Raw genomic sequence first — 288,358 nt, 5'->3', positions numbered from 1 at the left:
ATAATTAGACACGCTCTATGATTTAGATTTTTAGAAATACCTTACTTAATCTTGTGAGATGAACAACGAGAAGATCCGGGTCATTGTTAAAAGTCAATAATTTAAAAAAATTTAAAATCATAAGACGAGTGTGTACTATCTCATATATGCTCGTAAACGCATGAACATAGTTAATGTTCACCTTCAATAAAATCTTCTTAAAACTTCAGAAGGGGACAACACTTTGTAGCAATGGTTTCAAAGGTACTAAGCAATTATCTTTTAGGGCATTGGCAGTAGTTGGACTTTAAAAGCAATAATTCTCAGTACTCAGAAGTATATAATACTCAAAAAGTACTTTATACTGAAAAAGTACTCCGCACTTAAAAAGTACTCAGTGCACAGATAGGAAGCGGAACGAAAAGTTACACGCTTACATTTATTTACAATAGATACTCAGTACTAGTTAGTGAATAAATACCTACTCAGAGGAATGGGATTCGAAATCGAATCCAAAAGAAAACCTCACTTCGACTTTAACACAAACAAGCAAGGATTTATACCTTTCATGAATGGGGCTGAACAATAATCTTATCCCATTCGTAATAGCAAAATAATTAGCTATATAAGATATGAAATATATAGTGAACAGATCTACATACCTAAGCGATTTTTAATATAAATATTAAAAAAAAATTGGTAGGCGCTTTTCGTGAGGATCACGTTTTTTGTAGTCTGCATGAAATAGCTATGACCATGAATCACTTATGTGACCCGGCCTATGAAAAGGTGGCTTATGACTCAAAAAAATAAATTGCGAGAAACAGCTGTTAAAGATAAACAATGCATTTCTTCAGTTTCTTAGTAGTTTGTTTTTTTTTTTTTTTTTTGAGTCATAAGCCACATTTTCATAGGCAGTAAGTATTTGATGAACTTTGAAGTTTGTAGCCATTAAAAAGGGGGCAGAAATGACAGTTTGCATGAGGTATATAATATATATACCACCGATCTCTTCCAATTTTTCATACAACAATATTTGCGGTATATGAAAGCATATAGTGAAATTTAAAGGTTATAGCTGTTAAAATGGGGCAGAAATTACGTAAAGTATCTTCACCCCTATTCTGCATTTCGATTACGTTCCCGTTCTACGCTCCGCTTCAATCGAAGTTTGGTATTCTGCATTACGACGGAATCGTAAAGAGAAGAGGAAGATCAAATGATTTTTCGAAATCAGCTGTTGGTACGGAATGTGTGAACATTGGAACAAAATAAATTAAAGAAAATTTGTAAAAAAAACACTGAAAAACGTTTATATTTTATTATCCACGACATTTTGTACAAAAAAAGCAATAGAATATATTGCCGCAGTGTTATATTTTTTTGAGTGAAGTGCTTTCATAATTGTAAGTGTGCTTTTGTCGTTCTTTTGGCCAATTCCCTGCCGTGGCCACCAAGTTTTGTTAAAACGGATTCCTGCACGAATATAGTTCACATTTTCTGAATTTTAAGGAGGGTAATTTCATTGCACTGGCCTAAAATACTTTATAAAGGTTTATTTATTCTTTCCGCAAGGATTGTTTACGTTTTCGCTTTACCTTCCTCTATGCCGGCAGATTGCTTTGGCATATAACTGGACCCAACGAACAGACACAAATTATAGCTGTCTATTATAATGGAATCAATAGCCGCGGCATTATTTATGGAGTTGGAAAGCAACGCATACGGAAATTCCCAGGCGACAATGGAAAGGCAAATATTGCGAGATTTGTGTAATCCATTTGAGATGAGTGACGAATTGTAAGAAATTGAACTTAAAAGTGGTAAATTTTAATGACTTATTTTCTTATTTAGGTTCAAAAAGAATTTTCGACTTAACAAGGATGCTTTCAAGTATATGTTAGATACTTTTGCGGGGCAAATACGTCCAAGGGCTTCGACATCGACATGTTGTTTTTGACCTGAAAACATATAAAAAACAATCATCATCAAGCCTTCTACGTTTCTTAACAAGTTTTACTTACATTTTTGTTAAAATTCTGTTATAAATAAATAAAAAAATAAAAAGAAAATATTTTTCCGTCAACTAATTTGCAACTTAGAAAAACGGAACTACGATCGAAATGCAGAATACAAAAAATCGAACGATTCGAAGTTGGATCGAAAGAGATTGGAACACAGAATACCAAAATTGCCAAATCGAAAAAATTCCAATCCAAGTCGAAATGCAGAATGCTTATCTGAGGAATCGGTTGTATGGGATATATGCTATATATACGACCGATATCATCATTACAAACAGACAGATGGACAGACAGACATGGCTAAATCAACTCAGCTCGTCATCCTGATCATTTCGGTATACTTATTGGTGGGCTCAACTACGTATTGTTATTATTATAAGGCATGAAAGCACTGCGACCTTTGTGCAGATCTATTGTGCATGACACACATAGTGATTTAGAGTCACACCACCTAAATGGGAGAGTATCTGCCTTGCTAAAGCGACGCATTCGCAGAGAATGTGAACCGCCGTTTCATCCTCCAGCTCACAGAAACGACAAATTAGGTGATATCGTAGACCTCAGTGTCCCGTATAGTACCCAGTGAGAGTTATTAGGTCCACCCGGCTTAGATTAATGAGTTCTGTTTCCCAGTTACTTACGGTTTCACTGGTGTATGCTCTTGTGAGTCCATAAAAGGGCTCTGGACCATAGAATGCTGGCATAGCATTCTGCTTTACTAGGTAATCTACATATTCATTACCCTCATGTCCCTGATGTCAGGGAACCCATCCTAACAAAACCTTGTTTTTGGCTCCGAGGTCATTAAGGATTTCAGTGCAATCATCTACTAGCTTAGATGTAACTGTGTAGGATTGCAAGGCACGCAGGGCCGCCTGGCTGTCCTACATATTGAAGATGCTCTTCGAGGATGAGCCTCTCCGCAGACATTCTCTACCGCAGACTTCTATTGCGTGGATTTCTGCCTGAAATATGGTGGGGTAGCATCCCATTTGTATCGATTTCTTGAAGTTCGGCCCTTAAATGCCAGCTCCCGTTCTTCTGTCATAGAATTTCGATCCATCCGTGAACCAGACCTCTGAGTCGGGGTCATTATAGGGATTCTCTGTTTCCCATTGGATCTGTCCACTATGGACACTACGTCACGACTTCGTTTCGTAAGTTCGTTTAGTTCGGTAAAGTTTAAGTTACAATTATTGAGATACTCTGTTCCTCAATGCATACCGTACTAAGCCCATTATGATCAAAAAAAGTCACGAAAGCTGCACCTCATACTGGATTGATAAAATCATTGAAGCTCATTTATACTTCGTTGATCAGGAAGTTTGAGAAGCTGCCAGAGTTCATGCATATTTATGGCGATTCAAACGGGTTTTGAAACGCTTTACTCATCATAGCTTAACCTTCTTTCTGCTCATTACTTACTTATTTATTTGGCGCTTAACCGTTTCAACGGTTATGGCCGTCAAAAAGACGCGTCAGTCGCTTCTTCTCCCTGCCAACCGGCGCCAATTGGTCACAACAAGCGAGTTTAAATCGTTTTCCACCTGGTCCTTCCAGCGGAGTGGTGGGCCACCCTCTACCTCTGCTTCCATGGGCGTGTTCCGATAGAAACACTTTCTTGGCCGGAGCGTCATCTTTCATTCGCATAACATGGCCTAGCTAACGCAGCCGCTGCGTTTTAATTCGCTGGACTATGTTAATGTCTGCGTAGAGCTCAGTAAATTTAATATTTCGAAATCGATTACTATAACCGACTACTAGGTGAACATCATTCTTCGCACACAACTCAAAACGCTTTTCATGGTAGAAATGCTCGAGTGATTTCAAAAACTTATGAATTGAAATGCAGTCGGCGTAACAGTTTTTGTGCGCATGACCATTGAAGTAGAATCGAACAGCTTGACTGCTCTCATGGAACAAATGTTTTGTTGCTTTATGTGGTTAGTTTTTACATTAAAATTTAAGTGATTTTTTTTTTAATGTACTGACGTACATATGTTAACGTTTATTAACTGATTTTTGCTAAGTAATAAATACATATTGTAACGAATTTAATGCAATTCCCTTTTTGCAACCTTCTAGTAACGTTCGAATCACTAAACTGTTGAATAAATAACTCCACTATTCAATAATGCAAAATGGCCTTTATTAAAGTTCTTTACAATAACACTACTAGTCCTCGCCAGATAGCGTCTTAAATCAAACTGATTGTCGCGCCTCTACTGCGCGGCCTTTTATACTCTGTGATTTCTCGTTTGCATGCTTCTAGGCTCTTCCAGAATTTACTTAGTTACTGCTATATAATTATAACTAAAGATGCACGTGTATAATAGCTTCTCATATGCGCGTGTATTTGTGAGCGACACTTCCACAATTTATAATTGCATATTTTTGGGAGCATCTCAGATAAGATATATGCATGTGATTGTGCGTCTCTTCTCCGCTGCTTGTACGTACACATGTGTAGACATAATGATTGATCTATTGATGTGCATACAAGTCACTGCTTAGCATCGGCTTAGAGATAATGTTGCTAATATTCGTCACAATATGTATAAAAAAAAACAAGTAAGGAAGGTTAAGTTCGGGTGTAACCGAACATTACATACTCAGTTGAGAGCTATGGGGACAACATAAGGGAAAATAACCATGTAGGAAAATGAACCGAGGGTAACCCTGGAATGTGTTTGTGTGACATGTGTATCAAATGAAAGGTATTAAAGAGTATTTTATGAGGGAGTGGGCCATAGTTCCATAGGTGGACGCCGTTTCGGGATATCGTCATAAAGGTGGACCAGGGGTGACCCAAGAATTTGTTTGTACGGTATGGGTATCGAACGAAAGGGGTTAATGAGCATTTTAAAAGGGAGTGGGGTTTAGTTCTATAGGTGGACGCCTTTTTGAGATATCGCCATATAGGTGGGCCATGGGTGACTCTAGAATGCGTTTGTACAATATGGGTATCAAACGAAAGGTGTTAATGAGTATTTTAAAAGGGCGTGGGCCTTAGTTCTATAGGTGGACGCCTTTTCGAGATATCGCCATAAAGGTAGTGGTGACTCTAGAATGTGTTTGTACGATATGGGTATCAAATTAAAGGTATTAATGAGGGTTTTAAAAGGGAGTGGTTGTAGTTGTATAGGTGGTCGCCATTTTGAAATATCGGCATAAAGGTGGACCAAGGGTAACTCTAGAATGCGTTTGTACAATATGGGTATCAAACGAAAGGTGTTAATGAGTATTTTAAAAAGGAGTGGGCCTTAGTTCTATAGTTGGACGCCTTTTCGACATATCGCCATAAAGGTGCACCAGGGGTGACTCTAGACTTTGTTTGTACGAAAAGGGTATCAAATGAAAGGTGTTAATGAGTCTTTTTAAAAGGAAGTGGGCCTTACTTCTATAGGTGGCCGCCTTTTCGTGATATCACCATAAAGGTGGAGCAGGGGTGACTCTAGAATACGTTTGTACGATATGGGTATCAAATAAAAGGTGTTAATGAGTATTTTAAAATGGCATGGGGCTTAGTTCTATAGGTGGACGCCTTTTCGAGATATCACCATAAAGGTGGACCAGAGGTGGCTCTAGAATATGTTTGTACGATATGGGTATCAAATGAAAGGTGTTAATGAGTATTTTGAAAGGCAATGGGCCTTAGTTCTATAGGTGGACGCCTTTTCGAGATACCTCCATAAAGGTGACTCTAGAATGTGTGTGTACGATATGGGTATCAAATGAAAGGTGTTAATGAGTATTTTACAAATGGCGTGGGGCTTAGTTCTATAGGTGGACGCCTTTTCGAGATATCGCCATAAAGGTGGACCAGGGGTGACTCTAGAATGTGTTTGTACGATACGGGTACCAAATTAAAGGTATTAAAAGGGAGTGGTGGTAGTTGTATATGTGAAGGCGTTTTCCAGATATCGACCAAAATGTGGACCAGGGTGACCCAGAACATCATCTGTTGGATACGGCTAATTTATTTATATATATAATACCAAGAACAGTATTCTTGCCAAGATTTCAAGGGTTTTTTATTTCGCCCTGCAGAACTTTTTCATTTTATTCTACTTAATATGGTAGGGGTCACACCCATTTTACAAAGTTTTTTTCTGAAGTTATATTTCGCGTCAATAGACCAATCCAATTACCATGTTTCATCCCTTTTTTTCATTTTTCGTAATTTTCGATATCGAAAAAGTGGGCGTGGTCATAGTCGGATTTCGGCCATTTTTTACACCAATATAAAGTGAGTTCAGATAAGTACGTGAACTAACTTCAGTAAAGATATATCGATTTTTGCTCAAGTAATCGTGTTAACGGCCGAGCGGAAGTACAGACGGTCGACCGTGTATAAAAACTGGGCGTGGCTTCTACCGATTTCGCCCTTTTCACAGAAAACAGTTATCGTCCTAGAATCTAAGCCTCTACCAAATTTCACAAGGATTGGTAATGTTTTGTTCGACATATGGCATTAGAAGTATCCTAGACAAATTAAATGAAAAAGGTCGGAGCCACGCCCATTTTGAAAATTTCTTTTATTTTTGTATTTTGTTGCACCATACTGGAGTTGAATGTTGACATAATTTACTCATATACTGTAAAGATATTAAATTTTCTTTTAAAATTTGACTTTAAAAAAAATTTTTTTTTAAGTGGGCGTGGTCGTTCTCTGATTTTGTTAATTTTTATTAGGCATACATATAGTAATAAGAGTAATGTTCCTGCCAAATTTCATCATGATATCTTCAACGATTGCCAAATTACAGCTTGCAAAACTTCTAAATTACCTTCTTTTAAAAGTGGGCGGTGCCACGCCCATTGTCCAAAATTTTACTAGTTTTCAATTCTACGTCATAATCTCAACTCACCTACCAAGTTTCATCGCTTTATTCCGTATTTGGTAATGAATTATCGCACTTTTTCGATTTTTCGAAATTTTCGATATCGAAAAAGTGGGCGTGGTTATAGTCCGATATCGTTCATTTTAAATAGCGATCTGACATCAGTGCCCAGGAACCTACATACTAAATTTCATCAAGATACCTCAAAATTTATCCAAGTTATCGTGTTAACGGGCAGACGGACGGACGGACGGACGGACATGGCTCAATCGAATCTTTTTTCGATACTGATGATTTTGATATATGGAAGTCTATATCTATCTCGATTCCTTTATACCTTTACAACCAACCGTTATCCAATCAAAGTTAATATACTCTGTGAGCTCTGCTCAACTGAGTATAATAAAGAAATTGAATTAAAATGTACTAATTTTGGTACACTGTGTGTGAAAATGTCATAGGAGGTGCACTTCATTTTCGGTTGTTATATGCATTTAGTTTCAAAAATCTCCCGCAATAATATTTGCATGTAACCACAGCGTGAAGAAGAAAAATTTTTCTAAGCGGGGTCGCCCCTCGGCAGTGTTTGGCAAGCGCTCCGGGTGTATTTCTACCATGAAAAGCTCTCAGTGAAAACCCATCTGCCTTGCAGATGCCGTTCGGAGTCGGCTTAAAACATGTAGGTCTCGTCCGGCCAATTTGTAGGGAAAATCAAGAGGAGCACGACGCAAATTGGAAGAGAAGCTCGGCCTTAGATCTCTTCGGAGGTTATCGGGCCTTACATTTATTTATTTTTTTTAACCACAGCGTGGGAAGCTGTATACCTCAAGCGGCCAAAGTTTATGAAGACGCATTTTTCCGTGAGCTGCTGCAACAAAAGCTGTGCACCTAATAGTCCGACACGCTGTGATTCCGCTTTAGGTTATGAGTTAGCTGTAAGAGGAAAGAAAATACAGGGCCCGTATGTTGTTGTTGTTGTTGTAGCGATAAGGTTGCTCCCCGAAGGCTTTGGGGAGTGTTATCGATGTGATGATCCTTTGCCGGATACAAATCCGGTCCGCTCCGGTACCACCGCACCATTAAGGTGCTAGCCCGACCATCTCGGGAACGATTAATGTGGCCACATTAAATCTTCAGGCCATCCCCTCCCTCCCCACCTCCAAGTTCCATGAGGAGCTTGGGGTGGCCAGGGCCTCGTCTGTTAGTGAAATAGGATTTTCCGCGGATAGGTGGGGTTGATAATTGGGTTAGGAGAAGCTATATATTGCGCTGGCAACCTGAAGGGTTGCGCTACGCAGCCCCTTGAATCTGCTAGTTTAGTCGCCTCTTACGACAGGAATACCTACCGCTGGTATATTCTGACCCCCTAACCCGCTGGGGGTTTCACTCAAACATTAAATCAAAATAGCTCGTAACTATGTGCTCGATCATCATCGAAATAATTAAACTCATTTTTATTAGAAACCTAAAACAAAAGAACCTCTAAATGCAAATGATGACCTTCTCTTGGAGATTAGTCCGTCCAATTTTATTAAAAGTAGCTACAAATAGCAACTTCTGTTTGACTATTCCGCTTTCATTGTATTTGATTTTGTTGAAGGTTCTTCCCTTAGTGTTAAAAAGGGTCCGAATTATTATGATGAAGAGAGTCTCTGAAGGGTTTTTTTCTATTCAAACCCTTTTTTCTGAATTTTTGAGGTCTGTAAGAAAAGTTTTAAAGCGTCTCATACTTTGTGTTTTTCTGTTTTATTCCATTCGCATTTGTTTTCGCTATTTTTATGCTCAGGTAGTTTGCGCCTGACCCCTGTATACATGTATGTATCAGGGAATGTGACCAACGCACCAGACGAACAGAAACCCAAAAGCTAGCATGCGACCGAGCTTACATTCGAATTTGAGTGCAGTCGGCGAAACAGTTTTTTCCATTTCCGTGCTCACTGAGTTAAATTCGAAGGCTTGACAGCTCTCATGGAACACCGAGTATCACTTGTTGAGCACATTTTGTTTGTTGTTATTAGTTTCCCTTTCTTTTGCCATATTCCTTCATTCGTTGGTCCTTTTACTATTTATTAACCCTTGTTACGAAACCTATTTTGCAATAATACTAAAAATTAGTGTAAAGTTCATATACGATTCTAACTAATGCTGTGGAGAAGCTAATTACAGGTCATAATACTGTTGGATGTCCGTTGACCTAAATAGGTGGACACATCGCAGGGCCGCCTAAAATTTCCATTTGACGAGCTTTGCCAGGTCGTCACGATAAGATACATAAGGAAACGGAGACACAACACCACTTTCAATCTAGTGCTATATGAGTTCAGATATCCCTGAACTGACGCATCCCATACTAAAAAGTTAAATTGTGAAAAAAGCGTCGGTAGCCTGATTTACAAAAAAAAAAAAAAAAATGACACATAGCAGCATGAACCGAGCTCTTATTAAGAACCGGGTATTTTTTCGGATCCGTATCCTTTTTAAGAACTGGGCAGTTTTTCTGAACCGTTTACTTTTCGGATCTGGATACATTTGAAGAACCCAGTACTTTTTAGAACCGGACTACTTGGAAATGACTTTGAAGGAACACTTTCATAATAAAAGAACACATATTTGTGTTTGATTTATGTTGTTTTTCTTTTAACTATGTAGCGGTTAGGTAAGAAGGAGTACAAAAAGAAATATCTAACCTAAGCAGGTATCTAAATAAGCCGCCGAACACCCTTTGACCCCTTGACAGTATTAAAACATATATCTGAAAAAACTGGTCCCAAGATACTAACGAGATCACTCTATAAACGATGCAATTTCTATGCTCAGGTAGTTTGTGCCTGACCTGCAAAATAATGTATTGTTGAACATGTGAGTGTGTATATCGCACATCAATCGGATTTTTCGAATTTCGAACCGATTTTTGAAAATTCGAACCGATAGCATAATTTCTAAGTATACAATTTTCCTCTTCCTTATTAAACAAACATCAAGATGACTTGACTAACTACCACTCATTTATTGACGTTGCGAAAATATACTTATAGTCGAATATGAAGAGTAAGAAGAGCAAAAGTGTTTCACAGGGATGAACGCAGTCTTCCGTGAACGCGGTCAAGCCATTCGCTTCTATTTCAGTGAGCACAACAAGTGCGAAACAGTTACGCCGACTGCACTTCAACTCGTGCATATTTGAATTCACTCGAGCGTCCTTTGCTAGCTTTTACAGCTGTGTGTGGAAGAAGCTGCTCGCCTGATTCTTTGGTCACATTCGCTGAGTTTATAGGAAGTTTTTTTTGTTCTTTTGCAGTGTCGTGTTCTTTCGGTGCCACTGAAATTGTATAGAAAAAAGTTTAATTGGTAAAATTGAAAATCACAAAGCTTGAAGCGTTATTAGGCAAACAGCAGTCTCAGCAGGAATATTTATAAAGGGCTTCTTCTTTAAGGGACAATCACCTTTGATCATCGTTGCAATAGAAAAGTGGATTTTTATTTCTTATGTATGGCAAGCTTGTTTAGTTTGGTCAAATGGAATTCATACTTCAAAGCTCAGAAATCATGGGAAGTTTTCGTAGTTAATGTTGACGTTGCGACATAAGAATGTATATGATAGCCCTAGATGTTGGTGCTGAAACTGGTTATACATATATATCTGCTCCCCTAATTTTGTCGATTTCAGCCATTACTTTTTAATTTGTTGCTTTACGTATATATGTATGTGTATTTGGTATTCATATATTTACCTTTGGGTTAAATGCCTGTGAATATGCAATATTTTATTTTTTTATTTCTTCTTCTACTTCTACTACTTTCTTTATATACATAGATCGACCAGAAGAAACGAACCATTTATTTTTAAGCAGATAGGCGGAAAGTTATAACCAAATAAAATAAATTTAAAATTTAGTTGTAATTTTTTTGACAGATAGCTAATAGAAAATTATGTCAAAAAGCTGTCACAAAATTGGGCGGATAGGTTAACGGATGGACCTATGAATGAATGGGCAATGGTAACTTTCGGTTGACTTAAATCGGCTATTGATTATATTGGCTATCGAAAAAATTGGCGGGCGCTAGCTATTTTTTGTCATATCGGTCCTCTCCAAAATGGCTTTCTGAATCCGCCCCTGAAACCCGGAAATATATTGAAGACAATTATAATGAAATTGTCGTTTGAAAAACAATAGCAAAATATTTTGCCAAACAAGCGCTAATTAAATTTCGCTGGAATATACATAATTATCTTGAATTTTTTATTTTGGTAGAACAGTAGCTGTTTGTTCAGCAGGCAATTTTACTAGAAATTTCCTCAAGCTATAATGAGTATCTAACATACATACATATAACATTTTTGTGACAGAGTTTGTGGTTGAACTGTTTCGAAACAGCTCGACCGATTCTCATGAAATTTTGTGAGCATATTGATTAGGTCTGGGAATCAGATCTTATCTATTTTTCAAAATAGTAGGGAAGTTCCACCCCTATTTTTTTTTAGACAATATTTTTGGTTTTTAGTTTTTTATGAAACAGCTTTCAGAAATAAATACAACCCTCTGGGACTTAGAAAGATATAGAGCTGGACAAAGATAGAGAGATATGGATAGGTGGAGCAAGGGAGGGACAGGGAGCTAGAGAGAAAAGAAGAGATGAAAAAGACGGAGAGGGAGAAAGAGACACATAGAGAGGAGTGAATAAAGTGATAAGAAAAATGAGAAGAGAGTATGAGGGAGAGGTATGTAGATACTTCTTAAAAATTATGCAGCTATTGCAAAATCAAAATATGTGAGGATGACCTATAGAGGGGATAGGCTGACGGATGGACATATGAATGGGCAATGATAACTTTAGGTTGACAAACATAAAATGGCTTTTGAAAAAAAAAAACATGGCAAGGCGCTAACACCGATCAAGTCGGTAGTGGCTACCGAAAAAATTGGCAGACGCTAGCTATTTTTTGTCATATCGGTCCTCTCTAAAATGGCTTTCTGAATCCGCCCCTGAAACCCGCAAATATATTGAAGACAATTATAATGAAATTGTCGTTTGAAAAACAATTTTGCCAAACAAGCGCTAATTAAATTTCAATGTACATCTTTATTTTGAATTTTTTATTTTGGTAGAACAATAACTGTTTTCAACAGGCAATTTTACCTGAAATTTCCTCAAGCTATAATAATTATCTAACTGAACTAAGTTGAACTGTTTCGAAACAGCTCGACCGATTCCCATGCAATTTTGTGAGCATATTGATTGGATCTGGGAATCGGATCTTATCTATTTTTCAAAATGGTAAGGAAGTTCCACCCCTATTTTTGGTTTTTAGTTTTTTATGAAACAGAAATAAATACAACCCTCTGAGACTTAGAAAGAGAGCTGGAGAAAGATAGAGAGATAAGAATAGATAGAGCAAGGGAGGGAGAAAGAGAGGGCGCCAGAGAGAAAAGAAGAGATGAAAAAGACAGAGAGAGAGAGGGAGACACATAGAGAGGAGTGAATAAAATGATAAAATATTATTAAATTAAATTGGAAAACACTAAAATTTTCGAAAATAGATGTGGCACCGCCCCTTTTGTGACTACGAAATTTTCTATGTTTCGGGAGCCGTATCTCGAAGAAAAATTAACATATCGTAAGGAAATTGTGCACACGTATTTTCCTTATAGCAGAAAATATTTCTAGTGAAAATGGACGGGATCAATAAAAGACCACGGCAAGATAGATATAAAACAAGTTTAAAAGGGTCGTAGACTAGAATAATAAGCTTTAACTTAGCAAAAAATAGTTTTGAATCAATGATATTTCACTTATCATATTTTACTGTAAGGGGAAATGGGGAGACATTTTTCTTTTAAACGGGCTGTGCCACGTGTTATGTAGAAAAGTAATTCATCTGAAATGAAATATACAATTGAATCTTACGGCTTACGGTGAGCATATAATGTTCGGTTAAACCCGAACTTAGACACCTATACTTGTTTATTTATTTCTTTTTCTACTTACAGATGGCACATGTGTTTTTGAACACCCAGTCTACTTGCTGACCAGTTTACGTGCTTCTAGATGATTGAAAAATTATTAAATAAAAAGCTCTATTGACTTACATTAAACTTGGTGGACGGTGTGTGAAAAATGCATGGGAGTTGCACATCATTTTTGGTTGTTAGATGCAGTCAAGCAATCAGTTTCTTCACACCTTCTTGTTTAGAAATCAAAACTCTGCGTCAACAGTCGCTCCAAAGTGTCACAGCGTGGGAAACTGTATATCTGAGCTGGCGAATGTTTATGAAGGCTTATCCAAATGCTATCAGATGCTGCTACTAAGGCTGTGGACCTAATAATTCGTTAGTATTAAGAAGAAAGAAAATACAGTTTCTAATAAAGCGATCGACCTTTGCCTAAATAATTCAATTTATTTGCATGAGGAACTCAAAACGATAGTATTAAATTAAAGTCATTGCCCTTGGATGCTTTGTCTACGCGCACGAACATTAAGTTGTTTCAAAAGCAGATACAAGTGGGAGCTTCTTCCTGGTTGCGTCTTCCGCCTCAAGCTACATGATTTTTTGTAAGGTCGTCTGAATAGTGTAAAAATTATCTGCATTATTGTGATCAAGAGACAAGATTTTTTTCTGTTTCTAAGGTGATGATCGCTGTCTAAAAAGTTGTTACCAGTAGCACATGGCGCTAACTACTGCTTACTAAGCTGCTTGCGTAAAAATTGAAACAACATTAAATAAAGTAAATTTTATTTATTTAAACTAAATTTGGTACACTGTGTGTGAAAATGTCATGGGTGGTGCGCTTCGGTTTTTGGTTGTTAGTTGCATTGAGGAGGCTGGTTTTGTCATACATTGTCAAAACTCTTTGTGGGCAACAATGTTTCCAAGTAACCACAGCGTGGGAAGCTGTAGACCTTAAGCGGCCAAAATTTATGAAGACTCATCTCTTGGATACCATACGAATTTTTCCGTCAGCTGCTGCAACAAAATCTGTGCACCTAATAGCTCGACACGCTCCGTGATTTCGCTTTAGGCTGTAAGAAGTAAGAAAAAGAGTTTTTAGTTATGCCCTTGTGTAAACGATTATTTTTTTGTTTCTTTAGAAACTCTCATAATGCAAATAATGACTTTCTCTCAAAGGACCAACAAATTATTTTAAACCAGCTGATGTTGACAAATTTTGTTTGCCTATTCTGCCTTCATGCTCATGATTTTGTGTAAGGTTTATCATATCCAAGGGACTCCATAAAAATTTTTTTTTTTTTGATTAAAGCTTTTTCTTGAGTTTTTTAGGGGAAAATCGCTGTCTAAAAAAGCTGATTGCCTACTAGCGCTTCATGCTTGGTAATTTCAGTTTTTAACTTTCGCTCAGGTAGGTTTTGCGACACGTGAATATTTCGCACACATTCACATGTTTCCAAATGAATCTAATGCACCAGGCGAACAAGCTTTTTGCACATACAAACCCAAAAGCTAACATGCGAGCGAGCTTACATTCGAATTTGAGTCAGAGTGCAGTCGGCGTGACAGTTTTTTCCATTTTCGTGGTCACTGAATTTGATTGGAAGGCTTGACTGCTCTCACGGAACACTGAGTAATACTATTTGAGCATATTTTAGTATTTATAAATCTTTATAACGGAACTTTACTTTGTAATATGAATGTAATATGAATGAAAGCATACTCCGACGCAAGTGTGAAGAGGATATTCGATTCTAAATAATGCTATGAAAATGCCAAATACGCTGCCTTTAAGTCCCTTAATCCATAAGGGACTAGTTGGAAGGCCCATATAGCCCATTGTACAAGAGGGATTTTCTCAGGCGTAGCACTAGTTACCAATGAGGAGTTATCTGAATATAGGTGTCTTATACCTCCTAATAAATAGAAAACTAGCTCAACTTTATTGCTGTTTACAGCTACTCCGCAGATCGAGCGGGGTGTCCGAAAATTTGGCCTTAACGAGGTTTTCCAGGTTATCACCATAGGCCGCAGAGAAGAGCGGTGACAGAACACCTCCTGCGACTTAACTTTTCTCACCCTTGCTGAGTAAACTAGTCGATGTTTATGATTTACAATAATTCACTATATTATATTTATTCTTTCCTGAAAGTATTTGCCTGAAAAAATGATCCAAGCCTTAAAATTATCTACATTTTAATCAAAAAACCATAAACCTGGCACGTAATGCAAGCAATTGGCGGCGTTGGCTATGAAACAAATAAGATCATACCGCATTTAGTACAATCCAAAATTATTTATAAAAGGTATCGAAGGTATTAATCCTCGATACTTAAAAGTAGTCGAAGCCTTCAAACAACACTAGTAAACCCTTGAAAATAAAATACAATTTTCTTTAAAAGATACCCGCACAAAAATCTAAAGAAAGACCTACTCTATACGGTGAGTGGATATCAACCACACGCAACTCGAAAAGCAAATTTTATTTCTAATTTAACAAAACTTACAGCGATGCTCCGCTGACTTCGAATGTTATTGAATTAGAGTACAGTCGGCGTAATGGTATGTGCCATTTTTTGTGCTCAGTCCATGATATTCGAACAGCTTGGCTACTCTCGTGCCATAATTCAAGATCCCTTGCAGTGAATGTGATTTAACCCTTAGTAATATAGTGCGACAAAGTTGTTCAAAGGAAAATATACAAGAACTAGAAATGTGTGAAGAGTGATAATTGTTCTAAAATTTCTGCCAATAATAACAGTACGTACGGGGATTTTATTAAAACTAACTTATTCTGATATCTGAACTACTCTAATAACTCTACTAACTTTTGTGTGCCAAAAAACTCTAATAAATATGAGATTTTCCTCTTTGTAGTTGCACTTTATATATCGACACTAAAACAATAAATTCAAAATAATAATATATTTTGCTAGCCGTCTTCTGGGTGTTTTGTTTGGTTGTTTTTAGTTGTAAGAAACACTTATTGAGGCCAGAAGTTTTGTCCATATTCTAAATTTACATAATTTTTTCAAACGATTTTCTCTTGTGATTCAGCTCGAAGAAAAAGGTATGTAGTTGAAATTTATATATTTTTTACCGCTTACACGTAAATTTACAATACGAGCTATCCTGTGGAAAATGAGATTGCACAATTTTGAAAACAAACACAAAAATGTTAAATAAAAGTGTAGATAAGCTGCTTGGCTTATTACCTATGAATTCAGAAATTGTTATGCCAGTTGCACTCTTATTGATAAAAATTCGAACCCACCGAAACATATAAAAGTTGTTTTAAAACCAGATACAAGTGGGAAATTCTGGTTGCCTCTTCCGCCTCCATGCTACATGATTTTGTGTAAGGTCGTCTGCTGAGTGTTAAAATGAATATTCATTATCATGATCAAGAGAATCTTTAAAAGATTTTTCTTTTTCTATTCAAACCATTTGTTTTTTAATTTTTAAGGTCACGATCGCTGTCTAAAAAAGCTGTTTGCCTTATAGCATGTCACGCTTTGTGGTTTTCAGCTTTATCCCATTCGCATTTTTATACTAAGCTGAGCAGAGCTCACAGAGTATATTAACTTTGTTCGTATAACGGTAATCCGTAACGGCATAAACTAATCGAGATAGATATAGACTTCTATATATCAAAATGATCTGGGCGAACAAATAAATTCATTTAGCCATGTCCGTCCGTCCGTAAACACGATAACTTGAGTAAATTTTGAGGTATCTTGATTAAATTTGGTATGTAGGTTCCTGGGCGCCCATCTCAGGTCGCTATTTAAAATTAACGAAATCGCACCATAACCACGCCCACTTTTAAAATTTCGAAAAACCGAAAAAGTGCGACAATTCATTACCAAAGACGGCTAAAGCGATGAAACTTGGTAGGTGGGTTGACCTTATGACACAGAATAGAAAATTTGTAAAATTTTGGACAAGAGGCGTGGCACCGCACACTTTTAAAAGAAGGTAATTTCAAAGTTTTGCAAGCTGTAATTTGGCAGTCGTTGAAGATATCAAGATGAAATTTGGCAGAAACGTTACTCATATTACTATTTGTTTGCTAAATAAAAATTAACAAAATCGGAAGGCGAACACGCCCACTTAAAAAAAAAATTTTTTTTTTAAAGTCAAATTTTAACAAAAAATTGAATATCTTTACAGTATATAAGTAAATTATGCCAACATTTCAAAATGGGCGTGGCTCCGCCCTTTTTCATTCAATTCGTCTAGAATAGTTTTAATGCCATAAATCGAACAAAAATTTACCAATCCTTATGAAATTTGGTAGGGTCATAGATTCTATGACGATAACTGTTTTATGTGAAAATGGGCGAAATCGGTTGAAGCCACGCCCAGTTTTATACACAGTCGACCGCCTGTCCTTCCGCTTGGCCGTTAACATAATAACTTGAGCAAAAATCGATATATCTTTACTAAACTTAGTTCACGTACTTATCTGAACTCACTTTATCTTGGTATAAAAAATGGCCGAAATCGGACTATAACCACGCCCACTTTTTCGATATCGAAAATTACGAAAAATTAAAAAAAAGTGCCATAATTCTTTATCAAATATGAAAAAAGGGATGAAACATGGTAATTGGATTGGTCTATTGACGTAGAATATAAATTTAGAAAAAATTTTGTAAAATGGGTGTGACACCTACCATATTAAGTAGAAGATAATGAAAAAGTTATGCAGGGCGAAATCAAAAGCCCTTGGAATCTTGGCAGGAATACTCTTCGTGGTATTACATATATAAATAAATTAGCGGTACCCGACAGATGATGTTCTGGGTCACCCTGGTCCACATTTTGGTCGATATCTCGAAAACGCCTTCACATATACAACTAAGGGCCACTCCCCTTTAGAACCCTCATTAAAACCTTTAGTTTGATACCCATAACGTACAAACACTTCTAGAGTCACCCTTTATGGTGATATAGGCCTTCACCTATAGAACTAAGGCCCACTACGTTTTAAATAATCATTAACACCTTTCATTTGATACCCATATCTTACAAACGCATTCTAGTCACCCCTGGTCCACCTTTATGGCGATATCTCGAAAAGGCGTTCACCTATAAAACTTAAGGCCCACTCCCTTTTAAAATACTCATTAACATATTTCATTTGATACCCACATCGTACAAACACATTCTAGAGTCACCCCTGGCCCACCTTTATGGCGATATCTCGAAAAGGCGGCCACCTATAGAACTAAGGCCCATTCCCTTTCAAAATACTCATTAACATATTTCATTGGATACCCACATCGTACAAACACATTCTAGAGTCACCCCTGGCCCACCTTTATGGCGATATCTCGAAAAGGCGGCCACCTATAGAACTAAGGCCCATTCCCTTTCAAAATACTCATTAACACCTTTCATTTGATACCCATATCGTACAAACACATTCTAGAGCCACCTCTGGTCCACCTTTATGACGATATCTCGAAAAGGCGTCCACCTATAGAACTAAGGACCACTCCCTTTTAAAATACTCATTAACACCTTTCATTTGATACCCATATCGTACAAAGAGATTCTAGAGTCACCCCTGGTCCACCTTTATGGCGATATCTTTAAAAGGCGTCCACCTATAGAACTAAAGACCACTCCTTTTTAAAATACTTATTACCACCTTTCATTTGTTACCCATATGGTACAAACAAATTCTAGAGTCACCCTTGGTTCGCCTTTATGGCGATATCCCGAAATGGCTTCCACCTATAGAACTATGGCCCGCTCCCTTTTAAAATGCTCTGTAATACCTTCCATTTGATACCCATGTCATACAAATACATTCCAGGGTTACCCTAGGTTCATTTTCCTAAAGGATTATTTTCCCTTATTTTGTCTCCAAAGTTCTCAGCTGAGTATGTAATGTTCGGTTACGCCCGAACTTAGCCTTCCTTACTTGTTTGAAATAAAGAAGTACAAGCGATTAAATAGAGCACTACCTCAAACTTGTAGATGAAAAAAGGACACATTCTTCTATAAATCTTTACTGCCATAGTTGTACAGGCCAAAACCGCAACCGAGCTTTGCTTGCTACGATATTATATTTTCTTGAAAACGCAAATTTTTTAAATAACTAGCGGCCCGGTACGTTCTTTGCAACGCATAAAGTGAAATATTAAATCAAGCTATTTTAAAACTTAATCCAAAACATTTGGATAAACAATAATTTTTGTTTTTCCATTTTGAGCATGAATAAACAAACGGCTGTGGGTACCGACTATGGAACAGGCAACATAAAGTTGGCCATGTGAAAAGCATGATTCCCTCCAAATTCACACCGCAAACGTTAAGTGTTTGCCCTTGGGCTATGTTGATCGACATCGCAAATGATAAACGCACAGGATATTGTAATCGTTTGAATTCAAATGGCATATCAGTTGGAATCATAGGGATACGCGGTAATAAAAAAACTTCTCCTTTTGATTTACCAGTTAAGATCGTAGCTTCAATCAAATTTGGCAATAAATTTTTCACTGCCAATCTGGTGCCTTTACACAGTTTTGGTGGATTAATATTTCGCAATAATATAATCAAAGAATCCACTTTCAGATTCAAACAATGCGGTGACATACCAGCCGGTTCTAATGAATTTAAAAATTCAATTGAATAATTCATTGCCTCATCTTGATTCATAGCACTGTCAATTGATTTATAAGTCGTGACTACACTTGGAAATTTTGCTTGAATTTGAAAATTAATTGCATTGATATGAATGTTCTTCGGTGCTAAAATGGCGCGTTCTCTCAACCAATCATGATTTCTGTAATTCTGAAGAATATTTGGAAAAACACATTAAATCAATTCATCTATCGATCTCGTAATTGTACAAAAATTTTTCGGTACAGTGATCAATCCGTTGGTTCTGTCGATTTGTATTTTGCCATCACCAATTTCTAAAAATTGTTTTGAAAACTCATGGGCATTTTGTAGGTGAAACCGCATATTAATGTTCAGTGTCAATTTTTGTACATATCTCCAAAGAACTGATGACTTCAAAAAGGCATTTATTTCATCAGCAGGAGTTGATCGAGGAATGACAGGCAATGTTTGTCGAAAATCCCCTGACAGTAATATCAAAGCACCACCAAAAAGCTGTTGATTACCACTTAAATCTAGCATTGTTCGATTAAATGCTTCTAGTAATTTTTTATTCACCATTGTACACTCATCCCATAAAACAATTGACGTTAATCGCAGAACTTTTGCCACTTTTTGGTTATATTCGATTGTACAAATTAACGCATATCATTAGAATTGAATTCCTCCTCACGTTGCAATTCACGATCAAACAGATCATGCATCTCACGATTTGGTGCGATCATACCCAATTGTACTAATGTTTTATTTGCAATCGTTAGACACATATCTTCAATTATTACCAAAGCTTCGTTGTACATTTCCAAAGTTATCAACAATTCAGGATTTCTTGCATGATGACGCATACGAATTAAAATATCTTCTGCAATATAATGATTATATTTGTTCCATAATTCAAGTGTATTTGATGGCATACATGTTGATAATATAATGGCAAATATCATTCGTATTTGTTGAGGATGAGCCGAAATAGATGCATCATGAAGCGTTGAATCCCAATGTGCATCATCTTCCAACAAATGCAAAAGTTGGCATGCTTCATGGTATGTTTGACACAAATGACCGTTGACTGTTCTCAATCCTTGAAATGATTTTGGGCCATTCACGTTAACTAATAACAATCTCAAATAAAAACACTCAACATTGTTTGGATGTACTGTATATATTCTCCCAATTGCATCTGTTTGGAAAATGCCAGAATGCCCATGAACTGCTGTTCCTTGTTTACGTCTTTGAAATTTTTTTTTTCCATGTGTAATACTGAGGCACTTCAGAATATAACAAAGTTATCGCAAATGTATCAGTTTCACATAATTTGAAAAAAGCTGTTAACGTAGTTGCTGGTGGTTGTGCTGCTCTTTCCAATACATTTGCTACATTAAAATAAACACGTTGGCCATTCTCAAGATGTACAGCCAAGTGAACAACCGCAGGATGTCTTTCGTGCATTGGAAACGACATAATCCTCCAGACTGCTTCATTGCTACTATTATAGCGTCCCATTTGATACTGAGTAATTTCATCATTTGTATTATCACCAGTAACACCGAAAATTGCCATATCTCTCCCTTTATTTACATACTTGCAAATATAATGAATGGATTTAACAGAATTACAATATTCCACATTTATATGAGCATTGAATATTTTCGATAATAATGGACAATACGGAACCACCCAAAGATTATCAACTTCAACTTCCTGGTTATGCATTCTAATGGTTGCCGTTTTGCCATTATCGTTAGGTGATCTACGTCGATACAACGGATATCCGTCATTGCCCGTTATTGTGTCTGAAGTAAATTGCCTTGGGTATCATTTCGAACACTTTTCATCAATCATACATGGAGTATTCACATTTAGTTCACCGCACGGTCCATGTATCATGTTTTTAACGACAACTTGAAATAACTCAGGATCAGCAGTGTGATCAGCAATTTCAGCTGATATAAGGTTATCAATTTGATCCGGAGTTATTTTATGTACCAGCCAAATTAGTATATGTGCGTGCGGCAATCCCCTTTTCTGCCATTCGATGGAGTACATATGGCAACGCACCTCCCCAAATACATATAATTTCACAATTAAATCCATAAGTGCTTTACATTTTTGCCGAAAAACACTCGCAGTTATGTCATGACGATCGGTTGTCGACTGCCCTGCAAATAAATTGTTTTTGATGTCATCCCACTGCGGATTAAATGTAAATGTAATGAACAGATCCGGTCAACCGTATTTTCGTACATAACACATTGCGTCTTGTGCATATTCGCTCATATTCCGGTGGGCTATCAATATACGAAGATGGCAATATAGTTAAACGTCCTATGTCATTAATATTAGCATCATTCGCTATCGCATCTTGCAAATGAATATATTGTTCAGATCTTAATTTTGCTTGGTTGAAACGAATAAAATTAAGACGTTCTGTTTCTATTTTGGCATACATATCAACGATGTACTGATAATATAGTTTACCACATCTCAAGATATAATTTTGTTCTTATGGACGAACCATCAATCGATAAGAATAAAAATTCATGGCACTAACTTTTTTCTGTACATGTAGACATGACAACAAGTGCAAAATGTGACTTAAGAAATTTATACAAATGATGAAATGTCAACACTGAAAATATTAATATATTATATATGCAAAAAAAATGCACCGTAAAATTGTTCGATGTCTTTTCAAAGCCTACTTTGTTTGTCGATCTGCCTGCTACATACATATATGTTGATATAAATATAATGCAAGTAAGTTCGTAGGTGGGAATAATAAGTAAGCTAGTTAAGACGAAAGTACATCAGTTTTGAGAGCGAAAGAGCGTAGCTAAGTAAGTAACAAATGGTGTAGTAAATGATTAAACTATTATTGATGTATGTATGTTAATATGAAAACGTATAATCCGCTGGCTAAGTGGGATGAACCTGACCAAACAAATGGGTTTTTGGTGTGTTTTTCAAAATAATTTCACCCTACATTGAGCACTCTTCAGCGCCTTCAGGTAAAAAGATTATATTGTTATGTGATTGAATATACTATTTTAACTGGTTGTAGAACATAAGAATGCAATCTCTTAACCTGAAGGCGAGTTCAAAATTGGTTTATATCACGAGTCCTTAGTTACCCAGCGAAAAGAAAAGTCCTCTTTTCATTAGAATTTATCAACAACTTACTATGGATACTCATGTGGTTCAAACACATCCTAGGGTTATCCGGGTCCACGTTTTGGTCTATATCTCGAGACCCTAGTCACGGAGGGGCATGAGAAATAATCCATACTATAGCAATCATCAACAGCTCCCATTTGCTACCCATATTGTACAAACACATTCTAAAGTAATCCGAGTCCACGTTTTGGTCTATATATCGAGACCTCAGTAACGGAGGGGCATGAAAAATACTCTATACTATAGCATTCATCAACAGCTGCCATTTGATACCCATATTGTACAAACACATCCTAGGGTTACCCGGGTCCACGTTTGGCCTATACCTCGAGACCCTGGTATCCGATTCTTAAAATTTCAAAACACAAACCATCTACTGAATAGTCAGAACAAAGCCTAAAAATATGGTTTGGATAGGTGAGCCCGTTCTTGAGTTATAAAATCACAACGAAAAATGGCAATCATTTTTATATATATAGATACCACGAACAGTATTCCTGCCATGATTCCAAAAGGGGTTTTGATTTCGCCCTGCAGAACTTTTTCATTTTCTTCTACTTAATATGGTAGGTGTCACACCCATTTTACAAAGTTTTTTCTAAACTTATATTTTGCATCAAAAAACCAATCCAATTACCATGTTTCATCCCTTTCTTCATATTTCGTATAGAATTAAGACTTGTTTTTTCATTTATCGAAATTTCGATATCGAAAATGTGGGCGCGGTCATAGTCGGATTTCGCTCATTTTTAATACCAAGATAAAGAGAGTTCAGATAAGTACTTGAACTAGGTTTAGTAAAGATATATCGATTTTTGCTCAAGTTTTCATGTTAACGGCCGAGCGGAAGGACAGACGGTCGGCTGTGTATAAAAACTGGGGGTGGCTGTAACCGAGTTATCGTTATAGAAGCTATGCCCTTACCAAATTTCACAAGGATTGGTAGATGTTTGTTCGACTTATGGCATTAAAAGTATTCTAGACAAATTAAATTAAAAAGGGCGGAGCCAGGCCCACTTTGAAATTTTCTTTTATTTTTGTATTTTGTTGCACCATATCATTACTGGAGTTGAATGTTGACATAATTTACTTGTATGTGACCTGGAATCATGAAACGACCCTATTGTGCGAAAACAAGTTTTCGAGAAAAACGCGTTTACAATTTTTGTTTAGCTTGACTCTGTCTAGCGGCTGGCCGTTGTGAACGAATTTTGTAATTAAAATTTAATTAATTTCCCGATAAGCTACCAGCCTGAAACTTGAAATATAGTTCAGAGCCCGATGACAATGCAATAATAAGAAAAAAACTCCGACAGGTGGCGCATGGGTCGAAATATTTCAAATAATCGTATTTTTGTTCCGATTTGGCTTTAAATGCGAGTTTTAAAAAAAACTTGTCCCATTGGAAATAGCGTTAAATTTCCTATAAAAATCACTCAAAAAGAGAAGAACTGTATTTTCGCACAATAGATTCGTTTTCTGATTCCAGGTCACATATACTGTAGAGATATTAAATTTTTTGTTAAAATTTGACTTTTAAAAGTGGGCGTGTTCGTCATTCGATTTGGCTAATTTATATTTAGAACACATAGAGTAATAGGAGTAAAGTCCGTGCCAAATTTCATCATAATATCTTAAACGACTGCCAAATTACAGCTTGAAAAACTTTTAAATTACCTTATTTTAAAAGTGGGCGATGCCACGCCCATTGTCCAAAATTTTACTTATTTTCTATTCTTAGTAATAGGATCAACCCACCTACAAAGTTTCATCGCTTTAACAATTTTATATAACAACAATACATATTAATTAAAGTTAAAGCTATACAATAAAAAATCTTGTTTGTTTTCATTCGGTTCATTATAAATAAAATAAATAAATGCAATGCGCGGTAACCTCCGAAGAGATTTTAAGGCGAGCTTAACTCCCAATTTGCGTCATGCTTTTTTTAATATTTTCTTGTTTTTAATTAGTTAAACAAACGGATTTGCTCTACTAATTAAACAAATTCAAGTTTTTTACGCATATTTCAGCGAATTAAAGAGAACGCGGCTTTAACCAAATATTTTGTTATACTTTTTCAAAAGAAAATTTCCTTGTACTTTTTTCTTTATATAAGTATGTGTTTGCACAGCTGAATTGTGTTATCAAATTGATATGTGTGCGATAACCGTATTTTTAATGAATAAATACAGAAAAGTACAAGGGGTAGACTTAATTTTATTTGCTATGCTAATACATATGATCTATTTTATACTACCAGAAAACCATAGTTGCGAGCAGTGCTCTAATTTCTGAGCAACAACACTGCTCGAACTTACGTGGCCCAATAAATCGAAACAGAAGGAAAGATTTACTGGTTTTCTTAAAAAAGTAGATTCCAATTCAGAAAGGTGTTGTGGGAAAAAATACTACAGATCCAAATCCCAGATTCGCAGCTGTTTGGGGGTGTTTTTTCGAGCGCTGTTGTACTGTTCCCCTCCCTTATCATTTCCTTAAGATACGCATAAAGTGCGTGCACACTAAGCGACGCGACACGTAGCGACACGTTCCACAAAATATTCGCGGCATTTTTGCCTAATTGGTCAACTTGGTCGTGTCGTGGCGTCCGACTGTCACTATGTGTGCATGGTTCCATAAGAATACATGCAAAGAATATTTTGTCGCTACCCAGCGGACAAAGTTTGATTAATTTGCGAGACTTTCGCAAAATGCTCAGAAGTGAGCTCATATGTGAACAAAAGAAGATATCAACTTTATTTTTATCGCAAGCAACCTGTAAACAAGCTCCTGCGCGAACAAACAGCGATAGAAAATTTATATACCGCATATCAATCGCTTAATATTTGCAGGAATTCTCGCAAGTGAGCAAAGAACGATGCCCATTTTTGTGGCGCCAAATACTTTCTTATGAGCTTTGCAACATGTGTTTTGTGACAAAAACCAAAATGCAGACAAAATAACGGTTCATAATTTCGTATATAACGTTATTTCTTCTATCGATGCGCAGCGCAAATAAGAAATAAAACAATTTTTTAGTTCTATGATAACCGTAAAAGTGAATACTTGAGTGCTGTGTTTGAAAAATTATTTAATATTTATTATACGCAAATAAATACTGTGCAAAGTAAGTACGCGTATAAACGCCTCAAGTGCGCTTCAATGTATTTAACAACTACCGAAACAACTGAAAAATTCGCTCATCTTATATCTTGTGATCATTTTGCAATATCCTTTTTGATACTTATATAATATTGTTTCCAACTCGGGAAAAACATTTTTTTTCAGTATCTAATTTGAGTCGAAAATGTATCAAATGAAATATTTTATCCGACTACGCAGAAGTATCAAAAAAAAGCCTATAAAAATATTTATCAATATTCGCTAGCTTCATTTGTTGCGACTATCGTAAACAATACTTTCACTGTCACAAACTGAACGACATGTGAATCATATTGCTATCGTTTTCAGATACATTTGCTAGAGTTTTATCCGTTTAAGTATCGTAAATCGCTCATATGGGGTATCATTTGAGGGCATTTAGTCCGCTGGGTACGTGTCGCGTAGCTTAGTGTGCACGCACTTTCACACGGTCACCGATAAACCCAAAAATAGCAATCGACCGATGAAAATGGCCGGGCTGGTGCTAAAATTGCAATCGATTATCGGCAGGCAACTTTTTTTTTATGACATTTTACTTTTCGTAAAAATACCACTCCTTTTATGTGCTTGTCCCATAAAGGGCGCCTGTCATGCACACAACTAAATAGTTTTCCAGTCCATTACTTACTTAATTGGCGCTTAACCGTTTAAACGGTCGCTTCTTCTCTCTGCCAACTGGCGCAAATTGGTCACACCAAGGTAGTTTGAATCGTTTTCCACCTGGTCCTTCCAGCGGAGTGGAAGCCGCTCCCCTCCCTTAGGCAGGTTCCAATAGAAACGCTTTCTTAGCCGGAGCGTCATCCTTCATTCGCATAACATGGCCTAGCCAGCGCATCTGCTGCTTTTCAATTCGCTGGACTAAGTTGATGTCTGCGTAAATCTCGTACAGCTCATCGTTAGGTCTTTTTCGGTACTCGCCATCGCCAACGCGTAGAGGTCCATATATCTTTCGAAGAACTTTTCTCTCGAACACTCCAGAGGACTTCAACAATTCGGTGATCGGTTGATATATACACACGCTCATCAGAATAAATGTGTTTATTTTTATCGGACGATTACGACCGGCATGGGGCGATCAAAATCGGTGGCTGTGTAAGCGTACCCTTAGTCTATGTCGCGACAGACTTGAATTCAGAGATTTTCTAGTGTAAAGAGGTGTTCGAGGAAGCACGAGACCTTGGGCTCGCCCGACGAGATAAATAAAAATCGATAATATGGTATTACGTTATAATATTTATTAAAAATTATTAGTATGTGTATATATATTTGTACGAGTATACGAAATAAAGAAAGTTATATACGTGTATTCAAAATTTCAGTTGCACTTATCTAATATATAACATTCTTCTGTCACGGTTTTATAGGCTTAACTCCTCCGAAACGGTTGAACCGATTCTCATGAAATTTTGTGAGCATATTGCGTAGGTCTGAGAATCGGCCAACGTCTCCCTTTTTTCGCTACGTGCCTAGGGTCTTGAGATCAAAACGTGGACCCGGGTACCCCTAGAATGTGTTTATACAATATGGATATCAAATGAAAGCTGTTAATGAGTATTTTAAAAGGGAGTTGGCCTTGAATATATAAGTGGACGCCTTTTCGAGATATCGACATAAACGTGGATCAGGGGTGACTCTAGAATGCGTTTGTGTAATATGGATATCAAATGAAAGGTGTTGATGAGTATTTTAAAACGGAGTGGGCCTTAGTTCTATGGGACGCCTTTTCGAGATATCGAAATATATAGAATTTGTTTGTACGATATGGGTATCATACCCTGTCGGGTACCGCTAATTTATTTATATATGTAATACCACGAACAGTTATCCTTCGAAGATTCCAAGGGCTTTTGATTTCGCCCTGCAAAACTTTTTCATTTCCTTCTACTTAATATGGCAGGTGTCACACCCATTTTACAAAGTTTTGTCTAAAGTTATATTTTGCGTCAATAGGCCAATCCATTTACCATGTTTCATCGTTTTTTTCGTATTTGGTATATTATTATGGCAATTTTTCCATTTTTAGTAATTTTCGATATCGAAAAAGTGGGCGTGGTCATAGTCAGATTTCGGCAATTTTTTACACCAATATAAAGTGAGTTCAGATAAGTACGTGAACTGAGTTTAGTAAAGATATATCGATTTTTGCTCAAGTTCTCGTGTTAACGGCCGAGCGGAAGGACAGACGGTCGACTGTGTATAAAAACTGTGCGTGGCTTCAACCGATTTCGTCCTTTTTCACAGAAAACAGTTACCGTCCTAGAATCTAAGCCTCTACCAAATTTCACAAGGATTGGTAATGTTTTGTTCGACATATGGCATTAAAGTTATCCTAGACAAATTAAATGAAAAAGGGCGGAGCCACGCCCATTTTGAAAATTTCTTTTATTTTTGTATTTTGTTGCTCTATATCATTTCTGGAGTTGAATGTTGACATAATTTACTTAAATACTGTAAAGATATTAACTTTTCTTTTAAAATTTGACAGTAAACAAATTTATTTTTTTTTAAAGTGGGCGTGGTCGTTCTCCAATTTTGCTAATTTTTATTAAGCGTACATATAGTAATAAGAGTAACGTTCCTGCCAAATTTCATCATGATATTTTCAACGACTTCCAAATTACAGCTTACAAAACTTCTAAATTACCTTCTTTTAAAAGTGGACGGTGCCACGCCCATTGTCCAAAATTTTACTAGTTTTCTATTCTGCGTCACAAGTTCAACTCACCTACCGAGTTTCATCGCTTTTTCCGTCTTTGGTAATGAATTATCGCACTTTTTCGATTTTTCGAAATTTTCGATATCGAAAAAGTGGGCGTGGTTATGGTCCGATATCGTTCATTTAAAATAGCGATCTGAGATGAGTGCTTAGGAACCTACGTACCAAATTTCATCAAGATATGTACCTCAAAATTTACTCAAGTTATCGTGTTAACGGACGGACGGACATGGCTCAATCGAATTTTTTTTCGATACTGATGATTTTGATATATGGAAGTCTATATCTATCTCGATTCCTTTATACCTGTACAACCAATCGTTATCCAATCAAAGTTAATATACTCTGTGAGCTCTGCTCAACTGAGTATAAAAAAAGTATAGCAAAATTCTTAAGAAATAAATATACGTAAATTAAGATAATAGGTAGATAATATTTATAACAAAGCAAATGCTTTATCACGAACTCGAAAAAATATTAGCGCGTGTGCTCTTGTTATTGTTGCGGCAGTACATTTCCATAAGAAGTAGTCCAACTTCCTTTTTCTGACTTCCCAGTGTTACTGGGTGCTCAAGCAGAAAAATCACCTCTCAACGACTTAACTCAATCAAATATCACCTCAGTTATTTCAGCCAATTAGGGCGTGTTACGAGGGTGGGAATTTATTTCCGAATCATTGGCGTATTTTTTTTCGACAACTTAAGAAAAAATTTGCATAAATTTTGTAACTGAGCCTATTATTTTCAAAAACATTTTCGAAAATTCGATGAAATTTTGACCAAAATTGCAAACAAACATTTACATCAGAGTTTTCTGAATCTTTTGTGAGCTTGCACTTTTGTAGCTCAATTAATTTTAGTATAACAAATTACGAGTTATAGGTAGCCCCCTCCATGCAGGTTAGGGAGCTTAGAATATACCCGCGCCAGATATGCCTGTCGTAAAAGGGGACTAAAACACCAAATTGATTCAAGGGGTTGTGTAACGCAACCCTTCCAAGGGTTGCCAGCTCAATTGTCAACCTCTTCTACCCGTGGCGGATTCTGTTTCTTTAACAGCCGAGGCTCTGGCGACCCCAAGTTTCTGATGGATCTAGGGAGTGGGAGGGTGGGGATGTTGGCGGAGTTATCTTAAATGGAAGGCTAGCTGGTGATGTGCCTGGTGAATTTACGTTTTGCAGTGTTGTTGGTAGTTTTTTTAGATTACGCCATTTGCTCTTTCGATCTTCTCTCGGCATTTAAAAATTTTTAAGTGGATAAAAAAGAATTTGCAGATCATATGCCGCTTTTGCAATCACTTCGAGGTTTCCGTAAGCTTATGTCCTGCGAAGATACCGTGAGAGCAGATGCATGCGCAAAGGTATCCCAGTCTTATGTGAGGGATTTTTACAACTATTTTAAGATTCTGTTGTCGGATAAAAGTGAAGTTCCTTGCATGCACTGGGCTTTGCATCGGTGATTAACCCTTTTCTCGATGCTCCTTTTGAGCCCCATGAACTGCAGCTGGTTCTCAAACGTTTAAAAGACAACAAGGCTCCCGGTCAAGATCGTTTCTGTTATGAGTTTTGCAAGTAAGCACCAGATTGTCTCTTAACCGAGCTTCCTGTTTTGTTCAACATAATATTTTTAAAGAAGCAAATTCCTCAATCGTTTCGTAACTCTATCATAGTTGCTCTTTTCAAAAAGGGTGATCCCGATATTCCATCCAATTGCAGGGGGCTATCACTGCTAGATTCAATATACAAAATTTTCGCTGATTTGCTTCTGAGCCGCATCAATGCTTGGATTGATTGTAGCAATATAATTTATGAATTCCAGGCGGGTTTCCGTAAATTTTATTCTTCAATGGACAATTTGTTTAATTTAACTAGTATAGTTCAGTTAAACTTTGGTGCGAAGTAGAAAACTTTCGCCTTTTTTTTGATCTGCTTTTGACACAGTTCCACGGAATATGCTTTTCTATAAGTTAGCCCAGCTCGGCCTCTCCAGCCACATTTTAGAGGTTTTGCGCTCCATTTATGAAGAAACAGCCAGTCAGGTATGGATGGATGGAGTGCTTTCAGATCTTTTACTGTTAACCACGGTGTACGGCAAGGGTGCTTGCTGAATCCAACACTGTTCTCATTATACATCAACGATTTAAGTGGCAGTCTCTCCGGCGGTGTAAAGTTGCTGACACAACAGTAAAAGTACTTTCACTGAAAGAAATGGTGCTAGTCAAATCAACAAATCGGTTCTGTTGTTCTTGACTTAACGGAGATTCGGTCAAATTGGTCGAATTATGGTTAATTCGACCGAGTTCTTTGTCAAGCGAACAAATTAATTTAGTCATTTCAACAAAATTCTGTAAAATTGACAGATTCCTAATCAATCTAACTAATTTTTTTTGTTAACACAACTGATCTCACTGGTCATTTCAACAGCGATCAACAGTTAATACCTGAGCAAATTTCAAAGAGAATTTTACGTTCACTGCGCTCTCTACTTTGTACTTATGTATGCTGTTTACTATATGTATACACATATTTACGTATGTGTATGGCGGCCGCCTTGGTGTGATGGTAGCGTGCTTTACCTACCACACCGAGGACCTTGGGTTCACACCCCAGGCAAAGCAACATAAAAATTTTTGAAATAAGGTTTTTCAATTAGAAGAAAATTTTCCTAAGCGGGGCCGCCCCTCGGCACTGTTTGGCAAGCACTCCGAGAGTATTTCTGCCATGAAAAGATCTCAGTGAAAACTCATCTGCCTTGCAAATGCCGAAACATAGGTCCTTTCGTACAAAGCTGTCGCAACAACTTTTTTTGTTCATTTGACTACTAAAACGGTCAATTATGAATCAACGATTTGTGCGCAGTTGATTCAACATCTTGTTGCGATGGATAAAAATTGACAGAAATTTCGGTTGAATTGACCCATATTTCGGTTGATTTTACCAGTATTTTTCTTTCAGTGTATGTACGCCGACGATATCGTTCTTTTAGCAGACTCTGCCACTGTCTTACAGAAAATGATAAATGAGCTTTACAGTATGCAGTGGGGTTTGAGATTTAACCTAGCCAAATCTAAAATATTAGTGTTCAGGGAATGTATCAGGTGTCCTTCTTTTCATTGGTATTATGGTAGCGAATTTATTGAGATTATAAATGAATACAAGTATCTGGGAGTTCTATTGAATTATAAACTATCTTTTACAAAGCACCTCGAGGCAAAGCTAGCTGATGTTAAAACAGCGATAAATGTTACCTGGTCAAAATACATAAATAACCCTCGGATTTGTGTCTCAAATAAGATGAAAATTTTCGAGGCAGCATGCAGGTCCATTATGTTTTATGGTGCACAAGACTGGGGTGTTGATAAGTTTGAATGCGTAGAGAAACTTTTTTACCAGATAATACACCAAACTATATGTTACACCTTGAATCTGGTTTATCGTAGCTATTCAGTCACACTTTACGCATTCACATATTTATATTGCGAGCTGTTTAAGTTTGGCAGCATAGACTGTCCCGAGTTGTAGCAGAAGAGACAGTGAGACAGGGTCAAAAAGTGGAGAAAAGTTTATGAAAGTGTCGACATGGTGCCTCTGTCTGACTTTTCTTCGGCATCCCTTAATATGAGCATACCAATTTTACTAGAGAAATTATTTCAAAAAGAGTTTGCAGACTATGCCGATAGTTCTTTTCAGTCGTCACATGATCTTTACTCCGAGTTGCTCCCTTTGTACTATACCTATTTTAACGATGAGTATTCTGCGTACGCCATAAATCTGATTTTCCGAGCAAGGGATGGCTTGCCAAATCTTAATGCTCGATGTTTTAAAAATATTTTTTCCAAAAACTGTTTTATGATGTGCAATTTATGTGTAGCTGAAGACACCTATCACTTCATTGCGATATCTTCTATATATAAAGACATACGGTTTAATTGTTTTGGTGAGAAAGTTTTAGATCTTCAGAAGGTGGTAAATATCCTTCAGGGTTATAACTATAATTCACTCTTTGTTTATATAAGAAATTGCTTTAAGTATAGTATAGTAGTTTATTGTCAACGAATTTTCATAAATGAGTTGTTTAGTTATAAGTGATATTAAGACACACAACATTTATTGTTATTGTCTGGAATGTTTATTTACTTTTATATATTTATAGTTTTTATTCACTTTGCTTTACTTTTGTAATTACAAGTTGAAAGAAAATAAATAAGTCACTACTACACCAACAAGTAAGGAAAGCTAAGTTCGGGTGTAACCGAACATTACATACACAGCTCAGAGCTTAGCTGCGTTTGTTTAGTAGGGTTTCGCAGATGGTTTATTAATGGTTTTTAATTGCATATCACATGCGTTTCGGAAATACCGACCAAATTGTAGACTAAGGGTGACGCTTTTTGGCACGAATTTCCTTCATCAGAATTTCCTTTGTCAAATAAGGGAAAATCACCATGTAGGAAAATAAGAGTGTTTTAAAAGGGAGTGGACCTTAGTTCTATAACTGGACACCTTTTTCGAGATATCGCCATAAAGGTGGACCAATATATACAATGAAGATATATCGAGTTTTCCTGAGGTTATCGTGTTAAGGGCCCAGCGGAAGGACAGACTGTCGACTGTGTATAAAAACTGGGGAAGTCACACCCGATTTCGCCCATTTTCACAGAAAATTTATGGCATTAAAAGTATTCTAGACAAATTAAATTAAAAAGGACGGAGCCACGCCCATTTTGAAATTTTCTTTTATTTTTGTATTTGTTGCACCATATCATTAATGGAGTTGAATGTTGACATAATTTACTTATCTAATATATAAAATTCTTCTGTCACGGTTTTAGAGGCTGAACTCCTCCGAAACGGCTAAACCGATTCTCATGAAATTTTGTGAGCATATTGGGTTGATCAGAGAATCGGCCAACGTCTACCTTTTTTTTCGCTACGTGTCTAGTGTGTTGAGATCAAAACGTGGACCCGGGTACCCCTAGAATGTGTTTATACAGTATGGATATCAAATGAAAGCTGTTGATGAGTGCTATAGTACAGGATAATTTCCATACACCTGGGAGGCTAGGGTCTCGAGATATTGCCCAAACCGTGGACCCGGGTACCCGTAGAATGTGTTTATACAATATGCATATCAAATGAAAGCTGCTGATGAGTGCTATAGTACAGGATAATTTTCATACAACTGGGAGGCTAGGGTCTCGAGATATTGCCCCAAACATGAACCCGGATACCCCTAGAATGTGTGTGTATTATGGATATCAAATGAAAGCTGTTGCTGAGAGCTCTAAAGTTCATTGTGATATTCGATTTACTCGCATCAACCTGGTCAAACTGATAAATATGCATTCGAAGCTGGAATAGAGACAAGAATTAATAATACCCACATGTACCTATTTACATACGTCCTATTCGATTTGCCTGAAATATCGGGGAAGTATACCAGAGACGGACTAGGACTGAGATTAGGACTAGGACTGGGACTGGGACTGAGCCCCGGAGTGGGACTGGAACAAAATACATAGTGTGTTGAGATCAAAACGTGGACCCGGGTACCCCTAGAATGTGTTTACACAGTATGGATATCAAATGAAAGCTGTTGATGAATGCTATAGTACAGGATAATTTTCATATAACTGGGAGGCTAGGGTCTCGAAATTTAGCCCAAAACGTGGACCCGGGTACCCCTAGAATGTGTTTATACAATATGGATATCAAATAAAAGCTGTTGATGATTGCTATAGTACAGATAATTTTCATACAACTGGGAGGCTAGGGTCTCGAGATATAGGGCAAAACATGAACCCGGATACCCCTAGAATGTGTGTGTTTTATGGATATCAAATGAAAGCTGTTGCTGAGAGCTCTAAATTTCATTGTGATATTCGATTTACTCGCATCAACCTGGCCAAACTGATAAATATGCATGAGAAGCTGAAATAAAGACAAGATTAATAATACCCATATGTACCTATTTACATACGTCCTATTCGATTTGCCTGAAATATCGGGGAAGTATACCAGAGACGGACTGGGACTGGGATTAGGACTAGGACTGGGACTGAGACTCGGAGTGGGACTGGAACAAAATACATACACCTCTCTGGGACTGGCAATAAGAGATGAAGAAGAAGGAGAAAAACTTGAGAAGAAAAAAGAGAGAAGGAGACTGAGAAAGAGATAGAATGAGACGAAGATGGAGATGAAGCGAAAAATACGGAGGGAAGAGTGAACAAAAAGATTAGGAAAAAGTGTAGAGGGGTAGGGCAGAGTTAGACGGAAAAAGCTTATTAAAATCTATGCAGATAGGCCAAATTTAGGGCAGAACAACGTCTGCAGGGCCTGCTAATATACTGTAAAGATATTAAATTTTTATTAAAATTTTACTTTAGACAATTTTTATTTTTTTCAAGTGGGCGTGTTCGTCATCCGATTTGGCTAATTTTTTACACGCTTTTTTATTAGCTTGGCCTGTATCTATGTATGTATGTAACGGAATCTTTGAGCTTAATTTTCACCGGTTTCTAGAAGTCTGATTAATTTGAAACTTTGCGTACGTATCAAGGACCGATGACAATGCATTAACATGATGGTGTGGTGACATAAGGTCAACGGCCATAAGGTCTATTGGCCTTATTACCACTTTGAATGGCCATAAGTTTGATTGAAACATTGCACACGTATCAAGGCTCGATGACAATGCATTAATGTGATGGTGGGGTGACATAAGGTTAACGGCCATAAGGTCAATTGGCCTTATTACCACTTTGAATGACCATAAGTTTGATTGAAACTTTGCATACGTATCAAGGACCGATGGCAATGCAATAATGTGATGGTGGGGTGACATAAGGATAACGGAAATAAGGCCAATTGAACTTATGACCACCCCAAATGGCCATAGATTTGAAACGTTGCACATAATGCGAAAAACGCATTCCTTTATTATTGATAGAAGTGGATGCATGGCATATCTACGAAAGAGCATACTGGAGCCCCTTTTAACACGCTTTTATTAGCTTGGCCTGTATCTATCTATGTATCCATGTATGTATGGAACGGAATCTGGAGTGGAGCCGAGAGCCCCGGTAATGCAGAGCTCCGGACTCCGTTGCATCATTTGAAGCATTATAAGATAGATACTTTTAGCTAGTGCATGCCACCAGACCAAGGCACCATAAAGAAGAATCGGGCTCAAAATGGCTGTGTAAATCCAGTAGGTCACCTTAGGGGAGAATCCCCAGGAGGTGCCAATTGCCCTCTTACAGGTGAACAGCTCTGCTGCTGCCTTCTTTGATCGCTCCACTATATGGTCCCTCTATAATAGCTTCCTATCTAGAATGACTCCGAAATACTTGACTTGATCGCTAAACGCTAAGAACGTACCCCCAATTCTTGGCGGTTAAGATTTGGTACTTTGTACCTCCTCGTGAAGAGGATAAGCACGGTTTTATCCGGGTTGACTTCCAAACCTGTGGCTGTGACCCAGTGCCAAATACTACCTTGAGGAGCGCGCTCGGATATACCACCCCTATCAGTGTGACGGCGGCCCTATAGAGGTTTGCCGTCCTGGCGTCAATAGAAATAGGCAATTAGCTTGACATTGCCATGGAACCACCCTGCATCGGTGTAAGATGGCGGTGGACCAGGGTTGTGTTTCTTAACCTTAACGGCCAACGTAGCGAACGGCGGCCTCGATCCACTTCCACTGTTGTTTGGGGATCCTGACATCTTCGCTGCTCTCGTCTATAATGCCAATGATCTGCCGACCCTTGGCAATTTCGGCGAAAGACCGCGTCCAGCCTCCCTGCGTCTTGGCCCTTTTCGGTGCCGTGGGGTTGGATTCATCCATGGACCGCTGGCGTTTCGAGGTTTCATCACTCTCGACTGAAACTTTTAAAATTACTTGAACTAAAAAATTAAAAATAAATAATAGTTTAAAAAACTAAAAAAACACGCTTTTATAGCTAGCCGAACTAAAAAATAGAAAATAATTTTCAATTAAAAAGGGTTTATATGACAGTAGTAGAAGGTCAAACAATCGTTTATAGTTAATCACCTCAAAATAAAATTATAATAAAATTTGAGTTCTTGACAGAATAATTTAATTCACAGTAGAAAGCGTGAGGTGCTTGATATTGAATGTTACAATCATTCTACTGGCAACTATCTGAGAGGAAAGATATGAAATGTAGTAAAATGCACCCACGCTTTTTAATCTGAATTAAATTATTCTGCTAATAACTTAAATTTTTAAGTTTTTTTAAACTATTATTTATTATTTAGAACACATACAGGAATAGGAGTAATGCTCTTGCCAAATTTCATCAGTATATCTTCAATGACTGCCAAATTACGGCTTGCAAAACTTTCAAATTACCTTCTTTCAAAAGTAGGCGGTGTCACGCTCATTGTCCAAAATTTTACTAAATTTATATTGTACGTCATAAGGTCAACCCACCTACCAAGTTTCATAGCTTTATCAGTCTTTGGTAATGAATTATCGCACTTATTGTGTTTTTCGTAATTTTCGATATCGAAAAAGTGGGCCTGGATTTAATTCATTTCAAATAGCGATCTGAGATGAATGCCCAGGAACCTATATACCAAATTTCATCAAGATTCCTCAAAATTTACTCAAGTTATCGTGTTTTCGGACGAAAAGATCAAAACAAAATATGGCGTAAACGTAACTATTTGATGAAATTTGATGAATTTTGACTAACTACCACTTATTAGGGTAGCCAGATTTTTATTTCAGGTTCCCGGGACAGACCTCAAATTTGAGCCAAGTTCCCGGGATTTTTAAAAATTTCCCAGGACATTTGATAAATTTCGGCGAAATAATCTTTAGATAGAATTAAACTTTTTAAACTCATTCATTTATAACAAATATTTTTATGAAACAGGCTAATAATTTGTAGGTTTACTGTGTTCTATGGATTCATTTTGCTAACGTTATTTTAAAACACAACACTTCCATCCATGCAAAATGAATAATTAGGTGTGTGATATGTCAAACATTGTTTTTTTTTTTTGTGCTCTGAAGCTGTTATACCAGCTGATTATGGCAGAGTAGAAATGATACTCCAAACGCCAGGTTATTCTTGTGTGTTTAAACGCTGTCATTTACAAAATGTGGACGACGAATGACAGCTGGATACGCTGTCGTGTACTTACTGCCTCCACAGTGTTGTAGCAAGTTAATGATACTCGTTCTCGTTGTCTTTTATAAATATTACCTGATACGGGTGGTAGGCTCACATATTTAATACAGATAAGAAAGTTAACAAAGATAAAGTTGTGTATCTTACTAATTACATAAAGGCTATAATTATTATTCTTTTCTTTTTTATATATATATATATTTTTTTTTTTTTTGAGACCCAAAATTACCCAAATATTGTTCAACAATAAATCTGATTTCTCTTATTATTATTATTTTCTTAAACTACTAAATTAGTTTACTAATGTACATTTTTTATACTAACGTTCATATGTTTACAGATAACATATTGATATTGTATCTTATAACATCTTATTTTTATATTATTTTTTTTTTCCCCCTTTTAATATTTTCTCTTCATTTCAAATTATATATTTTTAAAGTGTCTTAGCTAGATTTGTACTGTGTAAAAACACAACTAGTTCTTCATAGTAAACAAAACTTTTAGATAAGAAGAGATCATTTAAGTTGTTAAATTTTCTAAAAATTATATGGTTCCTTGAAGCATTGTATCTACTGCTTTCAAAGATTAAATGTTGTGATGTTTCTGGGGCTTGGCAGCTGACACAAATGCCTGAGATGTTATCCCTAAACTTCTGTAAGTATGTCTTTCCGTATGTAAATCCAACTACAAGTCTATTAATTAATTTTGTGTCGTATGTATTCAGAGTGTTCTTCTTGTTCTTAAACCAGGGTTTTCTTTCTTTCTGAGCAAAAGTTTCTACTAGATATTTGTCCATTTTAGGACAGTTTACTTTAATTTCCTCAATGGTTCTTTTCCAGAGTTCCTTACTAATTTGTATCAATGCCTCACTTGGCGATAAGTCTACACACAAGGGTTGTCCTAACCCAGCAGCTGTTTTAGCAGCCTCCTCTGCTTTTTCATTAAAATAGATACCTATGTGACTGGGTACCCATATAATTTTTACTACTTCTATTCCTGATGTACATAGCTGCTTGTGTATTTCAGAAATCATATAGTTGGTTGTTTTTTCGCAATTAAGATTTTGAATGGCTCCTAAACTATCCGTGAATATTGCTAATCTCATGCATTTATATTTTACCGCTAGTTTAACTGCTTCCAGTATCGCTACAAGCTCTCCAAATGTTGACGAAACTACCTCATTAATATTGAACAAATAAAAAACCTTTCTCTCTATATCGTACACCGCAAATCCTATTCTACTATCACTAACTTATGCATCCGTGGCTAGAACAAAAAAGTTTTCGCTTTTAAGATTTTCCAGTTTGTCATAGTACAACGCCTTTAGTTGCTCTTTAGAGTATTCTCTTTTGAATTTTGTTAGCTTGGATTCATTTAATTCTAGATTACTGTATTTGAAAAAATCTATATCCGTATTAATCCTATCCAGAATGTGTTTGAATTGCCTATATGCATATCCATAACTAGATTTTGTCGCACAATTTCTTTCTAATGACCTTTTGATGTCTGGGTTTAATATCCATTGTTTTGTCAGTTCTTTTGTGGTTAGCCATAAGGCTCTGGATAACGGTGGTAGTTCACAAGCGATTGCATATCTGGCATAAGTCGGTGTGTTGGGAGGAACTCCCAGACACCTTCTCAGCGATTCATTAAGCGATGTGATTATTTTCTTACCATGTCCTTTGGGTGCATTTGCAAAGGTGGTGTTTGCATATTCATCCTTAGCTCTCACATATGTTTTAAACAGATTTAATGCATTTTTTGGAGCTCTGCCTTTATCGTCGTCAGTCTACTGATGAGGTTTCTAGCCTTCACTGTTTTATTTTTAATATTCTGAATATGATCTCTGACTGTAGAGTTGGCACTAACAATCCTGCCCAGCCATTTAACTTTGTCCAGCTCTTGAATTACATCCCCACCTATACGCAAATCAAAATTTTTCTTAGCAGTGCTTAAATACATGAAATTAGTTTTATGTGTATTAAAGTTTAGATGTATCTCGCTACAGCTCTGTTTTAACAACAAAAGTTTCGATTTTAGAATTGACAGTGCTTTCTCTTTAGATTTTGCATGATATATAATTGCTATATCATCAGCATATTGAAATATTTGTGTGGTTTCATCATTTATTTCATGCAATCTTGCCGTATACAGATTGAATAGCATAGGTGAAAGGCAGCTTCCTTGGGGTAGACCATTTTTCACATGAATAGCATGTTTTCCTAATGTGAGGGTTCTACTGGAGAAAAGATTGAATACCCAATTGGCTATACTAATATGAACGTTGAATTTTACTAAAATATCATGAAGAATTTTTAATTCAACGCAATTATATGCATAGGAAACGTCCATAATGCATATGAAGACCTTTTCTTTGCTGGATTTTAATTATGCAATGTAATGTAACGCCTCATTCAGACACATAGTGGCAGAACGGTTTTTCCTGTATGCAAAGCTTATAGGGGGAATTATTTTATTTTTTTCCACAAACTTTGTTAGCTCCTCTTTCACCAGCATATTTAGGCTTTTTACAACCACTGACAATAAAGATATCGGCCTATAATTTTGGAAGTCATCTAAATCCTTTCCAGCCTTCGGAATGGGAATAAATTTTATTTGCCTCCATTCAGGTCTAACAATGTTATTCCTAAAATGGTCTACAAGTGAGAAATAGTCCTTCCTTTGTTTTAATTGGTAAGTTTTTAAGCATATCAAATGTTATTCTATCTCTACCACCAGCAGTGGACTTCTTTTTGCTCAGTAAGGATATAACATTTTCCAAATCAAAATCTACTTGGTCATTTGTAACACCAACATCTTCCATACTCGGCGATGCATTACCCACCGTTCCTTGTTCGACTTGTTCTGCTAACATTTTAAGATAATTTTCATTACCTTCTGTAGCCCATAGATTTTTCCCCGTGTCATTTGAGTTATGCATACTATTAATGAAACGCCATACATCCTCAGCATTCGAATTACGATTAATTTCTTCAATTTTGTCTTGAAAGTGTTCCTTTGTCGCCTTTTTGACCGTTCTCTTCCAACTCTTTACTTCATTTAATGCCTCTTCTAAGTCTCGTACATTCCCTGTGCTCCTTGCTTTTTTCTTTTCGCTACCAACACCCTATATTGCCTTTCAATGTCCCTGTTCCACCAAGGTTTGGGCGTGTATCCTTTTTTGTTCAAGTCAAAGGTGGCATTTTCCTTGCTCTAGCAATGTTTTTATCCAGGTCTTCCAAATTAGTAAAATTAACAGTACCTAACTCTTCTTTCAGTTTCTTTTTTGATATGAAGAAATTCGGTCGCTTACTATTCTGTAGTTCTATGATTATAGGCCTATGATTGCTACCTCCCAAAAAGGCATCGCTGCATTTGAAGCTGGGTAACAATACCATATTTGTAAAAGCGTAATCCAGTATAGAGTCACTGTTATGCGATACACTATGAAATGTAGTAGAACCATCATTAATACACCTGAACCTTGCATTTTCAATAATTCTGCCTAATTCCTTGCCTTTAGTGGTCCTAACCACATCCCCCACGCACACTATCGTGCATTAAAGTCACCAAGAAACAGAACATTGTCAAATTTTTGAAGATATGATACAACACGAGTTACTTCTGCTTCAAATATCTGATTGCTTACATTTGGTGGAAAATATACAGAACAAATTGTTAAGTTATTTTCTAAATTTGTCGTCCTCGCTATTAGGATATCCTGTCTTGTCTGATATTTAATTTTTGTAAATTTTATTTTTTTTTTTGAAGCCGATGGCTACCCCTCCGTAACCATCTGCCCTTATTTTTTTCAGCATATTAAATCCAATTAAATTATGATTGCTCGTCTTGATATCATGCGAATATATTTCTTGAAGGCAAACTATGTCTATCTGATATAATTGATTGAAAATATTTAAGTGACTTTTGTTGAGCTTAAGGCTTTGCAAATTATATTTGAGCACTTTTATTGAGGTCATAGTAATGATTGTGATTTTGCAACGTTGTTAGCCTATTGCTAACATTCTCTTGGCATAAATTACCGATTAACTGTACTATCGGTTCTTTATTATCTATTTGAAATTTTTCAATTAATAGTGACAAAAGTTTTTCGATTTCCGATACTCTAGACCAGCTCGGTTTTGAATAACATGGTTCCTCCTGTTTCTTAACTTTTTGGTGAACTTGTCTCTCCTGTTTTATTTTTTGTCCACTTATTACCACACTACTGTATGATCTTGGAACAAGCCGTTTATTTACAACCTTATCATTGTTAATTCTCTGCACATTATTGCCTTTCAAGGCTGGAAAACTTTCGTCACTTTCTTCTAATAGTCTAAATCTGTTATTGTAGTTGATAGTACTATGACATGTCTCAATCGCCTCAACCTTGGACATTTTCTTGAACGCCATTATTTCTAACACCTGCTTTTCTTTTCCCCATTTCGGACAAACATTTCTATTCAGTGCACAGTGATTACCACTGCCACACAAAATACACTTGTTTGGTTCCTTACACTCCTTTCCGCAACCTTCCTCTATACCACATAGAATACATCTATTCTTGGCCCTGCATCCCATTCTGGTGTGTCCCAATCTCCCACAATTGTAGCAATGTCTAATTCTAGGTATATAATGTACCACTTTAAATTTAACATGAAATATGTCAATAGTCTCTGGTAGCTCCTTTCCTTCAAACGCAACTTTCACAGTATACGTTATTGTTAGGGTCCCTTTTAGTAATACGCATCACCGACATTACCTTACACTCACTTATAATATTTTCTTTTAACTCCTCATCAGTGAACGAAAGTGGTACATTTCTAACAACACCTATTGTTTCAACAAAATTCTTTGGAATATAAGATCTCAAATTGGCATTCATTAATTCTTCATTGAGCACACATGCATTTGCATACTCATAAGTTTCAAAAAAAAATTTATAAAGCGATTTGCCGATTGATTTTATAGTTTTAATTCCTGGAATTTTAAAGCGTCTTATTTTTTCCCACAAAAACAATCCATTCCTCATTTTGTCGTTATTTATGAAACTACACTCTGACGTGTCCATTAACACACAGAAATCACCACCATGATTCTTTCTGTAAATTTCAGTATTCCTTTTTTTAACCTGGGTACTATCCCTTTCTTTATTTTCACAATCCACCTCCTGTCCTTTTACAACAAAATCTGCCTGGGCACTTATAGCTTCCTTACTTGTTCCCTGAGATTGAGCAACACCCTGATATTGGCTTATGCTTGCCTTTTCCACTGAATTTTCCTCTTTTTCTTTGTCATTGGTATCATTCGGACTGTCACCTACTGTAGCTTCTTTGAATTCGTTCATTTTCTTCATTTTAGCCAACTCCTCATTTTCTGCCGCCATCTTGGCAAACGTGCCTTTTGGCACTATCATGCCTTGTAACGGAATATAATTCCCGTTACTATTTTCCGTCTTGATTTTTTTAGATCTTTCTTCTCGTTCTCTTTTAAGTCTTTGGCTTTCAGTCAACTCTAATTCATTCTTTTTGTTTTGTCTTTTCCTATAGCTTGTCCTTTTATTCACATTTCTATAATCTAACCATCCTAAATCCATATCCGAGTCCGTGTCCATTCTTGTCCTATCTTCATCATCTCCGTCCCCTACAACCGACGCCGCCACGCCGACCATCTTTCAACACCAATAACAACCAATGCTCCAAAAAACTTACCCAACGTTAATAGCACAAAGTATATTCCAAATAGGTTTTACGTCTGGCCAAAACACTTACAATTTCACAATATTACAATGTTCTTTATCCTTTTTTTTTTTTTTTAAACACAACTTTCACAATTTACAAGTCCTACCACCTCTTTCCTTTTTTTTTTTTTTTTTTTTTTGTATTTAATACGATTTAGAAGTGCGATGTCAAACATTGACAAGGCAGAACCACATTAGGGATGAGTTTTTCTTCCTTGCAGAGTTGCATGCAATATTCTAATGACCTGAATACAACCGAAGCCGCAAATATGGCCATGTTTCGTAGCAGATTATAATTTATTAATTTGGTATTGTGAAAATGCCGGGGCATAGCATTTCCCGGCAAAATTTGTGAAAAATACGGGATGTCCCGGCCAATACGGGACATTTGGCAATACTACCACTTATTTATTGACGTTGCGAAAACATACTTAATGCTTGAAACACAATGCCGAGCGACGACGATATACGCCGCGTCGGGCGATGACATTTTTCAAATTACGCCCAGACATTTCGTCTACTTAAAACACAATGCCGGGCGAAATTGACTCAGTTTATTCAGAGTGGCCATTATTAAGAAATAAAGATGAAAACAATTAAAACTTTTTTATTTCTCTGCTTTAGCAGAAATTTTATGTATATGGAAAGAAAAAAATTTGTTTTTGTATATTATGTTTTCTTTTCTTATACTTAAAAAATTGAACAGCAGCAACCCTTGGGATGTTTGTCGTCATCGCCCGGCGGCGACGATAGGAATAAATCTATCGTCGTAAAATGACGTCGCGTAAATTTCGCTCTTGGCGTTCATTGTGTTCACCTTCATGTAATTATGGGGATTCTATTTTTGACAAGGCGATGTTCGTCGATGTTATATCGCGGCGTCAGGGCACAGTGTGTCAAAGTTAAAGCGGAGTCATTGGTGCCGTTTGTCGTATCGCTGTAGTCGTATCCCTAACGTAATCAGCTGTTTATCATTACGACGGAAAACCAAAAACCAATTGGTTGGCTACGATACGGTTACGACCTTAGCGGCACTAAAAATCGATTGCATTGATTTCCATAAGGTTGGTCGAATCAGCTGTTATAAGCTGGAGACATTGGTGCTTTATCGGTAACCGTATCGGTAACCTTTTAACAGCTGATTCGACCAACCTTATGAGAATCAATGCAATCGATTATTGGTACCGCTAAAGTCGTAACCGTATCGTAGCCAACCAATTGGGTTTTGGTTTACCGTCGTAACGATAAACAGCTGATTACGTTAGGGATACGGATACAGCGATACGACATACGGCACCAATGACTCCAGCTTTATACTCGAATATGAAGAGTAAAAAGAGCAATAGTATTTCACAGGGATAAACGCAGTCTTCCGTGAGAGCGGTCAAGCCATTCGCTTCTATTTCAGTGAGAACAACAAGTGCGAAACAGTTACGCCGACTGCACTTCAACTCATGCATATTTGAACTCAATCGAGCGTCCTTTGTACATTCTACCTTCTGCAGCTGGGTGTGACAAAAGCTGCTCGCCTGATTCTTTGGTCACATTCGCTGATTTTATAGGAAGTTTTTTTTTTGTTCATTTGCAGTGTCATTTCTTTCGGTGCCGCTGAAATTGTATAGAAACAAGTAAGGAAGGCTAAGTTCGGGTGTAACCGAACATAACATACTCAGTTGAGAGCTATGGAGACAAAATAAGGAAAATCAATCTGGGGTAACCCTGGAATGTGGTTGTATAACATGTGTATCAAATGAAAGGTATTAAAGAGTATTTTAAGAGAGAGTAGGCCATAGTTCTATGGATGAACGCCATTTAGGGATATCGCCATAAAGGTAGACCAGGGCTGACTCTAGAATATGTTTGTACGATATGGGTATCAAATGAAAGGTGTTACTGAGCATTTTAAGAGGGAGTGGGCCTTAGGTCTATCGGTGGACGCCTTTTCGAGATGTCCCCATTAAGGTGGACCAGGGGTGATTCTATAATGTGTTTGTACGATATGGGTATCAAATGAAAGCTGTTAATGAGTATTTTGAAAAGGAGTGATCCTTAGTTCCATAGGTGGACGGCGTTTCGAGATATCGCCATAAAGGTGGACCAGGGGTGTCTGTACGATATGTGCATCAAACGAAAGGTGTTACTGAGCATTTTAAGAGGGAGTGGGCATTAGGTCTATAGGTGGACGCCCTTTCGAGATATCGCCATTAGGGTGGGCCAGGGGTGACTCTAGAATGTTTGTACGATATGGGTATCAAACGAAAGGTGTTACTGAGCATTTTAAGAGGGAGTGGGCATTAGGTCTATAGGTGGACGCCTTTTCGAGATATCGTCATTAGGGTGGGCCAGGGGTGACTCTAGAATGTGTTTGTACGATATGGGTATCAAATGAAAGGTGGTAATGAGTATTTTAAAAGGGAGTAATCCTTAGTTCTATAGGTGGACGCCTTTTCGAGATACCGCCATAAAGCTGGAACAAGGGTGACTCTAGAATGTTTGTACGGTATGGGTATCAAACGAAAGGTGTTACTGAGCATTTTAAGAGGGAGTGGGCATTAGGTCTATAGGTGGACACCTTTTCGAGATATCGCCATTAGGGTGGGCCAGGGTGGCTCTAGAATGTGTTTGTACGATATGGGTATCAAATGAAAGGTGGTAATGAGTATTTTAAAAGGGAGTAATCCTTAGTTCTATAGGTGGACGCCTTTTCGAGATATCGCCATTAGGGTGGGCCAGGTGTGACTCTAGAATGTTTGTACGATATGGGTATCAAACGAAAGGTGTTACTGAGCATTTTAAGAGGGAGTGGGCATTAGGTCTATAGGTGGACGCCTTTTCGAGATATCGCCATTAGGGTGGGACAGGGGTGACTCTAGAATGTTTGTACGATATGGGTATCAAACGAAAGGTGTTACTGAGCATTTTAAGAGGGAGTGGACATTAGGTCTATAGGTGGACGCCTTTTCGAGATATCGCCATTAGGGTGGGCAAGGGGTGACTCTAGAATGTTTGTACGATATGGGTATCAAACGAAAGGTGTTACTGAGCATTTTAAGAGGGAGTGGACATTAGGTCTATAGGTGGACGCCTTTTCGAGATATCGCCATTAGGGTGGGCCAGGGTGACTCTAGAATGTGTTTGTACGATATGGGTATCAAATGAAAGGTGGTAATGAGTATTTTAAAAGGGAGTAATCCTTAGTTCTATAGGTGGACGCCTTTTCGAAATATCGCCATTAGGGTGGGCCAGGTGTGACTCTAGAATGTTTGTACGATATGGGTATCAAACGAAAGCTGTTACTGAGCATTTTAAGAGGGAGTGGGCATTAGGTCTATAGGTGGACGCCTTTTCGAGATATCGCCATTAGGGTGGGCCAGGGGTGACTCTAGAATGTTTGTACGATATGGGTATCAAACGAAAGGTGTTACTGAGCATTTTAAGAGGGAGTGGACACTAGGTCTATAGGTGGACGCCTTTTCGAGATATCGCCATTAGGGTGGGCCAGGGGTGACTCTAGAATGTTTGTACGATATGGGTATCAAACGAAAGGTGTTACTGAGCATTTTAAGAGGGAGGGGGCATTAGGTCTATAGGTGGACGCCTTTTCGAGATATCGCCATTAGGGTGGGACAGGGGTGACTCTGGTATGTTTTTGTACGATATGGATATCAAATTAAAGGTATTAATGAGGGTTTTAAAAGCGAGTGGCCCTTAGATGTATATGTGAAGGCGTTCTAGCGATATCGACCAAAATGTGTACCAGGTGATCCAGAAAATCATCTGTCGGGTACTGCTAATTTATTTATATATGCAATACCACTAACAGTATTCCTGCCAAGATTCCAAGGGCTTTTGATTTCGCCTTGTAGAACTTTTTCATTTTCTTCTACTTAATATGGTAGGTGTCACACCCATTTTACAAAGGTTTTTCCAAAGTTATATTTTGCGTCAATAAACCAATCCAGTTACCATGTTTCATCCCTTTTTTCGTGTTTGGTATAGAATTATGGCATTTTTTTCATTTTTCGTAATTTTCGATATCGATAAAGTGGGCGTGGTTATGGTCAGATTTCGCCCATTTTTTATACCAAGAAAAAGTGAGCTCAGGTAAGTACGTGGGCTAAGTTTAGTAAAGATATATCGGATTTTGCTCAAGTTATTGTGTTAATGGCCGAGCGGAAGGACAGACGGTGGACTGTGTATAAAAACTGGGCGTGGCTTCCACCGATTTCGCCCATTTTCACAGAGAACAGTTACCGTCATAGAATCTATGCTCCTACCAAATTTGAGAAGGATTGGTAAATTTTTGTTCGACTTATGGCAATAAAAGTATTCTAGACAAACTAAATGAAAATGGGCGAAGCCACGCCCATTTTGAAATTTTCTTTTATTTTTGTATTTTGTTGCATCATATCATTACTGGAGTTGAATTTTGACTTAATTTACTTATATACATTAAAGATATTAAATTTTTTGTTAAAATTTGAATTTAAAAAAATTTTTTTTTAAAAAGTGGGCGTGTTCTTCATCCAATTTTGCTAATTTTTATTTAGCACATATAGAGTAATAGTAGTAACGTTCCTGCCAAATTTCATCATGATATCTTCAACGACTGCCAAATTACAGCTTGCAAAACTTTTAAATTACCTTCTTGTAAAAGTGGGCGGTGCCACGCCCATTGTCCAAAATCTTACTAATTTTCTATTCTGCGTCATAAGTTCAACCCATCTACCAAGTTTCGTCGCTTTATCTGTCTTTTGTAATGAGTTATCGCACTTTTTCGGTTTTTCGAAATTTTCGATATCGAAAAAGTGGGCGTGGTTATAGTCCGATATCGTTCATTTTAAATAGCGATCTGAGATGAGTGCTCAGGAACCTACATACCAAATTTCATCAAGATACCTCAAAATTTACTCAAGTTATCGTGTTAACGGACGGACGGACGGACGGACGGACGGACGGACGGACGGACGGACGGACGGACGGACGGACATGGCTCAATCAAATTTTTTTTCGATCCTGATTATTTTGATATATGGAAGTCTATATCTATCTCGATTCCTTTATATATGTACAACCAACCGTTATCCAATCAAACTTAATATACTCTGTGAGCTCTGCTCAACTGAGTATAAAAACTTAAATTGATAAAACTGAAAATCACCAAGATGAAGCGTTATTGGGCAAACAGCAGTCTCAGCGGGAATATTTATAAAGGGCTTTTTTGAGATAAACAAGGTAAAATCTTCTTTAATATACCCTACTGTTTCTGAAAAAAAATTACCTAAGCAAAAAAAAATTTACTTAAGAGAATTTTGTTAATTTATTTTTCCTTATTCAATTGACATTATAAAAGCTATTGTTTAAATTTCGATTTCTTAAAAAAAATTCTTTTAATTTAGTATTTTTAACATTTCTAATTTTCTTAAAATTGTAATTAATGTTTTCTCAATTTAATTGCAGGAATTTTCTTTAAACATTAGGTAGTTTTTTAATTTACCCTAATGTTCCTATTTTTAATAAAAAAATTCCTAAGCAGAAATACAAATTTTTGCTCATGGGTAAGCGTCCATAAGGCCGCTCAATTTATTCTAATTTTAAGGATACTTATATTAACGCTGTTAATCATGCTGCCAGTCTAAATTCTCCTTTGATGTAGTATGCCAATGTTTGCCGTCAGTCACAGTCTGCATTCTATATTCCACTTCCTTATGCTTTGTTGTTGATTGTCCTGCTCCCGTACGCCCTTTTTCCTCTTGTCTACTAATTTACTAGTTGAATTTCCTTATTTTTGCAAAACCATTTGACTCTTCGGATCGGTGTTCCACCCCTACTGCTGTACGCGGTACAACGCGTTATCCTCTTTCCCGTTTTGTTTTTTATAAAAGCTATTTAAAATTTTAACTTTAGAAACGAAAAACTTGGCAGGATCTTTGCACTACTAGATCCTTTTTAGCATCGCTTGGTTAGCAATTTTGTGCCTTAAAGGTTAAGCTGGCAGAATGGTCATGAAATAAGTAAAAAAAAAATGAATGAAATAGGCGAATCCTGCTTGGTTTATTATACGACGCGAGCTTGCAGGATCTCTGACCAGCTAGATCTTTAGCAGTTTTGCTAATTCTTGATTTAGACTGGCAGGATCGCCATGAAATAGTATATATACAAATGTAAGAAATGAAGAAATTCGAAAATTGATGTTGAAAAGGCTTCTGGTGCGATTTAAATAAATTGGAGTAAAGAATTATCACATAATCATATTTAAATTCGAAATAATGTATGATATATGTATAATAAAAAGAAGGTACAAACATTTTAAGTACTTCCTTTTCATAGATCGACCAGAAGAAACGAAAAATTTATTTTTAAGCAGATAGGCGCATAGTTATAGTCAAAATAAAATAAGTTTTCAATTTAGTTGTAATTTTTTTGACAGATAGCTAATAGAAAATTATGTCAAAAAGCTGTCACTAAATTGGGCGGATAGGCTGACGGATGGACATATGAATGAATGGGCAATGATAACTTTCGGTTGACTTAAATTGGCTATCGAAAAACAAGTAAGGAAGGCTAAGTTCGGGTGTAACCGAACATTACATACTCAGTTGAGATCTATGGAAACAAAATAAGGAAAATCACCATGTAGGAAAATGAACCTAGGGTAACCCTGGAATGTGGTTGTATGACATGTGTATCAAATGGAAGGTATTAAAGAGTATTTTAAGAGAGAGTAGGCCATAGTTCTATGGATGGACGCCATTTAGGGATATCGCCATAAAGGTGGACCAGGGCTGACTCTAGAATGTGTTTGTACGATATGGGTATCAAATGAAAGGTGATAATGAGTATTTTAAAAGCGAATGGGCTTTAGTTCTATAGGTGAACGCCTCTTCGAGAAATCCCCATAAAGGTGGACCAGGGGTGACTCTAGAATATGTTTGTACGATATGGGTATCAAATGAAAGCTGTTAATGAGTATTTTGAAAAGGAGTGATCCTTAGTTCCCTAGGTGGACGCCGTTTCGAGATATCGCCATAAAGGTGGACCAGGGGTGTCTCTAGTTGTACGATATGGGAATCAAATGAAAGGTGTTACTGAGCGTTTTAAGAGGGAGTGGGCATTAGGTCTATAGGTGGACGCCTTTTCGAAATGTCGCCAATAGGGTGGGCCAGGGGTGACTCTAGAATGTGTTTGTACGATATGGGTATCAAACGAAAGGTGTTACTGAGCATTTTAAGAGGGAGTGGGCATTAGGTCCATAGGTGGACGTCTTTTCGAGATATCGCCATTAGGGTGGGCCAGGGGTGACTCTGGAATGTGTTTGTACGATATGGGTATCAAAGGAAAGGTGTTACTGAGCATTTTAAGAGGGAGTGGACATTAGGTCTATAGGTGGACGCCTTTTCGAGATATCGCCATTAGGGTGGGCCAGGGGTGACTCTAGAATGTTTTTACGATATGGGTATCAAAGGAAAGGTGTTACTGAGCATTTTAAGAGGGAGTGGGCATTAGGTCTATAGGTGGACGCCTTTTCGAAATGTCGCCAATAGGGTGGGCCAGGGGTGACTCTAGAATGTGTTTGTACTATATGGGTATCAAACGAAAGGTGTTACTGAGCATTTTAAGAGGGAGTGGGCATTAGGTCTATAGGTGCACGCCTTTTCGAGATATCGCCATTAGGGTGGGCCAGGGTTGACTCTAGAATGTGTTTGTACGATATGGATATCAAATTAAAGGTATTAATGAGGGTTTTAAAAGCGAGTGGCCCTTAGATGTATATGTGAAGGCGTTCTCGCGATATCGACCAGATGTGGATCAGATGATCCAGAAAATCATCTGTCGGGTACTGCTAATTTATTTATATATTCAATAACACTAACAGTATTCCTGCCAAGATTCCAAGGGCTGTTGATTTCACCTTGTAGAACTTTTTCATTTTCTTCTACTTAATATGGTAGGTGTCACACCCATTTTACAAAGTTTTTTCCAAAGTTATATTTTGCGTTAATAAACCAATCCAGTTACCATGTTTCATCCCTTTTTTCGTATTTGGTATAGAATTATGGCATTTTTTTAATTTTTCGTAATTTTCGATATCGATAAAGTGGGCGTGGTTATGGTCGGATTTCGGCCATTTTTTATACCAAGATAAAGTGAGTTCAGATAAGTACGTGGGCTAAGTTTAGTAAAGATATATCGGTTTTTGCTCAAGTTATTGTGTTAACGGCCGAGCGGAAGGACAGACGGTGGACTGTGTATAAAAACTGGGCGTGGCTTCCACCGATTTCGCCCATTTTCACAGAGAACAGTTAACGTCATAGAATCTATGCTCCTACCAAATTTCAAAAGGATTTGTACATTTTTGTTCGACTTATGGCATTAAAAGTATTCTAAACCCACTAAATGAAAATGGGCGGAGTCACGCCCATTATGAAATTTTCTTTTATTTTTGTATTTTGTTGCATCATATCATTACTGGAGTTTAATTTTGACTTAATTTACTTATATACAGTAAAGATATTAAATTTTTTGTTAAAATTTGAATTTAAAAAAAATTTTTGTTAAAAAGTGGGCGTGTTCTTCATCCAATTTTGCTAATTTTTATTTAGCACATATGTAGTAATAGTAGTAACATTCCTGCCAAATTTCATCATAATATCTTCAACGACTGCCAAATTACAGCTTGCAAAACTTTTAAATTACCTTCTTGTAAAAGTGGGCGGTGCCACGCCCATTGTCCAAAATCTTACTAATTTTCTATTCTGCGTCATAACGTCAATCCATCTACCAAGTTTCATCGCTTTAACCGCCTTTGGCAATGAATTATCGCATTTTTTCAGTTTTTCGAAATTTTCGATATCGAAAAAGTGGGCGTGGTTATAGTCCGATATCGTTCATTTTAAATAGCGATCTGAGATGAGTGCTCAGGAACCTACATACCAAATTTCATCAAGATACCTCAAAATTTACTCAAGTTATCGTGTTAACGGGCGGACGGACGGACGGACGGACGGACGGACATGACGGACGGACGGAAGGACATGGCTCAATCAAATTTTTTTTGGATCCTGATTATTTTGATATATGGAAGTCTATATCTATCTCGATTCCTTTATATATGTACAACCAACCGATATCCAATCAAACTTAATATACTCTGTGAGCTCTGCTCAACTAAGTATAAAAATCGCGAGACGCTAACATCGATCAAGTCGGTAGTGGCTATCGAAAAAATTTCCACACGCTAGCTATCGGTCCTTTCCAAAATGGCTCTCTGAATCCGCCCCTGAAACCCGGAAATATATTGAACACAATTATAACAAAATTGTCGTTTGAAAAACAATAGCAAAATATTTTCCCAAACAAGCGCTAATTAAATTTCACTGGAATATATGTATGTACATATTTATCTTGAACTTTTTATTTTGCTAGAACAATAGCTGTTTGTTCAGCAGGCAATTTTACCCGAAATTTCCTCAAGATATAATAAGTATCTAACATACAGACATATAAAATTGAATTCATTTCAGATAAATTACTTTTCTACATAACACGTGGCACCGCCCGTTAAAAAAAAAATGTCTCCCCACTTCCTCTTACAATAAAACTTGATGATTGAAATATCATTGATTGAAGACCATTTTTTGCTAAGTTATAGCTTATTTTTCCAGTCTACGACCCTTGGTCTTTAACTGATCCCGTCCATTTTTACTAGAAATATTTTCTGCTATAAGGAAAATATGTGTACAAAATTTCATTACGATCCGTTAATTATTCTTCGAAACATTGATAATTGCTTAGTCATAAAAGGGGCGGTGCCACGCCCATTTTTTTAAAATTGAAGTTATTTCTATTTATTATTATAAATACACTTGGGAAATGAAATACCATTGATATATGATCTTGTTTGCAAAGATATAGCTTATTTTATTCGTCCACGAACCTTTTAAAAATCTTTTATTTAAAAGTGGGCGTGGTCCTTAACCGATTTCGTTAATTTTTCTTCAAAGCATTCCTTATAGTAAAGGGGTTAAAGGATTTTTGATTTATGATTAATAATATTTGTAAAATTGATTTTACTGATTTGAATGGGCGGTCTCAATATCAGTCCACACCTCAAATTTCAACATTCTAGGTGTATTATATGCTAAATAATCAGGTTTTTTGTGTTTTCCAAAATGTTATATATATAAAAAGTGGGCGTGGCTATAATCTGATTTCGCTCATTTTCAATACCAATCTATTCTGGGTCCAGATAAGCTCGTGTACCCAATTTGGTGAAGATATCTCAATATTTACTCAACTTATCGTGTTAACGGGCAGACGGACGAACGGGCGGACGGACATGGCTCAATCAAATTTTTTTTCGATACCGATGATTTTGATATATGGAAGTCTATTTCTATCTTGATTCCTTTATACCTGTACAAACAACCGTTATCAATTAATATACTCTGTGTGCAAAGCACGCTGAGTATAAAAAGTGTTCGCTGTTTAAAAGGGAAGTAAGTTATTTGGGTCACAAGGAAACGACAGAGGGCATCTGCACTGCGAATGAAAAGATAGAAGCTGTAAAGGATTGGCCAAGACCACAGAACTTGCATGAATTAAGAAATTTCCTTTGGCTGTGCACATATTACCGCCGATTTGTACCAAAATTTTCCAGCGTAGCCCATAGCCTCCACGACCTAGCTTTTGAATGGAAGAAGGAGCAAAAATTGAGCTGCATCACGCTGGAACCCGCTTTAAAAAAATCCAAATTTTTTTTGTGATTTCTATAACTACAAACGATTCAATTGATTGTAGTGAAATTCATTTTTTTGTAGTTCTTATAGTTACTCCGAAAATATAATACATTGTGCGGAAACCAAGCAATTTAAGCAAATTTGGTTTTTTTCTTTTTGAAATACGTTTTAAATCGTTTGTAGTTTTTCATACGAAAAATAAATTTTTTTTTGGTCCACAGGTTTCGGAGATATCGCTAACGCATCTCAAAAAAACCAAGAACGCAGTAATTTGGAAGCACTAAAAGTACTTTTCCTATAACTACAAACGATGAAATTGATTGTAGTGAAGTTCATTTTTTTGTAGTTTTTATAGTTACTCCGAAAATATAATACATTGTGCGGAAACCAAGCAATTTAAGCAAATTTGGTTTTTTTCTTTTTGAAATACGTTTTAAATCGTTTGTAGTTTTTCATACGAAAAAAAATTTTTTTTTGGTCGACAGGTTTCGGAGATATCGCTAACGCATCTCAAAAAACCAAGAACGCAGCAATTTGGAAGCACTAAAAGTACTTTTCCTATAACTAAAAACGATGAAATTGATTGTAGTGAAATTCATTTTTTTGTAGTTCTTATAGTTACTCCGAAAATATAATACATTGTGCGGAAACCAAGCAATTTAAGTAAATTTGGGTTTTTTGTTTTTGAAATACGTTTTAAATCGTTTGTAGTTTTTCATACGAAAAAAAATTTTTTTTTTGGTCCATAGGTTTCGGAGATATCGCTAACGCATCTCAAAAAACCAAGAACGCAGCAATTTGGAAGCACTAAAAGTACTTTTCCTATAACTAAAAACGATGAAATTGATTGTAGTGAAATTCATTTTTTTTGTAGTTCTTATAGTTACTACGAAAATATAATACATTGCAAAATTGGGAAATTCGAATACACCCGGTTGGGTATTCCAAACAATGATTTTTGCACTGCAAATGGGTTCTTTGAATAATTCTCTCGATTTAAATTACAAGCATATTAAAGTTTTTGAATGTGCAAGTAAATATTGTTGCTTACAATTCATATGTTCAAAAATAAAACAAACTTCATTTCAGCATACCCCTTCTAACAAAAATTATTCTTACGCTCAAGCAAATGTACGTACATACATATGTATGTATGCTCATATGTAAGCTAAGAAATGTATGAACATGGTAATGTATCTGCTATGACGATCGTAGCGTATAAACAAACTTAGATATATGTATATGCAAACACATACATATATTCTTAAACTAAAGATCAACCAACACCCCACTTCACTCCACTTCACACCCACCTCATTGATACCAATATATCCAAGCATAAGCTAACATATGTATGTTTGTACATTCACATGTTCAAAAAAAAAAAAACAAAATTCTATTCAACCAACCACTTCCAACAAAAATTATTCTTACGCACAAGCATGTGTATATACATACATATGTATGTTCAAATGTAAATCACAAAATCCTGAAAACTAGCTTCCTCCTTTTCATTCATAATGCTTCTTCTTAAGTTGTCCAAATTGGTGATGCAATTTGGCAATATGGCATTTGATAAAATCGTCAAAAGAAAAATGTTTGTGATTTTATAAATACCAACTTCGATGCATATTGAGGGCTTTCATTATAACGCGCATAACTACTTCCATAACTAGGCACTTTTCCTATGAAATAATACCAAACTATTTATATGCCCTAATCGAAGTAATAATATGGTAGTAAAAAATGCAAATAAAGATGCGAGTATATTGCCCAATAAATGCCCAGTAACGTATTAGCAATATAATCTAAAAATTTTTCATGCATTGTTCATATACATTTTTGCAAATAATTTTCCAATATGCCGAATTGCCGAGTTGGCAGAGCTTATGGAAATTTTAATTTGCTATTTGAAAAACCTGATCTTATTCTGTCGAAAAATTGTTCGCGCAGTCGAGCAACCAAGTTTTCAGCAGCTGTGTTGCAGTTAATATATAAAAGTCGAGTTTTACCCGTTTCTGGCCCGAATTCGCACTGTGACGTCATATTGTATATGCTGACTTGTTTATCACATGTCAGTACAAAGTAAGAATTTTACACTATCGTCATAGATAAAAAGTAATAAATGGGAGGGGCGAAATGAATTAAAGTAATTCTGCCAAGAAAAATAACATTATGTCGCAAAAGAGCAATAAATTCCTTTATTTTAGTATTAATAATAAATTCCCCTTTTAGCTGTCAGTTGATTAAAGCTGCAAACGGCAACACTTTTAACCACCGACGACACATAATTTGGCTCGTGCCTATTGTATTTCGTTGGCTAATTGCTACGAGCATTCATATGTATATATATATGTCTGTATACGCGGATTTAGATAAAGTCTTTGGTCGCTTTAGAACGTAGCAAGCGGCAAGTTTTTTTTTTTCTTATCTCAAGACGCTGCCACAGCATCAAAGCGACCAAAGTATTTATTTATATCTGCCTTTACTTTGGAGTATTATTGAATATGTATGTATGTACATTTCTAATTTGGTTCATATTTTCATACATATATATTCAATGATACAATGCTCAAAAGCTGATCGACAGGCACAGGCTTCTGTGTACATATGCACATACGTATTTAAGGGTAGAATTGATGCTAGTCAAGTGCTCTTTCACTTGGCTTATCAAACTACAAATGATGAAATTAATTGTAGTGAAATTAATTTTTTTGTAGTTTTTATAGTTACTCCGAAAATATAATACATTCTGCGGAAACCAAGCAATTTAAGTAAATTTGTTTTTTTCTTTTTGAAATACGTTTTAAATCGTTTGTAGTTTTTCATAGGAAAAAAACAGTTGCAGAAGACGTTCGAGTGCAAAGGACGCTCGAATATTCATGAGCTAAGGTGCAGTCGCCGCAACTGTCTCACTTTTGTTATGCTCACTGAAATAGAAGCGAATGGCTTGACTGCTCTTATGGAAGACACGTTCATACCTGTGAATCATTGTTGCTCTTCTTTTTTTCATTATTCATCGACTTAGATTAAATGTTAAAAAGGAAAAAGCTAAGCGAACACAGCAACTAAAGGTTATTTATTTTTTTTTATGTGAGCTCATTTAGTTAGTTATAGCTAAATTGAGGTTTATTGATGTACTCTTTCCGCGTTCGGTCCACTGTGTGCGACATTCATACTTCGTTCTCTGAAAGTGTGGGAAGCTGTCGAAGTTCACGTAGGCGGCGTGTCAACGTCTCTTAAGACCTTGATGCTTATTGCTCATGCTGAGCACCTATTATTCTGATGCGGTCAATGATTTTAGCTCTGAATAATCAACAAATGAGAAACTGAGTTCGCTGGAGCATGAATCAGTGGAAATGATTTTGTTAATGTTCATAGCGTACCTAGCTTGTATTGAGTTTAGGAATAGTTGGTTATTAGGGACTAAAAAAAAAATGTTTCGGATTAGTCGAAGCTAATTCGATATATTTTCAGGAACACTCGTATTAATTCCGCTGCCGCCGTGGTGTGGTGGTAGCGTGATCCGGCCACTATACGAAGAGTCCTGGGTTCAATTCCCGGGCAAAATAACGTCAACAATTTTTATATAAGTATTTTTAAGCTATTGCATAGATTTTATCGCGGGCTTGGCGACTAAATCAAAAAAACCGTAACGGATATTTATCAAAAAAAGTTCGAAAAGGTTCGAAAAAGGTTCGGTGTTAGCAACAGGCCAAATACATAAAATTGGATCTCTATCATAAATTTAAAGTTAAAGTTAATGTTAAAGTTAAAGTTAAAGTGAAAGTTAAAGTTAAAGTTAAAGTTAAAGTTAAAGTGAAAGTTAAAGTTAAAATTAAAGTTAAAGTTAAAATTAAAGTTAAAGTTAAGGTTAAAGTTAAAGTTAAAGTTAAAATTAAAGTTAAAGTTAAAGTTAAAGTTAAAGTTAAAGTTAAAGTTAAAGTGAAAGTTAAAGTTAAAGTTAAAGTGAAAGTTAAAGTTAAAGTTAAAAATATCATAAAATAGTTTAATAAATGTTAAAAATAAAGTTAAAGTTTAAGTTTAAGAAAAAACTTGAATTAATATCAAAGAAAACAAAATGTTGCATAAATATTATAATTGCCTAAGTTGATAATATACAATAGCTTCACCGCGGCAGTCCCCGAGTGCCACACGTCCTTTTTTTTATTTTTATTTTTATTATTTTTTTTTTTTCATATTAATTTGTGCCGATTTCAGGAACAAAATGAAAAAGAATCTACCTTAGCGATGTATAAATTTAGAATAAGTTAAGATTAATTCAGAAGTATTTAAAATAAACTTTGAACTAACTCGAGAATCGCCTAAATATTTGGCAGCCATCATTAAAGGATTACAATGTCCATTACCAAGGGATTTGGTCCCACTCTAGGCCAACCTTTGAACAATTTGGGAATAAATCAAAGCTAAAGTTTTCGAGTTTATTTTTGTCTTATAATTGCCAACCATTTCTTTTAAATACAATCGTTTCTCTTGCTTGCATAGAATACATTAACTAAGCCTAAGAGGCGCTGATGTGTAGGAAATGTCTACAAACATGAGCTCATTGAAAACAAATGTTCCATTATTTCGGCTCATCGCCCAAGAGTACAAAAACTTTTACGACCGTTGGTTCTTTAATTGATTAATGTAGCAGAAATTTAGTTTTTTGCTCTTACAAAGTCGCATTACAACGTCTTTGAGTTGTTTATTAGAAATTCTGTTTGCCTAGTTTGCGATTACAGTCAGTGATCTTGAAAAATGTGAGAACGCAAAGCCACGCTTACTTATATGGGGAAAGAAAATAATGCCTGCCGCAAGGTGAAATAAAGTAATCAAATGTAAGGCGAGATAACCTCCGAAGAGAGTTTACATGTTCTATGCGGACTCCGAACGGCATGTGCAAGGCAGAGGAGTTTTCACTGAGAAGCTTTTCATGGCAGAAATACACTCGGGGTTCTTGCCAGATCACTGCCGAGGGGCGACCCCGCTTAGAAAAACTTTATTCTAACTGAAAACAAAAAACTTGTTTCTTAAATCCAAATGTTGTTTGCTCGGTGTGTGAACCCAGGATATTCGGTGTGGTAGGCGGAGCACGCTACCATAGCACCATGGCGGCCGCCAGAAGGAAATAAGGAATACACAAAAAAAGACTAAAACTATTAAAATAAAAAAATGTGAAGCGCTTTTTCGCCAAAAAATGCTTTCTCTTTCCTTAATCCAGAGAAGTAATTTTTCTACAAATATAGATAGTTTTTTTCCCTCGCTTAGGGAATGACTTCAGAAATATAAAATTGATTTAAGTAAATTAAAAGAAAATTAATTGTGAAGATTTCGAGCACCAACTATCAAAATGGGCCCCCGAATGAAGAACCTGCACCTTTTAAACGAACTCAGTAAATGTGACTTAAACACCAGGCGAAATGAATTGATGACACGTAACTCCAAATTCGAATTAAATTTTAAAATTCTTCATGAGCTGGCAGCGATTCTCTGCTGAGTTCGAATGTTCATGAATTAGAGTGCAGTCGGCGTAACAGTATTTGCTATTTTACTGCTCAGGCAATGAGAATCGAATACCTTGACTGCTCTCCTGGTTAGGTTAGGTTGAACTGGCCGGTCCATGAGGACCTCACATAAACTGAATAAGTCCGTAGTGTTACCAGAAGCTTGTTTTAACGACCAAACTGAAAAACCCTATCAAAAACCAGTACTTATGTTATAAAATAACTCCGCCCTCTTAGCAAATACTAGAAGCTTCCTAGGATTTAAGCCACTTACTTGCTGCTTCTAGATGGGACAGCTGTATCACTCCTAATAGCTGGAGTATTAGCCTGGCAAGCGCAGGGCGGGAGCACAGAACGTGCTCGATCGTTTCCTCCTCCAGCCCGACTTCCTACATCTGCTATCACTGACCAAGGCATGTGACGCCAGAAGGCAGTGTCCAGTCAGAATACCCGTCATGAGTATACAGTCCTCTCTTTTTAATGATAGAAGCAACTTTGTTAGTCTAAGGTTGTAAGATCTTCACATAATCTTCAATACTTTACAGCCCCGCGCTTGAACCCACGCCTTCCCTACTTGGTTGGTCATGTGCACCTCTCGCCTTCGCTTAATTTCGCCCAGTCTAATTGGGACGTCAACCGAGCAAGCATCAAGGGATGCGCCCTTTTTAGCTAATTCATCTGCTTTTTCATTCCCATCTATTCCCATATGCTCTGGGACCCAATATAGATGTACATATGTTTCTCCCTGTCCCGATTCTCTCCAGGGACTGCTTACACTCTAACACGCATTTAGGTGCTGTGGTATGCGAGATTATTGCCTTAATTGCTGCTTGACTGTCAATATAAAAGTTAACACGATTGCAGCTTGGGCTATTTTCTTCTAGGGTTTCTACTGCTTTGGTTACGGCTACTATTTTCGCTTGGAAAACGCTACAGTAATCCGGCAGCCTGTTGAATCTGTTTATTTCCGGATCAGCACAGTATACCACAGACCCTACTCCTTCCACTACTTTGGAACCATCTGTGTACACATGTATCACCTCGTCCGCCATTGGAGCACCCCTGCGCCAACCGTCCACCTCTATTGTGGCCTTAAGATCGCCCTCGAAGCTCAGATAGGGAATCAGGTAATCTGTTCATCTTGTGATTGATGACGCTCTCCTGGAAATTTGTTTGATTTTTTTCTTTCTCTTGAGTCGTTTTTGCTTGCCTTCGTTCGAAAACTACATTAAGATCTTTGAAGTGGATTGATGTGATTTAACCCTAAGTAGAAGAGAGGGACAAAGATGCTCGTGGAAAATGATCAACGAATTATAGGTAAGTATTAACAGATTTAATTGTAAATTTGACTATAAATACAATTTGTTTAGGGAAAATCACTTTACGCTTTTACTAATTGAAATTTACTAATTGAAATCTCTAATATTCTCTTTGCATAACAATTGACTGCCAAACAACTCCAATAGTTATAAAAAGCCGTTCCCTTAAGGTTAGCTCCACTGTGTGGGAAAATTTCATATTCCGCCATTAAGATCATCAAAGCTCCTAAGTACTTTTACGATTGTTGTTTGGAAATTATTAATTGAAACTAATGATATATTTTGCTAACTAAAGTGTGCCTCTAAACGGTTTTCATCTAATGCTGTATATAAAGCTGTGCACCTAATAGAGACCAGTGAGTGGAGCATGAGTACTATACATTTTCAAAGTAAGGTTTCGTCAACATTCCATATTTCCTTAGTTTTTCGGGTTTTTGTATTCTTCCAAATTGTGTTTTCTGTTTAAGCTACGAGTTATCATATGCAAAATGATATTCCACAATTTTGAAAACAAACACTGAAAGTTAACTAAACGTTCCAAAAGAGTAGCCAAATTGTTTGGCTTATTGCCCATGAACCCACATTGTTACGCCTGTTGCACTCTATTCCTGCAAATTCGCCCCACTTTAGAGTTTCCTTTGGATTTTCCACAAATTTGAAAACAGCTCGTCGCATGGCATAATTTTTGAGTTGTAGACTAGAAACGCTGTTCGCCTATTAGTCCTTTCCAGTCAGTGATTTCGAAAATTCTTAACTAGTCATTTATACATAACTCAGTCATGTCCCTGCCCGTTACCTTAATATGTTCTTTAAATACTTTGAAAACTTTATATTAAAGTTTTTGAAGACAATAAGGAAGAAGTAATGTTGAAATTACAACGAATTTTTATTAACGTTAGTTCCAAGTAGGCTATAGCTATGAATATGGGTATACACAATCCTCTGTTCCCCTATGCTTTTGTCTTCCATCGTGCGTTAAACGTGACCTTGAATCTTTTTTGCCTAACAGCTGTTTGCTTAAAACGATTTTGGTTTTCAGTTTTAACCAGTATAATTTTTTCATTCAAATTTAAACGAATCTTTCGAACTCGCCAATGTGCCCTAAATACCAGGCGAGCAGATACTTTTACACACAGCTGCAAAAGGTAGCATGCGCGAAGGACGCTCGAATGAATTCAAATATGACTGAGCTTAAGTGCAGTTGGCGTAACTGTTTAGCATTTGTTGTGCTCACTGAAATAGAAGCGAATGGCTTGACTGCTCTCATGGAAGACTGCGTTCATCCCTGTAAAAAATGTTTGGTCTTCTTTCTTTTCATGTGAGTTTGTTAATTGATTTTCGACCTCGTCGCCATAGAATAAATATTAAAGAGGAGAAGGCAAAACAGACATAGCAACTAATCGTTGTTTATTTTTTTTTTTTGTGTAAGCTCCTTTAGTTAGATATAGTTAAATTTAGGTTCACTGTTCTCCTCTGTCGTCTTCAGCGTTGACATTTTGATGATTTTCAACTAGAATGACGCGTGGACGATTTTGTAATGAAAAATGACTATTTAAGCCTTCCTTCTATGTCAGATTTATTTTAAATATTCAAACACCAAGAAATAGATCCAATAATGTTGATTTTAGATGGCTACTACAGGAATAAATATTGAAGTGATCAACTTAGCTCGTGAAACCGGAGTGGTGATGATATCATTGCCTCCGCATTCCACTCATAAAATGCAGCGGCTAGACAGAGCATTCATGAGCCCACTCAAGACTTATTACAGAAACGAATTAAAGCGTTTTATGAGAGAAAATTGGCGAAAAGTTACTAAATTCGACTAAGTTGATCTCTTTTCCAAAGCGTATTATAAGGTTCAGACTGGCCAGGTTGCAGCTAACGGTTTCAGATGTACTGGTATTCGATCGAAATATTTCTACTGATGCAGACTATATTGCTGCAAATGATATGTATGAGCACGAAACTGCCGAAAACTCTGAAGTTTCCGAGCAAAAAAAAAAATGCAACTTCGGAGACTAGACGTACTCTTACTTCACTGACATCTAATACAAATCGAGTGACTACTCCAGAACCTGTCGCATCAGCCAGTAAAGGTGTCGTTTCACCATGACAGATTTTACCATTGCCAAAGATTAGAAGCCACTTGCTACCGGAAGAGGAAGAAAGTCCAAAGCGACAGTATTAACAAAATCACCGTATAAGAATCAGTTGGAAGAAAGCATTCGAAAGATCCGGGAAAAAGTGAAGCCAAAAATTAAAAAAGAAAAGAAATCTTCAAAAAACCAGCAGCTAAAGCTAGAAAAACTGAATGTGAAGAATTAACCAGTGACTCCCAAGTAAGCGTCGTCTAGGCAAAATCGAACCAAGGGGATTTTGTTGAAATGCCTCCAGACGGAGCAACTTCCTCCTATTGCGAAAAGTTATGGAAGGACGAAAGAAATATATCAGAATGGAGTGCTTGTTTACAGTGCGATACGGTTTGGGCTTATAACGTCTGCATTCCCAAAAAAATCCAATTTTTATTTGCGAGACTTGCACAATTTGAAGTTTTTAAGCAATTTTGATATTTCCAATAACTTATTCATTTTTAATATCAACGAGCCAAGGAGGCATTTTAGTTTTCACTTATGAGAAGCTATTTATCTTTTATTAATAAAATTGGTAAATTTTAAAAGAAGTTATTTAATATTTTATTTAGTAAATCTGATCTGGTTAGTATTCGAGTTAAATGGTATATTATACCTAATTAGCCTACGTTTGCGTACCACATTACCCGCCAATTTTTTGGGAAGCGGCATTTCGGGCTCACCCGAATTTCGTTTTATAAATTGTAAACTGTTGGTGGTATACAACATTTGATAAAGACCGCTATAGATGATATTTCACAAAACAAAATGTGACGAACAAGAGGTGAATTGGAATTTGGGTAGGCCAAAATTACCCAAAAACTAAACGCAATACCACAAATGCCGCAGTTCCTCTATTTTGAAGACATTTCTAAGGTTCCTCCAGAAGTTTTTTCGAAAACTACTTTTACTATCAAAAGAGCTGACTCTAAATACGCTTTTTCTAATTTATGTGCATTCGTTGCAGATCTAATGTGCTTGCCACACTTTTCAGCGAATGTTGTACGAATTTTTTCTAAAATAAATTTAAACAAAACAAAAATCCGAAACCGTCTGGAATATGATACATTAAAAGGAATATTGCTAGCCCAAGATTATTTAAAATTGAATAACTTAATATTGAACCGCAGATAAATATGCAAAAATAATGAACGCGAGCTCAAAGAAAAAAAAAAAATTGTTAAAATGCCTGAAAACAAGTTATGTTTTATTAATGTAATGTATGTAATACAAAATTTATCTTTTAAGACGTTTTTGTTATTTATAAAAGAAAACGAAATGAATTGAAAACGATTTTATATGTTGTATGTGGCAACAAAAAATACCAATCAAAGACAATTTTTAGAAAAGCGCTTTTATACTAAATATTGTTGAATGATATCCGGCAATCTCATTTTGGTTTCCGGCGAATACAATCGTACGTCCCCTGGTAATAACCCAACTTCGTCCTAACTCAACTTTGGTGGTTATTGGTTGTTATTGGTTGTTGCCATAGATATGACGATTTTTGACGATTTTTTGGGCGGCGTCTGACGACTTGGAAAAAAAATATATATGGCAACGCTGGTCCTGTTATTCCCACTGTGTGTAAAAATGTCATGGATGCTGCACTTCATATTTGGACGTTAAAAGCACTGCACCAGTAGGCTCAATCATACTTTGTTGCTCTTGAAGTGTGGGAAGCTGTCGGAGTTAACGTGGCGTGTCCACGTCTCTTTAAACCTTGAGGCTTGTTGCTCATTCTGAGCACCTATCATTATGATACGGTCCATGATTTTAGCTTTCAACAGGGTTTTAGCAAATGAGCAATTGAGTTCGCTGAGGATGAATCAGTGGAAATGCTTTTGTTGCAATTTGATTGTATCTGGGGACTAGTCTGGTATACAATTGCATTTTTAAAATGTTCATAGCGTGCCTAGCTTGTATTGAGTTTAAGAATAGTTGGTGATCAATTAGGGACAAAAAAAATGTTTCGGGCTAGTCGAAGCGGCGAGTCCTGGTTTCAACTACCGTGAAAAGAACATCAAACATTTCGAAACAAGTTTTATCACTAGAAAAAGGGGCAGGGGTTTGGCAAACGCTCCGAGTGTATTTCTGCCATGAAAAGCTTCTCAGTGAAATTTCATCTGCCTTTCTTTTGTTCCGGAAGTCGGCACAAATTATATTGAAAAAAAAAAAAATAATAAAATACTTCGCGCTATTTACCTCCGAGGAGAATTAGCCGAGCTTTCTCCTAAAATGAAAGGCAGATGAATTTTAGGCATGTATGAATTTAGACTAAGTTAAAGTAAAATCAAGATAATTTAAGGGCAACTAGAAACTAACTCGAGAAGTGCAATGTACATTACAAAGGGATTTGGTCCGACCCTAGGCAAAGTTCTGACAAATTTGGCAATAAAATATAATTAGGGGTTTCGTGTTTATTTTTGTCTTATCATTGCCAATAATTTCTTTTAAATACATTAGTTTTTCTCGATGGCATATAATACATAAACTAAGCCCAAGAAGCGCTAATGTGTAAGAAATGTTTATAAATATGAGCTAATTGAAAACATATGTTCTATAGAATAACCAAACTATTTATTCCGCCTCATCGCTCACGAGTACAAAAACTTTTATGAAGGTTGGTTCATTAATTGATTAATGTAGCAGAAATTTAGTTTTTTGCTTGTACAATATTACAAGACAGCGGCTTTGAGCATTTTATTAGAAATTATGTTCGCCTAGTTTGTGTTTACTGTCCCTGATTTAGAAATATGTGAAAATCCAATAAGAACTTGCTTGCTCATATGAGGTTGAACTGGCCGGTCCATGAGGACCTCACATAGACCGCATGAGTTCGTCATATGAGGAAAATGTGTGCAAATTTGTACATAAACAAATTCAACTCATAAGTAGCTCAATGCATAGAACAGGGCCCGTATCGTATGGTACAATTCTTATCGGAATCCATTCTTCACTCAATTTATAAATATGAAACTGCCAAACTGTTTACACAAATTATGATAAATTTAAAATCCAACTAGTATGCGAAGTATCTAGTTCACGTGTCGTTATTTGGACTCACGATTTCAGAGGTATTTTGATTTAATGTTTGAGTGAAGACATGATTTCGATACGAATCGAAACACACGCTACGGGCCCAGAATACTTGTCGGAGGTTTAACAAACAGATCCTTCAAATATTGTGCGACTTTCACGTGTTTCGAAGTGCTAGTAGTAGTAGTAGTTGGGGGTTAAGATACTTGGCTTGGATATCATACGTGGTTCCAGGCTCTGGTTCAGGGACTGGTATCAGTCTTAGACAGGCCATAGTGACGAATTTTCACACGTGATTAGTTATCACGTCTTGCACGAGGTGCCCCTGCGTCTACTGATAATGGCGGATCTAGAGAGGACAACTCGATAAAACCCGCACCCTTGAGTCATTGTGCCGTGCTCAGGGGAGGGAGGACCCTGTTAAGGGTCAAGATCGGTACACAACGGTGACGAACTGGATTGCTAGGCATTTTGATTTTGACTCTGTTTTGGGCTTGATGACTTTGGGCTGGTAGGTGCGGTATTCTGCCACCTTAGTAGGTCGGGGTGAAACCTTACCGAAATGGCTGGTAGGCTAATGCTGCACCTGCCCACGTCCCGTTAAAATCCTGGCGGGCTTCAAGGTACGTTCCGATTCCGCCGCCTTTAGCTTGGTGGTGTAGGTGCGGTTGCAAATTTTCCCGCTTTGCGTCCGGTCTGGCTCTGAACGCATTACCCATAATGTAATGCGTCAAACCTCGCGTGGCCTCCCTGCGTAGCATAGATAACGACGAGACCGTTGAAGGACGACTACACAATCGGCTCCGGATAGCGGCCTTGAGGGGGGACTTTTTAGAATGGACAAGACTAACACGAATCCGCCAAGTGTGGGGTGCGGAAGAAGAGCTGTTTTAATGGAAATACGTCAAATCAATCTTCAGCACTCTAAGGCGGCTTCCGCAAATTTGGTGCTCTGTCTTCAAAAAGGCGGAGTGGATATAGTCCTTGTCCAGGAGCCGTGGTTGAGTAGTAAAGGCAGAAAGATTTCTGGATTAAGGACTGGAAAATTCAACATTTTGGTGCATGGGGAGGCAGGTAGGCCTAGATCCTGTGTGCTTGTTAAAAAAGAGATTAAAGCTTTTATTCTCTCTAATTTCAGCAATGCTGACGTAACCACGGTCTGCCTCGAGCGAGGCAGTATTGAAAGGTGGGTGGTCTCAGCGTACATGCCCCATGGGGATGTACCGGGACCACCACCCGCGATACTGGGCGAAATCACCGCTGAAGCAAGGCGGAGAGGTGTTGGCGTGGTCATCGATGCCGATGCTAATGCTCATCATAACATCTGGGGAAGCTCGGATACCAACACGACACTAGAGGTGAGTCTTTATTTACGTTTATTGTATGGGGAATGCCCGAATTTTATTACTGCGGTAAGGGAGGAGGTGGCGGCCACCGTGGTGCGATGGTAGCGTCCTCCGCCTACCACACCAAATATCCTGGGTTCGCGCCCCGGGCAAAACAACATCAAAATCTTAGAAATAAGGTTTTTCAATTAGAAGACAATTTTTCTAAACGGGGTCGCCCTTCGGCAGTGTTTGGCAAGCACCCCGAGTGTATTTCTACCATTAAAAACTCTCAATGGAAACTCATCTGCCTTGCCGTTCGGAGTCGGCATAAAACAAGTAGGTCCAGTCCCGCCAATTTGTAGGAAAAATTAAAAAGGCGCACGACGCAAATTGGAAGAGAAGCTTGGCCTAAAATCGCTTCGGAGGTTATCGCGCCTTACATTTATTTTACTTTTGAAGGGAGGAGGTCCTGGACCTTGCCATGGTTAGTAGAGAATTGGAAGGTCGGATATCTGGCTGGAGGGTTCTCAACGAGCACTCCTTCTCTGATCACCGATATATTCAGTTCTCGGTAAACGAAGAACATCCCGGTAAAATATCTTTTAGGAACCCTAAAAGTACTAACTGGGATTTGTATTGTAGGAAGCTGGGAGAGCTGTTGGCTGCGGCGCCTACCGTTAGTTCGGACCTGTCCGAATTTGAGATAGACGTTCTGGTGGAAAACTTCACCTCGGCAAGCAATAGCGCCTTTCAACTGTCCTGTCCATTGAAAACTTATAGGGGGAAGGGCAAGCCGCCCTGGTGGTCGATTCTCTTGACGACCTAAGAGCGTCCAGTCGGTGGCTCTTCAACAGAGCCAGGAGGATTGGAAGCTCTATAAGGTGAGTCTGGGGATTTATAAATATGAAATAAGGATAGCCAAGCGAGATTCATGGCGAAGCTTCTGCGAAAACGTAGAAGGCTGCAATTAATCCGCGAGGCTTAGAAAAATACTCTCTAGGAATCCCGCTCCTCCGGGGTATCTGAGAGATGGTGGTGGGGACTGGTCGTTGAGTAGCGAGGAGTCCTTAAAGCTTTTTCTGGACAATCATTTTCCCGATGTCCCAATTGCGCCGGGATCTTCGCCTGCATGGTCGGCGGTCGTTGGCCATGCAGAAGTGCCTGCCATTCCAATACGGGAAATTCCAATAACCTGTGTCGTTAAAGACCTATAAGTCTCCGGGCCCGGATGGAATCATTCTTGCGCAACTTCAAAAGTCTTTGGGGATTTCCTGCCGCTGGTTGGCCATCATCTACACTAACTGCCTCAGGCTTAACTATATCCCGAAGTCTTGGCACACGGTTGGGTTATTTTCATCCCGAAGGCCGGCAGAAGCTCCCATGTATCACCTAGGGATTTCAGGCCAATCAGTCTCTCTTCGTTTCTTCTTAAGACGTTTGAGCGCTTGATTGACCTGTAACTACGGGAAAGGATACCTCGGGGGTTACTGTCGGCTTCACAGCATGCGTACTGCAAGGGCAGATCGACGGAAACGGCTGTCCATTCGATTGTAAAGCAAATAGAGGGGTCCCTAGAACACAAGATGTATGCTCTGGGTGCCTTTCTAGACATCGAGGGGGCTTTTAACAATGTCATACCGGGGGCAGTCGAAAGAGCTCTGGTAGGTTTAGGAGTCGAAGCGGCTCTGGTTGAATTTATTAGCAAACTTCTATGCGGCAGTATTGTCGCAGTGGAGTGGGGAGGGGCCATAACTAAGAGGAAGGTGTGCAGTGGCACGCCACTGGGGGGTGTCCTATCTCCTCTGCTCTGGGTTGTGGTAGTCAACGAGCTTCTTGTGGAGCTGGAAGCCAATGATTGTCGGGTGGTTGCCTATGCAGACGACCTCGCTATCCTAATCAGAGGCAAATTTCTGGGCACCCTGCATGATGTTCTGCAGGGCTACCTGGATACTGTGGCTAGGTGGGCTGAATCATGTGGATTGGCGGTCAACCCGGGAACAACAGAAATGGTTCTTTTTACAAGGAGATATAAGATGGCCGATTTCAGAACTCCCTCGATTGGAGGGGTACCGTTGGTACTTTCTGATAGGGCTAAATATTTGAGGATTGTTTTGGACAAGAAGCTGTCCTGGAGACCCAATGTAGAAGATCGGGCCAGGAAGGCCGCCGTTGCCTTGTACTGCTGCAGAGGGGCTTTCGGAAAGAAATGGGTACTCTCGCCAGGAGTAGTACACTGGCTTTATGAGATGGTGGTCAAACCGATTCTGCTATATGGGGTGCTGGTTTGGTTGAAAGCACTGGACACTACGAGCACCTCCAAAATGTTAATGTCCGTGCAACGGACGGCGCTGATCGGTATTACTGGCGCTCTCAGAACAACACCTACCTTGGCACTGAAGGTCATACTGAACATATACCCAGTAGATACTGCGGGAAAGGCGGCCGCGGCAAGGTCGTTGGTCAGGCTTCGTGATATGGGCTATGAGCTTTCTGACTCTTCTTACCAGTTTCGACTTTATCTCGGACAGAACGGAATATTGTATTCCGATAACTGCTCCCTATACAACCTTCACCCCAGTCATTCCACCGAGAGAGGAGTGGAGAAGAGGAATTATCTGGGGCATGGGACCGGTTAACTTGTTCACGGATGGGTCGAAGCTGGACGGAAAGGTTGGTCGAGGGTCTTTTGCACGAGCTAAATGTAAGCCGCAAGTTTAAGTTGGCTGATCACTGCAGTGTATTCCAAGCGGAAGTTGCTGCGATTAAGGATGCGGTGGATGAAATGCTATCCAGTGCTACCACAATTAGGGAATTTAACATCTTCTCTAATAGCCAAGTGGCTATCAAGGCCTTGAGCTCAACTACAGTGCGATCGAGGGTGGTCTTGGAGTGCCTGACTTCGCTTGCGATTGCATAGAATTATTTTACAATTAACATTATCTGGGTCCCGGGCCATAGTGATATCCCGGGTAAATGTCAAGTGGATATCTTAGCCCGCATCGGTACAATTGAACCAGATGAAGATGGCTGTAGGGATTTCGGGATTCCACTGGCCACCTGTGGATGCTCCTCTATAGCTAGGCCTCGTGTCAGCTCAGCAAACGTTGAGCGGACACCACGTCTTGCAGGGCAGCAAGATCTTTCTGGCCGAAAGTGAATGGCAGGAGGTATGCTGAAATAATTGGGTTCACTAAGGCTGACCTATCAATGGTCATTGGTGTTTTGACAGGGTACTGTCCCATGGGTATCCATGCGGTACGTCTCAATATACTGGAAACCCCATCCTGCTGCAGCTGTATGGAGGAAGATGAGGTCGAATCACCAAATCACTTTATGCTTGATTGCCCAGCTTTTCGTTCGCGACTCACTTGGATCTCCCGAGGATTTATACAAAGTTGAGATCGGTACGATTCGGAGCTTTATCGTTGCTACCCAACGATTCTCTAAGTAGCTATATCTAAGTCACCGTTATTTTTGTTGTATGTGGTATCACAACGGGCCTTCGTGTTGTCCAAGTGAGTTATCCTTATCAGGGCAGCTACCACCTAACTTAACGTAACCTAACCTAAGTGCTAGTAAGAATCTTAAGGACATTGCATTGTAATAACGTATTATGTAAGGGTTGATCAATTTTTCAACTCACATAGATTCAAAATTAAAGACCGGTTTTTCAGAAAAATTTCAACTCCGTCTGTCAGTTAAACTGCACTTAAAGTTATTCTTTAGTTTTTCTGTATTCTTTAATTGAAGTTTAAGCTGAGCTTAACGGTCTATAGTTTACTTATCAGCTAATTACGTTCGTTCGCAATGGCGTCGAATATAACCAACAAGCATTTGGGCTTGAGTACCATTATACTCGTAGCTCGAGTTGATAACTAGCATACTTCTAAAATCTCAAAAGTTGTTTCGAAACAGTGAATCAATTTGATAATCAAAAGGGAACTTTTTTAAAAGAATAAAATTCCATTATACAAGTTTAAAAAAAAGTGAGGTGCGGGTTCAAATCCCACTACCGGGAGAAAAGGCTTTGAAGAGATTTACAAGGTATAATCGAAACAGCTGTCGCCTTGTCCGTCCTGATGTCACGTTGTTTAAATTTTTCCCAAATTATTTAATAAATTATAAAATTAAAAATTGCTTCAAATAAATGTTTTCATACATTTAAAGCAATAAGGGAAATCCCCGATTAAATCATAGAAAAAAGATAGTTCCCCACTTGTACTCAAGTGTGGCTCCCTAATTGGACTCAAATAAGATTCCAATACTACAGCATTTTCACAAAAATAAAATAAAACATGTACATTTTTATACTAAGTTGAGCAGAGCTCACAGAGTATATTAACTTTGATTGGATAACGGTTGGTTGTACAGGTATAAAGGAGTCGAGATAGATATAGACTTCCATATATCAAAATCATCCGTATCGAAACAAATTCGATTGCGCCATGTCCGTCCGTCCGTTAACACGATAACTTGAGTAAATTTTGAGGTATATTGATGAAATTTGGTATGTAGCTTCCAAATGAACGATATCGGACTATAACCACGCCCTTCGAAAAAGATATCGAAAATTTCGAAAAATTGAAAAAGTGCGATAATTCATTACCAAATACGGATAAAGCGATGAAACTTGGTAGGTGAGTTGAACTTATGACGCAAAATAGAAAACTAGTAAAATTTTGGACAACGGGCGTGGCACCGCCCACTTTTAAAATAAGTTAATTTAGAAGTTTTGCAAGCTGTAATTTGGCAGTCGTTGAAGATATCATGATGAAATTTGGCAGGAACGTTACCCCTATTACTATATGTATGCTTAATAAAAAATAGCAAAATCGGAGAACGACCACGCCCACTTTTAAAAAAAAATTTTGTTAGTCAAATTTTAAAAGAAAAGTTTATATCTCTACAGTATATGAGTAAATTATGTCAACATTCAACTCCAGTAATGATATGGTGCAACAAAATACAAAAATAAAAGAAATTTTCAAAATGGGCGTGGATCCGCCCTTTTTCATTTAATTTGTCTAGGATACTTTTAATGCCATATGTCGAACAAAACAATACCAATCCTTGTGAAATTTGGTAGAGGCTTAGATTCTAGGACGATAATTGATTTCTGTGAAAAAGGGCGAAATCGGTTGAAGCTACGCCCAGTTTTTATACACAGTCGACCGTCTGCCCTTCCGCTCGGCCGTTAACACGATAACTTGAGCAAAAATCGATATATTACTTCAGCAAACTGAGTTCACGTACTTATCTGAGCTCACTTTATATTGGTTTAAAAAATGGCCGAAATCCGACTATGACCACGCCCACTTTTTCGAAATCGAAAATTACTAAAAATGAAAAAAATGCCATAATAATATACCAAGTACGAAAAAAGGGATGAAACATGGTAATTGGATTGGTTTATTGACGCGAAATATAACTTTAGAAAAACTCTGTAAAATGGTTGTGACACCTACCATATTAAGTAGAAGAAAATGAAAAAGTTCTGCAGTGCGAAATAAAAAGTTCTTGTAATCTTGGAAGGATAACTGTTCGCGTTATTACATATATAAATAAATTAGCGGTACCCGACAGATGTTGTTCTGGGTCACCCTGGTCCACATTTTGGTCGATATCTCGAAAAGGCGTCCACCCATAGAACTAAGGCCCACTCCGTTTTAAAATACTCATCAACACCTTTCGTTTGATACCCATATTGTAAATACGCATTCTAGAGTCGCCCCTAGTCCACGTTTATGGCGATATCTCGAAAAGGCATCCGCTTATAGATTTAAGGCCCACTCCCTTTTAAAACACTCATTAACACCTTTCATTTGATACCCATATCGTACAAAAAAATTATAGAGTCACCCCTGGTCTACCTTTATGGCGATATCTCGAAAAGGCGTCCACCTATAGAACTAAGGCACACTCACTTTTAAAATACTCATTAACACCTTTGATTTGATACCCATATCGTACAAACAAATTCTAGAGTCACAGGGGTGGCGATATCTCAAAAAGGCGTCCTCCTATAGAACTTAGGCCCACTCCCTTTTAAAATACTCATTAACACTTTCATTTGATACCCATGTCGTACAAACAAATTGTAGAGTCAGCCATGGTCCACCGTTATGGCGATATCCCTAAATGGCGTCCATCTATAGAACTATGACCCACTCCCTCTTAAAATACTCTTTAATACCTTCCATTGGATACACATGTCATACAAACACATTCCAGGGTTACCCTAGGTTCATTTTACCACGGGGTGATTTTCCCTTATTTTGTCTCCATAACTCTCAACTGAGTGTGTAATGTTCGGTTACACCCGAACTTAGCCTTCCTTACTTGTTTTAAATTTATATCGTTTCATTACTGCCACCAACCAGCTGTTTTTCACAAAAAAAGTTTGGCTTTGGTGGTACCACCTTGGAGAAGAGGTTTTTGAACTCCACCTTAACTCGATATCCGATGTAGGATTACATCTGGAGAAATATGTTCGATATTCATTTTTGAACTAGACATTTCTCAAAATTTCTTAAAGGCGGGAGAGTAATTTGAGAATGACGTTGGAAATAAGTTAAATAACTATAAATTTTACACATTTTCTGAAAGGTTGGATAGTGAAAGGTTGGATAGTGATTGGAGAATGTTGTTGGATACAACTCCAGAGCTGCCTAGATATATTTCTGTAAGAGTAGAAAAATATTGTTCCATGTTTGATGGGTAAACAAAAACAAGCTATTGCCGTAACTACAAAATATCTTAATAAGAAACAACCAATGTTGCCGTACAAAAAGGCCTACTCGAAGGCGGCCTTAAACTGTAACTAAGCTGTTTAAGCTTAACGAACTACTGACGGGCCTTAAAAGCTTATCACACAAAAGGACTTTTTGATACAGATGGAATTAGGGACGTTTTCTGTACATGGTTTTAATAGAAAAGGGTGTGGTTAATGTTCAGACTCGTTAAAAATTACTTAAAATAAAGCTTCTTAACTCCAATATAATGATGAAAAGCTGCTATCTCCACTTATATTTTCAATGAATTTTAAAATTTCAAAGTTTTCAAATTTTGTTGGATGGAGTTAGCAGATTGTACGGCGGCGTCGATAATTTGAAGTCTTATTTTGGGTAATCGAAATCAATAACTGTGACCAACTACCAGGAAAAAAATATTATTGCCACATAATTCAAAATACCAACAATGTTCTTAGAAGTTCAAATATTCATAGATTAAACTGCAGTTTGTTGATTTTTGTGTTTATAGTCTATAAATACAAGACAAGTTGACGTTTATGGCAAATAGTCATAGAATTGAAAGTTCATGAATTTGCGGGGTTTCTTATTGCAGTAACGCCGCGTTGTTGTCCCTTTCAATCGCATGGCTTTCCCTCAAACTTGGTTGAAGTTAGCAATATGCATAATGAACAATAAGCTTAACGCTAATCCTTAAAATACTCAACATTATCGTCACAGGCTGGTAAACATAGACCTCACCATTTTCAAGCCCCAAAAACATGTGCGTGGCAAATAATAGACTGGCTGTGTGTGTTTCTGTTCACCTAATTTTATGTTACGCTCAATGATTTTGTGTGTTTCGAGGAGCCTCAACAATATAAAGACCAGCAGGGCTAGCGCGCATATGATATTATTTGTTGTTTTACACAATGATTCAGAGGAGAACCAAAAATTAAGCATAGCAAGTAAGGAAGGCTAAGTTCGGGTGTAACCGAACATTACATACTCAGCTGAGAGCTTTGGAGACAAAATAAGGGAAAATCACCATTTAGCAAAATTAACTTAGGGTAACCCTGGAATGTGTTTGTATGACATCGGTTTCAAATGGAAGGTATTAAAGAGTATTTTAAAAGGGAGTAGGCCATAGTTCTATAGGGGACGCCATTTTAGGATATCGCCATAAAGGTGGATCAGGGGTGACTCTAGAATATGTGTTGTACGATATGGGTATCAAATGAAAGCTGTTAATGATTATTTTGAAAGGGAGTGGGCCTTAGTTCTATAGGTGGACGCCTTTTGGAGATATCGCCATAAAGGTGGACCAGAGGTGACACTATATGTGTTTGTACGATATGGGTATCAAATTAAAGGAATTAATGAGGGGTTTAAAAGGGAGTGGCCCTTAGTTGCATATGTGAAAGCGTTTTCGAGATATTAACCAAAATGTGGGTGGCCCAGAACATCATCTGTCGGGTACCGCTAATTTATTTATATATGTAATACCAGGAACAGCATTCCTGCCAAGATTCCAAGGGCGTTTGATTTCGCCCTGCAGAAGTTTTGACATTTTCTTCTACTTAATATGGTAGGTGTCCCACCTATTTTACAAAGTTTTTTTTTTAAATTATATTTTGCGTCAATAAACCAATGCAATTACAATGTTTCATCTCTTTTTTCATATTTGGTATAGAATTTTGGGATTTTTTTCATTTTTCGTAATTCGATATCGAAAAAGTGGGCGTGGTCATAGTCGGATTCCGGCCATTTTTTATACCAAGATAAAGTGAGATCAGTTAAGTACGTGAACTAAGTTTAGTAAAGATATGTCGATTTTTGCTGAAGTTATCGTGTTAACGGCCGAGCGGAAGGACAGACGGAATACTGTGTATAAAAATTGGGCGTGGCTTTAACCGATTTCGCCCATTTTCACAGAAAAAGTTAGCGTCATAAAATCTATGTCTCTGCCAAATTTCAAAAGGATTGGTAAATTTTTGTTCCATTTATGGCTTTAAAAGTATTCTAGACGAATTAAATGAAAAAGGGCGGAGCCACGCACATTGTGAAATTTTCTTTTAGTTTCGCATTTTGTTGCACCATATCATTAATGGAGTTGAATGTTGACATAATTTACTTATATACTGTAAAGATATTCAATTTTTTGTTAAAATTTGACTTTTAAAAATTTTTTTTTAAAGTGGGCGTGTTTGTAATCCGATTTTGCTAATTTTTCCTTAGCACACATATGGTAATAGAAGTAACGTTCTTGCCAAATTTCATCATGACATCTTCAACGACTGCCAAATTACAGCTTGCAAAACTTTGAAAATACCTTCTTTTAAAAGTGGCCGGTGCCACGCCTATTGTCCAAACTTTTACTAATTTTCTATTGTATGGCATAAGATCAACCTACCTACCAAGTTTCATCGCTTTAGCCGTCTTTGATAATGAATTATCGCACTTTTTCGGTTTTTCGAAATTTTCGAAATCAAAAAAGTGCGCGTGGTTATGGTCCGATTTCGTTCATTTTAAATAGCAATCTGAGATGGGTGCGCGGAAACCTACATACCAAATTTTATCACGATACCTTAAAATTTACTCAAGTTATCGTGTTTACGGACGGACGGACGGACATGGCTAAATGAATTTCTTTTTCGCCCAGATCATTTTGATATATAGAAGTCTATATCTATCTCGATAAGTTTATGCCGTTACGGATTACCGTTATGCGAACAAAGTTAATATACTCTGTGAGCTCTGCACAGCTGAGTATACAAACGGCACACCCTAATATACAAATTTGGTTTAGTTTGCTAAGAACGCTTGTAGTTATGCAAGATTTTATTCTGTTTTTAAACGGTTTTATTTAGCTTGACTTGGCTGGCTGGCTCGCAGCCGGCACGAATTTTGTAATTGAAATTTAAGTAACTCCCCGTTAAGCTACAAGCTTGAAACTGGAATATAGTTCAGAACCCGATGACAATGCAATAATAATGTAACGTATTTGCTTGCAAATCCTCTTATATGCAATCCTCTGCTAAGTTCGAATCACTAAACTGTTGAATAAATAACTCCAATTTGTAATAATGCAAGATGGCCTTTATTAAAGTACTTCACAATAACAAACTGTGCAACGAATAGCTTGCTTAATAACCACACTGATTGGTAGCTCAATGAAACTCTACTATTCAAAATAACACTGCTATTGCTCGCTAGCAAACTGCTTGACAACTCAAATCAAACTGAATTACTTCTTACTCGCCTGCCCCGCTTTTATAGTTTACGCTGCATACTTCTAGGCTCTTCGATTTCCAGAAGTTACTAGTTTGTTTCGGCTACAAAATCGCCAGCCACAACTACTTGCACAAATTATTGCTCTCTCTTGTGACAACTCAGATAAGATATATGCATGTGTTTGTGCATTGCCGCTCCGCTGCTCGTATACGTACATATGTGTAGACGCAATTATTTATTCGTTTATGTAGATACATAATGATTGAATTATTGATGTGAATGTTTGTAGTTTACAGTCTCTCGCGCATGCATAGGCGTATAAGTAAATGCATCTGTGTGTGACATCTTTCGGCTGCCTTATATATGTGTATACATGATTTGATTATTGACGTAAATACTGCTTATCGTGGCCTTGGCATCGCCTTAGTGATGGTATAACTTAGTGATGTTAATATCCGTGACAATAAGAAAAAACTCCGATAGGTGGCGCATGGATCCAAATATTTCAAAAAATCGTATTTGTGGTCCGATTTGGCTCATATTTGGAACACATAATACATATGTACACGAATAGAAAGCGACCTATGATGTCCGATTTGGCTCATATTTGGAACAAAATTACATACAATCAGGTAGTAGTGACATCAAAATACTTTGGAGTTCGATGAGGGACAAGCATACGTGGCGCAGAGTCGAGCAAAATCTGGGGAAGGATTATGTATTGAGGACTTAGATTGTAACAAATTGTCAGGAAAATGGCCTTGTAATAATGAGTCACTAAATGAACTAAATAGAAAGAGAAATAATAGGCAATTAAATAAAGGCTAAAAACTTGAAAAAAAAAATAATTTTAAAAAATTTTTAAGTTAACGGTTTTATTGAAAACAATACTTTCATGAAGTAGTAATAATACAAAAAGTTAGAAAATAATTAGGTAAGTCCTAGGTACTAGTCATCACACTCCTCATCAATCTAGGGCTGATCAGACAATTAAATAAAAGCGGTGGACGCGTGAAATTTCTAAAAATGTGAGTCGTAGGATAAACTAATTAAGGTTCAGTTGGTCTTATATATGACTATCAATAGAAATTTGACTCGTCCAACGCTTTTATTTAATTGTCTGATCAACGCCCTAGATTGATGAGGAGTGTGATGACTAGTACCTAGGACCGACCTGATTATTTTCTAGCTTTTAGTATTATTGTTACTTAATGTAAGTATTGTTTTCAATAAAACGGTTCAACTTAACAATTTTTTAAAATTATTTCATGTAATTTTATTCTTCCACTCTAATGTGTTATCAAAATACATTTTCAGTTCTTCCGCCGTGGCACCGATAAACTTTTGTATCTTAATGGTATAAAAATAAAAACAAATCGAGCAGAAAAGGAAATGCTTGGCCTTAAATTTTCGTTGGCTCCTCATAAGCCTTGAGTGCGCAGAAGAATGACTCACTCAGCTAGAAAACACATTTCCACAACAAGCAATTATGTAAAGAAAAAAATGCTTTGTAATACATTTTCGTTAAGATATCATAAAGTAACTTTTTGTTGTAACTGTAATCAAACATTTCAGAATATCTCAATTGAAAATCCTCTTCTTTTATTCTGAACGCCCAGCAGAATGACTCACTCAGCTGAAAAATGCAATTCCCCAACAACTATGTAAATAAACTATCACTTGAATGCCTCCAACATTGCGCAGTGGCAAAAATTATTTAGCATCAATGCACATTACGAGGGTCACAATTTGAGTAGTGAGTTTCGGCAGGTCAAGTGGCGAAATTTAATGGCAAATTACTTAAATTGAGTTTTTTTGGTTCTCGAAGCTACTAAAAAATCAAAAGTTAAATACTTAGTCAACATTCCTTGGAGATCTTACCTCGCGCAGCGCTAGATATTTTTAATATTAAGCTGGTATCTACAAAAGCAGTATTTGGCACGATATACGTCGTAGAAGCGGTCCATATCTCCTCCAATTTCCGTCGTGCGACTTTTCAGTCCTTCCTACTAGACGATATCTTCATTTTTATGACGAGTTCGAACGGCATCTGCAAGGCAGGTAAACTTTCGGTGGGAATCTATTCTTGGCAAAAGTAACTCATTGTGTTTGTCAAACTACTGACCAGTGGCCACTCCCTTTAGAAAAAACTTTGTTAATGTACTTTGATGCTGTATTTTCCGGGACATGTGGGAAGGTCGTTTGGTGTGGTAGGCGAGCACGCTACCATCACTCGACGGCGATACTAAGTATCTTCTTGTTGTTAATGTAGTAAAAAAAGTTTAACAACTCAGAAGAAAACCCTACTACCTTATTCTGATTAACCAGCAGTATGACTCACTCAGATAGAAAATCAAGATGTCCAACAAAAACTTATGTAAATAAACTATTAATTCGATGCCTTTCATCATTGCGCAGTGGCGAAAATTACTCAGCATCAATGCACATTACGAGGCTGACAATTTATGAAGTGAATTTTGGCAGATTACATGATTCAATTAAATGTTAGATGTCTCATACTAATTAATATATTTTTCCACGCGAAAGGTGCATAGGTTTATTTTTCATGTGGAAAAAAAATCTAAAACACAGACTGGAAAAAAAAAATGTTAGAACTTAATATGAAATTTGAGAGGTATATGACTTGTGCTTTGTTAGACTAGAATTGATTGACCTACAAAACTGCACACTCAAAAAATATAGAATGCTCCATATAAAAAGTTCGAAATTTCCGTAAATTTTGTTTTCGAATTTATTAAAAAAATTTTTGAGCTTAGTTTCCATATTTTAGTTACAAAATTCATAGAAGTTGTTTCTTAAAATATCTAAACAGAATTTAATCCACGAAATTTGAAAAAAAAAAAATCGCCACTGCTAATTTTCTGTTGGCTACTGTATGTATGAGTTTGGCTTAAGTCCTTATCAATTTTTTTTTCGCATAGATAGCTTTGTCTCTCACCTGGAAAATAACTTATTTTGGACACTGCCTTAGCGGAAGAACTATTCCTTTGTTCTGTGATCCTAGTACTGACGAACTCAGACAGAAAATCCAGCTCATATAAAAATCAACTGAATAAAATAAAATTCAGTGCTTCCAACAAATTATAGTGAAAAAAACCTCAATAGCATCGTCGTTTTATGATATGAGGGTGACCATTTATATAGATAATATTACCAGTTTCTTTTTCAAAAAGCAGCAATCAAACAGAAACAAAAACAAGTAAGGAGGTATAAGTTCGGATGAAACCGAATATTACATACCCAGCTGTACACTTGAAATGCTGTTGTTGTTTGTTTTGTGTGCTTAATAGTGTTACAAGGCTGCGCAATAAAACATATACATATGGTTCTATTCTGAACTAATTTTTCTTCGAGTTAGGGCTCTCGAAACATAGAAAATTGCTTGGTCATAAAAGGGCAGTGCCACGCCCATTTTTTTAAATTTGAAGTTTTTCCTATTTATTGTTATAAATCCACTTGGGAAATGAAATACCATTGATATAAAGCCCTTTTTTGCAAAGATATAGCTTATTTTATTCGTCCGCGACCCTTTTAAAAACCTTTAATATAAAAGTGGGCGTGATCCTTAACCGATTTCGTTAATTTTTCTTCAAAGCATTCCTTATGGCAAGTGCAACCTCTCTGCCGAATTTTGTAACGATAGGTTTAACGATTTTTGATTTATGATTAATAATATTTGTAAAATTGATTTTATCACAAGTTGGCGGTTTATCAAGAGTCTCAATATCAGTACACACGTCAAACTTCAACAATCTAGGTGTATTATTTACTAAATAATCAGGTTTTTTGTATTTTCCAAAATGTTATATATATAAAAAGTGGGCGTGGTTATCATCCGATTTCGCTCATTTTCAATACCAATCTATTCTGGCTCGTGTACCGAATTTGGTGAATATATCTTAATATTTACTGAAGTTATCATGTTAAGGGACAGACGGACGGACGGACGGACAGACGGGCATGGCTCAATCAATTTTTTTTTCGATACTAATGATTTTGATATATGGAAGTCTATATCTATCTCGATTCCTTTATACCTGTACAACCAACCGTTATCCAATCAAAGTTATAATACCCTGTGTACAAGTACAGCTGGGTATAACAATGAAGTTTTAAATATAAGAACCAAATAATTCCTCTTTTCATAAAAATTATTTTAATAATTTGTTTGCAAATTTTTAAAATAAGCTGTTCTAAAAATTAAAAATTAAATGTTGCCGTCTAAGTGGAATATCACTCTGGCTGGTGGTTCCAAACGCCCTATCTCAGAATATATTTTAAGAAGAGCCAATCTCATGATTTGCTTGAAAAACGCCCTTTGTCAGAATTCGTTTGAAGAGCGGACTTATTTGGAATTTATGCACAGATAGGACGTTTTTAAAGCAAATTCTGGAACAGGAATTTTTGGAGATGGAAGCTGAGATAGGGTGTTATTCCACTTAGCAGTGGATAGTTCTCAAAAGAAAATATTTGGAAAATATCTGGACATTAAAAAAAGTACGGATACCAAAGGAAATATATAAACTATTTGTTGGCACACCCTAATATACATACATACAAGATAAAATGCTGGGCCATAAATTTTCATTAAGAGATCATTACACTATTTGTTCTTTTTTGTTGTTAATGCTGTCAAATATTTCTGAATTTCTCACAAGGAAATCCTTCTCTCTTATTCTGAGTGCCCAACAGAATGACTCACTCAGCTAGAAAATTCTATTCAACAACAAAATCGCACTTCATTCGAATCTCAGTCACTTCAGTGATTCCAGCACTGCGCAGTAGCGGAAATTTCTCAGCATCAGTGCACATTACGAGGGTTACAATGAATTATTATTAGCTGGTATAAAAAATTATTTAAAAATAACCTGATAGCTGAAAAAACTGGTTATACTTTCAATATTTTGTGGGATTTAGGGCCGATTCGTTTTCACCACCCCTGGCCAAATCGATGGCTGTGAATATTTTGTAAAACAAATCGCAAACATGTATTGTGAGTACACCAAAACAAGCCAAACAGTTGACTTTTGTTAACAATTTTTCCTTGAACTTAACTGAGACGCGAAGCCTCAATTAGCATGGAGAAAACAAAAGTTTCGATAACTTATAGACACGTGACTAACTGAAGTTGTTAAAAACTGCTCTTTGTGTAGTTTTCATTTTTTTTCAAGTTTTTTTCCTTCAGCTGCAAAGTTTCTTAAATGAAAATAACTGCTTTGTCAACAAATATATCTAAGTACCCTTCTGCTGTAGATGCAGTTTAACATTTTCGAATATGTCACAAGAATATCCTATTCTGCTATTTTGAGTGCCCAGCAGAATGACTCACTCAGATAGAAAATTTAAATCTTCTACAAAAATTATGTAAATAAACAAACTATCACTTCAATGCTTCCAGTGCAATGCTTCTTGCGCAGTAACGAAGATGATTCGTTCACAGAATGCTGTGTGAAATTTGAATTTGAAAAGAAAATGTGTGGGTCACATTAAACCAACCAAATATCATTAGTCTGCCTTATTGTACCCCCAACACTTTTTTGACGACATATACGTAGATAATCTTATTCTGACCGCCCAGTATAGATGCACACAGGCAGAAAGAAAGTTCACTTCACACAGCAGATAACCAAATCATCACATCTCAGTGCTCAGTGATAAACTTTCAAGCACCAAAAACATCAATCTAAATTACTAGGGTGAGATAACAGGAAATGAGTTTCGGTAGCTACATGTTTGTATGCATATTAGTTTGGGTGGAAAACAAATGTTCAAAATTATGACATATCAATTTAAAAAATCAGGGTTGTATGATCACGGATAAAAAAACCGATTTCACTCAGATATAAGCATGAATCTGTCAAACTGTAAACAATTTTTATAAAAATTTTGAATTGGAACAAATCTTGAAAAAGGGCAGCTAGCGAAAGCATGCCCTCCTATAAACATAAACATACTATTCTGCTAAAACTTTTAACGGATTGGTGAATACAAAGTTAAATATATATCCTCACACCACACTCAGCGCATTTTTTTAAATTTCCAAGATAGCAAAAATGCTCGGTAGTGTTTCTAATAAGTTTTTTTTGGGGACTGGACCATTGACCAATCAAAAAAATTATATTTAAGATGCGACTGCATACATTCAAAGCGACTTGCAAAGATTATGACATACTTACTTAGAACAATATTTTTTTTGAGCAATGGACTAGGGACCGATCTATGCGAAAACGTCTAATTTGTGATAAGCATTTTTGTAATTTGCCTCCATAAATATTTCGCATATATTTTTTAGAAAGTCGATTGCTAAACAATGTTGAAAGAGGAAACGAGAGAAAGGCAAAGCGAAGGCAGGAAAAATAAACTGAGAAAGAGATAGAGTTAGACGAAGAAAGAGGAGCGAAGGTGGGAGAAAGATCTAGTGTCGGATACAGAGAGGGATGAAAGGAAAGAAGAGAAAAATACGTAAATATAGTGGCACGAAAAGAGGGAAAGAGGGAAAGAGAGGGATAGTAAGAGAAAAAAAAGTCTTGAGATCAGGACAGGTTCGTCGGGTCTGCTTGTAGAATAATAAAAACAATAAAATAAACATCATACAAAAAAATGTATATAAATGAATAAATGGAAAAAGACACCAAATCATATAAATAATATATTTTCCATGCTAAACCAAATTTGCCCCAGCCGTACAAGTGATTACCAGAACAATCGCCGTCGCCTTATTAGCGCCGGAGAAAAGAAAGTTATGAGAAGCAGAGCACATGAAAGTTGTTAGCAGGGACGAAATGTTTGGCATGTGGCAAGAACTATGGGAAAATGAACAAAGAGGCAATTGGACAGCAAAACTAAACACAGATGTTGAAGCATGGAGCATCAGGAGATTTGACGAGGTATATTAGTACGTTAGTCAATGCTGTCTAGATACGGGCACTTCAAAAAAAATTGCATAGAATAAAAAACGCGTTTATGGCGATGCAGATGAGTGCTGAATATAATTTCTTCACATGCTCGCGATGGAGCCAGAATCGATAAATGCTCGAGGAAGGAGTCGGCCAAATCACAGTCTAAATGCAACAGCTAAAATGCGGAGTGGCCTAGAAGAGTGGCAACAAATCAGTCACTTTTTAGCGGTTCCGGCATTGGCGACGGCAACATTTTGCTGCATGAGATATTTTTTATCCCAACCCGCAAACAAAAAGTTCCTGTCCTAAAAAAGGCTCGTTTTATAACGCTTAAAAAAACGTTAGTTTAAAGACACTTTGAAGTATTCCTAATCGACGTCTGCTTTTCAATAACCAGATCTGTTCGTATTCAAATCGATTGATAACTTGCTAAAGAAAAACTACTCATGAACTGCCTTCCAGACAACTGGTTGACAACGGTTGACGAAGTAAGGCGTAAATGAAAATGCCTCCGCCAATGACATCGCAGTGAAAAATTAAACAGTTAAGTCCGTTGCTTGGGTATTGAGTGAGATAAGTACTGTCGTCCCATTATTGAACTTTATCTTTGTAATCGAAGAAGATTATATTGAGCACTCATCATTAAAGCACACAGGCAAAAATTACCATACATTTCAAAAAATCGATTATGTAAATAAATAAGACACCACTTCAGTGATTTTGATAGCGAGCAACCATGAATATTTCAAAGCATCAATTAGCATTACGAGCGTTATTACATACTTGCATTTGTAGAAGGCATTGTAAGATTTATTGTTGGTACCAAACACCCCAAATGTTCACTCATGAGTGCGAATACAAACTATAATTAAAAAAAAGTATAGCAAAATTCTTAAGAAATAAATATAAGTAAATTAAGATAATAGATAAATAATATTTATAACAAAGCTTGTGCTTTATCACGAACTCGAAAAAAAACATTAGTGCGTGTGTTCTTGTTATTGTTGCGGCAGTACATTTCCATAAGAAGTAGTCCAACTTCCTTTTTCTGACTTCCCAGTGTTATTGGGTGCTCAAGCAGAAAAATCACCTCTTAACGACTTAACTCAATCAAATATCACCTCAATGATTTCAGCCAATTTGGGCATGTTACGAGGGTGGGAATTTATTTCCGAATCATTGGCGATTTTTTTACAGCAGCGAACACGATAATAGCGATGATAGGGTTTCGTAGATGGTTCGTAAGTGGTTTTTAATTCCATATCACATACGTTTGGGAAATATCGACCAAATTGTAGATCAAGGGTGACGGTTTTTGGCACGATTTTCCTGCATACTTTGTTAAATAAGGGAAAATCACCATGTAGGAAAATGAGCCTAGGGTAACCCTGGAATCTGTTTGTACGAAATGGGTATCAAATGAAAGGTATTAATTGGGGTTTTTAAAGGGAGTGGCCCTTAATTGTATATGTGAAGGCATTTTCGAGATATCGACCAAAATGTGGACCAATGTGACCCAGTACATCATCTGTCGTTACCGCTAATATATTTTTATACATGTAATACCACGAACAGTATTCCTGCCATGATTACAAAGGGCTTTTGATTTCACACTGCAGAACTTTTTCCTTTTCTTCTACTTAATATGGTAAGTGTCACACCCATTTCACACAATTTTTCCTTAAGTTATATTTTGCGTCAAAAAACCAATCCATCCACCACGTTTCATCGCTTTTTTCGTATTTGGTATAGAATTATGGTATTTTTTTCATTTTTCGAAATTTCGTCCATTTTTAATACCATGATAAAGTGAGTTCAGATAAGTACGTGAACTAAGTTTAGTAAAGATATATCGATTTTTGCTCATGTTATCGTGTTAACGACCGAGCGGAAGGACAGACGGTTGACTGTGTATAGAAACTCGGCGTGGCTTCAACCGATTTCGCCCATCTTTACAGCAACCAGTTATCGTCATAGAATCTATGCCCCTACCAAATTTCACAAGGAGTGGTAAATTTTTGTTCGACTTATGGCATTAAAAGTATTCTAGACAAATTAAATGAAAAAGGGCGGAGCCACGCCCATTTTGAAATTTTCTTTTATTTTTGTATTTTGTTGCACCATATTATTACTGGAGTTGAATGTTGACATAATTTACTTGTATGTGACCTGGAATCATGAAACGACCCTATTGTGCAAAAACAAGTTTTCGAGAAAAACGCGTTTAAAATTTTTGTTTAGCTTGACTCTGTCTAGCGGCTGGCCGTTGTGAACGAATTTTGTAATTAAAATTTAATTAATTTCCCGATAAGCTACCCGCCTGAAACTTGAAATATAGTTTAGAGCCCGATGACAATGCAATAATAAGAAAAAAACTCCGACAGGTGGCGCATGGGTCGAAATATTTCAAATAATCGTATTTTTGTTCCGATTTGGCTTTAAATGCGAGTTTTGAAAAAAACTTGTCCCATTGGAAAGAGCGTTAAATTTCCTATAAAAATCACTCAAAAAGAGAAGAACTGTATTTTCGCACAATAGATTCGTTTCATGATCCAGGTCACATATACTGTAAAGATATTAAATTTTTTGTTAAAATTTGACTTTTAAAAGTGGGCGTGTTCGTCATTCGATTTGGATAATTTATATTTAGAACACATAGAGTAATAGGAGTAAAGTCCGTGCCAAATTTCATCATAATATCTTAAACGACTGCCAAATTACAGCTTGCAAAACTTTTAAATTACCTTCTGTTAAAAGTGGGCGATGCCACATCCATTGTCCAAAATTTTACGAATTTTCTATTCTGCGTCATAGGATCAACCCACCAACCAAGTTTCATCGCTTTAACCGTCTTTGGTAATGAATTATCGCACTTTTTCGGTTTTTCGAAATTTCCGATATCGTAAAAGTGGGCGTGGTAATAGTCCGATTTTGTTTATTGTAAATTGGACTCTTAAATAACAACAATACATATTAATTAAAGTTAAAGCTATACAATAGAAAAATCTTGTTTGTTTTCATTCGGTTCATTATAAATAAAATAAATAAATGCAAGGCGCGGTAACCTCGGAAGAGATTTTAGGGCGAGCTTATTTCCCAATTTGCGTCATGCTTTTTTTTAATATTTCCTTGTTTTTAATTAGTTAAACAAACAGATTTGCTCTATTAATTAAACAAATTCAAGTTTTTTACGCATATTTCAGCGAAATAAAATGAACGCCGCTTTAACCGAATATTTTGTTATACTTTTTCAAAAGAAAATTTCCTTGTACTTGTTTCTTTATATAAGTATGTGTTTGCACAGCTGAATTATGTTATCAAATTGATATGTGTGCAATAACCGTATTTTTAATGAATAAATACAGAAAAGTACAAGGCGTAGACTTAATTAGTTTTATTTGCGATGCTAATACATATGCTCTATTGTATACTACCAGAAAACCATACTTGCGAGCAGTGCCCTAATTTCTGAGCAACAACACTGCTCGAACTTACGTGGCCCAATAAAACGAAACAGAAGGAAAGATTTACTGGTTTTCTTAAAATGGTAGATTCCAATTCAGAAAGGTGTTCTGAGCAAAAATACTACAGATCCAAATCCCAGATTCGCAGCGTTAGGGGGTATTTTTTCGGACGCTGTTGTACTGTTCCCCTCTTTTATCATTTCCTTAAGATACGCTTAAAGTGCGTGCACACTAAGCGACGCGACACGTAGCGACACGTTCCACAAAATATTCGCGGCATTTTTGCCTAATTGGTCAACTTGCTGGTGTCGTGTCGTCCGACTGTCGCTATGTGTGCATGGTTCCATTAGAATACATGCAAAGAATATTTTGTCGCTACGTGTCGCGTCGCTTAGTGTGCACGCACTTTTACACGGTCACCGATAAACCCAAAAATAGCAATCGACCGATGAAAATGGCCGGGCTGGTGCTAAAATTGCAATCGATTATCGGCCGGCAACTTTTTTTTTATGACATTTTACTTTTCGTAAAAATACCACTCCTTTTATGTGCTTGTCCCATAAAGGGCGCCTGTTATGCACACAACTAATTCGTTTTTCAGTCCATTACTTACTTAATTGGCGCTTAACCGTTTAAACGGTCGCTTCTTCTCTCTGCAGCCGCTGCTTGGACTAAGTTGATGTCTGCTTAAATCTCGTACAGCTCATAGTTAGGTTTTTTTCGGTACTCGCCATCGCCAACGCGTAGAGGTCCATACATCTTTCCAAGAACTTTTCTCTCGAACACTCCCAGAGTCGAGAGAGGACATCAACAATTCCGTGATCGGTTGTAATGTACACACGCTCATCAAAATAAATGTGTTTATTTTTATCGGACGATTACGACCGGCATGGGCCGATCAAAATCGGTGGCTGTGTAAGCGTACCCTTAGTCTATGTGTCGCGACAGACTTCAATTCAGAGATTTTCTAGTGTAAAAAGGTGTTCGAGGGGGCACGAAACCTTGGGCTCGTCCGACGAGATAAATAAAATTCGATAACATGGTATTACGTTATAATATTTATTAACAATTATTAGTATGTGTATATATATACATATGTACGAGTATATACGTGTTTGCGGTATATTAATATGAATATATTTTAGTTCAACTTACGTGAATCGTGGTGGCTGGAGTGTGCTGTTTGTCCTTTCGATGATCGCAAAAGAAGTGGAAGAGTCACCGTTTTCAATAATTTTGTTAACCCTTGAAAACGGTAAGATGGTCCCATTCTTTTGTAGTTAACTGTTTGACAAAATGTTAACATCTCGTATACTAGGGCCACTTAAAATATTTATGTTTCGGGCCGTGGCCATAAACATGCAGCCCCTTGTGATAATCATCCTCTAGAAGAAGAGCAGGCTGCCACCAAGATTAAGAGTTACAATTTCGGTAGTCTTCCCCTGTAGGAACAATTTCTGAAATAAAGAAATTTATATACGTGTATTCAGAATTTCAGTTGCACTTATTGTATTATAAATTCATTTGGTTAGCGTATAAAAAATGCATGTATAAATTCAACAAGTTGATTGTATAAATCATCAACTCATATATATAAATTCAAAATTTGTGTATAAAGGCTTAACAATTTTAATATATATAAGTATAATTAACAGGCGCCTGACAAGACAAACCCAAAAATGGTATCTTGGGCCAGTAGTGGACCAATCGTGCCTGCTGTAATAGCACCCCTGTATATCTTAAGCAACACGTCTGGTCCTAGCACTAGACGTACCGTGGCAGGATTATAAAAATGCGCGTCGGCAAGTTTTAGATTGGACTGGGCGCTTGCAAAAGTTCCGTAGAACTAAAGGCTAGGTTGTTACTGTGCTCGTTTTCCCGTAGATGCATCGAAATTTAATCAAGCAACTCCTTTGTTTGCTTGTCCGGAATGGAAATAAACTTTGCTCAGACCGGACTATACATCTTTACTGGGCTCCCGGTCATAAAGGGATAGAAGGAAACGAAAAGCCCGATGAGTTGGCAAAGAAGGGTGAACACTCGCTGAGTCGACGATAGACATCATAATCTGTTTGAAAGAATAACAAGTCAAGGTGTCTAAGTTCGGGTGTAACAGAACATAATATACTCAGCGTGAGCTTCAATTGTACATTTCATTTCAGATAAATTACTTTTCTACATAACACGTGGTACCGCCCGTTTAAAAGAAAAATATCTCCCTATTTCCTTTTACAGTGAAAATTGATAAGTGAAATACCATTGATTCAAAGTATTCTTTGCTAAGTTATAGCTTATTATTCTAGTCTACGGCTCTTTTAAACTTGTTTTATATCTGAGTTGCCGTGGGCTTTAACCGATCCCGTCCATTTCTACTAGAAATATTTTCTGCTATAAGGAAAATATGTGTACACAATTTTGTTACGATATCTAAATTTATCGTCCATTTATGGCTCCCGAAATATAGAAAATTACTTACTTACTTATTTGGCACTTAACCGTCTAAACGGTTATGGCCGTCCAAAAAGGCGCGCCAGTCGCTCCTTCGCTCCGCCAACCGGCGCCAATTGGTCACACCAAGGGAGTTTAAATCGTTTTCCACCTGGTCCTTCCAACGGAGTGGGGGCCGTCCTCTACCTCTGCTTCCATAGGCGGGTTCCGATATCATCATCTTTCATTCGCATAACATGGCCTAGCCAGCGCAGATATCTTTCGAAGAACTTTTCTCTCGCACACTCCCAAAGCCGCTTCATCTGCTGATGTCATGGTTCATGCTTCTGCCCCATATAGCAGGACGGGTACGATAAGTGACTTGTAGAGTATGATTTTCGTTCGCCCAGAGAGGACTTTACTTTTCAATTGTCTACCTAGTCCAAAGTAGCATTTATTGGCAAGATTGGTTCTTCGTTTGATTTCAGTACTGATGTTGTTGCTAGTGTTGATGCTGGTTCCCAAATAAACGAAGTCTTTTACTATTTCGAAATTATGCCAACAGTAGTGTGGTTGCCAAGGCGCGTTTGCGCTGACTCTCTGCTGGATGACAGCAGGTACTTCGTTTTGTCCTCATTCACCATCAAACCCATCTTTACCGCTTTTTTTCCAGTATGGAGTAAGCAGAACTAACAGCGCGTGTGTTTAGGCCGATGATATCAATGTCATCAGCATATGCCAGTAATTGCACGCTTTTATAGTATATTGTTCCAGTGCGGTTAAGTTCTGCAGCTAGTATAATTTTCTCCAGGATCAAATTAAAGAAATCGCACGATAGGGGGTCACCCTGTCTGAAACCTCGTTTAGTTTCGAACGGCTCGGAGAGGTCCTTCCCAATTCTGACTGAGCTGATGGTGTTGCTCAACGTCATTTTGTACAGCCGTATAAGTTTTGCGGGGAAACCAAATTCAGACATAGCGGCGTATAGGCAGCTCCTTTTCGTGCTGTCGAAGGCGACTTTAAAGTCGACGAAGAGGTGATGTGTGTCGATTCTTTTTTCACGGGTTTTTTCCAAGATTTGGCGCATTGTGAAAATCTGGTCGATGGTAGATTTACCAGGTCTGAAGCCGCACTGATAAGGTCCAATCAGCCGGTTCACGGTGGGCTTCAATCTTTCGCAAAATACACTTGAAAGGACCTTATATGCGATATTAAGAAGGCTGATTCCACGATAGTTGGTGCATTTTGCAATATCCCCCTTCTTGTGGACTGGGCAAAGAACAATTAGATTCCAACCGTCGGGCATGCACTCGTCCGCCCATATTTTGCTAAGAAACTGCTGCATGCGCCTTACCAACTCCTCGCCGCCGTACTTGAATGGCTCCGCGGGCAATCCATCAGCGCCCACGGCCTTGTTGTTTTTCAATCTGGTTATTGCTATTCTAACTTCGTCATAATCGGGCGGAGGGACTTATATTCCATCACCATCGATTGCGGGATCGGGTTCTTCACCTCTGCGCGGTGAATTGATGCCTCCATTTAGGAGAGCAGAGAAGTGTTCCCTCCATAATCAAAGCACTCTCTGGACATCAGTTACAAGGTCGCCGTTTTCGTTCCTACAGGAGTTTGCCCCGGTCTTGAAACCTTCCGTCTGTCGCCGTATTTTTTGGTAAAATTTTCGGGCGTTATTCCTGGTGGCTAGCAGCTCAAGCTCCTCCAATTTTTTCCTCGGCGGCAGTACGAAGTGCTTCGGAGATATGCTCCCCCACTGCTCCTGTATTCCTTCAGGATGAGTTGTGCTCTCAGAGAGCAGGTGTGAGAGTCGAGTTGCGAAATCATTAGCAGTCAGTTGTGATTGAAACTTTTCGACGTCTAGCTTTCCTTGTGTTTTTTGTTCCTTGATTTTAGCCGCGCTGAGGCGGGTGCGTATTTTGGCTGCAACGAGATAATGGTCCGAGTCGACGTTAGGTTCTCGGATCGTGCGCACGTCTAAAACACTGGAGGCATGCCATCCGTCTATCATAACGTGATTGATCTGATTGCGAGTATTTCGATCAGGAGACAGCCATTTAGCTTGATGTATCTTTTTATGCATGAACCTCGTGTTGGATATGACCATGTTTCGAGCACCAGGACCAGGCTCGGTGCCTCGGTACAGCTTAAGCACCGACCATATGGCCATAGTAGTATAGCGTCATCAATCACAAGACGAACATACTACCTGATATCTGTGCTTCGAGGGCGATCTTAAGGCCACAATAGAGGTGGAAGATGGTTCCAAAGTAGTGGAAGGAATAGCGTCTGCGGTATACTGTGCTGATCCGGAAATAAACAGATCCTACAAGCTGTCGGATTACTGTAGTGTTTTCCAAGCGGTAATAGTAGCCGTAACCAGTAGAAACCCTGGAAGAAAATAGCCCAAGCTGCAATCGTGTTAACTTTTATATTGAAAGTCAAGCAGCAGTTAAGGCAATAAGCTCGCATAGCACAGCATCTAAATGCGTGTTAGAGTGTAAGCAGTCCCTGCAGAGAATCGAGACAGGGAGAAGCATACATCTATATTGAGTCCCAGTGCATATGGGAATAGATGGGAATGAAAAAGCGGATTAACTAGCTAAAAAAGGTGCATCCCTTGAAGTTTGCCCAGTAGACGTTCCAATTAGACTGGGCAAAATTAACCGAAGGCGAGAGGTGCACATAATCGACCAAGAAGGAGAGACGTGGGTTCAAGCGCGTGGCTGTAAAGTGTCGAAGATTATGTGCAAGTCTTACAACCTTAGACTAGCAAAGTTGTTCTATCATTAAAAAGAGAGGACTGTAGTCTCATGACAGGTATTTTGACTGGACACTGCCTTCTGGCGTCAAATCCCTTTAAGTTAAGCTTGGTCAGTGATAGCAGATGTAGGAAGTGCGGGCTGGAGGAGGAAACGATCGAGCACATTCTGTGCTCTTGTCCTGCGCTTGCCAGGCCAAGACTCCAGCTATAAGGAGTGATACAGCTGTCAGATCTAGAAGCAGCAAGTGGCTTAAATCCCAGGAAGCTTCTAGTATTTGCCAAGAGGACGGAGTTATTTTATAACATAGGTCCTGGTTTTTGATAGGGTTTTTCAGTTTGGTCTTTAAAACAAACTTCTGGTAACACTACGGACTTATTCAGTCTATGTGAGGCCCTCATGGACCGGCTAGGTTCAACGTAACCTAACCTACTTAGGACAATATTTTTTTTGAGCAATGGACTGGGGACCGATCTATGCGAAAACGTCTAATTTGTGATACGAATTTGCTTCCATAAATATTTCGCATATATTTTTTAGAAGGCGATTGCTAAACAATGTTGAAAGAGGAAACGAGAGAAAGGCAAAGCGAAGGCAGGAAGAATAGACTGAGAAAGAGATAGAGTTAGACGCAGAAAGAGGGGCGGGTGTGGGAGAAGGAGGTAGTGCCGGATACAGAGAGAGGGAGGAAAGAAGAGAAAAATGCGTAAATATAGCGACACGTGAAGAGGGAAAGGGGGAAAGAGAGGGATAGAGGGAGAAAAAAAGTCATGAGATCAGGACAGGATCGTCGGGTCTGCTTGTAGAATAATAAAAACAATAACATAAACATCTTACAAAAAAATTTATATAAAGTAGTAAATGAAAAAAAACAACAAGTCATATAAATAATATATTTTCCATGCTAAACCAAATTTGCCCCAGCCGTACAAGTGATTACCGGAACAATCGCCGTCGCTTTATTAGCGCCAGAGACAAGAGGGTTATGAGAAGCAAAAAAGCAGAGCACATGAAAGTTGTTAGCAGGGACGAAATGTTTGGCAAGAACTATTGGAAAATGAACGAAAAGGCAACTGGAGAGCAAAACTCAACACAGATGTTGAAGCATGGAGCATCAGGAGCTTTGGCGAGGTATATTAGTACGTTACCCAATGCTCTCTAGACACGGGCACTTCAAAAAATACTTGCATAGCATAAAAAACGCCAAAGATCCTTGGTGCGTTTATGGCGATGCAGATGAGTGCTGAATACACTTTCTTCACATGCTCGCGATGGAGCCAGAATCGATAAATGCTCGAAGAAGGAATCGGACAAATCACAGTCGGAATTCAACAGCTAAAATGCGGAGTGGACTAGAATAGTGACAACACATCAGTCACCAACCCGCAAACAAAAAGTTGCTGACTTAAAAAAGGCTCGTTCTATAACGCTTAAAAAAGCGTTAGCTTAAAGACACTTTGAAGTATTCGTAATCGACGTCTGCTTTTCAATAACCAGATCTGTTCGTATTGAAATCGATTGATAACTTGCTAAAGAAAAACTACTCATGAACTGCCTTCCATACAATTGGTTGACAACGGTTGACGAAGTAAGGCGTAAATGAAAATGCATCCGCCACTGACATCGCAGTGAAAAATTAAACATTTAAATCCGTTGCTTGGATATTGGGCGAGATAAGTACTGCAGTCCCATTATTGAACTTTATCTTTGTAATCGAAGAAGATTATATTGAGCACTCATCATTAAAGCACACAGGCAAAAATTACCATACATTTCAAAAAATCGATTATGTAAATAAATAAGACACCACTTCAGTGATTTTGATAGCGAGCAACCATGAATATTTCAAAGCATCAATTAGCATTACGAGCGTTATTACATACTTGCATTTGTAGAAGGCATTGTAAGATTTATTGTTGGTATCAAACATCACAAATGTTCACTCATGAGTGCGAATACAAACAATAATTAAAAAAAAGTATAGCAAAATTCTTAAGAAATAAATATACGTAAATTAAGATAATAGATAAATAATATTTATAACAAAGCTTGTGCTTTATCACAAACTCGAAAAAAAAACATTAGTGCGTGTGTTCTTGTTATTGTTGCGGCAGTACATTTCCATAAGAAGTAGTCCAACTTCCTTTTTCTGACTTCCCAGTGTTATTGGGTGCTCAGGCAGAAAAATCACCTCTTAACGACTTAACTCAATCAAATATCACCTCAATGATTTCAGCCAATTTGGGCATGTTACGAGGGTGGGAATTTATTTCCGAATCATTGGCGAATTTTTTACAGCAGCGAACACGATAATAGCGATGATAGGGTTTCGTAGATGGTTCATAAGTGGTTTTTAATTCCATATCACATACGTTTGGGAAATATCGACCAAATTGTAGATCAAGGGTGACGGTTTTTGGCACGATTTTCCTGCATACTTTGTTAAATAAGGGAAAATCACCATGTAGGAAAATGAGCCTAGGGTAACCCTGGAATCTGTTTGTACGAAATGGGTTTCAAAAGAAAGGTATTAATTGGGGTTTTTAAAGGGAGTGGCCCTTAATTGTATATGTGAAGGCATTTTCGAGATATCGACCAAAATGTGGACCAATGTGACCCAGTACATCATCTATCGTTACCGCTAATATATTTTTATACATGTAATACCACAAAAAACCAATCCATCCACCACGTTTCATCGCTTTTTTCGTATTTGGTATAGAATTATGGTATTTTTTTCATTTTTCGAAATTTCGCCCATTTTTAATACCATGATAAAGTGAGTTCAGATAAGTACGTGAACTAAGTTTAGTAAAGATATATCGATTTTTGCTCATGTTATCGTGTTAACGACCGAGCGGAAGGACAGACGGTTGACTGTGTATAGAAACTCGGCGTGGCTTCAACCGATTTCGCCCATCTTTACAGCAACCAGTTATCGTCATAGAATCTATGCCCCTACCAAATTTCACAAGGAGTGGTAAATTTTTGTTCGACTTATGGCATTAAAAGTATTCTAGACAAATTAAATGAAAAAGGGCGGAGCCACGCCCATTTTGAAATTTTCTTTTATTTTTGTATTTTGTTGCACCATATTATTACTGGAGTTGAATGTTGACATAATTTACTTGTATGTGACCTGGAATCATGAAACGACCCTATTGTGCAAAAACAAGTTTTCGAGAAAAACGCGTTTAAAATTTTTGTTTAGCTTGACTCTGTCTAGCGGCTGGCCGTTGTGAACGAATTTTGTAATTAAAATTTAATTAATTTCCCCATAAGCTACCCGCCTGAAACTTGAAATATAGTTTAGAGCCCGATGACAATGCAATAATAAGAAAAAAACTCCGACAGGTGGCGCATGGGTCGAAATATTTCAAATAATCGTATTTTTGTTCCGATTTGGCTTTAAAAACTAAGAAAGATATAAAACTGCGGTTTATTCCATTGGAAAGATAACGCTCTTTCCTATAAAAATCACTCAAAAAGAGAAGAAATGTATTTTCGCACAAGAGATTCGTTTCATGATTCCAGGTCACATATACTGTAAAGATATTACATTTTTTGTTAAAGTTTGACTTTTAAAAGTGGGCGTGTTCGTCATCCGATTTGGCTAATTTATATTTAGAACACATAGAGTAATAGGAGTAAAGTCAAGTGCCAAATTTCATCATGATATCTTCAACCGCTGCCAAATTACAGCTTGAAAAACTTTTAAATTACCTTCTTTTAAAAGTGGGCGATGCAACGCCCATTGTAAAAAATTTTACTTATTTTCTATTCTTAGTCATAGGATTAACCCACTACCAAGTTTCATCGCTTTAACCGTCTTTGGTAATGAATTATCGCACTTTTTCGGTTTTTCGAAATTTCCGATATCGAAAAAGTGGGCGTGGTATTAGTCCGATTTTGATCATTTTAAATTGGAATATTAAATAACAAAAATACATATTAATTAAAGTTAAAGCTATACAATAAAAAATCTTGTTTGTTTTCATTCGGTTCATTATAAATAAAATAAATAAATGCAATGCGCGGTAACCTCCGAAGAGATTTTAAGGCGAGCTTATCTCCCAATTTGCGTCATGCTTTTTTATACTCAGTTGAGCAGAGCTCACAGAGTATATTAAGTTTGATTGGATAACGGTTGGTTGTACAGGTATAAAGGAATCAAGATAGATATAGACTTCCATATATCAATATTATCAGTATCGAAAAAAAATTTGATTGAGCCATGTCCGTCCATCCGTCCACCCGTTAACACGATAACTTGAGTAAATTTTGAGGTATCTTGATGAAATTTTGTGAGTAGGTTCCTAAGCACTCATCTCAGATCGCTATTTAAAATGAACGATATCGGACTATAACCACGCCCACTTTTTCGATATCGAAAATTTCGAAAAACCGGAAAAGTGCGATAATTCATTACCAAAGACAGATAAAGCGATGAAGCTTTGTAGGTGGGTTGAAATTATGACGCAGAATAGAAAATTAGTAAAATTTTGGACAATGGGCGTGCCACCGCCCACTTTTAAAAGAAGGTAATTTAAAATTTTTGCAAGCTGTAATTTGGCAGTCGTTGAAGACATCATGACGAAATTTGGCAGGAACGTTACTCCTGTTACTATATGTACGCTTAATAAAAATTAACAAAATCGGAGAAGGAGCACGCCCACTTTTAAAAAAAAATTTTTTTTAAAGTAAAATTTTAACAAAAAATTTAATATCTTTACAGTATATAAGTAAATTATGTCAACATTCAACTCCAGAAATGATATGGTGCAACAAAATACAAAAATAAAAGAAAATTTCAAAATGGGCGTGGCTCCGCCCTTTTTTATTTAATTTGTCTAGGATACTTTTAATGCCATAAGTCGAGCAAAAATTTACCAATCCTTTTGAAATTTAGTAGGGCATAGATTTTATGACGTTAACTATTTTCTGTGAAAATGGGCGAAATCGGTTGAAGCCACGCCCAGTTTTCATGCACAGTCGTCCGTCTGTCCTTCAGCAGGGTCCTTAACACGATAACTTCAGCAAAAATCGATATATCTTAAGCAAACTGAGTTCACGTACTTATCTGAGCTCACTTTATATTGGTTTAAAAAATGGCCGAAATCCGACTATGACCACGCCCACTTTTTCGATATCGAAAATTACGAAAAATTAAAAAAATGCCATAATTCTATACCAAATACGAAAAAAGGGATGAAACATGGTAATTGGATTGGTTTATTGACGCGAAATATATCTTTAGAACAAAATTTGTAAAATGGTTGTGACACATACCATATTAAGTAGAAGAAAATGAAAAAGTTCTGCAGTGCGAAAAAAAACCCTTGAAATCTTGGCTTGTATTACATATATAAATAAATTAGCGCTATCCAACAGATGATGTTCTGGGTCACCCTGGTCCACATTTTGGTCGATATCTGGAAAACGCCTTCACATATACAACTACTACCACTCCCTTTTAAAATTCTCATTAATACCTTTAAATTGATACCAATATCGTACAAACACATTCTAGAGTCACCCCTGGTCCACCTTTATGGCGATATCTCTGAAAAGGCGACCACCTATACAACTACCACCACTCCCTTCTAAAACCCTCATTAATACCTTTAATTTGATACCCATATCTTACAAACAAATTCTAGGGTCACCCCTGGTCCACTTTTATGGCGATATCTCGAAACGGCGTCCACCTATTGAACTAAGAATCACTCCCTTTAAAATACTCATTAACACCTTTCTTTTGATACCCATATCTTACAAACAAATTCTAGGGTCACCCCTGATCCACCTTTATGGCGATATCTCGAAACGGCGTCCACCTATTGAACTAAGGATCACTCCCTTTAAAATACTAATTAACACCTTTCTTTTGATACCCATATTGTACAAACAAATTCTAGGGTCACCCCTGGTCCACCTTTATGAAATATCTCGAAACGGCGTCCACCTATTGAACTAAGAATCACTCCCTTTTAAAATACTCATTTACACCTTTCATTTGATACCCATATCATAATAAAATTGAAAGTCCTTAAAGTAAAATAGATAGACCCACCATTAAGTATACCGAAATAATCAGGATGAAGAGCTGAGTTGATTTAGCCATGTCCGTCTGTCCGTCTATCTGTCTATCCGTCTGTCTGTTTGTATGCAATCTAGTCCCTCAATTTTTGAGATACCTTGATAAAATTTGGTGAGCAGGTGTATTTGGGTGTCCGATTAGATATTTTTCAGAACCGGCGGGATCGGACCACTATAGCATATATCCTCCATACAACCGATTTTTCAGAAACAAAGGATTTTTCTCACATCTTCCTCAATTTAACTGATTGAAGCTTCAAAAGTCACTATATACTTTCGTATATTGCACATATTATTGTCTGAAAAAATTGATGATTGATCGCATATATATACTATATATCCCCCACAACCGATTGTTCAGATAAGAAACTTTTCGTAATTACTGCCCTATTTTAAGAGCTAGAGGCTTCAAATTTCAACGAATGCTTACGTATATAGCATATATTGTTTCTGAAAAAATCATAAAGGTCGGTGGTACATATAGTATATATATGGTGGTATATATAGTATATATATATGTTTTGGCAATTTCAGCCCTATTTTAATAGCAAGAAGCTTCAAATTGAAAAGATCGTTTTTCAGGAGTTACAATTGAACCGTCCAATCACTTCAACATCTTCTCTGAAATTGAAATCCCCAACGTTCGATCGTTCTGTACCTTTCCAGGTATTTAAGCACCAATTCGAGAACACGTCAGCAGGGAACGACTGGAATGCCGAAGATAAGGTTGCTGCATTGTTCATGGCGTTAAAAGGACCTGCTGATGAGATCTTACAGACCATTCCAGAGGGAGAACGAAACAACTACGAAACATTATTGGGCGCTCTAGAAAGGCGATACGGAAGCGAGCATAGGAAACAGATATACCAAATTGAGTGCAAAACCGCTACCAAAACCGAATGAGATTTTGCAGGAGTTTGCGTCGGATATCGAAAAGCTGGCCCATCTAGCAAATGCAGACGCACCAGTGGAATACACCGATAGGATGAAAATCCAGAGTTTCATAAATGGCATACGGGATGTCGAAACTAAGCGAGCTGCATACGCAAATCCAAAACCTACATTCGCAGAAACGGTATCACATGCACTGATTCAGGAAGCAGCATCCCTTCTGAGTAAACCAGCTTTCAAAGCACGCCATGTGGAAATGGAAAGGCCAGACTGGGCGGACACAATACGGGAGGCACTGAAAGGATCGCAAAAGCGGAGTGACAGAGTAATGAAAGGCGTCTTGACCCTAGTGGCTCCAATAGCATGGGTGGTCTGAAGTTCAAAGCTGGGGGAACTGGGCCAGATCGAGCCAGATGTAAATATCGAGAGCTGGCTGCAGCTGTTGATTGTCTCGTTATCTCTGTATAACAAATCGGAAGAAAATCGGGCAGTCTTAACGTAAGAGGATATGTGGATGGCAATGAGCGTTTGCTGACTGTAGATACGAATGCATCTCATTCTGTTACATGGAGCAAGATTGCGTATGGTCACTGGCGAGTATAGCCAAGCCCAGGAAGAAGTGGTATGTGAAGTCTTAATTGGGAAGGTCACGGTTCTAAACAAATTCGTTGTGGCAGAAATTGTTGGTGAATTCATAATTGGAGTGGACTTCTTAATCGACCAAGGCATCAAGGTCGACATGCAAAGCAAAGAGATGCTATATAAGAACATGGATGTGCCAATTAATTTCTGCTACAAAAAAGGCTTCAGCAGTAAGCGAGTGCTGGTGGAGGAGATTCTTCAAAGACCACAAAAGTCAGAGGCAGTAGACATCGCAAAGATTGGGGGAACGTATGGAACACGCATATCAAAACCAAATGTACCTGCGGGTAGAACACTGCCATTGACAAACCTAAATTGACGCACTAGAACGAAGGAAAGAATTTCCCAGAAAGAATGCAAGGGTAGTTTCAAGCAAGGGCGCACTGCTGTTGTGAAAAGTCAAAGCGATACCGATTACGAAAAGCCAAACCATGAAGCTCAAGCTCTTTGAAGTAGTCCATTGGCCAAACAACAGAGTGTAAGGCCGGCGGAAAGGTGTTCCATAAAAATTTCAGTGTAGCTGGGAAGGCCCGTGAAATTGCGGATCAGTGATGTCGTCTACTGCATAGAAACGATTGAGAACCCTCGAAATAGAAGGGTGATTCATTTGGAGAGGCTAGCAGCGGTCGGATCGAGTAATTTGTCAGACTTAGGTGGAGGGAGGAGAGCTCTCTCGCAGTGCCGTGCATCACTAAGAATTGTCCAACGCCTGGGAGCAGTGGTCGACGCAGCAGATGTGGAGATCGAGCGCCTGAAATGGCGCCACGAGGCGGTAGAAGTAGGTCGAAGGCAGTTCAGAAGGTTTGCTACGAGAAACCCTTGGTTCTGCAACCGGTACGAGGAGGAAGAAGCCTCGAATAGCAGAATGAAGAGGAAACGTTCGGCGGAAGGCGACAAGCCTGCTTTCAAGAGGCAGAAAAACCCAGGGTTGGTGGGGGTGTTGGTGGTTTAATGGTGTGAAGGAGATAGCGTGCGGTGGCCGGAGGAAGTGATTCCAAACCCCCAAAGGCAAGACACGAACGCGCGGTTTGAGGTGGTGGATAAAGCGCAAATCCCTACGGTACCAAAAGTTAAGGTATGGATACCATGCGTGATGAAGTCGAAGGATACACTGCGACTTCTGCAGAATCAGAATCCGAACATGCCGACACAGGATTGGACGGTATTTACTGTACCACGGCCTACGGAGGAAGGTCAGCTCTACATCTTCCAAATAAACAAGCAGGCGGAGGATATATTGTACACGCAGCTTGGAAAAATGTCCTTTGGAACAGGCAAAATTTACATGCGACTCAGGAAAAGAAGCACCGAGGAAAAAAATCCTAATACGCTAGAAGTGGACGAAGTCGAAAAGGACCTCAAAAGCCTAAGAGAAAAAACACAGGTGGAGGTAGCCGACGTCACCACGAAGGTGTTAGAAGAGGACCAACAGCCAATTGGTGCTGTGAGTCGCATAGAGGAACCCCCGGCACTACAGTTACGAGAGGCTGAAGGGGGCCTAGAATACTCTAAACCAAAAGAGCAAGGGGATGACAGCGACGTCACGATGAAGATGCTGGAGGGGGACAAACAGCCCAATGGTGCTGCGAGTCCTACTAAATCTCCTACACAGTAAAGTGGCGGTGTGCGAAATCCTCCTAACCCTTGAGGAGGGTTCGTTTGACGTGGCGCTGGAGGAAAGGTTTCTGAACTTAGCGCGCGTGTATTTGGCGTTTACTACGCGAAAACGGAAGGACGGGTGCGAGCTGTAGTAATGGTAAGGAAACAGCTGCATTCATATATGCTGCTTAATTATACTACTGAGGACCTCATAGTGGTGGCCGTTGAGCAGTCATTTAAGATGGCATCCTGCTACATGTCCCATGCTGCGGAGGTTCCACCGATGGAGTGCAAGAGGCTAGTACAGGACGAAGGGCGCAAAGGGCGATTGGTCACAGGTGCGGATGCAAATGCGCACCAAAATGCGCGGGGAGGAGCAGATACGGACGAGAAAGGCGAATCTCTATTTTGTTACATCCTGCAAATCAATTTGCAGACAGCCAACAGGGGAAATATCCCTACATACATTGGTGAAACATCCAGAAATGTTCTGGATATTACATTGACCTCCGAACGTGATACATCAAGGTATGATGGGATGGTTCTAGACCATCGTTCTCCGACCATGGGTATATCAGCTTCAGTATCCCCCTAAAGAGGGTGGATAAGGGAGAAACCTTTAGAAACCCTAGGTCAACGAACTGGACTAAATTCCAGAAGCAGGTAGAAACAAAACTGGGAAAACCCAAAGAGGTTGCCAATGTGGAGGAACTGGAGGAGTCTAATGAATTCCTAACAAGGACGCTTATGACTGCGTATAACAAAGCTTGCTTTCTAAGAAGATTCAGAGAAAAGCAAAGCCGCCATGGTGGAGCAATTAGCTGAGTCTTCTAAGTAGACAGGTAAAAGAAATGTTTAAGCTAGCAAACACCGTGGAAAGCCAAGCGTGTCGAGACGATCTACTGAGGATCTACAAGCGGAAATTTCCAGGGCGAAGAGAATCTCATGGAAAAGTTTCTATACACACATAGAGTGCTCCAGCGAAAGAGCACGGTTGAAGAAGGTCCTGGCAAGGGGAAACATAGTCCAGGGACTAATAAAGAAAGATAACGGGGAATGTCCACGTAATAGTGAGGAATCCCTTGAGGTGCTTTTCGATACACATTTCCCATCAGGAGATGGTTTATAAGGGCCAGTAGACAGCACTCACACTTCGATCACAGAGTGGGTTGTGCCGGGCTTGGTGACCGATACCAAGATCGAATGGGCAGTGAAGACGTTTCTAAGTTTAAATGGACGGAGATGGTATATTCCCGGCCATGTTACAAGCTTCAAGTAGAGCGGTCGTGGAATGGCTTACAAAAATATTCGATGGGTGCATTAAACTGAATCATGTACCGCACTCTTGGAGAACTGCTCGTGTAGCTTTCCTACCAAAGGGGGGAAAGATCGGTCGCGTGTATCCCAAAGACTATAGAACCATTAGCTTAACATCATTTCTGTTTAAAACCTTTGAGAGGCTGATAGAGGTTTACATAAAGTCCAACGTGGATGAAAAGCTGCTCTCCACAACACAGCATGCGTACACCAAAGGCAAGTCGGTAGACACCGCATTGCATAGGGTGGTAATAATCATAGAGAAAGCCCTGGAATATAAGGAATATGCTCTAGGAGTCTTCTTAGATATTGCCGAGGCTTTCAGTAGCGTTTCTAAATCGGCCACTCTGGATGGTTTTAATTACTTAACTACTCTTAACCAGAGGGGTCGGCTGCATGTCAAATTGCAGGAAGAACACATCACAATGGGGATTGTACGAAGCCACAAAATCAGTGGACAGGGGCACGCCGCAGGCAGGGGTGCTATCACCTCCGCTGTGGACGCTGGTCATCAACTAACTGCTCAGGCGATTCGATGAGGGACCCGTAGAACTTACGGCTTATGCAGATGATGTTACAATTGTCATAACAGGAAAGTGCCTTCCAACGATTAGCTCTTTGATCGATCGGGCGCTTCGGGATATTAATACCTGGACATCTAATGTCAGGTTGACAGCCAATGCGGAGAAGACGGATATGGTCTTGTTTACGAAGAGGTACTAGGTCCCAAATTGGACCAGGCCTAAGTTAGGAAGGGTGACCCTACACGAGAAACCTTGCACAAAATATATAGGAATCATCCTAGACAGTAAGCTGTCATGAAAACTCAACGTGAAGGAGAGGGTGAAGTAGGCCTCAACTTAACTTTATGCATGTAAAAGTATGCTGGAGTGGACGTGGGATTTATCGCACTCTCTTTCTCATTGGGTTTTACAGCGATTATAAACCCTATTCTATACTATGGAGTTCTTGTTTGGTGGAAAGCCACACAAAAAACAACATATCTCAAAAAATTAGAGGGGGTATGCAGACTGTCAATGCTTAGCATTACGGGAGCCCTGAAAACAACCCGACGGCTACACTGTATGCCATCCTGCACATTCCACCTGTAGACCTGGTAGCAATGAAATTAGCGTTAACAACTGCAAACAGACTCAGTGCCTCGTGGCAGCTTGAGCGCCGACTATACGGCCATAGTAGTACAGCGCCATCAATTACAGAACGAACAGACTACCTGATTCCACATCTGCGCTTGGGGGGAGATCTTAAGGCCACAATAGAGGTGGATGTTTCGCGCAAGGGTGCTCAAATGGCGGCCAAGGCGATAATTGTGTACACAGATGGTTCCAAAATAGTGGAAGGAGTAAGATCTACGGTATACTGTGCAGATCCCGAAATAAACAGATCACACAGGCTGCCGGATGCTTGTTAGAGTGTAAGCAGGCTCTGGAGAGAATCGGGACAGGTAGAATCATACACCTATATTAGGTCCCAGGGCATATGGGAGTAGATGGGAAAGAAAAAGCGGACGAACTAGCTAAAAAGGGTGCATCCTTTTAAGCTTTCTCCGTAGACGTCCCAATTAGACTGGGCGAGTTTAAGCGGATGCGAGAGGTGCACATGATCGGTCAAGCGGGAAAGACGTGGGTTCAAGCTCGTGGCTTTAAAGTGTAGAAGATTATGTGTAGGTCTTACAACCTTAGACTAACGAAGTTGCTTCTATCATTGAAATGAGAGGATTGTAGACTTATGACGTGTATTCTGACTGGACACTGCCTTCTGGAGTCACATGCCTTTAAATTAGGCTTGGTCAGTGATATCAGATGTATGAAGTGCAGGTTAGAGGAAGAAACGATCGAGCCCTGCGCTTGCAAGGCTAAGACTCCAGCTATTATGAGTGATAGAGCTGCCACTTCTAGAAGCGGCAAGTTGTTGGAGCCTTAGGAAGCTTGTAGTATTTGCTAAGAGGACGGAGTTATTTTATAACAGAGGTCCTGGTTTTTGCAAGCGTTTTCCAGTTTGGTCGTTAAAACAAACTTCTGGTAACACTACGGACTCGTTCAGTCTATGTGGGGTTCTCATGGACCTGCCAGTTCAACCTAACCTGACCTAACCTAGGCGGATGGCTGCAGATTGAAGTAGAAGTATCGATAAATTAAAAACCAATGCAAATTTAAACATTGAGTGCTATTTAATTAACACAGCATAAACGTATAAGATATTAGAGAAAAATTGCTACTTTTACAAATGGCGATGGTTACTATGACATGTTTCTGAATTTTACTGCTTCATCAGCTAGCTTCTCGAGAGCTGAGTATTGAACTCGAATCTAATATCAATAACAAAACAATTGTATAAAGCATTATGAGCAAGTTTCGCTAATTAAATACAGAGATATTAAACGTAGAATGCTAAAAAAATTACCAAAAACGTAGAGTACGCCAAAAGAACTGAAACACCTATAAGGTGTACCAAACCATCAAAAGCAAATATAATACACTGACCAACTGGTACATCAAACGATACCAGCATAAAATACAACAAATCGTATAATAGAACATACTATTTCAACCTTATTGAAAAGGTTAAATCCACATTTTATTTTATAAAGAATAAAAGAAATTGAAAATTGTTTAAAGATTAAATATATTTTTTGTATACATACTATCCCCAGTTTTATAAAATAAATTTTTCTCGCACCAAAGTTGACTTTCTCGTGGAACTTCTCTTCAGTATTTTATTTCAATATAGGGCGTATCAGTTTAAATTCAATATATTTTGACGTGAGCTGAGACGTTTATAAAATAAATCTAAAATGGAGCGTTCAGCCGAGATAGAGTAATAATTCACTAAGCACTTATTTAAGATAAACACCTTCCAGATTTTTATTTACAAATATTTTGCCTTAAGAAATGCAGATTTTGTGGATTAGTTACATTTATATACATTTTCGTATTTTTTTCTCCGATATGCGAAGTTAGTCCCACCGCACAAAGATGTCTATCCACGACGCCCGGAGCCCCAGCATAATTATTCCAGAATATTTCGTCACTTTTTCCACAATACATATTTTTTCCTTCTGGGTAATTCTTACAGTCATTTGGTTTTACGATAGTTACTTCATATATTACGAGTGTAAAATGATCTGAATGTGCTGTAGGCATTGAAGTCCATTCTCTAATTTTCATCGTTTCGCCCTCTGAAAGTCCAACTTCGTATAGTGGTATTGGCTGCATTCCACAATCATTGTCAAAGGGTATATCCAGTTCAATTAGACATATATCCTTACTGACTAATCCGCGTTTATCATAATGATCTGGATAAGATACATCAATCACTCTGCGATTTGGGACGCTTAAAGGTGGTGGACTAAGTGCAACGAACATTATATTTGGTTCAAAATCAGACAGGCATGTCGCAGCTGTTACTACTTTTTGCATAGTGACTAATGAGCCACCGCAACGATAAAAGTCTTTATAAAATATATGTACGAAATAATCGCCAGTTTGCGAATTTATATGGGTGAAAAGACCGCTAAGTACGACAACCACGATCGTGATATGAATGTTTAAATTCATTTTCGTTCCTGATGTTTTGCGCTGCACGTTAAGTAGATATAAAGTAACTAAATCAAGAAAAGTTTTGTGGGCGCTATTTATATACAGTGTTGAAGCTTGGTGCAAGTACACGGTTAGAAATAATAAATGAAATTAGCGCGTATATTCTATTCTTTTTCAAAGGAAATTTTAGTTTTACTTATTTGCTCGTTTCTATATTTGTACAGTTGAATTGTGGTATTAAATTCATTATAAGTGATACGTGTACTATATGACCTTATTTTTAACAAAATAACAAATTATATATTGACTGGTACAGAACACCCACAGCTTCGGGAAGACTAATTCACTTTTATTCAAAACATGCGTACAATAATAAATACGGCCAAAAGCTTCATAAGACGGGTACGATCGCCCCTCGGCAGTGATTTGGCATATGCTCCAAGCAAATTTCTATTATGAAAAGCTTTTCAGTGAAAATGCATCTTCCTTACATCAGCTTCCGTTTCGAATGGGCATAAAACATATAGGTCCCGTCCGCCAATTTGTTGGGAAAATCAAAAAGGAGCAAGACGAAAATTTGAAGAGAAGTTCGGCCTAAATATTCACGGAGATAAATAGCGCCAAGCATTAATTAAAATCATCAGTATCGAAAACAAGTAAGGAAGGCTAAGTTCGGGTGTAACCGAACATTACATACTCAGTTGAGAGCTATGGAGACAAAATAAGGAAAATCACCATGTAGGAAAATGAACCGAGGGAAACCGTGGAATGTGTTTGTATGACATGTGTATCAAATGGAAGGTATTAAAGAGTATTTTAAGAGATAGTATGCCATAGTTCTATGGATGGACGCCATTTAGGGATATCGCCATAAAGGTGGACCAAGGCTGACTCTAGAATTTGTTTGTACGATATGGGTATCAAATGAAAGGTGTCACTGAGCATTTTAAGAGGGAGCGGGCCTTAGGTCTATCGGTGGACGCCTTTTCAAGATATCGCCTTTAAGGTGGGCTAGGGGTGACTCTAGAATGTGTTTGTACGATATGGGTATCAAATGAAAGGTGGTAATGAGTATTTTAAAAGGGAATGGGCTTTAGTTCTATAGGTGAACGCCTTTTCGAGATATCGCGCTAAAGGTGGACCAACGGTGACTCTAGAATGTTTGTACGATATTGGTATCAAACGAAAGGTGTTACTAAGCATTTTAAGAGGGAGTGGGCATTAGGTCTATAGGTGGACGCCTTTTCGAGATATCGCCATTAGGGTGGGCCAGGGGTGACTCTAGAATGTTTGTACGATATGGGTATCAAACGAAAGGCGTTACTGAGCATTTTAAGAGGGAGTGGGCACTAGGTCTATAGGTGGACGCCTTTTCGAGATATCGCCATTAGGGTGGGCCAGGGGTGACTCTAGAATGTTTGTACGATATGAGCATCAAACGAAAGGTGTTACTGAGCATTTTAAGAGGGAGTGGGCATTAGGTCTATAGGTGGACGCCTTTTCGAGATATCGCCATTAGGGTGGGCCAGGGGTGACTCTAGAATGTGTTTGTACGATATGGATATCAAATTAAAGGTATTAATGAGGGTTTTAAAAGCGAGTGGCCCTTAGATGTATATGTGAATCCGTTTTCGCGATATCGACCAAAATGTGGACCAGGTGATCCAGAAAATCATCTGTCGGGTACTGCTAATTTATTTATATATGCAATACCACTAACAGTATTCCTGCCAAGATTCCAAGGGCTGTTGATTTGGCCGTGTAGGACTTTTTCATTTTCTTCTACTTAATATGGTTGGTGTCACACCCATTTTACAAAGTTTTTTCCAAAGTTATATTTTGCGTCAATAAACCAATCCAATAACCATGTTTCATCCCTTTTTTCGTATTTGGTATAGAATTATGGCATTCTTTTCATTTTTCGAAATTTTCGATATCGATAAAGTGGGCGTGGTTATGGTCGGATTTCGGCCATTTTTTATACCAAGATAAAATGAGTTCAGATAAGTACGTGGACTAAGTTTAGTAAAGATATATCGGTTTTTGCTCAAGTTATTGTGTTAACGGCCGAGTGGAAGGACAGACGGTGGACTGTGTATAACCACCGATTTCGCCCATTTTCACAGAAAACAGTTACCGTCATAGAAGCTATGCCCCTACCAAATTTAAGAAGGATTGGTAAATTTTTGTTCGACTTTTGGCATTAAAAGTATTCTAGACAAACTAAATGAAAATGGGCGGAGCCACTCCCATTTTGATATTTTCCTTTATTTTTGTATTTTGTTGCATCATATCATTACTGGAGTTGAATTTTGACTTAATTTACTTATATACAGTAAAGATATTAAATTTTTTGTTAAAATGTGAATTAAAAAAAATTTTTTTTTAAAAAGTGGGCGTGTTCTTCATCCAATTTTTCTAATTTTTATTGAGCACATATACATTAATAGTAGTAATGTTCCTGCCAAATTTCATCATGATATCTTCAACGACTGCCAAATTACAGCTTGCAAAACTTTTAAATTACCTTCTTGTAAAAGTGGGCGGTGCCACGCCCGTTGTCCAAAATCTTACTAATTTTCTATTCGGCGTCATAACGTCAACTCATCTACCAAGTTTCATCGCTTTATCCGCCTTTGGCAATAAATTATCGCATTTTTTCGGTTTTTCGAAATCCTCGATATCGAAAAAGTGGGCGTGGTTATAGTCCGATATCGTTCATTTTAAATAGCGATCTGAGATGAGCGCCCAGGAATCTACATACCAAATTTCATCAAGATACCTCAAAATTTACTCAAGTTATCGTGTTAACGGGCAGACGGCCGGGCGGACGGACGGACGTGGCTTTGGATATCGATAGATAATAGTTTACGTGCTTATCTGAACTCACTTTATCTTGGTATAAAAAATGGCCGAAATCCGACAATGAACAAGCCCACTTTTTCGATATCGAAAATTACGAAAAAGGAAAAAAAAATGCCATAATTCTATACCAAATAGGAAAAAAGGGATGAAACATATTAATTTGATTGGTTTATTGACGCAAAATATAACTTTGGAGAAAACTTTGTAAAATGGGTGTGGCACCTACCATATTAAGAGAGAAGAAAATGAAAAAGTTCGGCAGGGCGAAATCAAAAGCACTTGGGATCTTGGCAGGAATACTTTTCGTGGTATTACATACGAAAATAAATTAGCGGTACCCGACAGATGATGTTCTGGGTCACCCTGGTCCACATTTTGGTGGATATCTTGAAAACGCATTCACATATACAACTAAGGGGCACTCCCTTTTAAAACTCTCATCAATACCTTTAATTTGATACCCATATTGTACAAACGCATTATAGAGTCACCCCTGGTCCACCTTTATGGCGATATCCCGAAATGGCGTCCACCTATAGAACTATGGCCCACTCCCTTTTAAAATACTCTATAGTACCTTCCATTTGATACCCATGTCTTACAAACACATTACAGGGTTACCCTAGGTTAATTTTCCTACATAGTGATTTTCCAAAGCTCTCAGCTGATTATGTAATGTTCGGTTACACCCCAACTTAGCCTTCCTTACTAGCTTCCTTACAGCAGCTTCCGTTTCGAATCTGCATAAAACATATACATAGGTCCCGTCCGCCGATTTGCTACAAAAAAAAGTCAAACCACTTTTGAAGCAACCTAGTGTACGTAGTAGGCCTTGACAAGTACATCATGAAAATGTGTTTCAAAATTGTCTAACACCCCCAAATTTTCAAGTTATTGTCCAAAAACCGTTTTTTGTCTACTACGCGCACTCCAGCAATCATAACGTCGTCATGTTTTAACCGATTTTCGATTGCTTTGCGGTTTTGGAAAGAAGATTCAAGATTCAAGCCTATATATATTTGTTTATACTTTATACGAAAAAATTGGGGCATTTTCCAAAAGTTATCTAAGATTTACCCATTTTTTCCCGTTTTCCATAGTTCGACGCCTTTTTTGTAATATGTTAGGTTAGGTAGTAGCTTGGACAACACGAAGGTCCGTTGTGATACCACATACACCAAAAATAACGGTGACTTAGATCTAGCTACTTAGAGAATCGCTGGGTAGCAACGATAAAGCTCCGAATGATACCGATCTCAACTTTGGATAAATCCTCGGGATATCCAAGTGAGTCGCTACCGAAGTACTTTCGCCTAGTTCTAGCAAAAGTTGCGCAATCAAGCATAAAGTGATTTGGTGATTCCACCTCATCATCCTCCACACAGCTGCAGCAGGTTGGGGTTCCCAGTTTATTGAGACGTACCGCATGGATACCCATGGACAGTACCCTGTCAAAACCCCAATGACCATTGATAGGTGAGCCTTAGTAAACCCAATTATTTCAGTAGACCTCCTGCCATCCACTTTCGGCCAGAAAGATCTTTTTACCCTGCAAGACGTGGAGTCCGCCCAACGTTTGCTGAGCTGACTCAAGGCACAGCTATGGAGGAACAATCCACAGGTGGCCAGCGGAATTCCGAAATCCCTACAGCCATCTTCATCCGGTTCAGTTGTACCTATGCGGGCTAAGAGATCCACTTGACATTTACCCGGGATATCACTATGGCCCGGGACCCAGATAATCTTAATTGTAAAATAATTCGGTGCAATCGCAAGTGAGGTCAGGCACTCCCAGACCACCCTCTATCGCACTTTAGTTGAGCTCAAGGCCTTGATAGCCGCTTGGCTATCAGAGTAGATGATAAATTCCCTAATCGTGGTAGCACTGTATAGCATTCCATCCACCGCATCCTTAATCGCAGCAACTTCCGCTTGGAATACACTGCAGTGATCAGCCAACTTAAACTTGCGGCTAATATTTAGCTCTTGACAAAAGACCCCCACCAACCTTTTCGTCCAGCTTTGACCCATCCGTGGACAAGTTAACCGGTCCCATGCCCCAGATAATTCCTCTTCCCCACTCCTCTCTCGGTGGAATGACTGGGGTGAAGGTTGTGTAGGGAGCAGTTATAGTCCATTCTGTCCGGGATAAAGTCGAAACTGGTAAGAAGGCTATAGTGTCCGCGGTCAGAAAGCCCACATCCTATGTCACGAAACCTGACCAACGATCTTGCCGCGGCCGCCTTTCCCGCAATATCTACTGGGTATATGTTCAGCATGACGTTCAGTGCCAAGGTAGGTGTTGTTCTGAGAGCGCCACTGATACCGATCAGCGCCGTCCGTTGCACTGACACTAACATTTTGTCCAGTGCTTTCCACCAGACCAGCACCCCATATAGCAGAATCGGTTTGACCACCATCTCATAAAGCCAGTGTACTACTCCTGGCAAGAGTCCCCATCTCTTTCAGATAGCCCCTAGGCAACAGTACAAGGCAATGGCGGCCTTCCTGGCCCGATTTTCCACATTGGGTCTCCAGGACAGTCCTTGTCCAAAACAATCCCCAAATATTACACTCTATCAGAAAGTACCGACGGTACCCCTCCAATCGAGGGAGTTCTGAAATCGGGCATCTAATATCTCCTTGTAAAAAGAACCAATTCCGTTTTTCCCGCGTTGACCGCCAATCCACATGATTCAGCCCACCTAGCCACAGTATCCAGGTAGACCTGCAGAACATCGCGCACGGTGCCCAGAAATTTGCCTCTGACTAGGATAGCGAGGTCATCTGCATAGGCAACCACCCGACAACCATTGGTTTCTAGCTCCACAAGAAGCTCGTTGACTACCACAACCATAGGACAGGAGATAGGACACCCCCTGTGGCGTACCCCTGCACACCTTCCTCTTAATTATGGCCCCTCCCCACTCCAATGCGACAATATTGCCGCATACAAGTTTGCTAATAAATTCAACCAGAGCCGCCTCAACTCCTAAACCCACCAGAGCTCTTTCGATTTCCCCCTGTAAGACATTGTTAAAAGCCCCCTCGATGTCTAGAAAGGCACCCAGAGCATACTCTGTGTGTTCTAGGGACCCCTCTATTTGATTTACAATCGAATGGAGAGCCGTTTCCGTCGATCTGCCCTTGCAGTACGCATGCTGTGAAGCCGACAGTAACCCCCGAGGTATCCTTTCCCGTAGGTACAGGTCAATCAACCGCTCAAACGTCTTAAGAAGAAACGACGAGACACTGATTGGCCTGAAATCCTTAGGTGATACATGAGAGCTTCTGCCGACTTTCTGAATGAAAATAACCTTAACCGTGTGCCAAGACTTCGGGATATAGCTAAGCCTGAGGCAGGTAGTATAGATGATGGCCAACTAGCGGCAGGAAATCCCCAAAGACTTTTGAAGTTGCGCAGGAATGATTCCATCCGGGCCCGGAGACTTATAGGGCTTGAACGACGCTATAGCCCAGGTTATTTCACTTTCCCCTATTGGAATGGCAGGCACTTCTGCATGGCCAACGACCGCCGACCATGCAGGCGAAGATCCCTGCGCAATTGGGACATCGGGAAAATTATTGTCTAGAAAAAGCTTTAGGGACTCCTCGCTACTCATAGACCAGTCCCCACCATCATCTGTCAAATACCCCAGAGGATAGGGATTCCTACAGAGTATTTTTCTAAGCCTCGCGGATTCACTGCAGCCTTCTACGTTTTCGCAGAAGTTTCGCCATGAATCTCGCTTGGCTATCCTTATTTCATATTTATAAATTCCCAGACTCACCTTATAGAGCTCCCAATTCGAGGGTAATTTACTCCTCCTGGCTCTGTTGAAGAGCCACCGACTGGACGCTCTTAGGTCGTCAAGAGAATCGACCACCAGGGCGGCTTACCCTTCCCCCTATAAGTTTTCAATGGACAGGGCAGTTGAAAGGCGCTATTGCTTGCCGAGGTGAAGTTTTCCACAAGACCGTCTACCTCAGATTCGGACAGGTCCGAACTAACCGTAGGCGCCGCAGGCAACAGCTCTCCCAGCTTCCAACAATACAAGTCCCAGTTAGTACTTTTAGGGTTCCTAAAAGATATTTTACCGGGACGTTCTTCGTTCACCGAGAACTGAATATATCGGTGAGCAGAGAAGGAGTGCTCGTTGAGAACCCTCCAGCCAGATATCCAACCTTCCAATTCTCTACTAACCAGGGTGAGGTCCAGGACCTCCTCCCTTAAAAAATAAAATAAATGTAAGGCGCGATAACCTCCGAAGAGATTTTAGGCCGAGCTTCTCTTCCAATTTGCGTCCTGCTCCTTTTTAATTTTTCCTACAAATTGGCGGGACTGGACCTACTTGTTTTATGCCGACTCCGAATGGCAAGGCAGATGAGTTTTCACTGAGAGTTTTTAATGGCAGAAATACGCTCGGAGTGCTTGCCAAACACTGCCGAGGGGCGACCCTCGCATGTCATAAAAGAAATTTCTTTTTTAAATTTATCTGAAAGAACTATTTATCTCGAGTAAGAAAAGACATGGGTTATCAAAATCGGTTGATACATGTTTAAGTTCCAACGCTTATTGTAAACAAGAAAATTAATAAAAAATTCTATCAACGGTCTGTACTCTGTTAGTTGCTGTGAATCACATATATAAATTGAAAATATTTTCATACCTTCCTTGATTTTTGCGTCACTTAGTTTTGGAAACACGGCTTTCAAGCGCAAAAAACGTTCGCTGTCTTTATCAAGTCGTTTGACAAACTGCTTCATGTAGCCTAACTTGAGGTGTAGCGGTGGCAAAATAACTTTATCATTCTGAACGAGTGGAACGTTAACGACGTTTATTTTTTTCCAGGGGTTTTTTTACACGGCCATCCACTGAGTTTGAAATTATATTTTCCTCGACTGTCCCATTCGCACAGATGCTTTCATAATATACGGAGTGTAAAATTTTCTTCATTGCCGCATTTCGTTTCCTTCACATTGGTAGCGTATGCTATTGGAATTGATAGAAAGTGGTTCTCGTTATGCAGTAGGATAGCTTTCAAACCTAATAAATTGACAGATCAAAACAAAAATTTACGTATGTATACTTTTTTTCAGTTGTAAAGACTTTTTCGATAAAACAATTACTTTTGCACGAATCGTCCAAAAATAAACGACACTCTTCTGGTTGGTGTTCGTGATCAAGATAAAGAGCTCATCTATATCTCAACAATAAAGAAGTTGAATATTGACGTCGTTAGCTCGGAATATTTTTCGAAGGACGATAGGTTGTCATCCCTCGAGAATGTAGCCTTAAAGTTCTTTTCCACAATATTCCACTTTTTCAGCCTTGATCCTAAAATTTCTGTCTACCTCCAAGATACTCCTAAATCACACACAAGGTCACGGAAATCTTCATTTGAGACTACATGACGTTCCGTTGTTAGAACCCCAGTTGGAAGAAATTCCTTATCAATTGCTGAACTGTCAGCATTTTCTTCTTCATATTCCAATGCATTTTTTTATTGAAGAGTTGAAACATGAGTATTCGTTTTTTCTTCCTTTATTGGGCGAGATACAGTTACTACAACAGCATACTTTGTGCGGTCGCGGGTTTTATAGTGATGACAAACGGTGCTTGTTTGGCAGAAATAGCAATCTTCTTCCTTACGCAAAATTCGACGATGCCAAACCATTGGGGTTGAAAATGGTAAAGGTCGCTTGGTCTCTGGAGCATGTTGGACAGGCGTATTTTAGTTCATACCAAACAATTTTATCATACCCGCGATCGAAGAAATTGTTAAAAGCGTCTTTCACGGCTTTATTCGTCTCTAATTTTACGTGATGTTTATTGTCAACGAACAAACCACAGATATAACAAAATAAAACAGCGATAGACGAGTTTAATTTTCTAATTTTAATTTTTTAATTTTACAAAGCTAAGTGAAAATATTTTCAATTTATACATGTGATTCACAGCAATTAACAGAGTACAAACCGTTGATAGAATTTTTTATTAATTTTCTTGTTTACAACAAGCGTCGGAACTTAAATATTTATCAACCGATTTTGATAAACCATGACTTTTCTTACTCGGGATAAATAGTTCTTTCAGTATGAATGTAAAAAAGAAATTTTTTGTGACATGTTACATAAAAAAGACGTCGAACTATGAAAAAAGGGAAAAAAATGGGTAAATCTTAGATAACTTTTGGAAAATGTCCCAATTTTGTCGTATTAAGTATAAACAAATATATATCGGCTTGAAGGCTGAACCTTCTTCTTTCCAAAACCGCACATAAATCGAAAATCGGTTAAAACATGACGACGTTATTATTGTTAGAGTGCGCGCAGTAGACGAAAAAAGGTTTTTGGACAATAACTTGAAAATTGGGGGTGTTAGACAATTTTGAAACACATGTACTCGTCAAGGCCTACAACGTAAACTAGGTCACTTGAAAAGTGCAAAATCAGTGTAGCACTGTGTTATTATACTCAGCTGAGCAGAGCTCACAGAATATATTAAATTTCTTCGCATAATGGTACCCCGTAACGGCATAAATTAACTGAGATAGATATATACTTCTATATATCGAAATGATCTGGGCGCAAAAAAGAAATTCATTTAGCCATGCCCGTCTGTCCGTGAACACGATAATTTGAGTAAATTTTGAAATGAATCTTAATAAAATTTTGGTATGTAAGTTCCTGGGCACTCATCTCAGATCTATATTTAAAACGAACGAAATCGGACTGTAACCACGCCCACTTTTCGATATCGAAAATTTTGAAAAACTGAAAAAGTGCGATAATTCATTTTTGATTGTTGGATGCAGTGAGGCGTAGTGTTTCTTTATACATTGTTGTTTAGAAATAAAAAGTCTACATCAGCAGTGACTCCATGTAACCACATCGTGGGAGTTGTATACCTGAGTTGGCCAACGGTTATGAGGGTGTATCCAAATATACGTAGATTTCCAGCAGATGCTTCTACTAAAGCTGTGTACCTAATAATCCAACTCGGTTTGTGATTCCGCTTTAGGATGAGAGTTAGCCTTTCCGTTTCCTAAATAATTTAACTTATGTTCATGAGATACTTAAATTTTGTTGCTCTCTAAATGCAAGTGATGGCTTCCCCTGGATGCTCTGTCTATACACACGAACATCAAATTGTTTTGAAGTAATCTACAAGTGGCAACTTCTGTTTGCCTATTCCGCCTTCACGCTAAATGATTTTTTGTAAGGTCAACTCCTGAGTGTTTAAATGACCTGCATGGTCATGATCATGAGAGTCCTTCAAGGTAATAGTTACATTTTCTCCTTTTATTTAAAAAATCTTTGTTGAACGTTTGATGGTCACTGATGCCATTGCTGTCTAAAAAAGTTGTTTGCCTTAGAGCAACTAATGCTTCGTGCTTTTCAGTTTTATCCCATTCGCATTTATCCAATTTCTATACTCAGGTTGTCTGCATTATTTGGACACGTTGATTGAATTTTTCGAAATCAGCGAATGTGACCAAAATACCAGGTAAACAGCTTTTCGCACACACAAATCCAAAAGCTAACATGCGAGCTTACACTCAAGTTTGAGCCAGACTGCAATGGGCGTAACAATTTTTGCGAATTTCTTGCTCACTGAATTTGTTTCAAAGGCTTGGCTGCTCTTACGGAACACTGGGTATTACTTTTTGTTTGCTGTTATTATTTCTTTTTTCTCTTTTTCTATTGGTTACATTTATTTGATGGTCCTTTAGTATTTAGAGTATATTCAAGGGCCTAGGGTCTAGGGCAAGTGTAAAGTAAATAAGCGCCTCTTAATAATTCTGTGGAACTGCTAATTGCTTGTCATGATGTTAGGTTTCATTAGGTGGTCGTTGCCCAAAATAGGGGTGGCTCACTTACACATGCCACGTTAGCCAACGAAGTCACTGGCGTCTTCATCAAGAGAGCCGCTGCATTGCCGCGATATAGTTCCGGAACTTGCTTGGTTAATCCTATGCCTAACATTTCAGTAGCAGATTATAAGTGGCCAGCATTGTGCCTAAGTTGATACTGGCCCAATTGAGTTATCACCTTTTCCTGTCGCACAGAAAACATTTCTTTAAAAAAGTCACCTCCTATGACAGGCATGCCTACCGTAGGAGTATTCGAAGTCCGTTAACCCGCTAGATCGAAGACGCTGCAGTGTTCGGGCAGCCTAAACTTCCAGCTGCATAAGTACAGGATATTTAACGCTATACGATTTCTGCAAAAAAATGCAATAAGTAATTTCATTAAGGGACATGCGAACATAGCCAGTGTTGATCTCTGTATATTGGTTGAACCGACTTCTTTGTTTGAGCAAGTTCGATGTTCTATGGCCATTAAAGCAACAACATACATTTGTTCAGATTGATAAAATCTGCGTGTTGGTGTTAGGCGAATGGAATGGAATAAAAACATAACATAAAACCAAGCGAATCCATACCAGGTGTTGGCAAAGAGAATTCAACCAATTCGCCATGCAGAAGAATGTCAAGTCAAAAGAAAACTTTAATTGATTTCGATAAACTGACATATTAAAGTACAAGACGCTGTATGGGAAATAATCAAGAAGAAGCAATCAGCTGTTGTGATAACAACACCTGGTACTGAATTCGCCTTGAATAAAACTTAGCAGTTTTTGTGTGTTGTAAGAAACTGTTGTCAACGTGTTGGTTTCATTTTCAGTTTGCCATCTTTGAAATGAAAAAAAATCAGTTGATGTGATGTGTCACCCATATAGTTGAGCCATAATCTCGCCACACTATTTGGAGGGTGATTTAAATACAGGGATCTCGTACTTTCCCATATATAGAACTACTTAAGCGTTATTGGGATTTACAGCTACTTGAACATTCCATCAAGAAGGTAGATATCCCTGAAAAAGGTCCAGCACGGTGTCGTGAAATTCCCCCCTGATGAGTTTTATCAGGTCGTCACTATTGGCCAAATAGAGGGGCGAAAAAAGAGTAGCGCATTGCTTGCTAAGTAAATTTATCGATGTTCTGAACTAACATAGCATTTCCAGTGGTACATAATGACACTAAAAAATAGAAATATATACCTTAAAACACACTGTAAAAGATCCGCTGTGCGTTAAAATGTCATGGGAGTTGCACTTCATATTTTAATGGTTAAAGCACTGAAGCATCTTAGCTCATTCGTGTTTCGGTACTTAGAAATTGAGAGAGCTGTCAAAGTTCATGAAGGCGTGTGTAAATTTCTTTGGTCTTTAGATGCTGCAGCTGAAGCTGCGTGCCTGATCCACATTTACGCTCAATGATTTCAGTTTTTGAAAATATCAATATAAATGATTAGGCTTAAAACCAATATCAGTTAAAACAGAAGTTCTGAAAATGTAAGCTCAAAGTCCCAGCCTAATCCTAATACATTGCGGACTATTATGGTATTATTACTTTCATTGCGATTATTTTTATGATTTCAAATATTTCATCAATATTCTCTTTATTACTTATATGCTAAAACTAAGAAGCTATTTTCCAAGGGGAAGATTGAAGATTGAAAGCAAATAATAAAACTAACCAGGCTATTTATTTTGGCTAAATGCTCATGAACATAACAAATTTTACGGCGCTTGCATTTTCATTCATTATTGTAGTATGAACTCATTGGAACGCGTGTCGTGAGAATTTTTGTATACGCTTTTACAAGTTCAAAACTAATTCGCATGATACCGTTTTCGAGTTGTTTATTAGCGATGTTGGGCGCCTATTAGTCGTTCCCAGTCATTGATTTTGGAAGGCGTGGGTACTCTTGCACTCGTAAACGGAAATCTTTTTACTTTACATGTGAGAAAATTTTTTCATGGATACTGTATCTGGGGGTGTGTTTGCAGATATACCAACCACACATATAATATCAGACGGTATGTGCGCTCGTTTCTGTTTGCCTATGTCTCGGCCGCTATATGTGTTTGGTTTTGTGTTCCCGAAACCTTCAACCTGAGTAAACGAACGAGGTCACGATGATCATGAAAAGTTAACAATTATACATAAAGCCCTTTTTTTTATATATTTTACTATTTGAAACTACATTCCTTAAGTTCTGGTGAAGCACCTGTGAATATCCATGCCCATATGAACACTTTAGCTTTTTACTAAGCTTTTTGGTATCATGGTTCACAATGATAAGTAAACAAAGTTTGTTGTCTTTAACTAAGTTGGTACACTGTGTGTGAAAAGGTCATGGGAGTTGCGCTTAATTTTTGGTTAGAAACCGCATTAGAGCATCTAAGTCCGTTCATCTATGATAACAATGTGCCCAAGTAGCCGCAGCGTGGGAAGCTACATGCATTAGTCGGTCGAAGTATATGCAGGTGTGTCAAAAAGATGTTTCGTGTCAAACGCTGTAACTAATGCTGAGCACCTAATAATTAGACACGCTCTATGATTTAGATTTTTAGAAATACCTTATCTCAATCTTGTGAGATGAACAACCAGAAGAGCCGGGTCATTTTTAAGAGTCAATAATTAAATAAATTTTAAAATCATAAAAATAAGAGTGTGTACTATCTCAAATATGCTCGTAAACGCATGAACATAGCTAATTTTCACCTTCAATTAAAGCTTATTAAAAGTTCAGAAGGGGACAACACCTTGTAGCAATGGTATCAAAGGTACTAAGCAATTATTTTTTAGGGTTTCGACAGTAATGGGACTTTAAAAGCAATAATTCTGAGTACTCAAAAGCATATACTACCCAAAAAGTACTTAATACTCAGTGCACAGATAGAAAGCGTAACGAAAAGTTACGCGCTTACATTTATTTACAATAGATACTCAGTACTAGTTAGTGAATAAATACCTACTCAGAGGAATGGGATTCGAAGCCGATGATGTCACCGCGAATGAGTTCAAAGATTGGATTCTTTTTTTAAAGCAAATTGCCTTCAGAAAAGAAAAAATATACCTAATGAGTAAAATTTCAATATGATACTTCTAAAAGTATGTGAACCAAAAGGATCAATCCTTGATAATCAAAAGTAGTCAAAAACCTTTAAACTAAGAGGCCCGTAAAAAAATCTGAAGACCTCTACCAACTCGATGAGTCTCTACCTCACCAGTTTAGTTTTTGAAATCAGTGAATGTGACTTTGAGCGAACAGAAGCGAACAGAACTCAACACACACAAATCCAAAAGAAAATCTTACTTCGACTTTAGCACAAACAAGCAAGGACGGGATTTTATACCTTTCATGAATGGGGCTGAACAATAATCTTATCCCATTCGTAATACCAAAATAATCGGCTATATAAGATATGAAATATATAGTGAACAGATCTACATACCTAAGCGATGTTTAAGATAAATATAAAACAAGTAAGGAAGGCTAAGTTCGGGTGTAACCGAACATTACATACTCAGTTGAGAGCTGTGGAGACAAAGTAAGGGAAAATCACCATATTGTAAAAAGAACCTAGGGTAACCCTGGAATGTGTTTGTATGACATGTGTATCAAATGGAAGGTATTAAAGAGTATTTTAAGAGGAAGTGGACCATAGTTTTATAGATGGACGCCATTTAGGGATATCGCCATAAAGGTGGACCAGGCCTGACTCTAGAATTTGTTTGTACGATATGGGTATCAAATGAAATGTGTTAATGATAATTTTAAAAGGGAGTGGGCCTAAGTTCTATAGGTGGACGCCTTTTAGAGATATCGCCATAAAGGTGGACCAGGGGTGACTCTAGAATTTATTTTGTACGATATGGGTATCAAATGAAAGGTATTAATGAGTATTTTAAAAGGGCGTGGGCCTAAGTTCTATAGGTGGACGCCGTTTCGAGATATCGCCATAAAGGTGGACCAGGGGTGACTCTAGAATTTGTTTGTACTATATGGGTATCAAATGAAAGGTGTTAATGAGTATTTTGAAAGGGAGTGGGCCTTAGTTCTATAGGTGGACGCCTTTTCGGAATATCGTTATAAAAGTGGACCAGGGGTGACTCTAGAATGCGTTTGTACAATATGGGTATCAAACGAAAGGTGTTAATAAGTGTTTTAAAAGGGAGTGGGCCTTAGTTCTAAAGGTGGACGCCTTTTCGGAATATCGTTATAAAAGTGGACCAGGGGTGACTCTAGAATGAGTTTGTATAATATGGGTATCAAATGAAAGGTGTTAATGAGTATTTTAAAAGGGCGTGGGCCTTAGTTCTATAGGTGGACGCCTTTTCGAGATATCGCCATAAAGGTGGACCAGGGGTGACTCTAGAATTTGCTTGTACGATATGGGTATCAAATGAAAGGTGTTAATGAGTATTTTAAAAGGGCATGCGCCTTAGTTCTATAGGTGGACGCCTTTTCGAAATATCGCCATAAAGGTGGACCAGGGGTGACTATAGAATTTGTTTTTGTACGATATGGGTATCAAATGAAAGGTGTTAATGAGTATTTTAAAAAGGAGTGGGCCTTAGTTCTATATGTGGACGACTTTTCGAGATATCGCCATAAACGTGGACCAGGGGTGACTCTAGAATTTGTTTGTACTATATGGGTATCAAATGAAAGGTGTTAATGAGTATTTTAAAAGGGCGTGGGCCTTAGTTCTATAGGTGAATGCCTTTTCGAGATATCGCCATAAACGTGGACCAGGGGTGACTCTAGAATTTGTTTGTACGATATGGGTATCAAATGAAAGGTGTTAATGATTATTTTAAAAGGGCGTGGGCCTTAGTTCTTAAGGTGGACGCCTTTTCGAAATATCGCCATAAAGGTGGACCAGGGGCGACTCTAGAATTTGTTTGTACGATATGGGTATCAAATGAAAGGTGTTAATGAGTATTTTAAAAAGGGGTGTGGCTTTGTTCTATATGTAGACGCCTTTTCGAGATATCGCCATAAACGTGGACCAGGGGTGACTCTAGAATGTGTTTGTACGATATGGGTATCAAATTAAAGGTATTAATGAGGGTTTTAAAAGGGAGTGGCCCTTAGTTTTATGTGAAGCCGTTTTCGAGATATCGACCAAAATGTGGACCAGGGTGATCCAGAACATCATCTGTCGGGTACCGCTAATTTATTTATATATGTAATACCACGAACAGTATTCCTTCCAAGATTCCAAGGACTTTTGATTTCGCCCTGCAAAACTTTTTCATTTTATTCTACTTAATATGGTAGGTGTTACACCCATTATAACAAGTTTTTTTCTAAAGTTATATTTTGCGTCAATAGACCAATACAATTACCATGTTTCACCCCTTTTTTCGTATTTGGTATATAATTATGGCATTTTTTTCATTTTTCGTAATTTTCGATATCGAAAAAGTTGGCGTGGTCATAGTCGGATTTCGGCCATTTTTTACACCAATACAAAGTGAGTTTAGATAAGTACGTCAACTGAGTTTAGTAAAGATATATCGATTTTTGCTCAAGTTATCGTGTTAACGGCCGAGCGGAAGGACAGACGGTCGACTGTGTATAAAAACTGGGCGTGGCTTCAACCGATTTCGCCCTTTTTCACAGAAAACAGTTATCGTCCTAGAATCTAAGCCTCTACCAAATTTCACAAGGATTGGTAAATTTTTTTCGACTTATGGCATTAAAAGTATCCTAGACAAATTAAATGAAAAAGGGCGGAGCCACGCCCATTTGGAGACTTTCTTTTATTTTTGTATTTTGTTGCACCATATCATTACTGGAGTTGAATGTTGACTTAATTTACTTATATACTGTAAAGATATTAACTTTTCTTTTAAAATTTGAATTAAAAAAATTTTTTTTTTAAAAAGTGGGCGTGGTCGTTCTCCGATTTTGCTAATTTTTATTAAGCAGGCATATAATAATAAGTGTAACGTTCCTGCCAAATTTCATCATGATATCTTCAACGGCTGCCAAATTACAGCTTGCAAAACTTCTAAATTACCTTCTTTTAAAAGTGTGCGGTGCCACGCCTGTTGTCCAAAATTTTACTAATTTTCAATTCTGTGTCATAAGTTCAACTCATCTACCAAGTTTCGTCGCTTTATCCGTATTTGGTAAGGAATTATCGCACTTTTTCGATTTTTCGAAATTTTCGATATCGAAAAAGTGGGCGTGGTTATTGTCCGATATCGTTCATTTTAAATAGCGATCTGAGATGAGTGCCCAGGAACCTACGTACCAAATTTCATCAAGATACCACAAAATTTACTCAAGTTATCGTGTTAACGGACAGACGGACGGACGGACATGGCTCAATCGATTTTTTTTTTCGATACTGATGATTTTGATATATGGAAGTCTATATCTATCTCGATTCCTTTATACCTGTACAACCAGCCGTTATCCAATCAAAGTTAATATACTCTGTGAGCTCTGCTCAACTGAGTATAAAAATTGGTAGGTGCTTTGCGTGAGGATGCATAGTCTCACATTTTTGTAGTCTGCATGAAATAGCTATGACCATGAATCAAAAAAGAAATTGCGAGAACCAGCAGTTAAAGATGAACAATGCATTTCTTCAGTGTCTTAGTACTTTTCTTTTTTTTTTTAGTCATAAGCCACATTTTCATAGACCGGGTCACATATACGTAAGTATTTAATGAGCTTTGGAGTTTCTAGCCGTTAAAAAGGGGGCAGAAATGACAGTTTATATGGTAATATATATACCACCGATCTCTTCCAATTTTTCAGACAACAATATTTGCGATATACGAAAGCATATGGTGAAGTTTGAAGCTTCAAACTGATAAATTGGGGAAGATATAACAAAAATCCCCTTTTCTGAAAGATCGGTTATATGGGGGATATATGCTATAGTGGTCCGATCCGGCCGGTTCAAAAATTGAGTGAATAGTTTGTATACAAACAGAGAGACGGACAGAAAGACATGGCTAAATCAACTCAGCTCGTCATCCTGATCATTTCGGTATATTTATTGGTGGGTTCATCTAAGTATTGTTATTATTATAAGGCCTGAAAGCACTGCGACCTTTGTGCAGATCTATTGTGTATGACACACATAGAGATTAAGAGTCACACCACCTACATGGGAGAGTCTCTGCTTTGCTAAAGCGACGCATTCGCAGAGAATGTGAACCGGCGTTTCATCCTCCAGATCACAGAAACGACAAAGTTGAGTATTGGATATATTTAACTTACTTAGGTGATATCGTAGACCACAGTGTCCCGTACAGTACCCAGTTAGAGTTCTTAGGTCATCCCTGCTTAGATTAATGAGTTCTATTTCCCAGTTTCTTATGGTGAGTCCACAAAAGGGCTCTGGACCATAGAATGCTGCCATAACACTCTGCTTTGCTAGGTACTCTACATGTTCATTACCCTCATGTCCCTGATGTCAGGGAACCCATCCTAACAAAACTTGGTTTTTGGCTCCCAGGTCATTAAGGATTTCAGCGCAATCATCTACTAGCTTAGATGTAACTGTATAGGATTGCAAGGCACGCAGGGCCGCCTGGCTGTCCTACATAATGAAGATGCTCTTCGAGGATGAGCCTCTCCGCAGACATTCTCTACCGCAGACTGCTATTGCGTGGATTTCCGCCTGAAATATGGTGGGGTAGCATCCCATTTGTATCGATTTCTTGAGTTCGGCCCATAAATGCCAGCTCCCGTTCTTCTGTCATAGAATTTCGATCCATCCGTGAACCAGACCTCTGAGTCGGGGTCATTATAGGGATTCTCTGTTTCCCATTGGATCTGTCCACAATGGACACTACGTCACGATTTCGTTTCGTAAGTTCGTTTAGTTAGGTAAAGTTTAAGTTACAGTTATTGAGCTACTCTGTTCCTCAATGCATACCGTACTAAGCCCATTATGCGCTAAAAAAGACACGAAAGCTGCACTTCATACTGGATTGATAAAATCATTGTAGTTTGAGAAGCTGCCAGAGTTCATGCATATTTATGACGATTCAAACGGGTTTTGATACGCTTTACTCATCATAGCTTAACCTTCTTTCTGCTCATTACTTACTTAGTTAATTGGCGATTAACCGTTTCAACGGCGCCAATTGGTCGCACCAAGCGAGTTTAAATCGTTTTCCACCTGGTCCTTCCAGCGGAGTGGTCAAGTTTTCACTCAAACATTAAATCAAAATAGCTCTGAAAATCGTAACACACGATACTGCACCAGTTTTTAACTATGTGCTTGATCATCATCGAAATAATTAAACTCATTTTCATAAGAAAACTAAAACAAAAGAATCTCTAAATGCAAGTGATGACCTTCTCTTGGAGGATTAATCCGTCAAATTTTATTAAAAGTAGCTACAAATAGCAACTTCTGTTTGACTATTCCGCTTTCATTCTATATGATTTTGTTGAAAGTTCTTCCATTAAGGGCCCATTGCTGATACTTAGCATAGACTTGACTTGACTCGGAGTAAACTTGGCAACTTAGCCATGATTATATTCCACTTAGCGCATACAATCTGGCATCATAATCAATAAATGTCAATTTGTATGACAAAATGTCAAAATGAAATGGAAACAAACAAATGGCATTTCAAAAAGCAAACGTCACTTAGTACTTACATTGAAAATCAAAATTCAACAGACTTCTAAGTCAAGTTAAGTGTTGCTAAGTTTTGAGTAATCAGTAACATGCAATGTTCATTTAAAAGAACTGTAAGTGACAGTTCTCAAGTCAAGTCAAGTCTATGCTAAGTATCAGTAATGGGCCCTTTAGTGTTAAAAAGGGTCCGAATTATTATGATGAAGAGAGTCTCTGAAGGGTTTTTTTCTATTCAAAACTTTTTTTCTGAATTTTGGAGGTCTGTAATAAAAGTGTTAAAGCGTCTCATACTTTGTGTTTTTCCGTTTTATTCCATTCGCAATTTTTATGCTCAGGTAGTTTTCGCCTGACCTGTCTGTACATGTGCATTTTCTCATATTAATGGCAATTTTCGAAATCAGCGAATGTGACCAACGCACCAGGCGAACAGCTAAGTGTACACCGATGCAAGGGTGAAGAAGATATTCGATTCTAAATAATGCTATGAAAATGCCAAATACACTGCGTGTAAGTCCCTTAATCTATAAGGGACTAGTTGAAAGCCCTATATAGCCCATTGTACAAGAGGGCTTTTCTCAAGCGTAGCACTAGTTACCAATGAGGGGTTATTTGAATACAGGTGTCTTATGCCTTCTAATAAATAGAAAACTAGCTCAGATTTATTGCTGTTTACAGCTACTCGGCAGATCGAGCGGGGTGTCCGAAAAGTTGGCCTTACCAAGGTTTTCCAGGTTATCATCATAGGCCGCAGAGAAGAGCGGGGACAGAACACCTCCTGCGACTTACTTTTATCACCCTTGCTGAGTAAACTAGTCGATGTTTATGATTTACAATAATTCACTATAGTATATTTATTCTTTCCTGAAAGTATTTGCCCGAAAAAATGATCCAAGCTTTAAAATTATCTAAACTTTGATCAAAAAGCCATAAACATGGCACGTAATGCAAGCAGTTGGCAGCGTTGGCTATGAAACAAATAAGACCATACCTCATTTAGTACAATACAAAATTATTTAAAAAAGGTATCGAAAGTATTAATCCTAGATACTCAAAAGTAGTCGAAGATTCAAACAACACTAGTAAGCCATTGAAAATAAAAAACAATTTTCCTTAAAAGATACCCGTACAAAAATCTAAAGAAAGACCTGCTCTATACGGTGAGTGGATATCACCACACGCAACTCGAAAAGCAAATTTTATTTCTAATTTAACAAAACTTACAGCGATGCTCCGCTGACTTCGAATGTTATTGAATTAGAGTACAGTCGGCGTAATGGTATGTGCCATTTTTTGTGCTCAGTCCATGTGATTCGAACAGCTTGGCTGCTCTCGTGCCATAATTCAAGATCCCTTGGAGTGAATGTGATTTAATACTTAGTCATATAGGCCGACAAAGTTGTTCAAAGGAAAATATACAAGAACTAGAAATGTGTGAAGAGTGATACAGTTTTTCCCGTTTATATGCACCCCGGTTATAAGCATTTTCCAGTTATAAGCACTACAAAAATTGTAAAAAAAAAGTTCCCCTATTTCAATGTAGGTACACAAAAAATTACGATATAAACACCCCGCTTAAAAATTTTTTTTTTTCTAAAGTTTTGTAATTTTCCCGCTTATAAGCACTGAATAAAAAAATAATATTTTACACGAATTTATTTGGCTTCTAACTAAAATTACTCTATTAACCATATTACTATTCATATATCGATTCTATGCATTCTTGCCTGCTACGGTGAATATACTGACGAACATATTGTAATGAATTTACTGAAATTCCGCTTATTCCAAATCTTCTGCTAACGTTCGAATCGCTAAACTGTTGAATAAATAACTCCAATGTTGAACAATGCAAAAATGGCCTTTATTAAAGTACTTCACCATAACACTTATACTTCGCAACTACCCTGCAAAAATCGTTGGATCATGTGGTCCACTGGAGTACTTACCATAATACTACACTGTAATGCAGCAATGGACCAACACATGTTTCGACACGAACATATTGTAAGCCGATGATTGCTCGTTTTTAACGATTGTAATCACTACACGATGTTTATTGGACTGTGGGTACTCCATGGATTACTCTCATGTAATGCGGAGCTGGAGTATATGGTTCAGTCCTAGGACATCGCAATGTTAATTGGACCATATTTTTTGTATGAATTGTGGTTAATTTTGGAGTACTCGCGATTTTTGCAGGGTAATAGCTTGCTTAAACCAAACTGATTGTCGTGCCTCTACCGTTGCTGCCTTTTATACTCTTCTAGAATTTACTAGTTAGTTATCAGCTATAAAATTACTACGTTTATAGCTTCTCATATGCGCATGTAGATGTGGCGGATACTTGCACAATTATAATTGCCTAATTTTGGCAGCATCTCAGATAAGATATATGCATGTGTTTGTGTGTCTCTTCTCCGCTGCGTGTGCGTACATATATGTAGACATAATGATTGATTTATTGATGTGCATACTAGTCACTGATTAACATCGGCTTAGAGATGATAGTATCCCTTAGTGTTGCTAATATTCGTCACAATATAAACGCAGAAGCCTTCCCAGGAGAAAATTCAATAATAGGAGAATCGACCGATGATGAACCTCCTAATAGTGTTGCAGATAGTATTCCAAGGCGTAAGGAAGTCATTGATTCTATTGATACTTATGCCTTCAAATAAAGTTATGCTCGAGATCGATAAAATTGAGCAATACTTTTTCGAACTCGCTAAATTGAACATTCAGTCGAAAATTACAGACTTTTTTAAAAATACTTAACGAATTCGTACATGCATCATATGCAGTACTTATATGTTAGTACATACATATATAGAACCCAATGAATGATAAAAAATTCAGTATAACTGTTAATATATTGATCTTTGTACACTTGAAATTATTTGTTTTAAATAAATGAATTCTCCGTTGTTCCTTTTTAAATTGTTTGTGTCAGAGGCACTTGCTGGTAATTGTTGATTTCAATATAAGCACAGTTAGTGCTTATAAGCGGGATTTGGTTATAAACACAGTCAGTGCTTATAAGCGGGCTTTCTATATAAGCACTCCCCGCTTACAAGCACGATTTTCGTGCATTTTCTACGGTTCTTATATCCGGGAAATACTGTAATTGTTCTAAAATTTCTGCCAATAAAAACAGTACGTGCGGTGATTTTATTAAAACTAAAACTGTTTTGTTTGGCTAGTTTTAGTTGTAAGAAATACTTATTGAGGCCAGAAGTTTCGTCCATATTCTACATTTACATAATTTTTTCAAAAGAGTTTCTCTTGTGATTCAGCTCGAAGAACAAGGTATGTAGTTGCAATTTGTATATTTTTTACCACTTAGCCGTAAATTAACCATACGAGTAATCCTCTGGAAAATGAGATTGCACAATTTTGAAAACAAACACAAAAAAGTTAAGTAAAGGTGTAACCAAGCTGCTTGGCTCATTATTACCTATGAATTCAAAAATTGTTATGCCAGTTGCACTCTTATTGATAAAAATTCGAACCCACCGAAACATATCGCCAGTGTTACCCATTTATTTCTAACAAATTTAACTATGATTCTCATGGAAGCGCTTTTACAGTCACTGATTTTGAAAATTCGAAACGATAGTATAATTTGAAAGTATACTATTTGCTCTTCCATATTAAATAAATATCAAAATGGGTTGACTAACTACCACTTATTTATTGACGTTGCGAAAACATACTTATACTCGAACATGAAGAGTAAGAAGAAACAAAAATGTTTCACAGGGATGAACTCAGTCTTCCGTGAGAGCGGTCAAGCCATTCGCTTCTATTTCAGTGAGCACAGCAAGTGCGAAACAGTTACGCCGACTGCACTTCAACTCATGCATATTTGAATTCACTCGAGCGTCCTTTGCGCATGCTAGCTTTTGCAGCTGTGTGTGGAAAAAGCTGCTTGCCTGATTTTTTGGTCACATTCGCTGAGTTTATAGGAAGTTTTTTTTTGTTCCTTTGCAGTGTCGTGTTCTTTCGGTGCCACTGAAATTGTATAGAAAAAACGTAATTTGATAAAATTGAAAATCACAAAGCATGAAGCGTTATTAGGCAAATAGCAGTCTCACCAGGAATATTTATAATGGGCTTTTTTGAGGTAAACAAGGTAAAATCTTCCTTAAAGGACAATCACCTTTGATCATCGTTGCAATTGAAAAGTGTTTTTTTTTTTATTTCTTATGTAGCTCGTTTAGTTTGGTGAATTGGAATTTAGAAGCATTGAGCTCTGCTGCTCCTCAATGCATACCATAGTAGGCCCACCGTGGGAAAATGTCATGAAAACTGCACTTCATACTTCACTTGCTACATAAGAATGTATATGATAGCCCTAGATGTTGGTGCTGAAACTGGTTATATATTTCTGCTCACCTAATTTTGTCTATACGGTCAATCGTCATTTCAGCTATTGCGTTTATATTTTTTCTTGCTTTATTTACCAAATTATTAACATTTTGAGTTATTAAGTATATATGGGGTATTCCATCCCATTTCGACCAAATTTGAACCCGACCCCTTTAGAATTGGCTGAAAGTTTTTCTTCTTTTTCTAGCTTACGAAAGACGCTTTTCAGAATTTTTTCAAATTTTTTCATCCAACTCAAAAAAACTTATGAATTTAAAAAAACACACCGTTTTTGTTTTCAAAATGCTATAACTTTTTCAAAAATTGACCGTTTGGGATCTTTTTTTTTTAATTTTTTTTTAATGTACTTTTCGGAAAAAAAACAAAAAAATTTTTAAAGTTTTTTTTTTTTGTAATTTTTCAGTTTTTCGAGATTTTTCGAATTTCGCCATTTGTTTTTTTTTTTTTTTCTCATAAAAAACTTCAATCAATTCTGCAATCATCCCCACTAATCCCGGAGTGGGCCGATTTTTTTTTTTTTTTTTTTTAATTGAAAAAAAAACTTTCAAAATTTATTTGTATTTTTTCCGAAAGGTACATTTAAAAAAAAATTTAAAAAAAAGATCCCAAACGGTCAATTTTTGAAAAAGTTATAGCATTTTGAAATCAAAAACTGTGTTTTTTTTTAAATTCATAACTTTTTTTGAGTTGGATGAAAAAATTTGAAAAAATTCTGAAAAACGTCTTTCGTAAGCTAGGAAAAGAAGAAAAACTTTAAGCCAATTATAAAGGGGTCAGGTTCAAAATTGGTCGAAATGGGATGGAATACCCCACGTTCATGTGTATTTCTATTCATACCCTGCTAGACAGCTATCAGTCATTTGATGCATCAGGTTGTTAGAAGCGACATGACAAACCTCATGTAAACATTTTGTATACGTGTATACATACACATAGATACCATGGTTTTCCATAGCAATAAAAGGAAATATTTATGCGAGTGTATTAGTGATGTCAAAAATTCTGTTAATGTGTTGGAGTTTCCGTGAGCTCTGTCTAGAGGGTATTGTTTACTTTGGGAAACGCCTCTGAATATGCAAGATTTTATTGTTTTATTTATATCTTTTTATACTCAGCTGAGCAGAGCTCACAGAGTATATTAACTTTGTTCGCATAACGGTAATCCATAACGGCATATGCGTCGATTTATATATAGAATTATATATCAAAATGATCTGGGTGAAAAAAGAAATTCATTTAGCCATGTCCGTCCGTCCGTAAACACGATAACTTGAGTAAATTTTGAGGTATCTTGATGAAATTTGGTATGTAGGTTCCTGGGCGCTCATCTCAGATTGCTATTTAAAATGAACGAAATCCGTATTCCGACAACACCCACTTTTTCGATATCGAAAATTTCGAAGAACCGAAAGAGTGCGATAATTCATTACCAAAGACGGGTAAAGCGATAAAACTTGGTAGGTACGTTGACCTCATGACGCAAAACAGAAAATTAGTAAATTTTTGGACAATGGGCGTGGCAACACCCACTTTTAAAAGAAGGTAGTTTAAAGTTTTGCAAGCTGTAATTTCGCAGTCGTTGAAGATATCATGATGAAATTTGGTAGGCACGTTGCTCCTATTACTGTATGTGCGCTAAATAAAAATTTGCAAAATCGGATGACGAACACGCCCTCTTTTAAATTTTTTTTTTTAAGTCAAATTTTAACAAAAAATTTAACATCTTTACAGTATTTAAATAAATTATGCCAATATTCAACTCCAGTAATGATATGGTGCGACCAAATACAAAAATAAAACAAAATTTCAAAATGGGCGTGGCTCCGCCCTTTCTCATTTAATTCGTCTAGAATACTTTTAAGGCCACAAGTCGAACTAAAATTTACCAATCCTTTTGAAATTTGGTGTGTCAATAGATTCTGTGACGATAACTGTTTTCTGTGAAAATGGGCGAAATCGGTTGAAGCCACGCCCAGTTTTTATACACAGTCGACCGTCTGTCCTTCCGCTCGGCCGTTAACACGATAACTTGAGCAAAAAACGATATACCTTAACTAAACTTAGTTCATGTACTTATCTGAACTCAATTTATCTTGGTATAAAATATGGCCGAAATTCGACTATGACCACGCCCACTTTTCCGATATCGAAAATTACGAAAAATGAAAAAAATGCCATAATTCTATACCAAATATGAAAAAAAGATGAAACATGGTAGTTGGATTGGTTTATTGACGCAAAATATAACTTTAGAAAAAACTTTGTAAAATGGGTGTGACACCTGCCATATTAAGTAGAAGAAAATGAAAAAGTTCTGCAGGGCAAAATCAAAAGCCCTTGGAATCTTGGCAGGAATACTGCTCGTGGTATGACATATATAAATAAATTAGCGGTACTCGACAGAAGATGTTCTGGGTCACCCTGGTCCGAATTTTTGGTCGATATCTCGAAAACGCCTTCACATATACAACTAAGGGCTACTCCCTTTTAAAACCCTCATTAATACTTTTAATTTGATACCCATATCGTACAAACACATTCTAGAGTCACCCCTGGTCCACCCTTATTGCGATATCTCGAAAAGGCGTCCACCTATAGAACTAAGGCCCACTACGTTTTAAATAATCATTAACACCTTTCATTTGATACACATGTCATACAAACACATTCCAGGGTTACCCTAGGTTCATTTTGTTAAATGGTGATTTTCCCTTATTTTGCCTCCAAAGCTCTCAGCTGAGTATGTAACGTGCGGTTACACCCGAAATTAGCCTTCCTTACTTGTTTTAATGCAATTTCTATACCCAGGTATCCCAGCTGCATCACGCTGGAACCCGCTTTGAAAAAATCCAAATTTTTTTTGTGATTTCTATAACTACAAACGATGCAATTGATTGTAGTGAAGTTCATTTTTTTGTAGTTCTTATAGTTACTCCGAAAATATAATACATTGTGCGGAAACCAAGCAATTTAAGGAAATTTGGGTTTTTTCTTTTTGAAATACGTTTTAAATCGTTTGTAGTTTTTCATACGAAAAAAAATTTTTTTTTTGGTCGACAGGTTTCGGAGATATCGCTTACGCATCTCAAAAAAACCAAGAACGCAGCAATTTGGAAGCACTAAAAGTACTTTTCCTATAACTACAAACGATGAAATTGATTGTAGTGAAATTCATTTTTTTGTAGTTCTTATAGTTACTCCGAAAATATAATACATTGTGCGGAAACCAAGCAATTTAAGGAAATTTGGTTTTTTTGTTTTTGAAATACGTTTTAAATCGTTTGTAATTTTTCATACGAAAAAAAAATTTTTTTTTGGTCCATAGGTTTCGGAGATATCGCTAACGCATCTCAAAAAAACCAAGAACGCAGCAATTTGGAAGCACTAAAAGTACTTTTCCTATAACTACAAACGATGAAATTGATTGTAGTGAAGTTCATTTTTTTGTAGTTCTTATAGTTACTCCGAAAATATAATACATTGTGCGGAAACCAAGCAATTTAAGGAAATTTGGGTTTTTTCTTTTTGAAATACATTTTAAATCGTTTGTAGTTTTTCATACGAAAAAAAATTTTTTTTTTGGTCGACAGGTTTCGGAGATATCGCTTACGCATCTCAAAAAAACCAAGAACGCAGCAATTTGGAAGCACTAAAAGTACTTTTCCTATAACTACAAACGATGAAATTGATTGTAGTGAAATTCATTTTTTTGTAGTTCTTATAGTTACTCCGAAAATATAATACATTGTGCGGAAACCAAGCAATTTAAGGAAATTTGGTTTTTTTGTTTTTGAAATACGTTTTAAATCGTTTGTAGTTTTTCATACGAAAAAAAATTTTTTTTTTGGTCCATAGGTTTCGGAGATATCGCAAACGCATCTCAAAAAAACCAAGAACGCAGCAATTTGGAAGCACTAAAAGTACTTTTCCTATAACTAGAAACGATGAAATTGATTGTAGTGAAGTTCATTTTTTTGTAGTTCTTATAGTTACTCCGAAAATATAATACATTGTGCGGAAACCAAGCAATTTAAGGAAATTTGGGTTTTTTCTTTTTGAAATACGTTTTAAATCGTTTGTAGTTTTTCATACGAAAAAAAATTTTTTTTTTGGTCGACAGGTTTCGGAGATATCGCTTGCGCATCTCAAAAAAACCAAGAACGCAGCAATTTGGAAGCACTAAAAGTACTTTTCCTATAACTACAAACGATGAAATTGATTGTAGTGAAATTCATTTTTTTGTAGTTTTTATAGTTACTCCGAAAATATAATACATTGTGCGGAAACCAAGCAATTTAAGCAAATTTGGGTTTTTTCTTTCTGAAATACGTTTTAAATCGTTTGTAGTTTTTCATAGGAAAAAAAATTTTTTTTTTGGTCCACAGGTTTCGGAGATATCGCTAACGCATCTCAAAAAAACCAAGAACGCAGCAATTTGGAAGCACTAAAAGTACTTTTCCTATAACTACAAACGATGAAATTGATTGTAGTGAAATTCATTTTTTTGTAGTTCTTATAGTTACTCCGAAAATATAATACATTGTGCGGAAACCAAGCAATTTAAGTAAATTTGGGTTTTTTGTTTTTGAAATACGTTTTAAATCGTTTGTAGTTTTTCATACGAAAAAAAATTTTTTTTTTTGGTCCACAGGTTTCGGAGATATCGCTAACGCATCTCAAAAAAACCAAGAACGCAGCAATTTGGAAGCACTAAAAGTACTTTTCCTATAACTACAAACGATGAAATTGATTGTAGTGAAATTCATTTTTTTGTAGTTCTTATAGTTACTCCGAAAATATAATACATTGTGCGGAAACCAAGCAATTTAAGTAAATTTGGGTTTTTTGTTTTTGAAATACGTTTTAAATCGTTTGTAGTTTTTCATAGGAAAAACAATTTTTTTTTTGGTCCACAGGTTTCGGAGATATCGCTAACGCATCTCAAAAAAACCAAGAACGCAGCAATTTGGAAGCACTAATAGTACTTTTCCTATAACTACAAACGATGAAATTGATTGTAGTGAAATTCATTTTTTTGTAGTTCTTATAGTTACTCCGAAAATATAATACATTGTGCGGAAACCAAGCAATTTAAGCAAATTTGGGTTTTTTCTTTCTCAAATACGTTTTAAATCGTTTGTAGTTTTTCATAGGAAAAAAAATTTTTTTTTTAGTCCACAGGTTTCGGAGATATCGCTAACGCATCTCAAAAAAACCAAGAACGCAGCAATTTGGAAGCACTAAAAGTACTTTTCCTATAACTACAAACGATGAAATTGATTGTAGTGAATTTCATTTTTTTGTAGTTCTTATAGTTACTCCGAAAATATAATACATTGTGCGGAAACCAAGCAATTTAAGTAAATTTGGGTTTTTTGTTTTTGAAATACGTTTTAAATCGTTTGTAGTTTTTCATACGAAAAAAAATTTTTTTTTTGGTCCACAGGTTTCGGAGATATCGCTAACGCATCTCAAAAAAACCAAGAACGCAGCAATTTGGAAGCACTAAAAGTACTTTTCCTATAACTACAAACGATGGAATTGATTGTAGTGAAATTCATTTTTTTGTAGTTTTTATAGTTACTCCGAAAATATAATACATTGTGCGGAAACCAAGCAATTTAAGTAAATTTGGTTTTTTTTGTTTTTGAAATACGTTTTATATCGTTTGTAGTTTTTCATACGAAAAAAAATTTTTTTTTTGGTCCACAGGTTTCGGAGATATCGCTAACGCATCTCAAAAAAACCAAGAACGCAGCAATTTGGAAGCACTAAAAGTACTTTTCCTATAACTACAAACGATGAAATTGATTGTAGTGAAATTCATTTTTTTGTAGTTCTTATAGTTACTCCGAAAATATAATACATTGTGCGGAAACCAAGCAATTTAAGTAAATTTGGTTTTTTTGTTTTTGAAATACGTTTTATATCGTTTGTAGTTTTTCATACGAAAAAAAATTTTTTTTTTGGTCCACAGGTTTCGGAGATATCGCTAACGCATCTCAAAAAAACCAAGAACGCAGCAATTTGGAAGCACCAAAAGTACTTTTCCTATAACTACAAACGATGAAATTGATTGTAGTGAAATTCATTTTTTTGTAGTTCTTATAGTTACTACGAAAATATAATACATTGCAAAATTGGGAAATTCGAATACACCAGGTTGGGTATTCCAAACAATGATTTTTGCACAGCAAATGGGTTCTTTGAATAATTCTCTCGATTTAAATTACAAGCATATTAAAGTTTTTGAATGTGCAAGTAAATATTGTTGCTTACAATTCATATGTTCAAAAATAAAACAAACTTCATTTCAGCATACCCCTTCTAACAAAAATTATTCTTACGCTCAAGCAAATGTACGTACATACATATGTATGTATGCTCATATGTAAGCTAAGAAATGTATGAACATGGTAATGTATCTGCTATGACGATCGTAGCGTATAAACAAACTTAGATATATATGCAAACACATACATATGTATATTCTTAAACTAAAGATCAACCAACACCCCACTTCACTCCACTTCACACCCACCTCATTTAACCAATATATCCAAGCATAAGCTAACATATGTATGTTTGTACATTCACATGTTCAAAAAAAAAAAAAAAAACTTCTATTTAACCAACCACTTCCAACAATAATTATTCTTACGCACAAGCATGTGTACATACATACATATGTATGTTCAAATGTAAATCACAAAATCCTGAAAACTAGCTTCCTCTTTTTCATTCATAATGCTTCTTCTTAAGTTGTCCAAATGGTGATGCAATTTAGCAATATGGCATTTGATAAAATCGTCAAAAGAAAAATGTTTGTGATTTTATAAATACCAACTTCGATGCATATTGAGGGCTTTCATTATAACGCGCATAACTACTTCCATAACTAGGCACTTTTCCTATGAAATAATACCAAACTATTTATATGCCCTAATCGAAGTAATAATATGGTAGTAAAAAATGCAAATAAAGATGCGAGTATATTGCCCAATAAATGCCCAGTAACTTATTAGCAATATAATCTAAATATTTTCATGCATTGTTCATATACATTTATGCAAATAATTTTCCAATATGCCGAATTGCCGAGTTGGCAGAGCTTATGGAAATTTTAATTTGCTATTTGAAAAACCTGATCTTATTCTGTCGAAAAATTGTTCGCGCAGTCGAACAACCAAGTTTTCAGCAGCTGTGTTGCAGTTAATACATAAAAGTCGAGTTTTACCCGTTTCTGGCCCGAATTCGCACTGTGACGTCATATTGTATATGCTGACTTGTTTATCACATGTCAGTACAAAGTAAGAATTTTACACTATTTTCATAGATAAATATAGTAATAAATGGGAGGGGCGAAATGAATTAAAGTAATTTTGCCAAGAAAAATAACATTATGTCGCAAAAGAGCAATAAATTCCTTTATTTTAGTATTAATAATAAATTCCCCTTTTAGCTGTCAGTTGATTTAAGCTGCAAACGGCAACACTTTTAACCACCGACGACACATAATTTGGCTCGTGCCTATTGTATTTCGTTGGCTAATTGCTACGAGCATTCATATGTATATATATATATCTGTATACGCGGATTTACATAGTCTTTGGTCGCTTTAGAACGTAGCAAGCGGCAAGTTTTTTTTATATCTGCCTTTACTTTGGAGTATTATTGAATATGTATGTATGTACATTTCTAATTTGGTTCATATTTTCATACATATATATTCAATGATACAATGCTCAAAAGCTGATCAACAGGCACAGGCTTCTGTGTACATATGCACATACGTATTTAAGGGTGGAATTGATGCTAGTCAAGTGCTCTTTGACTTGGCTTATCAAACTACAAATGATGAAATTAATTGTAGTGAAATTCATTTTTTTTGTAGTTTTTATAGTTACTCCGAAAATAAAATACATTCTGCGGAAACCAAGCAATTTAAGTAAATTTGTTTTTTTTCTTTTTGAAATACGTTTTAAATCGTTTGTAGTTTTTCATACGAAAAAAAATTTTTTTTTTGGTCCACAGGTTTCGGAGATATCGCTAACGCATCTCAAAAAAACCAAGAACGCAGCAATTTGGAAGCACTAAAAGTACTTTTCCTATAACTACAAACGATGAAATTGATTGTAGTGAAATTCATTTTTTTGTAGTTCTTATAGTTACTCCGAAAATATAATACATTGTGCGGAAACCAAGCAATTTAAGTAAATTTGGGTTTTTTGTTTTTGAAATACGTTTTAAATCGTTTGTAGTTTTTCATACGAAAAAAAATTTTTTTTTTGGTCCACAGGTTTCGGAGATATCGCTAACGCATCTCAAAAAAACCAAGAACGCAGCAATTTGGAAGCACTAAAAGTACTTTTCCTATAACTACAAACGATGAAATTGATTGTAGTGAAATTCATTTTTTTGTAGTTCTTATAGTTACTCCGAAAATATAATACATTGTGCGGAAACCAAGCAATTTAAGCAAATTTGGGTTTTTTCTTTCTGAAATACGTTTTAAATCGTTTGTAGTTTTTCATAGGAAAAAAAATTTTTTTTTAGTCCACAGGTTTCGGAGATATCGCTAACGCATCTCAAAAAAACCAAGAACGCAGCAATTTGGAAGCACTAAAAGTACTTTTCCTATAACTACAAACGATGAAATTGATTGTAGTGAAGTTCATTTTTTTGTAGTTCTTATAGTTACTCCGAAAATATAATACATTGTGCGGAAACCAAGCAATTTAAGGAAATTTGGGTTTTTTCTTTTTGAAATACGTTTTAAATAGTTTGTAGTTTTTCATACGAAAAAAAATTTTTTTTTTGGTCGACAGGTTTCGGAGATATCGCTTACGCATCTCAAAAAAACCAAGAACGCAGCAATTTGGAAGCACTAAAAGTACTTTTCCTATAACTACAAACGATGAAATTGATTGTAGTGAAATTAATTTTTTTGTAGTTCTTATAGTTACTCCGAAAATATAATACATTGTGCGGAAACCAAGCAATTTAAGGAAATTTGGTTTTTTTGTTTTTGAAATACGTTTTAAATCGTTTGTAGTTTTTCATACGAAAAAAAAATTTTTTTTTGGTCCATAGGTTTCGGAGATATCGCTAACGCATCTCAAAAAAACCAAGAACGCAGCAATTTGGAAGCACTAAAAGTACTTTTCCTATAACTACAAACGATGAAATTGATTGTAGTGAAGTTCATTTTTTTGTAGTTCTTATAGTTACTCCGAAAATATAATACATTGTGCGGAAACCAAGCAATTTAAGGAAATTTGGGTTTTTTCTTTTTGAAATACGTTTTAAATCGTTTGTAGTTTTTCATACGAAAAAAAATTTTTTTTTTTGGTCGACAGGTTTCGGAGATATCGCTTACGCATCTCAAAAAAACCAAGAACGCAGCAATTTGGAAGCACTAAAAGTACTTTTCCTATAACTACAAACGATGAAATTGATTGTAGTGAAATTCATTTTTTTGTAGTTCTTATAGTTACTCCGAAAATATAATACATTGTGCGGAAACCAAGCAATTTAAGGAAATTTGGTTTTTTTGTTTTTGAAATACGTTTTAAATCGTTTGTAGTTTTTCATACGAAAAAAAATTTTTTTTTTGGTCCATAGGTTTCGGAGATATCGCTAACGCATCTCAAAAAAACCAAGAACGCAGCAATTTGGAAGCACTAAAAGTACTTTTCCTATAACTACAAACGATGAAATTGATTGTAGTGAAGTTCATTTTTTTGTAGTTCTTATAGTTACTCCGAAAATATAATACATTGTGCGGAAACCAAGCAATTTAAGGAAATTTGGGTTTTTTCTTTTTGAAATACGTTTTAAATCGTTTGTAGTTTTTCATACGAAAAAAAATTTTTTTTTTGGTCGACAGGTTTCGGAGATATCGTTTACGCATCTCAAAAAAACCAAGAACGCAGCAATTTGGAAGCACTAAAAGTACTTTTCCTATAACTACAAACGATGAAATTGATTGTAGTGAAATTCATTTTTTTGTAGTTTTTATAGTTACTCCGAAAATATAATACATTGTGCGGAAACCAAGCAATTTAAGCAAATTTGGGTTTTTTCTTTCTGAAATACGTTTTAAATCGTTTGTAGTTTTTCATAGGAAAAAAAATTTTTTTTTTGATCCACAGGTTTCGGAGATATCGCTAACGCATCTCAAAAAAACCAAGAACGCAGCAATTTGGAAGCACTAAAAGTACTTTTCCTATAACTACAAACGATGAAATTGATTGTAGTGAAATTCATTTTTTTGTAGTTCTTATAGTTACTCCGAAAATATAATACATTGTGCGGAAACCAAGCAATTTAAGTAAATTTGGGTTTTTTGTTATTGAAATACGTTTTAAATCGTTTGTAGTTTTTCATACGAAAAAAAATTTTTTTTTTGGTCCACAGGTTTCGGAGATATCGCTAACGCATCTCAAAAAAACCAAGAACGCAGCAATTTGGAAGCACTAAAAGTACTTTCCCTATAACTACAAACGATGAAATTGATTGTAGTGAAATTCATTTTTTTGTAGTTCTTATAGTTACTCCGAAAATATAATACATTGTGCGGAAACCAAGCAATTTAAGTAAATTTGGGTTTTTTGTTTTTGAAATACGTTTTAAATCGTTTGTAGTTTTTCATACGAAAAAAAATTTTTTTTTTGGTCCACAGGTTTCGGAGATATCGCTAACGCATCTCAAAAAAACCAAGAACGCAGCAATTTGGAAGCACTAAAAGTACTTTTCCTATAACTACAAACGATGAAATTGATTGTAGTGAAATTCATTTTTTTGTAGTTCTTATAGTTACTCCGAAAATATAATACATTGTGCGGAAACCAAGCAATTTAAGCAAATTTGGGTTTTTTCTTTCTGAAATACGTTTTAAATCGTTTGTAGTTTTTCATAGGAAAAAAAATTTTTTTTTTAGTCCACAGGTTTCGGAGATATCGCTAACGCATCTCAAAAAAACCAAGAACGCAGCAATTTGGAAGCACTAAAAGTACTTTTCCTATAACTACAAACGATGAAATTGATTGTAGTGAAATTCATTTTTTTGTAGTTCTTATAGTTACTCCGAAAATATAATACATTGTGCGGAAACCAAGCAATTTAAGTAAATTTGGGTTTTTTGTTTTTGAAATACGTTTTAAATCGTTTGTAGTTTTTCATACGAAAAAAAATTTTTTTTTTGGTCCACAGGTTTCGGAGATATCGCTAACGCATCTCAAAAAAACCAAGAACGCAGCAATTTGGAAGCACTAAAAGTACTTTTCCTATAACTACAAACGATGGAATTGATTGTAGTGAAATTCATTTTTTTGTAGTTTTTATAGTTACTCCGAAAATATAATACATTGTGCGGAAACCAAGCAATTTAAGTAAATTTGGTTTTTTTGTTTTTGAAATACGTTTTATATCGTTTGTAGTTTTTCATACGAAAAAAAATTTTTTTTTTGGTCCACAGGTTTCGGAGATATCGCTAACGCATCTCAAAAAAACCAAGAACGCAGCAATTTGGAAGCACTAAAAGTACTTTTCCTATAACTACAAACGATGAAATTGATTGTAGTGAAATTCATTTTTTTGTAGTTCTTATAGTTACTCCGAAAATATAATACATTGTGCGGAAATCAAGCAATTTAAGCAAATTTGGGTTTTTTCTTTCTGTAATACGTTTTAAATCGTTTGTAGTTTTTCATAGGAAAAAAAATTTTTTTTTTGGTCCACAGGTTTCGGAGATATCGCTAACGCATCTCAAAAAAACCAAGAACGCAGCAATTTGGAAGCACTAAAAGTACTTTTCCTATAACTACAAACGATGAAATTGATTGTAGTGAAATTCATTTTTTTGTAGTTCTTATAGTTACTCCGAAAATATAATACATTGTGCGGAAACAAAGCAGTTTAAGTAAATTTGGGTTTTTTGTTTTTGAAATACGTTTTAAATCGTTTGTAGTTTTTCATACGAAAAAAAATTTTTTTTTTGGTCCACATGTTTCGGAGATATCGCTAACGCATCTCAAAAAAACCAAGAACGCAGCAATTTGGAAGCACTAAAAGTACTTTTCCTATAACTACAAACGATGAAATTGATTGTAGTGAAATTCATTTTTTTGTAGTTCTTATAGTTACTACGAAAATATAATACATTGCAAAATTGGGAAATTCGAATACACCAGGTTGGGTATTCCAAACAATGATTTTTGCACAGCAAATGGGTTCTTTGAATAATTCTCTCGATTTAAATTACAAGCATATTAAAGTTTTTGAATGTGCAAGTAAATATTGTTGCTTACAATTCATATGTTCAAAAATAAAACAAACTTCATTTCAGCATACCCCTTCTAACAAAAATTATTCTTACGCTCAAGCAAATGTACGTACATACATATGTATGTATGCTCATATGTAAGCTAAGAAATGTATGAACATGGTAATGTATCTGCTATGACGATCGTAGCGTATAAACAAACTTAGATATATATGCAAACACATACATATGTATATTCTTAAACTAAAGATCAACCAACACCCCACTTCACTCCACTTCACACCCACCTCATTTAACCAATATATCCAAGCATAAGCTAACATATGTATGTTTGTACATTCACATGTTCAAAAAAAAAAAAAAAAAACTTCTATTTAACCAACCACTTCCAACAATAATTATTCTTACGCACAAGCATGTGTACATACATACATATGTATGTTCAAATGTAAATCACAAAATCCTGAAAACTAGCTTCCTCTTTTTCATTCATAATGCTTCTTCTTAAGTTGTCCAAATGGTGATGCAATTTAGCAATATGGCATTTGATAAAATCGTCAAAAGAAAAATGTTTGTGATTTTATAAATACCAACTTCGATGCATATTGAGGGCTTTCATTATAACGCGCATAACTACTTCCATAACTAGGCACTTTTCCTATGAAATAATACCAAACTATTTATATGCCCTAATCGAAGTAATAATATGGTAGTAAAAAATGCAAATAAAGATGCGAGTATATTGCCCAATAAATGCCCAGTAACGTATTAGCAATATAATCTAAATATTTTCATGCATTGTTCATATACATTTATGCAAATAATTTTCCAATATGCCGAATTGCCGAGTTGGCAGAGCTTATGGAAATTTTAATTTGCTATTTGAAAAACCTGATCTTATTCTGTCGAAAAATTGTTCGCGCAGTCGAACAACCAAGTTTTCAGCAGCTGTGTTGCAGTTAATACATAAAAGTCGAGTTTTACCCGTTTCTGGCCCGAATTCGCACTGTGACGTCATATTGTATATGCTGACTTGTTTATCACATGTCAGTACAAAGTAAGAATTTTACACAATTTTCATAGATAAATATAGTAATAAATGGGAGGGGCGAAATGAATTAAAGTAATTTTGCCAAGAAAAATAACATTATGTCGCAAAAGAGCAATAAATTCCTTTATTTTAGTATTAATAATAAATTCCCCTTTTAGCTGTCAGTTGATTTAAGCTGCAAACGGCAACACTTTTAACCACCGACGACACATAATTTGGCTCGTGCCTATTGTATTTCGTTGGCTAATTGCTACGAGCATTCATATGTATATATATATATCTGTATACGCGGATTCACATAAAGTCTTTGGTCGCTTTAGAACGTAGCAAGCGGCAAGTTTTTTTTATATCTGCCTTTACTTTGGAGTATTATTGAATATGTATGTATGTACATTTCTAATTTGGTTCATATTTTCATACATATATATTCAATGATACAATGCTCAAAAGCTGATCAACAGGCACAGGCTTCTGTGTACATATGCACATACGTATTTAAGGGTGGAATTGATGCTAGTCAAGTGCTCTTTGACTTGGCTTATCAAACTACAAATGATGAAATTAATTGTAGTGAAATTCATTTTTTTTGTAGTTTTTATAGTTACTCCGAAAATATAATACATTCTGCGGAAACCAAGCAATTTAAGTAAATTTGTTTTTTTTTCTTTTTGAAATACGTTTTAAATCGTTTGTAGTTTTTCATACGAAAAAAAATTTTTTTTTTGGTCCACAGGTTTCGGAGATATCGCTAACGCATCTCAAAAAAACCAAGAACGCAGCAATTTGGAAGCACTAAAAGTACTTTTCCTATAACTACAAACGATGAAATTGATTGTAGTGAAATTCATTTTTTTGTAGTTCTTATAGTTACTCCGAAAATATAATACATTGTGCGGAAACCAAGCAATTTAAGTAAATTTGGGTTTTCTGTTTTTGAAATACGTTTTAAATCGTTTGTAGTTTTTCATACGAAAAAAAATTTTTTTTTTGGTCCACAGGTTTCGGAGATATCGCTAACGCATCTCAAAAAAACCAAGAACGCAGCAATTTGGAAGCACTAAAAGTACTTTTCCTATAACTACAAACGATGAAATTGATTGTAGTGAAATTCATTTTTTTGTAGTTCTTATAGTTACTCCGAAAATATAATACATTGTGCGGAAACCAAGCAATTTAAGCAAATTTTGGGTTTTTTCTTTCTGAAATACGTTTTAAATCGTTTGTAGTTTTTCATAGGAAAAAAAATTTTTTTTTTAGTCCACAGGTTTCGGAGATATCGCTAACGCATCTCAAAAAAACCAAGAACGCAGCAATTTGGAAGCACTAAAAGTACTTTTCCTATAACTACAAACGATGAAATTGATTGTAGTGAAGTTCATTTTTTTGTAGTTCTTATAGTTACTCCGAAAATATAATACATTGTGCGGAAACCAAGCAATTTAAGGAAATTTGGGTTTTTTCTTTTTGAAATACGTTTTAAATCGTTTGTAGTTTTTCATACGAAAAAAAATTTTTTTTTTGGTCGACAGGTTTCGGAGATATCGCTTACGCATCTCAAAAAAACCAAGAACGCAGCAATTTGGAAGCACTAAAAGTACTTTTCCTATAACTACAAACGATGAAATTGATTGTAGTGAAATTCATTTTTTTGTAGTTCTTATAGTTACTCCGAAAATATAATACATTGTGCGGAAACCAAGCAATTTAAGGAAATTTGGTTTTTTTGTTTTTGAAATACGTTTTAAATCGTTTGTAGTTTTTCATACGAAAAAAAAATTTTTTTTTGGTCCATAGGTTTCGGAGATATCGCTAACGCATCTCAAAAAAACCAAGAACGCAGCAATTTGGAAGCACTAAAAGTACTTTTCCTATAACTACAAACGATGAAATTGATTGTAGTGAAGTTCATTTTTTTGTAGTTCTTATAGTTACTCCGAAAATATAATACATTGTGCGGAAACCAAGCAATTTAAGGAAATTTGGGTTTTTTCTTTTTGAAATATGTTTTAAATCGTTTGTAGTTTTTCATACGAAAAAAAATTTTTTTTTTGGTCGACAGGTTTCGGAGATATCGCTTACGCATCTCAAAAAAACCAAGAACGCAGCAATTTGGAAGCACTAAAAGTACTTTTCCTATAACTACAAACGATGAAATTGATTGTAGTGAAATTCATTTTTTTGTAGTTCTTATAGTTACTCCGAAAATATAATACATTGTGCGGAAACCAAGCAATTTAAGGAAATTTGGTTTTTTTGTTTTTGAAATACGTTTTAAATCGTTTGTAGTTTTTCATACGAAAAAAAATTTTTTTTTTGGTCCATAGGTTTCGGAGATATCGCTAACGCATCTCAAAAAAACCAAGAACGCAGCAATTTGGAAGCACTAAAAGTACTTTTCCTATAACTACAAACGATGAAATTGATTGTAGTGAAATTCATTTTTTTGTAGTTCTTATAGTTACTCCGAAAATATAATACATTGTGCGGAAACCAAGCAATTTAAGGAAATTTGGGTTTTTTCTTTTTGAAATACGTTTTAAATCGTTTGTAGTTTTTCATACGAAAAAAAATTTTTTTTTTGGTCGACAGGTTTCGGAGATATCGCTTACGCATCTCAAAAAAACCAAGAACGCAGCAATTTGGAAGCACTAAAAGTACTTTTCCTATAACTACAAACGATGAAATTGATTGTAGTGAAATTCATTTTTTTGTAGTTCTTATAGTTACTCCGAAAATATAATACATTGTGCGGAAACCAAGCAATTTAAGGAAATTTGGGTTTTTTCTTTTTGAAATACGTTTTAAATCGTTTGTAGTTTTTCATACGAAAAAAAATTTTTTTTTTGGTCCACAGGTTTCGGAGATATCGCTAACGCATCTCAAAAAAACCAAGAACGCAGCAATTTGGAAGCACTAAAAGTACTTTTCCTATAACTACAAACGATGAAATTGATTGTAGTGAAATTCATTTTTTTGTAGTTCTTATAGTTACTCCGAAAATATAATACATTGTGCGGAAACCAAGCAATTTAAGCAAATTTGGGTTTTTTCTTTCTGAGATACGTTTTAAATCGTTTGTAGTTTTTCATAGGAAAAAAAATTTTTTTTTTTAGTCCACAGGTTTCGGAGATATCGCTAACGCATCTCAAAAAAACCAAGAACGCAGCAATTTGGAAGCACTAAAAGTACTTTTCCTATAACTACAAACGATGAAATTGATTGTAGTGAAATTCATTTTTTTGTAGTTCTTATAGTTACTCCGAAAATATAATACATTGTGCGGAAACCAAGCAATTTAAGTAAATTTGGGTTTTTTGTTTTTGAAATACGTTTTAAATCGTTTGTAGTTTTTCATACGAAAAAAAATTTTTTTTTTGGTCCACAGGTTTCGGAGATATCGCTAACGCATCTCAAAAAAACCAAGAACGCAGCAATTTGGAAGCACTAAAAGTACTTTTCCTATAACTACAAACGATGGAATTGATTGTAGTGAAATTCATTTTTTTGTAGTTTTTATAGTTACTCCGAAAATATAATACATTGTGCGGAAACCAAACAATTTAAGTAAATTTGGTTTTTTTGTTTTTGAAATACGTTTTATATCGTTTGTAGTTTTTCATACGAAAAAAAATTTTTTTTTTGGTCCACAGGTTTCGGAGATATCGCTAACGCATCTCAAAAAAACCAAGAACGCAGCAATTTGGAAGCACTAAAAGTACTTTTCCTATAACTACAAACGATGAAATTGATTGTAGTGAAATTCATTTTTTTGTAGTTCTTATAGTTACTCCGAAAATATAATACATTGTGCGGAAATCAAGCAATTTAAGCAAATTTGGGTTTTTTCTTTCTGTAATACGTTTTAAATCGTTTGTAGTTTTTCATAGGAAAAAAAAATTTTTTTTTTGGTCCACAGGTTTCGGAGATATCGCTAACGCATCTCAAAAAAACCAAGAACGCAGCAATTTGGAAGCACTAAAAGTACTTTTCCTATAACTACAAACGATGAAATTGATTGTAGTGAAATTCATTTTTTTGTAGTTCTTATAGTTACTCCGAAAATATAATACATTGTGCGGAAACAAAGCAGTTTAAGTAAATTTGGGTTTTTTGTTTTTGAAATACGTTTTAAATCGTTTGTAGTTTTTCATACGAAAAAAAATTTTTTTTTTTGGTCCACATGTTTCGGAGATATCGCTAACGCATCTCAAAAAAACCAAGAACGCAGCAATTTGGAAGCACTAAAAGTACTTTTCCTATAACTACAAACGATGAAATTGATTGTAGTGAAATTCATTTTTTTGTAGTTCTTATAGTTACTACGAAAATATAATACATTGCAAAATTGGGAAATTCGAATACACCAGGTTGGGTATTCCAAACAATGATTTTTGCACAGCAAATGGGTTCTTTGAATAATTCTCTCGATTTAAATTACAAGCATATTAAAGTTTTTGAATGTGCAAGTAAATATTGTTGCTTACAATTCATATGTTCAAAAATAAAACAAACTTCATTTCAGCATACCCCTTCTAACAAAAATTATTCTTACGCTCAAGCAAATGTACGTACATACATATGTATGTATGCTCATATGTAAGCTAAGAAATGTATGAACATGGTAATGTATCTGCTATGACGATCGTAGCGTATAAACAAACTTAGATATATATGCAAACACATACATATGTATATTCTTAAACTAAAGATCAACCAACACCCCACTTCACTCCACTTCACACCCACCTCATTTAACCAATATATCCAAGCATAAGCTAACATATGTATGTTTGTACATTCACATGTTCAAAAAAAAAAAAAAAAAAAACTTCTATTTAACCAACCACTTCCAACAATAATTATTCTTACGCACAAGCATGTGTACATACATACATATGTATGTTCAAATGTAAATCACAAAATCCTGAAAACTAGCTTCCTCTTTTTCATTCATAATGCTTCTTCTTAAGTTGTCCAAATGGTGATGCAATTTAGCAATATGGCATTTGATAAAATCGTCAAAAGAAAAATGTTTGTGATTTTATAAATACCAACTTCGATGCATATTGAGGGCTTTCATTATAACGCGCATAACTACTTCCATAACTAGGCACTTTTCCTATGAAATAATACCAAACTATTTATATGCCCTAATCGAAGTAATAATATGGTAGTAAAAAATGCAAATAAAGATGCGAGTATATTGCCCAATAAATGCCCAGTAACGTATTAGCAATATAATCTAAATATTTTCATGCATTGTTCATATACATTTATGCAAATAATTTTCCAATATGCCGAATTGCCGAGTTGGCAGAGCTTATGGAAATTTTAATTTGCTATTTGAAAAACCTGATCTTATTCTGTCGAAAAATTGTTCGCGCAGTCGAACAACCAAGTTTTCAGCAGCTGTGTTGCAGTTAATACATAAAAGTCGAGTTTTACCCGTTTCTGGCCCGAATTCGCACTGTGACGTCATATTGTATATGCTGACTTGTTTATCACATGTCAGTACAAAGTAAGAATTTTACACTATTTTCATAGATAAATATAGTAATAAATGGGAGGGGCGAAATGAATTAAAGTAATTTTGCCAAGAAAAATAACATTATGTCGCAAAAGAGCAATAAATTCCTTTATTTTAGTATTAATAATAAATTCCCCTTTTAGCTGTCAGTTGATTTAAGCTGCAAACGGCAACACTTTTAACCACCGACGACACATAATTTGGCTCGTGCCTATTGTATTTCGTTGGCTAATTGCGAGCATTCATATGTATATATATATATCTGTATACGCGGATTTACATAAAGTCTTTGGTCGCTTTAGAACGTAGCAAGCGGCAAGTTTTTTTTATATCTGCCTTTACTTTGGAGTATTATTGAATATGTATGTATGTACATTTCTAATTTGGTTCATATTTTCATACATATATATTCAATGATACAATGCTCAAAAGCTGATCAACAGGCACAGGCTTCTGTGTACATATGCACATACGTATTTAAGGGTGGAATTGATGCTAGTCAAGTGCTCTTTGACTTGGCTTATCAAACTACAAATGATGAAATTAATTGTAGTGAAATTCATTTTTTTTGTAGTTTTTATAGTTACTCCGAAAATATAATACATTCTGCGGAAACCAAGCAATTTAAGTAAATTTGTTTTTTTTCTTTTTGAAATACGTTTTAAATCGTTTGTAGTTTTTCATACGAAAAAAAATTTTTTTTTTGGTCCACAGGTTTCGGAGATATCGCTAACGCATCTCAAAAAAACCAAGAACGCAGCAATTTGGAAGCACTAAAAGTACTTTTCCTATAACTACAAACGATGAAATTGATTGTAGTGAAATTCATTTTTTTGTAGTTCTTATAGTTACTCCGAAAATATAATACATTGTGCGTAAACCAAGCAATTTAAGTAAATTTGGGTTTTTTGTTTTTGAAATACGTTTTAAATCGTTTGTAGTTTTTCATACGAAAAAAAATTTTTTTTTTGGTCCACAGGTTTCGGAGATATCGCTAACACATCTCAAAAAAACCAAGAACGCAGCAATTTGGAAGCACTAAAAGTACTTTTCCTATAACTACAAACGATGAAATTGATTGTAGTGAAATTCATTTTTTTGTAGTTCTTATAGTTACTCCGAAAATATAATACATTGTGCGGAAACCAAGCAATTTAAGCAAATTTGGGTTTTTTCTTTCTGAAATACGTTTTAAATCGTTTGTAGTTTTTCATAGGAAAAAAAATTTTTTTTTTAGTCCACAGGTTTCGGAGATATCGCTAACGCATCTCAAAAAAACCAAGAACGCAGCAATTTGGAAGCACTAAAAGTACTTTTCCTATAACTACAAACGATGAAATTGATTGTAGTGAAGTTCATTTTTTTGTAGTTCTTATAGTTACTCCGAAAATATAATACATTGTGCGGAAACCAAGCAATTTAAGGAAATTTGGGTTTTTTCTTTTTGAAATACGTTTTAAATCGTTTGTAGTTTTTCATACGAAAAAAAATTTTTTTTTTGGTCGACAGGTTTCGGAGATATCGCTTACGCATCTCAAAAAAACCAAGAACGCAGCAATTTGGAAGCACTAAAAGTACTTTTCCTATAACTACAAACGATGAAATTGATTGTAGTGAAATTCATTTTTTTGTAGTTCTTATAGTTACTCCGAAAATATAATACATTGTGCGGAAACCAAGCAATTTAAGGAAATTTGGTTTTTTTGTTTTTGAAATACGTTTTAAATCGTTTGTAGTTTTTCATACGAAAAAAAATTTTTTTTTTGGTCCATAGGTTTCGGAGATATCGCTAACGCATCTCAAAAAAACCAAGAACGCAGCAATTTGGAAGCACTAAAAGTACTTTTCCTATAACTACAAACGATGAAATTGATTGTAGTGAAGTTCATTTTTTTGTAGTTCTTATAGTTACTCCGAAAATATAATACATTGTGCGGAAACCAAGCAATTTAAGTAAATTTGGGTTTTTTGTTTTTGAAATACGTTTTAAATCGTTTGTAGTTTTTCATACGAAAAAAATTTTTTTTTTTAGTCGACAGGTTTCGGAGATATCGCTTACGCATCTCAAAAAAACCAAGAACGCAGCAATTTGGAAGCACTAAAAGTACTTTTCCTATAACTACAAACGATGAAATTGATTGTAGTGAAGTTCATTTTTTTGTAGTTCTTATAGTTACTCCGAAAATATAATACATTGTGCGGAAACCAAGCAATTTAAGGAAATTTGGGTTTTTTCTTTTTGAAATACGTTTTAAATCGTTTGTAGTTTTTCATACGAAAAAAAATTTTTTTTTTGGTCGACAGGTTTCGGAGATATCGCTTACGCATCTCAAAAAAACCAAGAACGCAGCAATTTGGAAGCACTAAAAGTACTTTTCCTATAACTACAAACGATGAAATTGATTGTAGTGAAATTCATTTTTTTGTAGTTCTTATAGTTACTCCGAAAATATAATACATTGTGCGGAAACCAAGCAATTTAAGCAAATTTGGGTTTTTTCTTTCTGAAATACGTTTTAAATCGTTTGTAGTTTTTCATACGAAAAAAAATTTTTTTTTTGGTCCACAGGTTTCGGAGATATCGCTAACGCATCTCAAAAAAACCAAGAACGCAGCAATTTGGAAGCACTAAAAGTACTTTTCCTATAACTACAAACGATGAAATTGATTTTAGTGAAATTCATTTTTTTGTAGTTCTTATAGTTACTCCGAAAATATAATACATTGTGCGGAAACCAAGCAATTTAAGTAAATTTGGGTTTTTTGTTTTTGAAATACGTTTTAAATCGTTTGTAGTTTTTCATACGAAAAAAAATTTTTTTTTTGGTCCACAGGTTTCGGAGATATCGCTAACGCATCTCAAAAAAACCAAGAACGCAGCAATTTGGAAGCACTAAAAGTACTTTTCCTATAACTACAAACGATGAAATTGATTGTAGTGAAATTCATTTTTTTGTAGTTCTTATAGTTACTCCGAAAATATAATACATTGTGCGGAAACCAAGCAATTTAAGTAAATTTGGGTTTTTTGTTTTTGAAATACGTTTTAAATCGTTTGTAGTTTTTCATACGAAAAAAAATTTTTTTTTGGTCCACAGGTTTCGGAGATATCGCTAACGCATCTCAAAAAAACCAAGAACGCAGCAATTTGGAAGCACTAAAAGTACTTTTCCTATAACTACAAACGATGAAATTGATTGTAGTGAAATTCATTTTTTTGTAGTTCTTATAGTTACTCCGAAAATATAATACATTGTGCGGAAACCAAGCAATTTAAGCAAATTTGGGTTTTTTCTTTCTGAAATACGTTTTAAATCGTTTGTAGTTTTTCATAGGAAAAAAAAATTTTTTTTTAGTCCACAGGTTTCGGAGATATCGCTAACGCATCTCAAAAAAACCAAGAACGCAGCAATTTGGAAGCACTAAAAGTACTTTTCCTATAACTACAAACGATGAAATTGATTGTAGTGAAGTTCATTTTTTTGTAGTTCTTATAGTTACTCCGAAAATATAATACATTGTGCGGAAACCAAGCAATTTAAGTAAATTTGGGTTTTTTGTTTTTGAAATACGTTTTAAATCGTTTGTAGTTTTTCATACGAAAAAAAATTTTTTTTTTGGTCGACAGGTTTCGGAGATATCGCTTACGAATCTCAAAAAAACCAAGAACGCAGCAATTTGGAAGCACTAAAAGTACTTTTCCTATAACTACAAACGATGAAATTGATTGTAGTGAAATTCATATTTTTGTAGTTCTTATAGTTACTCCGAAAATATAATACATTGTGCGGAAACCAAGCAATTTAAGGAAATTTGGTTTTTTTGTTTTTGAAATACGTTTTAAATCGTTTGTAGTTTTTCATACGAAAAAAAATTTTTTTTTTGGTCCATAGGTTTCGGAGATATCGCTAACGCATCTCAAAAAAACCAAGAACGCAGCAATTTGGAAGCACTAAAAGTACTTTTCCTATAACTACAAACGATGAAATTGATTGTAGTGAAATTCATTTTTTTGTAGTTCTTATAGTTACTCCGAAAATATAATACATTGTGCGGAAACCAAGCAATTTAAGTAAATTTGGGTTTTTTGTTTTTGAAATACGTTTTAAATCGTTTGTAGTTTTTCATACGAAAAAAATTTTTTTTTTTGGTTCATACGTTTCGGAGATATCGCTAACGCATCTCAAAAAAACAAAGAACGCAGCAATTTGGAAGCACTAAAAGTACTTTTCCTATAACTACAAACGATGAAATTGATTGTAGTGAAATTCATTTTTTTGTAGTTCTTATAGTTACTCCGAAAATATAATACATTGTGCGGAAACCAAGCAATTTAAGCAAATTTGTTTTTTTTCTTTTTGAAATACGTTTTAAATCGTTTGTAGTTTTTCATACGAAAAATAAATTTGGAAGCACTAAAAGTACTTTTCCTATAACTACAAACGATGAAATTGATTGTAGTGAAATTCATTTTTTTGTAGTTTTTATAGTTACTCCGAAAATATAATACATTGTGCGGAAACCAAGCAATTTAAGTAAATTTGGTTTTTTTGTTTTTGAAATACGTTTTAAATCGTTTGTAGTTTTTCACACGAAAAAAAATTTTTTTTTTAGTCCACAGGTTTCGAAAATATCGCTAACGCATCTCAAAAAAAACAAGAACGCAGCAATTTGGAAGCACTAAAAGTACTTTTCCTATAACTACAAACGATGAAATTGATTGTAGTGAAATTCATTTTTTTGTATTTCTTATAGTTACTCCGAAAATATAATACATTGTGCGGAAACCAAGCAATTTAAGCAAATTTGGGTTTTTTCTTTCTGAAATACGTTTTAAATCGTTTGTAGTTTTTCATACGAAAAACATTTTTTTTTTGGTCCACAGGTTTCGGAGATATCGCTAACGCATCTCAAAAAAACCAAGAACGCAGCAATTTGGAAGCACTAAAAGTACTTTTCCTATAACTACAAACGATGAAATTGATTGTAGTGAAATTCATTTTTTTGTAGTTCTTATAGTTACTCCGAAAATATAATACATTGTGCGGAAACCAAGCAATTTAAGTAAATTTGGGTTTTTTGTTTTTGAAATACGTTTTAAATCGTTTGTAGTTTTTCATACGAAAAAAATTTTTTTTTTTGAAATTCATTTTTTTGTAGTTTTTATAGTTACTCCGAAAATATAATACATTTTGCGGAAACCAAGCAATTTAAGCAAATTTGGGTTTTTTCTTTCTGAAATACGTTTTAAATCGTTTGTAGTTTTTCATAGGAAAAACATTTTTTTTTTGGTCCACAGGTTTCGGAGATATCGCTAACGCATCTCAAAAAAACCAAGAACGCAGCAATTTGGAAGCACTAAAAGTACTTTTCCTATAACTACAAACGATGAAATTGATTGTAGTGAAATTCATTTTTTTGTAGTTCTTATAGTTACTCCGAAAATATAATACATTGTGCGGAAACCAAGCAATTTAAGCAAATTTGGGTTTTTTCTTTCTGAAATACGTTTTAAATCGTTTGTAGTTTTTCATAGGAAAAAAAATTTTTTTTTGGTCCAAGTTACTCCGAAAATATAATACATTGTGCGGAAACCAAGCAATTTAAGTAAATTTGGTTTTTTTGTTTTTGAAATACGTTTTAAATCGTTTGTAGTTTTTCATACCAAAAAAAATTTTTTTTTGGTCCACAGGTTTCGGAGATATCGCTAACGCATCTCAAAAAAACCAAGAACGCAGCAATTTGGAAGCACTAAAAGTACTTTTCCTATAACTACAAACGATGAAATTGATTGTAGTGAAATTCATTTTTTTGTAGTTCTTATAGTTACTCCGAAAATATAATACATTGTGCGGAAACCAAGCAATTTAAGCAAATTTGGGTTTTTTCTTTCTGAAATACGTTTTAAATCGTTTGTAGTTTTTCATAGGAAAAAAAATTTTTTTTTTGGTCCACAGGTTTCGGAGATATCGCTAACGCATCTCAAAAAAACCAAGAACGCAGCAATTTGGAAGCACTAAAAGTACTTTTCCTATAACTACAAACGATGAAATTGATTGTAGTGAAATTCATTTTTTTGTAGTTCTTATAGTTACTCCGAAAATATAATACATTGTGCGGAAACCAAGCAATTTAAGTAAATTTGGGTTTTTTGTTTTTGAAATACGTTTTAAATCGTTTGTAGTTTTTCATACGAAAAAAATTTTTTTTTTGGTCCACAGGTTTCGGAGATATCGCTAACGCATCTCAAAAAAACCAAGAACGCAGCAATTTGGAAGCACTAAAAGTACTTTTCCTATAACTACAAACGATGAAATTGATTGTAGTGAAATTCATTTTTTTGTAGTTCTTATAGTTACTCCGAAAATATAATACATTGTGCGGAAACCAAGCAATTTAAGCAAATTTGGGTTTTTTCTTTCTGAAATACGTTTTAAATCATTTGTAGTTTTTCATAGGAAAAAAAATTTTTTTTTAGTCCACAGGTTTCGGAGATATCGCTAACGCATCTCAAAAAAACCAAGAACGCAGCAATTTGGAAGCACTAAAAGTACTTTTCCTATAACTACAAACGATGAAATTGATTGTAGTGAAATTCATTTTTTTGTAGTTCTTATAGTTACTCCGAAAATATAATACATTGTGCGGAAACCAAGCAATTTAAGTAAATTTGGGTTTTTTGTTTTTGAAATACGTTTTAAATCGTTTGTAGTTTTTCATACGAAAAAAAATTTTTTTTTTGGTCCACAGGTTTCGGAGATATCGCTAACGCATCTCAAAAAAACCAAGAACGCAGCAATTTGGAAGCACTAAAAGTACTTTTCCTATAACTACAAACGATGGAATTGATTGTAGTGAAATTCATTTTTTTGTAGTTTTTATAGTTACTCCGAAAATATAATACATTGTGCGGAAACCAAGCAATTTAAGTAAATTTGGTTTTTTTGTTTTTGAAATACGTTTTAAATCGTTTGTAGTTTTTCATACGAAAAAAAATTTTTTTTTTGGTCCACAGGTTTCGGAGATATCGCTAACGCATCTCAAAAAAACCAAGAACGCAGCAATTTGGAAGCACTAAAAGTACTTTTCCTATAACTACAAACGATGAAATTGATTGTAGTGAAATTCATTTTTTTGTAGTTCTTATAGTTACTCCGAAAATATAATACATTGTGCGGAAATCAAGCAATTTAAGCAAATTTGGGTTTTTTCTTTCTGAAATACGTTTTAAATCGTTTGTAGTTTTTCATAGGAAAAAAAATTTTTTTTTTGGTCCACAGGTTTCGGAGATATCGCTAACGCGTCTCAAAAAAACCAAGAACGCAGCAATTTGGAAGCACTAAAAGTACTTTTCCTATAACTACAAACGATGAAATTGATTGTAGTGAAATTCATTTTTTTGTAGTTCTTATAGTTACTCCGAAAATATAATACATTGTGCGGAAACAAAGCAGTTTAAGTAAATTTGGGTTTTTTGTTTTTGAAATACGTTTTAAATCGTTTGTAGTTTTTCATACGAAAAAAAATTTTTTTTTTGGTCCACATGTTTCGGAGATATCGCTAACGCATCTCAAAAAAACCAAGAACGCAGCAATTTGTAAGCACTAAAAGTACTTTTCCTATAACTACAAACGATGAAATTGATTGTAGTGAAATTCATTTTTTTGTACTGTCGCAAAAAAATAAAAATTTTGCGGTATGGACACAAAAGTAACATATTTTCGGTAACTACAAACGATGTAGTTCATAGATGCCTATGTAGTGGCCCAGTATGGCCCGCAATAACATTGTGTCCCCCACCAACAAACCAATTCGTTTCGGCAGATATGTATACACGCAAAATCTATTTTGGAAGAAAAAACGCCAAAGCATTCACCACTTTCACTCAAAAAGTGTTATGCTTAAACAAGCGACACATCTTACCAATATGTACATATGTATGTAGTTTAGCGCTGTTCGGCTAAGTATATTGCGATGCACTCCAGTTTCAGTGCGTTGTTTTTGTTGTCAGAGTTCAAATGAAACGAGTGTTTTTGAAATGTTGTTTTTTATATTCAAAACTATTTGATTACATAAAATAAAATATGTATTATTTTTTTTTGCACTAATTCTTTTTTAGATACTACTTTTTTTTTAGAGTTCTTTGATATTCCATCATGTAGTTCCCATTTGTTGTTGCTTCTACGTATGTAAGGTCGATAATGGCCGATCCCGCTGAAGTCAATATATTCAGTGGCACCAACCAAAACATATGTATTAGTTAGTACCTGTAGCTCAATGGGTATTTCCAACAATGAGAAGCCAGAGGACAAATGATCTTTGGTGCTAATATTACGACACAGACTGGTAAAGAATGCTTCTATGTCAATCCATAGGTGATTGCCGGGTTGAATACAGATATTGGCTTCAATGTTGCAGTTATGGCATCGCCGTACATGTTGTTCCAGATATTTAAGTAGGGATTGCTGTAGTCCTTGTATTCCACAAGCTCTAAGTGGTTCGAGATTTGTAGCTACCACAGCTAAACTATACGAAGTAAACTCTGTACATTTTGGGCATGTTGAATTGATAGTCAATGAAGGAACTTTATCAAACAGCTCGGAAATAGTGTTACTTAAGTTGGAGTTGCAGTCTAGTTCACCGTTCTTAACTTTCTTAAATTTAAGAACAAGATTTGCTCTCTTCAGGTAAATGTTCCTATTTACACCTTTGCTTGCGATTTGCTTTATTATGTCAAACACATCTGAATTAATTGTGTCGATATAATTATGGTAGATATATCTATCTACGTAAGCGACAAGTACGCAGTGTAGAGCTGAATCAAAAGGACATGTATTTATCAGCTTAACTACTCCTTGCTTAGTCTTTAACGGCGCTAAATAATTTCCATTAATTAACAAGCCTAATTTTTTTTGTGAATTTGGCCGCTTGTGCATATTTTCAATATCCGGTTCTTTCTGAGCATAATGACTGACTTTTTTATTTTTCAATAGTCCACCCCATTCATCCTTTAGATTTAAGTAATTGTATTTATTTTTATTTTTAGGAGGAAATATTGGATTTATTACACTATTAACTTTGTCTGTGGTACTGGTGCTACTATTCGGAGTGGACGAAAAATTTTTGAATATGGGGGGAGACTTCTTAACTACCTTAAACACATTTTCGTTATTAACTCTTACTTTAAAATTAGGTTCATTTACATCTTTTGATTTTTCATAACTTGTTGTACACAAATCAACGACACTAAAATTTAAAGTACTGTTCTCAATATTGAAATCATCACTTCCTTTGATCTTCAATATGCTGCTCAAGTCGTGCATAAAACTCTTACTTACTTCTGGCAGTGATAAATCAATTCTTTCTGTTGAAGAGAGATGTAGAGAACCTATGGAAAGATTTTTTTTGTTGTCAATTGAATTGCATTTCAAGTTTGAAGTGGAATTTTGATTGTATTCACCACTTCGCTCTCGATCTGTATCTTTATCATTTTTCGAAAGTTCAGTAGTTTCCGTATCATTGTCAGTAATGGTCGTATCGTTATTATGAGATAAATACTGTTTGCTGGACATCGCAGCAAGTAGCTTCATGGTTCCACTCAATACGTTTAAATGCGTTTTCAAAAAAAAATCAAGAGAATTATTCTTCGAATTTGCAAATACATGACATTTTATATCTTTAAAATATTCTTCGCTTATAGCCGAGCTCGCTGTCAAAATATGTATCTTATCTTGAATTTGTTTGTGGTAAAATAATGTGGGAACAATAGCAGTCCAAAGTAAAAAATAGTTGCAAAGTTTCCCAAGCCGTTCACCAAAATCTTTATTCACGTATTCATTGGGAAATGGGCCAGCAACATTTTTACTGCATAGATGTTTTATATTTGCTAAATCTCTTTGAAGAGGTCTAATTGATTTAGTGTTTCTTTTCAAATTACTTGACCTTTCTTCACTTTCATCTACATTAATCATGTCAGCAAACAAATGATCTGCCGGAAATTCAGGAAAATTTGCGGACCCACATTTAATTAAATTTAATAATAACTCTTTATATTGTGCACATGCATTTCTACCGCTGTCTTGATGCTCGGAATAAGCAACAGTAAGCACAGCCGTCAGTATATTTTTAAACTCATTAAGAGAAGTGCAATTGCGTAGAATATTAAGGCACCTCATATAAAAATCTTTCTGGTGTCTATTGTTTTTATTGAAGCAAGGCCACATTGATACAAATTTGTTTAAATGGGCAACGTCAATTCTCAGAATGGTTGTTTTCTTAATAGATATGTTATCAACAACATCATCGTAGCATTCATCTATATATTGATTTAAAGGCATATTATTGAATGCCAATGCAGCTGCATTTAAAAGGGCCAAAGAAAAGTCTGTGACTACTTGTTTCGGTGCGTCTATATCGCATCTTAACCACTCTCGTAGCCAGTACGACAATGTATTGGAATCATGCTTTTCTGATATGAATTGGAGTAGTGGAAGCGACGACTTTTCATAGGCAGCTATAACTTGATAATACAAGATAACTCGTTTAGAGTTATCGTTTGCTGGTAAACGTCTGATCAAACTTCCAGTAGCATCAATACATATACTGCCAATTCGATCCTTTTGCATGAATAATTTATACAGGGAAATCTGCTCTGGAAGCCAGTACATAATGTACATTTTATTGAGTGCAATCTCGTGTATACTTTCAGAATATTTTGGATCACTCTTTAAATCTTCAATTGCTAAAAGAGGATGGGAAAAAGATTTGAGATTGAGATCCTTTCTTTTCTGCGTGTACTTTGCGTTTCTCAAAACACTTTCCTTCGGAAGATTTGCTGGTTCATCATCTCCAAACTGCATTTGCTCGTCTGCTTTCTGTCGCCGCCACATATAAGTTGACTTGCGATTAATTTCATTAATCACCTCTCTTCTTGGGTTTCCACGTAGCTGCCTCTTCTTATAATGCTTAATATGTCTGGTATCACCGGTGGACAGATGAAAATCGATACCGTCATCACTCGCATCTTCCAAGCTATATATATGTATTTCGTTGTTACATTCATTGCAAACACCTTGAACAGATAGAAACATGGCACTGCCTCTAGATATTTTTGGCGTTTGAAAAGAGAATGGGCAGGAAATTCTCAAATGTTTCCATATATAGCTATAAATTTTATCTGTCCAACCTGGCTCAAAGATTTCATATACTCGATTGTCTTTGAATCTTTTCGTTTTCAAGTTTAACCCTTTCCATTCACATGACGATAAATGGATTGTTCTTTTGATTAAAGTTAAATTCTGGGGAACTCCCTGAGTTGACCAATTTGGGTCGTTAGTATTTCTCTTTCTTTTAAACGTTTGTAAAGCAGGACCACTAATTCTAGCAGATACGTTGTTGCGATTTTTGGTTATGTACAACCATAAATGTTCCCTGGTCATTCCAGGCAAAAGGTTGACAGCTTTTTGCCATACTTCATTATTAAAGGGCAAATACTTATTATTTCCATCTCGAAATTGGAAATCCTTTAGGCGACTATAAATTGTATCAGCAGAGTACATACCAGATTTTGGCATTATTACTTATTTCGATGTCTATAATAAATATATATTACAGCGTTAGTAAATTAAATTAAATTAAATAAAATAAAGCAAAAAAATATTAATAAAATAAATATAATATTAAATTAAGTTAAATAAATTAAAATAAAATGAAACGAAATAAAATAAAATAAAACGAAATATAATAAAAAAAAGAAAATTAAATTAAATAAAATTTAAAAAAATAAATAAAATTAAAGTAAATAAAATATAATAAAGTAATGTAACATAAAATAAAACTAAAAAAATGAAATTAAATTGAATTAAATTAAATGAAACAAAATAAATTTAAATTAAATTAAATTAAATAAAACAAAATAAAATAAAATTAATTAAAAAAAATAAAATTAAATTAAATAATGTAAAATAAAATAAAATAAGATAAAATAAAATAAAATAAAATCAAATAATGTAAAACAAAATAAAATAATATAAAATAAAATAAAATGAAATAAAACAAAATTAAATAAAATAAAATTAATAAAAAAAATATAACTAAAACAAGTAAGGAAAGCTAAGTTCGAGTGTAACCGAACATTACATACTCAGTTGAGAGCTATGGAGACAAAATAAGGGAAAATCACCATGTAGGAAAATTAACCTCTGGTAACCCTGGAATGTGTTTGTATGACATGCGTATCAAATGGCAAGTACGAAAGAGTATTTTAAGAGGGAGTGGGCCATAGTTCTGGACACCTTATCGAGATATCGCCATAAAGGTGGACCAGGGCTGACTCTAGAATTTGTTGGTACGATATGGGTATCAAATGAAAGGTGTTAATGAGTATTTTAAAACGGAGTGGGCCTTAGTTCTATAGGTGGACGGCTTTTCGAGATATCGCCATAAAGGTGGACCATGGGTGACTCTATAATTTGTTTGTACGATATGGGTATCAAATGAAAGATGTTAATGAGTATTTTAAAACGGAGTGGGGCTTAGTTCTATAGGTGGACGCCTTTTCCAGATATCGCCAAAAAGGTGGACCAGGGGTGACTCTGGAATTAATTTGTACGATATGGGTATCAAATGAAAGGTGTTAATGAGTATTTTAAAAGTGGGTGGGCCTTAGTTCTATGGGTGGACACCTTTTCGAGATATCGCCATAAAGGTGGACCAGGGATGACTCTAGAATGCGTTTGTACAATATGGGTATCAAACGAAAGGAGTTAATGAGCATTTTAAAAGGGAGTGGGCCTTAGTTCTATAGGTGGACGCCTTTTCGAGATATCGCCATTAAGGTGGACCAGGGGTGACTCTAGAATTAATTTGTACGATATGGGTATCAAATGAAAGGTGTTAATGAGTATTTTAAAAGTGGGTGGGCCTTAGTTCTATGGGTGGATGCCTTTTCGAGATATCGCCTTAAAGGTGGACCAGGGGTGACTTTAGAATTTTTTTACGATATGGGTATCAAATGAAAAGTGTTAACGAGTATTTTAAAAGGGAGTGGGCCTTAATTCTATAGGTGGACGCCTTTTCGGGATATCGTTATATAGGTGGACCAGGGGTGACTCTATAATGTGTTTGTACAATATGGGTGTCAAATTAAAGGTATTAATAAGAATTTTAGAAGGGAGTGGTGGTAGTTGTATATGTGAAGGCGTTTTCGAGATATCGACCAAAATGTGGACCAGGGTGACCCAGAACATCATCTGTCGGGTACCTCTAACTCATTTATATATGTAATACCACGAACAGTATTCCTGCCATGATTCCAAGGGCTTTTGATTTCGCGCTGCAGAACTTTTTCATTTTCTTTTACTTAATATGGTAGGTGTCACACCTATTTTACAAAATTTTTTTCTAAAGTTATATTTTGCGTCAATAAACCAATCCATTTACCATGTTTCAACCCTTTTTTCGTATTTGGTATAGAATTATGGCACTTTTTTCATTTTTCGTAATTTTCGATATCGAAAAAGTGGGCGTGGTCATAGTCAGATTTCAGCCATTTTTTATACCAATAGAAAGTGAGTTCAGATAATTATGTGAACTGAGTTTAGTAAAGATATATCGATTTTTGCTCAAGTTATCGTGTTAATGGCCAAGCGGATGGACAGACGGTCGACTGTGTATAAAAACTGGGCGTGGCTTCAACCGATTTCGCCCTTTTTCACAGAAAACAGTTACCGTCCTAGAATCTAAGCGACTACAAATTTCACAAGAATTGGTAAATTTTTGTTCGACTTATGGTATTAAATGTTTCCTAGACAAATCAAACGAAAAAAGGCGGAGACACGCCCATTTTGAAATTTTCTTTTATTTTTGTATTTTTTTGCACCATATCATTACTGGAGTTGAATGTTGACATAATTTACTTATATACTGTAAAGATATTAAATTTTTTGTAAAAATTTTACTTTAAAAAAATTTTTTTTTTAAAGTGGGCGTGGTTGTTCTCCGATTTTGCTAATTTTTATTAAGCATACATATAGTAATAGGAGTAATGTTCCTGCCAAATTTCATCATGATATCTTCAACGACTGCCAAATTAGAGCTTGCAAAACTTTTAAATTACCTTCTTTTAAAAGTGGGCTGTGCCACGCCCATTGTCCAAAATTTATTTATTTTCTATTCTGCGTCATAAGCTCAACGCACCTACCAAGTTTCATCGCTTTATCCCTCTTTGGTAATGAATTATCGCAATTTTTCGAAATTTTCGATATCGAAAAAGTGGGCGTTGTTATGGTCCGATATCGTTCATTTTAAATAGCGATCTGAGATGAGCGCCCAGGAATCTACATACAAAATTTCGTCACGATATCTCAAAATTTACTCAAGTTATCGTGTTAACGGATAGACGGACGGACGGACGGACGGACGGACGGACGGACATGGCTTAATCAAATTTTTTTTCGATACTGATGATTTTGATATATGGAAGTCTATATCTATATCGATTCCTTTTTACCTGTACAACCAACCGTTATCCAATCAAAGTTAATATACTCTGTGAGCTCTGCTCAACTGAGTATAAAAATAGAAAATAAAAATAGAATAAAATAATGTAAAAAAATAAAATAAAATAATGTAAAATAAAATAAAATAATGTAAAACAAAATAAAATAAGATAAAATAAAATAAAGTAAAATAAAATAAAATTAAATCAAACAAAATAAAATAAAATTAAATTAAATTAAATAAAATTATATTAAATAACATTAAACCAAATAAAACAAAATAAAATAAATTAAATTAAAACAAAATAAAATATAATAAAGTAAAACAAAAGAAATAAAACGAATTGAAATAAATTGGAACAAAATAAATAAAGAAAAATTAATACAAAATAAAATAGAATAAAATAAAATAAAATGAAATGAAATAATATAAAATAAAGTTAAGTAGAATTTGAAAAATAAATTAAGTAAAATGAAATTAAAAAAGAAAGCATTTAGGCTATTTACGTAAACGAGCTTATCAAGTTATCTGCTTATTTGGTTTTATTTTTTACTTTCTATTATAAAAACAAAATACATAGAAAACAAAAATGTTTAAATAGAACTTGATAAGCACGCTTACGTGAATAGCCGAATTATTAAATTTAAAAAAAATACTTAAATAAAATAGAACAAAATAAAATTGAAAAAAAATAAAACAAAATTAAATTAGGTAGATTAAAATAAATAAAAATAAATATTTAAAAAACAAGATCAAATAACACAAAATAAAATTGAGGGTAACAAACTAAAATAAATGGCCCATTTTTTCTTATAATAATTGCCTTATAAAAACCTTATAAAGGGCTTATTATAGAGCATTTAAATTTATGCAGCCGATGAATATTTATTATGATATCTATTCTTATCAATAATGGAAGATCAGAAATTTATGACTATTTGGCGGTTATGGCTCGATAAAATTGTATCACCATGAAGTATTGGCAACTTATATTATCAGTCAAAGACTATATATTAAGGGCGTACGTGATTAATTGCATATCTTTTGACCAAATTAAGCCAAGTGAAGGTAAATAAAAGCTTATAAAAATTAAAATAAAACTGTGCCACTGTCGCTAATATATAGCCCTTTCATGGTGATACTATGAAATTTTAAACAAATCTTTTGAAACTTACCAAAACTTTTTGAAAAATAATAGTAAGATTGATATTATTATCCACACGGGTAAAAATTTTTGAAAAGTTCACAAAATATATCCAAATAATAAACTCACTTATTTTATTATTCGCACAGCTAAAATTGTTTGATCCTTTCACAAAAAATGTCCAACGCATACTAAAAATTATTTTATTTTTTTTTCTAAACATGATCCTCAGCATCTTCTCCAAGAATTAAAAATTGATTGAAGCTCTAGTTTTTCTACCGAACTTACAAATATATGTATGTACATACATATGCATATGTAACTACATTTTCTAAAACAAAATCAAGTGCGCAGAAAAGCATGCAACATCGTTTTATTTGAACTCTCACAACAAAAACGACGCACTGAAACTGGAGTGCATCGCAATATACGCAGCCGAACAGCACGAAAATACATACATACACTCATGGACAAAATAATAGGTGTAAACACCTCCATTACAAGATTTTGCAAATGAAAACAAATTTTGTGTGGTAATAGCTTTGTTTTTTTCACATCTATAAAAGTTTACGCTTAAACTTTATATGGACTGCTAAGCGACAAACTTTAAATACACCTTTGAAATTGCTACGCATAAAATTAGTACTACTAAATTTCAATACGCATTATACTCAGATGTAAATGAAATATGTGTCTATGTTTCACCCTCTGCATTAATTCTATTTATTCTATGCGCGTCCAATATTTATCACAACTGATTCAGCTATATGTTGTACTCACAAATACAACAGAGGTTTGTGTCTCCGCTTTTCGGTGCTAGTTGTTTAACCACTGCCGCTAGATGGGTCTCCTAAGCCTTATCTAAGCGAGGATAGGCGTCTTTATTCACGCGCAAGCAAAACGTATACGCGTGTAAAAAAACACGGCTAATACTTATGACTTTAGTTACTTATACTAAATATATGAAAACAATTATAATTCATCCATTTACAAGAAAACTGTGTCATAATTAAACAATTTCTTTGGTCAAAATAATAGGTGTATTAAATTTTCTTAGAAATCTAAGTACACCATTGAAATATAATTCCTTACTCCACTGTTTTCTTAATTACAGGTATCTCCTCCATGTTTTGTATAACCTTGCCTATTCCATTGGGAATGGCAGGTTTCCAAATGAGTGCTATCCCATCCCAATATTTCGTCTTCTGCCAAAATAACTCGCTTGTTTTTAAATGAAAAGGACGCCAAACTTTTCCCAAGGTCACTCCTGAATTTCTCAATCGGCTTGAGGTCAGGGGATTGACCTGGCCATTGCATACATGTGACAATCCCATTTCTGAACCACAAAGATACAAAACGGAAAGTATGTTTTGTATCGTTATCTTGGTGATAACTCAATCTGAGTGGGGTGTTTTCCCCCACATAAGGCAGCTTAACATTTCGCAAGATATCCCTGTACACCTATTATTTTGTCCATGAGTGTATGTACATATTGGTAAGATTTTCGTATGAAAAACTACTAACGATTTAAAACGTATTTCAAAAAGAAAAAAACCAAATTTACTTAAATTGCTTGGTTTCCGCAGAATGTATTATATTTTCGGAGTAACTATAAAAACTACAAAAAAATGAATTTCACTACAATCAATTTCATCGTTTGTAGTTATAGGAAAAGTACTTTTAGTGCTTCCAAATTGCTGCGTTCTTGGTTTTTTTGAGATGCGTTAGCGATATCTCCGAAACCTGTGGACCAAAAAAAAATTTTTTTCGTATGGAAAACTACAAACGATTTAAAACGTATTTCAAAAAGAAAAAAAACTAATTTACTTAAATTGCTTGGTTTCCGCAGAATGTATTATATTTTCGGAGTAACTACAAAAACTACAAAAAAATGAATTTCACTTCAATTAATTTCATCATTTGTAGTTTGATAAGCCAAGTCAAAGAGCAATTGACTAGCATCAATTCCACCCTTAAATACGTATGTGCATATGTACACAGAAGCCTGTGCCTGTCGATCAGCTTTTGAGCATTGTATCATTGAATATATATGTATGAAAATATGAACCAAATTAGAAATGTACATACATACATATTCAATAATACTCCAAAGTAAAGGCAGATATAAAAAAAACTTGCCGCTTGCTACGTTCTAAAGCGACCAAAGACTTTATGTAAATCCGCGTATACAGATATATATATACATATGAATGCTCGTAGCAATTAGCCAACGAAATACAATAGGCACGAGCCAAATTATGTGTCGTCGGTGGTTAAAAGTGTTGCCGTTTGCAGCTTTAATCAACTGACAGCTAAAAGGGGAATTTATTATTAATACTAAAATAAAGGAATTTATTGCTCTTTTGCGACATAATGTTATTTTTCTTGGCAAAATTACTTTAATTCATTTCGCCCCTCCCATTTATTACTATATTTATCTATGAAAATAGTGTAAAATACAATATGACGTCACAGTGCGAATTCGGGCCAGAAACGGGTAAAACTCGACTTTTATGTATTAACTGCAACACAGCTGCTGAAAACTTGGTTGTTCGACTGCGCGAACAATTTTTCGACAGAATAAGATCAGGTTTTTCAAATAGCAAATTAAAATTTCCATAAGCTCTGCCAACTCGGTAATTCGGCATATTGGAAAATTATTTGCAAAAATGTATATGAACAATGCATGAAAATATTTAGATTATATTGCTAATACGTTATTGGGCAATATACTCGCATCTTTATTTGCATTTTTTACTACCATATTATTACTTCGATTAGGGCATATAAATAGTTTGGTATTATTTCATAGGAAAAGTGCCTAGTTATGAAAGTAGTTATGCGCGTTATAATGAAAGCCCTCAATATGCATCGAAGTTGGTATTTATAAAATCACAAACATTTTTCTTTTGACGATTTTATCAAATGCCATATTGCCAAATTGCATCACCAATTTGGACAACTTAAGAAGAAGCATTATGAATGAAAAAGAGGAAGCTAGTTTTCAGGATTTTGTGATTTACATTTGAACATACATATGTATGTATGTACACATGCTTGTGCGTAAGAATAATTATTGTTGGAAGTGGTTGGTTGAATAGAAGTTTTTTTTTTTTTTTGAACATGTGAATGTACAAACATACATATGTTAGCTTATGCTTGGATATATTGGTTAAATGAGGTGGGTGTGAAGTGGAGTGAAGTGGGGTGTTGGTTGATCTTTAGTTTAAGAATATATGTATGTGTTTGCATATATATCTAAGTTTGTTTATACGCTACGATCGTCATAGCAGATACATTACCATGTTCATACATTTCTTAGCTTACATATGAGCATACATACATATGTATGTACGTACATTTGCTTGAGCGTAAGAATAATTTTTGTTAGAAGGGGTATGCTGAAATGAAGTTTGTTTCATTTTTGAACATATGAATTGTAAGCAACAATATTTACTTGCACATTCAAAAACTTTAATATGCTTGTAATTTAAATCGAGAGAATTATTCAAAGAACCCATTCGCTGTGCAAAAATCATTGTTTGGAATACCCAACCAGGTGTATTCGAATTTCCCAATTTTGCAATGTATTATATTTTCGTAGTAACTATAAGAACTACAAAAAAAATGAATTTCACTACAATCAATTTCATCGTTTGTAGTTATAGGAAAAGTACTTTTAGTGCTTCCAAATTGCTGCGTTCTTGGTTTTTTTGAGATGCGTTAGCGATATCTCCGAAACCTGTGGACTAAAAAAAAAATTTTTTTTCCTATGAAAAACTACAAACGATTTAAAACGTATTTCAAAAACAAAAAAACCAAATTTACTTAAATTGCTTGGTTTCCGCACAATATATTATATTTTCGGAGTAACTATAAAAACTACAAAAAAATGAATTTCACTACAATCAATTTCATCGTTTGTAGTTATAGGAAAAGTACTTTTAGTGCTTCCAAATTGCTGCGTTCTTGGTTTTTTTGAGATGCGTTAGCGATATCTCCGAAACCTATGGACCAAAAAAAAAAATTTTTTTCGTATGAAAAACTACAAACGATTTAAAACGTATTTCAAAAACAAAAAAACCAAATTTCCTTAAATTGCTTGGTTTCCGCACAATGTATTTTATTTTCGGAGTAACTATAAGAACTACAAAAATATGAATTTCACTACAATCAATTTCATCGTTTGTAGTTATAGGAAAAGTACTTTTAGTGCTTCCAAATTGCTGCGTTCTTGGTTTTTTTGAGATGCGTAAGCGATATCTCCGAAACCTGTCGACCAAAAAAAAAAATTTTTTTCGTATGAAAAACTACAAACGATTTAAAACGTATTTCAAAAACAAAAAACCCAAATTTACTTAAATTGCTTGGTTTCCGCACAATGTATTATATTTTCGGAGTAACTATAAGAACTACAAAAAAATGAATTTCACTACAATCAATTTCATCGTTTGTAGTTATAGGAAAAGTACTTTTAGTGCTTCCAAATTGCTGCGTTCTTGGTTTTTTTGAGATGCGTTAGCGATATCTCCGAAACCTATGGACCAAAAAAAAAAATTTTTTTCGTATGAAAAACTAAAAACGATTTAAAACGTATTTCAAAAACAAAAAAACCAAATTTCCTTAAATTGCTTGGTTTCCGCACAATGTATTATATTTTCGGAGTAACTATAAGAACTACAAAAATATGAATTTCACTACAATCAATTTCATCATTTGTAGTTATAGGAAAAGTACTTTTAGTGCTTCCAAATTGCTGCGTTCTTGGTTTTTTTGAGATGCGTAAGCGATATCTCCGAAACCTGTGGACCAAAAAAAAAAATTTTTTTTCGTATGAAAAACTACAAACGATTTAAAACGTATTTCAAAAACAAAAAAACCAAATTTCCTTAAATTGCTTGGTTTCCGCACAATGTATTATATTTTCGGAGTAACTAGAAGAACTACAAAAAAATGAACTTCACTACAATCAATTTCATCGTTTGTAGTTATAGGAAAAGTACTTTTAGTGCTTCCAAATTGCTGCGTTCTTGGTTTTTTTGAAATGCGTTAGCGATATCTCCGAAACCTATGGACCAAAAAAAAAATTTTTTTTCGTATGAAAAACTACAAACGATTTAAAACGTATTTCAAAAACAAAAAAACCAAATTTCCTTAAATTGCTTGGTTTCCGCACAATGTATTATATTTTCGAAGTAACTATAAGAACTTACAAAAAAATGAATTTCACTACAATCAATTTCATCGTTTGTAGTTATAGGAAAAGTACTTTTAGTGCTTCCAAATTGCTGCGTTCTTGGTTTTTTTGAGATGCGTAAGCGATATCTCCGAAACCTGTCGACCAAAAAAAAAATTTTTTTTCGTATGAAAAACTACAAACGATTTAAAACGTATTTCAAAAAGAAAAAACCCAAATTTCCTTAAATTGCTTGGTTTCCGCACAATGTATTATATTTTCGGAGTAACTATAAGAACTACAAAAAAATGAACTTCACTACAATCAATTTCATCGTTTGTAGTTATAGGAAAAGTACTTTTAGTGCTTCCAAATTGCTGCGTTCTTGGTTTTTTTGAGATGCGTTAGCGATATCTCCGAAACCTGTGGACTAAAAAAAAAATTTTTTTTCCTATGAAAAACTACAAACGATTTAAAACGTATTTCAGAAAGAAAAAACCCAAATTTGCTTAAATTGCTTGGGTTCCGCACAATGTATTATATTTTCGGAGTAACTATAAGAAATACAAAAAAATGAATTTCACTACAATCAATTTCATCGTTTGTAGTTATAGGAAAAGTACTTTTAGTGCTTCCAAATTGCTGCGTTCTTGGTTTTTTTGAGATGCGTTAGCGATATCTCCGAAACCTGTGGACCAAAAAAAAAATTTTTTTTCGTATGAAAAACTACAAACGATTTAAAACGTATTTCAAAAACAAAAAACCCAAATTTACTTAAATTGCTTGGTTTCCGCACAATGTATTATATTTTCGGAGTAACTATAAGAACTACAAAAAATTAATTTCACTACAATCAATTTCATCGTTTGTAGTTATAGGAAAAGTACTTTTAGTGCTTCCAAATTGCTGCGTTCTTGGTTTTTTTGAGATGCGTTAGCGATATCTCCGAAACCTGTGGACCAAAAAAAAAATTTTTTTTCGTATGAAAAACTACAAACGATTTAAAACGTATTTCAAAAAGAAAAAAAACAAATTTACTTAAATTGCTTGGTTTCCGCAGAATGTATTATATTTTCGGAGTAACTATAAAAACTACAAAAAAAATGAATTTCACTACAATTAATTTCATCATTTGTAGTTTGATAAGCCAAGTCAAAGAGCACTTGACTAGCATCAATTCCACCCTTAAATACGTATGTGCATATGTACACAGAAGCCTGTGCCTGTTGATCAGCTTTTGAGCATTGTATCATTGAATATATATGTATGAAAATATGAACCAAATTAGAAATGTACATACATACATATTCAATAATACTCCAAAGTAAAGGCAGATATAAAAAAAACTTGCCGCTTGCTACGTTCTAAAGCGACCAAAGACTTTATGTAAATCCGCGTATACAGATATATATATATACATATGAATGCTCGTAGCAATTAGCCAACGAAATACAATAGGCACGAGCCAAATTATGTGTCGTCGGTGGTTAAAAGTGTTGCCGTTTGCAGCTTAAATCAACTGACAGCTAAAAGGGGAATTTATTATTAATACTAAAATAAAGGAATTTATTGCTCTTTTGCGACATAATGTTATTTTTCTTGGCAAAATTACTTTAATTCATTTCGCCCCTCCCATTTATTACTATATTTATCTATGAAAATAGTGTAAAATTCTTACTTTGTACTGACATGTGATAAACAAGTCAGCATATACAATATGACGTCACAGTGCGAATTCGGGCCAGAAACGGGTAAAACTCGACTTTTATGTATTAACTGCAACACAGCTGCTGAAAACTTGGTTGTTCGACTGCGCGAACAATTTTTCGACAGAATAAGATCAGGTTTTTCAAATAGCAAATTAAAATTTCCATAAGCTCTGCCAACTCGGCAATTCGGCATATTGGAAAATTATTTGCATAAATGTATATGAACAATGCATGAAAATATTTAGATTATATTGCTAATACGTTACTGGGCATTTATTGGGCAATATACTCGCATCTTTATTTGCATTTTTTACTACCATATTATTACTTCGATTAGGGCATATAAATAGTTTGGTATTATTTCATAGGAAAAGTGCCTAGTTATGGAAGTAGTTATGCGCGTTATAATGAAAGCCCTCAATATGCATCGAAGTTGGTATTTATAAAATCACAAACATTTTTCTTTTGACGATTTTATCAAATGCCATATTGCTAAATTGCATCACCATTTGGACAACTTAAGAAGAAGCATTATGAATGAAAAAGAGGAAGCTAGTTTTCAGGATTTTGTGATTTACATTTGAACATACATATGTATGTATGTACACATGCTTGTGCGTAAGAATAATTATTGTTGGAAGTGGTTGGTTAAATAGAAGTTTTTTTTTTTTTTTTTTGAACATGTGAATGTACAAACATACATATGTTAGCTTATGCTTGGATATATTGGTTAAATGAGGTGGGTGTGAAGTGGAGTGAAGTGGGGTGTTGGTTGATCTTTAGTTTAAGAATATACATATGTATGTGTTTGCATATATATCTAAGTTTGTTTATACGCTACGATCGTCATAGCAGATACATTACCATGTTCATACATTTCTTAGCTTACATATGAGCATACATACATATGTATGTACGTACATTTGCTTGAGCGTAAGAATAATTTTTGTTAGAAGGGGTATGCTGAAATGAAGTTTGTTTTATTTTTGAACATATGAATTGTAAGCAACAATATTTACTTGCACATTCAAAAACTTTAATATGCTTGTAATTTAAATCGAGAGAATTATTCAAAGAACCCATTTGCTGTGCAAAAATCATTGTTTGGAATACCCAACCTGGTGTATTCGAATTTCCCAATTTTGCAATGTATTATATTTTCGTAGTAACTATAAGAACTACAAAAAAATGAATTTCACTACAATCAATTTCATCGTTTGTAGTTATAGGAAAAGTACTTTTAGTGCTTCCAAATTGCTGCGTTCTTGGTTTTTTTGAGATGCGTTAGCGATATCTCCGAAACATGTGGACCAAAAAAAAAATTTTTTTTCGTATGAAAAACTACAAACGATTTAAAACGTATTTCAAAAACAAAAAACCCAAATTTACTTAAACTGCTTTGTTTCCGCACAATGTATTATATTTTCGGAGTAACTATAAGAACTACAAAAAAATGAATTTCACTACAATCAATTTCATCGTTTGTAGTTATAGGAAAAGTACTTTTAGTGCTTCCAAATTGCTGCGTTCTTGGTTTTTTTGAGATGCGTTAGCGATATCTCCGAAACCTGTGGACCAAAAAAAAAATTTTTTTTCCTATGAAAAACTACAAACGATTTAAAACGTATTACAGAAAGAAAAAACCCAAATTTGCTTAAATTGCTTGATTTCCGCACAATGTATTATATTTTCGGAGTAACTATAAGAACTACAAAAAAATGAATTTCACTACAATCAATTTCATCGTTTGTAGTTATAGGAAAAGTACTTTTAGTGCTTCCAAATTGCTGCGTTCTTGGTTTTTTTGAGATGCGTAAGCGATATCTCCGAAACCTGTCGACCAAAAAAAAAATTTGTTTTCGTATGAAAAACTACAAACGATATAAAACGTATTTCAAAAACAAAAAAACCAAATTTACTTAAATTGCTTGGTTTCCGCACAATGTATTATATTTTCGGAGTAACTATAAAAACTACAAAAAAATGAATTTCACTACAATCAATTCCATCGTTTGTAGTTATAGGAAAAGTACTTTTAGTGCTTCCAAATTGCTGCGTTCTTGGTTTTTTTGAGATGCGTTAGCGATATCTCCGAAACCTGTGGACCAAAAAAAAAATTTTTTTTCGTATGAAAAACTACAAACGATTTAAAACGTATTTCAAAAACAAAAAACCCAAATTTACTTAAATTGCTTGGTTTCCGCACAATGTATTATATTTTCGGAGTAACTATAAGAACTACAAAAAAATGAATTTCACTACAATCAATTTCATCGTTTGTAGTTATAGGAAAAGTACTTTTAGTGCTTCCAAATTGCTGCGTTCTTGGTTTTTTTGAGATGCGTTAGCGATATCTCCGAAACCTGTGGACCAAAAAAAAAATTTTTTTTCCTATGAAAAACTACAAACGATTTAAAACGTATTTCAGAAAGAAAAAACCCAAATTTGCTTAAATTGCTTGGTTTCCGCACAATGTATTATATTTTCGGAGTAACTATAAAAACTACAAAAAAATGAATTTCACTACAATCAATTTCATCGTTTGTAGTTATAGGAAAAGTACTTTTAGTGCTTCCAAATTGCTGCGTTCTTGGTTTTTTTGAGATGCGTAAGCGATATCTCCGAAACCTGTCGACCAAAAAAAAAATTTTTTTTCGTATGAAAAACTACAAACGATTTAAAACGTATTTCAAAAAGAAAAAACCCAAATTTCCTTAAATTGCTTGGTTTCCGCACAATGTATTATATTTTCGGAGTAACTATAAGAACTACAAAAAAATGAACTTCACTACAATCAATTTCATCGTTTGTAGTTATAGGAAAAGTACTTTTAGTGCTTCCAAATTGCTGCGTTGTTGGTTTTTTGAGATGCGTTAGCGATATCTCCGAAACCTATGGACCAAAAAAAAAATTTTTTTTCGTATGAAAAACTACAAACGATTTAAAACGTATTTCAAAAAAAAAAAAATCAAATTTCCTTAAATTGCTTGGTTTCCGCACAATGTATTATATTTTCGGAGTAACTATAAGAACTACAAAAAAATTAATTTCACTACAATCAATTTCATCGTTTGTAGTTATAGGAAAAGTACTTTTAGTGCTTCCAAATTGCTGCGTTCTTGGTTTTTTTGAGATGCGTAAGCGATATCTCCGAAACCTGTCGACCAAAAAAAAAATTTTTTTTCGTATGAAAAACTACAAACGATTTAAAACGTATTTCAAAAAGAAAAAACCCAAATTTCCTTAAATTGCTTGGTTTCCGCACAATGTATTATATTTTCGGAGTAACTATAAGAACTACAAAAAAATGAACTTCACTACAATCAATTTCATCGTTTGTAGTTATAGGAAAAGTACTTTTAGTGCTTCCAAATTGCTGCGTTCTTGGTTTTTTTGAGATGCGTTAGCGATATCTCCGAAACCTATGGACCAAAAAAAAATTTATTTTTCGTATGAAAAACTACAAACGATTTAAAACGTATTTCAAAAACAAAAAAACCAAATTTCCTTAAATTGCTTGGTTTCCGCACAATGTATTATATTTTCGGAGTAACTATAAGAACTACAAAAAAATGAATTTCACTACAATCAATTTCATCGTTTGTAGTTATAGGAAAAGTACTTTTAGTGCTTCCAAATTGCTGCGTTCTTGGTTTTTTTGAGATGCGTAAGCGATATCTCCGAAACCTGTCGACCAAAAAAAAAATTTTTTTTCGTATGAAAAACTACAAACGATTTAAAACGTATTTCAAAAAGAAAAAACCCAAATTTCCTTAAATTGCTTGGTTTCCGCACAATGTATTATATTTTCGGAGTAACTATAAGAACTACAAAAAAATGAACTTCACTACAATCAATTGCATCGTTTGTAGTTATAGAAATCACAAAAAAAATTTGGATTTTTTCAAAGCGGGTTCCAGCGTGATGCAGCTAGGTATCCCTTGTGCGGTGGTATCAGATGGTAACATACAGCATATATACAAATGTAACAAATGAAGAAATTCGAAAATTTTTTGATGTTGAAAAGGATTCTAGTGCGATTTGAATAAATTGGAGTAAAGAATTAACGCAATTATATTTAAACTTGAAATAATCATATCGAGCCCTGTACGCAATAAATACGTAAGAGCCATGTTTCTCGATTTTTAGGTTTTTATTTTTAAATTTAGAGCAAACGCGATTTTGGCGTAATTTTGAAATAAATAAGTAGAAGCGATTAAATATAGCACTAACTTGTGAATGAAAAAAGGACACACTCTTCTATAAGTCTTTACTGCGATAGTTGTGCAGGCCAAAACCGCAACCGAGCTTTGCTTGCAGCGATATTATATTTTCTTGAAAACGCAAATTTTATAAACAATGTACGAATATCATTTTTATTACCGGGACATACTATGATGCCCGTTGACTCAATTCATAGCACCATCGAATCATTTGTTCGAGATAGGACGGTTTGGGCTCCAAGTGAATGGTACACTATGAAAAATGGTTCAAGAACTAATCCAGTACACTACGAACTTATTGTAATGAATCATTCAGACTTCAAAGATTGCGCTCGTTATCATTTGAGAAAAATAACTTAATTCTGAAACTAAAATACGGATACTTTTATGATTCTGAAATTCAAAATTATGATGTGGACTCGGTTGCACGATCTAGGCAGCAGAACACGGATATAATAAGAAATGGACCAGTAGCTCTGTACAAAAATAAGTTGAAAATTTCAATACAGAAGTACATGGATTTAAAAAAACTTTGCGAAAATAATACAACATCTAAAAATTTAACAGCGAATATTTATCTTTGCAGTACGATGAGCGCGTAAAGGATTGCCTTGTTGTGACAGAGACAGAAGATTTTTTTTAGAAAAATAGAATTTTAAAATTTGTTTCCAATATTAACCTTACATTATTTATGTTATATAATTATTTAATTTCATCGAAAAATATGGTTATTTTCCATTTTTTAATTTATTCAGTTTGTTTGCATAATAAAAATTGAAATATAATTCGAAACATTAAATAAAACGGAAACCAAACTTTTCCAAAAGAAAAAAATTAACGCATGAGCCAAATTATTAAGCAGAAGGTTGGTGTTTTGAGGGACATACATACGTCCTGTGCCAAAAACTAGCGATATGTTATATTATAATAATATAATTTCCTGCATCTTATAGAGTGAGTTAAATAAAGGCTGTGTACCAAATTATATGTCAGTATTTAAATTAGCCTGGTCTTTTTTGCGCACAGGGCTCAATATATATTATTTCTAATTGCTGTTTTTAAGTACGGGTCCCTTTTTAGCTCTTATTTGGAATCCAAATCTATAAATAAAGTTTCGGTTATAAAGATGGAGATTCGTGCTATAAACGAGCTTTGGACAGTTTTGTTCGTAGTGCTTTTGTTTATCTATATTTTATTAAAATAATTTGTAAAAATTAACGATTGTGAGCACACAAAGAAATCTATTTGTACTATGACACTATTGTGAATATTTGATTAGAACTAACTGCATTACCGGCAATTGCTATCTTTCGCAAGATGGCAGCGCAAGCGTATGTAAGTTTTTATTGAACAGCTGATTTCTGTTGATATTTGATATGAGACTTTTCTATTTGTTGCGCAAGATGCGCACGGGTCCGGCTCGTGTATGATATATAATAAAAAGAAGATACAAAAATTTTAAGTACTTCCTTTATATAGATCGACCAGAAGAAACGAAAAATTTATTTTCAAGCAAAGACATAGGCGCATAGTTATAGTCAAAATAAAATACGTTTTAAATTTAGTTGTAGTTTTTTTGACAGATAGCCAATAGAATATTATGTCAAAAAGCTGTCACAAAATTGGGTGGATAGGCTGACGGATGGACACATGAATGAATGGGCAATGGTAACTTTCGGTTGACTTAAATTGGCTATTGAAAAAAAAAAAAAATCGCGAGACGGTAACATCGATCAAGTCGGTAGTGGCTAGCGAACAAATTGGCAGACGCTAGCTATATTTTGTCATATCGGTTCTGTTCAAAATGGCTCTCTGAATCCGCCCCTGAAACCCGGAAATATATTGAAGACAATTATAATGAGATTTTCGTTTGAAAAACAATAGCAAAATATTTTGCCAAACAAGCGCTAATTAAATTTCGCTTGAATATATGTATGTCCATATTTATCTTGAATTTTTTATTTTGGTAGAGCAATAGCTGTTTGTTCAACAGGCAATTTTACCCTAAATTTGCTCAAGCTATAATAAGTATCTAACATACATACATACATATAAAAGTTCTGTGACAGATTTTGTGGTTGAACTGTTTCGAAACAGCTCGACCGATTCTCATGAAATTTTGTGGGCATATTGATTGGGCCTAGGATCGGATCTTATCTATTTTCCAAAATGGTAAGGAAGTTGCACCACTATTTTTTTAGACAACATTTTTGGTTTTTAGTTTTTTATGAAACAGCTTTCAAAAATAAATAGAACCCTCTGGGACCTAGAAAGAGATAGAGTTGGACAAAGATAGAGAGATATGGATAGATGGAGCAAGGGAGGGAGAAGGAGAGGGAGCTAGAGAGAAAAGAAGAGATGAAAATACGGATATGGAGAAAGAGACACATAGAAAGGAGTGAATAAAATGATAAGGAAAAGGAGAAGACAGTAGGAGGGAGAGGTAGATAATTATTAAAAGTTATGCAGCTATTGCAAAATCAAACAAGAAAGGAAGGCTGTAACCGAACATTACATACTCAGCTGAGAGCTTTGGAGACAAAATAAGGGGAAATCACCATTAAGCAAAATGAACCTAGGGCAACCCTGGAATGTGTTTGTATGACATGGTTATCAAATGGAAGGTATGAAAGAGTATTTTAAAAGCGAGTGGGCCTTAGTTCTATAGGAAGACGCCTTTTCGAGATATCGACATAAAGGTGGACCAGGGGTGACTCTATAATGTGTTTGTACGATATGGGTATCAAATTAAAGGTATTAATGAGGGGTTTTGAAAGGGAGTGGCCCTTAGTTGTATATGTTATGGCATTTTCGAGATATCGACCAAAATATGGACCAGGGCGACACAGGACATCATCTGTCGGGTACCGCTAATTTATTTATATATGTAATACCACGAACAGTATTCCTGCCATGTATCCAAAGGCTTTTGATTTCGCCCTGCATAACTTTTTCATTTTCTCCTAGTTAATATGGTAGGTGTCACACCCACTTTACAAAGGTTTTTTCTAAAGTTATTTTTTGCGTCACAAAAAACAGTTATCGTCCTAGAATCTAAGCCCCTACCAAATTTCACAAGGATTGGTAAATTTTTGTTGACTTATGGCATTAAAAGTATCCTAGACAAATTAAATAAAAAGGGCGGAGCCACGCCCATTTTGAAATTTTCTTTTATTTTTGTATTTTGTTGCACCATATCATTACTGAAGTTGAATGTTGACATAATTTACTTATATACTGCAAAGATATTAAATTTTTTGTTAAAATTTGACTTTTAAAATTTTTCTTTAAAAGTGGGCGTATTCGTCATCCGATTTTGCTAATTTTTATTTAGCACACATAGTGGTAACGTTCCTGCAAAATTTCATTATGATATTTTGAAAGACTGCGAAATTACATCTAGCAAAACCTTTAATTTACCTTCTTTTAATAGTGGGCGGTGCCACGCTCATTGTCCAAAATTTTACTAATTTTCTATTCTGCGTCATAAGGTCAACCCACCTACCAAGTTTTATCGCTTTATCCGTCTTTGGTAATGAATTATCGCACTTTTTCGATTTTTCAAAATTTTCGATATCGCAAAAGTGAGCGTGGTTATATTCCGATTTCGTTCATTTTAAATAGAAATCTGAGATGAGTTCCCAGGAACTTACCTGCCAAATTCCATTAAGATAGCTCAAAATTTACTGAAGTTATCGTGTTTACGTACGGACGGACGGACATGGCTAAATGAATTTCTTTTTTCGCCCAGATCATTTTGATATATACAACTCTATATCTACATATCTCGATTAGTTTTTGCCGTTACGGATTACCGTTATGCGAACAAAATTAATATACTCTGCGAGCTCTGCTCAGCTGATTATAAAAATGTGAGGATGACCTATAGGGGGGATGGGCTGACGGATGGACATATGAATGAATGGGCAATTATAACTTTCGGTTGACCCACATAAAATGGCTATTGAAACAAGTAAAGGTGTCCAAGTTCGGGTGTAACGGAACATTATATACTCAGCGTGAGCTTCAATTGTACATTTCATTTCAGATAAATTTCTTTTCTACATAACACGTCGCAGCGCCCGTTTAAAAAAAATGTCTCCCCATTTCCTCTTACAATAAAACTTAATGAGTGAAATATCATTGTTTCAAAACAATTTTTTGCTAAGTTATAACTTATTATTCTAGCCTACGCCCCTTTTAAACTTGGTTTACAGCTAAGTTGCCGTGGTCTTTTACCGATCCCGTCCATTTTTGCTGGAAATATTTTCTACTGAAAATTTGTGTACCCAATTTTATTACGATCCGTTAATTTTTCTTCGAGTTATGGCTCCCGAAATATAGAAAATTGCTTAGTTATAGAAGGGGCGATGCCACACCCATTTTCTCAAATTTTAGTGTTTTCCAATTTAATATTATAATTCAATTTAGAAAGTAAATTTCTATTGATACAAAGCTCTTTTGGCCAAGATATAGCTTATCGTATTCATCAACGACCCTTTTAAAAATCTTTTATATAAAAGTGGGCGTGGTCCTTAACCGATTTCTTTAATTTTTCTTCAAAGCATTCCTTATAGTAAAGGCAACCTCTCTGCCGAATTTTGTTACGATTTTTGATTTATGATTAATAATATTTGTAAAATTGATTTTATCACAAGTGGGCGGTGCCACGCCCATTTTAAAAAACTTTTCCAAATTTTTATCAAAAGTCTCAATATCAGTCCACACCTCAAATTTCAACATTCTACGTGTATTATTTACTAACTTATCAGTTTTTTTGTGTTTCCCAAAATTTTATATATACAAAAAGTGGGCGTGGTTATCATCCGATTTCACTCATTTTCAATACAATCTATTATGGGTCCAGATAAGTTCGTTTACCAAATTTGGTGAAGATATCTTAATATTTACTCAAGTTATCGTGCTAACGGACAGACGGACGGACGGACATGGCTCAATCAAATTTTTTTCGATACTGATAATTTTATATATGGAAGTCTATATCTATCTCGATTCCTTTATACCTGTACAAACAACCGTTATCCAATCAAAGTTAATATACTCTGTGTGCAAAGCACGCTGAGTATAAAAAAATCGCAAGGCGCTAACATCGACCAAGTCGGTAGTGGCTATCGAAAAAATTGGCAGACGCTAGCTATTTTTTGTCATGTCGGTTCTGTGCAAAATGGCTCTCTGAATCCGCCCTTGAAACCAGAAATTGTGTGTTGTCGAAGCAGCAAACAAATCAACACCAAACGGACTTGTAGGAAAAACCCTGGCTATGACAAAACAAGATGGACGTAAGAGTACTCAATGAGTTGAAGTCACCACTCAAACTGACCAGAGGAACTATATTAGGAAGATGCCAAGAGGCTGAAGTAATAATCAATTGCGAACAGCTCTAGGAAAACGTTTCAACTGGCGAAGCGAGAAATTGTGAGTCAAGTCATACAAGAAACGAGAGACAGCGGCATCATCGAAGCATCAGCTAGTTTATGGAGCTCACCGGTGGTACTTGTGAAGAAGAAGGATGGAAATATGAGCTTTTGCGTTTACTACCGCAATCTGAATGACGTCACGATAAAAGGTAGCTACACATTGCCAAGAATTGACGATACTTTGGACTCGCTATCTGGTATGAGATGGTTTTCCACACTGGACTTGAAAAGCGGCTACTGGCAAGTGAAAGTGAAGGAGGAAGACAAAGAGAAAACAGCCTTCGGTGTCAGAAATGGTCTTTGGGAATTTACAGTGATTCCTTTTGTACTTTGTAATACACTAGAGACTCACAGGTCAGGTATTGAAAGGACTACATTGGAAAACATGCTTAGTGCACCTAGACGACATCGCCGTATTGGGCAAGATGAATATATTAAGAACTTGAAGGAAGTTTTCCAGAGAATAGCTGGCGCGGGTCTGAAACTAAATCCCAAAAAGTGTTCTCTGTTTAAAAAGAAAGTAAGTTATTTGGGTCACAAAGTAACGACAGAGGGCATCTGCACTGCGAACGAAAAGATAGAACCTGTAAAGGATTGGCCAAGAACAGAAACTGTATGAATTAAGAAGTTTCCTTGGGCTGTGCACATATTACCGCCGATTTGTACCAGACTTTGCCAGCGTAGCCTATGGCCTCCACGACCTAATAAGGAAAGCTTTTGAATGTAAGAAGGGGCAAGAATTGGCTTTCCAAATATTGAAAGAGCGTTTGTGAACTGCCCCAATGTTGGCATGTCCGATTCCAGGAGCAACGTTTATTCTAGATACAGATGCGAGCGGATACGCTATAGGAGGCGTTTTGTCATAATTGTCGATGGATAGAAGACAGGAGGCATATTACAGCCGATCAATTGGAAAACCAAAGGAATATGCTCTAGGAGTCTTCTTAGACATTGCCGGAGCTTTCAGTAATGTTTCTAAATCGGCGATTATGGATGCTCTTATTTACATTAAAGTATATCCAGCCAGAAATTGCAGGAAGAATACATCACAATGGGGATTGTACGAGGCCACGAAATCAGTGGACGGGGGCACACCGCAGGGAGGGGTGCTATCACCTCTGCTGTGGATGCTGGTCATCAACCAACTGCTCAGGCAATTCGATGAGGGACCCGTAAAATTTACGGCTTACGCAGTTGACGTTGCAATTGTAATAAGTGGAAACTGCCTTCCAACGATTAGCTCTTTGATCGATCGGGCGCATCGGGATATTCATACCTGGGCATCTAATGTCGGGTTGACAGCCAACGCGGAGAAGACGGATATGTCTTGTTTACAAAGAGGTACTAGGTCGCAAATTGGATCAGGCCTAAGTTAGGAGGGCCTAAGTCAGGAGGAACCTTGCACAAAATATCTAGGAATCATCCCAGACAGTAAGCTGTAATGAAAGCTCAACGTCGAGGAGAGAGTGAAGTAGGCCTCAACGGAACTTTATGCATGTTAAGGAATGCTGGAGTGGACGTGGGGTTTATCGCCCTCTCATTCTCATTGGTTTTTACAGCGATTGTAAACCCTATTCTATACTATGGAGTTCTTGTTTGGTGGAAAGCCACACAAAGGACAGAATATCTCAAAAAAAATTATAGGGGTATGCAGACTATCAATGCTTAGCCCTGAAAACAACCCCGACGGCTGCACTGTATGCCATTCTGCACATTCCCGCTGTAGACCTGGTAGCAATGAAATTAGCGTTAACAACTGCAACCAGGCTCAGTGCCTCGTGGCAGCTTTAGCGCCGACTATACGGCCATAGCAGTATAGCGTCATCAATTACAGGCGAACAGACTCCCTGATTCCATATCTGCGCCTGGAGGGAGATCTTGAGGCCACAATAGAGGTGCATGATTGGCGCAATGGTGCTCAAATGGCGAACAAGGCGATACATGTGTACACAGATGGTTCCGAAGTAGTGGAAGGAGTAAGGGAGAAGCATACACCTATATTGGGTTCTAGGGCATATGGGAGTAGATGGGAATGAAAAAGCGGATGAACTAGCTAAAAAGGGCGCATAAAGCTTGCTCCGCAGACGTCCCAGGTAGACAAGGCGAGCTTAAGCGGAGGCGAGAGCTGCACATGATCGACCAAGCGGGAAAGGCGTGGGTTCAAGCTCGGGGCTGTAAAATGTCCAAGATTATGTGTAGGTCTTACAACCTTAGACTAACGAATTTGCTTCTATCATTAAATTTGTGACGGATATTCTGACTGGACACTGCCTTCTGACGTCACATGCCTTTAAATTAGGCTTGGTCAGTGATATCAGATGCAGGAAGTGCGGGTTAGAGGAGGAAACGATCTAGCCCTGCGCTTGCAAGGCTAAGACTCCAGCTATTACGAGTGATACAGCTGCCAGATCTAGAAGCGGCAAGTGGCTGAAGACTTAGGAAGCTTGTAGTATTTGATGTATATTTGAACGATTTTCCGTCATCCCTTGTCAAATTTGGTTTTGAGTATTTGCCAAGAGGACGGAGTTATTTTATAACAGAGGTCTTGGTTTTTGCAAGGGTTTTTCAGTTTGGTCGTTAAAACAAACTTCTGGTAACACTACGGACTCATTCAATATCTGTGAGGTCGTCACGGACCTGCCAGTTCAACCTAACATAACCTAACCTAACCTAGATGGAGGGCAATCACTATGCTGTTAGTAAATAATCACAGCAACAGAAACAGCAAGCAGCCACACTTTATTTGTGTTAACCAACAGTCCCGAAGATGGCTGCAGATTGAAGCCGAAGCATCGATAAATTAAAAACCAATGCAATTTTAAACATTGTGTCTATTTTACCTAAGGCCTTTAAGTTCATAAAATTAACATAACATAAACGTATAAGATATTTATTTTGGGTATCAAATATATTTATTTATTTAGAATGTGTGGGTGTACATGTAAGACTGAGTCTTTTAAAGTACAATACAAAATTGGAAATTCAAAAAAAAAAAAAAAAAAAATCTAATCTTAGGTCTATTACAATTCGCAAGTAACTTACAACATAAACGTAGTATTTTAAATTCAAAACTGATTTAATATTAATATTATATTTGTAATTTTAAAGTTAGTATTTGAAAAATTTAGTAAAAGGAAAAATAGGGGAATGAAATATGCATAGAGCAAGTCAGATCGCAATCACTTTCATACTGTAGAAATAAAATATTTGTGAATTACCCTTCTGTAGTTACATCTACCCATAACAGCTTTGACATCTTCTGGAATTGAATTCCAGAGCCTAGCAGCATTAACGAAGAAAATCCGTGAAGAGGACAGGTATTTATATTTAGGGATTTTCAGAGTTTGATGCCTTCTGGATCTTGTTAGTATTAATTTAACGTAAATGTATTCCGGAGATTTATATTCTAAAAGCTTATACATGAACGTACAATTTCTGGCAGCAAGATAGTTGGAAATAGTACACCCCAGAATTTTGGTCTTCCATGCAGTGATGTGATCATATCTCTTGAGTCCGTAGACGTAACGCGTAACATTGTTAAACGCAACATCAATTTTGTGCTACGAAGCAGAATCTAGCTTGCTATATACAAGCTCAGAATAGGTGATGTGGGGTAGAATTAGTTGAAGTGCCAGTGTCTTTCTGGTATCAAGAGGCGTAAATGAAGCTGACATTCGTAATATACGTGGAACAATATACACTTTGCTTACAACTTTGTTTATATGGTCTGAGCAAGTCATCGTAGAGTTTACAACAAATCCCAAATTTTTAAACTTTCCAGTAATTACTAAATCAGCGTTACCAATATACAACTTTGGGATATCTTCTACATGCACTACACTGCTACTTATAGGCAACACATATGACTTAACAGCATTCAAACAAAGACAATTAACAGTAGCCCATTGTGAAATAGATTACAGATCACAATTAATTTTATAGCACAAATCTTCAACAAGACCGACACGACTGGACAAATACAGTTGTATATCGTCAGCATAGGCGTGAACCTGTACATGCTGACATACAGAGATTACATCATTCACAAAGAGACTAAATAAAAGGGGACCAAGAACAGAACCTTGCGGTACACCAGAGGTAACGATACAGAAATAGAGGACGTAGAGCTGCAGGTCACTTTCTGAGTTCTTCCAGCAAGGTAGCTAACCATAAGGTTTAGAGCACTATCAGAAAACCCGAAAAAATACTTGAGCTTTTTAAAGAATATCATGATTCACTAAATCAAATGCTTTCGAAAAGTTTAAAAGGCAAAGGAGTGTAAGATGTCCTTTGTAGAACTCCATCCTTATGTCGTCCATTATTTTTATCATAGCTGTAGAACACCTGTGTTTAGGCCGAAATCCAGATTGCAATGGGGAAAGCAGTTTATTCCGTTTTACAAAAGCAGAAATTTGTATTGCCATTAAGGATTCACACACTTTCGAAAAAGTTGGCAGTATGCTTATCGGTCTATAATCACTTGGGCTCATGGCATTCCTATTTTTTTGAATAGGTATTATGACAGCTTTTTTCCATTCCGTTGGGAAAATCGTAGTAGTGAAGCTGTGATTTATTATATGAGCCAGAGTTCCTATAATAAACGACAATGCTAGCTTCACAAACTTAAGAGATATCCCATCATTGCCTATAGCATTTGATTTAACCATAGTAAGGGATTTTAACATCTCAGACTCAGTTACTCCTTCAAATTGAAAATTTTCATTTGCGCTAAGGTTATCTACAAATATCTGTGGAGGGGGAATGGGCATATCTCTAGTGGCACTTGTGAAGTAATTGTTCAGTACATCGGGGTCTATTTTACATTCCTCCTGTGCTTCACCATGAACATTCAGCCTTTTCAAATTGCTCCAGAGTGCCCTTGTCGGTAACGACGGACTAAGTTTGGCATCGCAATACACTCTCTTTGCATTTTTTATAATTATGTTTGCTTTGTTACGGCCAATCTTATACTGTGCCCAATCATATGTTGTTCTAGTTCTTCTCCATCTGGCACATAATCTATTTTAAGTTTTTATTGCTGACCTAACTACATTGTTGTACCAGGGGCAAGATGTATTTAAAGCTTTAATATTTCTAAGGGGTACATGCTTATTAAATAATTGGGTTAAATTTGTATTTAAAAAATCATCTACAGTCACATATAACCAACATTCAGACCAATTAACATAAGACAGACTAGCGTGCAAATCACTGACGTTCACCGACTTCAAGTCGCGATACACGAAAGTACTACGATTAGGACAATTAAATGACACATCAAGTGAACAAAAAAGCAAGTCATGGTCCTATATAAAAAACATTTGATCAAATTTTAAAACATGGTCAGAACGAAAAATTGCTACCTTTACAAATGGTGATGGTTACTATGACATATTTCTGAATTTTACTGCTTCATCAGCTAGCTTCTCGAGAGCTGAGTATTGAACTCGAATCTAATATCAATAACAAAACAATTGTATAAAGCAATATGAGCAAGTCTCGCTAATTAAATGCACAGATATTAAACGTAGAATGCTAAAAAAAAATTACGAAAAACGGAGAATACGCTAAAAAAACGGAAACACCTATATGGTGTACCAAACCATCAAAAGCAAATATAATACACTGACCAACGGGTACATCAAAGGATACCAGCAAAAATTACAACAAATCGTATGATAGAACATACTATTTCAGCCTTATTGAAAAAGTTAAATCCACGTTTTATTTTAAAAACAATAAAAGAAATTTAAAATTGTTTAAAGGTTAAATTTATTGTTTTGTATACATACTATCCCCAGTTTTATAAGATAAATTTTTCTCGCATCAAAGTTCACTTTCTCATGGAACCTCCCTTCAGTATTTTATTTCAACCCGCCCTATATCAGTTTCAATTCAATATATTTTGACGTGAGCTGAGACGTTTATGAAATAAATCTAAAATGGAGCGTTCAGCCGAGATAGAGTAATAATTCACTCAGCACTAATTTAAAAAGAACACCTTCCAGATTTTTAGTTATCAGTATGTTCCATTAAGAAACGCATATTTGGCGGATCAGTTACATTTATATAAATTTTCGTATTTTTTCCGATATGCGAAGCTATTCCCACAGCACAAAGATGTCTATCCACGACGCCCGGTGCTCCAGCATAACTATTACAGAATTTTTCGTAACTTTTTGTACAATACATATTTTTTCCTTCTGGGTAACGCTCACAGTGTTTTGGTTTTACGATAGTTACTTCATATGTTACGAGTTTAAGATGATCTCGTGCTGTTGGTGTTCTAGTCCATTCTCTAATTGTCATCGTTTTGCCCACTGAAAGTCCATCTTTGTAAAGTGCTATTGGCTCCATTCCACAACTTTTGTCAAAGGGGCTATCCAGTTCAAGTATACATATATCGATACTCGTTACTCCGTCGTTATCATAATGATCTGGATAAAATACATCAATCACTCCGCGTTTTGGTTCGCTTAAAGGTGGTGGACTAAGTGCAACGAACATTCTATCTAGTTCCAAGCCGAACGGGCAGGACGCAGCTGTCACTACTTTTTGTATAGTGACTAATGAGCCACCGCAACGATAAAATTTTTGATAAAATAAATGTACAAAATATTCATCACTATTCGAATTTATATGGGTCAAAAGACCACTAAGTATGACAACCAATATCGCGATATGAATGTTTAAATTCATTTTACTTCCTGATGTTTTGCGCTGCACGTTAAGTAGATATAAAGTAACTAAAGCAAGAAAAGTTTTGTGGGCGCTATTTATATACAATATTGAAGCTTGGTGCAAGTACACGGTTAGAAATAATAAATGAAATTAGCGCGTATATTCTATTCTTTTTCAAAGGAAATTTAAATTTTACTTATTTGCTCGTTTCTATATTTGTACAGTTGAATTGTGGTATTAAATTCATTATAAGTGATACGTGTACTATATGACCTTATTTTTACCAAAACAATAAATTATATATTGACTGGTACAGAACACCCACAGCTTCGGGAAGACTAATTCACTTTTATTCAAAACATGAGTTCAATAATAAATACGGCCAAAAGCTTCATAAGGCGGGTACGATCGCCCCTCGGCAGTGCTTTGGCATATGCTCCAAGCGTATTTCTACTATGAAAAGCTTTTCAGTGAAAATGCATCTTCCTTACATCAGCTTCTGTTTCGAATCGGCATAAAACAAATAAGTCCCGTCCGCCAATTTGTAGGGAAAACAAAAGGGAGCAAGACGAAAATTCGAAGAGAAGTCCGGCCTAAATATTCGTGGGATTAATTGCGCCAAGCATTAATTGAGAGTACTATTTTTATACTCAGCGTTCTTTGCACACAGAGTATATTAACTTTGATTGGATAACGGTTGGTTATACAGGTATAAAGGAAACGAGATAGATATAGACTTCTATATATCAAAATCATCAGTATCGAAAACAATTTCATTGAGCCATGTCCGTCCGTCCGTCTGTCCGTTAACACGAAAACTTGAGTAAATTTTGAGGTATCTTGATGAAATTTGGTACGTAGGTTCCTGGGCACTCACCTCAGATCGCTATTTAAAATGAACAATATCGGACTATAACCACGCCAAATTTTTCAATATCGAAAATTTCGAAAAACCGAAAAAGTGCGATAAAACTTTACCAAAGATGGATAAATCGATGAAACTTGGTAGCTGGGTTGACCTTATGACGCAGAATAGAAAACTAGTAAAATTTTGGACAATGGGCGTGGCAACGCTCACTTTTAAAAGAAGGCAAGTTAAAAGTTTTGCAAGCTGTAATTTGGCAGTCGTTGAAGATATCATGATGGAAGTTGGCAGGAACGTTACTGCTATTACTATATATGTGCTAAATAAAAATTAGCAAAACCGGAAGAAAAACACGCCCACTTTTAACACGATAACTTGAGCAAAAATCGATATATATTTACTAAACTTAGTTCACGTGCTTAGCTGAACTCACTTTATATTGGTATAAAAAAATGGCCGAAATCAGTTTATGACCAAGCCCACTTTTTCCATATCGAAAATTACGAAAATTAAAAAGAATGCCATAATTCTATACCAAATACAAAAAAAGGGATGAAACATAGTAATTGGATTGTTTTATTAACGGAAAATATAACTTTAAAAAAAAACTATGTAAAATGGGTGTGACACCTAACATATTAAGTAGAAGAAAATGAAAAAGTTCGGCAGGGCGAAATCAAAAGCCTTTGGGATCTTGGCAGGAATAATGTTCGTGGTATTACATATATAAATAAATTAGCGGTAACCGACAGATGATCTTCTGGGTCACCCTGGTCCACATTTTGGTCGATATCTTGAAAACGCCTTCACAAATACAAATAAGGGCCACTCTCTTTTAAAACCCTCATTAATACTTTTACTTGATACTCATATCGTAAAAACGCATTCTAGAGTCACCCCTGGTCCACCTTTATGGCGATATCTCGAAAACGCATCCACCTATAGAACTAAGGCCCACTCCTTTTTAAAATATTCATTCAAACTTTTCATTTGATACCCATATCGTACAAACATATTATAGAGTCAGCCCTGGTCCACCTTTATGGCGGTATCGCCTATAGAACTAAGGCCCACTCCCTTTTAAAATACTCACTAACACCTTTCATTTGATAACCATATCGTATAAACACATGTAGAGTCACCCCTGGTCCACCTTTATGGCGATATCCTATCCTATGGCCCACTCCCTTTTAAAATACTCTTTACTACCTTCCATTTGATACTGATGTCATACAAACACATTACAGGATTACCCTAGGTTCATTTTCCTACATAGTGATTTTCCCTTATTTTGTCTCCAAAGCTCTCAGCTGAGTATGTAATGTTACACCCGAACTTAGCCTTCCTTACTAGTTTTTTATTCTTTTTAATTTTTTATGGTTTATGCGTCAAGCGTATCACAAATTCTAAATCAGTTAAACAAATGGCTTTTAATCTACCAAAATAAAAAGTTCAGTGTTGTTATGTTTATTCCAGCTATGTAAATGAAATTAGCGCGTATATTCCATTCATTTTCAAACGAAATTTTAATTTTACCTAATTGCTCGTTTCTGTATTTGTAGAGTTGAATTGTGGTATTAAATTCATTATAAGTGATACGTGTGCAATATGACCATATTTTTAATCAAAACAACAAATTATATATTGACTGGTACTGAAACCCCACAGCTTCAGGAAGACTAATTAACTTTTATTCAAAACATGAAAAAACTACAATTAAAAATACCGACAAAAGCTTTATAAGACGTGTGGGGTCGCCCCCACTCCAAGCGTATTTCTACTATGGAAAGCTTTTCAGTGAAAATGCATCTTCCTTACATCAGCTTCCGTTTCGAATCTGCATAATACATATACATAGGTCCCGTCCGCCGATTTGCACGGTGCTACAAAAAAAAATCAAAACACTTTTGAAGTAACCTAATGTACGTTCCCTGCAAAAATCGCGAGTACTCCATGCATGCATGTATGGAGTACTCGCTATGGATCAAGCGAGTGCTCCAAAATTAACCACAATTCATACAAAAAAGATGGTCCAATTAACATTGCGATGTCCTATGACTGCACCATATACTCCAGCTCAGCATTACATCAGAGTAATCCATGGAGTATCCACAATCCAATAAAAAGCGTGTAGTGATTACAATCGTTAAAAACGAGCAATGATCGGCTTACAACATGTTCGTGTAGAAACATGAGTTGGTCCATTGCTGCATTACAGTGGAGTATAATGGTAAGTACTCCAGTGGACCACATGATCCAACGATTTTTGCAGGGTTGTAGGCGTTGACGAGTACATCATGAAAATGTGTTTCAAAATTGTCTAACACCCAAAAATTTTCAAGTTATTGTCCAAAACCCGTTTTTCGTCTACTGCACGCACTCTAACAATTATAACGTCGTCATGTTGTAACCAATTTTCGATTGCTTTATGGTTTTGGAAAGAAGAAAATTCAAGATTCAAGCCTATATGTATTTCTTTATATTTTATACGAAAAAATTGGGACATTTTCCAAAAGTTATCTAAGATTTACCCATTTTTTTTCCGGTTTTTCATAGTTCAACGTCTTTTGTTTGTAACATGTCATAAAAATTAAATTTATTTTTTTGGACAGGCGTATTTTAGTTCATATCAAACACTTTTATCATACGCACGGTCGAAGAAATTGTTAAAAGCGTCTTTCACGGCTTTATTCGCCTCTAATTTTACGTGATGTTGCTTGCCAACGAACAAACCACAGACGTAGCAAAATTTGTTACGATTATCACACATTGTATAAAAAATAAAACAGCGATAGACCTTTATACGAGTTTAATTTTCTAATTTAAATGTTTAATTTCACAAAACTAAGTGAAAATATTTTCAATTTATACATGTGATTCACAGCAACTAACAGACCGCTGATAGAATTTTTAATTAATTTTCTTGTTTACAATAAGCGTAGGAACTTAGACATTTATCAAATAAACCATCACTTTTCTTACTCGGGATAAATAGTTCTTTCAGAATGAATGTAAAAAAGAAATTTTTTTTATGACATACTAGCAAACCCGGCAGACGTTGCTCTGTCTTAAATTTGGTCTATCTGCATACATTTTAATAAGCTTTTTCCATCTACCTCTGCCCTCGACCCTCTAAACTGTTTCCTAATCTTTATATTCACTCCTCCCTACGTATTTGTCTCTTCATCTATCTCCATCTTCGTCTCATTCTATCTCAGTCTCCTTCTATCTTTTCTCTTCGCTCAAGTTTTTCTCATTATTCTTCATATCTTATTGCCAGTCCCAGAGGGTGGTATGTATTTTGTTCCAGTCCCATTCCGAGTCTCAGTCCCAGTCCTAGTCCTAATCCCCAGTCCATCTCTTCGGAGGTTATCGCGCCTTACATTTATTTATTTTATTTAGTCACCCAGCGGTGTGAATCTTACTCTGTACTAAAGCACACATCAACAGTTTCAATTTGATACCCATAATGTAAAAACACATTCTAAGTGTATCCGGGTCCATGTTTTGGCCTATATCTCGAGACCCTAGTTACCCAGCGGCATAAAAATTGCTCTGTACTAAAGCACACATCAACAGCTTCAATTTGGTATCCATAATGTAAAAACATATCCTAGTGTTTCCCTGATACACGTTTTGGCCTATATCTCGAGACCCTAGCCACCCAGGAGTATAAAGATTACCCTCTACTAAAGCACTCATCAACAGCTTTCATTTGTTATCCATATGCTATAGACACATTCTATTGGTACCCGGGTCCGCGTTTTGGCCTATATATCGAGGCCCTAATCACACAGGGGTATGAAACTTACCCTCTACTAAAGCACTCATCAACAGCTTTCATTTGATATCCATATTCTATAAACACATTCTATCGGTACACGGGTCCACGTTTGGCCTATATCTCGAGGCCTCATTCACCCAGGGGTATGAAAATTACCCCCTACTAAAGCATTAGTCAACAGCTTTCATTTGTTATCCATATTCTATAGATACATTCTATTGGTACCCGGGCCCACGTTTTGGCCTATATCTCGAGACCCTAGTCACCCAGGGGTATGAAAATTACACCCTACTAAAGCATTCATCAACAGCTTTCATTTGATATCTCTATCCTAAAAACACATCCAATGGGTATCCGGGTCTACGTTTTGGCCTATATCTCGAGACCCTGTGCGTCGATCCTGAATTTTCTTCGCTATATACCTCACGGAGCCCGAGACCTTTCCAACGAATGCAAAAACCGTGGAAATCAGTTAGTGCGTTCTGGAGTTATAGCGTCAGGAAGGAAAACCCGAATTATTTTTATACTCAGTTGAGCAGAGCTCACAGAGTATATTAAGTTTGATTGGATAACGGTTGGTTGTACATATATAAAGGAATCGAGATATATATAGACTCCCATATATCAAAATAATCAGGATCGAATTAAAATTTGATTGAGCTATGTCCGTCCGTCCGTCCGTCCGTTAACACGATAACTTGAGTAAATTTTGAGATATCTTGATGAAATTTGGTATGTAGGTTCCTGAGCACTCATCTCAGATCGCTATTTAAAATGAACGATATCGGACTATAACCACGCCCACTTTTTCGATATCGAAAATTTCGAAAAACCGAAAAAGTGCGATAATTCATTACAAAAGACAGCAAAAGCGACGAAACTTGGTAGATAAGTTGAACTTATGACGCAGAATAGAAAATTAGTAAAATTTTGGACAATGGGCGTGGCACCGCCCACTTTTAAAAGAAGGTAATTTAAAAGTTTTGCAAGCTGTAATTTGGCAGTCGTTGAAGATATCATGATGAAATTTGGCAGAAAAGTTACTCCTATTACTGTATGTATGCCTAATAAAAATTAGAAAAATCGGAGAGGGACCACGCCCACTTTTAAAAAAAAATTTTTTTTAAAGTAAAATTTTAACAAAAAATTTAATATCTTTACAGTATATAAGTAAATTATGTCAACATTCAACTCCAGTAATGATATGGTGCAACAAAATACAAAAATAAAATAAAATTTCAAAATGGGCGTGGCTCCGCCCTTTTTCATTTAATTTGTCTAGGATACTTTTAACGCCATAAGTCGAACAAAAATTAACCAATCCTTTTGAAATTTGGTAGGGGCATAGATTTTATGACGTTAGCTGTTTTCTGTGAAAATGGGCGAAATCGGTTTGATGCCACGCCCAGTTTTTATACACAGTCGTCCGTCTGTCCTTCCGCATGGCCATTAACACGATAACTTGAGCAAAAATCGACATATATTTAATGAACTTAGTTCACGTGCTTACTTGAACTTACTTTATCTTAGTATGAAAAATGAACGAAATCCGACTATGACCACGCCCACTTTTTCGATATCGAAAATTACGAAAAATGAAAAATGCCATAATTCTATACCAAATACGAAAAAAGGGATGAAACATGGTAAGGTAATTGGATTGTTTTATTGACGCGAAATATAACTTTGGAAAAAACTTTGTAAAATGGTTGTGACACCTACCATATTAAGTAGAAGAAAATGAAAAAGTTCTGCAGGGAGATATAAAAAACCCTTGAAATCTTGACAGGTATTACATATATAAATAAATTAGCGGTATCAAACAGATGATGTTCTGGGTCACCCTGGTCCACATTTTGGTCGATATCTGGAAAACGCCTTCACACCACTCCCTTTTAAAACTCTCATTAATACCTTTAATTTGATACCCATATCATACAAACTCATTCTAGAGTCACCCCTGGTCCACCTTTATGGCGATATCTCGAAAAGGCGTCCACCTATAGAACTAAGCCCCAACGCCCTTTTAAAATACTCATTAACACCTTTCATTTAATACCCATATCGTACAAACATATTATAAAGTCACCCCTGGTCCACCTTTATGGCGATATTTCGAAAAGGCGAACACCTATAGAACGAAGGCCCACTCCCTTTTAAAATACTCATTAACACCTTTCTTTTGATACCCATATTGCACAAACGAATTCTAGAGTCACCCCTGGCCCACCTTTATGGCGATATCTCGAAACGCCGTCCACCTATGGAACTAAGGATTACTCCCTTTTAAAATACTCATTAACACCTTTCTTTTGATACCCATATTGTACAAACAAATTCTAGGGTCACCCCTGGTCCACCTTTATGGCGATATCTCGAAAATGCGACCACCTATGGAACTAAGGATTACTCCCTTTTAAAATACTCAACAACCACCACTCCCTTTTAAAACCCTCATTAATACCTTTAATTTGATACCCATATCGTTCAACCACATTCTAGGGTCACCCCTGGTTCACCTTTATGGCGATATTTCGAAACGGCGTCCACCTATAGAACTAAGGCCCACTCCCTTTTAAAATACTCATTAACACCTTTCGTTTGATGCCCATATTGTACAAACAAATTCTAGGGTCACCCCTGGTCCACCTTTATGGCGATATCTCGAAACATCGTCCACCTATGGAACTAAGGATTACTCCCTTTTAAAATACTCATTCATTTGATACCCATATCGTACAAACACATTCTAGAGTCACCCCTGGTCCACCTTTATGGCGATATTTCGAAACGGCATCCACCTATAGAACTAAGGCCCACTCCCTTTTAAAATACTCATTAACACCATTCGTTTGATGCCAATATTGTACAAACAAATTCTAGGGTCACCCCTGGTCCACCTTTGTGGCGATATCTCGAAACGGCGTCTACCTATGGAACTAAGAATTACTCCCTTTTAAAATACTCATTAACACCTTTCATTTGATACCCATATCGTACAAACGCATTCTAGAGTCAACCCTGATCCACCTTTATGGCTATATCCCTAAATGGCGTCCACCTATAGAACTATGGCCCACTCCCTCATAAAATACTCTTTAATGCCTTTCATTTGATACACATTCCAGGGTTTCCCTCGGTTCATTTTCCTACATGGTTATTTTCCGTTATGTTGTCACCATAGCTCTCAACTTATATACCTTAAAACACACTGTAAAAGATCCACTGTACGTTAAAATGTCATGGGAGTTGCACTTCATATTTTAGTGGTTAAAGCACTGAAGCATCTTAGCTCATTCATGTTTCGGTACTTAGAGATTGAGAGAGCTGTCAAAGTTCATGAAGGCGTGTGTAAATTTCTTTGGTCTTTAGATGCTGCATCTGAAGCTGCGTGCCTGATCCACATTTACGCTCAATTTTTCAGTTTTTTAAAATATCAATATTGTGACGAATATTAGCAACACTAAGGAATACTATCATTTCTAAGCCGATACTAAGCAGTCACTTGTATATACATAAACAAATCAATAACTATGTCTACACATATGTACATGCAGCAGCGGAGAGATGCTCACAAAAGTATGCAAACCTCAGCAAAGTAGTTCTCACACAGACATTTCTGAGATACTCACAAAAGTATGCAATCTTTAGCGAACTAGTAAATTCTAGAAATAGAAACGCCTAGAAATATGCCAACGAGGAAACCGAAGAGTATAAAAGCAGCACCAGCTGCGGCATGAGCAATAAGTTTGTTTTAAACACGCTATCAGTTGCGAAGTGAAGTTTAATTGTGAAGTACATTCAAAACAGTCTAATAAGTCATTTTGTAATACAGAATATTGGAGTGTTTTATTCAACAGTATAGCGATACGAATGTTAGCAGAAGGTTGCATATAAGAGGAATTGTCCTAAATTCGTTACAATTTAAAGTTCATATGATTAGGCTTAAAACCAATATCAGTTGAAACAGAAGTTCTGAAGATGTACGCTCAAAGTCCCGGCCTAATCATAATACATTGCGGACTATTATGTTATTATTGCGATTATTTTTATGATTTCAAACATTTCATCAATATTCTCTTTATTACTTATAAGCTAAAATTAAGAAGCTATTTTCCAAGCCAAAAGCCTATTGAAAGCAAATAATAAAACTAACCAGGCTATTTATTTCGGCTAAATGCTCATGAACACAACAAATTTTACGGCGCTTGCAATTTCATTTATTATTGTAGTATGAACTCATTGGAACGCGTGCGTGAGATTTTTTGTATACGATTTTACAAGTTCAAAACTAATTCGCATGATACTGTTTTCGAGTTGTTTATTAGCGATGTTGTGCGCCTAATAATCGTTTCCAGTCATTGATTTTGAAAGGCGTGGGTGCTCTTGCACTCGTAAACAGGGAAATGTTTTTATTTTACATGTGAGAAACATTTCTCATGGATGCTGTATCTGCAGGTGTGTTTGCAGATATACCAACCACACATATAATATCAGACGGTATGTGCGCGAGTTTCTGTTTGCCTATGCCTCGGCCGCTATATGTCTTTGGTTTTGTGTTCCCGAAACCTTCAACCTGAGTAAAGGAACGAGGTCACGATGATCATGAAAAGTTGCCAAGATCATCCATAGAGGCCTTTTTTTATATATTTTATTATTTGAAACTACATTCCTTAAGTTCTGGTGTAGCACCTGTGAATATGCATGCCCTTATGAACAATTCAGCTTTTTATTAAGCTTTTGGGCATCATGGTTCACAATGATTAGTGAACAAAGTTTGTTGTCTTTAACTAATTTGGTACACTGTGTGTGAAAAGGTCATGTGAGTTGCGCTTCATTTTTGGTTAGAAACCACATTAGAACATCTAAGTCCGTTCATCTATGACAACAATGTGCCCAAGTAGCCGCAGCGTGAGAAGCTACATGCATTAGTCGGTCGAAGTATATGCAGGTGTGTCAAAAAGATGTTTCGTGTCAAACGCTGTAACTAATGCTGAGCACCTAATAATTAGACACGCTCTATGATTTAGATTTTTAGAAATAATAATCCAGTGAGATGAACAACCAGAAGAGCCGGGTCATTGGTAAGAGTCAATAATTTAATAAATTTTAAAATCATAAAAATAAGAGTGTGTACTATCTCATATATGCTCGTAAACGCATGAACATAGTTAATGTTCACCTTCAATAAAATCTTCTTAAAAGTTCAGAAGGGGACAACACTTTGTAGCAATGGTATCAAAGGTACTAAGCAATTATCTGTTAGGGTATTGCCAGTATTTGGACTTTAAAAGCAATAATTCTCAGTACTCAGAAGTATATACTTTATACTGAAAAAGTACTCCGCGCTTAAAAAGTACTCAGTGCACAGATAGAAGGCGGAACGAAAAGTTACCCGCTTACATTTATTTACAATAGATACTCAGTACTAGTTAGTGAATAAATACCTACTCAGAGGAATGGGATTCGAAATCGAATCCAAAAGAAAACCTCACTTCGACTTTAACACAAACAAGCAAGGACGCGATTTTATACCTTTCATGAATGGGGCTGAACAATAATCTTATCCCATTCGTAATACCAAAATAATCGGCTATATAGGATAGGATAGGTTAGGTGGTAGCTGCCCTGATAAGGATAGCTCACTTGGACAACACGAAGGTCCGTTGTGATACCACATACACCAAAAATAACGGTGACCTAGATCCAGCTACTTAGAGAATCGTTGGGTAGCAACGATAAAGCTCCGAATGATACCGATCTCAACTTTGGATATATCCTCGGGAGATCCAAGTGAGTCGCGACCGAAGTACTTTCGCCTAATTCTGGCAAAAGCTGGACAATCAAGCATAAAGTGATTTGGTGATTCCACCTCATCATCCTCCATACAGCTGCAGCAGGATGGAGTTTCCAGTATATTGAGACGTACCGCATGGATACCCATGGGACAGTGCCCTGTCAAAACCCCAATGACCATTGATAGGTGAGCCTTAGTGAACCCAATTATTTCAGCAGACCTCTTGCCATCCACTTTCGGCCAGAAAGATCTTGCTACCCTGCAAGACGTGGTATCCGCCCAACGTTTGCTGAGCTGATTCGAGGCCCAGCTATGGAGGAGCAATCCACAGGTGGCCAGCGGGATCCCGAAGTCCCTACAGCCATCTTCATCCGGTTCAGTTGTACCGATGCGGGCTAAGAGATCCGCTTGACAGTTACCCGGGATATCACTATGGCCCGGGACCCAGATAATCTTAATTGTAAAATAATTCGATGCAATCGCAAGCGAGGTCAGGCACTCCCAGACCACCCTCGATCGCACTGTAGTTGAGCTCAAGGCCTTGATAGCCGATTGGCTATCAGAGTAGATGTTAAATTCCCTAACCGTGGTAGCACTGGATAGCATTCCATCCACCGCATCCTTAATCGCAGCAATTTCCGCTTGGAATACACTGCAGTGATCAGCCAACTTAAACTTGCGGCTTAAATTTAGCTCTTGACAAAAGACCCCCACACCAACCTTTCCATCCAGCTTTGACCCATCCGTGAACAAGTTAACCGGTCCCATGCCCCAGATAATTCCTCTTCCCCAATCCTCTCTCTCTGGAATAACTGGGGTGAAGGTTGTATAGGGAGCTGTTATCGGCATACAGTAGTCCGTTCTGTCCGGGATGAAGTCGAAACTGGTAAGAAGGCTAGAGTGTCCGCGGTCAGAAAGTCTATATCCCATATCACGAAGCCTGACCAACGACCTTGCCGCGGCCGCCTTTCCCGCAATATCAACTGGGTATATGTTCAGCATGACGTTCAGTGCCAAGGTAGGCGTTGTTCTGAAAGCGCCACTGATACCGATCAGCGCCGTCCGTTGCACTGACACTAACATTTTGGAGGTGCTCGCCGTGTCCAGTGCTTTCCACCAGACCAGCACCCCATATAGCAGAATCGGTTTGACCACCATCTCATAAAGCCAGTGTACTATTCTTGGCGAGAGTCCCCATCTCTTTCCGATAGCTCCTCTGCAGCAGTACAAGGCAATGGCGGCCTTCCTGGCCCGATCTTCCGCATTGGGTCTCCAGGACAGTTTCTTGTCCAAAACAATCCCCAAATATTTAACCCTATCAGAAAGTACCAACGGTACCCCTGCAATCGAGGGAGTTCTGAAATCGGGCACCTTATATCTTCTTGTGAAAAGGACCAATTCCGTTTTTCCCGGGTTGACCGCCAATCCACATGATTCAGCCCACCTAGCCACAGTATCCAGGTAGCCCTGAAGAACATCGCGCAGGGCGCCCAGAAATTTGCCTCTGACTAGGATAGCGAGGTCATCTGCATAGGCAACCACCCGACAACCATTGGCTTCCAGCTCCACAAGAAGCTCGTTGACTACCACAACCCAGAGGAGAGGAGATAGGACACCCCCCTGTGGCGTGCCCCTGCACACCTTCCTCTTAATTATGGCCCCTCCCCACTCCGCTGCGACAATTCTGCCGCATAGAAGTTTGCTAATAAATTCAACCAGAGCCGCCTCGACTCCTAAACCCACCAGAGCTCTTTCGATTGACCCCGGTAAGACATTGTTAAAAGCTCCCTCGATGTCTAGAAAGGCACCCAGAGCATACTCTTTGTGTTCTAGGGACCCCTCTATTTGCTTTACAATCGAATGGAGAGCCGTTTCCGTCGATCTGCCCTTGCAGTACGCATGTTGTGAAGCCGACAGTAACCCCCGAGGTATCCTTTCCCGTAGGTACAGGTCAATCAACCGCTCAAACGTCTTAAGAAGAAACGACGAGAGACTGATTGGCCTGAAATCCTTAGGTGATACATGAGAGCTTCTGCCGGCCTTCGGAATGAAAATAACCCTAACCGTGTGCCAAGACTTCGGGATATAGTTAAGCCTGAGGCAGTTAGTATATATGATGGCCAACCAGCGGCAGGAAATCCCCAAAGACCTTTGAAGCTGCGCAGGAATGATTCCATCCGGGTCCGGAGACTTATAGGGCTTGAACGACCCTATAGCCCAGGTTATCTGACTTTCCCGTATTGGAATGGCAGGCACTTCTGCATGGCCAACGACCGCCGACCATGCAGGCGAAGATCCCTGCGCAACTCGGACATCGGGAAAATGATTGTCCAGTAAAAGCCTTAGGGACTCCTCGCTACTCATCGACCAGTCCCCACCATCATCTCTCAGATACCCCAGAGGAGCGGGGTTCCTAGAGAGTATTTTTCTAAATCTCGCGGATTCATTGCAGCCTTCTACGTTTTCGCAGAAGCTTCGCCATGCATCTCGCTTGGCTATCCTTATTTCATATTTATAAATCCCCAGACTCACCTTATAGAGCTCCCAGTCCGAGGGTAATTTACTCCTCCTGGCTCTGTTGAAGAGCCGCCGACTGGACGCTCTTAGGTCGTCAAGAGAATCCGACCACCAGGGCGGCTTGCCCTTCCCCCTGTAAGTTTTCAATGGGCAGGACAGCTGAAAGGCGCTATTGCTTGCCGAGGTGAAGTTTTCCACCAGAACGTCTATCTCAGATTCGGACAGGCCCGAACTAATGATAGGCACCGCAGGCAGTAGCTCTCCCAGCTTCCTACAATACAAGTCCCAGTTAGTACTTTTAGGGTTCCTAAAAGATATTTTACCGGGACGTTCTTCGTTCACTGAGAACTGAATATATCGGTGATCAGAGAAGGAGTGCTCGTTGAGAACCCTCCATCCAGATATCCGACCTTCCAGTTCTCTACTAACCAGGGTGAGGTCCAGGACCTCCTCCCTTAACGCAGTAATAAAAGTCGGGTCATTCCCCCTATTACATATACAAAGTCCCTCATCTACAATAAAAGTAAATAAAGACTCACCTCTAGTGTTGGTATCCGAGCTTCCCCAAATGCTATGATGGGCATTTGCATCGGCACCGATGATCACGCCAACACCTCTCCGCCTTGCTTCAGCGGTGATTTCACCCAGTATCGCAGGTGGTGGTCCCACTACGTCCCCGTGGGGCATGTACGCTGAGACCACCCACATTTCATTACTTCCTCGCTCGAGGCAGACCGTGGTTACGTCAGCATTGCTGAAATTAGAGAGAATAAAAGCTTTAATCTCTTTTTTAACAAGCACACAGGATCTAGGCCTACTTGCCTCCGCATGCACCAAGGTGTTGAATTTTCCAGTCCTTAATCCAGAAATCTTACTGCCGTTACTACTCAGCCACGGCTCCTGGACAAGGACTATATCCACTCCGCCTTTGTCAAGGCAGAGCAACAAATTTGCGGAAGCCGCCTTAGAGTGCTGAAGATTGATTTGACGGATTTCCAGCAAAAGCGCTCTTCTTCCGCACCCCATCCTTGGCGGATTCGTATTAGTATTGTCCATTCTAAAAAAAGTCCCCCCTCAAGGCCGCTATCCGGAGCCGATTGTGTAGTCGCCCTTTAACGATCTCGTGGTTATCTATGCTACGCAGGGAGGCCACGCGAGGGTTGACGCATTACCTTATGAGTAATGCGTTCAGAGCCAGACCGGACGCGAAGCGGGAAAATCTTCAACCGCACCTACACCACCAACTTAACGGCGACGGAGCCGGAACGTACCTTGAGGCCCGCCACGGTTTTAACGGGACGTGGGCAGGTGCAGCATTAGCCTACCAGCCATTTTGGTAGGGTTTCACCCCGACCTACTAAAGTGGCAGAATACCGCACCTACCAGCCCAATGTCATCAAGTCAAAATGTAAAGTGAAATCAAAGTCCTTAAACAGTCCAGTTCGTCACCGTTGTGTACCGATCTTGACTCTCCCTCCCCTGAGCTCGGCACAATGACTCAAGGGGTGCGGGTTTTATCGAGTTGTCCTCTCTAGATCCGCCATTATCAGTAGAAGCAGGGGCACCTCGTGCAGGACGTGATAACTAATCACGCGTGACATTCGTCACTATGGCCGGTCTAAGACTGATATCAGTCCCTGATCCAGAGCCTGAAACCACTTATGATATCCAAGCCAAGTATCTTAGCCCCCAATCGGCTATATAAGATATGAAATATATAGTGAACAGATCTACATACCTAAGCGATGTTTAAGATAAATATAAACAAGTAAGGAAGGCTAAGTTCGGGTGTAACCGAACATAACATACTCAGTTGAGAGCTATGGAGACAAAATAAGGAAAATCAATCTGGGGTAACCCTGGAACGTGGTTGTATAACATGTGTATCAAATGAAAGGTATTAAAGAGTATTTTAAGAGAGAGTAGGCCATAGTTCTATGGATGAACGCCATTTAGGAATATCGCCATAAAGGTAGACCAGGGCTGACTCTAGAATTTGTTTGTACGATATGGGTATCAAATGAAAGGTGTTACTGAGCATTTTAAGAGGGAGTGGGCCTTAGGTCTATCGGTGGACGCCTTTTCGAGATGTCCCCATTAAGGTGGACCAGGGGTGATTCTATAATGTGTTTGTACGATATGGGTATCAAATGAAAGCTGTTAATGAGTATTTTGAAAAGGAGTGATCCTTAGTTCCATAGGTGGACGCCGTTTCGAGATATCACCATAAAGGTGGACCAGGGGTGTGTCTAGAATGTGTTTGTACGATATGGGAATCAAATGAAAGGTGTTACTGAGCATTTTAAGAGGGAGTGGGCATTAGGTCTATAGGTGGACGCCTTTTCGAGATATCGCCATTAGGGTGGGCCAGGGGTGACTCTAGAATGTTTGTACGGTATGGGTATCAAACGAAAGGTGTTACTGAGCATTTTAAGAGGGAGTGGGCATGAGGTCTATAGGTGGACGCCTTTTCGAGATATCGTCATTAGGGTGGGCCAGGGGTGACTCTAGAATGTGTTTGTACGATATGTGCATCAAACGAAAGGTGTTACTGAGCATTTTAAGAGGGAGTGGGCATTAAGTCTATAGGTGGACGCCCTTTCGAGATATCGCCATTAGGTTGGGCCAGGGGTGACTCTAGAATGTTTGTACGATATGGGTATCAAACGAAAGGTGTTACTGAGCATTTTAAGAGGGAGTGGGCATTAGGTCTATAGGTGGACGCATTTTCGAGATATCGCCATTAGGGTGGGCCAGGGGTGACTCTAGAATGTGTTTGTACGATATGGGTATCAAATGAAAGGTGGTAAGGAGTATTTTAAAAGGGAGTAATCCTTAGTTCTATAGGTGGACGCCTTTTCGAGATATCGCCATAAAGGTGGACCAAGGGTGACTCTAGAATGTTTGTACGATATGGGTATCAAACGAAAGGTGTTACTGAGCATTTTAAGAGGGAGTGGGCATTAGGTCTATAGGTGGACGCCTTTTCGAGATATCGCCATTAGGGTGGGCCAGGGTGACTCTAGAATGCGTTTGTACGATATGGGCATCAAATGAAAGGTGGTAATGAGTATTTTAAAAGGGAGTAATCCTTAGTTCTATAGGTGGACGCATTTTCGAGATATCGCCATAAAGGTGGACCAAGGGTGACTCTAGAATGTTTGTACGATATGGGTATCAAACGAAAGGTGTTACTGAGCATTTTAAGAGAGAGTGGGCATTAGGTCTATAGGTGGACGCCCTTTCGAGATATCGCCATTAGGGTGGGCCAGGTGTGACTCTAGAATGTTTCTACGATATGGGTATCAAACGAAAGGTGTTACTGAGCATTTTAAGAGGGAGTGGGCATTAGGTCTATAGGTGGACGCCTTTTCGAGATATCGCCATTAGGGTGGGCCAGGGTGACTCTAGAATGTGTTTGTACGATATGGGTATCAAATGAAAGGTGGTAATGAGTATTTTAAAAGGGAGTAATCCTTAGTTCTATAGGTGGACGCCTTTTCGAAATATCGCCATTAGGGTGGGCCAGGTGTGACTCTAGAATGTTTGTACGATATGGGTATCAAACGAAAGCTGTTACTGAGCATTTTAAGAGGGAGTGGGCATTAGGTCTATAGGTGGACGCCTTTTCGAGATATCGCCATTAGCGTGGGCCAGGGGTGACTCTAGAATGTTTGTACGATATGGGTATCAAACGAAAGGTGTTACTGAGCATTTTAAGGGGGAGTGGACACTAGGTCTATAGGTGGACGCCTTTTCGAGATATCGCCATTAGGGTGGGCCAGGGGTGACTCTAGAATGTTTGTACGATATGGGCATCAAACGAAAGGTGTTACTGAGCATTTTAAGAGGGAGGGGGCATTAGGTCTATAGGTGCACGCCTTTTCGAGATATCGCCATTAGGGTGGGACAGGGGTGACTCTGGTATGTTTTTGTACGATATGGATATCAAATTAAAGGTATTAATGAGGGTTTTAAAAGCGAGTGGCCCTTAGATGTATATGTGAAGGCGTTCTCGCGATATCGACCAAAATGTCGACCAGGTGATCCAGAAAATCATCTGTCGGGTACTGCTAATTTATTTATATATGCAATACCACTAACAGTATTCCTGCCAAGATTCCAAGGGCTGTTGATTTCGCCTTGTAGAACTTTTTCATTTTCTTCTACTTAATATGGTAGGTGTCACACCCATTTTACAAAGTTTTTCCAAAGTTATATTTTGCGTCAATAAACCAATCCAGTTACCATGTTTCATCCCTTTTTTCGTATTTGGTATAGAATTATGGCATTTTTTTCATTTCTCGTAATTTTCGATATCAATAAAGTGGGCGTGGTTATGGTCAGATTTCGCCCATTTTTTATACCAAGAAAAAGTAAGCTCAGGTAAGTACGTGGGCTAAGTTTAGTAAAGATATATCGGATTTTGCTCAAGTTATTGTGTTAATGGCCGAGCGGAAGGACAGACGGTTGACTGTGTATAAAAACTGGGCGTGGCTTCCACTGATTTCGCCCATTTTCACAGAGAACAGTTACCGTCATAGAATCTATGCGCCTACCAAATTTGAGAAGGATTGGTAAATTTTTGTTCGACTTATGGCAATAAAAGTATTCTAGACAAACTAAATGAAAATGGGCGGAGCCACGCCCATTTTGAAATTTTCTTTTATTTTTGTATTTTGTTGCATCATATCATTACTGGAGTTGAATTTTGACTTAATTTACTTATATACAGTAAAGATATTAAATTTTTTGTTAAAATTTGAATTTTAAAAAATTTTTTTTTAAAAAGTGGGCGTGTTCTTCATCCAATTTTGCTAATTTCTATTTAACACATATAGAGTAATAGTAGTAACGTTCCTGCCAAATTTCATCATGATATCTTCAACGACTGCCAAATTACAGCTTGCAAAACTTTTAAATTACCTTCTTGTAAAAGTGGGCGGTGCCACGCCCATTGTCCAAAATCTTAATAATTTTCTATTCTACGTCATAACGTCAACCCATCTACCAAGTTTCGTCGCTTTATCTGTCTTTTGTAATGAGTTATCGCACTTTTTCGGTTTTTCGAAATTTTCGATATCGAAAAAGTGGGCGTGGTCATAGTCCGATATCGTTCATTTTAAATAGCGATCTGAGATGAGTGCTCAGGAACCTACATACCAAATTTCATCAAGATATCTCAAAATTTACTCAAGTTATCGTGTTAACGGACGGACGGACGGACGGACATGGCTCAATCAAATTTTTTTTCGATCCTGATTATTTTGATATATGGAAGTCTATATCTATCTCGATTCCTTTATATATGTACAACCAACCGTTATCCAATCAAACTTAATATACTCTGTGAGCTCTGCTCAACTGAGTATAAAAACACCGTTTTTGTTTTCAAAATGCTATAACTTTTTCAAAAATTGACCGTTTGGGATCTTTTTTTTTTTAATTTTTTTTAATGTACCTTTCGGAAAAAATACAAAAAAATTTTTAAAGTATTTTTTTTTTGTAATTTTTCAGTTTTTCGAGATTTTTCGAATTTCGCCATTTGTTTTTTTTTTTCTCATAAAAAACTTCAATCAATTCTGCAATCATCCCCACTAATCCCGGAGTGGGCCGATTTGTTTTTTTTTTTTTAATTGAAAAAAAAAACTTTAAAAATTTATTTGTGTTTTTTCCGAAAGGTACATTTAAAAAAAAATTTAAAAAAAAGATCCCAAACGGTCAATTTTTGAAAAAGTTATAGCATTTTGAAAACAAAAACTGTGTTTTTTTTTAAATTCATAACTTTTTTTGAGTTGGATGAAAAAATTTGAAAAAATTCTGAAAAACGTCTTTCGTAAGCTAGAAAAAGGAGAAAAGCTTTAAGCCAATTATAAAGGGGTCAGGTTCAAAATTGGTCGAAATGGGATGGAATACCCCATATTCATGTGTATTTCTATTCATACCCTGCTAGACAGCTATCAGTCATTTGATGCATCAGGTTGTTAGAAGCGACATGACAAACCTCATGTAAACATTTTGTATACGTGTATACATACACATAGATACCACGGTTTTCCATAGCAATAAAAGGAAATATTTATGCGAGTGTATTAGTGATGTCAAAAATTCTGTTAATGTGTTGGAGTTTCCGTGAGCTCTGTCTAGAGGGTATTGTTTACTTTGGGAAACGCCTCTGAATATGCAATATTTTATTGTTTTATTTATATCTTTTTATACTCAGCTGAGCAGAGCTCACAGAGTATATTAACTTTGTTCGCATAACGGTAATCCATAACGGCATATGCGTCGATTAAATATAGAATTATATATCAAAATGATCTGGGTGAAAAAAGAAATCCACATAGCCATGTCCGTCCGTCCGTAAACACGATAACTTGAGTAAATTTTGAGGTATCTTGATGAAATTTGGTATGTAGGTTCCTGGGCGCTCATCTCAGATCGCTATTTAAAATGAACGAAATCTGTAGTCCGACAACACCCACTTTTTCGATATCGAAAATTTCGAAGAACCGAAAGAGGGCGATAATTCATTACCAAAGACGGGTAAAGCGATGAAACTTGGTAGGTACGTTGACCTCATGAAGCAAAACAGAAAATTAGTAAATTTTTGGAGGTAATTTAAAGTTTTGCAAGCTGTAATTTCGCAGTCGTTGAAGATATCATGATGAAATTTGGCATGCACGTTGCTCCTATTACTGTATGCGCGCTATGACGAACACGCCCACTTTTAAATTTTTTTTTTTTTTAAGTCAAATTTTAACAAAAAATTTAACATCTTTACAGTATTTAAATAAATTATGCCAATATTCAACTCCAGTAATGATATGGTGCGACCAAATACAAAAATAAATTTCAAAATGGGCGTGGCTCCGCCCTTTCTCATTTAATTCGTCTAGAATACTTTTAAGGCCATAAGTAGAACTAAAATTTACCAATCATTTTGAAATTTGGTGTGTCAATAGATTCTGTGACGATAACTGTTTTCTGTGAAAATGGGCGAAATCGGTTGAAGCCACGCCCAGTTTTTATACACAGTCGACCGTCTGTCCTTCCGCTCGGCCGTTAACACGATAACTTGAGCAAAAAACGATATACCTTAACTAAACTTAGTTCATGCACTTATCTGAACTCAATTTATCTTGGTATAAAATATGGCCGAAATTCGACTATGACCACGCCCACTTTTCCGATATCTAAAATTACGAAAAATGAAAAAAATGCCATAATTCTGTACCAAATATGAAAAAAAGATGAAACATGGTAGTTAGATTGGTTTATTGACGCAAAATATAACTTTAGAAAAAACTTTGTAAAATGGGTGTGACGCCTGCCATATTAAGTAGAAGAAAATGAAAAAGTTCTGCAGGGCAAAATCAAAAGCCCTTGGAATCTTGGCAGGAATACTGTTCGTGGTATGACATATATAAATAAATTAGCGGTACCCGACAGAAGATGTTCTGGGTCACCCTAGTCCGAATTTTTGGTCGATATCTCGAAAACGCCTTCACATATACAACTAAGGGCTACTCCCTTTTAAAACCCTCATTAATACTTTTAATTTGATACCCATATCGTACAAACACATTCTAGAGTCACCCCTGGTCCACCCTTATGCCGATATCTCGAAATGGCGACCACCTATACAACTACAACCACTCCCTTTTAAAACCCTCATTAGCACCTTTAATTTGATACCCATATCGTACAAACACATTCTAGAGTCACCCCTGGTCCACCCTTATTGCGATATCTCGAAAAGGCGTCCACCTACAGAACTAAGGCCCACTACGTTTTAAATAATCATTAACACCTTTCATTTGATACACATGTCATACAAACACATTCCAGGGTTACCCTAGGTTCATTTTGCTAAATGGTGATTTTCCCTTATTTTGCCTCCAAAGCTCTCAGCTGAGTATGTAATGTGCGGTTACACCCGAACTTAGCCTTCCTTACTTGTTTTAATGCAATTTCTATACCCAGGTATCCTTTGTGCGGTGGTATCAGATGGTAACATACAGCATATATACAAATGTAACAAATGAAGAAATTCGAAAATTTTTTGATGTTGAAAAGGCTTCTAGTGCGATTTGAATAAATTGGAGTAAAGAATTATCGCAATTATATTTAAACTTGAAATAATCATATCGAGCCCTGTACGCAATAAATACGTAAGAGCCATGTTTCTCGATTTTTAGGTTTTTATTTTTAAATTTAGAGCAAAAGCGATTTTGGCGTAATTTTGAAATAAATAAGTAGAAGCGATTAAATATAGCACTACCTCAAACTTGTGAATGAAAAAAGTACACACTGTTCTCTAAGTCTTTACTGCGATAGTTGTGCAGGCCAAAACCCCAACCGAGCTTTGCTTGCAGCGATATTATATTTTCTTGAAAACGCAAATTTTATAAATAATGTACGAATATCATTTTTATTACCGGGACATGCTATGATGCCCGTTGACTCAATTCATAGCACCATCGAATCATTTGTTCGAGATAGGACGGTTTGGGCTCCAAGTGAATGGTACACTATGATACATGGTTCAAGAACTAATCCAGTACACTACGAACTTATTGTAATGAATCCTTCAGACTTCAAAGATTGGAAACGCTATTCACAAGCCCTTTCTCCTAGTTAAAAAAAAAAATACGTTATAAAAATTTGCGCTCGATATGATTTGAGAAAAATAACCCAATTCTGAAACTAAAATACGGATACTTTTATGATTCTGAAATTCAAAATTATGATGTGGACTCGGTTGCACGATCTAGGCAGCAGAACACGGATATAATAAGAAATGGACCAGTAGCTCTGTACAAAAATAAGTTGAAAATGTCAATACAGAAGTACATGGATTTAAAAAAACTTTGCGAAAATAATACAACATCTAAACATTTCACAGCGAATATTTATCTTTGCAGTACGATGAGCGCGTAAAGGATTGCCTTGCTGTGACAGAGACAGAAGATTTTTTTTAGAAAAATAGAATTTTAAAATTTGTTTCCAATATTAACCTTACATTATTTATGTTATATAATTATTTAATTTCATCGAAAAATATGGTTATTTTCCATTTTTTAATTTATTCGGTTTGTTTGCATAATAAAAATTTAAATATAATTCGAAACATTAAATAAAACGGAAACCAAACTTTTCCAAAAGAAAAAAATTAACGCATGAGCCAAATTATTAAGCAGGAGCTTGGTATTTCGAGGGACATACGTCCTGTGCCAAAAACTAGCGATATGTTATATTATAATAATATAATTTATTGCATCTTATAGAGTGAGTTAAATAAAGGCTGTGTACTAAATTATATGTCAGTATTTAAATTAGCCTCGTCTTTTTTGCGCACAGGGCTCAATATATATTATTTCTAATTGCTGTTTTTAAGTACGGGTCCCTTTTTAGCTCTTATTTGGAATCCAAATCTATAAATAAAGTTTCGGTTGTAAAGATGGAGATTCGTGCTATTAGCGAGCTTTGGGCACTATTGGTCTTAGTGCTTTTGTTTATCTATATTTTATTAAAATAATTTGTTAAAAATAAACGACTGTGAGCACACAAAGAAATCTATTTGTACTATGACACTATTGTGAATATTTGATTAGAACTAACTGCATTACCGGCAATTGCTATCTTTCGCAAGATGGCAGCGCAAGCGTATGTAAGTTTTTATTGAACAGCTGATTTCTGTTGATATTTGATATGAGACTTTTTTATTTGTTGCGCAAGATGCGCACGTGTCCGGCTCGTGTATGATATATAATAAAAAGAAGATACAAAAATTTTAAGTACTTCCTTTATATAGATCGACCAGAAGAAACGAAAAATTTATTTTCAAGCAAAGACATAGGCGCATAGTTATAGTCAAAATAAAATACGTTTTAAATTTAGTTGTAGTTTTTTTGACAGATAGCTAATAGAATATTATGTCAAAAAGCTGTCACAAAATTGGGTGGATAGGCTGACGGATGGACACATGAATGAATGGGCAATGGTAACTTTCGGTTGACTTAAATTGGCTATTGAAAAAAAAAAAAAATCGCGAGACGGTAACATCGATCAAGTCGGTAGTGGCTAGCGAACAAATTGGCAGACGCTAGCTATATTTTGTCATATCGGTTCTGTTCAAAATGGCTCTCTGAATCCGCCCCTGAAACCCGGAAATATATTGAAGACAATTATAATGAGATTTTCGTTTGAAAAACAATAGCAAAATATTTTGCCAAACAAGCGCTAATTAAATTTCGCTTGAATATATGTATGTACATATTTATCTTGAATTTTTTATTTTTGGTAGAGCAATAGCTGTTTGTTCAACAGGCAATTTTACCCTAAATTTGCTCAAGCTATAATAAGTATCTAACATATGTACATACATACATTCATATAAAAGTTTTGTGACAGATTTTGTGGTTGAACTGTTTCCAAACAGCTCGACCGATTCTCATGAAATTTTGTGGGCATATTGATTGGAGCTGGGATCGGATCTTATCTATTTTCCAAAATGGTAAGGAAGTTGCACCACTATTTTTTTAGACAACATTTTTGGTTTTTAGTTTTTTATGAAACAGCTTTCAAAAATAAATAGAACCCTCTGGGAACTAGAAAAAGATAGAGTTGGACCAAGATAGAGAGATATGGATAGATGGAGCAAGGGAGGGAGAAGGAGAGGGAGCTAGAGAGAAAAGAAGAGATGAAAATAAAGATATGGAGAAAGAGACACATAGAGAGGAGTGAATAAAGTGATAAGGAAAAGGAGAAGACAGTAGGAGGGAGAGGTAGATAGTTATTAAAAGTTATGCAGGTATTGCAAAATCAAACAAGAAAGGAAAGCTGTAACCGAACATTACATACTCAGCTGAGAGCTTTAGAGACAAAATAAGGGAAAATCACCATTAAGCAAAATGAACCTAGGGCAACCCTGGAATGTGTTTGTATGACATGGTTATTAAATGGAAGGTATGAAAGAGTATTTTAAAAGCGAGTGGGCCTTAGTTCTATAGGAAGACGCCTTTTCGAGATATCGACATAAAGGTGGACCAGGGGTGACTCTATAATGTGTTTGTACGATATGGGTATCAAATTAAAGGTATTAATGAGGGGTTTTGAAAGGGAGTGGCCCTTAGTTGTATATGTTATGGCGTTTTCGAGATATCGACCAAAATATGGACCAGGGCGACCCAGGACATCATCTGTCGGTTACCGCTAATTTATTTATATATGTAATACCACGAACAGTATTCCTGCCATGTATCCAAGGGCTTTTGATTTCGCCCTGCATAACTTTTTCATTTTCTTCTACTTAATATTGTAGGTGTCACACCCACTTTATAAACTTTTTTTCTAAAGTTATATTTTGCGTCACAGAAAACAGTTATCGTCCTAGAATCTAAGCCCCTACCAAATTTTACAAGGATTGGTAAATTTTTGTTCGACTTATGGCATTAAAAGTATCCTAGACAAATTAAATAAAAAGGGCGGAGCCACGCCCATTTTGAAATTTTCTTTTATTTTTGTATTTTGTTGCACCATATCATTACTGGGGTTGAAAGTTGACATAATTTACTTATATACTGTAAAGATATTAAATTTTTTGTTAAAATTTGACTTTTAAAATTTTTCTTTAAAAGTGGGCGTGTTCGTCATCCGATTTTGCTAATTTTTATTTAGCACACATAGTGGTAACGTTCCTGCAAAATTTCATTATTATATTTTGAACGACTGCCAAATTACAGCTAGCAAAACCTTTAATTTGCCTTCTTTTAATAGTGGGCGGTGCCACGCTCATTGTCCAAAATTTTACTAAATTTCTATTCTGCGTCATAAGGTCAACCCACCTACCAAGTTTCATCTCTTTATCCGTCTTTGGTAATGAATTATCGCACTTTTTCGACTTTTCAAAATTTTCGATATCGAAAAAGTGAGCGTAGTTATATTCCGATTTCGTTCATTTTAAATAGAAATCTGAGATGAGTTCCCAGGAACTTACCTGCCAAATTCTATTAAGATAGCTCAAAATTTACTCAAGTTATCGTGTTTACGTACGGACGGACGGACATGGCTAAATGAATTTCTTTTTTCGCCCAGATCATTTTGATATATACAACTCTATATCTATCTCGATTAGTTTATGCCGTTACGGATTTCCGTTATGCGAACAAAATTAATATACTCTGTGAGCTCTGCTCAGCTGATTATAAAAATGTGAGGATGAATGAATGGGCAATTATAACTTTCGGTTGACCCACATAAAATGGCTATTGAAACAAGTAAAGGTGTCCAAGTTCGGGTGTAACCGAACATTATATACTCAGCGTGAGCTTCAATTGTACATTTCATTTCAGATAAATTTCTTTTCTACATAACACGTCGCAGCGCCCGTTTAAAAAAAATGTCTCCCCATTTCCTCTTACAATAAAACTTAATAAGTGAAATATCATTGTTTCAAAACAATTTTTTGCTAAGTTATAACTTATTATTCTAGCCTACGACCCTTTTAAACTTGGTTTATAGCTAAGTTGCCGTGGTCTTTTACCGATCCCGTCCATTTTTGCTGGAAATATTTTCTACTGAAAATTTGTGTACCCAATTTTATTACGATCCGTTAATTTTTCTTCGAGTTATGGCTCCCGAAATATAGAAAATTGCTTAGTTATAGAAGGGGCGATGCCATACCCATTTTCTCAAATTTTAGTGTTTTCCAATTTAATATTATAATTCAATTTAGAAAGTAAATTTCTATTGATACAAAGCTCTTTTTGGCCAAGATATAGCTTATCTTATTCATCAACGACCCTTTTAAAAATCTTTTATATAAAAGTGGGAGTGGTCCTTAGCCGATTTCGTTAATTTTTCTTCAAAGCATTCTTTATAGTAAAGGCAACCTCTCTGCCGAATTTTGTTACGATTTTTGATTTATGATTAATAATATTTGTAAAATTGATTTTATCTCAAGTGGGCGGTGCCACGCCCATTTTAAAAAACTTTTCCAAATTTTTATCAAGAGTCTCAATATCAGTCCACACCTCAAATTTCAACATTCTACGTGTATTATTTACTAACTTATCAGTTTTTTTGTGCTTCCCAAAATTTTATATATATAAAAAGTGGGCGTGGTTATCATCCGATTTCGCTCATTTTCAATACCAATCTATTCTGGGTCCAGATAATCTCGTTTACCAAATTTGGTGAAGATATCTTAATATTTACTCAAGTTATCGTGCTAACGGACAGACGGACGGACGGACATGGCTCAATCAAATTTTTTTCGATACTGATAATTTTATATATGGAAGTCTATATCTATCTCGATTCCTTTATACCTGTACAAACAACCGTTATCCAATCAAAGTTAATATACTCTGTGTGCAAAGCACGCTGAGTATAAAAAAATCGCAAGGCGCTAACATCGACCAAGTCGGTAGTGGCTATCGAAAAAATTGGCAGACGCTAGCTATTTTTTGTCATGTCGGTTCTGTGCAAAATGGCTCTCTGAATCCGCCCCTGAAACCAGAAATTGTGTGTTGTCGAAGCAGCAAACAAATCAACACCAAACGTACTTGTAGGAAAAACCCTGGCTATGACAAAACAATATGGACGTAAGAGTACTCAATGAGTTGAAGTCACCACTCAAACTGACCAGAGGAACTATATTAGGAAGATGCCAAGAGGCTGAAGTAATAATCAATTGCGAACAGTTCTAGGAAAACGTATCAACTGGCGAAGCGGGAAATTGTGAGTCAAGTCATACAAGAAACGAGAGACAGCGGCATCATCGAACCATCAGCTAGTTTATGGAGCTCACCGGTGGTACTTGTGAAGAAGAAGGATGGAAATATGAGCTTTTGCGTTTACTACCGCAATCTGAATGACGTCACGATAAAACGTAGCTACGGATTGCTAAGAATTGACGATACTTTGAACTCGCTATCTGGTACGAGATGGTTTTCCACACTGGACTTGAAAAGCGGCTACTGGCAAGTGAAGATGAAGGAGGAAGACAAAGAGAAAACAGCCTTCGGTGTCAGAAATGGTCTTTGGGAATTTACAGTGATTCCTTTTGTACTTTGTATTACACTAGAGACTCACAGGTCAGGTACTGAAAGGACTACATTGGAAAACATGCTTAGTGTACCTAGACGACATCGCCGTATTGGGCAAGATGAATATATTAAGAACTTGAAGGAAGTTTTCCAGAGAATAGCTGGCGCGGGTCTGAAACTAAATCCCAAAAAGTATTCGCTGTTTAAAAAGGAAGTAAGTTACTTGGGTCACAAAGTAACGACAGAGGGCATCTGCACTGCGAACGAAAAGATAGAACCTGTAAAGGATTGGCCAAGAACAGAAACTGTATGAATTAAGAAGTTTCCTTGGGTTGTGCACATATTACCGCCGATTTGTACCAGACTTTGCCAGCGTAGCCTATGGCCTACACGACCTAACAAGGAAAAATAAAGCTTTTGAATGGAAGAAGGAGCAAGAATTGGCTTTCCAAACATTGAAAGAGCGTTTGTGAACTGCCCCAATGTTGGCATGTCCGATTCCAGGAGCAACGTTTATTCTAGATACAGATGCGAGCGGATATGCTATAGGAGGCGTTTTGTCATAATTGTCGATGGATAGGAGACAGGAGGCATATTACAGCCGATCAATTGGAAAACCAGAGAGGAAATATTGCGTTAAACGGAGAGGGCTGTTGGCATTGGTAGAGTGCATTAAACATTTTCACAAGTACCTTTACGGGCAGCGATTCCTCGTCAGGACAGATCACGCAGCGTTAAAATGGCTCCTGCATTTCCGTAACCCAGAAGGCCAGCTGGCACGGTGGATCGAGCGACTCCAAAGCTATAACTTTCCCATTGAACATCGGAAAGGTAGTACCCATGGGAATGCCGATGCAGTGTCACGAAGACTATGTAATTTGCAATGCAAACACTGTTCGAAAGCTGAGGCTAAGGAAGACATCATAGAAGTCCGGCTTATGACTATAATGTGTTCGGATGAATGTGACATGGAACAACTGAGGAAGTGTCAGCTAGAAGATACAGATATGTCACATGTTATGCAAGGGCTCGAACGAAACAAAAGACCAAAAAGAGAGGAGATGTCAGCAGAGAGTCCCATTGCGAAGTCATATTGGGCGCAGTGGAACTGTTTAGAATTGATATCTGGTTGCCTACATCGAATATGGGAGAGTGAGGATAGTCAATGCAAGAAGAAACTGATAGTTGTTCCCAGGAAAAGAAATCCTGACGTTCTCAGTGAGCTACATAACGGTCCAAGTAGAGGTCATCTTGGAAGTACGAAGACGCTGGAAAAAATTAAACTAAGATTCTATTGGGTTGCTGCCGTCAGTCGGTCACCGAGTGGATTACCAACTGGGTGGTTTGTAGCAGAGCAAAAGGGCCCAAAATAGGAAGTCGTGGCCAGATGGAGCAGTATATTTCAGGTGCACCATTTGAAAGGAACGCCATGGATGTCACAGTTCCATTTCCTAATAGCAACCGCGGAAATAAATACGTACTGGTGGTTATGGATTATGGCAAATGGACAGAGGTATACCCAATCCCAAATGAAGAAGCGGAAACAGTAGCAGAAGTATTTACAAACGATTGGGTTGCAAGGTATGGTGTACCAATGGAGTTACATTCTGACCGAGGGAGAAATTTCTAATCAGCTTTGTGGGGTATTCGGAAAACGCGAACAACTGCATTGCATCCTCAGTCCGACGGTATGGTGGAACGTTTCAATATAACCTTGGAGGAGCACTTAAGGAAAGTAGTGGACAAGTTCCATAAAGAGTGGGATACACACATACCATTATTCTTGATGGCTTACAGATCGGCATTGCATGAGACAACGGGACAAACCCAAGGTAATTTTTGGCGATGACCTTCGAATGCCAGCTGATTTGAAATGCCGATGCGGAGAAAAATACCAAGAAATCCACTGGAATCTTGGAGGAAGTGATTAGGGAAATACACGATCTCGTAAGACAACGAACTATGATTATGAGGAACAACAACTATGATATAAAGCAATTAATTGGGAAGATTTTCGGGAAGGAGATTTGGTGCTGTTATACAACCCACAACGAAAAAAAGGTTTGTTCCCGAAATTGCAGTGTAATTGGGAAGGCCCATACAAAGTTATAAAACGGATCAACGATGTACTTTAGCACATACAAACCATTGGGAAACCACGAAACAAAATGAATGTGGTTCATTTGGAAAGGCTGGCAGCGTTTAGATCAGAAAATTTGTCTGATCGGGACGATCCGACTTTGGTGGAGGGCAATGCGGCGAATTTTAGCATCACTAGGCTGTTAGTAAGTAATCACGGAACAACAAAAACATTAAAGTGAGTCACACATATGTACATGAACACATCATCATTTACACACATATATATAAGGCAACGAAGAGATATTTCACGCACACACTTGTGGTCATCAGCCGAAGTAGTTGCTCACAAATACACACGCCTATGACTATGAGAAACTCATAAACTACAAATATACATGTATTTAGCTGGTAATCAAGCAGAAGATTCTAGAAGGTGAAACGCCTAGACCTTTGGAGAAATATGCGGAAAAGGCAACGGAGTATAAAAGCAGCGCAAGCTGAGGAATGACTAATCAGTTTGATTTAAACATGCCGTTGTCAAGTACGTGATATTGAAGTATAATTGTACTACTCCCAAGTAGACTAAATAAAGACTATATTGCAATACTGAATATTGAAGTGATTTATTCAACAGTTTAGCGATTCGAACGTTAGCAGAACGTTTGGAGTAAGCGGAATTTCCCTAAATTCGTTACAATATTGATCTTTGCGACTATTCTACCACCAACGCACATTTGCACTTTTTGTTCTCCAGTTCTCTTGACCTTTGGTAATCAGTTTGCAGGTTCTTAACTTGTTTGAATTTCCAAGGCATTGTGATTGTCGCTGTTTTTTATTATAATTTTTATTATAATTTTTTTTAGTGATGCTATCGTTTAAAGCAATGCAGCACGAGTTACTTATCCACAAGGAAGCTCTTAGTTCACACACATTCTCCAAAATTTTGTTCCCCTGTTTCTATGAGTTCAGTAATTGTACACCAGGGATGCATTATTTGAGATTTTTAAAGAAAAATAATTTAGAAAGTTCACGCTTTAAAATGTTAATTATCTTCCTAAGGATTCTCAGATCTAAATCGCAATGACAAATCCTGAACAATGACAAATCCCTACTAAGACGAAATGGGATTAGGGGGTTAGAATATACCCGCGGTCGGTATGCCTGTCGTAAAATGCGACTAAAATATCAAATAGGTTCAAGGGATTGTGTAGCGCAACCCTTTCAGGTTGCCAGTGCAATATATAGCTTCTCCAAACCCAATTGTCAACCTCACCTATCCATGGCGAATCTTGTTTCATTAACAGCCGAGCCTCTGATGACCCCGAACTCCTCATGGATCTAGGGGGTGGGAGGGCGGTATGACCTAGAAGGTCGCACGTGGTCATAAGAAATCGTTCCCGAGATGGTCGGGCTTGGTACCAGAACGTACCGGATCTGCATCTGGCAAAGGACCATCAAAATCGATAACACTCCCCAAGGCCTTCGGGGAGTATCCTTATCGCTACAACAACAGCAACAACAACGAAATGGTAAAACGATATTTTAGGCGTCTTTTGGTTATTTACGTTTGCCTGTTCCTAAAATAACCCTTAAAATAATAATGATTTTGTTTGTTTTGTTTTCTTGTTAAATGTAGTTCGAGATTGAATGTGAATTTCTACTATGTACGGCTATTCTAGGGAGTTTACGGTTCCTTTTTGTAATGTAATTTAATCCTAGTATTTTCTATATAGTAAATATATTTGGGCAATTTCTGTACCGTGCTTCGAATTGCTGCTTTCTCCTCTGATCTACTTATTTTTCCTGTTGCCGAGAAAAATGTGATAAATTTACAAGAGATGACGGAAAACGGTTCCAAAATAATAATGTCACGATTAATTCGAACATTAGAGATCATTTCGGGTGTGAGTAGATCATTTTCGAGTTAGTATAATATTGTAAACCGTAGATTCTTGATAATTTAAGTACCTTTTTCAATTTCTAATATTTATTGACACCTGAAGTTTGCACCTTTTCTAAAACTTGTTTGTCTGTCCCATTGCCCATCACACATTTTGGTGTTGTTTGTGTTACCTAGAGGATTCGTATGTGTTTGTTGTTGTAAATAATTCGTGCCTGTATTTTCAAACAATTTGCCAACTTACCTGAATTCTTTGTATTTTAAAAGAAAATTGTAAACAATCTTCATACTTTCGATTTTCTCCTAACTCTGTTTTCCTGCTCCCTCGGCCTCCAATATTTCGCAATACGCATAGATTTGATCTCGTTTTTCCTAGTAGTTTGATTTTTATTAATCTTTTGGAATCACCCCGTATGCCTGTTTTATTATTGGATGATATAGAATGGTTGCTTATTTTCCTTAACAAGTTTATAATCATCGCAGGTCTCTGCATATAGGTACAGCTGGATAAAGAAACAAAACTCTTTAAAAATATCACTTAGTATTCGCAATTAAATTATTCATAAAGGATCCAGGCACTCATGTAGGTTGTAAGGTATTGCGAGTATTTTTTGCCTGCTGCTAATGACTTTGTTAAACCAACGCATATTTGAACTTATTTTGCTCTCCTGTTCTCTTGACCTCTGATAATTAGTCAACAGTTCCTTAATTTTATTCTATTCCCAATCCATGGTGATCGTAGCTGATCTTAATGATTCTTTTTTTCTGTTGTTCTATGTACACTTTCTCTTTCTTTGACCTTTCACATTTCCTTTTGTTAATACAATCATATTAAACAATGCCGAGATATTAACAAAAGGAAACTCATTAGCTCATACACTTTCTTTGAACTCTCATTCTCCTGTTACAATGACTTCGACTAATTGGCTTCCCGCTTTGCGGTAATTTGAGATTGAAGCATAACAATTAACAATGGGGTTGCCTTACAATTTTAATCATCAGCTCAAGAATTAAGAAAAGACTTAGGAAGAAAATTACAATACTAACAAACCAATGACAACAAAGAATCCGTTCGGACGCAATAAAAAGTGAACAATATTCAGGCAATATTTTGCTTTTTCTGATGGCCTGATCCCCAAATAATCTTTAACCCTTTACATAATAGTTTTTCTTATTCAATTCATTGTGAGCTCAAATGGGCCAATTCCATTGTTTTCCTTTGTATGTTTTCTTGCTGTAGAGAACGAGTGGAATCCTTTTTGAATTTTGCGTCAACCCATGGGCATCGTTATTTTCTCCAGCAGTTTATGTTGAGAAAGCATTATTTTAATTTGGCGGTTGCCGTAAACCGTCCACATGTGAACTAGTCCAATAGAATTAGAGTTGCGCAAATTTTAGGCAGGTTGTATATTTTTGCCAATTTTAATCACACGCATTCAAGTAATATTGCTTACTGGTTATGCTTAACCCTATGCATTACAGTAACTTAGTATTTAGCCCTTTCAACTTCAATAAATGTTAACCGGTCAAATACCCATTAAGAACCGTTCTTTTGACATATTCATTTTCAACAACAAAGGGTGACTAAACCCCAGTTAAATCGATAAGTGTGAATATTTTGTAAAACAAATTGCAAAAATCGGTTGTGCATACACAAAAATCAACAAAACAGCTGACTTTTCTTTACACTTTTATCATGCACATGACAATAAATACTTCATTTAGCATGGAGAAAACGAGAATTTCGATTACCAATAGAGAGCAATACTTTAATATCAGTTTAGTAGAGGTAGTAAGTTCTGAGTAGTAGTATTTTCTGGCTAATATCCGCCTGCAGTTTACTACTGTCACTCACCCCGCGTTCCAATGAACAGTAATCGGGATACACAACAAATTAATTCGTACAGATCACATTATACTATGTTAAAACAGAAAAATAAATTGATGCAATTTCAATTTAAATTTAGTGGTGTTTATACAACTCAATTTAGCTTGCACAATAGTAATTTGATAGCCGGTTGGCTCGTCTCTACAGCAACAACATACCTTTGTTCAGAAAGCCAAAATGAGCGTGTTGGAATTAGGCGAATGGAATGGAATGGAAAACATAAAACTTTGAAATTTTTGTGTGTTGTTAGAAAATGTATTCAATGTTTTGGTTTCATTTTGAGTTTGCCATCCTCTTTTGACAATTCCTACTCCAGTGAAATGAAAAAATTAATATCAGCTGATGAGATGAGCCAACCATATAGTTGAGCCATGCGCAACTGACGTTTAAATCTACTAAATAAACACACTTTACAAGGTTGTATTTGCAGTTTGAAACAATTTATTACGCAATTTTTTTTAAATTGGCAATTTGTTATTACAATTTATTACATGATAAATTGCGTAATAAATTGCCAATTTGGTGTGTGTTTGTACCTAGTATTACTATTGCAATTGCAAGTTAAATTTCTTTCGGGATCTGGATCACTGTTCATTGCAACGCGAAGTCAGGGGTTGTGACTGCTTCAAAAGAGAATGCCATTAGAAACGAAATGAAGATGATATGTACCAAAGCGTTTTTTAAATAAACATTTTTATTTACGATCGCGGGTTCGAACAACAAAAATTTTTATTTACTTTTTGTACATAATGCGGTATGTATGTACATATGAAATAAGCTGGCTGCATTTGGGCATTAATTTATCTCATAGTCCGACTTTTTTTCATAAAACTTTAGTTGTATGCATCATACACATATGTCATACATATTTACAAGTAATTGTATACACATGAGAAGTAAGGAAGCCCAATTACGGGTGAAACGTCGACTTATACATACTTTCTTTTTTTTTTGTTTATCGCGGATATAATATGGCTTTGTCATATAAGAAAACATCGCAGCACCTTTTTTGTGCGAGTCATCATTTGCACGATGCCTAAGAGCTTCTTCTGGCCGTTATCATCATCTCTAATTAAGTTAGAGTTTAACTGGAGAACAGCAATCCTTCAGACAGCCTCATTTCACATCTTTGTTTTCACCAACACAGCGTGACAAAACTCCCATCAAATCGATAATTTTGAATATTTTGTAGAACAAATCATAAAAATCAAATGTGAATACGCATAAACTAACAAAACAGCTGCCTTTCTTTTACACTTTTACCTTGCACTTAACTGATAGTCTTTGCTTCAGTTAGCATGGAGAAAACGAGAATTTCCATAACTTGTATATAAGTCACTAAATGAAGACAGTGAAAGCAGGCCTCAATCAATAAGGTTTAACGCATCGTCTGCTAAGCACATCTGGGTATAAAAATTGTATGAACATTGCATACTTGAAGTGGAATCTATGAAAAAGACTCCACAGCACTCTAAAAAACAAAACCAAACTGGTATTTTTGTTGTTGGGATTCTTTCCCTTGGCAGTTTACATTTTTTGCGGGTGAGAAGCCACAAGTTAATAGGCGCACAAAAGATGCTGCCAAAGTGCATGAGGAACAAACGAAAAGGCCTAATGTGGGAGATAATACAAAATGGAATGAAAAAAAACGAAAGAAGAAATAATTTAAAAATGGAAAACCAATAAAAGATAAAACAATTAACAACAGCACATTTGCACATATGTTATGCATGCATGTATGTATGGATTCACATCAGACCTAACCGAAAAAACCAAATTCGGGTACAGTACTCCATGTAAAGTAATTTTGGAAAAAAAGATTTATAAGTAAATAAAATTTAGACTGATAGAGCCAACGAAATTTCTGGCGTTTACAAAAACTTTAATTTTTTACTTTTATCCAGAAAACTGCCGATCGATTTTTTGAGTAACGAGTATTTTGTTGTGTTTTTTTTTTTGCATCCTGATCGATATATTTTAACATATTGAAAAAAACAGATGTTGACATTGGATGTGTTCTTCTAGCATTAGCTTGCATGTGGCAAAGGGCATACCTAAGCGTTCTTGGTCAGGAAGAATCTGCCTGGTTGTACACAGCCTAGCGAGTTTATATGCAATGTAGTTTCCTTCGATATCCCTATGTCCAGGAACCCATGTGAGGTGTACGGGGTCTGTTGGGCCGTATATAGAAGAGATCGGTGACAGAGTTCAGAATTGAACGAGTAGGAGCCAAGATATTTTATGGCAGCCTGGCTGTCGCTGAAAATAAAGATTACTTTGCCGAACGAGGTAACAGAGAGTATAAAAGCAGCGCCAGCTGAAGAATAACCAGTATTAGTGAAGCATAATTGTGCTACTCCCAAAGTATTCTAAATAAAAACAATAAGTCCGACTTCAAGCACGGCTGCGAGACGTTATCGAGTCGGATGGAATTAATGTGGAAAGGTATATCTTTCATCCTAATTGCGAAGAGACAACAACACAAATGAAAGAAAAAAAGGAAATTCCGCAGAGAGTGACGAACACATACTTGAACATGATATTGGCTGCAATATCTGCACAAACATCGCAAATCCAAAACCCACATTCGCAGAAACGGTATCACATGCATTGATTCAGGAAACAGCATCACTTCTGAGTAATCCAGCTTTCAAAGCACGCCACGTGGAAGTAGAATGGCCAGACTGGGTGGACCCAATACGGGAGGCAAGAAAGGATCGCAAAAGCGGAGTGACAGGGTAATAAAATTCGTCAAATGTGGGAAGCGTGGTCACATTGCACAGCATTGCGGTCTTGACCCTAGTGGTTCCAACAGCATGGTGGTCTTAAGTTCAAAGCTGGAGGAAATGGGCAAGAGCGAGCGAGATGTAAATGTTGAGCGCTCGATGAAGCTGTTGAATGTCTCTTTATCTCTGTATCACGATTCGGAAGCAAATCGGGCAGTCTTAACGTAAGAGGATATGTGGATTGCAAGGAGCGTTTACTGACTGTAGATACGGACGCATCTCATTCTGTTACATGGAGCAGGATTGCGTATGGTCACTTGCGAGTACAGCCAAGTCCAGGAAGAAGTGGTATGTGAAGTCTTAATTGCTGTGGCAGAAATTGTTGATGAAATCATAATTGGAGCGGACTTCTTAATCGACCAAGGCATCAAGATCGACATGCAAAGCAAGAAGATGCGATATAAGAACATGGATGTGCCAATTAATTTCGGCTACGAAAAAGGCTTCAGAAGTAAGCGAGAGCTGGTAGAGGAGATTCTTCAAAGACAACAAAAGTTAAACGCAGTAGACAGCGCAAAGGTTGGGGGAACGAATGGAACACGCAAATCAAAACCGAATCTACCTGCGGAAAGAACACTGGCATTGACAAACCTAAATTGACGCACTAAAACGAAGGAAAGAATCTCCCAGAAAGAATGCAGGGTTAGTTTCAAGCTAGGGCGCACTACTGTTGGGAAAAGATACGGATTTTGCAAAGCCAAACCACCAAGCTCAAGCTTTTTGGAGTAGTCCATACACTCTGTGTAAGGCCGGCGGAAAGGTGTTCCATCAAAATTTCAGTGTAGCTGGGAACGCCAGTAAAAAGTGCGGATCAGTGATGTCGTCTACTGCATACAAACGACTGGGAACCCTCGATAGAAGGGTGATTCATTTGGAGAGGGTAGCAGCGGTCGGGTCGAATAATTTGTCAGACTTAGGAGAGGGAAACTCTCTCGCAGTACCGTGCAGCACTAAGAATTTTCCAACGCCTGGGAGCAGTGGTCGACCCAACAGAAGTGGAGATCGAGCGCTTGGAATAGGCCCACGAGCCGGCAGAAGTAGGTCGAAGGCCGTTCAATGGGTTTGCTGCGAGAAACCCTCGGTTCTGCAACCGGTACGAGGAGGAAGAAGCGTCGAATGGCAAAATGAAGAGGAAACGCTCGGAGGAAGGCGACAAGCCTGCTTTCAAGAGGCAGAAAGGTCCCAGTCCCAGAAACGCGTGGCAGGGAAGTCGAATAGACAAGACAAGGAGGCCCAAAGCTGTGAGACAGATGGGCCCCAATAGCGAGTAGCAACTACCTCGAAAGTTGCGAGTCAGAGGGAAGTTCCAACTACGGAAGGGATATAAGCCCAAAGGAGATAACGCTAAGACTCCGGCTTTCTCGGAGTTGCTATAGGAAGTTAACGCTAAGATTCCGGCTTCCTCGTAGGTGCCAAATGGAGATAACACTAAGACTCCGGCTTTTCCCGAGAAGATGAGTGATGTGGCAAAGCAGTCACTGACTGTGGCGCTAGTTGAGCGTAGCAGTCCTTTCGGATAGATGACTACTGCAGGGTGAAGATCTGTAGATAGGGAGCTTATTAGTTTAATGCTTAAGATGATGCGGGAACAACCAAGTAAGCCCCTTCTAACCTTTGATTCGGGTGGTGGTATTATGGTGTGAAGATGATAGCGTGCGACAATATCGCGAGCTTGCGGTTGCTGGAGGAAGTGGTTCCAAACCTCCAAAGGCAAGGCCCGAATGCGCGGTTTGAGGTGGTGGATAAAGCGCAAATCCCCACGGTACCAATACCATGCGTGATGAAGTCGGAGGATACCCTGCGACTACTGCAGAATTAGAATCCGAACATACCTACAAAGGATTGGACGGTACTTGCTGTATCACGGCCTATGGAGGAAGTTCAGCTCTACATGTTCCAAATAAACAAGCAGGCGGAGGATATATTGTACACGCAGCTTGGCAAAATGTCCTTTGGTACAGGCAAAATTTACATGCGACTCAGGAAAAGAAGTCCCGAGGATAATAATCCTAATACGCTAGAAGTGGGCGAAGTCGAAAAGGACCTCAAAAGCCTAAGGGAAAAAAGACAGGTGGAGATAGCCGACGTCACCACGAAGGTTTTAGAAGAGGACCAACAGTCAACTGGTGCTGTGAGTCGCACAGAGGAACCCCCGGCACAACATTTACGAGAGGCTGAATGAGGCCTAGAATACTCTAAACCAAAAGGGCAAGGGGAGGACGACGACATCACGACGAAAGTGCTCGAAGGGGGACAAACAGCTCAATGGTGCTGCGAGTCGTACAAATAAACTTCCAACACAGTAAAGTGGCGTCGAGCGAACTCCTCCTAACCCTTGAGGAGGGTTCGTTTGACGTGACGCTGATCCAGGAGCTGTGGCTCTCATCAGGAGGAAAGGTTTCTGGACTTAGTGCGCGTGGATTTGGCGTTTACTACGCGCAAACGGAAGGACGGGTGCGAGCTGTAGTAATGGCAAGGAAACAGCTGCATTCATATATGCTGCTTAATTATATTACTGAGGACCTCGTAGTGGTGGCGGTTGTGCAAAAGAATGAGCAGTCATTTATCCTGGCATCGTGCTACATGGCCCATGCTGCGGAGGTTCCACCGATGGAATGCAAGAGGCTAGTACAGGACGAAGGGCGCAAAGGGCGGTTGGTCATAGGCGCGGATGCAAATGCGCACCACAATGCGCGGGGAGGAGCAGATACGAACGAGAGAGGCGAATCTATATTTTGTTACATCCTGCAAACCAATTTGCAGATAGCCAACAGGGGAAATGTCCCTACATACATTGGTCCAACATACAGCAATGTTCTGGATATTACATTGAGCTCCGAACGTGATATATCAAGGTATGATTGGATGGTACTTGATAGACCATCCTTCTCCGACCTTGCGTATATCAGCTTTAGTATCCCCCTAAAGAGGGTAGAGGAAGGAGAAACCTTTAGAAACCCTAGCTCAACGAATTGGACTAAATTCCAGAAAAAGGTAGAAACAAAACTGGGATAACGCAAAGAGGTTGCCAATGTGGAGAAACTGGAGGAGTCTAATGAATTCCTAACAAGGACGCTTATTCCTTATTCCTTAGGGACGCGTACAAAAAAGCTTGCCCTCTAAGAAGAGTCAGAGGAAAAGCAAAGCCGCCATGGTGGAGCAATGAGCTGAGTCTTCTAAGAAGACAGGTAAAAGAAATGTTTAAGCTAGTAAAGACCGCGGAAAGCGAAGCGTGGCAGATTAGTATAGAAGTGAAATTTCCAGGGCGAAGAGAACCTCAAAGAAAAGTTTCTGTACGGACAGAGTGCTAAAGCGAAACAGCACGGTTGAAATAAGTCCTAGCAAGGGGAAAAGTTCTTCGAAAGATGTATGGACCTCTACGCTTTGGCAATGGCAAGTACCGAAGAAGATTTAATGATGAGCTGTACGAGCTATACGCAGACATCAACATAGTCCAGCGAATTAAACGCAGCGGCTGCGCGGGCTAGGCCATGTTATGCGATTGAATGATGATGCTCCGGCCAAGAAAGTGTTCTATCGGAACCCGCCTATGGAAGCAGAGGTAGAGGGCGGCCCCCACTCCGTTGGAAGGATCAGGTGGAAAACGATTTAAACTCCCTTGGTGTATCCAATAGGCTCCGGTTGGCGCAGCGAAGGAGCGACTGACGCGCCTTGTTGGATGGCCATAACCGTTTAGACGGTTAAGCGCCAATTAAGTAAGTAAGTAGGGGGAAACATAGTCCAGGGACTAATAAAGAAAGAGAACGGGGAATGGTTACGTAATAGTGAGGAATCCCTTGGGGTGCTTTTCGATACACATATCCCATCGGGAGATGGTTTAGAAGAGCCAGTAGACAGCACTCACACTTCGACCACGGAGCGGGTAGTGACGGGCTTGGTGACCGATACCAAGATCGAATGGGCAGTGAAGACGTTTTCTCAGTTTAAATCGCCGCGCCCAGATGGTATATTCCCGGCCATGCTATATGTTTCAAGTAGAGCGGTCGTGGAATGGCTTACAAAAATATTCGATGGGTGCATAAGACTGAATCATGTACCGCACTCTTAGAGAACTGCTCATGTAGCTTTCTTACCAAAGGCGGGGAAGATCGGTTACGTGTATCCCAAAGACTATACACCCATTAGCTTGACATCATTTCTGCTCAAAACCTTTGAGAGGCTGATAGATGTGTATATAAAGTCCAACGTGGATGAAAAGCTGCTCTCCACAACACAGCATGCGTACACCAAAGGCAAGTCAGTAGACACCGCATTGCATAGGGTGGTAATAAGCTTAGAGAAAGCCCTGGAATATAAGGAATATGCTCAAGGAGTCTTCTTAGGCATTGTCGGGGCTTTCAATAATGTTTCTAAATGGGCGATTATGGATGGCCTTAACCAGATAGATCGTCTGCATGTTAAATTGCAGGAAGAACACATCACAATGGGGATTGTACGAGGCCACGAAATCAGTGGACAGGGGCACGCCGCAGGGAGGGGTGCTATCATCTCTGCTGTGGATGCTGGTCATCAACCAACTGCTCAGGCGATTCGATGAGGGACTCGTAAAACTTACGGCTTACGTAGATGACGTTGCAATTGTCATAAGTGGAAAGTGCCTTCCAACGATTAGCTCTTTGATCGGCATCTAATGTCGGGTTGGCAGCCAACGCGGAGAAGACGGATGTGGTCTTGTTTACAAAGAGGTACTAGGTCCCAAATTGGACAAGGCCTAAGTTAGGAGGGGTGACCTTACAGGAGAAAACTTGCACAAAATATCTAGGAATCATCCTAGACAGTAAGCTGTCATGAAAGCTCAACGTGGAGGAGAGGGTGAAATAGGCCTCAACGGAACTTTATGCATGTAAAAGAATGCTGGGGTGTACATGGGGCTTATCGCCCTCTCTTTCTCATTGGATTTTTACAGCGATTGTAAACCCTATTCTATACTATGGAGTTCTTGTTTGGTGGAAAGCCACACAAAAAACAACATATCTCAAAAAATTAGAGGGGGTATGCAGACTATCAATGCTTAGCATTACGTGAGCCCTGAAAACAACCCGACGGCTACACTGTATGCCATCCTGCACATTCCACCTGTAGACCTGGTAGCAATGAAATTAGCATTAACAACTGCAAACAGACTCAGTGCCTCGGGGCAGCTTGAGCGCCGACTATACGGCCATAGTGGATGTTTCGCGCAAGGGTGCTCAAATGGCGTACAAGGCGATACATGTGTACACAGATGGTTCCAAAATAGTGGAAAGAGTAAGATCTACGGTATACTGTGCAGATCCCGAAATAAACAGATCACACAGTCTGCCGGATGCTTGTTAGAGTGGAAGCAGTCTCTGGGAGAATCGGGACAGGGAGAATCATACACCTATATTGGGCCCAAGGGCATATGGGAGTAGATGGGAATGAAAAGGTGGATGAACTAGCTAAAAAGGTTGCATCCTTTTAAGCTTGCTCCGCAGATGTCCCAATTATACTGGGTGAGCTTAAGCGGAGGCAAGAGGTGCACATGATCGGCCAAGCGGGAAAGACGTGGGTTCAAGCGCGGGGCTGTAAAGTGTCGAAGATTATGTGTGCGTCTTACAACCTTAGACTAACGAAGTTGCATCTATCATTGAAATGAGAGGATTGTAGACTTATGACGGGTATTCTGACTGGACACTGCCTTCTGGAGTCACATGCCTTTAAATTAGGCTTGGTCAGTGATATCATGTGTAGGAAGTGCGGGTTAGAGGAAGAAACGATCGAGTCCTGCGCTTGCAAGGCTAAGACTCCAGCTATTATGAGTGATACAGCTGCCAGATCTAGAAGCGGCAAGTGGCTTAAGCCTTAGGAACCTTATAGTATTTGCCAAGAGGCCGGAGTTATTTTATAACAGAGTTCCTGGTTTTTGCAAGCGTTTTTCAGTTTGGTCGTTAAAACAAACTTCAGGTAACACTACGGACTCATTCAGTCTATGTGAGGTCCTCCTGGACCTGCCAGTTCAACCTAACCTAACCTAACCTAGGTGGAGGGTAGGCACTATGCTGTTAGTAGATAATCACAACAACGAAAACGGCAAGCAGCCACAATATATTTGTGTTTACCAACAGTCCTGAAGATGGCTGCAGATTGAAGCCGAAGTATCGATAAATTAAAAACCAATGCAATTTTAAACATTGAGTGCTATTTAATTAACACAACATAAACGTATAAGATATTAGAGAAAAATTGCAACTTTTACAAATGGCGATGGTTACTAGGACATGTTTCTGAATTTTACTGCTTCATCAGCTAGCTTCTCGAGAGCTGAGTATTGAACTCGAATCTCTAATATCAATAACAAAACAATTGTATAAAGCAATATAAGCAAGTCCCGCTAATTAAATACAGATGATAATAAACGTAGAATGTTAAAAAACGTAGAGTACCCCAAAAGAACGGAAACACCTATAAGGTGTACCAAACCATCAAACACAAATATAATACACGGACCAACAGGTACATCAAACGATACCAGCAAAAAATACAACAAATCGTATGATAGAACATACCGTTTCAACCTTATTGAAAAGGTTAAATCACGTTTTATTTTATAAAGAATAAAAGAAATTGAAAATTGTTTAAAGATTAAATATATTTTTTTGTATATATACTATCTTATAAAATAAATTTTTCTCGCACCAAAGTTGACTTTCTCATGGAACTTCCCTTCAGTATTTTATTTCAATATAGGGCGTATCAGTTTAAATTCAATATATTTTGACGTGAGCTGAGACGTTTATAAAATAAATCTAAAATGGGGCGTTCAGCCGAGATAGAGTAATAATTCACTAAGCACTTATTTTAAAAAAACACCTTCCAGATTTTTAGTTACAAATATTTTGCTTTAAAAAATTCAGATTTGGTGGATCAGTTACATTTATATACTTTTTCGTATTTTTTGTTCCGATATGCGAAGTTAGTCCCACCGCACAAAGATGTCTATCCACGACGCCCGGAGCTCCAGCATAATTATTCCAGAATATTTCGTCACTTTTTCCACAATACATATTTTTTCCTTCTGGGTAACGCTTACAGTCATTTGGTTTTACGATAGTTACTTCATATGTTACGAGTGTAAAACGATCTGAAAGTGCTGTTGGCATTGTAGTCCATTCTCTAATTTTCATCGTTTCGCCCTCTGAAAGTCCAACTGTGTATAGTGGTATTGGCTGCATTCCACAATCATTGTCAAAGGGTATATCCAGTTCAATTAGACATATATCAACACTGACTAATCCGCCTTTATCATAATGATCTGGATAAGATACATCAATCACTCTGCGATTTGGGACGCTTAAAGGTGGTGGACTAAGTGCAACGAACATTATATTTGGTTCAAAATCAGACAGGCATGTCGCAGCCGTTACTACTTTTTGCATAGTGAGTAATGAGCCACCGCAACGATAAAAGTTTTTATAAAATATATGTACGAAATATTCGCCAGTTTGCGAATTTATATGGGTGAAAATACCGCTAAGTACAACAACCACGATCGCGATATGAATGTTTAAATTCATTTTAGTTCCTGATGTTTTGCGCTGCACGTTAAGTAGATATAAAGTAACTAAAGCAAGAAAAGTTTTGTGGGCGCTATTTATATACAGTGTTGAAGCTTGGTGCAAGTACACGGTTAGAAATAATTAATTCAATTAGCGCGTATATTCTATTCTTTTTCAAAGGAAATTTTAATTTTACTTATTTGCTCTTTTCTATATTTGTACAGTTGAATTGTGGTATTAAGCTCACATAGGTTAAGTGATACGTGTACAACATGGCCGTATTTTAAACAAAACAACAAATTATATATTGACTGGTACAGAACACTCACAGCTTCGGGTAGACTAATTAACTTTTATTCACAACATAAAAAAACTACAATAATAAATACCACCAAAAGCTTCATAAGATGGGTACGGTCGCCCCTCGGCAGTAGAGGTTTACGCCGATCACTTTGTCGACGGCAGCGGCGTGGGCTCTATTATGTACCGACGGGGGCGGCGTGGGCGGCGCACCGTCGTACGCAGGTGTTCTTATTTTAAAAAGCTGATCCACTTTTATGGCGATATCCCGAAATGGCGTCCACCTATAGAACTATGGGCCACTCCCTTTTAAAATGCTCTTTAATACCTTCCATTTGAAACCCATGTTATACAAATATATTCCAGGGTTACCCTAGATTCATTTTGCTAAATGGTGATTTTCCCTCATTTTTTCTCCAAACTTCTCAGCTAAGTATGTAATGTTCGGTTACAAACGAACTTAGCCTTCCTTACTTGTTTTTAAATAACTTTTGAACAGTTAGAAAGAGTTAAATTACGTAATTAGTTTCTTATAACTGGCAGTGATGCGCATCCGTTGATACCACTTTCGACCATATCCGACCAACTTTCGACATGAACAATAAATGGCCTAAACAGTCTTAAACGAGTAGAAAATATAGCAACGCGCCGGACGCCGCCGCCGCCGCTCCGATATTTTTAACATACGGCAGCGGCGTGCTAAAAACGACATAAATCGGCGGCGGCGTTTATGGGCGGCGTATATCTCTACTCGGCAGCGACCGTCTTTCCTTCCGCTCGTCCGCTAACACGATAACTTGAGCAAAACCCGACATATCTATACTAAACTTAGTTCACGTACTTATCTGAACACACTTTTTCTTGGTATTAAAAATGGGCGAAACCCGACTATGACCACCCCATTTTTTCGATATCGAAAATTTCAAAAAATGAAAAAATTCCATAATTCTATACCAAATATGAAAAAAGGGATGAAACATGGTGATTGGATTGTCTTTTGACGCTGAATATAACTTTAGAAAAAACTTTGTAAAATGGGTGTGACACCTACCATATTAAGTAGAAGAACATGAATAAGATATGCAGGGCGAAATCAAAAGCCCTTGCAATCATGGCAGGAATACTGTTCGTGGTATTACATACAGGGCCGTTGAGAGAAAATCCGGGCCCGGGACTAAACAATTTACGGGCTCCATATAAAAAATCCACAAATACATTTGATTAACTTGAATTAATGGCGTCTCATTCATGAATCATTATTGATGGACTTGAGAATGCCGGTATGCTTGCGCAGTCAAATTTGGCTTTTGTCTGAAAGACTATGAAGAGAGCTCGGTACATTTTTTTTGAGGATGTCCCATCATTGTGGAGTGCTGCTGAAAAGAGTAAAACATTTTTGTATAACTCCGAAGAAAGTAATTGCAGCCGTACAACATTCTGCAGCATCAACACCACATAAATTGAGATTGAATTTTTTAATGGATTTCATGTTTACCTAGAGTATGGCAAATTAGATCAACGATTTTCTGACCAGTTTTTTGGTTATAATTCACGAAATCCAAAAACCGTTCTTGAATTTTAAAATTAGTTGCTTTCGAATTGAAATGGAATTGGCGCAAAATGAACGTAGTCGACGCGACTAGCATCAGGCATAGCATCAACGATAATAGCAAAATACTTGGCTTTCATGCCTTGATCTAATATAATTTGCCTCACGTGCTTTGCATAAATTTCTATAAACTCGTTCTGAATGTCTGGGAAAAGATAATGAACTTTTGTGCTGCTGTTGTGAAATCCTAACTTTCTCCAAGTGATTTCTAAGTATCGGATCATAATGGCTTATGAGATTTTAGATGCCCAAAATCCATTGTTTCGTTCACCAAGATATATACTTTCGCCTTCGAAAGCTAGGCCTCTTTCACCCAAAAATAAAATAGTGTCCAAAATTTATATACAATTTCTTTACACTTTTGAGTTTCAGTGATTAGCTGTTCATTGATAATTGTATCAATTGTAGCCTCCGTTTGAATTAGATTTTGTAATGATCGCCATTGAATATAACATTTAATGTTTTGCATATGGAACAACTGAAGACTCTCCTGAATTAAAAAAAATGTCTTAGTACCCCTAAATCGCAGGCCCCCTGATAAAACCCGGGCCCGGGGGAATCCCCCCCCCCATTCCGTCGGGCCTGATTACATATATAAATAAATTAGCGGTACCCGACAGATGATGTTCTAGTTCAACCTGGTCCACATTTTGGTCGATATCTCGAAAACGCCGTAACATATTCAACTAAGGGCCACTCCATTTTAAAATACTCTTTAATTCCTTTCATTTGATACCCATGTCATACAAATACATTCCAGGGTTACCCTAGGTACATTTTCCTACATGGTGGTTTCCCTAATTTGAAAAAGAATGAAAGGAATCGTTCCAAAAAACGTCAGCCTTGGTCTTCAATTTCGGACTCATAATTAAGAGCGATTCGAAAATATTTCAGGGGTCATTTGAAAAAAAATTATAAAGAAATGCGTTCAAATTTAACCAAATTTTCATATTTAAAAAAAAAATCAAATAAAACGAATTGATAGCTGAAGAAAGATAGCAAAGGCAAGTTACACCACTTACAAAAAAAAAAATGTAAGGTGCGATAACCTCCGAAGAGATTTAAGGCCGAGCTTCTCTCCGCTCCTCTTGATTTTCTTTACAAATTGGCCATACGGGATCTACATATTTTATGCCGACTCCGCACGTCATCTGCAAGGCAGTTGAGTTTTCACTGAGAGCTTTTCATGGTAGAAATCACCCGGAGCGTTTGCCAAACACTGACGAGGGGAGACCCGCTTAGAACATTTTTCTTCTAATTGAAAAACCTTATTTCTAAAATTTTGATGTTGTTTGCCCGGGGTATGAACCCAGGGCATACGGTGTGGTAAGCGGAGCACGCTACCATCACACCACGGTGGCCGCCACTTTTTATACTCAGTTGAGCAGAGCTCACAGAGTATATTAAGTTTGATTGGATAACGGTTGCTTGTACATATATAAAGGAATCGAGATAGATATAGACTTCCATATATCAAAATAATCAGGATCGAAAAAAAATTTGATTGAGCCATGTCCGTCCGTCCGTCCGTCCGTCCGTCCGTCCGTTAACACGATAACTTGAGCAAATTTTGAGGTATCTTGATGAAATTTGGTATGTAGGTTCCTGAGCACTCATCTCAGATCGCTATTTAAAATGAACGATATCGGACTATAATCACGCCCACTTTTTCGATATCGAAAATTTCGAAAAACCGAAAAAGTGCGATAATTCATTACAAAAGACCGATAAAGCGACGAAACTTGGCAGATGAGTTGAAGTTATGACGCAAAATAGAAAATTGGTAAAATTTTGGACAATGGGCGTGGCACCGCCCACTTTTAAAAGAAGGTAATTTAAAACTTTTGCAAGCTGTAATTTGGCAGTCGTTGAAGATATCATGATGAAATTTGGCAGGAACGTTACTCTTATTACTATATGTACGCTTAATAAAAATTAGCAAAATCGGAGAAGGACCACGCCCACTTTTAAAAAAAAATTTTTTTAAAAGTAAAATTTTAACAAAAAATTTAATATCTTTACAGTATATAAGTAAATTATGTCAAGATTCAACTCCAGTAATGATATGGTGCAACAAAATACAAAAATAAAAGAAAATTTAAAAATGGGCGTGGCTCCGCCCTTTTTCATTTAATTTGTCTAGGATACTTTTAACGCCATAAGTCGAACAAAAATTAACCAATCCTTTTGAAATTTGGTAGGGGCATAGATTTTATGGCGTTAACTGTTTTCTGTGAAAATGGACGAAACCGGTTGATGCCACGCCCAGTTTTTATACACAGTCGTCCGTCTGTCCTTCCGCATGGCCGTTAACACTATAACTTGAGCAAAAATCGATATATCTTTACTAAACTCAGTTCACGTACTTATCTGAACTCACCTTATCTTGGTATGAAAAATGAACGAAATCCGACTATGACCACGCCCACTTTTTCCATATCGAAAATTACGAAAAATGAAAAAAATGCCATAAGGGATGAAATATGGTAAGGTAATTGGATTGTTTTATTGACGCGAAATATATCTTTAGAAAAAACTTTATAAAATGATTGTGACACCTACCATATTAAGTAGAAGAAAATGAAAAAGTTCTGCAGGGCGAAATAAAAAACCCTTAAAATCTTGGCAGGTATTACATATATAAATAAATTAGCGGTGTCCAACAGATGATGTTCTGGAACACCCTGGTCCACATTTTGGTCGATATCTGGAAAACGCCTTCACATATACAACTACCACCACTCCCTTTTAAAACTCTCATTAATACCTTTCATTTGATACCCATATCGTACAAACTCATTCTAGAGTCACCCCTGGTCCACCTTTATGGCGCTATTTCGAAAAGGCGAACACCTATAGAACGAAGGCCCACTCCCTTTTAAAAATACTCATTAACACCTTTCATTTGATAACCATATCGTACAAACAAAGTCTAGAGTCACCCCTGGTCCAGAAAGGCCCACTCCCTCTTAAAATACTCATTAACTCCTTTCGTTTGATACCCATATTGCACAAACGAATTCTAGGGTCACCCCTGGTCCACCTTTATGGCGATATCTCGAAACGGCGTCCACCTATGGAACTAAGGATTACTCCCTTTTAAAATACTCATTAACACCTTTCATTTGATACCCATATCGTACAAACGCATTCTAGAGTCACACCTGGTCCATCTTTATGGCGATATCTCGAAAAGGCGTCCACCTATAGAACTAAGGCCCACTCCCTCTTAAAATACTCATTAACTCCTTTCGTTTGATACCCATATTGCACAAACGAATTCTAGAGTCACCCCTGGTCCACCTTTATGGCGATATCTCGAAAAGGGGTCCACCTATAGAACTAAGCCCCACGCCCTTTTAAAATAATCATTAACACCTTTCATTTGATACCCATATCATACAAACAAATTCTAAAGTCACCCCTGGTCCACCTTTATGGCGATATCTCGAAAAGGCGAACACCTATAAAACGAAGGCCCACTCCCTTTTAAAAATAGTCATTAACACCTTTCATTTGATACCCATATCGTACAAACAAAGTCTAGAGTCACCCCTGGTCCACCTTTATTGCGATACCTCGAAAATGCGTCCACCTATAGAACTAAGGCCCACTCCCTCTTAAAATACTCATTAACTCCTTTCGTTTGATACCCATATTGCACAAACGAATTCTAGAGTCACCCCTGGCCCACCTTTATGGCGATATCTCGAAACGGCGTCCACCTATAGAACTAAGGACCACTCCCTTTTAAAATACTCATTAACACCTTTCGTTTGATGCCCATATTGTGCAAACAAATTCTAGGGTCACCCCTGGTCCACCTTTATGGCGATATCTCGAAACGGCGTCCACCTATGGAACTAAGGATTACTCCCTTTTAAAATGCTCATTAACACCTTTCATTTGATACCCATATCGTACAAACGCATTCTAGAGTCACCCCTGGTCCATCTTTACGGCGATATCTCGAAAAGGCGTCCATCTATAGTACTTAGGTCCACGCCCTTTTAAAATACTCATTAATACCTTTCATTTGATACCCATATCGTACAAACGCATTCTAGAGTCAACCCTGATCCACCTTTATGGCTATATCCCTAAATGGCGTCCACCTATAGAACTATGGCCCACTCCCTCATAAAATACTCTTTAATGCCTTCCATTTGATATCCATGTCATAGAAACACATTCCAGGGTTTCCCTCGGTTCATTTTCCTACATGGTTATTTTCCCTTATGTTGTCACCATAGCTCTCAACTGAGTATGTAATGTTCGGTTACACCCGAACTTAACCTTCCTTACTTGTTAGTATTACCATTTGTAGGTATCCATGAAAAAGACAATTTGTCGCCCTCAGATGAGTATGTAATGTTCGGTTGCACCCGAACTTAACTTCGGTTACACCCTGAACTTTTTAATTTTTTATGGTTCATGCGTCAAGCGTAATACAAATTCCAAATCAGTAAAACAAATAGCTTGTGATCTACCAAAATAACAAGTTCAGGGTTGTTATGTTTATTCCAGCTATGTAAATGAAACTGGCGCGTATATTCTATTAATTTTAAAACGAAATTTTAACTTTACTTAATTGCTCATATATACATTTGTACAGTGGAATTGTGGTATTACGTTAGTAGTAAGTTAGTACTAAGGCTAAGATCGGGTGTAACCGAACATTACATACTCAGCTTTGGAGACAAAATAAGGGAAAATCACCATGTAGGAAAATGAAACTAGGGTAACCCTGGAATGTGTTTGTATGACATGGATATCAAATGGAAGGCATTAAAGAGTATTTTAAAATGGAGTGGACCATAGTTCCATAGGTGGACGCCGTTTCGAGATATCGCCATAAAGGTGGACCAGGGGTGACTCTAGAATGCGTTTGTACGATATGGGTATCATATGAAAGGTGTTAATGAGTATTTTAAAAGGGAGTAATACTTAGTTCCATAGGTGGACGCCGTTTCGAGATATCGCCACAAAGGTGGACCAGGGGTGACCCTAGAATTTGTTTGTACAATATTGGTATCAAAAGAAAGGTGTTAATGAGTATTTTAAAAGGAAGTAATCCTTAGTTCCATAGGTGGACGCCGTTTCGAGATATCGCCATAAAGGTGGACCAGAGGTGACTCTAGAATACGTTTGTACAATATGGGTATCAAACGAAAGATGTTAATGAGTATTTAAAAGGGAGTGATGCTTAATTCCACATGTGGACGCCGTTTCGAAATATCGCCATAAAGGTGGACCAGGGGTGACTCTAGAATGAGTTTGTACGATATGGGTATCAAATTAAAGGTATTAATGAGAGTTTTAAAAGGGAGTGGTGGTAGTTGTATATGTGAAGGCGTTCTCGCGATATCGACCAAAATGTGGACCAGGGTGACCCTGAACATCATCTGTTGGATACCGCTAATTTATTTATATATGTAATACCTGCCAAGATTTTAAGGGTGTTTTATTTCGCCCTGCAGAACTTTTTATTTTCTTCTACTTAATATGGTAGGTGTCACAACCATTTTACAAAGTTTTTTCTAAAGTTATATTTCGCGTCAATAAACCAATCCAATTATCATGTTTCATCCATTTTTTCGTATTTGGTATATAATTATGGCATTTTTTTCATTTTTCGTAATTTTCGATATCGAAAAAGTGGGCGTGGTCATAGTCGGATTTCGTCATTTTATATACCAAGATAAAGTGAGTTCAGATAAGTACGTGAACTAAGTTCAGTAAAGATATGTCGATTTTTGCTCAAGTTATCGTGTTAACGGCCATGCGGAAGGACAGACGGACGACTGTGTATAAAAACTGGGCGTGGCTTCAACCGATTTCGCCCATTTTCACAGAAAACAGCGTCATAAAATCTATTTCCCTACCAAATTTCGAAAGGATTAGGAAATTTTTGTTCGACTTATGGCATTAAAAGTATCCTAGACAAACTAAATGAAAAAGGGCGGAGCCACGCCCATTTTGAAATTTTCTTTATTTTTTGTATTTTGTTGCACCATATCATTACTAGAGTCGAATGTTGACATAATTTACTCATATACTGTAAAGATATTAAATTGTTTGTTAAAATTTTACTTAAAAAAAAAATTTTTTAAAGTGGGCGTGGTCCTTCTCCGATTTTGCTAATTTTTACTAAGCGTACGTATAGTAATAGGAGTAACGTTCCTGCCAAATTTCATCATGATATCTTCAACGACTGCCAAATTACAGCTTGCAAAAGTTTTAAATTACCTTCTTTTAAAAGTGGGCGGTGCCATGCCCGTTGTCCAAAATTTTACTAATTTTCTATTCTGCGTCATAAGTTCAACTCACCTACCAAGTTTCATCGCTTTATCTGTCTTTGGTAATGAATTATTGGACTTTTTCGGTTTTTCGAAATTTTCGATATCGAAAAAGTGGGCGTGGTTATAGTCCGATATCGTTCATTTTAAAAAGCGATCTTAGATGAGTGCTCAGGAACCTACGTACCAAATTTCATCAAGATACCTCAAAATTTACTCAAGTTATCGTGTTAACGGACGGACGGACATGGCTCAATCAAATTTTTTTTCGATCCTGATGATTTTGATATATGGAAGTCTATATCTATCTCGATTCCTTTATACCTGTACAACCAACCGTTATCCAATCAAACTTAATATACCCTGTGAGCTCTGCTCAACTGAGTATAAAAATGCCAAAGATCCTTAGTGCGTTTATGGCGATGCAGATGAGTGCTGAATACACTTTCTTCACATGCTCGCGATGGAGCCAGAATTGATAAATGCTCGAGGAAGGAATCGGCCAAATCACAGTCGAAATGCAACAGCTAAAATGCGGAGTGGAATAGAATAGTGACAACACATCAGTCACCAACCCGTAAACAAAAAGTTGCTGACTTAAAAAAGGTTCGTTCTATAACGCTTAAAAAAGCGTTAGCTTAAAGACACTTTGAAGTATTCGTAATCGACGGCCGCTTTTCAATAACCAAATCTGTGCGAACTGAAATCGATTGATAACTAGCTAAAGAAAAACTACTCATGAACTGCCTTCCATACAACTGGTTGACAACGGGTGACGAAGTAAGGCGTAAATGAAAATGCATCCGCCACTGACATCGCAGTGAAAAATTAAACATTTAAATCCGTTGCTTGGATATTTGGCGAGATAAGTACTGCAGTCCCATTATTGAACTTTATCTTTGTAATCGAAGAAGATTATATTGAGCACTCATCATTAAAGCACACAGACAAAAATTACCAAACATTTCAAAAAATCGATTAAGTAAATAAATAAGACACCACTTCAGTGATTTTGATAGCGAGCAACCATGAATATTTCAAAGCATCAATTAGCATTACGAGCGTTATTACATACTTGCATTTGTAGAAGGCATTGTAAGATTTATTGTTGGTATCAAACACCCCAAATGTTCACTCATGAGTGCGAATACAAACAATAATTAAAAAAAAAGTATAGCAAAATTCTTAAGAAATAAATATACGTAAATTAAGATAATAGATAGATAATATTTATAACAAAGCATGTGCTTTATCACGAACTCGAAAAAAAAACATTAGTGCGTGTGTTCTTGTTATTGTTGCGGCAGTACATTTCCATAAGAAGTAGTCAAACTTCCTTTTTCTGACTTCCCAGTATTATTGGGTGCTCAAGCAGAAAAATCACCTCTTAACGACTTAACTCAATCAAATATCACCTCAATGATTTCAGCCAATTTGGGCATGTTACGAGGGTGGGAATTTATTTCCGAAGCATTGGCGTGTCTTTTACAGCAGCGAACACGATAATAGCGATGATAGGGTTTCGTAGATGGTTCATAAGTGGTTTTTAATTCCATATCACATACGTTTGGGAAATATCGACCAAATTGTAGACAAAGGGTGACGGTTTTTGGCACCATTTTCCTGCATACTTTGTTAAATAAGGGAAAATCACCATGTAGGAAAATGAGCCTAGGGTAACCCTGGAATGTGTTTGTACGAAATGGGTATCAAATGAAAGGTGTTAATTGGGGTTTTAAAAGGGAGTGGCCCTTAGTTTTATATGTGAAGGCATTTTCGAGATATCGACCAAAATGTGGACCAATGTGACCCAGAACATCATCTGTCGGTACCGCTAATATATTTTTATATATGTAATACCACGAACAGTATTCCTGCCATGATTCCAAAGGGCTTTTAATTTCACACTGCAGAACTTTTTCATTTTCTTCTACTAATTATGGTAAGTGTCACACCCATTTCACACAATTTTTCCTTAAGTTATATTTTGCGTCAAAAAACCAATCTATCCACCACGTTTCATCGCTTTTTTCGTATTTGGTATAGAATTATGGTATTTTTTTTCATTTTTCGAAATTTCGTCCATTTTTAATACCATGATAAAGTGAGTTCAGATAAGTACGTGAACTAAGTTTAGTAAAGATATATCGATTTTTGCTCATGTTATCGTGTTAACGACCGAGCGGAAGGACAGACGGTTGACTGTGTATAGAAACTCGGCGTGGCTCCAAACGATTTCGCCCATTTTCACAGAAAACAGTTATCGTCACAGAATCTATGCCCCTACCAAATTTCGTAAGGATTGGTAGATGTTTGTTCGACTTATGGCATTAAAAGTAGACAAATTAAATGAAAAAGGGCGGAGCCAGGCCCACTTTGAAATTTTCTTTTATTTTTGTATTTCGTTGCACCATATCATTACTGGAGTTGAATGTTGACATAATTTACTTATATGTGACCTGGAATCATGAAACGACCCTATTGTGTGAAAACAAGTTTAAGAGAAAAGCCCATTTAAAGTTTTTGTTTAGCTTGACTCTGTGTAGCGGCTGGCCGTTGTGAACGAATTTTGTAATTAAAATTTAATTAATTTCCCGATAAGCTACCAGCTTGAAACTTGAAATATAGTTCAGAACACGATGACAATGCAGTAATAAGAAAAAAACTCCGACAGGTGGCGCATGGGTCGAAATATTTCAAATAATCGTATTTGTGTTCCGATTTGGCTTTAAAAACTAAGAAAGATATAAAGCTGTGGTTTGTTCCATTGGAAAGAGCGTTAAATTTCCTATAAAAATCACTCAAAAAGAGAAGAACTGTATTTTCGCACAATAGATTCGTTTCGTGATTCCAGGTCACATATTCTGTAAAGATATTACATTTTTTGTTAAAGTTTGACTTTTAAAAGTGGGCGTGTTCGTCATCCGATTTGGCTAATTTATATTTAGAACACATAGAGTAATAGGAGTAAAGTCAGTGCCAAATTTCATCATGATATCTTCAACCGCTGCCAAATTACAGCTTGAAAAACTTTTAAATTACCTTCTTTTAAAAGTGGGCGATGCAACGCCCATTGTACAAAATTTTACTTATTTTCTATTCTTAGTCATAGGATCAACCCACTACCAAGTTTCATCGCTTTAACCGTCTTTGGTAATGAATTATCGCACTTTGCAATTTTATATAACAACAATATATATTAACTAAAGTTAAAGCTATACAATAAAAAATCTTGTTTGTTTTCATTCGGTTCATTATAAATAAAATAAATAAATGCAATGCGCGGTAACCTCGGAAGAGATTTTAAGGCGAGCTTATCTCCCAATTTGCGTCATGCTTTTTTTAATATTTTCTTGTTTTTAATTAGTTAAACAAACGGATTTGCTCTATTAATTAAACAAATTCAAGTTTTTTACGCATATTTCAGCGAATTAAAGAGAACGCGGCTTTAACCAAATATTTTGTTATACTTTTTCAAAAGAAAATTTCCTTGTACTTGTTTCTTTATATAAGTATGTGTTTGCACAGCTGAATTATGTTATCAAATTGAGATGTGTGCAGTAACCGTATTTTTAATGAATAAATACAGAAAAGTACAAGGGGTGGACTTAATTAGTTTTATTTGCTATGCTAATACATATGCTCTATTGTATACTACGAGAAAACCATACTTGCGAGCAGTGCCCTAATTTCTGAGCAACAACACTGCTCGAACTTACGTGGCCCAATAAATCGAAACAGAAGGAAAGATTTACTGGTTTTCTTAAAATGGTAGATTCCAATTCAGAAAGGTGTTCAGAGCAAAAATACTACAGATCCAAATCCCAGATTCGCAGCGTTTAGGGGGTATTTTTTCGGACGCTGTTGTACTGTTCGCCTCTTTTATCATTTCCTTAAGATACGCTTAAAGTGCGTGCACACTAAGCGACGCGACACGTAGCGACACGTTCCACAAAATATTCGCGACATTTTTGCCTAATTGGTCAACTTGGTCTTGTCGTGTCGTCCGACTGTCGCTATGTGTGCATGGTTCCATTAGAATACATGCAAAGAATATTTTGTCGCTACGTGTCGCGTCGCTTAGTGTGCACGCACTTTTACACGGTCACCGATAAACCCAAAAATAGCAATCGACCGATGAAAATGGCCGGGCTGGTGCTAAAATTGCAATCGATTATCGGCCGGCAACTTTTTTTATGACATTTTACTTTTTCGTAAAAATACCACTCCTTTTATGTGCTTATCCCATAAAGGGCGCCTGTTATGCACACAACTAATTCGTTTTTCAGTCCATTACTTACTTAATTGGCGCTTAACCGTTTAAACGGTCGCTTCTTCTCTCTGCAGCCGCTGCTTGGACTAAGTTGATGTCTGCTTAAATCTCGTACAGCTTATAGTTAGGTTTTTTTCGGTACTCGCCATCGCCAACGCGTAGAGGTCCATAAATCTTTCGAAGAACTTTTCTCTCGAACACTCCAGAGGACTTCAACAATTCGGTGATCGGTTGATATATACACACGCTCATCAAAATAAATGTGTTTATTTTTATCGGACGATTACGACCGGCATGGGGCGATCAAAATCGGTGGCTGTGTAAGCGTACCCTTAGTCTATGTGTCGCGACAGACTTCAATTCAGAGATTTTCTAGTGTAAAAAGGTGTTCGAGGGGGCACGAAACCTTGGGCTCGTCCGACGAGATAAATAAAATTCGATAACATGGTATTACGTTATAATATTTATTAACAATTATTAGTATGTGTATATATATACATATGTACGAGTATATACGTGTTTGCGGTATATTAATATGAATATATTTTAGTTCAACTTACGTGAATCGTGGTGGCTGGAGTGTGCTGTTTGTCCTTTCGATGATCGCAAAAGAAGTGGAAGAGTCACCGTTTTCAATAATTTTGTTAACCCTTGAAAACGGTAAGATGGTTCCATTCTTTTGTAGTTAACTAACAAAATGTTAACATTTCGCATACTAGGGCCACTTAAAATATTTATGTTTCGGGCCGTGGCCATAAACATGCAGCCCCTTGTGATAATCAAACTCTAGAAGAAGAGCAGGCAGCCACCAAGATTAAGAGTTAAAATTTCGGTAGTCTTCCCCTGTAGGAACAATTTCAGAAATAAAGAAATTTATATACGTGTATTCAGAATTTCAGTTGCACTTATTGTATTATATATTCATTTGGTTAGCGTATAAAAAATGCATGTATAAATTCAGCAAGTTGATTGTATAAACTTCATCAATTCATATATATAAATTCAAAATTTGTGTATAAAGGCTTAACAATTTTAATATATAAGTATAATTAACAGGCGCCTGACAAGACAAACCCAAAGATGGTATCTTGGGCCAGTATGGGACCAATCTTGCCTGCTGTAATAGCACCCCTGTGTATCTTAAGCAACAATCTGGTCCTAGCACTAGACGTACCATGGCAGGATTATAAAAATGCGCGTCGGCAAGTTTTAGATTGGACTGGGCGCTTACAAAAGTTCCGTAGAACTAAAGGCTAGGTTGTTACTGTGCTCGTTTTCCCGTAGATGCATCGAATTTTAATCAAGCAACTCCTTTGTTTTCTTGTCCGGAATGGAAATAAACTTTGCTCAGACCGGACTATACATCTTTACTGGGATCCCGGTCATAAAGGGATAGAAGGAAACGAAAAGCCCGATGAGTTGGCAAAGAAGGGTGCAACACTCGCTGAGTCGACGATAGACGTCATAATCTGTTTGAAAGAATAACAAGTCAAGGTGTCTAAGTTCGGGTGTAACAGAACATAATATACTCAGCGTGAGCTTCAATTGTACATTTCATTTCAGATAAATTACTTTTCTACATAACACATGGCACCGCCCGTTTAAAAGAAAAATGTCTCCCTATTTCCTCTTACAGTGAAACTTGATAAGTGAAATACCATTGATTCAAAGTATTCTTTGCTAAGTTATAGCTTATTAATCTAGTCTACGGCTCTTTTAAATTTGTTTTATATCTGAGTTGCCGTGGGCTTTAACCGATCCCGTCCATTTTTACTAGAAATATTTTCTGCTATAAGGAAAATATGTGTACACAATTTTGTTACGATATCTAAATTTATCTTCCAGTTATGGCTCCCGAAATATAGAAAATTACTTACTTACTTATTTGGCACTTAACCGTCTAAAGGGTTATGGCCGTCCAACAAGGCGCGCCAGTCGCTCCTTCGCTCCGCCAACCGGCGCCAATTGGTCACACCAAGGGAGTTTAAATCGTTTTCCACCTGGTCCTTCCAACGGAGTGGGGGCCGCCCTCTACCTCTGCTTCCATAGGCGGGTTCCGATATCATCATCTTTCATTCGCATAACATGGCCTAGCCAGCGCAGCCGCTGCGTTTTAATTCGCTGGACTATGTTGATGTCTGCATATAGCTCGTACAGCTCATCATTAAATCTTCTTCGGTACTCGCCATCGCCAACGCGTAGAGGTCCATATATCTTTCGAAGAACTTTTCTCTCGCACACTCCCAAAGCCGCTTCATCTGCTGATGTCATGATTCATGCTTCTGCCCCATATAGCAGGACGGGTACGATAAGTGACTTGTAGAGTATGATTTTCGTTCGCCCAGAGAGGACTTTACTTTTCAATTGTCTACCTAGTCCAAAGTAGCATTTATTGGCAAGATTGATTCTTCGTTTGATTTCAGTACTGATGTTGTTGCTAGTGTTGATGCTGGTTCCCAAATAAACGAAGTCTTTTACTATTTCGAAATTATGCCAACAGTAGTGTGGTTGCCAAGGCGCGTTTGCGCTGACTCTTTGCTGGATGACAGCAGGTACTTCGTTTTGTCCTCATTCACCATCAAACCCATCTTTACCGCTTTTTTTCCAGTTTGGAGTAAGCAGAACTAACAGCGCGGGTGTTTAGGCCGATGATATCAATGTCATCAGCATATGCCAGTAATTGCACGCTTTTATAGTATATTGTTCCAGTGCGGTTAAGTTCTGCAGCTAGTATAATTTTCTCCAGGATCAAATTAAAGAAATCGCACGATAGGGGGTCACCCTGTCTGAAACCTCGTTTAGTTTCGAACGGCTCGGAGAGGTCCTTCCCAATTCTGACTGAGCTGATGGTGTTGCTCAACGTCATTTTGTACAGCCGTATAAGTTTTGCGGGGAAACCAAATTCAGACATAGCGGCGTATAGGCAGCTCCTTTTCGTGCTGTCGAAGGCGGCTTTAAAGTCGACGAAGATGTGATGTGTGTCGATTCTTTTTTCACGGGTTTTTTCCAAGATTTGGCGCATTGTGAAAATCTGGTCGATGGTAGATTTACCAGGTCTGAAGCCGCACTGATAAGGTCCAATCAGCCGGTTCACGGTGGGCTTCAATCTTTCGCAAAATACACTTGAAAGGACCTTATATGCGATATTAAGAAGGCTGATTCCACGATAGATGGTGCATTTTGCAGTATCCCCCTTCTTGTGGACTGGGCAAAGAACACTTAGATTCCAACCGTCGGGCATGCACTCGTCCGCCCATATTTTGCTAAGAAGCTGCTGCATGCGGCTTACCAACTCCTCGCCGCCGTACTTGAATGGCTCCGCGGGGAATCCATCAGCGCCCACGGCCTTGTTGTTTTTCAATCTGGTTATTGCTATTCTAACTTCGTCATAATCGGGCGGAGGGACATATATTCCATCACCATCGATTGCAGGATCGGGTTCTTCATCTCTGCGCGGTGAACTGCTGCCTCCATTTAGGAGAGCAGAGAAGTGTTCCCTCCATAATCAAAGCACTCTCTGGACATCAGTTACAAGGTCGCCGTTTTCGTTCCTACAGGAGTTTGCCCCGGTCTTAAAACCTTCCGTCTGTCGCCGTATTTGTTGGTAAAATTTTCGGGCGTTATTCCTGGTGGCTAGCAGCTCAAGCTCCTCCAATTTTTTCCTCGGCGGCAGTACGAAGTGCTTCGGAGATATGCTCCCCCACTACTCCTGTATTCCTTCAGGATGAGTTGTGCTCTCAGAGAGCAGGTGTGAGAGTCGAGTTTCGAAATCATTAGCAGTCTGTTGTGATTGAAGCTTTTCGACGTCTAGCTTTCCTTGTGTTTTTTGTTCCTTGATTTTAGCCGCGCTGAGACGGGTGCGTATTTTGGCTGCAACGAGATAATGGTCCGAGTCGACGTTAGGTCCTCGGATCGTGCGCACATCTAAAACACTGGAGGCATGCCATCCGTCTATCATAACGTGATCGATCTGATTGCGAGTATTTCGATCAGGAGACAGCCATGTAGCTTGATGTATCTTTTTATGCACGAACCTCGTGTTGGATATGACCATGTTTCGAGCACCGGGACCAGGCTCGGTGCCTCGGTACAGCTTAAGCACCGACCATATGGCCATAGTAGTATAGCGTCATCAATCACAAGACGAACATACTACCTGATTCCCTATCTGTGCTTCGAGGGCGATCTTAAGGCCACAATAGAGGCGGAAGATGGTTCCAAAGTAGTGGAAGGAATAGGGTCTGCGGTATACTGTGCTGATCAGGAAATAAACAGATACTACAGGCTGTCGGATTACTGTAGTGTTTTCCAAGCGGAAATAGTAGCCGTAACCAGTAGAAACCCTGGAAGAAAATAGCCCAAGCTGCAATCGTGTTAACTTTTATATTGACAGTCAAGCAGCAATTAAGGCAATAATCTCGCATAGCACAGCATCTAAATGCGTGTTAGAGTGTAAGCAGTCCCTGGAGAGAATCGGGACAGGGAGAAGCATACATCTATATTGAGTCCCAGTGCATATGGGAATAGATGGGAATGAAAAAGCGGATTAACTAGCTAAAAAGGGTGCATCCCTTGAAGTTTGCCCCGTAGACGTCCCAATTAGACTGGGCAAAATTAACCGAAGGCGAGAGGTGCACATAATCGATCAAGAAGGAGAGGCGTGGGTTCAAGCGCGGGGCTGTAAAGTGTCGAAGATTATGTGCAGGTCTTACAACCTTAGACTAGCAAAGTTGTTCTATCATTAAAAAGAGAGGACTGTAGTCTCATGACGGGTATTTTGACTGGACACTGCCTTCTGGCGTCAAATCCCTTTAAATTAAGCTTGGTCAGTGATAGCAGATGTAGGAAGTGCGGGCTGGAGGAGGAAACGATCGAGCACATTCTGTGATCTTGCCCTGCGCTTGCCAGACCAAAACTCCAGCTATTAGGAGTGATACAGCTGTCAGATCTAGAAGCAGCAAGTGGCTTAAATCCCAGGAAGCTTCTAGTATTTGCCAAGAGGACGGAGTTATTTTATAACATAGGCCCTGGTTTTTGATAGGGTTTTTCAGTTTGGTCGTTAAAACAAACTTCTGGTAACACTACGGACTTATTCAGTCTATGTGAGGTCCTAATGGACCGGCTAGGTTCAACGTAACCTAACCTACTTAGGACAATATTTTTTTTTGAGCAATGGACTGGGGACCGATCTATGCGAAAACGTCTAATTTGTGATACGAATTTTTGTAATTTGCCTCTAAATATTTCGCATATATTTTTTAGAAGCCGATTGCTAAACAATGTTGAAAGAGGAAACGAGAGAAAGGCAAAGCGAAGGCAGGAAGAATAGACTGAGAAAGAGATAGAGTTAGACGCAGAAAGAGAGAGGGAGGAAAGAAGAGAAAAATGCGTAAATATAGCGACACGTGAAGAGGGAAAGGGGAAAGAGAGGGATAGAGGGAGAAAAAAAGTCATGAGATCAGGACAGGTTCGTCGGGTCTGCTTGTAGAATAATAAGAACAATAAAATAAACATCATTCAAAAAAATTTATATAAAGTAGTAAATGAAAAAAGACAACAAGTCATATAAATAATATATTTTCCATGCTAAACCAAATTTGCCCCAGCCGTACAAGTGATTACCGGAATAATCGCCGTCGCCTTATTAGCGCCAGAGACAAGAGGGTTATGAGAAGCAAAAAAGCTGAGCACATGAAAGTTGTTAGCAGGGACAAAATGTTTGGCAAGAACTATTGGAAAATGAACGAAAAGGCAACTGGAGAGCAAAACTCAACACAGATGTTGAAGCATGGAGCATCAGGAGCTTTGGCGAGGTATATTAGTACGTTACCCAATGCTCTCTAGACACGGGCACTTCAAAAAATACTTGCATAGCATAAAAAACGCGAAAGATCCTTGGTGCGTTTATGGCGATGCAGATGAGTGCTGAATACACTTTCTTCACATGCTCGCGATGGAGCCAGAATCGATAAATGCTCGAAGAAGGAATCGGCCAAATCACAGTCGGAATTCAACAGCTAAAATGCGGAGTGGACTAGAATAGTGACAACACATCAGTCACCAACCCGCAAACAAAAAGTTGCTGACTTAAAAAAGGCTCGTTCTATAACGCTTAAAAAAGCGTTAGCTTAAAGACACTTTGAAGTATTCGTAATCGACGGCCGCTTTTCAATAACCAGGTCTGTTCGAATTGAAATCGATTGATAACTAGCTAAAGAAAAACTGCTCATGAACTGCCTTCCATACAACTGGTTGACAACGGTTGACGAAGTAAGGCGTAAATGAAAATGCATCCGCCACTGACATCGCAGTGAAAAATTAAACATTTAAATCCGTTGCTTGGATATTGGGCGAGATAAGTACTGCAGTCCCATTATTGAACTTTATCTTTGTAATCGAAGAAGATTATATTGAGCACTCATCATAAAATGATTCCAGGTCACATATAAGTAAATTATGTCAACATTCAACTCCAGAAATGATATGGTGCAACAAAATACAAAAATAAAAGAAAATTTCAAAATGGGCGTGGCTCCGCCCTTTTTCGTTTAATTTGTCTAGGATACTTTTAATGCCATAAGTCGAGCAAAAATTTACCAATCCTTTTGAGATTTAGTAGGGGCATAGATTTTATGACGTTAACTGTTTTCTGTGAAAATGGACGAAATCGGTTGAAGCCACGCCCAGTTTTTATGCACAGTCGTCCGTCTGTCCTTCAGCAGGGTCCTTAACACGATAACTTTAGCAAAAATCGATATATATTAAGCAAACTGAGTTCACGTACTTATCTGAGCTCACTTTATATTGGTTTAACAAATGGCCGAAATCCGACTATGACCACGCCCACTTTTCGATATCGAAAATTACGAAAAATTAAAAAAATATCATAATTCTATACCAAATACGAAAAAAGGGATGAAACATGGTAATTGGATTGGTTTATTGACGCGAAATATAACTTTAAAAAAAAATTTGTAAAATGGTTGTGACACCTACCATATTAAGTAGAAGAAAATGAAAAAGTTCTGCAGTGCGAAATAAAAAACCCTTGAAATCTTGGCGGATATTACATATATAAATAAATTAGCGGTATCCAACAGATGATGTTCTGGGTCACCCTGGTCCACATTTTGGTCGATATCTGGAAAACGCCTTCACATATACAACTACTACCACTCCCTTTTAAAATTCTCATTAATACCTTTAAATTGATACCAATATCGTACAAACACATTCTAGAGTCACCCCTGGTCCACCTTTATGGCGATATCTCTCAAAAGGCGACCACCTATTGAACTAAGGATCACTCCCTTTAAAATACTCATTAACACCTTTCTTTTGATACCCATATTGTACAAACAAATTCTAGGGTCACCCCTGGTCCACCTTTATGAAGATATCTCGAAACGGCGTCCACCTATTGAACTAAGGATCACTCCCTTTAAAATACTCATTAACACCTTTCTTTTGATACCCATATTGTACAAACAAATTCTAGGGTCACCCCTGGTCCACCTTTATGAAGATATCTCGAAACGGCGTCCATTTATGGAACTAAGGATTACTCCCTTTTAAAATACTCATTAACGCCTTTCATTTGATACCCATATCATAATAAAATTGTAAGTCCTTAAAGTAAAATAGATAGACCCACCATTAAGTATACCGAAATAATCAGGATGAAGAGCTGAGTTGATTTAGCCATGTCCGTCTATCCGTCTGTCTGTTTGTATGCAAACTAGTCCCTCAATTTTTGAGATACCTTGATAAAATTTGGTGAGCAGGTGTATTTGGGTGTCCCATTAGACATTTTCAGAACCGGCGGGATCGGACCACTATAGCATATATCCTCCATATAACCGATTTTTCATAAACAGAGGATTTTTCTCACATCTTCCTCAATTTAACTGATTGAAGCTTCAAAAGTCACTATATACTTTCGTATATTACACATATTGTTGTCTGAAAAAATTGATGAGATCGGTCGCATATATATACTATATATCCCCACAACCGATTGTTCAGATAAGAAACTTTTCGTAATTACTGCCCTATTTTAAGAGCTAGAGGCTTCAAATTTCAACGAATGCTTACGTATATAGCATATATTGTTGTCTGAAAAAATCATAAAGATCGGTGGTACATATAGTATATATATGGTGGTATATATAGTATATATATACATTTTCGCAATTCCAGCCCTATTTTAACAGCTAGAAGCTTCAAATTGAAAAGATCGTTTTCAGGAGTTACAATTGAACCGTCCAATCACTTCAACATCTTCTCTGAAATTAAAATCCCCAACGTTCGATCGTTCTGTACCTTTCCAGGTATTTAAGCTCCAATTCGAGAACACGTCAGCAGTGAACGACTGGAATGCCGAAGATAAGGTTGCTGCATTGTTCATGACGTTAAAAGGACCTGCTGATGAAATCTTACAGACCATTCCAGAGGGAGAACGAAACAACTACGAAACATTATTGGGCGCTCTAGAAAGGCGATACGGAAGCGAGCATAGGAAACAGATATACCAAATTGAGTGCAAAACCGCTACCAAAACCGAATGAGATTTTGCAGGAGTTTGCGTCGGATATCGAAAAGCTGGCCCATCTAGCAAATGCAGACGCACCAGTGCAATACACCGATAGGATGCAAATCCAGAGTTTCATAAGTGGCATACGGGATGTCGAAACTAAGCGAGCTACATACGCAAATCCAAAACCTACATTCGCAGAAACGGTATCACATGCACTGATTCAGGAAGCAGCATCCCTTCTGAGTAAGTCAGCTTTCAAAGCACGCCATGTGGAAGTGGAAAGGCCAGACTGGGTGGACACAATACGGGAGGCACTGAAAGGATCGCAAAAGCGGAGTGACAGAGTAATGAAAGGCGTCTTGACCATAGTGGCTCCAATTGCATGGGTGGTTTGAAGTTCAAAGCTGGGGGAACTGGGCCAGATCGAGCCAGATGTAAATATCGAGAGCTATCTGCAGCTGTTGATTGTCTCGTTATCTCTGTATCACAAATCGGAAGAAAATCGGGCAGTCTTAACGTAAGAGGATGTGTGGATGGCAAGGAGCGTTTGCTGACTGTAGATACGAATGCATCTCATTCTGTTACATGGAGCAAGATTGCGTATGGTCACTGGCGAGTATAGCCAAGCCCACGAAGGAGTGGTATGTGAAGTCTTAATTGGGAAGGTCACGGTTCTAAACAAATTCGTTGTGGCAGAAATTGTTGGTGAAATCATAATTGGAGTGGACTTCTTAATCGACTAAGGCATCAAGATCGACATGCAAAGCAAGGCGATTCTATATAAGAACATGGATGTGCCAATTAATTTCTGCTACAAAAAAGGTTTCAGCAGTAAGCGAGTGCTGGTGGAGGAGATTCTTCAAAGACCACAAAAGTCATAGGCAGTAGACATCGCAAAGATTAGGGGAACGAATGGAACACGCATATCAAAACCGAATGTACCTGCGGGTAGAACACTGCCATTGACAAACCTAAATTTGCGCACTAAAACGAAGGAAAGAATTTCCCAGAAAGAATGCAAGGGTAGTTTCAAGCAATGGCGCACTGCTGTTGTGAAAAGTCAAAACGATACCGATTACGAAAAGCCAAACCATGAAGCTCAAGCTCTTTGGAGTAGTCCATTGGCCAAACAACAGAGTGTAAGGCCGGCGGAAAGGTGTTCCATAAAAATTTCAGTGTAGCTGGGAAGGCCCGTGAAAGTGCGGATCAGTGATGTCGTCTACTGCATAGAAACGATTGAGAACCCTCGAAATAGAAGGGTGATTCATTTGGAGAGGCTAGCAGCGGTCGGATCGAGTAATTTGTCAGACTTAGGTGGAGAGAGGAGAGCTCTCTCGCAGTGCCGTGCATCACTAAGAATTGTCTAACGCCTGGGAGCAGTGGTCCACGCAGCAGATGTGGAGATCGAGCGCCTGAAATGGCGCCACGAGGCGGTAGAAGTAGGTCGAAGGCAGTTCAGAAGGTTTGCTGCGAGAAACCCTTGGTTCTGCAACCGGTACGAGGAGGAAGAAGCCTCGAATAGCAGAATGAAGAGGAAACGTTCGGCGGAAGGCGACAAGGCTTCTTTCAAGAGGCAGAAAAACCCAGAGGTGGGGGGGGGGTGCTGGTGGTTTAATGGTGTGAAGGTGATAGGGTGCGGTGGCCGGAGGAAGTGGTTCCAAACCTCCAAAGGCAAGACACGAACTCGCGGTTTGAGGTGGTGGATAAAGCGCAAATCCCCACGGTACCAAAAGTTAAGGTATGGATACCATGCGTGATGAAGTCGAAGGATACACTGCGACTTCTGCAGAATCAGAATCCGAACATGCCGACACAGGATTGGACGGTATTTACTGTACCACGGCCTACGGAGGAAGGTCAGCTCTACATCTTCCAAATAAACAAGCAGGCGGAGGATATATTGTACACGCAGCTTGGAAAAATGTCCTTTGGTACAGGCAAAATTTACATGCGACTCAGGAAAAGAAGTACCGAGGATAAAAATCCTAATACGTTAGAAGTGGGCGAAGTCGAAAAGGACCTCAAAAGCCTAAGAGAAAAAACACAGGTGGAGGTAGCCGACGTCACCACGAAGGTGTTAGAAGAGGACCAACAGCCAATTGGTGCTGTGAGTCGCACAGAGGAACCCCCGGCACAACAGTTACGAGAGGCTGAAGGGGGCCTAGAATACTCTAAACCAAAAGAGCAAGGGGATGACAGCGACGTCACGATGAAGATGCTGGAGGGGGACAAACAGCCCAATGGTGATGCGAGTCCTACTAAATCTCCAACACAGTAAAGTGGCGGTGTGCGAAATCCTCCTAACCCTTGAGGAGGGTTCGTTTGACGTGGCGCTGGAGGAAAGGTTTCTGGACTTATCGCGCGTGGATTTGGAGTTTACTACGCGAAAACGGAAGGACGTGTGCGAGCCGTAGTAATGGTAAGGAAACAGCTGCATTCATATATGCTGCTTAATTATACTACTGGGGACCTCGTAGTGGTGGCCGTTGAGCAGTCATTTAAGATGGCATCCTGCTACATGTCCCATGCTGCGGAGGTTCCACCGATGGAGTGCAAGAGGCTAGTACAGGACGAAGGGCGCAAAGGGCGATTGGTCACAGGTGCGGATGCAAATGCGCACCAAAATGCGCGGGGAGGAGCAGATACGGACGAGAAAGGCGAATCTCTATTTTGTTACATCCTGCAAATCAATTTGCAGATAGCCAACAGAGGAAATGTCCCTACATACATTGGTGAAACATCCAGAAATGTTCTGGATATTACATTGACATCCGAACGTGATACATCAAGGTATGATGGGATGGTTCTTGATAGACCATCGTTCTCCGACCATGGGTATATCAGCTTCGGTATCCCCCTAAAGAGGGTGGATAAGGGAGAAACCTTTAGAAACCCTAGGTCAACGAACTGGACTAAATTCAAGAAGCAGGTAGAAACAAAAATGGGAAAACCCAAAGAGGTTGCCAATGTGGAGGAACTGGAGGAGTCTAATGAATTCCTAACAAGGACGCTTATGACTGCGTATAACAAAGCTTGCTTTCTAAGAAGATTCAGAGGAAAAGCAAAGCCGCCATGGTGGAGCAATTAGCTGAGTCTTCTAAGTAGACAGGTAAAAGAAATGTTTAAGCTAGCATAGACCGTGGAAAGCCAAGCGTGTCGAGACGATCTACTGAGGATCTACAAGCGGAAATTTCCAGGGCGAAGAGAATCTCATGGAAAAGTTTCTGTACACACATAGAGTGCTCCAGCGAAAGAGCACGGTTGAAAAAGGTCCTGGCAAGGGGAAACATAGTCCAGGGACTAATAAAGAAAGATAACGGGGAATGTCCACGTAATAGTGAGGAATCCCTTGAGGTGCTTTTCGATACATATTTCCCATCAGGAAATGGTTTATAAGAGCCAGTAGACAGCACTCACACTTCGAGCACAGAGTGGGTAGTGCCGGGCTTGGTGACCGATACCAAGATCAAATGGGCGGTGAAGACGTTTCTAAGTTTAAATCGACGGAGATGGTATATTCCCGGCCATGTTACAAGTTTCAAGTAGAGCGGTCGTGGAATGGCTTACAAAAATATTCGATGGGTGCATTAAACTGAATCATGTACCGCACTCTTGGAGAACTGCTCGTGTAGCTTTCCTACCAAAGGGGGGGAAGATCGGTCGCGTGTATCCCAAAGACTATAGACTCATTTCTGTTTAAAACCTTTGAGAGGCTGATAGAGGTGTACATAAAGTCCAACGTGGATGAAAAGCTGCTCTCCACAACACAGCATGCGTACACCAAAGGCAAGTCAAGTAGACACCGCATTGCATAGGGTGGTAATAATCATAGAGAAAGCCCTGGAATATAAGGAATATGCTCTAGGAGTCTTCTTAGATATTGCCGAGGCTTTCAGTAGCGTTTCTAAATCGGCCATTATGGATGGTTTTAATTACTTAACTACTCTTAACCAGAGGGATCGGCTGCATGTCAAATTGCAGGAAGAACACATCACAATGGGGATTGTACGAAGCCACAAAATCAGTGGACAGGGGCACGCCGCAGGGAGGGGTGCTATCACCTCCGCTGTGGGCGCTGGTCATCAACTAACTGCTCAGGCGATTCGATGAGGGACCCGTAGAACTTACGGCTTACGCAGATGATGTTGCAATTGTCATAACTGGAAAGTGCCTTCCAACGATTAGCTCTTTGATCGATCGGGCGCTTCGGGATATTAATACCTGGACATCTAATACCAGGTTGACAGCCAACGCGGAGAAGACGGATATGGTCTTGTTTACGAAGAGGTACTAGGTCCCAAATTGAACAAGGCCTAAGTTAGGAGGGGTGACCCTACAGGAGAAAACTTGCACAAAATATCTAGGAATCATCCTAGACAGTAAGCTATCATGAAAGCTCAACGTGGAGGAGAGGGTGAAATAGGCCTCAACGGAACTTTATGCATGTAAAAGAATGCTGGGGTGTACATGTGGCTTATCGCCCTCTCTTTCTCATTGGATTTTTACAGCGATTGTAAACCATATTCTATACTATGGAGTTCTTGTTTGGTGGAAAGCCACACAAAAAACAACATGTCTCAAAAAATTAGAGGGGGTATGCAGACTATCAATGCTTAGCATTACGTGAGCCCTGAAGACAACCCGACGGCTACACTGTATGCCATCCTGCACATTCCACCTGTAGACCTGGTAGCAATGAAATTAGCGTTAACAACTGCAAACAGACTCAGTGCCTCGTGGCAGCTTGAGCGCCGACTATACGGCCATAGTAGTACAGCGCCATCAATTACAGGACGAACAGACTACCTGATTCCACATCTGCGCTTGGAGGAAGATCTTAAGGCCACAATAGGGGTGGATGTTTCGCGCAAGGGTGCTCAAATGGCGGCCAAGGCGATACATGTGTACACAGATGGTTCCAAAGTAGTGGAAGGAGTAAGATCTACGGTATACTGTGCAGATCCCGAAATAAACAGATCACACAGGCTGCCGGATGCTTGTTAGAGTGTAAGCAGGCTCTGGAGAGAATCGGGACAGGGAGAATCATACACCTATATTGGGTCCCAGGGCATATGGGAGTAGACGGGAATGAAAAAGCGGACGAACTAGCTAAAAAGGGTGCATCCTTTTAAGCTTTCTCCGTAGACGTCCCAATTAGACTGGGCGAGTTTAAGCGGATGCGAGAGGTGCACATGATCGGTCAAGCGAGAAAGACGTGGGTTCAAGCTCGTGGCTGTAAAGTGTCGAAAATTATGTGTAGGTCTTACAACCTTAGACTAACGAAGTTGCTTCTATCATTGAAATGAGAGGACTGTAGACTTATGACGGGTATTCTGACTGGACACTGCTTTCTGGAGTCACATGCCTTTAAATTAGGCTTGGTCAGTGATATCAGATGTAGGAAGTGCGGGTTAGAGGAAGAAACGATAGAGCCCTGCGCTTGCAAGGCTAAGACTCCAGCTATTATGAGTGATAGAGCTGCCACTTCTAGAAGCGGCAAGTTGTTGGAGCCTTACGAAGCTTGTAGTATTTGCCAAGAGGACGGAGTTATTTTATAACAGAGGTCCTGGTTTTTGCAAGCGTTTTTCAGTTTGGTCGTTAAAACAAACTTCTGGTAACATTACGGACACGTTCAGTCTACGTGAGGTTCTCATGGACCTGCCAGTTCAACCTAACTTGACCTAACCTAGGCGGATGGCTGCAGATTGAAGCAGAAGTATCGATAAATTAAAAACCAATGCAAATTTAAACATTGAGTGCTATTTAATTAACACAACATAAACGTAAAAGATATTAGAGAAAAATTGCTACTTTTACAAATGGCGATGGTTACTATGACATGTTTCTGAATTTTACTGCTTCATCAGCTAGCTTCTCGAGAGCTGAGTATTGAACTCGAATCTCTAATATCAATAACAACAAAACAATTGTATAAAGCAATATAAGCAAGTCCCGCTAATTAAATACAGATGATAATAAACGTAGAATGCTAAAAAATTACCAAAAACGTAGAGTACGCCAAAAGAACTGAAACACCTATGAGGTGTACAAAACCACCAAAAGCAAATATAATACACTGACCAACTGGTACATCAAACGATACCAGCATAAAATACAACAAATCGTATAATAGAACATACTAATTCAACCTTATTGAAAAGGTTAAATCCACATTTTATTTTATAAAGAATAAAAGAAATTGAAAATTGTTTAAAGATTAAATATATTTTTTGTATACATATCCCCAGTTTTATAACATAAATTTTTCTCGCACCAAAGTTGACTTTCTCGTGGAACTTCCCTTCAGTATTTTATTTCAATACGCCCTATATACGTCAGTTTAAATTCAATATATTTTGACGTGAGCTGAGACGTTTATAAAATAAATCTAAAAAAAACACCTTCCAGATTTTTATTTACAAATATTTTGCCTTAAGAAATGCAGATTTTGTGGATTAGTTACATTTATATACATTTTCGTATTTTTTTCTCCGATATGTGAAGTTAGTCCCACCGCACAAAGATGTCTATCCACGACGCCCGGAGCTCCAGCATAATTATTCCAGAATATTTCGTCACTTTTTCCACAATACATATTTTTTCCTTCTGGGTAATTCTTACAGTCATTTGGTTTTACGATAGTTACTTCATATATTACGAGTGTAAAATGATCTGAATGTGCTGTAGGCATTGAAGTCCATTCTCTAATTTTCATCGTTTCGCCCTCTGAAAGTCCAACTGCGTATAGTGGTATTGGCTCCATTCCACAAGCATTGTTAAAGGGTATATCCAGTTCAATTAGACATATATCATCACTGTCTAATCCGCGTTTATCATAATGATCTGGATAAGATACATCAATCACTCTGCGATTTGGGACGCTTAAAGGTGGTGGACTAAGTGCAACGAACATTATATTTGGTTCAAAATCAGACAGGCATGTCGCAGCTGTTACTACTTTTTGCATAGTGACTAATGAGCCACCGCAACGATAAAAGTTTTTATAAAATATATGTACGAAATAATCGCCAGTTTGCGAATTTATATGGGTGAAAAGACCGCTAAGTATGACAACCACGATCGCGATATGAATGTTTAAATTCATTTTAGTTCCTGATGTTTTGCGCTGCACGTTAAGTAGATATAAAGTAACTAAATCAAGAAAAGTTTTGTGGGCGCTATTTATATACAGTGTTGAAGCTTGGTGCAAGTACACGGTTAGAAATAATTAATTCAATTAGCGTGTATATTCTATTCTTTTTCAAAGGAAATTTTAATTTTACTTATTTGCTCTTTTCTATATTTGTACAGTTGAATTGTGGTATTAAGTTCACATAGCCTAAGCGACACGTGTACTATATGACCTTATTTTTAACAAAATAACAAATTATATATTGACTGGTACAGAACACCCACAGCTTCGGGAAGACTAATTAACTTTTATTGACAACATATAAAACTACAATAATAAATACCACCAAAAGCTTCATAAGATGGGTACGGTCGCCCCTCGGAAGTAGAGGTTTACGCCGATCACTTTATCGACGGCGGCGGCGTAGGCTCTATTATGTACCGGCGGGGGCGGCGTGGGCGGCGCGCCGTCGTACGCAGGTGTTCTTACTTTAAAAAGCTTGATTTTTCTATTTAAAAATATAATATTTAAGAAAGGTTTTGTTTGTATGTATTTAAGGAAACTAACGTTTTGGCAATTTCGGAAAGATCCGGGGTTTTTGCTTCAAAATCTCGCAGATAGTTCAAAAATTTTCAGGAGTAGCTCGCTGCGGAGGGATTGTCCCTCGTTCACTTAATCCAGAGAGGCTTCGAATGTAACTCCGGTCTTTGGAATTGGTACTGCTCCGCCTGCTGAAAGGAAATAGAGATACATAAAATGTTCACACTTTTGTCTGTATATCTCATGCAAAGCGTAGGTTCACCTGGGGTTACCTCCTAATAATCGTCGCGAACACAATTTCTTTAAATCATTTGTGGCTCCCTGGCGGTCACGCACAAGGGCGACTTGCTATTAATGGTCTAGTAATAATCATGAATCGCGTGGCATAGGGCGCCTCCAGTTTTCTCGGCTGATTTTAAGAGCTATAATTCCCGATGTGGGAACAGCAGCAATCCAGACCACCAGTCGCTACCACGCCTCCTTAACTTCGCACAATATGCAAGCTATAGGACTGCGACTTCGAGCTCATACCTTCGTCGACGTCACTTTCTTTGAAGCTCTAGGTGTAGCTCCGAAAACTTTCTAACAGATGTTTTTTGTCGCGCTATGCTGCCGAGCTACACCAGAGAAACACCTTGAAACGGTAGGGAGTGACAATTCGGCCAAGGATGCCGCCCTCGGAATCATAAGCAGTTTAAGTGGATGTCATTGCGTAACTCATGGGTGAAAATCGTATAATTCTCGGCGCATCTACATAATTAAAATTTTACAAGGACCCTGTATAAAATTTTTGAAATGAAGACCAAAGTTTGCAGACGGTTGTGTTCACAACATTGATTTCAATAGTCTTCGTTAAACCAAAACTATATTTAAGAATAAATGAATGCGGCCACCGTTGTGTGATCGTAGCGTGCTCGGCCTACCACACCGTATTCCCTGGGTTCGCACCACAGGCAAAGCAACATCAAAATTTTAGAAATAAGGTTTTTCAATTAGAAGAAAATTTTTCTAAGCGGGGTCGCCCCTCGGCAGTGTTTGGCAAGCGCTCCGGGTGTATTTCTGCCATGAAAAGCTCTCACTGAAAACTCATCTGCCTTGCAGATGCCGTTCGGAGTCGGCATAAAACATGTAGGTCCCGTCCGGCCAATTTGTAGGGAAAATCAAGAGGAGCACGACGCAAATTGGAAGAGAAGCCTTAGATCTCTTCGGAGGTTATCGCGCCTTACATTTATTTATTTTTTATTTAAGAATGAAAGTCTACCGATTTTAAGTTGAAAGATGTTAACTGCTGTTTTCCGGCCTTATGATATAAGAGCTCATGACCGCGTAGGTGCAGTCTTCAGACTAGTTCCACTGCCCACTACATTAGTGTAGTAGCACACACGGTCATTAGTTCGATTGTCTTGGGAATGCTTTTGCTTCACCACTTTGAGCGTTCTTGCGAAAGACAAAGCCTCACCTGGTAAATATACATATCTGCCTACGTATTCACATTTGTAAAGGTCGCGTAACGTATATCACCTACACGTTAATTTTAATTTAAATTGGTTGATAGGCTATAATAATTGTAATTCACTCCAAGGGACTAGTTTTAGATAGGGCGGCCAATTTTAGGAAACATCAAACCGGGAGACTTGGGTCTTGAAGGATGAAGTGTGAAAACCAAAATTACATTTCAGATGCTATTTTAACGATTCGCAAATAAACAACAGATGTTTGAATGTAAGCCCAAGTGATTTTTCAAATCTTTCTCATACGTACATACATATGTATATCCTCAACTTAAGTATGAGGTAAGAATCATTTCAAAGGAGTGTTTATGCCCCTATAACCTACTAAAGGATTTGGCATCACTGATTTCGCTTATTCTTTCAGCTAATCGCAATACAAAATTTTTTTAAAAATCGGAAACTTTTTTAGGTAATTTGCTTTTATTAACAACTTGAGGACAATTTGAAAACATTTTCGCATCGGGTCATTTTATTTGAAACATTGTTCGTTATTAATTTTTTGAAAAAAATATGCAAAGTGAGCATATAAATTTATTATATAACTTTTCTTTTAGTGTTTTGTTTTAATAACTTGGTGAATAGGGTAATGTAAAGTCCGTGTTAAGCTGACATCGAAAGTGCCTGTTTTTATACTCAGTTGGGCAGAGCTCACAGAGTATATTAACTTTGATTGGATAACGGTTGGTTGTACAGGTATCAAAGAATCGAGATAGATATAGACTTCCATATATCAAAATCATCAGTATCGAAAAAAAATTCGATTGAGCCATGTCCGTCTGCCGTCCGTCTGTAAACACGATAACTTGAGTAAATTTTTAGGTATCTTGATGAAATTTGGTATGAAGGTTCCTGGGCGCTCATCTCAGATCGCTTTTTAAAATGAACGATATCGGACTATAACCACGCCCACTTTTTCGATATCGAAAATTTCGAAAAATCGAAAAAGTGCAATAATTCATTACCAAATACAGATTAAGCAATGAAACTTGGTAGGTGAGTTGAACTTATGACGCAGAATAGAAAACTAGTAAAATTTTGGACAATGGGCGAGGCACCGCCCACTTTTAAAAGAAGGTAATTTAGAAGTTTTGCAAGCTGTAATTTGGCAGTCGTTGAAGATATCATGATTAAATTTGGCAGGAACGTTACTCTTATTACTATATGTCTGCTTAATAAAACTTACCAAATCGGAGAACGACCACGCCCACTTTTTAAAAAAAATTTTTTTTTTATTCAAATTTTAAAAGAAAAGTTAATATCTTTACAGTATATAAGTAAATTATGTCAACATTCAACCCCAGTAATGATATGTTGCAACAAAATACAAATATAAAAGAAAATTTCAAAATGGGAGTGGCTCCGCCCTTTTTCATTTAATTTGTCTAGGATAATTTTAATGCCATAAGTCGAACAAAAATTTACCAATCCTTGTGAAATTTGGTAGAGGCTTAGGTTCTAGGACGATCACTGTTTTCTGTGAAAAAGGGCGAAATCGGTTGAAGCCACGCCCAGTTTTTATACACAGTCGACCGTCTGTCCTTCCGCTCGGCCGTTAACACGATAACTTGAGCAAAAATCGATATATCTTTACTAAACTCAGTTCACGTACTTATCTGAACTCACTTTGTATTGGTGTAAAAAATGGCCGAAATCCGACTATGAACACGCCCACTTTTTCGATATCGAAAATTACGAAAAATGAAAAAATGCCATAATTCTATACCAAATACGAAAAAGGGATGAAACATGGTGATTGGATTGTTTTTTTGACGTAGAATATAACTTTAGAAAAAAACTTGGTAAAATAGGTGTGACACCTACCATATTAAGTAGAAGAAAATGAAAAAGTTTTGCAGGGCGAAATCAAAAGCCCTTGGAATCTTGGAAGGAATATTGTTCGTGGTATTACATATATAAATAAACTAGCGGTACCCGACAGATGATGTTCTGGATCACCCTGGTCCACGTTTTGGTCGATATCTCGAAAACGCCTTCACATATACAAATAAGGGCCACTCCCTTTTAAAACCCTCATTAGTACCTTTAATTTGATACCCATATCGTACAAACACATTCTAGAGTCACCCCTGGTCCACGTTTATGGCGATATCTCGAAAATGCGTCCACATATAGAACTAAGGCCCACTCCTTTTTAAAATACTCATTAACACCTTTCATTTGATACTAATATCGTACAAAAAAATTCTAGAGTCACCCCTGGCCCACCTTTATGGCGATATCTCGAAAAGCCATCCACCTATAGAACTAAGGCCCACTCCCTTTTAAAATAATCATTAACACCTTTCATTTGATACCCATATCGTACAAACAAAATTCTAGAGTCACCCCTGGTCCACCTTTATGGCGATATCTTGAAAAGGCGTCCATCTATAGAACTTAGGCCCACACCCTTTTAAAATACTCATTAATTCCTTTCATTTGATATCCATATAGTACAAATGGCGATATCTCGAAAAGGCGTCCACATATAGAACTAAGGCCCACGCCCTCTTAAAATACTCATTAACACCTTTCATTTGATACCCATATCGTACAAACAAATTCTAGGAGTCTCCCCTGGTCCACCTTTATGGCGATATCTCGAAAAGGTGTCCACCTATAGAACAAAGGCCCATGCCCTTTTAAAATACTCATTAACACCTTTCATTTGATACCCATATTGTACAAACGCATTCTAGAGTCAACCCTGGTCCACTTTTATAACGACATTCCGAAAAGGTGTCCACCTATAGAACTAAGGCCCACTCCCTTTTACAATACTCATTAACACCTTTCCTTTGATACCCATATAGTACAAATGGCGATATCTCGAAAAGGCGTCCACATATAGAACTAAGGCCCACGCCCTCTTAAAATACTCATTAACACATATCGTACAAAATAAATTCTAGAGTCACCCCTGGTCCACCTTTATGGCGATATCTCGAAAAGGCGTCCACCTATAGAACTTAGGCCCACTCCCTTTTAAAATTATCATTAGCACATTTCATTTGATACCCATATTGTACAAACAAATTCTAGAGTCAGGCCTGGTCCACCTTTATGGCGATATCCCTAAATGGCGTCCATCTATAGAACTATGGCCCACTTCCTTTAAAATACTCTTTAATTCCTTCCATTTGATACACATGTCATACAAACACATGCCAGGGTTACCCTAGGTTCTTTTTACAACATGGTGATTTTCCCTTACTTTGTCTCCACAGCTCTCAACTGAGTATGTAATGTTCGGTTACACCCGAACTTAGCCTTCTACTTGTTTATACTCAGGTGAGCAGAGACCACAGAGTATATTAACTATGTTCGCATAACGGTAATCTGTAACGGCATAAACATATCGAGATAGATATAGACTTCTCTATATCAAAATGATCTGGGCGAAAAAAGAAATTCATTTAGCCATGTCCGTCCGTCCCTAAACACGATAACTTGAGTAAATTTTGCGGTATCTTGACGAAATTTGGTACGCAGGTTCCTGGGCGATTATCTCACATCGCTATTTAAAATGAACGAAATCGGACTATAATCGCGCCCACTTTTTCGATATCGAAAATTTCGAAAAACCGAAAAAGTGCGATAGTTCATTACCAAAGACGGATAAAGCGATGAAATCTGGTTGGTGAGTTCACCTTATGACGAAAAATAGAAAATTAGTAAAAGTTTGGACAATGGGTGTTACACCGCCCACTTTTAAAAGAAGGTAATTTAAAAGTTTTGCAAGCTGTAATTTGGCAATCGTTGAAGATATCACTATGAAATTTGGCAGGAACGTTACTCCTATTACTATATGTACTCTAAATAAAAAGTAGCAAAATCGGATGACGAACACGCCCACTTTAAAAAAAATTTAAAAGTCAAATTTTAACAAAAAATTTAATATCTTTACAGTATATAGGTAAATTATGTCAACAGTCAACTCCAGTAATGATGTGGTGCAACAAAATACAAAAATAAAAGAAAATTTCAAAATGGGCGTGGCTCCGCCTTTTTTCATTTAATGCCATAAGTCGAAAAAAATTTACCAATACTTGTAATATTTGGTAAGGGCATAACTTCTATGACGATAACTATTTTCTGTGAAAATGGGCGAAATCGGTTTGAAGCGACGCCCAGTTTTTACACACAGTCGACCGTCTTTCCTTCCGATCGGCCGCTAACACGATAACTTGAGCAAAACCCGACATATCTATACTAAGTTTAGTTCACGTACTTATCTGAACTCACTTTATCTTGGTATTAAAAATGGCCGAAATCCGACTATGACCACGCCCATTATTTCGATATCGAAAATTTCAAAATATGAAAAAATGCCATAATTCTATAACAAATACGAAAAAAGGGATGAAACGTGGTGATTGGATTGTCTTTTGACGCTGAATATAACTTTAGAAAATACTTTGTAAAATGGGTGTGGTAGGTGTTAAGTAGAAGAAAATAAAAAAGTTCTGCAGTGCGAAATCAAAAGCCCTTGGAATCATGGCAGGAATACTGTGCGTGGTATTACATACAGGGCCGTAGAGAGAAAATCGGGGCCCGTGACTAAAAAATTTACGGGCCTCATATAAAAAATCCTCTAATACATTTGATTAACTTGAATTAATGGCGTCTCATTCATGAATCATTATTGATGGATTACATCAAAAAAAATGTGTGCCAAATCAACTAAATGATTTTTGGACTAAGAGCTGACAACAAAATTAACACAGAATATTTACTATTTATACCATTTTATTGTAACGTAGAAATGAAACTATATTTTAACAGCCACATATTGTTTCAAATAATTTTTTCTAGTTATTTGGTAACATTTAATACATTTCTGATAAATTTAATGATGATGATTATAAATTTTAATTATTCGATATAGAAGGTTCCGATATCAAAGATTGGCTTTTCCTGCTTTCTTCGCTGCAATTTTTTTTAGCAATTCCAATGGTGACAGACCTTTATCAAGGCATCTAGATGTCGGACCTCAACATCTGTGGCGGCGTCTCTAGCTTGGAAGACCACGTTTCTTTCATTAATGGTAGTCGGTATTTAGAACCAAATTGAGAACAGCAAGATACATTCGAACTTGTTGATGTACTTGAGAATGCCGGTATGCTTGCGCAGTCAAATTTAGTTTTTGTCTGAAAGACTATGAAGAGAGCTCGGTACATTTTTTTTGAGGATGTCCCATCGTTGTGGAGTGCTGCTGAAAAGAGTAAAACATTTTTGTACAACTCCGAAGAAAGTAATTGCAGCCGTACAACATTCTGCAGCATCAACACCACATAAATTGAGATTGAATTTTTTAATGGGATTTCATGTTTACCTAGAGTATGGCAAATTAGATCAGATTAGATCAATTCACGAAAGCCAAAAACCGTTCTTGAATTGTAAAATTTTTTGCTTTCGAATTGAAATGGAATTGGCGCAAAATGAACGTAGTCGACGCGACTAGCATCAGGCATAGCATCAACGATAATAGCAAAATACTTGGTTTCATGCCTTGATCTAATATAATTTCCCTCACGTGCTTTGCATAAATTTCTATAAACTCGTTCTGAATATCTGGGGAAAGATAATGAACTTTTGTGCTGCTGTTGTCAAATCCTAACTTTCTCCAAGTGATCTCTAAATATCGGATCATAATGGCTTATGAGATTTTAGATGCCCAAAATCCATTGTTTCGTTCACCAAGATATATACTTTCGCCTTTGAAAGCTAGGCCTCTTTCACCCAAAAATAAAATAGTGTCCAAAATTATATATACAATTTCTTTAAACTTTTGAGTTTCAGTTATTAGCTGTTCATTGATAAGTGTATCAATTGTAGCCTCCGTTTGAATTAGATTTTGTAATGATCGCCATTGAATATAACATTTAATGTTTTGCATATGGAACAACTGAAGACTTTCCTGAATTAAAAAAAATGTCTTAGTACCCCTAAATCGCAGCCCCCCTGAGAAAACCCGGGCCCGGGGGAATCCCCCCCCCCCCCGCCATTCCGTCGGGCCTGATTACATATATAAATAAATTAGCGGTACCCGACAGATGATGTTCTAGTTCAACCTGGTCCACATTTTGATCGATATCTCGGAAACGCCGTCACATATTCAACTAAGGGCCACTCCGTTTTAAAACACTCTTTAATTCCTTTCATTTGATACCCATGTCATACAAACACATTCCAGGGTTACCCTAGGTACATTTTCCTACATGGTGGTTTTCCCTAATTTGACAAAGAGTTAATGGAATCGTTCCAAAAAACGTCACCCTTGGTCTACAATTTCGGACTCATAATTAAGAGCGCTTCGAAAATATTTCAGGGGTCATTTGAAAAAAAAATTATAAAGAAATTCGTTCAAATTTAACCACATTTTCATATTTAAAACAAAAAAATTAAATAAAACGAATTGATAGCTGAAGAAAGATAGCAAAGGCAAGTTACACCACTTAAAAAAAAATGTAAGGCGCGATAACCTCCGAAGAGATCTAAGGCCGAGCTTCTCTTCCAATTTGCGTCGTGCTCCTCTTGATTTTCCCTACAAATTGGCCGGAGGGGAGCTAGATGTTTTATGCCGACTCCGAACGGCATCTGCAAGACAGATGAGATTTCACTGAGAGCTTTTCATGGTAGAAATACACCCGGAGCGCTTACCAAACACTGCCGAGGGGCGACCCCGCTCAGAAAAATTTTCTTCTAATTGAAAAATCTTATTTCTAAAATTTTGATGTTGCTTTGCCCGGGGTGTGAATCCAGGGCATACGGTGTGTTAGGCGGAGCACGCTACCATCACACCACGGTGGCCGCCACTTTTTATACTCAGTTTAGCAGAGCTCACAGAGTATATTAAGTTTGATTGCATAAAGGTTGGTTGTACAGGTATAAAGGAATCGAGATAGATATAGACTTCCATATATCAAAATCATCAGGATCGAAAAAAAAATTGATTTATCCATGTCCGTCCGTCCGTCCGCCCGTTAACACGATAACTTGAGTAAATTTTGAGGTATCTTGATGAAATTTGGTATGTAGGCTCCTGAGCACTCGTCTCAGATCTCTATTTAAAATGAACGATATCGGACTATAACCACGCCCACTTTTTCGATATCGAAAATTTCGAAAAACCGAAAAAGTGCAATAATTCATTACCAAAGACAGATAAAGCGATGAAATTTGGTAGGTGAGTTGAACGTATGACGCAGAATTGAAAATTAGTAAAATTTTGGACAATGGGAGTGGCACCGCCCACTTTTAAAAGAAGGTAATTTAAAAGTTTTGCAAGCTGTAATTTGGCAGTCGTTGAAGATATCATGATAAAATTTGGCAGGAAAGTTACTCGTATTACTATATGTACGCCTAATAAAAATTAGCAAAATCGGAGAAGGACCACGCCCACTTTTAAAAAAAATTGTTTTTAATGTAAAATTTTAACAAAAAATTTAATATCTTTACAGTATATAAGTAAATTATGTCAACATTCAACTCCAGTAATGATATGGTGCAACAAAATACAAAAATAAAAGAAAATTTCAAAATGGACGTGGCTCCGTCCTTTTTCATTTAATTTGTCTAGGATACTTTTAATGCCATAAGTCGAACAAAAATTTACCAATTTTTTTTAAATTTGGTAGGGGCATAGATTTTATGACGTTAACTGCTTTCTGTGAAAATGGGCGAAATCGGTTGAAGTCACGCCCAGTTTTTATACACGGTCGTCTGTCTGTCCTTCCGCATGGCCGTTAACACGATAACTACAGCAAAAATCGACATATTTTTACTGAACTTAGTTCACGTACTTATCTGAACGCACTTTATCTTGGTGTAAAAAATGAACGAGATCCGACTATGACCACGGCCACTTTTTCGATATCGAAAATTCCGGAAAATGAAAAAAATGCCATAATTCTATACCAAATACGAAAAAAGGGATGAAACATGGTAATTGGATTGGTTTATTGACGCGAAATATAACTTTGGAAAAAACTTTGTAAAAGGTTGTGACACCTACCATATTAAGTAGAAGAAAATGAAAATGTTCTGCAGGGCGAAATAAAAACCCTTGAAATCTTTGCAGGTATTACATATATAAATAAATTAGCGGTATCCAACAGATGATGTTGTGGGTCACCCCGGTTCACATTTTGGTCGATATCTGGCAAACGCCTTCACATATACAACTACCACCACTCCCATTTAAACTCTCATTAATACCTTTAATTTGATACCAATATCGTACAAACACATTTTAGAGTCACCCCTGGTCCACCTTTATGGCGATATCTCGAAAAGGCGTCCACCTATAGAACTAAGCCCCACTCCCTTTCAAAATACTCATTAACACCTTTCATTTGATACCCATATCGTACAAACATATTTTAGAGTCACCCCTGGTCCACCTTTATGGCGATATCTCGAAAAGGCGTCCACCTATAGAACTAAGGCCCACTCCCTTTTAAAATACTCATTAACACCTTTCGTTTGATACCCATATTGTACAAACGTATTCTAGAGTCACCCCTGGTCCACCTTTATGGCTATATCTCGAAAAGGCGACCACCTATACAACTACCACCACTCCCTTTTAAAACCCTCATTAATACCTTTAATTTGATACCCATATCGTACAAACACATCCTAGAGTCACCCCTGGTCCACCTTTATGGCGATATTTCGAAACGGCGTCCACCTATAGGACTAAGGCCCACTCCCTTTTAAAACACTCATTAACACCTTTCGTTTGATACCCGTATTGTACAAACGCATTCTAGATTCACCCCTGGTCCACCTCTATGGCGATATCTCGAAAAAGCGACCACATATTCAACTACCACCACTCCCTTTTAAAACCCTCATTAACACCTTTCATTTGATACCCATATCGTACAAACAAAGTCTAGAGTCACCCCTGGTCCACCTTTATTGCGATACCTCGAAAAGGCGTCCACCTATAAAACTAAGGCCCACTCCCTTTTAAAATACTCATTAACACCTTTCGTTTGATACCCACATTGTACAAACGTATGCTAGAGTCACCCCTGGTCCACCTTTATGGCGATATCTCGAAAAGGCGACCACCTATACAACTACCACCACTCCCTTTTAAAACCCTCATTAATACCTTTGATTTGATACCCATATCGTACAAACACATCCTAGAGTCACCCCTGGTCCACCTTTATGGCGATACTTCGAAACGGCGTCCACCTATACAACTAAGGCCCACTGCCTTTTAAAATACTCATTTACACCTTTCGTTTGATACCCATATTGTACAAACGCATTCTAGAGTCACCCCTGGTCCACCTTTATGGCGATGTCTCGAAAAAGCGACCACCTATACAACTACCACCACTCCCTTTTAAAACCCTCATTAATACTTTTAATTTGATACCCATATCGTACAAACACATCCTAGAGTCACCCCTGTTCCACCTTTATGGCGATATTTCGAAACGGCGTCCACCTATAGAACTAAGGCCCACTCCCTTTTAAAATACTCATTAACACCTTTCGTTTGATACCCACATTGTACAAACGTATGCTAGAGTCACCCCTGGTCCACCTTTATGGCGATATCTCGAAAAGGCGACCACCTATACAACTACCACCACTCCCTTTTAAAACCCTCATTAATACCTTTTTTTTGATACCCATATCATACAAACACATCCTAGAGTCACCCCTGGTCCACTTTTATGGCGATTGTTCGAAACGGCGTCCACCTATACAACTAAGGCCCACTGCCTTTTAAAATACTCATTAACACCCATATTGTACAAACGCATTCTAGAGTCACCCCTGGTCCACCTTTATGGCGATGTCTCGAAAAAGCGACCACCTATACAACTACCACCACTCCCTTTTAAAACCCTCATTAATACCTTTAATTTGATACCCATATCGTACAAACAAATTCTAGGGTCACCTGGTCCACCTTTATGGCGATATCTCGAAACGGCGTCCACCTCTGGAACTAAGGATCACTCCCTTTTAAAATACTCATTAGCACCTTTTTTTTGATACCCATATTGTACAAACAAGTTCTAGGGTCACCTGGTCCACCTTTATGGCGATATCTCGAAACGGCGTCCACCTATGGAACTAAGGATCACTCCCTTTTAAAATACTCATTAGCACCGTTTTTTTTGATACCCATATTGTACAAACGCATTCTAGAGTCACCCCTGGTCCACCTTTATGGCGATGTCTCGAAAAAGCGACCACCTATACAATTACCACCACTCCCTTTTAAAATACTCACTAGCACCGTTTTTTTTGATACCCATATTGTACAAACAAATTCTAAAGTCAACCCTGATCCACCTTTATGGTGATATCCCTAAATGGCGACCACCTATAGAACTATGGCCCACTCCCTCATAAAATACTCTTTAATGTCTTTCATTTGATACACATGTCATACAAACACATTCCACGGTTTCCCTCGGTTCATTTTCCTACATGGTTATTTTCCCTTATGTTGTCACCATAGCTCTCAACTGAGTATGTAATGTTCGGTTACACCCGAACTTAACCTTTTTACTTGTTATTTTTTTGCTTTTGCTCGCCGACCTTATGAGCATTTGAATATCTGTATCTCTAGGATTTTGAATTTAACACCTAGTAGCATTAGTATATTAGGGTGGGTCAGAAACTAATTGAAAAGATTTGGATTTATACTTGTCAGCAATTATAGGGTTTAATTTCTGCTTGTTAGTATTACCATTTGTATGTATCCATGAAAAAGACAATTTTGTTCCAAAGCCCTCAGCTGAGTATGTAATGTTCGGTTACACCCGAACTTAACTTCGGTTACACCCTGAACTTTTTAATTTTTTATGGTTCATGCGTCAAGCGTAATACAAATTCTAAATCAGTAAAACAAATAGATTTTGATCTACCAAAATAAAATAACAAGTTCAGGGTTGTTATGTTTATTCCAGCTATGTAAATGAAATTGGCGCGTACATTCTATTCATTTTCAAAAGAAATTTTAATTTTACTTAATTGCTCGTTTCTATATTTGTACAGCTGAATTGTGGTATTAAATTAGTACTAAGGCTAAGATCGGGTGTAACCGAACATTACTTACTCAGCTGAGAGCTTTGGAGACAAAATAAGGGAAAATCACGATGTAGGAAAATAAACTTAGGGTAACCCTGGAATGTGTTTGTATGACATGGGTTTCAAATGGAAGGTATTAAAGAGTATTTTAAAATGGAGTGGGCAATAGTTCTATAGGTGGACGCCATTTCGAGATATCGGCCAAAATTTGGACCAGGGTGACCCATAACACCATCTGTCGGGTACCGCTAATTTATTTATATATGTAATACCACGAACAGTATTCCTGCCATGATTCCAAGGGCTTTTGATTTCGCACTGCAGAAATTTTCATTTTCTCCTACTTAATATGGTACCCATTTTACAAAGTTTTTTCTAAAGTTATATTTTGCGCCAAAAACCAATCCAATCCCTTTTTTGGTATTTGGTATAGAGTTATGGCATTTTTTTCATTTTTTGAGACTTTCGATATCCAAAAAGTTTGTGGTCATAGTCGGATTTCGCCCATTTTTTTACCTTTTACCTTTATATTAAGTCCCTTTCATGTTTGTCCCCTCATTTCCATACGAATTTTTGACCCACGGAAAAGTCTTTTTCGGTAACTTCAGGTTGACCTAGACACTTTGTACTTAGCACATAGTTCAGATTTGGGAGACATTACAATGCAAGTGAAAAAAAATCGCTAGGTGGCGCACGGATCGAGATATACAGAAAATTAATTTTAAATTTGAAATTTTGCGATCGACTTTTAACTAACTTCTCGGTGATCCAGAGACTTGAAACTTTGCACATAGTTTGCGAGTCGATGGCACTACAATTCGTGGAAAACAAAATGTCGCCAGGTGGCAGACGAATCGCGATAAACGAAAATCCCTGAAAAAACGCAGGGAATCTTGCGATCAATTTTTGAGTAACTTCCCGGTGAGCTAGAGGCTTGAAACTTGGGCCGTGAGTCAGAACCCAGTGACAATGCAACTTATAGAAAACACAGTTCCGCTAGGTGGCGCGCTAGTCAAGATAACTGCAAATCCTTTAAAAACGGTGGGAATTTTGCGATCGATTTTCGAGTAACTTCCCGATGACCTAGAGACATGAAACTTGGACCGTGAGTCAAAACCCGGTGACAATGCAATATTTTATCAAAAAATTCCGCTAGGTGGTGCATGGATCAAGATATGGAGAATAGTAGTTTTAAATTGGGAATCTTGCAATCGGTTTTTAACTAACTTCCTGGATATCTAGAGACTTGAAACCTGAAATATAGTTTAAAACTCGGTGACAGTGCAATTTTTTATCAAAAATTTGAGCTACGTAATGCACAAGTCGAACTATTTAGAAGATTTGGTCCTACCTTCATGGCTAGCCTCCTGAGTGTTGCAGGCGTTGTAGAACTCCACCTCGTTGAAGACCCAACTCAATGCACGTCCTTGCATACTTTTGGGCGTACGCGACTTTCACCACAATTCTTTTAGACTTTCAGGCGTATGCGAATTTCACCACGATTTTCAGCTGTGCAAACAGCGTTGCCATATATTTTTTTTCCAAGCCGTCAACGCCGCCCAAAAAATTGTCAAAAATCGTCATATCTATGGCAACAACCAAAGTCGATTTAGGACGAAAGTGGGTTATTACCAGGAGCCGTACGATGAGATCGCAGGTTTCATTCAACAATATTATCTTTAAAATCGCTTTCCTGAAAATTGTCTTTGGTTTTTATTTCTTGTTGCCACATATAACATATAAAAACCTTTTTAATTTATTTCGTTTTATTTTATAAATGACAAAAACGTCTTAAAAGGTAAATTTTGTATTACATATAAAAGGTACTCAGGTACTAAGGTACTAGGTTTTCAGTCTATTTCATTTCCTAGATAAACATTTTCACGTTAAATTTTTTATCATATTTGTTTGCGGTTCAATATTATGACAGGAAAAGTTATTTAATTTTAAATAATCTTGACCTCCAGGCCTAACAATAATTGTCTTGTCTTATTATTGTTATGATAAATTTGTTTCTTTCTTCTATTATAATTTAATTTAAAAAAATGTTTCCGTTAAGAAAAATTTATCATAACAATAATAAGGAAAAAAATAATTATTGTTAGGCCTTGAGCTCGATTCGAACAAGCGATCTTACAAGTCAGTAGGCCGATATAACAACAAAAATTGTAATCTTGAGCCAGCAATATTCCTTTTAATATATCAGTTTCCAGACGGTTCTGATTTTTATTTTGTTTAAATTTATTTTAGAAAAATTCGTTCTACATTCGCTGATGAGTATGACAAGCACATTACATCTGCGACGAATGCAGCGTATGTAGAGTCAGCTCTTTTAGTAGTGGAAATAGTTTTCCAAAAAACTTCTGGGGGAACCTTAGAAATGTCTTCAAAATATGTCTTAAGTTCTAAAAACTTCAATTACCTATACTCGCTATCAATATCCTGAACAATTTTCTGATCTATTGTGTGTGAAAAATGTCTTTTGGATCCATTCAACTTAAGTTTTGTAGTACAGCCTTGTTAAAATCAAAATGCTTTTTTTAATTTGATCATACATTTCACTATAAAGATAACAGAATCTTGTTTAAATTTGACTTTTTCTTGCACAGAAATGTTATAGGCAGTCTTAAATCGTAATTTTTCATTACAAAATCGTCCAAGGGTCATTCTAGTTGAAAATCGTCAAAATGACGACGGCGTCCAAATTTCACAATCTGTCAACGCTGTGTGCAAATTAAGTAGCTGACAAATGAGGTGGAATTCTCTTGGTATGACGCGAGGTGGAATTCTGTTGTTTTCGCCAGTGGTGTCAGCGAAAATTCCACTGATTCTCTTAAATCTAGATATTTTGAACAAATAAATAAGGATAAGAATTTTCACTTGGGAATAACTTAAATTACTAATCAAAGTTGCAATTGCCTTTTTGTAGGCAGTACCACAAAATTGAAAATAGAAAATGATAAAAAAAAATTTTAAGGACTACCTTTATATAAATGGACCAAAAAACAGAAGGCAATTTTTCCTTTAATACAGACATAGTCTTGTTGAATTTTGACCAAAAACTTTAAAAATTTCTGTTGCAAAAGAATTTTGGGATTTGAAATTATAAAGGTGGAGCGCGTATTTAAATTTTAAATAATCAATTAGTTAATCCCAAGTACATGGTTTGCCTTAAGTTGAAAGGTTGCGCTCCACCTTTATGTATGAAAGAAAAAATTGCCTTCTATTTTTTGGTCCATTTATATAAAAGTAGTCCTTAAAATTTTTTTATCATCTTTTTATTTAATACCAAGATAAAGTGAGTTCAGATAAATACGTGAACTAAGTTTAGTAAAGATATATTTTTTTGCTCAAGTTACTGTGTTAAAGGCCGAGCGGAAGGATAGACGGTCGACTGTGTATAAAAATTGGGCTTGCCTTCAAACCAATTTCACCCATTATCAAAGAAAACAGATATCGTCATAGAAGCTATGCTCCTTCCAAATTTCACAAGGATTGGTGAATTTTTGTTCGACTTATGGCATTAAAAGTATCCTAGACAAATTAAATGACAAAGGGCGGAGCCCCGCCCACTTTAAAATTTTCTTTTATTTTTGTATTTTGTTGCAACATATTATTACTTGAGTTCAATCTTGACATAATTTACTTATATACTGTAAAGATATTAAATTTTTTGTTTAAATTTGACTTTAAAATTTTTTTTTTTTAATTGGCCGTGTTCGTCGTCTGATTTTGCTAATTATACTCAGTTGAGCAGAGCTCACAGAGTATATTAACTTTGATTGGATAACGGTTGGTTGTACAGGTATAAAGGAATCGAGATAGATATAGACTTCCATATATCAAAATCATCAGTATCGAAAAAAAATTTGATTGAGCCTTGCCCGTCCGTCCGTCCGTCCGTTAACACGATAACTTGAGTAAATTTTGAGGTATCTTGACGAGATTTGGTATGTAGGTTCCTGGGTACCCATCTCAGATCGGTATTTAAAATGAACGATATCGGACTATAACCACGCCCACTTTTTCGATATCGAAAATTTCGAAAAATCGAAAAAGTGCGATAATTCATTACCAAAGACGGATAAAGCGATGAACCTTGGTAGGTGGGTTGAACTTATGACGCAGAATAGAAAACAAGTAAAATTTTGGACAATGGGCGTGGCACCGCACACTTTTAAAAGAAGGTAATTTAGAAGTTTTGCAAGCTGTAATTTGGCAGTCGTTGAAGATATCATAATGAAATTTGGCAGGAACGTTACTTGTATTACTATATGTATGCTTAATAAAAATTAGAAAAATCGGAGAACGACCACGCCCACTTTAAAAAATAAATTTTTTTAAAGTGAAATTTTTTCAAAAATTTAATATCTTTACAGTATATAAGTAAACTATGTCAACATTCAACTCCAGTAATGATATGGTGCAACAAAATACAAAAATAAAAGAAAATTTCAAAACGGGCGTGGCTCCGCCCTTTTTCATTTGATTTGTCTAGCATACATTTAATGCCATAAGTCGAACAAATATTTATCAATCCTTGTGAAATTTGGTAGGCACTTAGATTCTAGCACGATAACTGTTTTCTGTGAAAAAGCGCGAAATCGGTTGAAGCCACGCCCAGTTTTTATACACAGTAGATCGTCTGTCCTTCCGCTCGGCCCTTAACACGATAACTTGAGCAAAAATCGATATATCTTTACTAAAATTAGTTAACATAATTATCTGAACACACTTTGTATTCGTATAAAAAATGGCCGAAATTCGACTATGACCACGCCCACTTTTTCGATTTCGAAAATTACGAAAAAAATTCCATATTTCTATACCAAATACGAAAAAAGGGATGAAACATGGTAATTGCATTTGTTTATTGACACAAAATATAACTTTAGAAAAAATTAGAAGAAAATGAAAAAGTTCTGCAGGGCGAAATCGAAAGCCCTTGGAATCATGGCAGGAATACTGTTCGTGGTATTACATATATAAATAAATTAGCGGTACCCGACAGATGATGTTCTGGGTCACCCTGGTCCACATTTTGGTCGAAATCTCGAAAACGCCTTCACATATACAACTACCACAACTCCCTTTTAAAACTCTTATTAATACCTTTAATTTGACACCCACATTGTACAAACACATTATAGAGTCACCCCTGGTCCACCTTTATGGCGATATCTCGAAAAGGCGTCCACCTATAGAACTAAGGACCACTCCCTTTTAAAATACTCATTAACACCTTTCATTTGATACCCATATCGTACAAACAAATTCTAGTGTTACCTCTGGTCCACCTTTATGGCGATATCTCGAAAACGCGTCCACCTATAGAAATAAGGCCCACTCCCTTTTAAAATATTGAATGTTAAATTCTTTGAGGCATCAAAGCTACTCAATTGTTATTTCGTTACTTAGAAAATTAGGAAAGTTATAGTGGTATTGTTGCTAAGGCTGTGCACCTAATATGTACGTCGATATGCTCTGTGATTCTAGTTTCTACAAATCGAAAAACCTTAGCTTGTTTACTCTCATAAAACGAGGCAGAACTTATTGACCTTTGGTTGAAACAAGCCGTGAGTTCAGTGAAGGACAGATTAAATTCCAGATTTGTTCTTGTCCCTCACAATATCTACATAAACCTAATTAATATCATTTTAGGCAGCTCCAATATTATATGAGAATTGTTTGAAAATAATAAAATTTGTGTATAATTACGGTATTAGCCAAGTAACTTAAAGGTTAAAGACTCATAAATACTAAAATATAATCAAAAACAAGTAAGGAAGGCTAAGTTCGGGTGTAACCGAACATTGCATACTCAGCTGAGAGCTTTGGAGACAACATAACGGAAAATCACCATGTGAACCTAGGGTAACCCTGAATTTTATGACATGGGTATCAAATGGAAGGTATTAAAGAGTATTTTAAAAGGGAGTGGGCCATAGTTCTATATGTGGACGCTATTTCGGGATATCGCCATAAATATGTACCAGGGGTGACTCTGGAATGCGTTTCTACGATATGGGTATCAAATGAAAGGTGTTAATGATTATTTAAAAGGGAGTGGGCCTTAGTTCTATAGGTGGACGCCTTTTCGAGATATCGCCATAAAGGTGGACCAAGGGTGACTCTAGAATGTGTGTGTACGATATGGGAATCAAGTGCAAGGTGTTAATGAGTATTTAAAAGGGAGTGACCTTAGTTCTATAGGTGGACGCCTTTTCGAGATAACGCCATAAAGGTGGACCAGGGGTGACTCTATAATGTGTTTGTACGATATGGGTATCAAATTAAAGGTATTAATGAGGGTTTTAAAAGGGTGTGGCCCTTAGTTGTATATGTGAAGACGTTTTAGAGATATTGACCAAAATGTGGACCAGGGTGACCCAGAACATCATCTGTCGGGTACCGCTAATTTATTTATATATATAAAACCACTAACAGTATTCCTGCTAACATTACAAAGGGCTTTCGATTTCGCTCTGCAAAACTTTTTCATTTTCTTCTACTTAATATGGTAAGTGTGACACCCATTTTACAATTTTTTTTTCTAAAGTTATATTCTGCGTCAACAAACAAATCCAATTACCATGTTTCATCCCTTTTTTCATAGTCGGATTTCGGCAATTTTTTATACCAAGATAAAGTGAGCACAGATAAGTACGTGGACTAAGTTTAGTAAAGATATATCATTTTTTGCGCAAGTTGCTGTGTTAACGGCCGAGCGGAAGGATATAGGGTCGACTGTGTATAAAAACTGGGTGTGGCTTCAACCGATTTCGGCCATTTTCATAGAAAACAGTTATCGTCATACAACCTATGCCCCTACCAAATTTCACAAGGATTGATAAATATTTGTTCGACTTATGGCATTAAAAGTATTCTAGACAAATTAAATGAAAAAGGGCGGAGCCAAGCCCATTTTGAAATTTTCTTTTATTTTTGTATTTTGTTGCACCATATCATTACTGGAGTTGAATGCTGACATAATGTACTTATATACTGTAAATGTATTCAATTTTTGTCAAAATTTGACTTAAAATTTTTTTTAAAAAGTTGGAGTGTTTTTTATGAGATTTGGCTAGTTTTTATTCAGCACATATTTAGAAATATTAGTAACGTTCCTGCCAAATTTCATCATGATATCTTCAACGACTGCCAAATTACAGCTTGCAAAACTTTTAAATTACCTTCTTTTAAAAGTGGGCGGTGCCACGCCCATTGTAAAAAATTTTACTAATTTTCTATTCTGCGTCATAAGGTCAACCCACCTAGCAAGTTTCATCACTTTATCTGTCTTTGGTAATGAATTATTGCACTTTTTCGGTTTTTCGAAACTTTCGATATCGAAAAAGTAGGCGAGGTTATAGTCCGACATCGTCCATTTTAAATAGCGATCTGAGATGAGTGTCCAGGAACCTACATACCAAATTTCAAGTTATCGTGTTAACGGACGAGCGGACGGACGGACATGGCTCAATCGAATTTTTTTTTAGATACTGATGATTTTGATATGAGGAAGTCTATATCTATCTCGATTCCTTTATACCTGTACAGCCAACCGTTATCCAATCAAAGTTAATATACTACTCTGTGAGCTCTGAGTATAAAAAAAACAATAGTGAGTTGACATATTGCATTAAAAAGACTTAGTCAAGACGAATATTTGTATTTATTAAGTGTGAAAAAATATACAAGACAATGTTGTTTTGTTAAGAACTATTGCGCGTGCTTTGCATCTCAATAAATATTGCCAGTACTTATAGATTTCTACGCCACCAGACAAGCCAGTTTTTTAAAAATATTCTAAGGTATAACATAAAAAAAAAATAAAAAAAACTTCAATTTCTTCTTTTCTTTCTTCAATTTTTTTCTTTGTCATTCAAAGTTTTTGAATCACCTCCCTTCATATACATCCAGATGCCTCCTTATTAATTCAAAGGCGTTACAAAAAAAAAAAAAAAAAACACATACAAGCTATTATTTTGGTGTTCGGCATCATTCAAAGCTTGGTACAGCTTTTGATTCTTTAGAACGCATTAACTTATTGGAAGCACAGACATATTTTTTCTTGATGTGTGACGACTAGCCGTAAATATTGTGTCGAAAATTCGACCAATCCAATTTTTTAAATAAGGAATCAAAAATAAGGCTTTTTTAGAGTTGCCTATACATGGCACATAGAGTAAAACAGGGATAGATGCCCTACTTTTTGGAAAAGCTGCCTAATTTTAAAAATATTAATTTTATACCAATAATTTTTATTAATGTAACTAGTTCAATCTTTTATTTTGAATTATTATTATTACTTTTTATCCTATCGTAAACAGTTTTTGAAAAAATTTGCTTTTCGTGAAAACTTTTTATTGGGGATAGATGCCGACCTTGAAAATATTGAGAGGGATAGATGCCTTTTATACCATGTAAGCGAAAAACCAAACCAAATGCTAGGTAGTTCTACTCCTACTGCAAAACTATAATAAACAAGTAAGGAAGGTTAAGTTCGGGTGTAACCGAACATTACATACTAAGTTGAGAGCTATGGTGACAACATAAGGGAAAATAACCATGTAGGAAAAAGAACCGAGAGAACCCCTGGAATGTGTTTGTATGACATGTGTATCAAATGAAAGGCATTAAAGATTATTTTATGAGGGAGTGGGCCATAGTTCTATAGGTGGACGCCATTTAGGGATATCGCCATAAAGGTGGATCAGGGTTGACTCTAGAATGCGTTTGTACGATATGGGTATCAAATGAAAGGTGTTAATGGGTATTTTAAAAGGGGGTAATCCTTAGATCCATAGGTGGACGCCGTTTCGAGATATCGCCACAAAGGTGGACAAGGGGTGACCCTAGAATTTGTACAATATGGGCATCAAACGAATGGTGTTAATGAGTATTTTGAAAGGGAGTGGGCCTTAGTTCTATAGGTGGATGCCGTTTCGAAATATCGCCATAAAGGTGGACCAGGGGTGACTCTAGAATGTGTTTGTACGATATGGGTATCAAATTAAAGGTATTAATGAGGGTTTTAAAAGGGAGTGGTGGTTGTTGTATAGGTGGTCGCCTTTTCGAGATATCGCCATAAAGGTGGACCAGGGGTGACTTTAGAATTTGTTTGTACAATATGGGCATCAAACGAAAGGTGTTAATGAGTATTTTAAAAGGGAGTGGGCCTTAGTTCTATAGGTGGACGCCGTTTCGAAATATCGCCATAAAGGTGGACCAGGGGTGACTCTAGAATGTGTTTGTACGATATGGGTATCAAATTAAAGGTATTAATGAGGGTTTTAAAAGGGAGCGGTGGTTGTTGTATAGGTGGTCGCCTTTTCGAGATATCGCCATAAAGGTGGACCAGGGGTGACTTTAGAATATGTTTGTATCAAATGAAAGGTGTTAATGAGTATTTTAAAAGGGCGTGAGGGTTAATTCTATAGGTGGACGCCTTTTCGGGATATCGCCATAAAGGTGGACCAGGGGTGACTCTAGAATGAGTTTTTACGATATGAGTATCCAATTAAAGGTATTAATGAGGGTTTTATAAGGGAGTGGTGCTAGTTGTATATGTGAAGGCGTTTTCCAGATATCGACCAAAATGTGGACCAGGGTGACCCAGAACATTATCTGTTGGATACCGCTAGTTTATTTATATATGTAATACCTGCCAAGATTTTAAGGGTTTTTTATTTCGCCCTGCAGAACTTTTTCTTTTTCTTCTACTTAATATGGTAGGTGTCACAACCATTTTATAAAGTTTTTTCTAAAGTTATATATCGCGTCAATAAAACAACCTTACCATGTTTCATCCCTTTTTTCGTATTTGGTATAGAATTATGGCATTTTTTAATTTTTCGTAATTTTCGATATTGAAAAAGTGGGCGTGATCATAGTCGGATTTCGGCCATATTTTATACCAAGATAAAGGGACTTCATATAAGTACGTGAACTAAACTTAGTTAAGATATATCGTTTTTTGCTCAAGTTATCGTGTTAACGGCCATGCGGAAGGACAGACGGACGAGTGTGTATAAAAACTGGGCGTGGCATCAACCGATTTCGCCCATTTTCACAGAAAACTGTTATCGTCATAAATTCTATGCCCCTACCAAATTTCAAAAGGATTGGTTAATTTTTGTTCGACTTATGGCGTTAAAAGTATCCTAGACAAATTAAATGAAAAAGTGCGGAGCCACGCCCATTTTGAAATTTTCTTTTATTTTTGTATTTTGTTGCACTATATCATTACTGGAGTTGAATGCTGACATAATGTACTTATATACTGTAAATGTATTCAATTTTTGTCAAAATTTGACTTAAATTTTTTTTTAAAAAGTTGGAGTGTTTTTCATCAGATTTGGCTAGTTTTTATTCAGCACATATTTAGAAATATTAGTAACGTTCCTGCCAAATTTCATCATGATATCTTCAACGCCTGCCAAATTACAGCTTGCAAAACTTTTAAATTACCTTCTTTTAAAAGTGGGCGGTGCCACGCCCATTGTAAAAAATTTTACTAATTTTCTATTCTGCGTCATAAGGTAAACCCACCTACCAGGTTGCATCACTTTATCTGTCTTTGGTAATGAATTATTGCACTTTTTCGGTTTTTCGAAACTTTCGATATCGAAAAAGTAGGCGAGGTTATAGTCCGACATCGTCCATTTTAAATAGCGATCTGAGATGAGTGTCCAGGAACCTACATACCAAATTTCAAGTTATCGTGTTAACGGACGAGCGGACGGACGGACATGGCTCAATCGAATTTTTTTTCGATACTGATGATTTTGATATGAGGAAGTCTATATCTATCTCGATTCCTTTATACCTGTACAGCCAACCGTTATCCAATCAAAGTTAATATACTACTCTGTGAGCTCTGAGTATAAAAAAAACAATAGCGAGTTGACATATCGCATTAAAAAGACTTAGTCAAGACGAATATTTGTATTTATTAAGTGTGAAAAAATATACAAGAGAATGTTGTTTTGTAAAGAACTATTGCGCGAGCTTTGCATCTCAATAAATATTGCCAGTACTTATAGATTTCTACGCCACCAGACAAGCCAGTTTTTTAAAAATATTCTAAGGTGTAAAATAAAAAAAAAATAAAAAAAACTTTTCAATTTTTTTCTTTGTGATTCAAAGTTTTTGAATCAGCTCCCTTCATATACATCCAGATGCCTCCTTATTAATTCAAAGGCGTTACAAAAAAAAAAAAAAAACACATACAAGCTATTATTTTGGTGTTCGACATCATTCAAGGCTTGGTACAGCTTTTGATTCTTTAGAACGCATTAACTTATTGGAAGCACAGACATATTTTTTCTTGATGTGTGACGACTAACCGTAAATATTGTGTCGAAAATTCGACCAATCCAATTTTTTAAATAAGGAATCAAAAATAAGGCTTTTGTAGAGTTGCCTATACATGGTACATAGAGTAAAACAGGGATAGATGCCCTACTTTTTGGAAAAGCTGCCTAATTTTAAAAATATTAATTTTATACAAATAATTTTTATTAATGTAACTAGTTCAATCTTTTAACTTGAATTATTATTATTACTTTTTATCCTATCGTAAACAGTTTTTGAAAAAATTAGCTTTTCGTGAAAACTTTTTATTGGGGATAGATGCCGACCTTGAAAATATTGAGAGGGATAGATGCCTTTTATACCATGTAAGCGAAAAACCAAACCAAATGCAAGGTAGTTCTACTCCTACTGCAAAACTATAATAAACAAGTAAGGAAGGTTAAGTTCGGGTGTAACCGAACATTACATACTCAGTTGAGAGCTATGGTGACAACATAAGGGAAAATAACCATGTAGGAAAAAGAACCGAGAGAACCCCTGGAATGTGTTTGTATGACATGTGTATCAAATGAAAGGCATTAAAGATTATTTTATGAGTGAGTGGGCCATAGTTCTATAGGTGGACGCCATTTAGGGATGTCGCCATAAAGGTGGATCAGGGTTGACTCTAGAATGCGTTTGTACGATATGGGTATCAAATGAAAGGTGTTAATGGGTATTTTAAAAGGGGGTAATCCTTAGATCCATAGGTGGAGGCCGTTTCGAGATATCGCCATAAAGGTGGACCAGGGGTGACCCTAGAATTTGTTTGTACAATATGGGCATCAAACGAAAGGTGTAATGAGTATTTTAAAAGGGAGTGGGCCTTAGTTCTATAGGTGGACGCCGTTTCGAAATATCGCCATAAAGGTGGACCAGGGGTGACTCTAGAATGTGTTTGTACGATATGGGTATCAAATTAAAGGTATTAATGAGGGTTTTAAAAGGGAGTGGTGGTTGTTGTATAGGTGGTCGCATTTTCGAGATACCGCCATAAAGGTGGACCAGGGGTGACCCTAGAATTTGTTTGTACAATATGGGTATCAAAAGAAAGGTGTTAATGAGTGTTTTAAAAGAGAATAATCCTTAGTTCCATAGGTGGACGCCGTTTCAATATATCGCCATAAAGGTGGAGCAGGGGTGACTCTAGAATTCGTTTGTGCAATGTGTGTATCAAACGAAAGGAGTTAATGAGTATTTTAAAAGGGAGTGGGCCTTAGTTCTATAGGTGGACGCCTTTTCGGGGTATCGCAATAAAGGTGGGCCAGGGTTGACTCTAGACTTTGTTTGTACAATATGGGTATCAAAAGAAAGGAGTTAATGAGTATTTTAAAAGGGAGTGGGCCTTCGTTCTATAGGTGTTCGCCTTTTCGAGATATCGCCATAAAGGTGGACCAGGGGTGACTTTAGAATATGTTTGTATCAAATGAAAGGTGTTAATGAGTATTTTAAAAGGGCGTGAGGGTTAATTCTATAGGTGGACGCCTTTTCGAGATATCGCCATAAAGGTGGACCAGGGGTGACTCTAGAATGAGTTTGTACGATATGGGTATCCAATTAAAGGTATTAATGAGAGTTTTAAAAGGGAGTGGTGGTAGTTGTATATGTGAAGGCGTTTTCCAGATATCGACCAAAATGTGGACCAGGGTGACCCAGAACATTATCTGTTGGATACCGCTAGTTTATTTATATATGTAATACCTGCCAAGATTTTAAGGGTTTTTTATTTCGCCCTGCAGAACTTTTTCTTTTTCTTCTACTTAATATGGTAGGTGTCACAACCATTTTATAAAGTTTTTTCTAAAGTTATATTTCGCGTCAATAAAACAACCTTACCATGTTTCATCCATTTTTTCGTATTTGGTATAGAATTATGGCATTTTTTAATTTTTCGTAATTTTCGATATTGAAAAAGTGGGCGTGATCATAGTCGGATTTCGCCCATATTTTATACCAAGATAAAGGGACTTCATATAAGTACGTGAGCTAAACTTAGTTAAGATATATCGTTTTTTGCTCAAGTTATCGTGTTAACGGCCATGCGGAAGGACAGACGGACGAGTGTGTATAAAAACTGGGCGTGGCATCAACCGATTTCGCCCATTTTCACAGAAAACAGTTATCGTCATAAAATCTATGCCCCTACCAAATTTCAAAAGGATTGGTTAATTTTTGTTCGACTTATGGCGTTAAAAGTATCCTAGACAAATTAAATGAAAAAGGGCGGAGCCGCGCCCATTTTGAAATTTTCTTTTATTTTTGTATTTTGTTGCACCATATCATTACTGGAGTTGAATGTTGACATAATTTACTTATATACTGTAAAGATATTAAATTTTTTGTTAAAATTTTACTTAAAAAAATGTTTTTTTTTTTTAAGTGGGCGTGGTCCTTCTCCGATTTTGCTAATTTTTATTAAGCGTACATATAGTAATAGGGGTAACGTTCGTGGCAAATTTCATCGTGATATCTTCAACGACTGCCAAATTACAGCTTGCAAAATTTTAAATTACCTTCTTTTAAAAGTGGGCGGTGCCACGCCCATTGCCCAAAAGTTTACTAATTTTCTATTTTGCGTCATAAGTTCAACTCATCTACCAAGTTTCGTCGCTTTATCTGTCTTTTGTAATGAATTATCGCACTTTTTCGGTTTTTCGAAATTTTCGATATCGAAAAAGTGGGCGTGGTTATATTCCGATATCGTTCATTTTAAATAGCGATTTGAGATAAGTGCTCAGGAACCTACATACCAAATTTCATCAAGATACCTCAAAATTTACTCAAGTTATCGTGTTAACGGACGGACGGACGGACGGACATGGCTCAATCAAATTTTTTTTCGATCATGATTATTTTGATATATGGAAGTCTATATCTATCTCGATTCCTTTATATATGTACAACCAACCGTTATCCAATCAAACTTAATATACTCTGTGAGCTCTGCTCAACTGAGTATAATAAAACATTTCGTGTTTTTTTAATCTTTTAATTGCTATCATTAGAAGATAATTCTAATATAAAACTAAAGGTCATAGTTAAATTAAAGCTTTTTCTTAAATAAACAATAAATTTTAAGGGTTAAATTGTATAGTTATATTTTTTTATTAAATTAAATTTTACAAGCGTTTATTCAACAAAAAAAATTATTACAGAAATTCATTTTAAGTGTCAACATGCACATTGCAAATACATTTTTATATTAAACTAAAAATAAAAATAAATAAAATCATTATTTCATACAATTTAATTGAAGTTCAGCCTGATGGTGCTTTTAATTTCCCACATCTTGTGCAATAGTTTTTATTGTTTTTGCCCATTTCATTGAACGCTGCCTGAAGGCTTTCCGTAGTCCAATGAAATGCTCGCGGTTGCACTCCTTTTCTTTTGTATTTTCTGGGCATCGTTTTGCTGAAATCTGTAAATAGTTCGATTTTAAGTATACATAGATATATAAAAATATTTCAGACTAATAATATTACAAAAATATATACTTACTCCATATGTGATATTCTGAGGGATAGATGCCCTTAGGGCATTGAAAAAACAGGGCAACTATCCTTTTTCACAGGGATAGATGCCCACGTATTTTTAAAATAAATTATAAACAAAAACACATATATTTACACCTGTATGCAATGTGAATGAAGCAGTATATTGAGGTAATAAAAAATATATTGGAATTTATTACTAATTATAAAGTTATACGATGCAAAATACCAACCTTTAAAACTTTTACGTGTTTTTTAACTTTGCCGCGAAAATAATACCACGAAACAACTAAACGCATCCTCACTGCACGAATGCGCTTCGGTAACTAAAATGCGGGTGGACTGCGGCTCTACTGTGGTCTACCTATGTAATTAGTTCTTAGTCACGAGCTCGTTAAATTCAAGCTGCAAAGATCCGAATGCCAGGGAGACAGTAGAACACTTTATGTG

The 288,358-nt window shown here is 37.0% G+C and overlaps 1 long non-coding RNA gene across 2 annotated transcripts; it reads right to left on the bottom strand.

Annotated features, from left to right (window-relative positions):
• Positions 1-88,904: 88,904 nt before the first annotated feature.
• Positions 88,905-220,442, bottom strand: LOC137246326 (uncharacterized). 2 transcript variants are annotated; one of them, XR_010951445.1, is made up of 3 exons: positions 219,819-220,442; positions 219,643-219,747; positions 88,905-89,255 (listed from the first exon to the last, which is right to left on the bottom strand). It is a non-coding gene; the product is annotated as an uncharacterized lncRNA (long non-coding RNA). The 2 variants fall into 2 exon arrangements; XR_010951444.1 differs by lacking the exon at positions 88,905-89,255 and adding an exon at positions 130,063-130,463.
• Positions 220,443-288,358: the final 67,916 nt, after the last annotated feature.

Source organism: Eurosta solidaginis, chromosome 3 (genome assembly GCF_040869045.1).
Source record: "Eurosta solidaginis isolate ZX-2024a chromosome 3, ASM4086904v1, whole genome shotgun sequence".
Taxonomy (NCBI): Eukaryota; Metazoa; Arthropoda; class Insecta; order Diptera; family Tephritidae; genus Eurosta; species Eurosta solidaginis.
This window is presented reverse-complemented; position numbering and strand designations above follow the sequence as displayed.